Genomic DNA, 288358 nt, shown 5'->3' with positions numbered 1-288358 from the left:
GGAACACTTCTTTCTCAGACACAATAATCATACAGTGTCCCCACTGTGGGGTGGGGCAGGGAGAAAGTCAGGAACTGTCCTTGGTTCTTAACCAAAACCACCCCACTGGCCGTTGTTATTTCTGGTTATCCTAGAACTTTGGGGGTTTCTGCCCAATTCCCCAGTGCTTACAGGTTTCCTCGGTAGTCTCTACCACCATTTTTGAGGCCAATTTTACCCTGCTGCAAAAGAAAAAGAAAAGGAAGGCTAAGAACAGAACTTAAGTATTTCTCAGCCTAATAATAGTCTATACTATGTGTCAAGTTCTTATGCATGCCAGGTACTATGATAGCAGTTTTTATACATTGGCTCATACTGTTATTAATTACCCCCATTTTATAGATGAAGAAACAGAGCCCATAAATGGCAGAGTTGAGATTAAATCAGGTCACATAAATTGATAGCCCAGAAATTAGGTAAGCACTCCCTGACACGTGCAAGTAAGGCCTTAACTCCGAGGGAAGTATCTCCATGAAGTCATTGTCTCGATACTCTCTAATTTTCGTTTTCACGTACCAGAGCAGGACTGTAGTGGGACAGGCCTGGATGTGCACAGCCCATTTTAATAGGTACCAGCCACGTGACTATGGCAGAGTCATTTGATAACATCCCAGCCTCAGCTTCCGCAGCTGAGAAGTGGTTATGTCAACACTGTTAACCATTTCCCAGAGTTGTCATTAGAGAAGAAAAGAGATGCTGCCTGACTGCCTAGCCTAGGACAGCGAGATAACTCTGGGGATGATGATGGTGATGACGACGACAGCTGTTGTTGACTGACGGCTGCTGCCTTGCATCGGGCCCTCGGTTAGGCCTGTATGTATGTATGTACATCAGCTTCAATCCTCATAACAGCCCTCGGGGGTTTTGTTATCTTCACGTCAAAGATCAGAAAGATGAGACTCAGTGAGCCCTTTGTAACCATTGGCCAAGTCAGATCCCATTTGACTCATCCCTAACTGGATGGCCTTTGAGAGGCTGGAGGACATGCTGCTAGGTAGCAGGTGGCCCACTCTAATTTGTCCACAGACTGGGCAGGTACTCTGAGGAGCAGGAGCTGGAGCCTGGGGACAGAAAACCTCACAAGCCAATTCCAAGTCTGATGGAATCCAGTCCGGCTCTCCTGATGCTTGGAGGGCAGCTCCCTCTGGCTCTCCCCGTCTCTCTCTTCTCTCTGTCTCTGGATTAAAAAAAAAAACCACAAAAACCTGTCTTCCAGGCAGGGGAAATCCAATGCTACGGACCTGGGCTCCCTCCTCCCTGCTTGACCAGCAGGGGAAGGGGTGGGAGGGAATTGTGCCAAAAGGTCACAGTGTTCCGGGTCAGCATGTTCCAGCTCTATAGTCGGAGAACTGCCTGGGTCTAGGCAAGAAAAACGCTGCAGACTGCTCCACCTGCCAGGCCCCCAACACGAGCTCCAGCTGGGCCTTGGCCTCCACAGCAGCTGCACACTGCAGGGAGGACCACCCTCACCAGATATCCCCTTCCCAGCTGCAGCAGCACCCTTAGGAACCTGTGACTGCCATGAAGTCACAAAGCACACAACAGCTTCACAGAGATGCCCAGGTGCCTTGCTCCCGTAGCCTCTGAAAGTCAGCCGCGCAGGCCTCCATCACCAAATCCCACAAGAAAAATAGCTTTTCTGCATTCTCCTGCTCCCTCTCCATTCTCCCACTTTGCTTATAACTTCTCTGTAATTTGCTCAATCCTGGACTCCCCCAAAATGTTCATTGTGTGCCCATTATATAGCTGACATGAGGTCAGATAATGATTTAGGTATAGATATAGAAACATCAGTGTTCCTGTCCTTGCAGAGTTTAGAGAGGGGAGGAGACATCAAATAATAAATAAAAGAATTACTATACAATTAATCATTGTGATGGGGTATGAAAGAAGGAGAGCAAGATGCTATGGGAAAGAAGAGCCATGGTGAAAACTGCAAAAAGGAGACCAAGCAAGGTCTTTTCAAGCAGAAGACGTTGAAGGTGAAAATTAAAGGTACAACAGGAGGCAGGCTGGTAAGGCCAGCTTGAGTGTGGGGTGAAGAGTTTGTCTAGGTAACAGCATGTGCAAAGGTCCTGGGGCAGGAGAAAAAGTAGAATGTTTGATGAACTGACAATTTAGTATAATGGGTAATTGTGAACCTAAGATTAAACTGTGGGACACTAAGAAATATATGAATTCTCAATACATCCATTTTCTCAAGTAGGGTCAGAAAAGAATTCAGAGGGTAGGTACATAGTAGTGCTGAGGAGTCTGGGAAGATTAGAAGATGAAAAACCAGAAAGAAAATATTCCATTGGCAAGGTACTGTAGCACATGTCCACAGTCTCCCAGCAGAAGGGAAAGAGCAGCAACTTGAACCCACAGCTATCTAACCTAAAGGTGCATATTTTTCTAAGTGTCTTCAGCTAGCCCTCCTCACCATTCTTCAAGTTGGTGTAGAGGTACATCTGTCCGCAGATAGGAGGAAAAGTTAGAGAGGGAGGGAGAAGAGTCTAAGTCTTTGCCTCTTTCTCTCCTTCTCTACCACGGGTTAAACTGGCCCACATGGGAAGCAAGGGGGTCTTTAAACCCAAACGTCACCATGCACACACTGGTGCATCCTCATGCCCCTGAGCCCAGCACCCAAAACAGGCAGCTGGCTCGGGATGTGCTTACCGCCTGCTGCAAACAGAGATACTGACAGTTCCTACTGCTTGAGGCTGATTTCTGGAAGAAATAAGAAGGCTTATGTAAAGGGATCGACACAGTGCCTGGCTCATAATTAGGGCATAAAGAATGTGACATGCTAACAATAATCATCATTGGTAGTTACCACATTCCTGATGATAGCAGATACCTGCCACAATTCTCTCTTCCCACCTTCCCCCTGAGTGGGAGGCCTCTGACAAAACCCAAGGGCACCTGCTAGTTCAGTCTCTACATTCAGTGTTTGCTGATGCCTCTTTGGCACCCCTCCCCCACCAGAGAATACAGTTTACCCAAGGACTGAGTCTATTTTTGTGTTTGAAGAAGGAAAACAAAGGCAAGTGCCAAAGCACAGACTTCTTTGAAATAAGACAGGGCCCCAGACAAGGCCATGGCCCTGGCTTTTAGGAATTGGGAGGGAGGTGTGCTCTCCAGTAACCTCTTGATGGAAGATTATAACAGCATCTCTCCTCCTCCCGTTGCCAGTCAAGGACTCTCGTCCCTGGGTTTAGCACAAAGGGTCAAGTGCCTCCCTATTTGAGATTTTCTTGCTTTTAGCAGCATCAGGACATTGGCCTTTGTCCCTGTGCTCTGGGCTCCTTCACCCCTCCTTCTGTAACAAGGAGCCTTTCTCCAGGAACTCTTTGATCTTCGAGTACTTTATCCAGGACCCCAGGTGGCCATCGTATGTGCACCTTTCAAATAAACCTCTCATTTTCCCCAACCCAACTGAAGCCCACCTTCTTAGTTCATTTTTGCATTCAGCAGAAACTTCTAGGGCATTCAGTGCGCCCAGCACAGTGCTAGACACTCAGCGACATACTTGCTGAGTAAGATACAGTCTTGTTTTCTGGGTCTAAATCAGTCTGTGAATAGAAGGTTTTAATATAATATAATAAATGCAGTTGGAAAAAAGAAAAAAAGAGATGGCCATGGACCCTGGAAGCATCCCTGGAAGAATCAAAGAGAGGGCATAGCTCTATGTATAGGTTCAGCATAAGCTGGAGAAGGGGACACCTGATCCAATCAAGAAAGGCAATAGCTACTTTTTACCCACCACTTTGCCAAGGCATTCATCTTATAGATGATGCTACTTTTCCCTCCACTCACCCACGTTTCTCATCCATCTCGGTTCTCAGAACACAGCTCGATGTGTGCACATGTCATGATGTACCGCCTAGACCAGACTCTAAGCTCTATGAAGACAGCATCCTGGCCTGCCATCTTCTCTGTCACGGCTCTGACACTCAACACAGGGCCTGGCACATGGCAGGCCCACAGTCAATACTCATCACACTGAATAAAACTTCCTTTGAAAACCTAATACTATAAAGGCCCCATGCTAGATAATGGTGATGCAATTTAGATGAATACAAATAAAAAAGTAATTAACAAAAGAAGTTGGCAAATATAAATACTGAATGAATGAGTCAGAATGTAGAAGTCAAGTAGAGTGGCACGTTCAGTTAAGTTCAATTACATCCAGTCCAAGAAATAGAAAGTATGTCTTCCAAAAGAATGTTCTATGAACAAGAGAAGATGCAACAATAAATTAGAAAAAGGAAGCTCTGCTGTTCAACATGTTAACCTAGAGGAGAAAATGCAAGTGTCCAAAATAAAGGTCTACAGAAATTCGAGGCAGTGAAGCGGGTGGGCTTAGATGTGAGGCGAAGGAAACAATCCATCAGGTGGGCACTGGAGAGTCAGGAGAGGGTTTTGGAACGGGAAGGTAGCTTCATCTGTCTCAGCAAATCAGAACTCTATTCTCACAGAGAAGTATGACGAACTAAGAATACGCATGAGCCAGGAGGGTAGTCCTGTTTCAAACCCAGGCTCCACTTCTACTATGTAACCTTGGGAAACCAAACCGAAGGGGTGAGACCAAAAAAGAAACTCAGAAATACATCAGGACATGCCTCGTCTCCCAGAGAGTGTTCAGGGGTTGGTAAACTACATCACTGTTGCAAATAAAGTTTTACTGGAACACAGGCACACCATCCATTTGCAGTCTGGCACACGATGGCCAGGCTGGGGAATTACAACAGAGGTCATCTACTAGGAAAGTCTCACATACTCACTATCAGGTCCTCTACAGGAAAAACTTGCTTCCTTCTTCTAGAGTCTTCCAGAATAAAGCTTGATGTCACAGGATGGCAACTCCACAGGAGAAGTGAAAAAGATAGAAACGACTTTCTAGTGCACATATAACAACTTCGGAAGGAGGGCAAGCCAATGGGACTGGCCATTTCCCCTACGCTTAGGGGGTAAAGTTCTATCTCCTGACATACAGTCAATGACAAATTTATTGTGGGATAAAGAAGCTTGAGATAGAAATGGAGGAATGCAGATGAGAGAAATGGGTAAACTGAAAATATGAGAAGAGCTGAGGAGACAGGTGAAGAGAAACAGAAACAGAGGGGAGAGAGATAGGCAAGAGGAAGGAATGAAGAAAAACATCATTCCACCCTGGCTGGTATGGCTCAATAGATTGAATGCCATCTTGCAAACCAAAATGTCTCTGGTTCAATTCCCAGTCAGAGTACATGCAGGTTGCAGGCAAGGTCCCCAGTTGGGGGGTGTTGCGAGAGTCAATGTTTTCCTCCCTCTAAAAATAAATAAATAAAATCTTAAAAAAAAGAGAAAAGCCTCATTCCATGGGCTGAACAGAAGATTTAAATTTACATATAAAATACATTGTCTATGTGTGTGTAATATTTATCTATCTTTCTTTCTTTTGTTCCTTCTATCTATGCTGGTGGCCCTCTCTGGGTTTTTGACAGAGTACTAAAAGAAAAATGCCCTAAAAATTTTTTCTTGGGTGGAAATGTAAGTCATTTCTTCATTCCCAAATGTTCTGAGATAGATAATCAGGAGGTATTGACCCAGGGGTAACTGTGTTGACAGAGACCAAGACAAAATCAATACAAGCTTTCGACAGCAGAGTTTGCAGAAGGTTCAGTTAAATAATAACGTGTTTCCTACATGCTCTAATCAGAAATTTCCCCTCCAGGTTTATGAGATTCCCTTCCCAGCCTGTCTTTTTGGGGGCTTATAAAAGTGCTTTTAGGGGATCGCTTACTGACTGCAAATATCATAAATGGAACAGATACGTTTTTTAAGTCCCCCCTGACATGCACAGAAAAACAAAGGTATTTCATGATTTTAGAGGCAGGAAGAGGGGCCCATTACCCTAGAAAAGAAAATTCCGGCCTTGGGAAAAGCCACAGCCTCTATGAAGGGTGTTGTACACCATCACCCAAGACACATTTGGATTACTAAGCAAAATCAGAGGCAGGACAGAGCTAGAAAAGAGGGCTCAGAAAAAAAGAAAACGAGAGGGAAAGGACAGAGGGTCCTGCTATGCCATTCTCTAGTTTTGCTTTGGAACAATGCCAAAGTGCCTGATAAGAATGCAAGCAAAGCAGGACTGGAATTCCGGACCTGGCACAGGGGAGTTGTTGGATCATGGGCAAGAAGTTCTGAAACTCTATGGGCTTCACTTGCATTTGAGGAACTACACATCATTTTCTATAGTTGGAACAGACGGACCTTTCGGGTATCCAATAGGAGACAGTGGTGATGATGACTACATAACAGCAACAATAACAATAGCTATCATGTACTGAGTTTTTCATTTGTGCCACAGCCTGCTCTAAATACCTTAAAAAATAAACTCATTTTATTCCCAAGACAATCTTTAGTGAGTTCTTACTATCATTACCTCCCTTAGACTACTGAGGCTCAGAAGGGTACATGTGAAAAAGTCAAACTTTGAGTCCAGAACACTCAGCTTCCGGGTTTGCACCTTGCCCACTATGCTCTGTTGCCTCTATAAGGAGGCTGGCAGGATAAGTAGGAATTAGATATTTGCATTAATTTCTTAGGAATTTCATAACAAATTATTGCAAGTTGAGTTGTTTAAAACAACAGAAATTCTGGGGGCTGGAAGGCTAAAATCCAGGTATGAGCAGGGCTGTGCTCCCTTTCAAGTCTCTAGCATGGGATCCTTCTTTGCCTTTTCCAAATTCTGGTGGCTCCTGGTAATCCTTCCCTTCCTTGTTTTGTGGCTGCGTCACTCTGATCTCTGCCCCCATCCCACATCTCCTTCTCTTCTGTAAGTCTTCTATCTTCTTATAAAAACACCGTCCACTGGATTGGGGGCCCACTCTAATCCACTGTGATCTTATCTCAATCCTCAACTCACTTCCTTTGCAAAGATCCTATTCCAAATAAGGCCACACTCAGAGGTTCCAGGTGGACATGATTTTTGAGGGGACACTACTCAACTCACTACAACCATGAGGCCCATCAGTTCTAACTTTACCTGGCAGGGACTAAAGAGACAAAAAAATTAGTGTATTTCAGTCAGGGCTCCTTGGGTTGTAAGTGATAGAAATTCAGCTGAAACAGGTTAAGCATGAAAGAAATTTGTAAACTCAGATAACTAAAAAGTTTAGGTCTAAAAGAATCTCAGGCATATCTTCTTCCAGGTGCTCATACAATGCCTTATCTCAGTGCCTCTCAAGTCCAGTTCCTCTCTGTTGGTTTCCCTGAAGCTGATTCTTCTCAAGAGAAGTCAAGGTGGCCTCCATAGCTCCAGAAATAAGATTAAAAAGACAAATGACCAAATCTACATTGCTTTCATTTTTCTCTGTAGTTATTGGTAGAGTGCAGTTCCTAGGGAACTGGGGATTGCATCCTATCTTCTCATCAATCCCAAGTGAAAAATAACTTCTTTTTCCCTAAATTTAAAACAGAAACATTGGAACTCTATCTCAATGGATCACCTTGAAGCACATGACATCCTGTATTCCCTGTAGTCAGATAGGGACACTCTCCTTAGCCTGAGTACATGCCTACCCCGCTCGACCACCACTCATATGGGTAAGTCAGGGGTGGTTCCCCAAAGAGAAATTAGGATGTCTGAGCAGAAGAGAGGCTTGACACTGGGCAGAAAAAATGAATATATTGCCAACCTCAGATTCAAAAGAAGAAAGTGACAGGGTTGAATAACTTCAGTTTTCAAAAGAAGGCATCCAGGTGCTTTTCATTACACTGGGCCTCACATCTCTAAACCTATGTTTTGCAAAGCAAATGGGATCTGGACTCCTATAGCACAATGGTCAGAAGTCCTTTACTCAGCACTGAACTATTCAAAGTGCCTACAGGTTCGCCCACCATGTCACCCCAGCAAGACTGACTTCTCCTTGCAGGCATAATTATGACCGCTGGTGCCTCTTTGTCCACACCAGCTCAGTTGCACAAACAGCCCTAACTTCAAGAGCTTATATTTTATTTGAAGACATAGCCTCTCTGACTTACGTGGGGGACTAACAGGAATAAAATGACAGCAGAGTCCCAAGAATGGACTCAGCAGGATGTCTGAAGTAGACAAACACTTCACCCTACCCCACACATCTTAACTTTATTATTTTCCCAGAGTCGGATATAATTAGGGGCAATGGAACAAGAATGAAGCAGTCACAATAAATCTTCCTGCAGGTGACCATTACAAAAACTGGATTTAAAAAAGAAAATCTGTTAAAGACCCTGAAAAGCATCCAAAAGCAAAAGAGAGTTTAAATTTGAAAACACACATGCACACCCACACAAAAAACTGGGAGGAAGAAAAGGTGGGAATTTGTGGCTCCTTGACCCAAGGGTGCTCCACAACCGTCATGGCTCAGATATGAAAGCCCAGCACCTTCATGGCCCATGGTGCCAGAAATCAGAATACAGGGCTATGCAAGCAGGTGAAAATTTAAAGAGGAAATCCTGGCAACAGGAGAAGCACAGGAGCAGTGAGACACAAACGCTATATATAAACTCTTTCCAAATCCCTGGCAGACAGCTCACCAGTGCATTTATGGGAGAGACGCAAAGGGACAGCAGAAACCATGCAGCGACCAGAAGGAACTTTGCTTCTTCCAGGCAGAGCTAGCATGGGTGGGCTCTGTGAGTTTTCTGTTTTGTTCTGTTTAGCTGAGTGCATTCCCACTTTTGCACAGCTTGGGTACAAGAACACCAAAGTCCTATGGGCTTGAAATGTCAGGAAAGAGAACCTGAGGTTGGCAGATGAACTAGAAGTCAGTGGGGAAACTTGAGAAGAAAAAAAAAACTATGGAAGGTGTGAGTCCTATCACTGCCCAAATTCTTGGCGATTAACCAAGTTATGCAGGCACATTGGAGACCCCCAGGGAATCGGGCTGAATAAAGAGCAGTGGAAAGCCATTAAGAGGAAGCAATCCAGGCAGGTTAAAGGCTTCCTATAACAAAAACCCAATAATCCTCAGAAGAACAGAACATAATACAGAATTACTATAATGTATTATCTAAAATGTTCAATTTTCAACCAGAAATTATGACACATGCAAAGAAAAAAGGGAAATCATACTCTGAAGAAAAAGTAAGGAAATAGAAAATGGCATTACATGGAAAAAGATATTGTCAATATCAGACAAAAATTTCAAAATATGGTAGCCATGAATGATCAAATAAGAAACGAAGGAAACAATCAGTGAACATGTAATAGAAAGATCAATAGCAACTATCCAATTCAAACAACAAAGATTTAAAATAGTGAGGAAAATAAACAGAAGCTAAGAGATCTGTGTGACAATACCAAGCAAGATTCAATGTTTATGTAAATAGAATCCAGGAAGAAGTAAAGAGCTAAAAGAAGGCAGAAAAGTTATTTGAATAAACAATGACCCCAAACTTCCCAAACTGGGTCTAAAACCTTAAAGATCCCAAAAGCTGGAGGAAAAAAAAAACACAGCAGAATAAGTAAAAGAAAGACACTCTTGAAGACATCATAGTAGAACTTCTGAAAGCCAAAGATAAAGCCAAACTCATGAAAATGGCCAGAGAAAATAACACATTTCATTAGACACTAACAAAAGGCTGACATCTCATCAGAAACTATGGATGCCAGTAGATAATGGAATAATACATTCCAAGTGCAACTAGAAGGAAAAAAAAACTATCCATCAAGAGTTGCGTATCCTGCCCTGGCTGGTGTAGCTCAGTGGATTGAGCGAGGGCCTGCAAACCACACGATCGCGGTTCGATTCCCAGTCGGGGCACATGCCTGGGTTGCAGGCCAGTTCCCGGTTCCCGGCAGGGGACGCACGAGAGGCGACCATACATTGATGTTTCTCTCTCTCTCTCCTTCCCTTTCCCTCTAAGATAAATGAATAAAATCTTTAAAAAAAATTAGTTAAAAAAAAAAGAGTTGCGTATCCTATTACTGTCCTTCAAAAAAGAAGGTGGAATAAAGACATTTCTTCTTGGTGTCCCTTTATGGCCATAGATCCTTTACTTTCCAAAACATTGCTCTAGCATGTGTCTGATAAAGCTGAACATAAGCCTTCTTTTCCTTTTCCACTCCTGTGGCACATTTTATAGCCTCTTACTTTCTCAGATTCAGTTGAATTAGTGGCTCCACTGGTATAGACCTGATTTCTAGCACTCTCTTTGTCATTCTCTCCTTTCCCCCTTTCAGACCCACACAGCAGTGTTTTCTGAAGGGCTGCAGAGGTGGTGAAGGGCAACTATTTCTTCGCTGTTTGCACGGCTCACCAATGGCAGGTTTGTAAGGGGGGTCAGGGGGTTGGTCCTGTCCACATAAACTCAGAACTCCCTTGGCCTGGAATTAGCCTCAGAAGCATGAGGACAAGCTTTCAGGTACTGGCCACTACTTTCTGTGGGAGAGGCAGTGTGGACTTGGGAGTCAGAAACCTGACTTTGAAAACTTCGGTCAGCCTTTTACCTGCTACGTGACACTGCTTGAGTTACCGCCAGTCTCTAATCTTCTGTTTTGCCATCTATAACATGCGAGTTAACATATGCAGGACATCTTGCTCTCCTGTCTTGAAGTAGCATGTGTAAAACACACATATTTTACTATTTTTTTACTAATATATTTTCTCTCTCCCACCAGAACATAAATTCCAGGAATTTGGGGACTTTTTTCTATGTCCGATTGCTCAGTTTTTTATCATCACCTAGAACAATGGCTATAGTATGATAGATATTCAATAATTACTGGTTTGAAATGAGCATGCTTTACTAAATAAATGAATGAATTGCCGGCAGAGAGCCTGGGGTCCTGTAAAGGCTCAGTAAGTGTTATTCCCCTGCCCTGTTATCCTTTCTGCCACATTCAAGGATATCCATCTGCCAGTTACTGTGAGACTAAGTCCATAGCTCTGGACTCATTCTCATCCCAGTCAAAATAACATGATTATTTGGCTGAGTGAGACAGGAAATGACCAATAGCCACAACTAATGACACAGTCAGTTCTTGGCCAGGGAGACAAAAGAACAGCTTCTGTGCAAAGTAAGCAGCAAGAAGCCACAGGAATGTGAGACAGAAACAATTTTTAATGATTATTTTACATGAAGTGATACAGCCTACTTCCAGTTATTCTTTGATAAATTTGATGCTCACCTTATACCACTCATCCGTGATTAAGGCACAATAAATTCTGCTGGCTTCCACACCCACTTCTTCCAGGACCTGATGAATTGTATAAGTCTTCTGCCCAGAACACACACACACACACCATTTTGTATACACTTTCAGGGGTAGAAGGATCCCATCGACTAGATTCATGGACCACGTAGCCTGAGGCAAAGTGTTCCAGTTTGCAAGTGAAAATACCAGGGAGCAGATGAATAAACGACCAGCCAAAGGTCACACAATAAGGTCACTTATAAGAAACAGCTGCAGATTGACCCCGCATTTCCTAATATCAAGTCCAATGCTATCTTTCTTGCTTAATAGTTACTTTGATTTTCATGAGGAGCCACAATGCTTGTAGCATCTCTGATGAGTAAGGTATGAGACTCAACTAGTTACTATCTATTTTGATGAGAAAAATGCATGAGGAAAACAACATTGAGACAAAGGCAGACTTAAACTGACCCTCCTCTTAGTTGTGACGTCTTGAATGCCTTACCGAGTGTTTCTGACCTGTTTTCCTTGGCTGGAAAATAGAAATTAGGAGAACCTACCTCGCAGGGCTGTTGCTAAGGTTAAATAAGATAATGCTTGTGAAGCGTCAGCTGTTATTAGGAGTGTGGTAGTACTTTAATAATTTTGAAGTAGTTTTCAAAATGCAAATACAAGATGTTTCTAGTAATGACAATATCATTGGGATAAGTGTCCCACTATCTATAGTAATGAGTACAGATGGTTCACATGAGCTCAAAGAATCTCTCCAGAATTTAGGAGAAAGGCCAGCCTGTGACAGTGAATCTCATAATACTCCATAGAAAGCGACTGCTTCCATCAGGATGGGTGAAGTCATTCTCCTATAACAAATAACTCTCCAAGTCTCCAAGGCTTACAACAAGGAAGATTTGTTTCTTTTTCACATGCATTTCCTACCATTGGTTTCACCTTGGCTCCACTCCAAGACCCACTATGAAGCAGGCTATCTGGACCACTGCCGGGCATCAGTTCAGAAGATCTGACAAACCGCGTGCTGTCTTCTTCCTGGCAGTGACATGCATCACTTCCACTCACACATCACTGGCCAGAGCAAGCCACATGGCCAGGCTGTATATCCAGGCAGTAGTGAAACATAACCCACCCCCAAGAGAGGCAACAAGTACCAGTGGACACGAATGCAGTCTACCTTGGTAGATGGGAGCTGCTCTTTATAGAATGGGCTGTCCTAAGTGATGGCACGTGACTATGGAGCTGAAACGCTCAAGTCCAATGAAAATGATCAGTTGAGAAAATAAGAGTCCTCAAGCCAAGAACCTAAGCCACGACCAAATCAAAATGATCCCAACCAGGTAAATCTGAAAGAATTTGTTTAGTAGGAAGACCATAGCCTACACAGGGGCTGGAAAAGGGGCAAGGAGGGCATAAAACATAAATGTCACCCATCACTGCTCAGAAGGAAAAGAATTGTAATCATTTGGCAAAAGCATCTGGTGACTTGGCAAGCATGTTTTTGCCATGGTGATTATCTGTAAGATGGGGTCATAGTAATACATACTTCTTAGGGTGGTCGTGGGAACCCTTGAATGAGATGATTGTGCTGTGCTTAGCACTGTGCCTGGTCCACATTGTGCAATCATTAAATGCTGTCTCATGTAGATATAGATGCAAATATAGATGCAGATACAAAGGTGGATGTAGACGTAGATATAGGCTCATCTGACATCACACCCAGGGTCTGGACCCTGCAGGGTTTGGAGCCTCAGACCCCAGCTGGATCTGGTGCAGTCCTCTGTCATAACCTGGCATGGCCCAGAGCCCTCGCATCTATATCGAGCTTTAACATTCGAAAAATACCTTTTCATCCACTTTTTCCTATTTAATCCCTGAAGGTCCATAGAACAAGATCCCACAGCTGGTACGTAGGGTGGCCAAACTCCAATGCCAACTTCATCTGAAGATTTTGGACTTCAAATCCCGTGCTCTTTCTTCAATGACATTCTGCCTAGAGCAAAGTTCTGGCACAATCTTTCATCTCTCTCTTTCTCACCCTCTCTTTCATTTAAAAGGGACTATTTGAAAAATAATAATACTCAGCTCCTCTACTTTCATTCAGGGGGGGGTGTCTCCCTCTCATCTTTCTGGTGTGTCCAGCCCAGGACATAACTGGCTTTGGGTGGTTTTGGACCCTTGTTCTGGCTCCATATGTCCTGGCACAGAAGGCTGAGCATGCTTCTCATTGTAACAGGCTTGCACTAATTAGCTGCCTTTGATTTTGCATATGGAGAGAGAATGCAAATGAATGCAAAGCAGCATGCAAATTAGCAATATCCTGGCTCTCCAAAAGAACTAGCTTGCAATACTGATGTCAAACAATGTATATATTTTTAATTTATTTTTAGAGAGAGGGGAAGGGAGGGAGAAAGGGAGAAAAACACCGATGTACAAAAGAAACATCAATCCATTGCCCCTCGCACACCCCCATCTAGGGACCTGACCCAAAACCCAGGCATGTGTCCTGACTGAGAATAAAACCTGCGATCTTTCGGTTTGCAAGATGACACCCAACCCACTGAGGCACACCAGTCAGAGCATAACAATGTATATTAATAGTCCATCTTATTAAGGTATGCAATTTCTTTAAAGGGGCAGGTATCTGGAATAATAGTGACTTGATGTTGAATTTTAAACTTATGATCCTTGACAAGATGTCTGTTGGCCACCATGCTATGTTCTCTAGAGAAGATTGTTGTCAGCAAAAGTTTGTTAAAAAGAGGTACAGGCTTGCAAATTAAGCCATATAGATTGTCGTTCAAAGTCCTCCTCTTTGCCTGGGCAAGCAATGTAACATAATCTCAGTCTTCCTAGCTGCAAAATGGGGTTAACTGGCCAACTCTTGGCAGTAACTAAATGAGATCATGTTTCCAGGTACCTGACATACAACAGGTGCTCAGGAATTGCTCATTACCTTCTCCACACTCATTCCTTTCTGCTTTGGGAGACCAAATTAGCAAGTGATGGGGATAAGGGGCCTCCTCTCCTAATCCTTGCTCGCCTTGCATGGCTTGTCATTCCATTTAAAGTGTCTTTCTAGTACAAAGCTGTCCTCAGCCCAGTCATTTTTCAGAAAGAATTATAGGACCTCCCAGAGTCTTCCCAAAATGAGTCAATGTCTCTACCCTGCTCCCCAACATATCACCATGGGAAAGTAGCTGCTAGTCCCACAAGACCTCTTCCATCATCCAGACTGGTGAGTTCCCCTACTTTCAAGATTTAGTTCGAGCATCACTAGAAGCCCTCGATGGGGGCCCTGAGGGTCTAGGGGCAGCCTCTGGGCTCCCGGACACCCTGTGGCCCCTCCACAGTGGCAGCTTGGCTTCCCTTCTTCCCTGAATAGGCTAGACGTGTCCTGTAGACAGGGACTATTTCTTTGTCATCTTTGTGTCCTTAGCCCATGGAACAGGGCCTGACACAGGTAAGTATGGGAGGGAGAGAAGGAGGGAAGCAGGAGAAAAGGAGAGGAGCATCTTGATATCCTTAGCTAGAGTTGAGCACAACGAAATCCCGTTGAAAATCAGACAAAATCTGGAAATATGTGAACCCCTGAACTCGGGTCCCTGGCACAAAGTCCCTTCTTGAGCCACAAGGACACAAATCTACTCTCAGGCAAAAAGCTCACTCCCAGGAAGGCTGAGAGGCTTCTCTTCAGGGCACCAAGTCTCCCAGACCAGCCTCATCCTCTCAGAGTTCAGCATTGGAACATTCTGACCTTAAGTCGGGGACCCTAAGATCTGAGCTTGCAGTCCTCAGCCTGAGACAGGGAACCACCAGTGAGCACCCAGGGAGAGGGTGTGCAACCACACGTGTGAGTACAGAACCTCATGCACAGGGAGGGGCACTCAGTGTGCACACAGACCCACCTTCCCGCTACACAAACACACACACACTTTGAGGCAGACACTTAACACTACTCACGGGCAACTCTGAGATCAGCGTTCCAAATGCCCAAGCACTGCGCTTGAGGATCCCGGTGTTTCTCCGAGTCCACAGATGGGAAGTGTAAAGGCAGCCCCCGAGTGCGTATCCAGGTGCTGCCTGCCCAAGCCAGGGCAGGGCCTCGACTCAGGGCCAGGGGGCAGAGGCATCAACAGAGAGCATGGGACACATAGGGACAGGATTCTAGTTTCTCATGATCCCATTTTCTCAGGGCAGCTCTTAGGGAAATTATTCTCACTCTGCAGGGGAAGAAGCTCGGAGGTGAAATGAGCTGCCTAAAGTCACACAGATGTGTGGCCACACAAATACCTGTCCCCGGAACCGGAACTGAGACCATTCAACAGCCACTGTGCCCTGGCCCAAGGTTTCCTCCACCGCTCTGAGCTCTTTGCAAAACAAGCTCTTAGCACAAGTCCAAACATTTAGGTTGAAACCACTCTGACCCTAGAGGATTCTAAGACCCTCTCCACAGGCGCAAAAGGGAGGGGCAAGCACAGCCCTGCCCAGGGTGAGATGAAAGGTATCTTTTTTCCTGCTCCACAGAAGGAGCACAGGGCAGAAGAAACTGAGAAGTGGGTGAAGGAGAGAGAAAGGAAAGGGAAAAATAGAAAGAGAGAGAGAAGGGAGGGAGGAAGGACAAGTAGGCAATCCAGCTTAGAGGGAGAGTGGGTTCTCCATGGAAACAAAAGTGCCTGTTTGGCTTAAGATGCCACTACAGTGGAAAATAGTAAATCACTTTCCACCCAGGAGGCAGGGATGATTGCCGGAGGGTTTGACAGCTGAATTCACAAAACTCCTGTCAATCACTGTAGCTCCTGTGGCTCCCACCTATTCCAGGTGCTGCGGGGGCTGTTTACACAAGGCAGGCTTCACACACCCTCTTTTATCTTCAGCATTTCTTTTAGCCAATACTACTCAGGGATCATTTTATCTCTTCCTCCATTCTCAAATGAAGTGAAAAGAAAGGAGAAAAGGAAGGAGGGAGGAACTAACCCAGGGATTTGGGGAAATCTGGTCCCGCCCTAACACCAGGAAGGAAGGGCCTTCCATGCAAGCAGAGGTGCTAGAGGTGGATGGAACTTACTCTGAAACTCAGCAGCCCTCGAACGAAGCCAGAGGAACTGGGAAAGCTGCTCAGGCTCTGACTCGCTGATCTGGGACCTAGAGGATGTAATTTACCCCCAGGCCTCCTGAAGTGCTTGCAAAGACTAAACTTATATATGGTTTCTGGGAAAGAACTTGGCAGAGGGTCCGGTGCCTAGCAAGCCTACTTGAAAGTCGATGCCCTCCTTCTGCACTTTGGGTGCTCCTGTTGGATAATGACTCCCACAAGAAGCATTTGTCATCTCCGAGTTTCTGTGGCTCAGGAATTTGGGAGGGGCTTCCCAGGGTGCCTCCGCACTGCTGCTTGAGCATCCTCGCAACATGGCAGCTGGCTCCCCAGAGCCAGTGATCCGGGAGGAGGCCAGGAGGAAACCAGGAAGGCTTCTGGTCTAGCCTGGGAAGTCACCCACCTTCACTTCCTCGAGATTCTGTTTGCTGCGAGTCAGCCCAGCCTGCACTCAAAGGGAAAGAAATGAGTTCCGACCCTTTTTAGGTGGAGAATGTCAAAATATTGAGGACATAGTTTAAAACCACCACGGGAGCAGGCAGCAATGGCTTTGGAAAGCTGTGGCTCCCTGGGGCAGCGCTCCATGCCCACCTGCCCACCTGTTCCTCCCTGCCCAGAAAACCACCAGGATGGGTCTGAAACCTGCCTCCACCCTTACAGAGCAGAAATATTTAGTTAAGGCAAAGTAGTATTTGTCAGGAGACAACATCAATGTTTATCCCTTTAACACTTTATAATAACAACCTTTGCCTTTGTAAAAATATTTTATCTTTCACAGTCCTTATAATTCATTTGATTGCCCCTGAAACCATGAGAGGGAGATCCAAGGGGTATTATTATCCCCATTTAACAGACAAGGAAACTGAGGACCACGAGGCTTAGAATGTCTACAGTAATAGCTAGTATTTATTTACCACCTCCTATATACAGGAACTGCATTATTTTATTGAAGATCCTAGGGGTATGGGGGTTGTTCTTAACAGGCATCAGCAGCTCATGATGTATTATTTTGGCTTGTAACACAATTAAAAACAATTATTTTTATTTGAAAGCTTTTACACAGGGCACATGCACACCACATCTCCCTAGTCCCTCTGCCCTGTCCTATTTTCACCAGGCTCACTTGCCTGGCCTCTGAAGGCATCTGAATTCAGGGCCCTGGTTTGTGTGTAGCTGTATCTTCAAGGCTATCTGGGAAACTGAGGCTCAAAGAAGCTAAATGACTCGCTGTAGGTCACGCAGTTGCTAAGCTACAGCACCAGGAATCTGACTCAGGTTTGATTCCAAACCCCACACTGTCTACAGGAAGCATGGAGAAGAGGCCCCAGAAGGGTGCCTTGCTGGCCCCTCCCCCAGGGGGCTGATCCCTTACTCCAGTTTCCGAGAATCTCCTGGAGTCCCCAGGGTGCCTGGTCACCTGTCACCCCCCTGCACTTTCCAACAGTGGTCACATTCCAAGAGGAAACAATTACCTTTTTCTGAAAAACCAGTCTTGTCTGTGGCACCTACAAAATACCAACAGTTCACATCTATTGAGGGCTTTCTGTGTGGCAGGCCTAGAGCTGAGGGGCTTCACCTGCACTATCTCACAAGGTTCTTACAAGATGCAGGGAGCAGGGCGCCCTCACTATTTCCACTTTCCTGATGTGGAAGCTGCTGCTTCCTGTGGGTGGGTAACTTGAGCCGGGTTCAGGGAGGAAGCTGTTCTGCTCATCTGTGGCCAACTGGTGGTCTGCTGGGGGCCGGCGGATCCTTGATGGCTTCTCTCACCTAGCCAGGGACGGATGCTGGCTGGCTGGCTGGCAGTTGGGTCTTTCTCTCCATGAGGCCCCCGGGAAGCTAGTGCAGCCTTCTCCACATGTCAGAAGCACTCCAAGAGGGTGGAGGCAGAAATGACAAGGCCTCTACAATTCATTCCAAGCCACTTGTGCCGCAATCTACTGGTCAAAACAAGTCACAAAGTCAGCCCAGATGAAAAGGGGTGGAAAGCAGATTCCAGCTCTGGATGCAAAGGGCAGCAAAGGGGCATTGCATAACGGGATGGGAGGACTTGTGTGGTCCCCAAACAATCGGCCACACCTGCCACCACTGTAAATGGTCCCTTCCCTCCCTTCAGAATTCCTGTGCCTTCTGTTTACTACTGCTACTGTGACCGGCACCATGTATAACATCTTTATGGCACCATATTATACCTATCCTTCTGACTGCTTTTTATGCTTAGCATTACATTTTTGAGATTCATCTATATTTACCACATGCGGCTCCTCCAGTTCATTCCTACCTAATACTCTTTGTAAAAGTTTATTTTGTCTAGTCTCCTGTGGGATGGACATCTAGCTAGCAGTTCTGTGTTATTATAAACACTGTATTTCTTTTTTGCATATGAGCATTCTCCAGGGAATATAATTAGGAGTAAAGTTGCTATCGTGTAATACTGCCAAATTACTCTCTAAAGTCAATATAAGCTTTAACAGAACAAATAGAATTTGAGAGCTTAACAAAGTTGAAAAACTGGGTTCACTTTACACTATGCAATTAGCTGTGTTTTGAAGAACCCTAGCAGTCCGCTTGGAATGAACCTCCCACCCAATATAAGAATCCTTTCAACGGTGTTCCCAGGAGACAGTCAAACAATCCTTGCTTGAACTCTTGAAAATACACAGGGGAAGCTTGTTGCTTTCACTGTGATTCCCTCTGCAGAGCAAGACTAATTTAGGAAAAATCCTTTCTGTCTGCAGTGCCACGGAAGCCGAGGATGCGTGGACAAAGGATGGAGTAGGCTATGATGAGGGTGGTAGGGGAAGCTGGGGGAGATCACAGAGGAACCGCTCTGTACTTTACCCTGGAGGCAGTGGGGAGTCACCAAAGGAAAGTGGGCAGGACAGAAGCAAGTTCAGATTTCATTTTTTAAAAAGCCACTCTAAGCCCTGGCTGGTGTAGCTCAGTGGATTGAGCACGGGCCTGCGAACCAGACGATCGCGGTTCGATTCCCAGTCAGGGCACATGCCTGGGTTGCAGACCAGTTCCCAGCAGGGGACTCATGAGAGGCAACCATACATTGATGTTTCTCTCCTTCTCTCCTTCCCTCCCCTCTAAAGATAAATAAATAAAATATTTTTAAAAAAAGCCACTCTAGCAACAAGGTCCAAAATGGAGGCAGAAGGACCAAAAAGGAAACATAGTGACCCCCAAACAAAGATGATGATGCCCAAGTAAAGAGATATTAAGGGTGGAGAAAAAAACATGATCCAGTGTCTGAGATCAGAGTCTGGCATAGGGCTGCCACATGGGCCGGGGCCAGCATGGCTCAGTTGGTTGATTGGCTGTGAATCAAAAGGTCGATGGCTTAATTCCTAGTCAGTTCACATGGATTGCAGGTTCAGTCCCCCATCAGGGCATGTATGAAAGGCAACTGATATTTCTCTCTCACATCTATGTTTGTCTCCCTCTCTTTTTTCCTCTCTTTCCCTCGCTCTAAACAAAATAATTTTTCTTAAAAAACTGCCATGTGCCCTGGCTGGTGTAGCTCAGTGGATTGAGCGCGGGCCTGCGAACCAGAGGATCGCGGTTCGATTCCCAGTCAGGGCACATGCCTGGGTTGCAGGCCGGTTCCCTGCAGGCCAACTCCCAGCAGGGGACGCACGAAAGGCAACCATACATTGATGTTTCTCTCCCTCTCCTTCCCCTCTAAAGATAAATAAATAAATAAAATAAAATAAAAAAACCCTGCCATGTAACCACCCATGGATGAACAGATAAAGATATGGTGAGTGTATATGATGGAATACTTACTACTCAGCCATAAAAAAAGATGGAATACTGTCATCCGACAACATCAATGGGTTTTGAGGGTATTATTCTAAATGAAATAATTGAGATGGAAAAGGACAAGTACCATATGATTTCACTTGTGTGGAACATAGAACAAAAGAAACAATTAAACAACAAAACTAAAGACAAACTCATAGATACAGACAACAGAATGGTAGTTAGCAGAGGAGAAAGGAGTGGAGGGAATGTGGCGTGGGTCAAGGGGTCAAAATGGAAGTGGAAGGAAACTAGACCTTTGGTGGTAAGAACGCAGTACGGTATACAGATATTGAATTCTAATGTTGTGCACCTGAAATGTATACGATGTCATTACTAACCAGTATTACCTCGATGAGTTGAATTGCAAAAACTGCTATATGGTACTTACCTGCCATGCTAACCTCTTGAGCATTCCTTCCTTTATCTCAAAGCCACGAATGATAATTGTGCCCATTTCAGAGGACTGATATGAAGATAAAAGGAAATCTTAAGTTGGAAGACTTTTATGAGTGACTCAGTGTATGCTCAATAAACATTAGTTATTCTTATCCTTGAAAAACTATCGAGAAGACTTGGTGACAAGAGTAATTATGGTAGATTAAATGGCTAGAACTGAAAGATTTAAAAATGCAAAATGGTTAAGACACAACAGAATTTTATAACTTAAACCCGTGACATTCTAAGATGAGTGTCTCTGATTCGAAGACAGCTCTCCCACATGGTGACTTAGGGTTCCAGGCAGCTCCATTGTCACATGGGACCTCAGTGCTTTTTACACCCAGCCTAGGAAAGGGGAAAGAAGCACATTCACTCCTTAAAAGCCTTGTGCCTGGGTGTTGGCACAGCCCTCCTGTTCTCACCCCACTGGTGAGAACTAGTCCCATGTGCAGCCGGGGAATGCAGCCACTGGCTGAACAGCCATTTCTCTGTCTCAGGCTTTGTCACTGTTTTCACTGCAGGCTGCAAAATACTTGTTGTAGGGACTGTCCTGTGCACAGAATGATGGCTGGTAGCACACCCAGCTTCTACCTACTACATGCTAGTCACACACACACACACAGGTCCTGACAACCGAGAATGTCTCCAGACATTGCCCAATCTCTTCTGAGGGCCAGCTTGTCCCTTATTGAGGACCACTGCTCTACAATGGAAGGGGAGAAAAGACTGAAGGGGCAGCTGCCACCTCTGTAGCAGAGAGAAAAGTCAAGCTAATAGCTTCACTCAATTCCTAGTCTCCACTAGAATGTGAGCTCCCTGAAGGCAGGGGTCATAGGCATTTTGTTTAGGGCAGAACTCCCGCCTCTGCCCCTCCCCCACACCTAGAGCAGCACCTGACACCCAGAAGGCACTCAGTACTGTGCCCAGTTGTCAACTAACTGGCTTTCTTTGATGCAAGTACTGTGCTTACATAAAGGGTGCTCTCTCTGTTTCAGGAAATATTAATGATGACGATGATGATGACCACGATACAAGGCCAGAGCTGCAGGAGGAAGCAAGTCACATGATGTCTGCCCGCCTGCCACCCCACCTCTGGAAGTGCTGAAAACCCTGTATCTAAAGGAGAGAGGTTCCAGCTCAGGCTGCTGCACCCCCAGCCCCACCACTGCTGGTTTCGCCTTCCTGAAGGGGCTACAGAAGCCGGAGTGTTGCAGATGCCCTGCCTTGCCTGACCCAAGCCCCTGCGTTCTCTGAAGGCCTGATTATGCCACAGGCAGCCACCTGCAATTTCTCCTCCACTAAGTGAGGCACCATAGGGTTTCAATTCTCCCCTTCACTTCTGAGACCCTGTCCCTTCTTTCAAGTACCGCCCTCCTCCTGGCTCTGACATCCCTGTCAACACCAGGGCTGGGAAATGCAGTGACTTTATGGTTGCTGTGGATTAACTATAATGGCTATACTGATTTCTTGGGTACATTTGCCCCCAAAAGAGCCACAGAGAATCAGCCTCTTGGGTTCTAGAAAGATAAAAAAAAAAGAGACAGAGTGAACTTTTTTTTCCCTTTGGGAAATAATCACTACAAACAAATTAGTGTTCAAGTCCATGCTCAGAAGCGTTTATTACGAGAAACCATGAAATACAAGCACAGCAGTCTAGGCGTGTAATGTGCAATGCAGAAGAAACCAAATGCCGAAATAGCCTGAAAAAGAACTTGCAAGCACTATTAAAGGGGTAGACTGATTACATATGTAGTGAAAAGACACTTACTAGCTATGTGTAATTAAAATCTAGGAGCCACAATTCCCTCACCTGAAATGTGGAACTAATAATATCTACCTTGCAGGATTATTGTGAAGAATAAATGAGACAACAGGTATGAAAATGCCAAGCAAAGCCTCTGCCACATATTAAAATCTCAATTAATATGATTTTTGATTCACAGGGGGAAAGAATATTGTAAACTCAAAAACTATGTGTGGTTCTAGGCATGAAAATTGATAAGTAAAAACTGGAACAACATTGGAACAACTATGTATTAATAGTATTAGAAATAAGAGAAAAATGTGTATAAAATTATGTGCAGTTCCTCCACATAAACAGGCAATAGACCATGTGTTCCTTTAAGGAGGTCATGTGCGATGAAAGCCAGACTCAGCCCTTCCAAACTTCAATATCTGTACCACCCCCTGCAGTAAGCCCACCACCAGCACAAAAAATTCTATCCTAACCTGCCCTGGGGAGAGCGAACTTCCCACCCTGCCACCCACAAGACGCCAAGGAACCAAACGACTGCAGAAGACGAGATAGAAAAGGGATAGATTAAGGTCTCAACGCGCTTTGCAAAGCACGCAAGACCAGACCTCAGTCAGCTGCCAAAAGTAATCCAGCACGTAAAAGAAGAACTTAAGGGACAGTTCTGGCCAAATGTTGCCATGCACCCTGTTAGACTAGTGGGGCAATTATTTTGATTCCAAATCTTCATCTCTAGGACACTGGCCAGTGAGGAAGGGCCCCTCCCTCCTCCTCCCTCCCTTCCTCCCTCCCTCCCTCCCTCCCTCCCTCCCTCCCTTCCTTTCTCCTTGACTTCCAGGCACTGATTTAGGGCCTGGACAGCCTGGACACCATGACACACACTCTGAAGTGGGTCAGCAACCGTGGTCGCTGAGTTCTTGATGACTCTGGGCATGTTCCAAGGGTCACAGGGGCCCTTTTCAGAGAAGAGCCCCACTGGTCATGTTAAACTTGGTCAGGCAGGACCAGGAAGAGTCTTCTGGTTCAGAAGGAGGCAAAATGCAGACATCCTGCTTAAAAGGGGCCCTCTCCCCAAGGGACCTTTAGGCGATATGAATTCAGAGTGATGTGGCTTATGCAAGAGACACAGAGTCCTGGGTGAACACTGACTACACACTGGGTGCTGGAGACAGATTCTGAAATAAGCAACATTCATGCATTCATTCAACAAATATTTATTAAGCTCCTACTATGTTCCCACTATAATTTTAGGAACTGAGTTCAAAGTAGTAAATCCAGTGGCAAAAGGGGCATTTTTGCTGCTCTCATGTTCCCAGAGATGGAGAAGAGTAAATGGACCTTTGAAACAGGAGTGGGAAATCCAACGGGAATGGCCAGGGAATGGCCAGCAAGGGCCGACTGAGATGAGTCTCAGGATGAATATTTATGAGCTCGGCAAAAACCCTGTTAAATAGATGAACGAACAGGAGGGACAGGGATCTCCAAGCAGAAGGAATATTGAACGTAAAAGCAAAAGCACGTGCAAGACCATCAAAATTGTCAATGAGTAAGTACCTTGGTATGGCTAGTATGTGCACAAATAGTGAGGTCATGACAAGAGTAATGAAGGATGTTTGGCATTTCTTGAGTGTTTTTCATGTGCTTCACACTATTGAAAGGGCTTTAAGTGCATTACTTCATAAAAATACACATTATTAGCCCCACTGTACAGATGGGAAAACTGAGGTATAGAGAAGCTAAGAATTTCCCAAAGTCATTCAGTCCACAAGTATCAGACCTGGGATTCAAATCAATGCCAGAGTCTTCACTCTTCACCTCTGGACCTTGGAGAGGGTTTGGCACTTGGCAGGGTGGCTTCCAGATTCAGCCTTCCAGATTCTTCTTTCCTTGCAGTTAAGGTAGAAGCCAGTAAAGGATGCCACACAGTCTTTGTGCTTGAACTTCCCACACTCTGTAAGGAGAAGCAGGTGTGCGCAGAGACCTGGGAATCTACACAGGCCTGGACAAGTGCTGGGCCACAGGCACAAAGAAGCATGTCTAGGCTTCTGCTCCAGGGTGAAGGCAAGTTGAACAACGACTGATGGATGGAGGCTTCACGGAGCTGATGCCATTTGAGTTGAATCTGGAGGGAAGAGAGGGAATTCAGGCAGGTGTCACAGTATATAAAGGCACGAAGGCTGGAAAGTGCAGATGTCTGAGGCAGCTGCACAGGAGCAGCCTGAAACAGCAGGGCCAGGAGTGGCAGGAAAAGCATCTTTTCCCCTTGGAGACTGTCTGTGGCCCTAGGTCCAGGGTGCAGGCATTGGAGGAGCAGTAGCCAGGGGTTTACTCAAATGCTGGAGAGGGAGGCCCTGCAGTGCTAAAGATGATGGTGAAAATAAAAGTCATGCAAGAAACCACCACATACACTCTGGGAGCTTTCAAAGTGCTTGACAGCTGTTGAGATGAGCACCTGGGCCTCTAAAGGGGTGAAGGCTGCTGGCAAAACTAGGGGCTGATGGACACAAGAAATGTCTATTTCCTCTACTCTTTTTTCAGTTTTTAAAGAGGAAAAAAGTCCCATGACACTGGTTAATATGAGAAAGCCCACTGAAAGTACCTGAACCAGAGAAAAGGCAAGAGATGAAGCAGGGAATCACTTGAGATCAAATTCTAACCTGTCCCTGACCAGCTGTCTGCTCCTCCTAGAGAAGACTACATTTCCCAGTGTCCCTTGCAGTTAGTTTGAGGCCATGTGATAGAGTTCTGTCCAATGGGGTATGAGCAATGTAAATCCCCCTGCCTGGTTTATCTCTTTAAAACATCCCATGTGACCCTCTGCCCTCTTTGCCCTCACATAGTGACTTTGAATGTCCATATGCTCCAAATGGTGCACAGATGAAGAACCATCTGACCCCAGTAGGACTGTGACCCGAGCAAGAAATACCTTGGACTTGTTTATCTACTGATGCTTTCGGGTTCCTGTCATTTCACAGTAGTTCTCCAAGGGTTCTAATAGCATGGTCCACAGCCTGCAGCATCAGTGTCACCAAAGAACTGGTCTGAAATGCAAATGCTCCAGCCCCACCCCTATGAATCAGAAACTCTGGACACAGGGCCGAGGAATTGTCGTCAGGTAATTGTGAGGCAGCTCAAGTTTGAGAACCACTAGATTACTCTGATAGGCTACTGTGCAGCCTGTATCTTTGGAGCCTCAGTCACCTGCTTGGTAAATGGGGAGAACACCTCCCCTTGTGGGTTCAGGGGAGGGTTCAGCGATACTGCATCATATGATGGGTCTAAGAATCTAGCTCAGCCCACACATGGTCAATGTGTAGTCCAGGACCAGATGCCTTGGGAGAGCCAGAGAAATGGAGGATGGGACTCCTGCCCGGTGTGGGAAGCTGCCTCAGTGATCCTGCCCCACCAGGATTCAAGCCCTTGTGTAATCCCCTCCAATGTGTGGGCTGGACTTGGTGACTCACAGCTGACGAAGAGACTGTGCTACGGGCACGCTCCCTTCAGGACCCAAGTGGAGAATTCTTTGCCTCTTACAGCTTCTGGGGGGTCCTGACATTCCTTAGCTGTGGCTGCGTTTCTCCAGTCACTGCCGCTGTCTTCACGTGGCCTCCTCTCCCTCTCTGCTCTCCTCTTCTGACTCTTGTAAGGACATTTGTCACTGGATTTAGGGCCACCCAGGTAATCCAGGATGATCTCATCTCAAGATCCTTAATGTAATTACATCTGCAAAAACCCTTTTTCCAGATGAGCTCACCTTCCCTGGTTCAGGGATGGGGACATGGCTTTGAGCACCTTTTCAAAGGTGTGGGGGCAGGGGACAACCATTCAATCTACTACACAACCCAAAGACAGGGACAGGTCTAGCTGAACATTAAATTCTGCTGACCGAGGCAGCTAAGGTAGCTCTTCACACAAAGTAGGAATTTGCCACAAGCCTGTCAAACAGAAAGGCAGCAGAGCATAGGGTTTAAGTGACCAGCTTTAGAATTAGCTAAACCTCTATTCATACCTCAGCCACTTACAAATGAGGTGACGTTAGGCAAATCACTTAGCCCCTCTGGACCTCAGTTTCCTCCTGTGAGCATTTTAATAATACCCATTTCGTGGGGTCATTACGAGCAGTAAGTGCAAAGCGCCTAACCATATCTGGCACCAGTAAGGAAGCCCAGGGCGGACACCATGCCTGGCACACAAGGAGTGCTCCATGAAGGCTGGCTCTTCTGACCAGCATGTTGATCATTGAAGTTGCTGCACTTCCTACTCTCACAGAACCTCCCCAGCCTCTTGCTGTGACTGCCACAGGGGCCTCTTCCCCAACTCAGAGTCCCTGGGCACCCAGAAGCCCTGCTTTGAGACAGCTATGGACAAATATCCCAGCTCTGCCCTTCCACAGCAGGCCCCTTCTTTTCCCACTGCCTGTCTCTCCTCCTTCAATGATGCGGCCCAGAGCTGGGCTGGCAGCAAGCTCAGCTGGGCCCCTCATTGTTATTCCTGGCACGAGGTAATCCTGCCTGCATCCTCGGAGGCCCATAAAAATATCCGCAGTTTGTCTTTCATCGGAGCGCCTCAAAGCCCCGTGGCGTCCTCTGAGAAGATGGTGCTCCCAACTGTGTCCTGGGAGTGGCCACTTCCCAGGATGGTCTGGTATGTGCGAGATGGAGCAAGCGTGTGTGAACTGAAATAACCCAGCCCAGGCACTGGCTTGAGAACCACACCCGTCCAGGCTGCCAGGGGCACACAAGGCTTTTCCCTGGGATGATCTGGACGTCACACACACGGAGTTATGTATTTCCACTGCACTAGTGAGTAGCTGTGTGACTCTGGGCACCCCACTTAACTTCTCTGTGCTTCTGTTCCTGCCTCTCCAACACAAAGCAGATACAATAACGTCTGCTCTGCAGGGTTGCTGGAAGGTCTAAAAGGGATACTATAGGCACAGGCTAGAAGAAATATCTGCAGCACATATGACGGACAGACGACTTGTATCTAGAATTGTTAAGAACTCCTGCAACTCAATAATAAGACAAACAAACCCCTTCCCCAATGCAGAAAAGATTTAAACTTAGGACACTTCACAAAAGAAGATAGAGACAATAAGTACAAGAAAAGATGCTCAGTGCCATTAATCATCAGGTAAATGCAAATTATAACAATAAGACATCAATTTATCCCCACTAAAATGGTCAAAGTGAAGAAGACTATTAATACTAAGTATTGGTGAGGATGTGGAGTCATTGGGACTTACACTCATGTAGGAGTGAAAAAATAAATAAAATAACCACTTGGAAAAAATAGTGTGGCAGTTGCTTATAAAGTTAAAAATACTCTTAGCACATAACCTAACAGTTCCTCTCCTAGGTATTTCCCCAAGACATATGTCTGGAAAAAGGCTTGAACATGAAAGTGCAAGGCCGGCTTATTTATAGTCACCAAATGGCAAAACCAATTCAAATGGCCATCAGGAAATAAAAGGATACACAGAGTTCGGTATATCCAGACAACAAGGTATTAGCAATAAAAAGGAGTGGCTATTGGTATACCTCGATGAATACCATAAACACTCCCCGGAGTAGGAGAAGCCGGATGTTCAAACGCAAACCTCCCATCTGTAAGTTCTAGAACAGAGAACTGAACCTGGGGTAACAGAAATGAGAGCCGCAGTCCCCTCTGTGTGAGGGTGGGGTAGGAGGGTGAGTGGAAAGAGACATGAGGAACTTTCTGGGGTAATGAAAACGTCCTACATTCCTGTTTTTGAGTGATGGGTGCACAAGTGCACACATTTGTCGAAACCCAACTTTGTCCCGAAGATCATTGCAATGTGCTCTGCGTGAATTGTACCTCCACCGGAAAGATTGAAAAGGGACCACCGTGTGTGCAGAACGCACAGCAAGGGGCCCAGCTTAGAGGCAGAAAAGTCAAGTCAGCTACGGCCAGAAAATGGTAGAGGCGAGTCGAAAGCATGTAAATTACCCAGCTCCATGGTGGCAGTTCAAAGTGCTAATCTGGACATCTCTGAGAGGTGGCAACAGTCACCAAAGGGAACCACCCTAAAGCTGAGTGTTCTGTGCCCTGTCCCCACCCTACCCACTCTCCCCTGTAACCAGAGGAATGGAAAAGGTGTGACTAGCTGGATGGAGAGGCTGTTGCTAGGAGAGGGTGACAGGTTCACTAAACAACAAAACTCCACGGATGCCTCTGTGGGTCTGAAGCCCAACTGCTACATTTGGGGGTTTTAACGATGCCCTACACAGCCGTGGGCATGAGACTGGCCTGGCTGTGTGTGAGATAGGAAAATTGATGGTCAGGCCCACCTGACCCCTAAACTCCTATCCTACGCAGGCCACCTTTCCCCTTACTGCCCCCCCCCCCGGAGGGCTCCTCCTGCACCCTTCACTGGCTCTAGAATGTTCTATTTGTGTGATTTGCTGTGGCCTGTACGAAGCAAGGAGAGCTGAGCGCACTGGCTGCCCCAGCTGAGCGCCCTGGCTGTTCCACTCTCCCTGGGGCCTCTCAGTGGTCACAGATCTGCAGTGGCCCTGGGATCGGCCTGGAGTTGCTGCTCACTCTGCCCCCAGGGAGCCTCGTCCATTACCCGTGAGAGTAGACAAGAGCTCCCACCCCATGGTTCTGACATTCTGCCCTGTGTGGCTTTCAGACTCCGGCTGTGGCCTGAGTCTTCTCCCACAAGCCCCGAGCACAGCAGCACAGAGGGGCACAGCCCGCTCCAGCCCTGCAGGCACAGAGATGCCTGCATTTGTGAGGAAAGTTAACTGCCCCCCATGTCTTTGAAATAAAGCACTCTGCTCCTGAGGATTCTAGCAGCAGAAGAAGGAAGAAATAAGATGTCCCTACCACCCACTACCAAAGACTGATTGGAAAATAGCCCACATTTTAGATGCAAATCATACAAAGGCCTTCAGAGGCCTGGGGAGGCCATCTCTGCAGGAAGTGGCAGAAGGGCCACCTTTCTGGCCTTCATCAAAGGACGGGTTCAAAGAGGAAGAAAAACAGCCTTTAATGGTCTTCTGCAATCTCTGTCTTGATCTGTTGCGGGGCTTTTTATTTGCTATTTAATGCCATGCTCCCTCAGGTCCAAGGATGCTTGCAGGTGAGCGCAGCCCCTCCCGGAAACCCAAGGTCTGACCCCACGCCCCTGCCCCCTCCCATGCCTGTGCCCAGGTGCCCACCAGAAGCAGGAGGCAGAGGCTAGTCGCAGCAAGAACAGGGGGGGTGCCCTTTCTGGGGGGCTGCCCTTTCTGGCCTTCAGAAAGGGGTCGAGGAGTAGGGATGCCAGGAATCCCAGGAGGGAGGCATGAAGGCGACCAGAGGCAGGACTTTATTACAAAGCACAAATTCAAAGATAAAATTATTAAAACTTTCAAAATGGCTATCAGAGACCATGAAACCCCAAGCACGGGCCTCCCAGCCCTTCTCGTTTCTGCCAGCCAACATGGGTTCAGGGTCTTCGCCCAGTTACATAAGCTTCCCCATTTATACAATGAGGGTTGCGATAGAACCCCTATGCCAGACTGATTTGAGTATTTGATGCCCTACTCATATTTGCTAACTCTTACGTAGGACTTGCTCCATGCCCCGCACTGTTTTATGTGCTTTATAAATATAAACTCATTTAACCCCCCCAAACAAGCTGGTAGACAGGTTGACACTGTTCCCACTTTACAAAAGAAGACACTGAGGAACAGAGAGGTAAAGCAACTTGCCCAAATCCACAGAGCAGGTGAGTGGGTAGTCAGTGTCACCAGAATTCAAACACATCCACCCAGCTCCAAAGTCTGTGCTTCTGGGCCATGACTGTCCCGTTAAAGGCCCCTATAGGGTGAACAATGCTTATTGTTTCACTTGGTAAGCCTCACAGCGAGCCACAGGTGGGACTTACTCATTTGAGATCATTTCAGAGAGGAGAACATAGAAGCTCAGCAAGGTTAAGAAACTTGCCCCAGGGACCCCAGCAGGACTGACTCTGGAAGAGGAGAGGATGTGGGCTGAGGGGATGAGGACATGGTGGGTGGATACAGGGCCTCTGACAGAAGGGACCAGTATGGATGCCTTCCAGGAAGCCCATGGGCCCTAGATTCACTGGAAGGCATGAGTTTGAGAGGGTAGAAAGCATTGATGGTCATAGTCCCAGGATGCTAACACCTCAGATTAGCAGGGCAGGACAGCAGCATGGGGCTCATCTAATCTCAGTCCTAATTTTATGGTTGGAGGAACTGAGGTTGGAGAAGTGGCTCAACCAATGTCCCAGAGTCAGAAAGCACCACCTCAAGAGCAGAGAACACCCTGGCCGGAGTGCTCGCCAGGTCTGTGCAGTCTCCGAGGGTCCCAGGTCCAAAAACCCAACAGTCCAAACCTCTTCCAACAGACTCTGGAGAACCAGTGACTTAGGAGCCCCTGGCATGGCTGAATCTTGATCAAATCAAGTCCCTTGCTAGTCATAAGGCAACTTCTAGTTAGGGTGCTTCAGTTATAAGATTTAGGGGGCGGGGGGAGAACTCTTGTCTTTGATGTCAGGCAGACTAGATTTGATAAGGGCTCTACCACTTACTGGCTGTGTGATCTTAGACAAAGACTTAACCCTCTGAGGTTTAGTTTCCTCACCCGTGAAATGGCTCTGAAGTAAGATCACTTCATAGGGAACGTAGATTTCTGGAACAGATTAAATGAAGAGGAAGCTGCAGAGTTTAAAACTGGCTGGTGGAAAAGCTGGCACATAGTAGGTGCTTAAGAAAGGCTGTTCTGAACTCATCAGAGGACAAACCCACATTCTATATGATAAACCCAAGAGACAAGACTGGGGGGTCCTGGTGACAAGAGACAGGGAGGGAAAGTTGAGGAGGAGGGTACCTGTAAGGGAACTTACATGTGTGGAGTTTTTTTCCTTCTACTTAAGGTCTTGCTCACTACTTGAGAAAACTCATTTCTGGTTCATGTTCTTAACAAGAAAACACATTGAGGCTAAACAGTAAGAATGGACCAAACTTGGAAAGTCCTCACAGGTCTACACATCTCTCTTGTATGAACTGTAACTCAGGGTGACATAGTTGAGCACTTGATTTGACTAATAGAACTTTGAGGATTTCCAGGGGAAGCACCCAGGGTGACCTTCTGACTAGGGGGTCTTGTGACACAGGCAGATTGAAATAAAGAAAGTCGGGGAGTCCTGAAGGTTCTCCCTGGACTGCCATGTGCCCATCCAACGAATATTTATTCTTCACCCACCATGGGTGCTCTGTTAGCGACCAAGGACACATCACGAACCAGCTGGACATGGCAGAGGACTTGCACTCTATCAGGGAAGCTTTCCATATAGAATCATGCCTGGTGGTGAGCACTGGGTAGAAAAATAGCAAAAGGAGCCACAGCGTGTAACTAGGGGACCTGGTAACTAAGGGACCTAGTTAGGACTGGGAGTCCAGGAAGCTCTTCAAGGAGGTGGCATTTAGGGTGAGAATTAAAGGATGAGGGGTGGTACATGAATTTCCTGGGGCGACTATAACAAAGCACTACACTGGGTGGCTTCAAACAACAGGACTTCACTCTCTCACAAGCCGAAGCCTATAGGATATATCCTTCCTTGTCTCCTCTAGCCTCTGGTGGTGTGCCAGCAACCTCGGGAAGTCCATGGTCTGTAGAAACTTCACTCCAATCTGTGCCTCCATCTTCCTATGCCTTCTTCCCTGTCTTTTTCCTAAGGATACCAGTCATTGGATTAGAGGCCACCTTAATCTCAGATGACCTCATCTGAACCGGATTACATCTGCAAAGGCCCTATTTCCAAATAAGGTCAATTCACAGGTACCACAGGAGGTTAGGACTTGAACTTGTCTCTTTTGTGGAGGACCCAATTCTACGCACTATAGGGAGCAACACAGGTGGGTGAGCAGCCAGCAAAGCCCTAAGATAGCGATGGACCTGGATGGGCAACAGATGGTACCTTTGGGGACACAAAGAAACCAGCACATCTAGAGGTGGGTTAGGGAGAGGGGAAAGTGAGCCACACTCACCCAGGAGACAGGGAGGAACTACTGAGGAACTCGCCAGCTGCCCACTCTCCGAGAAAGGTCTGCCTATCTCTGCTCCACCGGGGGTGGACCTCAAAAAAGTTACAGACGGGCAGAGAGTTGTGACCGTGGGCGTGTTCACAGTCGGATGCCCCTCACCGGTGACCTGCCTGCCCCTCTGGAGAACCAGAAGTGAGGTAGAAATTGCCTGGCAATGAGGTGCTCTCTGCCCTGGGAATCCAGATGCTAAATGTGTCCTATTTACTACAGAGTTGCTGCCTGAGAGCCTCCTGACAGGCGGCGAGAAAACCAGAAAGTGTCCTCGTTCACAAACAATATGGCACCTGGGCTGTGTGTACAACGCAGACTGTGGTCTTTGAGAGATACACGAGCTACATACACACAGACTTTATATATGTTGATATATATGCTATATGTATCTGTAATACACCCATATATGCTTAAAATCATTAAAAATATATATTTTTATCATGATATGTTGGGTTGGCCAAAAAGTTCATTTAGTTTTTTTTTTTTTTTTCATAAGATGGCTCTAGTAGTGCTTGGTTGTCTTTAACTTCATTTGAAACAATTTGTCAGATTGTATTGGGACAGCTGTCATATCAGCCGCATTAAAAAAAAAAACATCGAAATTGGTGGATTTTTGTGTGGTCATTTTAGTATTGAAAATGAAAGAAAATAGGCAACATTTTCATTATATTGTGCCTTATTATTTCAAGAAAGGTAAAAATGCAACCGAAACACAAAGAAAGATCTGTACAGTGTGTGGAGAAGGTGCTGTGACTGATCAAACGTATCAAACGTGGTTTGCGAAGTTTCGTGCTGGAGATTTCTCACTGGATGATGCTCCACGGTCGGGTAGACTTGTTGAAGTTGATAGCAACCAAATCAAGATATTCATGGAGAACAATCAATGTTTTACCGTGTTGGAGATAGCTAACATATTCAAAATATCCCAATCCATAAAGTTATTGGTAAAAAATGAGAAAACATGTCTTTGATTTTATGGAAAAAACCATATGGACTTTTTGGCCAACCTAATATGTGTATATACAAACACACACATACACACACATATATATGGCACATTTGTATGCAGGCTGTCTTTGGTTTGAGGTCATTCATTCATTCATTCATGGCACAAATATTTCTGGAATGCCAGGTGCTATTGGAGCCCAAGACAAAAATCTCTGCCCTCCTGGAGTTGACTTTCACCTGGGATGGGGGAGCTAATGAGCCAACTCAAACAATCGTTAAGGAGCATTACAAGGTGCCAGGAACAACACAGGAAAATAGAGGCAGGAGAGGAAAGAAGTGCCCCAGAATGTGGGGGAGCTAAATACTGCAGGCAGTGGCTCAGGAAGGCCTTGCTGAGATGGTAATGTCTGAGCACAGACTTGGGAAAGGTGAGGGAACAGGCAATGAGGAAAGAGTCCGGCAGGTGCAGAACTGTGAGGCCGAGCTGCCTAGAGGGTCTGAGAGGTGACAGGGCTGGACGGTGAGGCACGATGAACGAGATGGAAAGAACACGGACATGATCAGGGGTGGCAGGGCTGGGCCACGTGGGCCTTGCAGTCCATCACAAGGCCCAGGGGTTCTGAAGCAGAGATGTTATGTGCTCTGGCTTCCGTTTCAAAGGGTTGCCCTGGCTGTCATTTCGAGAACAGATTATAGAGGGTCAAAGGCAGGTACAGGGAAACCAGTCTAGGGCTATTGCGATAACGCAGGCAAAAAACGCTGGTGGCTTGGACCAAGGTCAGGGCAGTGGGTGGTGACAGGAGGTGATATTCTGGATATATTTTGCTGATGGATAGAATATGATGGGTGAACAATGGGAGTCCACGGTTGGCTCACTCTAAGGCTGTAGCCTGAGTGCCTGAAAAGGTGGGGTTGCCATGAACAAAGATGGAGAAGACAATAAACGGGAAGTCTTGGGGGGAGAGCAGAAGGGTATGGTAATGGTTAGACACCTGACTGGACATGAGGTGGAGGCAGCTGCATGCACCAGTCTGGAGGCCTGGCAGGAGGGGACATTTGGGAGATGCCAGTGTGAAGAGGACATGACATTCCTAAGATCAAAGGAATGCCCAAAGGACTTGTGCAAATCAGGAGAGGAGATATATGTATGAATCAAGGCCTCAAGGCAAACGCTATGACTCTAAAATTAGGGCCGGGAAGAGCAAAAACAGGCAAAGGGGCCTGAGAAATGTAGCCAGGGGGACAGGAAGCAATGCTGTACAGCAGGTTCCAGGAAGCCAAGTGAGGGGAGTGTTTCCAGGAGGATTTATGAACTCTTGAAGGCAGTTTAAGGCCAAGGCAAAAAAACAAAACAAAACAAAACAAAAAAAACTTCAAACAACCACTGGAAGGCACTTACATTTTGAAAATGAGGACAAGGGCTCACCTGACACGCACGAATTTTCTGTTCTTGTCTCTTGCACCAGATACAACAATTATTTGGTTATCTTCAATGCAAATCTAATTTCAGTTCTTGTCTGTCCTTCCCATTAGATGTCCATTCACTGGTGTCATAGATGCAATTGTGTTCACTCAGATTGATGTGTTGAAGCCCCAGTGCCCAGTACCTCAGAGTTGGACCTTATTCAGAGATAAGGTCTCTAGAGAGGTGATTAAGTGAAAATGAGGTCATTAGAGTAGGGCCCTAATCCACAGCAAGAGAGACACTGGGGACTTAAAGACACAGGGAGAAAGCCATGTGAGAACGCAGCCATCTTCAAGTCAAAGAAAGAGTCCTCAGGGGAAACCAAACCTGCTTACACCTACACAGATCTTGGCCTTCTAGGCTCCAGACTGTGACCAAATTTAAAAAAAAAATTTAAGCTACCTAGTCTGTTATATTTTGAAATGGCAGCCCTAGCAAACTAATCCAACCAGGAAAAAAAAAAAAAATATATATATATATATATATATATATATATATAAAATTCTTGTCTTTGCACCTCTGATACCTAGCACAAATCATAGCCCCCAAAATCTTTTGGCCTTAGACACAGTGATATGGTAGCTGTGTTCCTTAAGATTAGGTTTGGCTGCCAAACAAGATAGAAATGTATTTTTCTCCTGCACATAACGTTTAGAAGGAGGGAGTTTAGAACTAGCGGGGAATCCTCTAGTTTCCTGAGTCCTTCAATCTTGTTGCTGTACATTCTACTTCATGGTTCAAGATAGCAGTTTAAGGGCCAGCTCAGCACTCTACATTCTAGCTAGCAGAACAAAGGAGGGGTGTTGCTCCCTTCCTCCCTTGCCTTCAGAATTCTCCAAAGAACACATTCAGCACACTTGTGCTTATATTCCATAGATGAGAAATCTCATCTATGGCACATGGCTTAACTTAGCTGCAAGGGAGGCTGGGAAATTTAGTCTTTACTTTACGCAGCTATGCGCCCAGTGAAAAATTGGGGGTTTCATTATTAAAGATACGAGAAAAACGTAACTCTTCCTGGTATTCTTCTATGGATTCTCCCAGTAGAGAGCTATAAGCAACAGTCTCTGTCATTACAGTTTGACTAACCTTTTCAAGGAGGCTCTTGCACAGTGTCCCAGAGAGCTGGCTGGAAACCCCTGGTCCAGACCAGGAAAGTGGAGTTCACTCTGCGAATGTGACGAGCTGCCTCCAGAGGTCCCCACTAGGAGCAATGGCAGGTAGGAGGAAACAGTGAAATAAAAATGGTCTTTGCAGTCTTCCTAAGGGGTGCCGAGCCACACACACACACACACACACACACACACACACACACACACACTGCGTAAAGCAGGGAGAATGTCAAGATGAAGCCTCTCTTGTCCCACAGATGAGGTGTGAGAGGACCTGTCCTGGGATCCATGGGCCACTTCACCAGCCTGATGTAGAGAGGTGGAGAGATGTTCAGGAAGGTGGGGAGAGCTCCTCCCTAGCTGGACATCTTTTTAGAGAGATCTGCTTCTTTCTCACCCATGTCTGGACCTGACCACTAGCAGGCAGGGACTGCTGTACCTCTGCAGGCCTGATGGAGGGTCTGTTGTAACTGCTCTTGGGGGCATCAGCCACGGAGGGTCTGGGAAGCATGCTTTCTCAAGCTGGGACATGCCGGTGCCACCAGAGTTACACTGTGGAGGCATTCCTGGAACAGCAGACAACAGCAGACAACAGCGCCTCACCCAAACTGCAGAACACACTTCCAGGAGGTGAGTAAACCCGACAAGTTACTATGAGGATCCTGGAAGGAGACAGACTGGTAGTGAGGCATAGAGGACTCTGGCCTTGGGGAGCAACTCGTTGCAAGTCCGCGTCCCACATCTTTTTCTATCTGGGTGACCTTGGGCAGGCCACCTCCCCTTGCTGCATCTCAGTCTCCTCTAATGATGAAAACGACACCACTGAATGGAACCACACCTGACCTACTGACCAGCTCCAGGGTTCTGACTTCAGCTCTGGGTGATTCTGAGTTACAGCCACTGCAGACTAGGAAGGCATCCTTCAGCAGAGGTGTCCAACCTTTCAGCATGTCTGTGCCACACTGGAGGAAGAAGAGGTATCTTGGGCCATACAGCAAGTACACTGCAACACGTAATCATACAAAAAAAATCTCATAATCTTTAAAGTAAATTTATGATTTTGTGTTGGGTCACATACACAGCCATCCTGGGCTGCATGTGGCCCATGGGCCACAGGTTGCTGTAGGGGAAGGGACACACCTATGAATCCTCCCTGAAAGCCCTGGATCGCTAGGCCAGTCCCTCTTTCTTTTCTCTGCTGCACTTTACCAGGGCCCTTGGCCTCGTTGCTCATCCACGGCTCTGAAACAAACCTTGCCTTCTGTTCCCAAGTCCACCTCCCCACTCAGAAATCAATCCCACCCAGCAGCCAGAGCGGCCTTACAATGTGAATTACCCACAAAATCCCTCTGTGCCAGTCCAGTGCTCTTAGAGTAACCCCAGCTCTCTACCGGAATCCGAAAACCAGTATCACCTGGCTCCTGCCAAGCCCCCAGCCTCACAGCAGGCAGCTTGCTCCCTCCTCACGACCTGTGGTCACACCTGCCTTCTTAAAGTTTCTCGGCTAAGCCAAAGTGTTTCGCATCTTCAGGCCTTTGTCTGATCATCTGCTGCATTCTCTCTGCAGCTGCTCTGTCAGGTCTTTATCTTGACCAACACCTTTGCAGAGAGGGCTTTGCTGGACGCCTCTTCTCAAGTGCGTCTGCATCCCCTGGCTGGCCTTGACCTAGAGGCCTCCTACACACCCTCAATTCCAATGTGCCCTTAAAAAGCATCCTTCCTCAGAAGACCGGGAAAGAGCTCACAACTGGGAATCACTGGGGAAACACGCACGAGGGAACTGAGGGGCACCACCGCATGCAATGTCCAGGAGAGCAGGAGTCACATTGAGACAGCCCTGGCAAGTGGCCAAGTCACCGCTGATGAGCTGGGTGACCCTGGGTCACCTGGGGTGACCTCGTCTGTAAAATGGTGATGCGGAGCCAGCAGAAGACATTTTCACAATGAAAATGGCCCGTCTTCCGCCGGTACACAGTGATTTCTAGCCGGGGCACAGGGGCCACCACTGGAAGGGCAGGTTCTTCGTGCCCCTGCCTCAGGCCTGCTAATGGCCGAGAACAAACCCCACCCCCAGCCGTGACGGGTAGCACTTCCCCCGGTTTCCAGGTCTCCAGTGCTGTTCTTTGTGCAGTTCCAAACGCGGGGCTTCTCTGCTCCTCCCAGGATGGGAGTGTCTCAGCCTCAGCCCTGGGGCTACAGAGGGGTGAAGGCTCGGGACCTGCAGCTGACTGCACCCCTCCCCCACCCTTGTTATGCACCAGGAGTCCAATTCTTTCAAGAAGGGGCTGGAGAAGACAGAGAGGAGAGGGGCATGGTGATGCCTGCACCTCTGCCAGTCCAGAGCTGGGCTCGGGGCCTGGTTGCCAGGATACCCTCACCTGGGTGTACTCAGCCTTCAGTGGTTCCTGGGTAGTCCTCTCCTTGGGGATTAGGACTCTGGGAGCCTGTTTTTTGGTCTTTCAAGAGAGAAAAGAAGACAAAAACCTGCTGGCTGTGGATGCAGTGGTCACAGAACAAAAGCCCAGCCTGCGTTGCTCAGCCAGCAGAGTGGTGGACAGGGAGCCCTTCAAGGGAGACCTCAGAGTGCTTGATAATTCTGTTCCATCCAGAAAGATCCCAGTCACCACCCCATGAAACCAAGGTCCCGAGAGGCTCCTAACAGTGGGTCCTCACCATCAAGGGTGTGTCAGTGTAAAGCTGACACTTCGGACTATTTCTCTCCCAGACAGAAACAAAGGATTTCTTGTATTATAAAGGGAGCCATCTAGTTACTATATTTTGGGCACCTGATGCGTTACCTTATCACTGTTGCCATTTTATAGATTGGAAAATTGAGGCTGAGTGAGGCTCACTATGGTATCTGAAGTCATCCCATTCATAAGAATGGAAGAGTCAATCAGAAACCTATGCACTCAGCACCCCAGACATGTGGACTCCTTCAGGCTCCCTGTCAGCATCCTATCCACTGATACCATGTGGTAAGTTGTACCTTGGGGGCCATCTCTGTTATCTTGCCTCTCCTCCTGTGATCTGCTTAGGTCTAGATTTGTCTCAGGATACAGGGCTAGTCCCTAATTAATATACCTGTCAACAATTGGCAGGTGGCTTGAGTTTCTTTTTACAAAGAAATGAAAGTAACACCACCTAACATATGAGACCTAGGTCTGGAGCAGGGTGGGGGGTTGGTCCAGGGAGTGAGAAGGTGGGTGGTCTGGGTGTGGGGGTGGTGCACACAGAAAAGCCAGTCCTGACCATGCAGAACAGTGTGGTGGAATTACAGAATCAAAAGACAACAAAGTCCCTCACAGAGGGCATCGAGAAAACGTACGTCAAGCTGGCTTCTTGTTTTCAAGTTGTAACTGCCTGTACACCTGCAGCCAGGGGAAAATAAAATCCGTGGTCACCTGCAGAGAGGGCCACCTTGACGTCCACAGCAGGAGCCAGAGAGATTGACAATAAAAAGCCAGAGTGTATATGTTTTAGGCTTGAAGGCCTTATGTTTCCCTCACAACTACTCAACTGCACCATTATGGCAGGAAAAGCAGCCCTGGACAATATGTAGATGAATGGGTGTGGCTGTATTTCAATAAAACTTTATTTACAAAACCAGGTGGTGGGCCATAGTTTGCAGATTCCTGATTTAAAACAGACACTGCAATACACTTTTTAATGCAAATCTATTTTGTGGCAGGCACTCCCCATATTTTATCTCCTTTCAACAAGAGATGCTTGCTGTGTGCCTACCAAGGGCCAAGAACTGCTCTAGGCCTTGGGCTTCAGTCAGAAAGAGACAGCCTGGACCCCTAACAGGTGAGATGTGGGGAGGGTAGATGCCACCCCAGGCCTAAAGCTCAGCTACAGGCCGAGCCTGAGCAGAGAGGAGAGACCTGTCCAATTCCTGACCCCCAGCCTCCTCACACCCCTCTTATATCCTGACTCTCACAAACTTGCTAGGGCTGCTATCAGTGGGGAAACTGAGACCCACAAAGCCTAGAGTGAGAGTACACCCTGAGTTTTCCTATGATGAATAATGATAGCATTGGTTGATAATGATGCCTTGAGCGCTTACGACGTGTTCCCATGGGTAATCCTACCTAACCACTTAATCCTCACACCCTGGTGAAAAGTAACTATATCCATTATAGAAATGTGTGTATATGTAACAGTACATGCTACACCAAGAAGGAGCCTTAAGCAGAGCGGTTGTCTGTACCAAACCAAGTACATGGGCAGGCTCCAGCCCAGGCTGCTTGTCCTTCCTGTGCTCTCCCTAGCACCTGACGAGTTTCCGGGGGCGGGGGGTGGTGGGGCAGAGATCTAGTAGGAGAAAAAGGAGATGAGGGAAAAACAACTTTCTTGGAGACACTGGGCTGCTGGGGGAGGGAGCGGCTGAACCAGCGTGCTGGGGGCTGTGGAGACTAGACTGGAAGATGATTCTGCATAAAGGTCAGGCTTTTCCAGAGTGAGAAAGTAGGCTGAAGGGTAGCGGTTCTCTCAACCACAGTGGCACAGGCTTAGCAGGCTGCCAAGGCGCGTGCTGAACTTGGCCAGGCGTGCGGGGTTGTATAATCACCTCAGCCCTGCTGCGTCCGTCAGTCCAGAACACCACGGCCACCTTCGTACCAGAAAAACAAGCTCATGAGTAACTTGCCCATCGGAGGAGTAAACAGAGCAGTGAGCATATACCAGCCCCCCACCATCCCTCAACGTTCTGCTGGGCTAATAATAAGCACAGTAACCAACATTCAAGGAGCACTTACATGTCAGGCACGTGTGCTCAGAGCTTTATATGCACCATACCATCTCAGCAGTGCATTAAGAGCAGTCCTTGAGTTAACTGATAGAGTCATCCCATTTTACAGATGAGGAACTTGAGGCTGAGGAACTTACTTGGGATCATGGTGCTATCCAGAGGGGATCTGGGATTTGATCCCAAGCAAACGAATTCCAGGAGCTGTACCCAGGGCCTCCATTCGGAAGGCAGGCAGCTAGGCATGAGGCAATGGAAACAAAGATCTTGGAGCCTGGGATTTCATGAAATCAGAGCTTAGTTCCTCCACTGCTAGCTGGAGCTGGGTGTCCACTGTCTCACTGGTAGAAGGGGGACTCCCCATGTCCTAGGGTGGCAATGAGGATGGGAGATACGGGAAAAGTGGCCGCGGTAGTTTCCCTACACCTGGTGTCTGGTCTCACGGGGCCCATGGCCTCTACCGCCTCAGAGCACTGCAAGGGTCCTTCTTGAACCCCAGGTTTTTCTTCAGCTCCCATAGAGTCTCTCCACCCTGCGGGGTGGCACCCTCTGCTTGGTGAACTCCCCACTCAGGTTCCCAAACCTGACGAAAGCTCTGGAAAGCCCACCCAGGAACCACCAGACCCCAGGCCTTCCTTCCTCCCTCCCAGAAGTTGAAAGTCAGCCTTTAATTTTTCTTGCCCCACCTCCCCACACGCCCCTGCTATCGGGATATGCCTTTGACCCAGGAAGCAACAAGAGGAATTCAAAAGGTAGAAAATTCAGCCAGGTCAACATGACTGTCCTCTAGAAGTGTGGGCACACGGTTCAGTGAGAAAAGACACAGAAAGCATGTGCTTGCCAAAGGCAGGAGAAGGCCTTCCACAGAGGCATCTCAGCCCCTTTGAAAATAAAGCTTCCCATCGGGCCCTCCTTGGAGGTCCGACTCCATAAACGTGGAATTACCCCAGGAGAGCGTTTCTCCCCTTGTCTGAGAAGCGACTCTCCTCCACCCCATAAACTTCTAGGTCTCCTCCTCCCTGGAGGGAGAAGGAGGTCCACAAATAGTGCTGCATTCCAACATCACGGGTTTCCTTTGTAATCCAGAGTGTTTCATGACTTGTGTGTTCAAGTCATTATCCTGAGAAGGCCTCCATAGCTTCAGTTTAAAAGAATCCATGACACCAAAAAAAAAAAGAAAAAAAAAAAAGGTTCCAAAGCTCAGGCCCTAGGAACTCACCATTTCCTTGCCCTTCACGAAACAATTTCCTACAGGTTTACAGACGCCCCCACGTTGCCTCCACCTCCAGCTTCCCTGGGGGAAACCTGTGTTATCTGCAGGTGTGTGACAGAAGGAATGGGAGAAACAAAGCAAGAATGACTACATTCTGACGTACAAATGCTTTTCCAATTACGACTCCTACCCCTCTAGGCATAATTGCCCGTTTAATTATCCGTTCTTGCTCGTGGTCTGAAAATTCTGGGAAGGCAGGAGAAATGATGAATCCTCATATTCCAGCCTGCAGAACAGCAACTAGGATAGCAAGTCTCAGATAAGTGTTTGCTGAGAGCATGAGGGAAGCACAGGGCTTCTCTTCTCCTCTTCACAGAGAAATTTTCCTTCCTCAAGCAACTGGACCTTGTCTCTTGGCCTCAGATGCCTGTTCAGAGTTCTTGGCTATTCCTTCTTATCTGGGCCACACAGTGGACAAGCAGGCACCGTGTCTGCCTTCTGGGGTCAGGGGCTGCCATACCTTCCCACTCACCCGGACTTCTCCCCTTTCCCCTGCTCTGGGCGCATTGCAGAGTGCGCATTCTTCCACGCCAGGAAGCGCACCGGGCCTCTCACAGTGGGCCTCTATGGACTACTCCACCCCGAGCCTGCAGAGTACATGGTCTTTTCAGGGTAACACACAACATTTCCCCAAGACAGACCATATGCAGAACCAGAAAACAAGTCTCAAGACATGTCAAAAGGCTGGACTACACAGAGCATCTTCTCTGAGGCCAGTGGAAGAGAAGGCCAGTGTTCTCTGAGGACATTAGAAGTCAGCAAAGGTAGATGCAGAGGAAATCCCCAGATATCTGAACAGCCTTGCTCGGTGCTTGGCACAGACTGGGCCCTCGACAATTGTAGTTCCAAGCCCTTTCCCGAAGTCTTTCTCCATCACAGTTCAGACCCCTCTGCTGCAGCTGACCGGGAAGGCCAAGTGCCAGTCCACGGTGGCACCCGCTGCCAGTCTGCACAGTGATCGGAGGTGACTAGTCAACCTTGCCCCCCACCTTCTGTGCCTCTCCCTTTACACCAGATCCACACTTAGGCAGGAAGATCTCTGCCGTGCTGACAAAACAGGGTGCTGCCCCGCTGCCCCTATGAGAGCCCCAACGTTCTCGAGTGTTTGACTTGGTGACGGACATTGCCCTAGTTACTCAGAAGGTTCTCTGCCAAATAGAATCCAATTTGTTTTGCTTAAGGAGTTTAGCTGCCCCCCCCCCCACTGTGGATGAAAAGGGGGCTCTGTAATAAATCTGGTTAAGTCCAGTGACAGAGAGTGATCTCCTGGGTGACCCGGTCATAGATTCCTAACTGGGCAGGTCACAGTGTCAAGTTCCAGGTCTACCACTCCGTCAGTAAAGGGGTTGTCTTTGCCCTAAGCAAGCCCCATCCACTGTTTTTGTGCATTCAGGTGGACAGACCTTCGGAATGCCTGTTATTCAGAAGTGTGTCCACACTCAAGGGAGCGCATAATCTCGTCACCCAGTCTGTACCTTGCTCGCACCCACCTCCATGCAATCTTCCTTACTCACACCCTCTGCCCCTAATTCCAGCTGCATAAAAGAAACTGTAAAACTGTCACTCCCCGGGCATTTAAGATCTTGCTTCCTGGCATTGTCCCAATTCGACTCCAATAAAGCCTTATAAGAATTCCCTGTAGGTTTGGACGTTTCTTACATTGACACCTTGAATTAAAAATAAAGGCAGTGCCTGCCGTTTTAGAGAGTTCCCATGAGATCAGCAATAGAATCAACCAGAGAGAAACTCCACCAGCCAAGCCCTGCCCGGCACACAGCGACGGTGACCCTGGCGTCCTTGGCATCGAGGGACACCGTGGGATTGGCATTTTACTTAGAGGTTTGCTTGAGCTTTTCAAGGCTGATGATCCAATCAGTGTTTTCGGTTCACTACATAAATGCCCAATTTTGGCACTGACACCCCACCACCCATCTGAGCTGGAAGGTGGAGGAATCTGTTATGGGCAGGAATGCACATTATGTAAACAAGAATGTTTTCCTGAGACAAAAGTGGTTGCAGCATCATTTTCCTACAAATCAGGAGAAGGCCCACCAGTATGAGAATGAGTGGGAAGTTAGAGCCCCTAATTAAAGCCCGCCTGAAGACGTTCGCGCATGACAGAACTCCTCAGAACTCGGTGTGTGGGAGGCTTCCACGGGGATCCCACCAGGTGAAGGGAGTCTGAAAAGGTACGATGAGAGCCCACGTTACGGCATGCACGTCCGGGTTCACGTCCGTTTCCCCATCTGTGAACTGGGGGTGCTGGCGAAGGAAGATCCCTCCGAGGGCGGCCGTGAGGACCAAGTGGAACCAGACACTTGGTCTGGTTCCTTCCCTGCACATTTCCTTAGCACATTTCCTTCCCTGCCCCCGACACACACAACAACAAACCATACAGAACCTTTACTTTGAGATTTGGGCAAACACTTAAGTTTGTGACAATCCTCGGAAGGAGATAGTAAGGTTATTTCCCTTTTGTAGATAAGAAAATTGAAGCCCAGGAGAGGTAAGACACTTGCCCAAGGACCCAAGCTGTAAAGCCAGAGGCAGGATTCAAACCCAGTTGAACTCCAGAACCTCGGGAAACTCCCAGTTCTAATAGGAGTGACAGGAGGACCGCAATCATCCCCCACCTCACCAGCAGGGCCAGCCAAGTGCCCCATGGACAGCGCCCTGGAACCAAGGGCAGCCAGGTCAGCCTGCGCTAACAGCGTCACGGTGTCCCATTTGAGCTGGGCGCTGAAAGATGTTTTGGTTTTCACTAGGAGGAAAAGAAGAGCCTTACTGAGGGAATACTCACACTGACAAAGGCTGGGAGCTATTCAAGGGAACCCCTGTTTAGGAAGGCTGGAAGGACAACTGTGCCGAGAGCCCTCAGAGTGTGGGAGTGACATGGGGACTTATTTCCATGTCTGCAAAAATCGGCACAGTACTATGGGTAAGCGCACAGGGCTGCGGCTGGGGGACAAAGTTGACATAACAAAGCTGTGTGACTTTGAGAAGGAAAGTTAACCTCTCTGGTCCTGAAAGTGCTCACCTAACACTCTGAGTGTTAATGGCACCTGCCATGTACATACTTAGTCTCAAGCTGGTTCTGAGGTTTCTTTATGTTTTTGCTTCATAGGATGTGGCCCAGGTCACCTCTGTCATCCTTGTTCTGCTCACGGACTGACATCTCTCAAGGAACTACTAGTCAATGTCCTAAAAAAAGGAGAGACTCAAAAACCCCAGAGAAATGGGGCTCAGTCAATGACCAGTACTAGAGATGAGTTTCCTTTAAAAACAGCTCATCTGCTCACAGCCAAGTTTAGGGACCCGACTTCATCCCACTTGCAAAATGCATTTCTGCTAAGTCAGCGGGACATGATGTCATTTGCATTCTAACCATTCACCAGCCTCCTGACGAAGGCACTTTCTGTCTGGATCGCAAGGTCCCCTGGATTGATCACTGTGTTTTGTTGTGTAACGTGGGATAGGAGACCATAGACTCTCACCCAAAGCTGTGTGTGCCTGAAGCCCACTTCCTATTCCCCACAAACTCCAATCTTGGGGGTCTTGTTCTGTGCCTGAGCTAACTAGGTGTTTGCGTCAATCACTCTTTACACTGGAGATCCTAAGATACGCATCTTTTTAAATTTCAACATCTTCAAAACAGGTACGTGTCCTAAAACCAGTGGCAGTGGGTGTTTCTTTGGAAGCCCGTCTTTCTTGGTGGCACACAAATCAATGGTGAATTGTATAATCGATGGCATCTTCGACTTGAGGAAACACGGCAGACCCTAGAAACCCCGCTGGGCTTGAAACACAACTTGCTTCTGAACTAAACCAGCACCACGTCAACACAGATGGTCACTATGTGAGAACTCTGATGCCCGGAGCGTTGAAGACAAATTTGCTCGATGCTGCCTTGTACGTAGGAGGAAGAGTTAGGGTGGGGTTCTGGTTTCCACTGCTGAGTACAAATGACCGCAAAACTCGCATTGTAAAAGAACGATCGTGTTCTGTTACTCGTGTGTCTCTGGTCAGGAATTTGAGGGCTGGGAGGGGCGGTTCTCCCTCGGGTTTCCCACAGCCTCGTAGGCAAATGTCAGCTGGGCGGGGGTCATCTGAAAGGGCGGACGGTCTGAACAGCCAAGATGGCAGTCCGTGTGGCTGGGAGCTCCGCTGAGACCACAGACCACAGCCCCTCTGTGTCACTGGTGCAGCACCACAGTCTCTGTGCTTCCCCAGCAACGGGCGAGTGGCCCCAGAAGCCAGGTGGGAGCTCCACGACCTTTTGTGGCTCTGCTTCACGAAGCAGTCACAGGGCTCGAGAAAAGAACACAGACCCCGTCTTCCCACGAGAATGGCAAGGAACGGGCCCGCCCTGCTTTGTGTTTTCACACCATCACAGCTGAGAACCCCGGTCGGACTGGTACAGAGACCCCATGTTTGGGATTGCCTGTCTGGTGCCCAGGGGCAAAAATGAGAAAAAGCACTCGTTAAATGTGATGAGGAGGGTTTTCAAGCAAACACGGGAGAAACCATCCGGTCCCTCTCAGGTTCACTTTCGAAGCAGGCATGCTGGGACGTTGGACCTTGGCCTGGTGCTTTTTGGGGAGTGGACGGGGGGGAAATTCACCAGGTCCACACCAGACCTCAGGCTCAGAACTTTAGCAGACCTACCTTATTTCTAATCCCCAAACAAAAGGCTTTATCTAGTTCAGTACCACCACGCACAGTGATTCCAGGACGTTCTGGGTTCTGCGGCGAATCTAAGGACAGGACAATGCCTCTTTCCCCACAGAGCTTATCTTCTGGTGGGGAGGCCACACGTCATCTGTAATGACTGCTCTCAGCAAGTCCTAAGGCCATGGATAATGGCAGAAAATGAGGGCTGGGGGCGCCTGGGTCAGGGCAGGTGGCCAGAGAAGCCCTCTTGGGACACCGCCATCTGAGCAAAGATCTAAGTGGAGTGAGGAAATGAGGCAGGCAGGTATGCAGGGAAAAGTGTCCCATACAAGGGTCACATTCCATGCTACCTCCCTGAGGCCAGCCTGAGCAGGGATGGTTGACCTGCAGCCGGAAGGCCAGTGGGGGAAGGAGGGGGCGCGGCGAGGGCCTCAAAGGGCACAGTGAGAACTCTGGATTTTATTCTAGGTGAGAGAGGACCCCACTGGAAGGTTTTCATCAGGAGAGTCTGATGACAAGGTTTGCTTTTTTGACAGGATCCCTATGACTGCTGAGAGAGAAAGAAGTGTCGACACTGGAAGGTCAGTTAGGAGGCAGTAATGCAGGTGAAGAAGATGGGGGAAGGGAGCGAGTGTGTGTTTTGAAGGAAGACGCCACAGGCTTTGCTACTGGACACAGCTACCAGTTAATCCTTTAACCTGGCAAAGAAGATAGATTCCCCCCAAATGCTTGAGTGTTGCCCCAGTTTAAATCTGATCTCTACAGAGGGTGGCCCTGTGGGCAGGAGACAGTGAGAGAGACCCAGGTCAGACCAGCGCCTACACACACTGGCCAGGGGTCTTGTCCCTCGTGACATAAAAGGGCCCCCTCCTTCCCAGCCCCGCTCTTCCCACAGTCCCCCTCCCACACACACACCCCTCTCAGCAAGAAAGATGTGAGCAGATTCAAAAGAATAAGCCACTGGCTGGAAAGACCCTTTCAAAAAAGTCTGGAACCTTCTAAACAGGCTGGCAGGGAGACCCACCCCCATTTGCATGGGCCCCTCGGGTATTCTGGTTCTTCACTGCGTGACATGACTTGGTAGTCACAGCCCCTCCTTTCACAAGTCATTGTTCTCTAAGGAGCCTTTTCTGTCAAAAAGAAACCACCACGGTTACCACTTTGAGACAGACCTCGGGGGGGTTTCATGCTCCATCAGTCTCTGTAGTGAAAGGGTCAATGTTCTCTTAAACGCTACAAGGGGCCCGGCGACCAGGTGAAGGTGCACTTGGAAACCTATAACCATGACTATTTTTAATTGTTGGTTTTCTCTTCACAAACACGTGTAGAACCACTTACTGTGTGCCAGGCAACGTTCTAATCATTTTATATTTTGTCCTTTAATGCTCATAACCATCACAGGAAGTACGTAACACTATTATCTTTCATTCAATACTCAATGAACATTTACTGAGCACTTTACAGATGAGGGTACTGAGATACAGAGAAGCTAAGTGACTTGTCAGGCTCAGCCAGCTAGTTAGTGACAGAGTCTAGATTAGAACCCAGAAACTCTGGCTCTGGAATGTGGCTCTTAATGACCATCTTCAGGAGCCCAACTGTATGCACTGGTGGAAATCTGTGTGTCTATCAAAAATGTTTCCAGCTGCAAAAAAACAACTCAGTTTAGGGTTGCAAACACAAGTAGGAATTGCTTCAGTAAAAAAAAAACGTCTGGAGGTAGTCTTCTGTCTTGGGCTGGTGGAAGAGCTCGTAGCATGCATCCAGGCTTTTCCTATCTTTCAGGAAAATGTCCACCCATTTAGTCTGTTGCTTAATCACCTCATGTTTGCAAGATGGCTGCTGCACCTCCAGGTATCATGCCCAAGATCCAGGCAGAAAAAAATGACAAAATGAACTTCCTCTAATGAGGGCCTTATCTTTTTATTTGAAAGAGAACCTCTGTCTAGCATGATTCCCCTAAAAGAAAAAGAAAAAAAAAATGAGAACCCGTATCTGCCATTATCATAGTCACCATTACATTATCTGCTTTAAACCAATCTGATAATGCTGAGACTGACACCCTGGAGAGGCAATGGCTGCTGAGGAGACAACAGACAGCCTTTGCCATGGTGGGTAGTACTGTCCCCATTTTACCGACGGGCCAGTTGCAGCTAGGAGTCACAATGTCGAGACCACAAGGCTGGCGAAATGGCAGGCCCTAATGCTAACCCAGGTCCCTGCAATTCTGAACCCCACAACTAAAGGGATCAGTGTACATTTGGCCACTAATAGCTGGAGAGCCTCAGGCAAGTTGCTCAGCCTCCATAATCCTCAATCTTCTTATCTCTAAATTGTGGAGAGTAATGGTGCCTAGCCAGAGGGTGGCTGTGAGGGGAAATGAAATAACACAGCAGGCCCCCGAAAACCACAAGTTTGAACTGCACGATCCACCGACAGAATTTTTCACTGAATACAAACGATAACTACAAAGGTGTTTTCGCATCTTTCCTTTCAGAATTCCCAATCTAGTGTCCCCAGAACCCTCTATTTCCAAACTGGGATGCAGTGGGAAGGCGTGCTAAGTGTAAAGAAGTTTGGAAGGACAGACATAAACTGGAACTTTTGCAGCCACCCTGAGCGTGCGGTCACCCCAAGTCCCCCAGCACGCTGCAGCCCCCTGAGCACAGAGATCCCCCACAAACCAGAAGACAACATCTCCCACACACCCCACCCCCACCACACCCATGCTGCTGCACTCAAAGGGCCAGGGAATTTATTTCCAACTCTCCCTCCCACCAGGCCTTGACAACACCGAGCATTTCTGATCAAGTACCTGTGAATCATAGGTCAGGGCTGACTCATTTTTTCAAGTGTTCAGGTTGTGAACAAAAAGGGTATTGATCACTTGGAGGACCAAATACAGGGAGCAACAATGCGACCTGCTCAGCACTCATCTGCAATAACGCAAACCAGACTGGCAGGTATGGTATTGAAACTGGGGGAGGGGAGGGGATATAGAGGGCAAAAAAATTTTAGTGACTGAGAGTTAGTAAGTGGAAATGACCTACTTTCTTTAAAAAAAAACAAAAACAAATTTAAGGTAGGTACCACAGTAATGATGTTCTCTCCATCTATGGAGCTCTGTGGGGGGGGTTTTATTGGTACGTGTGAAAAATATTCAAGCTAAGCTTTTGGAAGCGCACTTCCAGAGGCTGTCAAATTTTGTTTTCCCATCTAAGAAAGGGACAGGGGAAGGAAGATCGCCTGCGTTGAACATCTCCCGCACAGTCTCACTTGACCTCCTAGAGACCCAGCAGGGCAGAAAGAGGCTGGGAGAGCAGCAGCTACCTGCCCCGGGCGGGGGGGGAGCTTGCTGAGGACCAGCACCCCAGACTGGCCTCATCCCTGTAGGGACATCCCTGCTCAGCCAGAGAACACTTAGCCCAGGGGATGTTCAGAAACAGAAGCTCGCGGCAGGGGTGCAAAACCCCCGGAGACCTTGCAGGGCGACAGCTCCCACGCAGCTTTCACACCCAGTCACCTCGACCTTTCACCTGCAGAACCGCACTCTCTCCAGACCAATGTGTAATACCAAGGCAAGGGGCCAGCGCTCTGGCCCCACGTGGGAAAGCTTCACTGGGACCACCGGGGAAGTGTGTGAATCAGTACCTGTGACCCTTGTGGTCTCGCATCTGAAATCAGGGGAATGCACGGTGCACACGGCCTCAGGGGGAAAAGTGCACCTATGAATCGTGGCTGCGTAGAACCTTCCCCAGGCCCCCTCAGAGCCCACGGAGGGGTCTGGAGTGTGTCACCAGGGGCCAAGGCAGCTGCACGACCTCGTGGGTTCTGGTGCTCTCTGAGGACGCTTCTTCCTCAGGTCACAGGACGATCTGTCTGCAGGTGACAAGGTTCAGGAGAGCCGGAGGAAACACTCACGAGGGAGTGTGATTTTCAAGTTTTCTTTCAGGGAATCCTGGGCTAATTTGGAGTCGTCGTATTACTAGATGAAACCCAGAGCAGGTCAATGACTCGTCTCAAAACACACAGCTGGGACGAGGCAAACCTGAAAGTAGCTCTCAGGCGTCTGACTCTCTGTCCCCAACACCATGCTGCCCTGTTTAGAACAAAAAGACCACACAAAGCAAAGAAGAAAATACACACTTCAACTGCCTGATAAAGTAATAGGAAAGAAGAGTAAGATCCAAAGGCAAAACAAGTCCTGGCCAACCATGACTTCTTTCTGATGTTGACTCAACTAAGAACTCTGGGCCAGATCTCTATTTTAAAAGTTCATCATCTATTTTAATTAAAATAGAATAAAATGTATTTAATTAATTAAAATAAATTTACATTTTAATTGGCATAAAATAAACTATATTTAGTGAATTCAACTAGAAACGACGTTTTAGAAATATTTGTGAACAGCCCCTTTCCCGTCCTGACGCACAGTGGAAAGTATGCGGAGACAGCATTCAGAGTCCCACTCCCGGTGGTGCTGAGCAAGCCGCATATCCAGAATCTAACACCTGAAAGAGACTCACTGAGCCCACCATGCAGATGAGAAATATAAGGCCCAGGCAGGGAACAAGGAGCAGGGAAACGCAGCCATCGGTGGGCAGGCGAAGCCATCTGGATTCCACCCAGAGCTGAGGAATCTCCAGTGCCTGGTGCACTTCTCTACCTTCTGCAGACGAGGGAATTCAAGTCCCTCTGGCAACCCGCAGCATTTCACATGGCTCTGTCTACTTGGTTGGCCTAATCTCCAAAGCAGTGGGCTAGCGGACCTTGATGAAGTGAGGTAGAGTGAACAAAAGATAGCCGTGGGCGTGGTTCATTTGCCAACATGTCCATGAGAAGGGAGCCTGAGCTACAAGGAACATAAAGACAGATTCAGAATGTATTTGATCGAAATACAAGGTATCATACCCACACAATAGTACTAGGCACAACACAGCACTTACGAAGTATAAGACAGTTGACGTGGGTAGCAGGTATTCCCTGATATATTGCTCATGGGACAAGGCAAGTTGCCGAATAATCTATTTATCAAAGGCCTAAAAAACCAGCGCTCTCTCTCTCTCTCTCTGTCTACACATAAATGCATTAGAAAAGTCTGCAAGGATGTGCTCCAAAGTGGCAAAAACCTAAGCAGAGATATGAGGAAACAAGGAAAGGGGGTGGTAATTTTTAAAAAAGCCGTGAGCTTTATTTGGACAGGTGCGCCTCCCCGCCCCACTACTGAGGTGAAAAGATTCATTTGCTATTTATGTAATAAATGATTCTTTTTTAATAAAGAGAATAATAGAGTAATAGAACCACAATGAAAAATAAATAATACAAAAAAGAGAATAATAGAAATAGGATTTTATTCACTCAATGATTAGAACACCCACTCTATGCCAGGCACAAAACAAGGTAAAAAATATACGACCCTTACCCATTCCCCTGCCCACAAGGAGCTCCCATTCCAATGGGTGTGGGTGAGGTGAGTCTGTTTGGTATGTGTACGAAGGCATGTCACCTGCGCTCCGGTGACAGAAAGAAACCACGCAGAGTGGGAAGAAATAAATGATTTCCATGTGTCATCGAGACCCAGAGGCAGAAACAGAGTCCCTGGTAACTTCTGCCAAGGCCTGCCATCTTGGAGGAAAAAAATAAATGACAACAATTTACAAATGAAAAAAAAATCCTTGGTCACTATATAAGAATTTCAACGATCTGACTTCAGTTATAACTCACAAAGGACTATAACAGTACAAAGGGCAGTTGGCGGTTCCCTCACATTTCACCCCCACAAACAGAGGGCAAATGGTTTTGTTGCTTTTCCAAAGCACCAGCTCTGGCTATCTTCATCAGTACATATGGTGTACTGTGCGAGGCTAGAAACAGCCTCCACTGAAATTGCTGTTTTGATTTGGATTTCTACTAATAACCTCGGAGAAGAAGCCTGTGGCGTGAGAGAAAGATGTCGCTCACCGCTCCAGGGAGGAAAAGAGAGAGCGTTGGATCAGCATTACCTAAGAGCTTGAAATTGAGTGCAAATATCTCCTTGTAGCAACTGCTATATAATTAGCCATCATAATGGGATCCTTTCAAAACCAAGGCAGTTCAACAAGGAAGTTTAATTGAAAATAAAATTTCCAGACCGACTATTCTGTCAAAACCACATTAAATGGAGATAGCTCAGCAGTGGCTGAACCACTAGGAACATGGCTTCTGTGTAATGGGAGAAGGGAACGGAGAGGGAGAGTGCCGCTCGCCTACACAGGGGGGGCGTGGCCATGCTCTCTGAGTAACATTTTTCTCACCTTAAAAACTATTAGGAAAGATTATGTTCGCACACCTCACGGGGTGGTCAGGAAGATATCATACCACGAGGCGCACTGACAGAGATGACCTGTGCCACCTGCACGGTGCATGGTGTGAGCAGGGCAGGATGGGGACCAGTGACATCCACATCCCCTGGGAGCTCATGATTCATGCAAAATCTCAGCACCACCCAGATTAAGGGAACAAGAATCTGCATTTAACAAGGCTCCTGGAGATGAGGAGTGTGTGGCCCAGTTTAAGAAGAAAGGGCTTTGGCCATTCTCAGGGGAACGGGTGACTCAGGTCAAGGAAGAGGGATCTAAAAGCTGACTTTGGGAGAAGCAGGTTTCCCAGAGGGTTGCCAGGACTGCTGCCCAGCTGTCTTGCTTCTGGCCTGCAGTGGGGGAAATCAAGGCAGAGCCCAGAGTCATGTCTTCAGAGTAGCCCATGGCATCACACAGGCCTGGCGATAGGTCCTGTGTGCGGAGAGAACACGGGCAACTGGGAACAGAGGCCTGGTAACTCGGGAGAAATGGGAAAGTACCACGGGTCCCCTCTCTTCCCTGATTAGGGCCTAAGTCATGGGACTTCAGTGCTATAAAACATGACAACCTCATAAGACACAGAAGGAGACACGACACACATATAGACATGATGTCCTTGCACGTGCACAAAATACCTCCAGAACCACAGGCAAGGCACTTCTGACCTTGGCTGCCTCCCAGAAGGAAGACCTGTGGGTGGCCGGGGACGTGGAAGTTGAGGGAGACACTTCGCTTCCACTGCGTATCTTTCTGGACCTTTTGAGCTTTCAATGGTGTGAATGTTTTCCTTGGGTGGACAGATGGTAAGGGGGAGGGAGGCAGAAAAAAAGGAAGGGCAGAAGGAAAGAGAGAAGGAAGGAGGGAGCACGTTTACATTAAAAAAATAGACATAAAAGACAGTGGAGACTCTTGTTAAGCAGGGCTTGGTTTAAAAGTCATCCCAAGAAATTCAAGGCATGAAACCTTCCTCTTTTCTCTTAAATCACATGTAGCCTGTGCTCCTTCCTTTGGTCTCTCACATCCATTTATGTCTCAAATGCTCAGGTGGCGAAATTCTCTGTGGCACAGAGCTGCCTTGTCTATTTGCCCCCGAACCAAGAGACACTATAGACATCACACTGTCTACAAATCCCAGGGGTGCGTGACTCCAGCCCATTGAACTTCAGTAGATGGGGAAAATCTCTTACAGAGGATTCTGAAGCCCTGGTTTGCAGAGCCTTCCTGCAACTAAAACGGATTTAGGAGACACAGCATTTATGCATTGTATGAGAGTTTGCACGCGTGGGTTGAGATAAGAAAGAAAATACAAAGCCACATGGGGAACCCTAACTCTGCAATAAGCAGTACCAGCTACGTTCAGTGTACAAAGCATTCCCTGAATCCTTTCTGCTGGGACAGATAATAGAAATCTGACTTTAAGACAAGGAGGCTGAGGCCCAAGAAGTCTAGTCGTGGAACCAGCGCTGTCCCAGGGCACATCCCTTCCGTCACATCCCCAGTGCCCCCAGGGTCCCCAGTCACCTTCCAGAAATGATCCGCACATCTAACCAGGTGCGGGAAGCCCTTACCCTGTGTCTTTACAGGTCGGTGGCTGGAAACTGTTTCTTTACAGAAAGTATCCTGGTTCTTTACTCGACTGAGAAGGAGAGGGATGACAATGCTCCCTCGGGCCCCGCAGCTACTCTTGGTGATGCACAGTCGGGCGGACAGGAGGCCAGCTTTCGGGTCAGAAGCTCTTCGGGTTCAGTTATGTGGCTGCTACTCCTCACTGCCTGACATTCTTTTGTTGATCTCTCTGTGCCACTGGTTTCTTCATGTTTAAAAATGGCAGTGACGACAGCTAATATGTATCAGATGTTAACTATGTGTGTGCTTTAAGCCAGTGTTACTCTAAGCACTTAATGTTTACAAACTTCTCGGGTATCTGTAACATGCCCTCGTTATTCTCCATGAACCAAAAAGAAAGCTAAGGCCCAGGAGGGGGCACTAACTTTCCCAAGGCCACGCAGCCAATAAATGTCAGAACTGGGTGGTCAGACTGGAGCCTGTGCTCCACCCCAAAACACACAGATGCCCTCCCGTGGTTGTCAGGAGTGGAAATCATAGGGATAAAATGCTTACTGGGCCGCCTGGCACTGAGTACGTGCTCAACACATTGTAGCTGCTAAGTATCATTGAGCACTTAATTTCTTTGGTTGGGCAGAAATGCAAGGGCTGCTAGGGTGTGGCTGAGGGAAAGCTGCTCCCTGCAGAGGTCCTATTCCCTGCCAGGTGCTCTGCCCGACCTGTCCTCAGCAGGCACTCGGCCTCGGGGTCACAGTGCAGGCAGGAGCCTTGGTGCTCGGCCCCCTGAATCTCTGTTTGGACCTTTCCCCTGGGAGCTCACGTGGAAACCTAAGTTGGGGCAGCTGGGGTGGGAACAGGTCTGACGTCTGGCTGACAAGAATGGCAAATTCCAGAATGAGTTGGGCAGATCTAATGCCAAGGTCATGGTCATGGTCATGTGCTGGCTGACTCATTGCTTCAGGAGCTGTCTGCAAACGGTTAATCACAGATTTGATGGGGGACGGTCCCTTGAACGGGAAGAGGCAACCTGGGCTCAAAAAACTGGCAAAATTAGAGATCTGGGGTGGGAGACTCTGTTGCGGAGGAATTCCCCAGCCACTGCTTACTTTGTCCTTATTCAGACATTCCCATCTCCGTTCAGGTCAGGAGAGGCATGGTGGCCAGACAGTCCATTGTCTCCGTCAGGGACTGGCTGAAGGAGGACGTTCAATCACATCTGGCCTATAGGACATAAGGAAAGTCTGCTGGGGTTTTCTGGGGCGGGGCGCGGTTTTCCCTAACAGAAGACAGGGTTTCAGTAAGTAAGACACACCTTCTGTCCTTCCTAGTATTCTTCCTGCTGAAAATGTTGTTGTGACAAATGAATGTGAGCAGTAAACAGGGGCCTCACAGAGATCCCAACCAGTGCCCGAGTGTGTGGGGCTATGGGCTGCGTCCTTTCTGCCACATCTGACAACACCAGGTGCGGGGGGGTGGGGTGGGGGGGTGGGGCATGGGAAAGCAGGAACTCCGAGCAGGAAGATGGCAGTGGGGACGCGCACAGTCATTCTGGAAAACAATCTGGGGGCACCCGTAAAATCAACTGTGACGGTGCACAATGACTCAGCCATCTCAGCTAGAGTTTCTCTAACTCTCCCGCCGTCCACACGGGCCCAGGTGCGAGGTGCGCACTGCAGGACGTGGCGTCCATCCGAGGGGCCCGAGACCGGGCCTGGGCCAAGGGAAGGTCAGAGGCAGCCCCTCTCAGGAGCTGCGTGTACTGAGAGCAAGCAGATGGGACCTTAAAGAGATGGACAGTTGGCTGTCCATATCCATGGGCACTACATTCATGGATCCAACCAACCAGGGGTCGAAAGTATATTTTTAAAAAAACGCTGTGTTGTTGCTGACGTGTCCTGGGTGGTTAGGCCTATGATAGTCATGCCTGTACTAAACATGTACATATTATTCTTGCCTTTTTCCCTTAAATAATACAGTATACCAACTATTTATGCAGCATTTACATTGTATTAGGAATTATAGGTAATCTAGAGATAATTGAAAGTATATGGGAGGATGTGCATAGGTAATATGCAAAGACTACACCATCTTCTACAAGGAACTGTGGATTTGGGGATCCCCAGCGGATCCCAGAACAATCCCCTGTGGATACCAAAGACTGTATTGAGTAAAAAGAAAAAACAGAGAGAGAGAGAGAGAGATCTGTAGCAGAAACCCATCTGCCTACATTAATAACAAATAGTCAGAAGAACACATGGGAGCCAGCACCCAAGCAGGGCACACAGCAAACACACCAGGGCAGATGCCACAAGGGGATGGATGAGGGTGCAGGACAGAAAAAGGAGAGCGAGGGCTCTTACAGAGACCAGTGACGATGTGCCCGAGATGGAGGAGGCCCTCCCAACAGAATCCAAAGGGAAAAACATCAATCAGGTTTGGAGTCAGAACACTCAGGAATGAACGCTCCGGTGAATCTTTCTGGCTGTGGGCCCCTCAGCAAATACTTAGACAGAGCCTCACCTTCCCCACAGCGAAAGGCAAATGAGAAGAGTGCTCCCAGGTGGTCCCGTGAGCCTCCAAGGAGAGGTGTTGACAGCCTGAGTCTGGGACACAGCAGAGCTTTCTGGATGGCAGGTGAGGACGCAGCTCTCTCTCTGTAAAATGGGGGTGATTACATGACAATCATTAGGGTGAGTTTTAAATGAGACAGGACAAAAAGCACAACGATGGCACTGTTTGACAGACACAGAGAAAGAGGGCACGCCCTTCGGGGAGCCCGTGCTTGTACCAGGCCCTGTGCTGGAAGCTCAGAAGCTCATCACAGTGGGCGAGGCTCACAGAGCCCATGAACCGGGGAGCAGCACCCACCCCTCATCCCGGAGCACCTGTGCCGTCCTGGGCACAGCCTGCGGGACCAGTGGGGTGTCAGGCTGCCCTTATGCGGCACCCCTCTAGGGGCACACAGGGCCCTGCAAATACACATACACATTTCTTTGTTTCTTCTCCTGTTGCAGCAAACTGTTAAAAAAAAAAAAAACTGGATACGGCAGGTTACCAAAAAGAAAAGAAAAACCAACTGTCACGTGCCTAGGACCCTCCACCAGGCAACAAAAGCTTCATTTTCCCAACAAACAGCCCATTTCTCTAACTTTCTGTAATTCTAGGAAGGGCACAATGCCGCATGCGGTTGTCACATTATAATGTGTGACTCTCCTTACAGCCACCCCCTCCTCTCTGCTGTGAGCGCTTGTGTCTGGGGAAGATTCCGGGGCACAGGTGCACCACATATCCCTGAGTGGCATTTTGTTTCAGATGTGCCCCCAAGGGCCCCCAGCTTCAGAAAACCCCGTCCTACACACCGCCACCTTCTCTTCTGCCGGATCGCATCCCTGAAGTGCGTGCATCCTTACAACAGGGGTACAAGGTCCAAGGGATGCCTTGATGACTCCTTATAAATAGTTTCCCCCGAAGACCAATATGTGCTGCCACTAGCCATGGGGAATGTGAGCCAAGCTCCCCACAAATTCTTAGAATGAATTCCAAACCCCTCCGATGGGCGGGGCACAGGAGACAGGGAGGTCCTTAGGGGCCTTTGCTTTGGTTTTCCTCTCCTGCTCCCCAGCCCTGCACTGCCAGCCTGCCCACTGTTTAAACACCTGCTTCTCCAGGCCTATTGTTGCAGAGATACCGCAGTGAGGAATCACAGCACAAAGCCGTCCTTCCCGTGAAGACTCTGGTTAGGGAATTAGGACTGCAACAGGAGGAGTGTGAGACAACCGTGGAGGAACAAAGTAGAAGATGACAAAACAGTCAGAGGTGGATTGAGTGTGGGCCGCGTGAGTTCTGGATGCAGGAGAGCAGGTCACTGTGGCTGCGAAAGGACAGTCCTCTGAGAGCCCATTTGGGAAAATGGCCATTCGGGTGGGTGGCAGGTGGGTGGGCAGTATTCAGGAGTGTGGCATGGTGACCAAAGCCTGCAGTGGGGAGGAGGGGTGCTTGCTCAGTGGCCAGCGTGGAGCCCCTTAACAGTACAACAGAAAGTATCTAGGGGTCCTGGGAGGGTGTGTCAGGTCTAGAATTTTGAGGATCTCAAATGCTGGGAAGGGAGAGTGAAGACTGTGTACAGCCAAAAAGAAAGCTTTATGGGAGATCAGCCTGGGGGCAACCCTCAGAATGTACTTGACAAAAAACCCAGTCAAGAACTGCTCTAAAAGTTACATCTTGGAGGGAGGCAGGAGATGCCAGAGCTTCCAGATTTCACCTGCTACATGGCAGACATCACCAATCCATCAGAGCCCAGATGCTACCTCTGGCCACTGGGGACTCCAGGCAGACCCTACCAATCGCTCCCAGGTGGTAGTTTCAATCTCTTTGCTTTGCAGGGTTGTGTCAGTCAGGAACAGCAATACTACACTGCACTAACATATATTCTCAAATTTCGGTGGCTTCACACAGGTAGAATTAATTGCTCACTCAAACCACATGTCCATCATGGTTGGTCAGAGAGATAGCACTCAGTGTTGGCACCACCCAGGCCAGGCCAGGACACAGCCGGGCACGGGGCCGAAGAGAGAGAGAGGGTGGCTTGCATTTCAGTGTGAAGGCCAGGGACGCACGCCACTGCTGCTCACTCCCCCTTGGCCGGAGCCGGCCACAGTGGGCACCAAGTACAATCCTGACCTCCGGAAGGCACAGAGTCAGGAGCAAATAAAAGGCTTAAGTACATCAACTTTCCGGGCATGTGGAATTTATCATTCATTCATTCAACCAGTGACGATTTCTTTTAAAATATCTTGGGACTTTTACTGAGTGTCAAACACCCTACAGTATTACCATTTCCTTTGGCCCCTTTAACAACCCTGTGAGGCAGGTGTCCTTATTCCTATTTTGCCAAAGGGAACTTTGGAACCCAGGGAGGTAGAGGTACGTGGGTAGTAAGCGACCCTGACTGCCTGTCCCATGCTCTACACCACCACTGCCCCACCCCCAGCCCCAACCTCACAGTGACTTGCTCACAGGCCAGGAGAGGAAGGCAGTAATTCTAGAAGTGTTAAGGCTCACTGGGTAAGCACAGGGGTTCTGGAGGCAAGCTGCCTGGGTGGGCCTCCGGGCTCTACACTCCTTGGCCACGTGACCCTGAGCAGGTTGCCTTGCTATGCCCTCCGTTTCCTCGTCCGTAAACTGCCATGATACTAATAACACCACCCAGCTCAACACAAGGCTGTGACAACTAAGGGCAAAAAAGGCAGGGAGAGCGATGGAAGCCATCTCCAGCCCAGCATCAGGAGCCAAGAAACAAATACCAGCTGACATTAACGTGATCGCCTTACTATTAGAAGGACGTTGTCTAAAAGGTCACAGGTCTCTAAACCCCCAAATCAGCGACTTTCTAATAGGCTGCTCAGCCTCCCAGGTGCAGTGGCCGCTGCATCGTATGCAGGGAGAGAAGCCACTTAGCCCTGGGGTAGGCGCCACCCTGTACCAGGTGTGCCCTGCACCCAGCCACTCCGTTTATGTTCTTCCGAGGACTTGGCACTGTCTGACATGTCTTTCTTGCACATGGATCTGTCACCCTTCTTACAGCCTCTCTCCCACACTAGAACCTCAGCTCTGTATTTGCCTTATTCAGAGTGTCAGCCACATGTTGGGTACATAGCAGATATCTGTGCTATGAACGGATAAAGTCGATGAAGCCCCTGCCCTCAGGGAACTTACACTGTCTGTGCACAATGCACAGCATACAGTAGGTGCTCAATGTGTGCTGAGACATCTGCCAGCTTATCATGCCTCAGGTACAGGTGAGGGACTCAGCACTTCTTCCTTTGCAATGGGAGACACTGAAGACAGGCAGGCCTTGTCACGTGCAATGCCTATTGGGTAGTGGTTTCCACCCTGAGACCGCCCCCCACAACCTTTCCCCTCTCCCCTCAGTTCTGAGACTAGCTTGAGGACACAGGGACCAGAGGGAAGAGAAGTCAGTGTGAAAGAGAGATGGGGAACAGACCACTGGGGGTGTGTAACAAGCCTGTGCACTCTTGTGCACACTCATGCATACTCCCATGACCTATACACTGTGCACTCGTCTGACTCTAACAGAAACCTGACCTTGAAACAGTAATTCTCCTTCTAGATCTCGGTTTCCCTGATGGGAAAACCTGAGCATTGAAGAAGAACATTCCTAAGCCCCCCCCCCAGATCGCAAGGCTAAACACAAGTAGTCTTCCAGGGCTTCATTTCTCAGAGCTGGGTCCGGGTGGGAGGGATTTGTGGGAGGGATTTTCCCAAGCTCTGGTAGGCCTGGCAGACAGCGTATCAAATGCATTAAACACCTGTCTGCATCCTACATTAGAAATAATTTCTGTGTGACTGCAAACTTGAGCTGCCTCAGACAAGCTGCTACAGAGTTAAATAAATGTGTATTGCTATTCTGATGCTCCCGCTTTGTTTTCATATTTGGAAACTAGTCATTGCATCTGTTCTCAAACTTGCCTGCGAAACCCTGAGAGGTCCCAGGCCCTGTGCCTCTAGTGCCCTCCCGCTCGCTGGTCAAGTGGACCTAGCCGAGATGTTGGGTGAAAATGCCCTTTTCCAGGGGCCCCGCCCACAGCCCAGGGGTTAGAACGCCCAGTGGGGGAGCTCAGGGATCTCAATTTTCTTAAGCTTCCCAGGTGATCATTTGCAAAACTGAAGTTCAAAAACCACTGCCATAAAAAGAAGCTGAGAACAGGGGCTGGGATGGCAGGGGCCCAAGGGAGAAGGCGAACCAGAGGGCACAGGGCACGGCTCCTGTTTTGCATGCCTGCAAATCTCTTCTGCCCACGTGTGCCCTGCACACGTTCCTCCAGCGTAAACAAACTGCAAAGCGCTGACTCACCCTCAGCTGGCCCCTCCCCGAGACCTGGAAAAAAATCAACCACACTCACATTCAGCCTGGGATGGCAGGCAACTACTCTGACTTGCAGGAATAGAACGTTCCCAACATAATGGGCACACGGCTTGAAGACGGAAGCCGCCGCTGCCAGGGACGGAGCTACAGGGAGGAACAGAAACAGTGATGTCACCCCGACTGTTTGCTGTGATTCCTTCCACCTCTGGTTTGTGATGGACAACGGGTTCCGACAGGGACCAGTCTCAGCTCATCTAGGGGAGGGAGGTTCTGTGTAATGGTGAGCCAGTACTCAAAAGGGTTGCACTTGTGCTTGTGTGTACACACACACACACACACACACCCCTCAAACATTATGCATGCGGGTGTATTTAAGCCTCTGCCGTGGTTGGGGATGCAGCCCAGCCACCAGAGGCCACCTATGCGATGTTGAGTGTGACCAGGTGCCAGGAAGGTACTGGGCTAAAAAAGCAGGTTGGAAAAGAAGAAAATGGGTAAGAAGGGCCAATTGCTGAGCTGGAGTTTTTGGCAAGTTTTCCATCAATCAATCCTAGAGTGCATTGTCAGTCCCATCCTGTTGATGAGGAAACCAAGACCTAGAAAAAAAGATACATGACTCCCTTGAAGTCCTAGGTTCAAACACTGCCCTAGCTAACCCCAAAGTTCACGTTCAATGCTTTGGGCCGGCGGCCTTAAAGTTCATAAAGCTGTGAGAACAGCATGGGGTGAGGGGGGTCCGCTCTAGAGAGAGGGAAGCCTGCGGAAACTGATCTCACCAACCACTGGGAGAACCGAAATTATTTCTTCACAATTTAATTCACAAGCAGTAAGTGGTCATCAGAAATAATAAATCACAGAAGTCACAGAGAAGCAATAAGAAAAAAAAACCACATGTAATCACATGTTCCCAAAATTGTGTTGTTTATACTTCTAGGCTTTTTTCTAGCCAAGTACATGTTTTTCCTAGCCTACAAATAAAATGATGCCATGTTTGCAATTTATCCAAAATGTTATAATCTTGATGTTTGTATGTGGGTAATTAGAGATGCTTGCCCAATTCTAATCTGTGAATTTATGTCAAAACCATGCCATTTGGTTACAGATTCTAAAGGGGAGAGAGCAAACCTCTCACTTCTTTTTTGTTTGTTTCCTGTCTGTTCAACGGCGGCTAATGCCTTTTAGGAGGCTTAGAGGGTGTTCTGTCTAAATGCCAGGTTCTGGTGGGTGATGCAGCCTTGGCGGGGAAGAAAGTCAGGTTGGCTTCCTCCTCCTCATAGATGAAAACAGAAAGTAAATTTTGCAGCAACTGAGAAAATGATTTTTTTTTAATGTAACTTAAAACCAAAGGGAAATGCAGCTCTACCAGGCAGAAGGGCCTGGGATCAGACCTCCAACAGCCCCTCCCCCACTGCAGGGAATGCCTTCCAAGTGCCCCCCACAGACACCCCCTGGTTGGGAGAGTGAAAAATAACCCGTTTTTCCTCCCTTTGGTGTTAATGAGGCTCCCTACGGAGATGCAGTTAATCGCATCAATTAGGAGACTTACACTTGGCCTTGCGTGCCAGGCACTGGCCCACTGTCCAGGGAAAGGTGGGTGACATAGTCACATCTGTCATGAGATCATTTCTCATTTTTTAATTTTTTTCCTTTCACCTATGTTTTTTTAAAAAACTATATATATTGATTTCTTTAAGTCAGGCAGAATCAACACGTAATGAAATGTCCAGATCTTAAACGAACAGTTTGATGAGTTTTGACTAATGCATATACCAAAAACACTGAACCCCCAAGACGCAAAGAAAGTCCCCCACCCAGAAAGTGCCCTGGGCTTCTATCATCGAAGACTCTGCTCTCTGCCCAGAGGAGGCCTAGCACCAATGATTAACTGGACATTCTCTAAAAATGCATATGGATGGAATCATGTTATGTTTCAAGAGGAGTATGAGTGATGGGCAAGGACAGGCAGTCCCTGGTGGGAGTGAAGCAACCGTGCAGGTGCCTGGGGGAACAGTCGGGCAGTTCCTCAGAAAGTGACACGTTGAGTAGCCATATGCCTCAGCAGTTCCGCTCCAAGGTGCACAGACTCAAGGAAAACAAAAATACACATCCACACAAAATCCTGTGCATAGACTTTCCGAGCGGCATCATTCATGACGACCAACAAATGGATACAACCCAATGCCCATCGACTGATGAATGAAGCAATAAAATGTGGTGTTATATTCCTGTAAATGGAACATTTTTCAGGCACAGAAAAGGATGCTACATAGACACTGCAGGCATCAAAGGGGGAGGGGGGAAGTGGGACAACCGTAATAACATAAACATAACTGAGACGTCATGCATGAACCTTGAAAACATCGTGTTAAGTGAAAGAAGCTAGTCATGAAAGACCACATACTGTATCATTCCTTTTATATGGAATGTCTAGAATAGGCAAAGCCATAGCAGCAGAAAGTAATTACTGGTTGCTTAGGATCAGAGGGTAGGATGGGGTTGGGGGGGCGGCAGCTAAAGGGCCCAGACATTTTTTTTGAGGTGGTGAAAACGTTGTAAGATTGGTAAATTGTATGGTATGCAGATTAAACCTCAACAAAACTATTTAAAGAAACCAAACATTCAGAATCAACAAAAGTAGAAGCAGTTGTGATACATGGAAAACCATTTCCTTCGGTGGAATTTTAATTGAAGAGTGTTGGGTTTTGTGGCCCAAGACCCCCCAAGCCACCTGAAAAGCATAGCTGGTGCCCAAAAGAGCTCCTTCCCAGGACAAGGTCACAGGGTTTGCTGCTTTTCCCAGCAGTCCCTGTCCTGTCTCCAGAGTCTAAACTCTTTAAGAGTCTAGGAGCCATTCACCAGATCCGCTCATTCCTCCCACAAACGTTTATGAATTCACATTTAGAAGGAAGCACATAGCCATAGCTGGTCTGTCTTCATATATCCCTGTGCTCAGGAGCCTGTGCATTTAGGGCCACGTCGAATGCCTATACGTATTTGGTCCTGTGATTAGCAGGGCACACTAGGAGCCCGGGGAGGGAGAGTGAAGGGAGCCCATTAAGACAGAAAGGCCAAAAACTCTGAGGTCCCTGGATTGGTTCTAGACCCTGATTCTACCCTCCTGAATGCACGACTTCAGCTGTCTGTGCCTCATGGCCGTCACCTGCACAGACCAAAAAGCTGCCCTAGAAAAACCATTCGGAGCCCCAGCATTGGGAACCGAACCCCATCTTTACCACTTCCAAGCCACGTGTGACTTCAGGCCAATTCCCCAACCTCCTTGCACTTCACCTTGGGGATGGTAACAATGAGAATGGCAGTGTGCAGGGGGAGGTGAGCTTATACCTGTGACCCGGGAGTCAGCAAACTCATAGGGGACCGGGCAGAAAATATTCTGGGCATTGTGGGTCACACCAGCTCTGTCCTAGTTACTCATCTCCACCATCGTAGCATAGAAGTCACCAGAAACTATGTGTAAAGAAAGGCATGCCATGTATCAATAAAACTTTATTTATGGACACTGAAATTTCACTTCCTATACTCCTCATGCATCACAAAATATGGTCCTTCTTTTGAAGTTCAGCACTCAGAACAGTGCCTGGCATAGACTGAGCACTCCCAAGCACCCATACCACACACCAGGCAACAACGCCGTGTGTTAAATTGTGTGCTATGCCCCACATAGTCCATTCAAATATCACTGTCAGGTAGATAACGCCAAAACTTGGATGAGAGAGAGAAGCCTCAGGGGAGCCAAGTGGCTGGGCCACAGCTGATCCAGGTCTTTCGTGGGCCCTTGCTTCTGACCACTGTGATGTACCGTGCTGGCCACCAGGATATACCAGGGAACTCAACCCACCCAGGCTCAGCTCCAAACACTATGGATCACGGCATTTAATTCATCAGAGGCATATGTTACAGAAACCAAGGGCTGAAAGGGGAACCACAGGGCATCACAGTCCCCAGTGATGGAGTCCTCTGAAAAGGGGACATGTGGGCTGAGAACAGCCGTGTGCCTGGTACTGTGCCACATGCCAAAGGGGAGAGGCTGGAAAGGGTGGTCCATCCAGATTCCTGGCTGCAGCAGACTCGGGACGCAGTGGTGGAAGGAGAGACTAGTTAGTGCTTTGGAGGAAATGAAGTATAACTGGTGCCCAGATGGGGTGTTCTATACTCCCCAAGTGGTCTGACTAGTAGCATGGAATCGCTATTTATTCATTTAGCCAATGCGTCCTTAGGCAGAGCCTGTCGCAAGCCAGGAACGGCGAAGGTTGATGAGGCAGAGAGCTCCTGTTCCATGGGGAAGTAGGCAGGTGCCCACACCAGTACACTCAGTGGTCACCTCTGCCACCATACCACACAGGGTCCATCAGCTCATGCAGAAGGGAGTCATCTTCTCCTACAACTGAATGCAGCCTTGATGACACTTTACACGCACTCAGCTAATGATTTCTCACACAGCAGGACTCCTGGTAGCCACCATGGGACTGGTGTTTGGGCTTACGGCTAGGCTGGTAACTCCACATGTAAAGCAAAGTGGGTAACCTCTCCAGGGACCTAGGAGGGCTGGCTAAGGTTTGGAAAGTGCTCTGCAAGGGCACAGCCCCCCCACACACAACTGGGGTGGTTTAATGCCAAGGTCCGAATCCCTTTCTACAAGGGCTGACAACCTGGAATTTCAGTCATGACAGATGCCGAAGTGTAGGGAGGAAGACATGTGGACGGCTGGGGGTCTGGACAGAGAAAGGTGGTGAGCAGTGTAATTATAAGTCCCGAAGCCCTGGCCAGACTCACGCCCAACGTGCCATCCAACTTGGCCAGCATAGGGCACCGGGATGTCTTTTTAACCCCCACAGGGAAGTCTGTACATTTCAAAGGAGATAAAAATTTTCTCTGCAAGATTTGTTCACCTACATCAAAGGGAAGCATTTAGGTTCTAAATTACCTTTGTAGGAAGGTCCTACAGCCTTGAAAAGAAACCTTATTCATCTCCCTCGGATACATTAGAAAGAGAAAGGCATCTGAGCTAGGTGGACACGAGTTTGAATGCCGGGTTTGTGCCCTTTTGTAAATTAGTTACCACCTCTGAGTGTCAGGGCGGTGATGTCTTTCCTGCTGATAATGATCAGAGCAATAGACGGACAGGGCACAATACTCAATACATGGCAGCTGCTTTTTCTCAGTGAGAAGACTCAGGGAACTGACAAAGCGATGGGGTCGCATTGCCCAGAAGCTGTGCCTTTGGGGAAAATCAGCTCATGTTGAAAGTTGGGGAGGCCCAGGGTGGTGGAGACCCAGAGCCAAGCCTGGCCTCAGCTCACCCTGGAAACAGTGAGGTGAGGGTACCGTGCCTCTCTCTCTCAGTGACGTGGGAAAGCTAAATTGGACCAAAAATCCAAGCATGACATGGGCCTGGTCTCGGCGCCTCTGAGAGATGTGATAGTAGAATACACTCGGTGTTTCTGGGAGGGAAGAGAGCTCGTCTTGCTCAGACAGTGAAGACGGTACCACGGGAGGCAGCAGCGGGCAGTCAGGAGGTAGGCAAGGGGCAGAGGCTGTGCAGGGGGCTTTCCATCCAATCACCCAGAGCACCCGGCTGGGTGTTCAGACTCCAGGTCTCCCCCTCAGTTTCGGGGAGGGGGCCCCTGGGGGAATCTGCATCTTACTAGGACCCACTGATACTTCTGATGCCTCCCCAAGGCAGCATGGGGACCCTGCTGGGATGGAGAAGGCACCAGGTGCTGGCCTTAGAAAGCCTCACTTCAAGACCCCGCTGGGCGCCAGCTCTGAGGTCCAACTTAAAAATTCTCTGGAAAACACTGGGACCAGGCCCAGGGCAAGGCAAGCCAGGACTTCCCTGCAGCCTGCAAACATGTATAAAAAGGGAAATATCTTCATGAGCTAGGCACTAAATTTATATATACACATACACATAAACACATGTGTATATATACACACAGACATGTGTATACATATACAGATATACTTTATGTATGCGTATACCTTTGTGTACACACATATTCATATATACACATGTTCATATATACACATGTGCATATGTATATATGTACACATACATACTTGCAGGAATGCACACGTACACGCACACGTATTTCAGTTGCCCTTCACACACGGCCCGCTATAGTACCAATACCATCCCCAGCGTCCTGTTGAAGCACCTGAGGCGTGGAGAGAATAAGAAATTTGCCTAAGGTCACACAGCTCGTTAGAGGCAGAGGCAGGATCTGGAACGAGACAGGCTGGCTCCAGAAGTCCTGAGCTTACCCCTGCATTACAACAGACTGCCCCGGGGGTTAAGGAGAGTGGGGACAGAGAGTCATAAACACAGAAAGGGACTTGCACCCTGGGCGGGGGACCAAGGCAGTGATGCTTGCTGAGAATTCCTCCCCCTTCGGTGCAGCTATCTCTCCAGCTGAAAGTGGATTTCTCCTGCCACTGAGTTTGGCTGGGCCACTGCAGTGACCCCCACTGAGGCACCAGATGTGGGAGCAGAGCCACCCTGGCCAGGCGGCCTCAGCAGAGCTGCCCGTGAACACGGCCACAACTTCCTCCAGATTTTCCCAAGTGGTGCAGAAGAACCACCCGGCAGGACTCAGCCACACGACGTGACGAGGCTGAGTCCTCGTGTTAGACCCCCAAGGGCTGGGCGGTGTGTGGTGCCGCACATTCCAGTGACCCCTCCACGCGCCTGTGTGGCGGCTTGCAGTCAAGCATCAATGACACAATAACCAAGAGGATTTGTGTTAGTGTAGTGAGTGCTTTGCATTCATTGTCGTTTAGTCTTCACTGCCACCCGCACAGCACATATTCATACTATTTCCATCTGCCTGGCAGAAAAACTGAAGCCCAGTGAAGTCCATGAATAACACAAGTGCTGGCAGTTCTTGGATTTGGCCCCCAATCTGACTCATTTTGAAGTCTGCATGTGTTTGTCAGGTTTCTCCTGAGAAACCAAACCAACAGGACTGTGGCCCAGCCTAGTAGACACCTGTGAGTAACCATCATACAGCATTTCCCCCAGGGAGCCCTGTAACCTGGGCCCCACATTCCCAGCCCACAGTTATCACCCCCATTAGGAACCACACAATGAGCAAAATAAGAAGCCCCAGAGCCAGAGGCAGTCAGTTAAACTGTGGGTGCCTAGTGCAGGGGGCAAGAGGCTACCGGCCAGCCACACTGAAGTCACTCAGGAATAAACCCAGAGCACCAAGTCAACCAGCATGGCTGAAACCGACCACTGGTGTTGCCATCCACAGGTGACGGGGCCAGAATGGCAACGTGGAACGTCCACTGGGAAAGGAGGGAGGAAACCACAGCTGGTTGCAGACCTGGCTTCACCCACAGTGGGCTGTGAGACCTTGGCCCACACTCCACCCGGTTGGGCCTCAGTCCCCACGTAAGCTTGGTGATCCCCAAAGAGCGGTCAAGTTCTTTCTATGATTTTCTTCAGCGTCACCTTGGCCTCAGCATTTACTTCTAACAGGGGGGAAAGTCCAACAAACTCCACTCTGCCACGATAAAGAAACCAAGGGACAGAGTGCGTCACTGATTTTGTGACAACGGATCTCCAAGTCCAGGAACCCCCAAACTCTGGGCTCTTCTCCTGCTGCTCCACGCCACTCTGTTCCCCCTGGATTCTGAATGACCTTTGCAGGACATCATACACTCCCGTCACCTCTGAACATAACCTGCAGCCCCCCGGTTAATGAAAGACTCAGACTGGCAAGAAGTTATCACTCTGCCTGGATTTTGTTTCCTTGCCCCCATCTAAGCCAGCTGCTTCCTTCCAATTGGTATCAATCAGGCCAGGAAGTTTCTTTTTCCCTGCAACCCATTGTACGCGGGGAGATCAGAGGGACGAGTCCAATGCAAGGACGGAACCAGCTGGGCATGTGGAGATACAGGCTGGCTGCCCCGGCCTGGCCTTGCCCTGCCCCTGGCCTCCAGGCAGTCCCCTGTACTGGGGCTTCTACCAGCTGACGGCAAGGACAACAGGAGACTCGCTATGATAATTAATCAGGAGCATTATCATCATCCTAAAGAGCCTCTGGTCTGCTCCAAAGTCAGCTAGGAAACTTGACCTCACCCCCTTCCTGTCTTATAAACCACTGCCACCTACCCACCCAGGACTGAGGGACAAAATGCGGTCAGGAAACAAGGCCCCGGGTGGGGAGCCCACCCAGATGTCGGCTGAGACTACTTCTCCTTGCCTCTTGGCCAGGAAAGCTGAGGCTGAGGATATGCACACAGGCCCACCTCAAAGATGCTGCCGGTTCAGGTCCAGACAATGCGACAAAGCAAGTATCTCAATAAAGTGAGTCAGCATCCTTTTTGATGATGGAGGGGGTCTTGCCTTCAACACCTGTAAGGCACAATAAAGCCAAGCTACCAAAGCTTCCCAAGGAGAAAAGACGAGATCAAAAGTCAAAGAAAGAAGACAGGAGTTGGTTCAAAAGACAGGGACAAGACAGGCATACCAGGACTGACGCCCTGCATGAGTAGTTCAGGTGACCAGGAGGAAATCACAGGGTGGGGTAACGTTGGGGTGGGCCTTACTGAGCCACACTGAGAGGTCAGTCTGTTTGTGAGTGGAGAGGGTCATGGTCCAAAGTGTGCTTTCAGAATCTGTACTTGACCATCAGGAGGATGAGGGGCGGGAAAAGTCAGCACATCCAGTGTGAGGCTCAGGACCAGAGAGGAGGGGAAGATGAAGGGAAACAGGAGGTAGAGTTCACAGGAAGGAAGTAGAGGCCGGAAGGGGTCCAGGGAGAAGGGAAAACACACTTCTCTTTCCTTTCCCGATGATAACAAGATTATTATTTGAAAGCAGGGCTGGGCAGGGCCAGACTTCCCAAAATTCAGGAGGGGAAGAGGCCTGAGCATGTGTCCCCAACAGAAGTTGCAGTATCCAAATCATGTGGTCACTCCAGCCACCCCTGCCTACGCTAGCACTTCAGTAGCAGTGAACTTTGGCCTCAGATAAGCCCTGGTAGACCCAGCAGTGCCCCTTTCTCCAGCCTCTTATGACAAAAGAGAGGCACAGAGATCAGTGAGACCCAAAGGCGGTGGTGAGAGATGGCAAGAGAAATGGCATCATCCCCACATGATGGATGGGGAAACCAAGGCGCAGAGAGGGTGACCAACTTACCTAACATCACGCAGCGAGTGCATGACAGAATCAGGATTCAAACACAGGGCCCTCTGTATAGACCTCGCCTGGGTCAGTCAGGGCCCCAGCAGGGAGGAAGCAGAAGAATTAATGCCCTGACCTTACTCTCACCCTGCCGCCACCTCCCAAACAGAAGAGGGAGCACAGGATCTCAGCGTGGCACGCATCCTGTTGCATCCACACACGTTGGCCTCCTGGGCACAGGACAGGGCAGAAAAGGACAGAAGGGGCCTGGAGGGGGACACAAAGGGTACCCGGCACCTCACCACTCCCACAACTAGACTGGTGGGTACCCGGCCTCAGCTGCCTCTGCTCCGCAGAGCCACAGAGCAGATGCCCCAGGGCCTGGACTCCACCGCAAGAGGACCACCTCCTTCTCCGCATATGCCCAAGGCCCCACCCAGGCAAGTTGCGCCTTTCGACCAAGCTGGTCCAGCCTCATCATGCTCCTGCCTTCCTTCCTCATTCACACTCCAGGGCCCAGCCCAGAATCTATCTTATGCAAACATCTCAGAATAGCCAACTTCCGACAAGGCAGGCTACGGGAAGGGCCCTCTTCAGAGATGAGGGCCAGCTGATGCCTACTGAAGCCCAGACTGCCCACTCCCGGGCCCAGCCTGCCACCTCACCCTCCCCACCAGCCCCTCGCAGGGAGGCCTGGCTGCCGCTAAAAGAAAGAACTGCTATCTCCGATTCCGCAGGGCCTCTGATAAGAAATGTCATCCCTCACTGGGTAATATTACCCAGCCGATAAAAATCTCTATCAAGCTCAAACATATGGCTGGCTGCAGAACACAGAGCCGGGCGGAGCAGGGTAATTTATTTGCTTAAGCTGAGAGCCCTGGGCAGCCCAGAGAAGTGCACTGAATACAAGAGTAAGAGCCAAATTATAACCTATCTGACTTGGAGCTTGGATTTTTCCCGGGGAAGAATGAGGCACCTGAGCACAATAGGAGGCCCTCCTCACTCCCTCCCAAGGCAGTAAGCACTTCCACTTTCCCCAGAGGGCACGGTCACTTACATTACTGAGTTTAACACTCACGACCACCTCAAGAGAAGCACTTTTGGTCTCCTTTTGCACATCGAGAAATTGAGATGCAGCAAGGTTAAGTAGCATGGCCAAGGTCACACTAGCAGCCACACCAGAGCATGGTGGACTCAAACCCCATTGGGTCTGACTCACCAGTGCACTGTCTGATTGAAGTCTGATCCCAGCTGCGGGGTCTCCCAGTCTGTACAAATAAATTAATCAATGAAGTCGGGTCTGTCTGCTTTAACTGACAGTGTCAGCTCTATGTTATCATCTCAAAGGTACAATTCAAGCCGTTCTCCTCATCTGTTTGTGTCTCTGTAACCTGAGGAATAAATGACAAAGCCTTGAAGAGCGAGAAGGGACTCTGGGAGTCCCCTTCGGTGCCACATCTTTGTGGAATAGAAGACAGAAGGAACGTATGGAAAGAAGATTCCTCCTTCTGCCCACTGGTTCATGCACTCAGCATTCATGCACACGGATAGATACCAATGGGTGGCTACTGTGTGCCTGGCTCTGGGCTGGGCCTCGGGGATCTATCTCCCTGCAAAGAGACACACCAGGTCCTGCCCTCAGAGAGAGGTCGATCTCCCGGACTTCCAGGTCAGTGAAGAGGCAGGAACAACGGAATGCGTTCAGTGCAGATGCAGGAAGCACACAGAGGCGGCTGGTGTGGGTTTGGCGGCTGTGTGCTGGTGTAGTTGCTGGCACCCACCCCACACCGTCCTTCTACGCTCTTTTTGTCAGTCTACATTGTTATGGTTGACATTTGCTTTTGATAGTTAATATGGCCTCAAGGTTGTTCAATATCACTTCATAAGGCCACTAATTCTCTTAAACAGCTGCATAGTATTCCATTTGATGGATGCCTCACAATTTAATGAACCAATCCCCCCATGAGCAGCATTCAGATCCTGTCTCATTGGGAAGAGGGGGAGCAGAGAGGATTTTTAGGGCAGTGACACTCTTCCACGCGATACCACAAGGGTGGGTGCATGTCACGACACATTTGCTGTTGAATGTACAACAGCAAATTGAACCAAACATCGGCAAACATCGGCATCGAACCCCAACGTAAAGTAGGGTCTTGAAAAGATTATGATGTGTCTACATCGACTTCCAGTTGGGACAGATGGACCCCTCTGGCGTGGAATGCTGACAGTGAGGGGGGCTGTGCGTGAGTAGGGACGGTGGTACGTGGGAACTCTCTACTTCCCACTCCACTTTCCTGTTAACCTAAACAGCTCTAAAAAATACTATGTAATTTAAAAAAGCAATTGATCACACACATGTGCGTTTAGCTCTGTAATCTCAGTTCTACTTTTTTTTTCTGTTGACTATTTCCCTCCAACCCCCGAGTTTGGGTCACAGGTTTCTGGGGTTTTTTTTTTTTTACACTTCCAGTCCCACTGTTTGCTATTTCACACAATGATGAAATGAAGATCCAGTTCAGATCATCTGCACCGTGCACGTATTTCTGTAGAATGGAGTCTAAGAATTCATCCAGCATCTTTTGTAGTTTCTTGACTTTTCTGCCCTCTTCACTGTAGCAAGAGCGATGTCTCACCATTGTGCCTCAGGCTGGTGTCTCCGGCGCGCCCACCTGCAGGAGGCTCTGCTCCTAAAGGGGCCTAATTACTCCTGCCTGAGAAACTGCTGGCACTTCCAAAAAAGTGCATGAGGAAACACATTTCTAGTCTCCAGGAAACCATTCCTGCCACCCTCACCTCCTCTGGCCCGCGGCGGCTCAATTCAGGAATCAAACTGCACCCTACACAAGGCCCCAACCTCTCTTCACTCGAGCTGTTCCCAGAACTGGTTGGCTTTCCTCTTTTCCCTCTGGGCCCGGAGATGCTCAGAAATGCAGAGAGCCCAAGGCTAGAAATAGGCAAATTTCCAGGGAGCTCGGAATTCCTCTATAATTACAGCCCAAGATTTTAGGAAATCTAACATCTCTGGAAACGCAATAAATACCAATTATGCAATTGGCTGTCCAAGGTATCTTGAAGGAAAGAATTCATTACAAACAGAAAATCCTCCGATTGTCATCAGATAAAGGGAAGGTGTCTCCACAGCTAAAATACAGTGGAGCCTAAGATAAGGGGGGTCATTTGACATGTGAGAGGTCAGCCATCCACTGGAGATGGAGACAGCACAGTGGGTGCTGAGGGGAGAGCCAACAGGAGTACAGCAGAGCCCTGCTTCTGGGGGACTCATGAGCGTGGGAGGGTTCGGAGAAATAGACTGCAATCCATGTGATCATGGGGAACGGGACCGAGAGCTCTGGGGACACAGAAGAAGGCCTCGCTGACTTCCTGCACAGGTTAGAGGTGGAAGAACAACCCACCTCATGGAGTTTGCCTCTTGCTTATAGGTGCCACGGGGTCAGGGGGTGGTCACAGGCTCCTGAGCTGCACGGTGACAGATTAGATCTGTGACTTTCATCATCACAAAGGATCAACTGGTGAGAGCCATGGGGGAACCAGTGCACCTCAGTCCCCACATCATCCTGCAAAGCAACGGGCATCGTGGTTATAATGGTGGCCTCCAGAGCCAGCTCTGTGGCTTCAACTCCCAGCTCTGCCCCCACCAGCGTGAGCAAGTTTTGTATCGACCCCATGTCCAATCTTCTCATCTGTGAAATGGGGATATGATATCAGCAGAGCCTCTTAGTGCTACCGTGTGAGTTGTGTATTGGAGAAATTCATACAAGGAAGGTGATTAGAACAGTGCCCGGCACACAATAAGGGCACAGGGATGACAACTTTGGGCCCTGCTTCTGTCTCCCTTGCTCCCCGGCTTCCGCTTTTAGTGCTCTCGATTGTTCTGAAACGTGTGCTGCTGAGCATGGGTGAGCAGGGTCACCTTGACGTTTGCGTTAGGGCGGCTGGAACCACAGTCTGAGACAGACCAGTTTGGAGACTGCCACCTTCTCATTAGCTTCCCAACATCCCTGTGAGAGGGATGATTTAAGACAGCGGTTCTCAACACTGCTTTAGAGTCATCTGGGGAGATGTAATAACCCCAGCACCCAGGCCCCACTCCTGACTAATTAAGTCAGAATCTTTAGGGGTCAGGTCCTGGCAGCAGGATTTTTGAATTCCTCCCGTGATTGAAATGTTAAACCCAATTTGAGAACAACTGGCTGAAGAGTCCAATGCAACAGAAAGGAAAAACACGGTAAAAGGGAAAGTGTCATCAAACTGAGTTGTGTCATCTCTAGAAGCCACCTGGGCTCCCAGGACACCGTTTGTGGCCCACAGGGCAGGTATGAGAATGCCTAGTTGCCTGGGGCAGCATCCGGGGCAGCTGGGACACCACAGGGAGTGAACAGATTTGGAAGTGCCCTGGGTCATTCAGATGGTGACATACCCCTCTCCAACCTTTTCTGGAAATAGGGAAAGGGGTAGAAAACCAGCAAACAAATCTACGTCGGGGCTGGATTACGTCAGTACAGAGCCAGTGACGGTCCTAAGCTCTCTCGCCAACCAGCTCTGTCACTAGCAGTCCCATCCCTTTGGAGTCTCAGTTTCCCCCATGGTAGACAAGGGACAGGACTGTCATCAATCAGACAAGGCGATTGATGTATGTCACACCATGAACAGTGCAGCTTTTTATTTAACATTTCCATGTTTCTTCACGGGAACATGGACACTTCCGGACAGAAATGTCCCTTGAAACAAGCGCTGTAATGAGGGGCAGGAGGAGACAAGCAGCAGCAGTGGCCACACGGGAGCCTTCTGCACAGAAGGTCCAAGTGGGGTCGGTGATAGGACCGGAGGGCGGGGTGTGGCCGGGGCTGCTAGGGGAGACGTTAAGATAGGAAATGTTATCTGGGAACAATGGTGCCACCTTACCGTTGTCCTGGCCTGAATCTGACTGCAGGGGATAAGACTCCAGGAAATGCATCCCCTGACAGCTGGCCAGAGTGGCCCCGACAAACTCCTGGCCCATTTATTTGTTCCTGTACCCATTCATTCATGTGGCCTACAAGCGTCCCTCCTCCACGTGCCAAGAGAGCTAGGTCAGAAGGTGCTGAGATGAATAGTGCTCCATCTGCACGCACCCTCGAGGGGGCCAGAGAAATGACATTTAGGCACACCGCCATGTGTTAAAATACAATAACAACAACCAGAGTAAAAGCCACCACTCATTGATGGCCAAGTATGCACCAGATACATGCTTCCTATTTCACTTTTAACATCCCAAATCCTCAGTGTCCCCTCCAAGGAAGAGAATGCGCTTCTTTTTGTGGACATGGAAGCCAAGGCACAGAGAGGCTGATTACTAGGCTTAGACCACACAGCAACTAAGAGACCGAGCTTGTATGTGAATCCCAGGCAATGCTGCTCCAATGCGTGGGCTCCCTCCCCACAGCTCACTGCAATAATCCAGAGAGTCACTAGGGAACAACACAAAGCATGTAATGAGGCACAGTCCCCTCGTTTGGAGAAAATAGTTCAAAACCATAAGCAGCAAACTAGAAACAAAATTAGACAGGGCACCCAGCCTGTACTTACTGCCCAATAACTGGTGACTGATTGGAACCCAAATGTAGCGCCAAGCATTTTGGGCCTCACAGGCTGGGTTCCATCCTGGCCGCAGAGTTTACACTTTTCCTGAACTTCATGTTCTCGTCCAAAACATGGGAACCGGAAAACCCACCAGAGGACCACTGGGGTGAGGCCCAGATCACAGAGACAATTTCTGCCTCCATGATCCCCGCAGCTCCCCACCCAGGGCCTGTAAAAAAAAAACCGAACAGCAAAGAAAGGGCAACCAGGAGAGAAAGGGGCTTGTTCCAGAAGCTCCCAGAGTGTGGGAAGGGGCACACACAAGGAACTCAATGTCTTCTCCAGAACCACGGTGCCCCCGCAGCCTGGGTGCCTTGTCGGGAGGGTAACGACTCTGCAGTTCAGGCACCTCCACTGCCCACAGGCTTGTGCACCAGCTCACACTTAACCCTCTCAGGACCCCGCCTTCCCTTTGAGAGCTAGCACCCCAGGATTCACGAATACTGCTCCAAAAAGCTGGGGTGCAACTCTATGGGGGTCCCCTGGGACAGGGGACAGTTGTTGAAGGCATTGTTAGCATTATGACTTTTATTTAACAGTTACTGAGTCCTTGCCATGTTGTAGGCACTGTGCTCATGCTGCTTGGTTGTTTTGGGGTTTTTTTTTTGGAGAGATGGGAGGGGGGTGTTGTTTNAAAAAAAAAACCGAACAGCAAAGAAAGGGCAACCAGGAGAGAAAGGGGCTTGTTCCAGAAGCTCCCAGAGTGCGGGAAGGGGCACACACAAGGAACTCAATGTCTTCTCCAGAACCACGGTGCCCCCGCAGCCTGGGTGCCTTGTCGGGAGGGTAACGACTCTGCAATTCAGGCACCTCCACTGCCCACAGGCTTGTGCACCAGTTCACACTTAACCCTCTCAGGACCCCGCCTTCCCTTTGAGAGCTAGCACCCCAGGATTCACGAATACTGCTCCAAAAAGCTGGGGTGCAACTCTAGGGGGGTCCCCTGGGACAGGGGACAGTTGTTGAAGGCATTGTTAGCATTATGACTTTTATTTAACAGTTACTGAGTCCTTGCCATGTTGTAGGCACTGTGCTCATGCTGCTTGGTTGTTTTGGGGTTTTTTTTTTGGAGAGATGGGAGGGGGGTGTTGTTTGCCAGCAGGGAGGCAGTAATGGTTTAAATTAGAAAACAGGCCAGGGGTGGAGGCTGACCAACAGCCTGCCGGCAGCTGGATAATCTTCAGCAGGTTTCTCTGCCCTTCAGTGGCTGAGTCTGGGCCTGGAGACTCATCCATTCAACAAATATTGACTAGGTACCTACCCAGGTTCCAGGGAATAAACATTAAACAAAATTAACAGAAATCTCTGCATTTGTGGAGTTTAGAAGGGGTCAGGGGATAAACGGTCAACAAACAAATAAACCAGTGGGTCAGAAGGTGGTAAGTGCTGTCAGATCAACAAAAAAAGGACATGAGAGGGAGATGGGGCCCAGAGGTGGGTACCGTTTACACAGGGTGGCCAGGAAAGGCCTCTGGGGCAAGGAGATGGTAGGTACGTACCTGATTTACTGAGCCTTTCCTATGTGCCGGGCCCCATTCTAGGGTTAGGTTAGGTGTTTCTCAGGGGAAATTCATTTCACCCTCCCCAACATCCCTAGAAGGAAGACAGGATACCTCTCCATTTCACGCAGGACGAACTACGACGTGTTCAGGTGACTGAGACTGGGCAGAACACAGCAGCCCGAGCAGACCGGCGGCCTCTGGAGCCCACGCTCAGAAGTGCCGCCCACTCATCCTTCCACTCCTAGCACTGTACTTGCTGGCGAGCGACGCTCTGTAGATCATTGCTGTGACCACTGTCAAGACAACTCCAGGAAAAGAAGCAACACGTGTGGGCGATGAAAGGAGAGGGAGGCACAGATAGGCACAGCTTCCGGCTGGCACCAAACACACGCCGTAGGTCCCCAACACGCACTGACCACGGGCCATCTCCCTGTCTGGATCTGTCTCTGGTATACAAACCACCTTCACTTCCGTCTCATCCCTCTTCACTCCATCGCTTCAAAGGAAGAAGACCTGAGGTTCTGTGCCCATTTTAGACTGACTTCTGATCTGCACCTTTGTTCATGGTTCTGCTCCCTCCCGTTCCAAAGGACAATGCCATCCCTTCCAGGCCACGCTTTTCCCACAGCCATCATTCAGGAGCCAGCCTTGGTGTCTTTCTGTGCCGCCCACAGCCTCTAGCGAGAGGGAAAGGGGAGGGTGGGCAGCCAGCGAGGGTCCAGGAAGGTCTCGGGAGGCAGACAGGATAATGTTGGTCCAAAGGCTGCCTACTCCTCTGAGCGGTCAGCTTCTGCCTCAGGGGTGCCTAATCTCCAGAGGCCAGACAGAGCTCCTTCACAAAGACTGTTGTAGGACCTGCTTCTGGGAGTCACTGTAACGGGCTTCTCTGGCCTCCCATCGGGTTGGAGCCCCTAAGCCAAGGCCTCTGGATTCTGCCCCATCCACCCAGCATCTGCAGGGGCAACATCTTGGTGAGGGCATCCCGAGATGGGTAGCTGCAGGGGAAGGAGAAAGAGAGGGGAGGAGAGAGGCGTGGAGTGCCACTAAGTAAAAAAAAGAAATCCTAGGACATCAGGGGAAATAGAAATAAGGGGCGGGGTGGGGGGGTAGATAAAAGCAAAATGCCCATTAGTAGGGAATGATTGAAAGAAAAACATGGCATACTACACAGAAGTTTAAAAATAATGTATGCGTACACACACACACACACACACAAGGTCTACAAGACACACTGTTGAGTGGAAAGTGAGTATGTTAAAATGTGTGATTCCTTCCCTCCGGCCCTGAACGCCATAGCCTGTGGAGCCAGGTGCCGGGCTGGTGGCTGGGCCTGGGGACAGATCTCGAGGAGACGAGCTGACTAGCCCAGGGCCGCAGGCTGACAATTCCGCCCACGGGGAAAGGAGGGCGAGTGCTGTCTCTGGATCTCTAGGCAACAGCCGTTTGTGACGTGGCTTCCAGGTGGGCTTTGCTCCCCAGTTCCCGGAAAATACTGATACTGTACATGGACCGCAGTTTTTTTAATCTACGCCACCCGGCCGTAAAAAAGAAGGAAATCTTACCCTTTGCAACAGCATGGGTGGACCTGGACAGTATTATGCTAAGTGAAATTATCCAGTCAGAGAAAGACAAATAGTCTATGATTTCATTCATATGTGGAATCTAATGAGCAAAATAAACTAACAAGCAGGTTCATAGACACAAAGAACAGACTGACAGCTGTTAGAAAGGATTTGGGGGGGCTGGGTGGAAAAGGTGAAGGGATTAAGAAAAAAAAGAGAAAATACTCAGACAACAGTATGGTGATTACCAGAGGGCAAGGCCGGCAGGAGGACAGGGGGCAGAATAGGGTACCGGAGGGATACATGGGGGTGGAAGGCGACATGCCTTGGGGTGGTGAACACACAATGTACATATGATGTGTTATAGAATTGCATAGTTGAAACACATTTTTATTAACCAATGTCACTCCAATAAATTCGATTAAAATTTAAAAATTAGTTCATTTAAAAAATACATGTACTGATTTCAAAACAAAATGAATCAAATGAGCTCCCCTCATCTCCGGCCCCCAGCTTGTGATGGCCCATGAGGAACCACACAGTCACGCTGATGGCAAACGAAAGGCCTGGGGGCTCCGTCTGGCTACTGGTGTCACCCAGGGCACACTGTAAATATTTCTGAATTCACTGCCCACCTCTAAAACATTACGATACAAGTCCAAACATGAACAGGGCAGCTCTGGCCCCACATAACACAGCAGAGGCTGGATGCTGAGGGAGGGCTGGCCCTTTTTTCAGGACAAGCACTCTCCCCTTGGCCACAGTCCCACCCCTCAGAGACCACCTAACCCAAGCTCAGAGAGGGGAGGAGGCTTGCCCACAGTCACAGAGAAAGCCAGGGGCTTCTACCTGCCAGACTACTACCTGCCAGGCTACACCTTTTCTCATTTAGAACCAATCGTAGCTTTAGGAATTAGACAAGTCATCTGACACTGACTAGAACCACGCTCTAGCCAATGGATGGAGGGTCGTCACCCTGGGTCCAGAGCAAAATCCATCTCAGGAAGAAGCCACGCCTTATACGAAACAGTGGCCCAAACACATGGCACCCAAATTAGCCCAGGTCCAGTCATCAGGTCAACTCTTGCTCAATGTTACTCTTTGCTTCATGATTTCCACATCCAGAGAAACAATAGTTCCCTAAAAATCAATTGTCCCCAGCAACCCACCTACACAGTTCTTGGAAAATACGGGTTCAACCTTCTGCCTCACAGAGAAAACAGGGAACAAGGGTGAGGGGAATTCATCACAGTGATCCTGCACTTTCCAGTCTTCACGCCGAAAGCTTGTCAACTCACTAAGTTCCGTGACTCTGTCCCTTGGAGCTGCAGAACCACTTTTTACCAACAATGGCCAGTAAGACGGCTCCACCTATTTTAATAAATAGGATTACTCAGTATCAAGAGACACTAAATGGCTTCAAGAGGCTGGAGGTTATGGAAACTGAAAATGGCCTGAAAGGAAGATACTGGAACAATCAATTTCTGACATAGGAGAAGGAATGGCTGGATGCCAATCTGCTGCCCAGAACACCGGAGGGGCCGAGATACAGGAAAGGCAAAACATCGGTCAAACAGATATGTGGCTCCACCGGGATCGTTTCCCAAACTTTGAAAACAAGTAAGGAGATGGATGGCTTTGGTTGTAAGAAGAGGCAGCATCCAGTAATGGGATGCCTGACACATAGTAAATGCTCAGTAAATATCTCACATACACACACACAGAGTTTGGGAATCTCTTGACTTGTGTTGAAGAGCCTAATGGCCTGCTTCTCTCTGTCCACACTTGCTCCTCTGGTGATCACACCCAGCGTCAAGGCTTAAACAGCATGACTGACAAACACTTATTTCTTAATTCAAAATCTGCAGAGTGGGTCGGCCAGCTGAAGACCCAGGGAAGAGTTGATGTTGCAACTCAAGTCTGAAGGCAGTCTGCTCGCAGAATTCCCCCCTCCTCCTGGGACTTCAGTCTTTTCTCTCGAGGCCTTCAATGGACTGGATGGGGCCCACCCACATTACAGAAGTCAATCTGATTCACTCAAAGTTTTCTAAGTGATATATACCTTCACAGTGATATCTAACCTGGTGTTTGACCAAATGTCTGGATACTGTGGCCTAGCCAAGTTGACACATAAAATTAACCTTTGCAGCATTCCAAACTGATATGTCCAGTTGCTTCCTGAATGTCTTTGCTTAGATCTCTGACAAACATCTCCAACATCATGATTCTAACCCTACCCACAGAAAAACAAACCCTGCTCCCCTTGCTGATCATCCATATGAATAAATGAGAACTACAGTCTCTACTTCTTTAAGGTAAAGCCTTGAATCGGCCTTTCTCCTATATCCCATATCCAGCCCACAGCAAATTCTACCTTCACGATATGTTCACATCTGATCACTTCTCACAGTCTCCGGCCAGACCGCCATCACCTCTTCCCTGGATTCCTACAGACCCTTGGGTTATTGCAACAGCTTCCTTCCTGGTCTGTTTCCATCTTTGCCACTTTCAGTTCATTTCCAGCACAGCAGCTACACTGGTTTGAGTACAAGGCAAGTCTGATCTTCCTAGAAGCCTCCAACAGCCCCATCTCAACAGGGAAAGAGCCGACATTCCTACCATGACATCCTCTGAGCCATGTCATCCCTGCATCTGTCCTGCTCTTGGTGGCTAAGACTGCCTCTCCCCCCAGGGGGTGTGTGGCTATCTCCTACTGCCCAGCTGGGGCATTTCCTAAAGCCCAGCCAGCACCCACAAGGGCTTTACAAGCCAAGCAATGACGATGAAGACATTGGGGCATCAAGCTGAGGACAAAGAGAGTAAGGATGGGGAGGGAGGCTCTGGCAGGTATTAGCTAAAGGAGAGGCAGGCACAGGCTGCCATGTGTATCTTTGAAAACTCCCAAAGGCATCTGGTGTGGATGTTCTCCTACTGGATTTTAAAAAGAAAAAGAACTATTTGGCTGCCAGGTAAGGAGAGTGGGAGGAGGGAAGGGGGGAAGGAGGAGAGCGGGGACCAGTGCAGGTGCATGGCCACCTTTAGCAGCTTGCCACCAAATGGCAACCATTTCACACACGCATGGCTGGTGAAATCCAGAGAGAAAAAGACAGAAAGAAGACACAGTGTATGACCGTGGCAGGAGGAAGAAAGCCTCCGGTGGCCAAGAGGGAGGGCAGACACACAATGCCAAGCGGGGTGCGTGGCGAAGGGGAGCTGATTCTGGCTCCCACCCTCCCCTGTCCCTCTCCTACCTGAGTGCAAAGGCTACACTCACCGTGAGGTCCCTTCTGTGCCTGAGGCCCAAGACTCTTGGGGAGGGAGAGACAAACTGCCCCTGTTTTCTCCCACAGAACATTAAGTCACAGGGCACTTGCTTCATCAACTAGGCCAAGTCCCAGGTCCCCGTAGGGGCTCCTCCCCCTGTGCTTTGTGAGACCAGCCCTAGCCACTTCTCAGAAATATCACTCAGTTAGCAGGACTCAGCTTGCCACATGGTCCTCCAAGCAACAAAGGATCTGTCCCTACCTAAAGGGAATTGGGCCCTGTCAAGGAACCCAGGGAATGATCCTGCAGGCAGCCAAGAAAGGCTGGGCAGGATGGCAGGGCAGGCCAGAGGGTGACCTGACATTTACAGGGATTATCCTCCAGCCCACGCACGCACCACACCTCTCTCAGCCCTTCACATTGCTGGAAATTGGGTGGTTTCTTTCTTAGCCTCCTGCTGTCCACTGCGTGCCCCACTTGGCTATGGTCCCCGTTTGTACAGTGGCCACACCCAGGGAAGTGCTGGGCATGTGACAAACACCGTGTGAGTATGTGTTGAATAATAACGCTGCTCAGAGCTGACTTAGGACAAGATGGGATGGAGACTGCCAGAGAAATCTGGAACGCCAAGGAACCTTCCAAGGACACTGGATACAAACCCTTGATTTCAGACAGAAAATGAAAGCATATGCCAGGGAGTCCAGCTGGGTCTCGGGACTCCTCACCGGGGGCCCTCAGGCTATTTTTCAACCAGTTGAAAAGCCTACCAGGAGCTGCACCTTCCACTTCAATGAGGCCACAGGCTGATGCCTCTAAAACCTACTTGATAGGGACCAGAATGGCGTCCACCACCTGGTGACACAGCTCAGAAACCCCAACTGGCAGGTATTTTAAAGTAAGAAAGGGAATAAATGAATACAGAAGTGAAGTTTGTTCGGTTGAAAAGCCCTCGCAAGGAGGGAGAACCAATAAAAGGGATTTATCCAACCAGTTTAATTTTGCACCTGCTATACGCCAGGAACCATGCTGGGCAGTGGAGACAAAACAGTGAGCAGAGGAGACATTGTCCCCACCAAGTAAGTAGGGGAGAGAGACAGGGGACAGAGACATTAACTAGATAATCAAGCAATGCAATTATTTGTAACCATGGCTAAGTCATGCAAAGGAAAAGCGTAGAGTTCTAACACAGCTAGTGATGGGAACTTCAAAGTGACCATTTTAAGGATCTCACAGCACTATACCAGGTGGATAATCCTGTCTATTGAGCCATTCCCCATTTCCCTTTTATTATCATAATGGAAGTTACACGGAAATATCTGGAAGTGAAATATAATAATGATATCTCTAATTTACCTGAAAATATTTTGAAAAGGTCCTGCAAACCAAAGGGTTGCCAGTTCAATTCCCAGTCAGGGCACATGCCTGGGTTGTGGGCCAGGTCCCCAGTGGGGGTGCACAAGAGGCAACCACACACTGACATTTCTTTTCCTCTTTTTTCTCCTTCCTTTCCCCTCTCTCTAAAAATAAGTAAATAAACTCTTTTTTTAAAAAAAAAGAAAATATTTTGAAAAAAGATTAAGTAAGTAAAGCAAGTATTTAAAATTGTTAAAACTAGTAATGAGAATATACAGGTGTCCTATACTCACTACTTTCCCGGATGTGAGGAGTTTTCCACAATCAAGATTTAAAAACACATGGTTTAATAGACATTTTCACAAAATAGCTGTTTTCTTCCTCTGAGTTATCCCCTTAGGATAAAACTGAGAAACGAGGTAATGGAATGCAAACACAGCCTCCGTCAAGGCTATTCTTGCCCACTAAGCCAGCAAACTCCATCACATGGGGCTGCGGGGTTCCTGCTTGAGCCGCTGGGCCATGCGGGCTCCTCGTCACTACAGAGGAATGTCGCCGACACTCACTAAGTCCACAGTATGGCGAAGACACCATCCATTGGTTTCTGGCTGCTTCCCTAACAAATTATAATGAACTTCATGTCTAAAAATACCACAGACTACAGATCTATAGATCCGTAGGTCAGAAGCTCAAAATAAGTCTTAAGAACGAAGCTGTCAGCAGGGCCGGTTCCTTCTGAAAGCTCCAGGGGAAAACGCGTTCCTTGCCCCTTCTGCTTCTAGAAGCCGTGCGCATCCCTTGGCTCTGGCTGCATCACTCTGATCCCTGCTTCTGTGGTGACTTCACCTCTCGTGTCATCAAAGCTCCCTCCACCACCCCTTATAAAGACACTTCTGATAAAAGTGGTTCCACCTGGGTAATCCAGGAGGGTCTCCCCATCCCAAGACCCTTCATTTAATCATATCCGTGAAGCCCCTTTGGAAGCTGACTGTGACAGGGTCCAGGGATGAGGCTGTGGGGCACTTATATCAAGCCACACCTACTGGTCATTTTGTCTGTGTCCTGCACTATGTGTCACTCATCCCGATAGCTCCAGCCTATAGCACAGTGCGCACTAGACAGTAAGTGCCCTGCAAATGCAGAAGAGGAGCAAACAGGGAAGGAGCCCAAGGTAGGAACACAATCCTAAAGGTCCTACATCATCCCTGAGCCCCTCAGTGGGTATGGGAGCAGAGAAGGCTCAATGAGCAGACAGGCGTCTACTGGGAACACAGAAATCACAAGGTGTTGGCCTCTTATTGGCTCAAGGAAGGAAGTGCCCAGTGTGGAATGCCCTGTGTGTTCGTTCTCCATAGTCACTGCTGTCTAAGCAGCAGGCCAACAAGCAGCAAATGGCTCCGGGCCTGCGATTTCCTGGGACCAGGCAGGGCTGGGGCAGCTGGAAGGTTTACTGCTGTGTCTGATGAAGGCACTTGTCCTGTAAGAGAGTGAACAAAACCAGAGAAGCCTCCAAATAACTATGCCCTTGTCACAGACGCTTTCATTGCCCTCATCCCCACCCCAGAGACAATAAGGAGGATTCCTTTTCAGGAAAAGAGGATCCCAATAACACCTACTGCTCATGCCAGGGCTTTGCAAATATCCTCTTTATTCTTTTCAACAAAGTGAGCAAAGTAAACATTGCTATGTTTATTTTACAGGTGGGGAAACTGAGGCAGGGGCAGCGGTAACTTACTCAAAGTCACCAGCTGGGAAAAGACAAAGCAGGACTGGACTCTTCAACTTGGACACCCATTTGCCAAGCATGAAGGTCAAATTGTGTGTCTGGAGCCACAGACTTTGCCTATAGATGGTGCTAGGTTCAACAGGCAGGTGTCCTAGCTTCCAAGCCAGAGCTGAGAGATCCGAAGCCCAAGGTCTCTAATGAACCAAGATCATGCCAATTGGCACATTCACGCGTCTGCTCTGCACACACAAGATTACTTCCATGCGTGCTCAGCACTGGGGTAGGTACTGGGGTCACTGAGATAAACAAAGGAGCCACCATTGACGCCTCCAAAGGGAGATAAACCAGAACTGCACTTGTAGAGCTCTCTGGGCCAGAACACGGCCCTGGAGGCACGGTGGTCCTACACAGAGAGGCAGCCACACCAGCTGGGGTGAGGAGAGGCCCAAGGACAAGGGGCTCTGGGTCCAGGTACCAAAGGATGAATAGGAGTTTTCCAGGAGGAAGAGAACACTGGTGCTTGCAGGAGAAAGAGCCCCCTCTTTATAAACCTTTAGTTCGCTAGGTAAATAAGTAAATAGCTGGGTTGATGCTTGGCACAGAATAAATGTGGCGAGGAGGAAGGGAGGGAATAGGAGGAGGAGAATGAGAAGAAAAAGGATCTCTTATTTCTATCTCCCCCTTTTTGCTCTCATCAGGCCAAAGGTGCAGATGATACACCTTCCAGCTCACAGCTCAGCAGAGACGGAGAGGTGGGTCGGCCAAGCAGTTGGCTGCCCAGCCTTCCCAATTTGGCCACCCAGCGGTCACCTACAGATGTGTTTCTGGGCCTGGGAGAGCACACAAAACGTGTAGAGTGGGGCCCAAGGCACGTGAGTGGAGACAGACCTCCTTAGGGAACAGCCTCCAAGATAGAGGTCAAAGACTGAACTTGGCATTTTTACTCCTTGGGGTTCTGCCATGGGTGAAGAGGGGCAGAGCAGGGAGAGAAACAGCTGCAACCACAGGAGGAGTTCCTGACTTTGAGGCCACTTTCAAAATCAGAGCCCTAACTCAGAGTTTATGCCTGAGACTGGGCAGTTCTCTTCATGGATGAGGCCCCAGCCTGTGCACTGTGGCTTGTTCATGGCTGATGGGCCCCATTTGTCCGTGATGCGGACACTGCCGCTTTTCCCAAGACTCCTGGGGTCACAAAGGAGTCCTCCCCTGTCTTCAAGCTCTGGGATGACCACCCAGAGGAAGCCTGTGGGAAACCAATGGCCCTGCCTTCCCCTTGGAAGAGGAGGTCTCCCTCTTTCTGTCTCCCAGCCCAGCCCCCAAGAAGCCCTGTGTGGTAAAACTGGCTGTAAGTGTCCCCTAAGCCAAACCTAGTGCAGGTCCGGGACTCTCTCCCCCACACCACATACAGGGGAAATGGGCCGATGACATTCCAAGACTGGCTGAACCAGTTCTAGACTGAGCAACCTTGGGAAAGTGCCCAGGACCCATGGGGCCTCAAAAACCATAGTTCTGCCTCCCGCAGGTGAAGTGCCTACATTCAGTGATGCTTGCTGCCTGTTAACTTCTTTCCTCTTATTCCCATTGTTATTATTTTCAAGTAAGGATGACAGCAAAGCTCAGGGGAGTCTGAGGGACACCTAAGACGACATCATCCATGACCACCTGTAACAGGGTCCCGATTCTTCACCCCCTAGTTGTGTCCTCACCCTCTGCTAGGTCCGCTCCCACACTGACCCTGGGATGAGCCACTTCCCTTGCTTTCACCAGTGGGGTACTAGCAAAGAGAGGCAAAACACTTGTAAGGCCTTGCTCTGTGGGTGTGGTCTTGCTTGTGCCCTCTGCCCTCAGGGTGAGAAGGGCATTCCCCAGCTAGTCTGCTGGTCCCAAGAGATGAAAGACATCTAGAACGGAGCCGAGAGACCCCAGCCACACCAGATAAAGTAGACCAGCCAAAGGCTTCCAAGCCCCAGCCAGGGGGGAGTGCAACCAAGATCAGCAGAGCCGCTTGGCCAACCATCCCAGATGCATGAACAGTAAATGCTTATTATTGAGAGCCACTGAGACGCTGTTGTTGCCTGTTACTTGGCATTACTGAGGCAACGCAGCCTTGATAGAATCTGTGTGTGGATAACAATAACAGTGTGGGGCTCCTATCCCACTTACTGTACAGAGTAAATGAGACAAGCAAGTACCTGCACTCAATGAATGGGAGCAATGACCCCACCATCCGCATCCTCACGGGAGGGTCTGAGGTTGCAAGAACTTAGGTCAACTGCCCCGGGAGGAGCAGACCAACATCCAGGGGGCAACAGTGGGGAGGTGACCTCGCCCCCTTCCGCCCACCACAGCCCCAGCTCTCCCTTCTCGCCGGGCCTGCAGCATGGTGAGGCAGAGGTTCCGGGAGCCCTGTGCCCCCCACCACAGGGCTGGCCCTGTGGGACAGGACAGCCCCTGTCCCCGTCTGTTCCTCCTGCCTCCAGACACATGGCTCGGGTGTCTTTGGCCATCTCCTATGGCTCAGGTTCCTCAGATCTCAAAGTCACTCCTTCCAGACTTGCTGAGGATCAGACACACAAGTGAGTCTGCAAGTCCAGTAACTAGAGGCCCCTATACAAAACGAAGGCACATGTCCCTTCCCCACTCCTCCGTCGTCACCACCACCACCACCACCATTATCGCTGTCATCACCACCAAAACCCAGGGAGAAACACCATGCTCAAGAGCAGGGGGAAGAAGCCGGCTGGCAAGGTGGGTATACACACGAGCTCCACAGCCAGAGGGCTGGGTCTGAATTGCAAACCGGCTGCTTAGGAGCTGTGTGACCTTGGGAAAGTTACTTAACGTCCTGAGCTTCAGCTTCTCATCTCGGAGATGAAAGTGCCACCTACCTCATAGTGGCGTCTTAAAGGTTAAATGAGTGCACACATGCAAAGCAATCAGAGTGGCGTTTGGCACCTAATAAATGCCAAGTGCGCATCAGCTGCCACCGTCATGACTACTGTTGTTACTACTGAGTACCACGTAGTAGGCACTCTAAGTATTTCCGTTCATCTAAGTCTCACAAGGGCTCAAGCGTTTGGTCTCATAAGACCCATTTTACATATGAGAAAGCTATGGCTCAGACAGGAAAAGGGACTTCCCTTGAGCTTCTACCTCAAGGGAACTCTCAGGTTCATGCTGGGTCCACCGCTCCAGGGATGACAAAACGCGCAGGCCGTCATGAGGCCCGGAATGCTCCGCGACGCCTTCCCCAAACTTACTGGCAACCAGGAAGCAGGGGGATGAGCTCCCAGGCAGTTCCTGGGCCATTTTCACTTTATTTGTGCAGCTTTATGAACCCTTTGTCTTCCACAATTTCCTTGGCTGGGCAGGCAGCCCCTGTGGGCATTAAAGGCCCAGCTGGCAGCGGACACGAGGGAGCAGCAGCGCCCAGGCTCCCTCCCCCACCAGCTACTGGACACCCAACACGCAGCCCGGGAGACTCACAGAAAGGAGGTGCCTGGCCACCAAACGGCTGACGGGGTTACCTAAACCTCAGCCATTAGTTCTGCTCTGGAAGAGCCCAGGTGTGCCAACATCAGGTGTGACAGGCAGGGGCTGAGGTCCAGGTGGTTCCTGGACCAATGGTGGTAGGCAGATCGCTAGCAACTAGATGGGTCCAGGGACCCGAACCCCTGCCTGTGGTGACAGAGTTTAGGACAGCTTGTGGGGAGGGTGCTGCCTCGAATCCAGAATGGAGGTCCCTGCCTCCCCAGTTCAGCTTCCACATGTGGAGAGCCTGCTCTGAGCCAGGCTGACACACGCCTGGCCTGAGGAACACACAAGGCAGCGAGGGGGCCCTGTGGGGAGACACAGTGAATGCAGGGATGGAGTCTGAGCAAGAAGAAAAGTGATCAGAAGGAAAATAGACACAGCTTCCTTCTTCCACTCAGTCTCTGTGAAGAGTACCTGCCTCACGGTAGGTGCCCAGGAGACAATGGAGACTGAGCAAGATGCAGTCCCTGTTCTCATAAAACTCAGATTCTTGTGCAATCTACCCCAAGGAACCACAGAGACCTTCATGGAGAAGTATCAGGGGTCAACTATGCCCTAAGCAGCTGGGAAACCTTCTGGGACTTACTTTGCTTCTCAGCGAGTCAACTTCCTCCTCTGGGAAGTGCGTAAGGCACGTTTGTACCATGACATACCATGTGGCCTTCTCATGTAGACAAATGTCTTAACAGGAGAGGAGTTCCCCTTATGCTAAATGGCAAAAGCCCTTAACAGATACTTTACCTTTTCAAATGCATGTACATGCAAGAATGTGTGTGTGTGTGTATCAATTGTTTAATATAAACAGTAGTTTATAAACTGGTCCTTCCAGTGTATGTGTGTCCTAGCCTGCTTGGGAGTGAGTGGCTTAAACAACAGAGTTTATTCCTTGCCATCCTAGAGGACGGGGTGTCCAAGGTCAAGGTGCTAGCCAGTTCGGTTTCTGAGGACATGAACTTTGGCTTGTAGACAGCTGTCTACTCCCTGTACCTTCACATGGCCTTTCCTCTCTGCTCTCTGGAGACAGAGCTCTGGCCTCTCTCTTTCTCCTTAGAAGGTCACTAATCTCATCAGGAGGGCCCCATCCTCATAACATCATCTAACCCTAATCACCTCCCAAAGACCCCACTTCCAAATACCCCACATAAATTGGGGCTTCCACCCATGAACCCAGAGGAGACAAATGTTGAGTCGATCACTGCACGTGTGTGCACCTGGCAACACTCATCTGCGCAGTAGATTACAAGTGGTTTTTCGTTTTTCCTTTCTTGTATCTGAATTTCCTAAATTGTGCACAAACCACGTATTCTAAGATTACAAAATAAGAACAGAAGACCCCTCATTCGCATGGGGGGGTTTTGATAGGAGTCACAGCAGCTGCTGCCCAGCAGTGTGGGGGACAGGGCTGGAGATCTGCAGGCCAAGCAGGGCTCACGTGCGGCCTCCTGCCTCTCCCAGCACTCCGATGCTCTGAGCAACTCCAGCGACAACCCCACACACTGATCGCAAGCTCCAGCAACCAGTGACCAAATGCTCACAATGTGCTAACCCACAGCATTTGCTTACTCCTCACTGGACAGCCATGAATGAGGCCTGCCGTTCTCCCAGCTTACAGAAGGGGAAATAGAGGCATAAAGTAGGGAAGTCCCATAGCTGGAGACGGCAAAGTGAGGCGCTCAACACTGGAGCCAAGGCCCGTGCTCCTGTCCCTGTCCCTGTCCCATCCTGCCTGTCCTTAGAAAGCACAGAAACCAGCCAGGCCCTTCCTGCTACAATTCTCCACTAAGGGACCAAAGGCTGTGTGCTGCACAGAGGGCTTCACCACAGGGGACCTGTGAGAAAGGACTCTGGGCTGTGGGAACGGCCCAGCCAGCAGCCCTGCATGCACGTCCACGGCGGCAAGGCAAACATCCTGGCATCTCTGTCCCCGTGGGCATGGGCTCTGGAACAGCCAGGTCCAGGGAGCCGGCAAGGCGGGAAGTGGCTGCCAGGCCCTGGCACCAGCTCCAGCCTCCGTGCACTCAGCCAGCTCCGTTGGCCAACTGTCAAGGCTTCAAAGGGGTGTGCAGAGCAAGCTGGGGGGCCAGGCTGGACTGGTCTGCCTGAAACCGAGATGAGAGAACAAAAGGAGGCCGATGGGGGCTGGTTTGGCGGGAGCCCGAGGCGGGACGGAGGGCAGGAAGGGGAGGCTGCAGAGGGAGGGCTACGGGGAGCAGGGCAAGGTGAGGGCACCCTGGGCAGCCAGCAGGTGTGGCCCTCTGCACAAGGAGGCACCTGAGGCTGGGGAAGGCTGTGGCTTGGCAGGTGGCACTGGCTGGCACATGGCAGCCCCTGGTGTCTGTCAGAGATTCAAAACGGTCAGTCAGGAGTCTATGCATTTCAGGACATTCGTCCCTTTGTTTCTCCACTCAGCCACCAAGGACTAACACCCACTGTGGGTCAGACACCTGGCGGAATAGGGGGCCAGCCACGAGCCAGGACACCAGAGGCCCTACCCAGGATGAAGTTAGGGCAGAGCCTTGTCTCGTGGCACAGGGGCCTACGACAGATGTCCGAGCTTCCCTCCAGACTCTGTCACTGACTGTGACCTTGGGCATGAGACCTACCCCTGAGCCTCAGTGCCTGGAGTGTTTAGTAAATGACACTGGCCAGCAAACACACTGGCACATTGGCAGCGGGGTAAGCCCGCAACGTAGGATCCTGTCCCCAGCAAAATGCTCTTCCAACTGCACGTGGCCAGCCCCCAGGGGAATCACCGCCATGGGGGACAGGAGCCTGGCACATCCTAAGTGCGGCACTGGGGGTGGGGGTGGAGTTGTCACTGTTGCAGGAGAGCACAAAGGGGGCGGCAGGGGGAAGCGATAGTCATGTAACTTGAGGGACAACATGCAACTTGCCCTGGGCCACACAGGCGGAGTTGGAACCCCGATTCCGCCCACCTGAGACCCAGCTTGCACTCAGCTCCAAAGGCAGTCGCACCTGTCCCCTCCACTGAGGGTCTCATGTTCTTTCTGGAGATGACAGCCACACACAAATGGGACTCAGGGCAGGCAGTGGGGGCTGTACAGCACCTTGTGAGCAAGAGCCATGGCAGGAGGCCCATAGGAGAGCTTGAGGTCAGGGATCAGGAGGGACCAAAAAGCAAGGCGGGGAGGGGCCAGGAGGTGACAGGAAAGGAGCCTCTGAGCACAGGCCTGGGGTCAGGGCCCTGGACTCCACCCCAAGCTCTGCCACCCCGTCCGTGGGTCAGGGCTTGTCGTATCTCCTCGAACGACTTCTCAGTCGATGAGGGCACTGGAGCCAGGGGCCCACCAGCTCCCTCCTTTCCCACCACACACCGTGACTCTGGATTAGAGAACAGCTGGGAGGAGAACATTGAAAGGAGAAGGCTGCCATCTGAGCTTTTCCCTCTGAAGGAGGAGCAGAGCACCAGGCAGGTCTGGGTGCCCCCAGAGCCCTCCCAGGAGGTGCGCCAGCTCCTGCCCCCAACCAACCTACCACACCTGGTCTCAGCAGGCGGTCATGTGGCCCGAGGAGAGCAAGGCCAAGGCACCAGAGGCCACCTTGGAGCCCCTACTTCCTGTGGAACTTGGGGAGAGCCATTTCACCTCTGGGGACCCCGGCTTCTGCAGTGTAATATGGGGGCAAATGGGACCTGCCGCAAAGATCAACACCACACTCAGCTGAGCTGAAGCCAAAGGCAGCTCACGGAACTGTTCGTTCCTTTCCAGCCACTCTGATCTTGTCTGAGCACAAATCCCAGAGAGAATCCCACATGTTCCTTAATGTCTGTCAGCACCAAGGAACGAATGAGAAAGAAGTCTGGATTTTTAGAGGGGACACCTGGCTTCCAGTCTCTGCTCAGATGCCTCTTCTACCTGCAGGCACTGGGCGAGTCACTCTGCCTCTCTTGGCCTCAGTTAACGCACCTGTAAAATGGGGCTATTAGTAATGCTTCATTCATCGGGAGTGGGAGGTCCCCACCGCTGAGCTAGTGTATGCGAAAGCACTTTGCACACCACGAAGCTCTCACACGTAGGTAACCACAGAGCTCTTATGGAGGCAGGAATCCCCTGGTTGTAAGCAGGGCCCTACAGCCAGTCTCTCCTGTGGTTCTCACAGGAAGGAGCTGTACTGGAACTCAGGGAGGATTTCAATCATTCCTCGTGTCTCATTAAAGGCAGATGGTGTGTCGCTGGAGGTTCTGGCCTGAACTCCGACAAACACTTCCTGACATGGCAAAGAGGTGGGGAAGGGTGTGCAGCAGGATGTTTGGAGGTGCCACCGAGGGGGCATCTCTACCCCCGGGGCCGAAGGTGCTTGACATGGAGCTCCTGGGCCCCTTTCCAGCGTTTGCTCCGTGCACGCTAGCCAGGCTGCCTGCCTTCCCCCTCGGGGTTACCTTAGGTACTGGTGAGATTATTACCTGCTTGTCGGGTAGATGAGAGAGGGCGGTACAGAGAGGGCGAAAGACAGCTCCTCAGAGAAGGTGCCAGCCCCAGCAGCTGGCCCCCGAGGTTGGGAACGCCAAGGGCCCTAGAGAAAGCAGCCTGCTTCCTCTCCGGACCCGCTGAGCAAACACAGGAGGATGGCAGGTGCCCGAGGCGGCTGGCCAAGCTTCTGCCCGCCACTCCCTCCGCCTCCTGCCCAGCCGGCGCTAGCCTGAGCCAAGGCCCACTAACCTTCCCGGCCTGGACCTGCTCTGAGCTGGTGGGTGGGAGGACAGGCATGTCGGTACTCAAATGGGGGATTCCCTCCACAGCTCCTCGGCGGGGTGGAAGCAGCATATCCCAGGGGCTCTGGGGTTGCATAGTGCTCTAGGTGGCTTATTTTAAGGAGCTGATGTGGAGACCAGGAAACTTACCAACAAGTCATCTCAGTGATGCCCACTGATCCATGCGATCCCAACCAGACTCACCAAGGAAGGGCCTTGGAAGGTATGTCACATAACCTGGTCAAACTGTGCAACCCAGGACCAGCCACAGCCCTTCTCCTGGGGGACTCTGCCTGGGTGTCCACTGAGGTCCTTGGAGGGGTGATGGGCTTTAAAAGAAGGTGTTCTTCTGGCAGGAAGCCCTGCCCCTAAGAGCTCATGTTCCTGCCTCCTCAGTTGTACCCGCGATAATGCATCGGATGCCTCTGAGAGAAGGGCTTTCACGGGTCAGATGGAAAGGGCAATTTCTCCTTTGCAGTAAGGACAAAACAAGAATAGCCAAAAAGTACCACATGGAGGGCATGTGCCCAAAATATGGGGGCTGACCTTAACGTAGCTCACCTACGGTCAGTTCTGAAACCAGTATCTGTGTCGGACCGTTCCCTGCTCCATCCCCTCCCCAGAAGGAACATAGATAGCAGGCTTGCCTTGAAGGTTAAGACCCAAAGTATTTAATAGATCAGCAGAAACTACAGTTCTGTTCAAAACTAGGACTTCAGCTACTCCATTCCCCACCACACATGCACACACATGCACACTTTCTCTCTCTCTCTCCCATTCACTGCCTCACTCACTCTATACTTGTCCAACAAATGGCACCTCTACTGTAACAGAAAACCAAGTGAACGGGGACAAGCAGCGATCCCAGCTGAATGGAGAGATGTTCATGAGTAGAGGAAGCAGGTAAGGTAAGATGCTGAATGCATTCACAGAGGGGCTACCAGAGTTGTCCTTAGGGCCCAATCATTCAACGAAAGGGACCTGATATACCAGACAATACACTAAGTCCCAGGTAACCCCTGCCCTTGCAGAATTCAAGTCATCAGACAGTTATTCTTGATATCCCCATCGCATTTATCACTAAAAAATGCTGTGTAACAACAAAACCTCAGCAGCACAAGCATTAAGTGTCCATGCACCTGGGTGGCCAAGCAGGCAGCTCGGATGATCTTGGCTGGGCTCACTCAGGGGTCTGGGAGTGGCTGGTGGTCAGCTGGTCTACGCTGGTTTTTCTTGGAGGATTAGAGCACCAACATTATGTTCTATGTGTCTCTCATCCTTCTCCGGGAGCCGGAAGACTAGCTCAGAACGTCCTTCTCTTGGTGATGGCAGAAGTCCAACAGTGCAAATGGAAATACTTTTTCAAAGTTCTGCTTGCAAGGTGTCTGTTAATACCCCCGTGGACCAAGCAAGTCCTGTAATCCAGTTCAGCATCACAGAAGCAGGGACCGGCTGAAGAGGCGGGGCCATGTCATCAGTTCACCACGCCACACTGTGGAGGGAAAAGGGAGGTTTGTATAATTCTGTTACTTATGCAAAATGACTGAGCCAAATGCTCCAGACAGGATTTGAACTCAGGCTGTTTGGACTGTGCTAAGCCCTGTGCCTAAGGCGTAGGCACAAAGGAGAGGCGATGGTCACATGGGACACCAGCAAAGTGAACCTGATACCAGGTTGGCCCTGCCAGGGAATATTTCGGGGCACTTCGGGTCTGGATGGCCTTCGTGAATGCAGGGAAACACCCACCTTGGCCAAGACTTGCAGGCTGGGAACTGACACAGGTTCTGGCCATCAGACGCTCTCCGTTACCCAATGAGATCAAATAGCAATGAGTTAAGTAGCTGGAATCAACCGGCAGCCCTACTTGGGAGAGTGGGCATGAACTAATCAGTTCCACAGAACGGAATGCAATCCTCCCTGTGTTTCCAAGTGTCACAAATCCTGGATAAAAGTCAAGCAAAGGCTCCTAGTCAACTGACCTACCCACTTTCCATCCCCACCCACAAAGTCCTTGTTTCACTGGGATGGGAGGGAGTGCAGGAAAACACCTCTGCTCAGGGGCCGCAGCTCTGCTGTCCCTCTTGGGCCGAGACTAGGGGAAAAGGCCAAGCAGGGACCCACGCTGATACCCGACAACTGATTCAGTGGTTCCGGGCTAAGGCCAGGAGCCAATGTTTTTAACAAACATCCCAGATGACTCAAATACAAGCCTCCTCAAATCACATGTTGAGCACCTTCTGCCCAAGATGGATGAAGGGGTGCAGGTGTCAAATCACTCTGTGCCACGCAGAGACCATGCTAGTGGGAAAACAGGTTCACAAAAATGCATGTGAACACACATGCCCATGTGCACACTCATGCATGTACACAGAGATGAGGACCTGTAACAACAGTAGCTAACTTCCCACTTCCCATGGCAAGCCTCCTTTTAAGCCTGCTCACACGTTATTGCACCTAAGCCTCCCAATAATTTTGTGAGGCAGGGCACACTTTTATTGCCATTTTTCAGAGGAGGAAAATCAGGCCCAGAGAAGTCAAATAGCCAAAGTTCCAGAGCTAGTCAGCGGGGAGGTCCAGATGCACCGGGGGACACACTGACTCCGAGTGCAGGTGCCCAGCTGGACGGGCTGCCTGCCGCCAGAAGCTCAGCCTCTCCCATAGCGTGCCCTTGTAAAGAAGAGAGTGAACTTGCTGAACTTGCCTTGTGGTCTCGGTTAAGCAAAACTGCTGAGATCATTAACACTTTCGCAGAAGCCTTTTCGATGGGGATTGACTCTGTTATATTACCTCATTTTTTTCTGCTCACCTTCTCAAGCCAGCTTCCACCATTCTTTGCCCACCACCATCTGGGGGAAGCAAGGGAGTCGGGGCGTGCTGGGGGAAAACCATGAGGAAGGTGGCTTCCCTGGATCTACTGTGTGCACCCAGGTGAGGAGCCTGCCCTCCTCACACAGCCCTATTGGGGCTCTGCCCACCCCCTCTTTTGCAGACAAAGAACTGACAAAGCCTCAGAGAGGTTAAGCCCAGCCCTGTATTCAAACTTCAGTCTTGTCTAATCTAGAGCCCAAGCTCTCGCCTCTTTTAAAATGTGACTCATGCGCCTATGTCAAGGCTCTTGGGGGTTCGAAGAAAATGTCAACACCCGGGCTCAAAAATGTGATGACCATCTTTACTGGAGGGAAAGGAACTTCCTGTGCAGTTATTAAAAGTCAGGAAGAGGGGCGGGGGTAGCACTGGGAATAGGAAACATGCAGCTTCCCAGCAGAAGGGGCGTTCTGGAGCCAAGAAGACATACACTTCAGGGTGAAGTGGGCCTGCCTACAGCCACCAATGCCAGGGCCACCACGGAGGCCCCTGGGCCGGGCGCTGGCTCTGTAGGTAACCCACTGTGGATGTGGCTTCTGAGGATGGGGACGGGCCTGCAGCCAGCAGCCAGCAGGACAGACACTTGGGCAAACTTCCTTAGGATGGAATATGGAAAGATTTTTCCCCTCCCTATCCCACATTTCCCCAGCTTGGAGAAAGAAAGGCAATGGGCCTCCCTACCTGAACAGACAATAATAACTCACAAATGGAAAACCCACAGACCGAAGATGAAAGTCTACGGAGAATGTCCCACCATTGCTGACTCGGGCCTGTGCAAGTCGCTCAAGCAGACTTGACTATCATCCGTCTTGTGTGGCATCAGTGGGGTGTGGGGGGCCAGGTCAGGGGTCCTGCTTGTGGTGGAACGAGGAGCCCCGGGGTCCTGAGTCCTCTGCACCCAATGCGCTTGGATGAGATTGACTTTGGACTTGGTCATTCCACTCAGGAAGAATCTGCAAAGTAGGAATCATCCGTGTCACCAGCCTCAAGTCTCTCTCCGAGGGGAACGAACGCCTTTGAAACTGTAAAGTCCTGTGCATGTTTGCAGTGTTCAAAGTAGTAACGCGCAAGGAGCCAGAGCAATAATGCTCACGATCTTCACCCAGGGACAGAGGGTTGTTCTCCCTCTGCTGAGTGGAACGGATGGCAGCTGTGGGGAGAGGTTTAACAGGCACAACACCGGAGGCGCTAGAGCCAAACTGCCTGGATGGGAAACTGGGCTCTACTACGGACTAGCTGTGTGACCTTGAGTTCATCACTTAACCCCTCTGTGCCCCAGTTTCCTCATTCACAAATGGTAGCCACTAACAGTCCCCACCTCAGAGCACCATTGTAAGGATTAAATGACCTGATCCACGGGAATTGACATGTATCGGCTGTTATTATAAAACTGGTAATATAACACTACATCATAAATAGTAAAATACTATTCCCCAGGGTTGGGGCCGTCTTTGAACGGAACACATGCCGCTCCTATGAACAGAAATGCTGTCGCGGAAGGAATGTACTAAAAATACTTGAGGCATCCGAAGATCTCAGTGGCACCCATTTTTAAGTAATTCAAAATAAACCCACTGAATAATCACTTAAGAGGCATTTTCATGAGCAACAGTAGGCACTATGCCTAATATAGTAAAACGTCCCCAGTGTTCCATTGCTTCTCTCCTTCATGCTGACATCCCACAACCAGGTTGTGAGCACGGGTGATGGGTGTCACTATGGTAAGGCACCAAGGGAGGAAAGAAAGGAAGGGAGGAAGCCCTAAAAGCAACTACAGTCTGATGGGGACTTGCACATCACACCTAGAAGTGGCAATACCTCTGGGGACTCCGTGGGGGCTTCAGCAGTGAGGTGAGCTACAGGAATGGTAGAGCTGGAAGGCATGGAGCTGGGAAAGGGGCAAGGGCAGAAGGCAAAAGCCCGGAGGGAGTCCTGAGAAATGCAGCTGCAGGGGCAGGCTCCTGTCCCAACTGAGGACTCAGAATTCTGCACGGAAGGGTTTGCACTGCATTCAGCGGGAACGGGAGAACCACAGATTCTCCGAGGAGCAAGTGATGCGGGCAAAGTGAGCTTCAGGAAGGTGTGTCTTGGCGCAGGGTGGAGGATGGTGGGAACTGGGCAGGCTCGGAGGTGGGGAGACCCCTTAGGAAGCAACCACAGCATCCAGGAGGTCTGACTTGGGGAACTAAACCCCACAAGGTGGTGGTAAAATCCACTGAGTGATGACTATAGATGCCACAGGAGATGAACTGTTTGCAAGATGGTGAAATCACTTCATTCAGGAGAGCCTGGAAAAGCTGGGCGGAGACGTGTCAAAAGGGAGACACTTGGTCCCTTCCCCACCCCCCCTTACCCGTGGTTTTACTTTCCATGGTTTCAGTTACCTGTGGCCAACTGTGGACCAAAAATATTAAATGGAAGATCCCAGAAATAACCGATTCATAAGTTTTAAACGGCCTGTCACTCTGAGTAGAGTGATGAAATCTCCTGCTGTCCCTCTCCATCCCGCCCAGGACGTGAATCACCCCTTCGTCCTGTATCTCCACACTGGACACTCCACCTGCCCATTAGTCTCTCAGTCACTCGGTTATGAGATCAGCTGTCACAGTGTTGCAGCGCTTGTCCACGTGACCTTTATTCTACTGCACCGTGGCCCCAAAGCACATGAGCAGTGATGCTGGCAATTGGGATCCACCAAAGAGATGCCAGTTCGTGCTTCCTTTAAGCAAAAAGGTGAGAGTTCTTAACTTAATAAGGCATTGTATCACCTCACACCATCACGAGAAGGGTGAGTATAATACAGTGAGGTGAGAGAGAGACAGACCACATTCACATAACTTTCATTACAGTGCACTGTTCCCATCATTCTGTTGTCTTATGAGTTATTATGGTTAACTCCCTCCTGTGTCTAACTTACAAATTAAGCTTTATTGTAGATATATACGGGTAGGAAAAAAACAGAGTATACGGGGGGATCAGTAGGCCCTGCAGTTTCAGGCATCCACTGGGGGTCTTGGACCGTGTGCCCCATGGATGAGGAGCTCTACTACATTCTCAGCCAGAACCTGTGTCCCCAAACGCCACCAGTGTTCTGTGGCTGCTTGTAACCAATCATGACAGATTTAGAAGTTGCCACACAGCATACACACTTTGATTTCCCCACAGTTTCATGGGTCAGAATCGAGAGATGGCTTGGCTGGCTCTCTGCCCCAGACCGCACAGGCTGGAGGCAAGGTGTCAGCTGCGTGGGCTCTAACCAGGGGGCCTGAGGGTGGGACCCATCAGCTCATCCATTCATGCCCTTGGCCAAATTAAGTTCCCTGCTTTGTAGGATTCAGGTCCAATTCTTTGCTGGCAGTCAGCTGGAGGCCACCCTTAGACAGTAGAATCCTCCTTCCAGTCTTACATGTGGCCCCCTATACTGCAGTACCAACACCCCAACTCCCCCTGATCCCTAGAATCTCTCAGACTCTCTGCATAAAACTTAATTATACCTGCAAAGTCCCTTTGCCATGCAGGGTCACCTCTTCATAGGCATCACCCCAGAGATTCGGATGTGGACATGGGGGGGGTGAACATTGTCGGGGGGCATTCTGCTTACCAGAGCTTCTCTGCATCTCCACAGAAAGCTGGTAGACATCTCACAATAAATAATAAGGTGTGGTGAGCACAACTGTGGATGACAGCCCTGCGTTCTAAGGAATCCTGTAGAGGCACTTTGCCCAGCCTCGGGGAGGGAGCACAGGGAAATGACAGGAGAGGTTTCCCAAAGGAAAAGTGAGATAATCTAACAGAACCTGAACACGAGCTGGAGGGAAGGGAGCTGCTTGTCCTGCAGATGATCAGAGTAGCATGTTTAGAAGAGGCCAGGAACTAGAACAAACCCTGAGGAAACACGCCAGGTCTGACCTGTGGACAGTGTCGCAGCAGCCAGCCACCTGGCATGCTAAGAACCGCTGCCACCCTCCCCTCTCCTGCAGGGGTGATTCCGCCCTTCCAAGAACCTTCCGGAAACAGCACGGTGGACCTCCACGGAAACCCCATCATGTGAAGGCAGGGAGCTGATCGAATCTGCAGGTGCTGGCCTGGGAGAGGTCTGTGACACAGGAAATGAAAATGACATGCTGACTAACCTACGTAGCAGGTTGCCAATTTCCCAAAAGAAAAAAGAAAGCAATCAATTGTGAGCACACACTGGTTTCCAAAAGCGAATTGTTAAATAGTCAAGAATTCAGTGACTGGTTTTTAAACCTTTGGTAGCCTGAAATCGGCCGTGGTGGGATTTCACCATGGAAATCAACAAACCTACAATTTGGGGCTTTTATTCCATCCTGAGAGGTGGAACAGTATACCACTGGGTTTGCATGAATTTCCAGATAACCGGGACTATTATCTCGGGGAAAGGTGGGATGGCTTTCACAGTGGTGTCGGTCAGCTCCCTTCCTTACATTATTTTTTAAATTGGTGCATGATTTTTGATTATTTTCCACATACAAAAAATACTGAACATAAAACAAAGGCCAGCTTGCTGTAGTCCCCATTTCCAAGACTCTCTGCCCTACCGGTGACTGCAGCATCCTGAGCACCACACCTGCCCCCAGCTGGGCCAGGTCCAGGGTGCCCTGATGTTCCTAGGCGACGGGAAACCCCGCCCCACAGTAGGCTGCCGGTCACTGACCGCACTGCTGGGAATCGGGCAGCCTAGATGGCTGAGGTTCTCCCAAGGTCCTCCCAGGAGGCGGGGCACACCTCCTTTGGGAAAAGAGTTTCGTCAGCTACAGACCAAGACGCAGACCTCAAGCCTCGTCTGCTACCATCATTATGAATCATACGTAGATTGTCAAGGAATGGGAGAGCCAGCCCTTGCCCTTGTGATATTAGATCCAGAGGATTTTAACGGGGTGGTGGGGGTTGGGAGGAGGCCCCTATACCACACACATCAACACCAACCACTCCCCTGGCCAATGGGAGGCTTTCTCATTCGTAATGCCCGGGGTAGCACACGCATTATAGCCCATGCAGCACAGGTCTGAGAAGGTGGGCTCCCACCCTGTAGGCTGGATGGAGGCTGGTTCATAGACCAGCTGAGCCTCCCCCAAGCAGACACTCCCTGAGTTACCCTGCTCTCACTGTGTTTTCACCTAGAGAACAGCTCAGTATCTTCCCTCTGGCGTTGCTCCTGCGTGTCAGCTCAGAGCCACATTGCCGAGGGCTTCCAGGAGTCTCACGGTAGAGACAGAGGCCCAGATGGACAGCTGCCCACCTCTTCGAGAGAACCTCCGCTGATCCCCAGCCCGGCTGCCTGGCACAGAACAGCTGGTCACGGCATGACTGCTGATCTGTGAGCCATTTCAATTCTCCGAACTTTTATCGCATTTTTGCTTTTCTGTATTAATCATCACGCCACGTTAACAATTTGCCTCCTGTCCTTCTGTTTCATTGGGTGGTCCTTTTTAACCACCACTGTGATGTTTAAAAGGGTATGTTTAACCCATACCCTGCATGTGCTGCAGTCCTGGCAACAACCAGTCCCGTATTCTCTGCAGTCGAAGCTATTTCTGATTTTTCACTGTTATAAATACCCCTACAGCCAACATCTTTGTGCCTAAGCACAACAGGATTCTGAGAAGTAACTCTGAAACACACCTCCCTGTTTTCAGTTGTTACAAACCCCAGAATAGGCACAGGTCAGTCACACACAGCATCATCCCTGACATGGGGAAATGAGAACCCCAGCGACGGAGCTCCTGTCTGACAGGCAACAGGCTGAGGACGGCTGTCCCCATAAAGGAGGGAGCGCATGTCCAGGTCTATTTACTGAGCTGAAAACCTAAGGAGGAGGCAGCTAACATAATTCTTCCTCTATCATGAACTAGATAGCAGGAATGTCGGGGTCTCATGAACCTACCCATCCCCTCTCTTACCACCCCCACCACCTGGAACACTGTGACACAGTCCCTCTCACATGGCCCAGGAGCTGGTCATATGCAAAGTTTAGAAAAACAGCAGTCTGGGAGTGTGATCTAGGGTGGAGGCCTTCATCAGGAGCAGGACCCTTGGATTTGAGGCCAGCTGAGTTTGCGCTGACTCCATCAGTCTTTTGACCTGCTAAGCCTCTGTCTTTCCCATCCATAGGCAAGTGGGGTGATAGCCAGATAATGTCGAAAGTCCCCTTTCTATGAGGTTCTGAAGCCCAAGTAGACAGAAGGGAGGTGCCAGCCCAAGGAAGGCAGGTGCCTACTTTCACCTGGACTGGCACTGCTGGTCCTTCAGACCCCGGATAGCCCTGGAGCTCTGATTCTGGAAATTTCCACTGTCTAGCCAAGATAACTGCATTGTGTCACCCATGTGGACAAACATGCCCAGTTCTCCCCAGCAGAATGCAAGTGAAGTGAGTATATGCCACTTGCAGGACAAGGTACTTAGGACATGGGTTCGCCTTCTCTACCCTTCTTTTCCCCTCTGCCAGCTGGATGAATTTCAAGGTCCTGGAAATACGGCAGACTGACAACAGGGACGAGGCCTGCCTTCCAATGCATAAGGAAGCACCACCCACTGACCAGTACCCATCCCCCTTGGGATATTTTCTGAGTAAGAAATAGACTTCAAATCTTTTGGGCTGTGTTACTAAATATGGAGGTTTTATGTGTCCCAGCATCTAAAGTTACACGAATGAAACAGTCCCACCATATTACTGGGGATGCTAGAGGAGGAAACGGACATGCCAAGTGGTAGATAAAACTTAACAGAATCACACTACCAGGAAAGTGCTGCTTCCCACTAGTTCTTCGGTAGTTTGTCAAAGTCCAGGGTCTTTCCATAGTGCCCAGCCACACTGAGAGTTGCTCTTCATGTGCTCTGAGAGTTCAGGTGAACAGGGTTTGGGGGGGGAAATGCTCTGAAAAGTACAAGGCACTCTAAAAATAACCACACTGCACTTGCCATCAGCTTTCTCATCCTGTCCACTGTCCTCTTTCTTAGCCAGGTTCAGTCCGTCCAGAACTTGATTTCCATGGAAACAGAGAAAGCGAATATAGTAGCGGACATCACTAACTGTTCTCAAAGCCTTCTCCTTACTTTGAAAAAATAAATAAGTAAATAAATCCTCTCCATCCCCTGGGTCCCTACCTGCTTTCTCTTCCGTTCATTCTGAGCACCACCCACACACAGCCAGACGTGGCCAGGTTGCTCACAGAAGCCAGAGAAGTTACCAGAAATGAGTCCTGCATTTGACAGTGGGGCCAAATGTGCAGCCGGGGCATTTCAAGGTCCTCACTTCCCTGCTTGTAATTAGTCAGCTTCCAGCAATGATGAGATCTGAGGACGTCACAAAACAGTGACCTTCTTGGGCAGCTCTAATGGGACAGCACCGACCATAAGACTCTAGGTTGTGAGCCTTGACTGACAGCTCCAAATCACTAGGCACCCTTCCACTTAGAGATAAAAAAAGATGGTCTGTCCAGGTACTCTCTGTGCATTCATTGCAGACCTGCTGTGGGTCACCTTGAAAAACTAGGTTTAATGAGACTCACAGACATGTTTATTTCAGGTGCATGCATTTTCAGGGGCCCACTACCCTTGGGATCCCTGTTCCTCCCGGGACCAACAGCTATCACAGCAGTCTTATTGGTTCACGATGATGTGTGCTTAGATGGCTGTCTTTCCCAAGGGCTGTGAGGATGTCTATCAAGGTCTGTGTGACCCATTTAACATAGATTCTTGGGATGTGTTGCCTGAACTGAGTTGAGCCAAAGGAAGGATAGAAGGGAGGGAGGAAATATAAGAATGAACAAAATGCACTGCCCAAGCCCAAGATAGTAGATAAATATTGAGAGTAGATAGGTAATTACAGAATGTCTGAAAATCTTGTCATTTCTTTTATCATATTTATTGAAAGATGGTTATTATTATTATCAAAAGATTGAATTGTTTCCCTTCTTTTCCATCATTTGGTTAAAAAACAGTGTTTCTATTAATGAAATCAGCAGACATCTCATATTTTATATGCTTTTGAGCTCTGTGACTTATTATTGGCATACTTCATTATTAGCTTGACTATGACATTGGATAAAATGCTGGTATGTATGAATAGTCGTTCAACCACAGATTTATAATGTCTGGGACTATGTGGCTATGATTCAGTGGGAGAAATAACTTGGCGCTGGTGACTAGCCTGCAAAAACCTAGTGTAAGAGCTTAACTATCTAAGTGAATAGTGAAATTAGAAAAAAAAAAAAAAAGAGCTTGGACCAACCTTAGCTTCCGTTTCCTAGGTAAACCTGGCTGTGGATGTCAGGACACCAGCCCACACTGAGCACCTGAACCTCACCAGATGACTGGAAAAAAGGACTCAATGCATGAGAGTGCTCAGTGCTTTGCCCAGTACAGCAAGGACTCAATAAAGACACATCTATATTCTATCTTTATTATTATCACCACCATTATAATCATTACTGAGGCTACCACCCATGGAGATGCCCTGCCAGAATAAGGCGAAGGACTTAGCAAAAATTGGATCCATCACTGAGGCACTACAAGAGGTGATGGGGGAGCCCAGTGAGCACAAGGAAGCAGGCTCCGTGCGGGAGAATGAACCCCAAAGGGACTAGGGAGAATGGGGCAGAAGGGGGACAGTCCCTTCTGAGGCTCACTCAGCGAGCACACCGAGGCCTGCTGGAAGAACATTACCTAGTGGTGGGTGAGGAAGTGAAAGTAGTCAGTGTCTGCAAGCTCCTGACACGCAACGGATCCTTCAAGAGATGTTAGGTTTGTTCTTACCTTTCCCTTCTTAGATCAAGGAGTATCTGCTCTGAAATGGGAAAACAGGCCTATCTATAAAAATAAATCCACCTAAACGAAAGTTTACATTAACTACAAAAGCCGAGTCATCATCAAAAATTCCTGAGAGGAACTGATGACGGTTCACTAATTAATTGGGTTCAGCGCTATCAAGCACCACTTAACGAGGGATTGCTCCTTAGAGGAGCAAATATGGTGACTGTCACTTGGCTTATTTCTAATTTGCACTCCTCTGGGGAGACCACAAGGCTACAGGCTTAGGATTAAAGCCCTCCCTAATGTTTTCAAGGGCAAACAATTGCCAGCTTCCTTAGATAAAGGGAAGATGAGTCAGCCAAAGTCATTGTCAACCAGCAGGAACCATAGGCCACCTTTGTGTCTACAACTAACAGACTTTAAGTATCAGAGGTAGGGATGTGGATAGCGGAGTACAAAAACAGGTGAGTTTCCAATGGGTAAGAACATTTTCATGGTACTGCCTGGGGGGGAAAATACAACAGAAATTGAGCTGAAGACTTCAGAACTAAACACACATGCAGGAAGCACAGCTACACACAAAAACCACACGCTTATTACTTTCCCATTATAACATTGAAACACACTTTTTGTTTTAAAAAAATTACAAAGTAAAATCTCCCACATTTTTGCATCTTCCAACCACATTTCCCAAAAATGTCTGTTAACAGGAAGTACATACCTTTTACAGAATTTCTCCAATGCGTAGAGAAATATGCATTTGTGTTGCCTAAATTTGACAAAAGTGGGCCAATTCTATACTAAATATACTACATCTATTCTTCCTCAATTAACTGATTATGGTCTGTCCAGAAGGCATCTAGCCATGTAATATGAAAAACAGAGTCATTTATTGAAGAAGGCACAAGATACAAGAAACGCTGTACACAGGACAATGACACCTCGATCCCCTTCAAATCTGGTGCAGGTTTGTTGCTCTGCTCACTCAGTCATTTTGAATACGATGGTCACACAGTGCACATGCTCACTCAACAGCATCTACCGCCCCCACTGACTAGTACAGTGAAGTCGTCATTGTTCACACATGTGCATTCCAGTCCACTCTCCTTGGCTGCCAGGTTATACTGATGTCATGCACACCATTTCTGTTATATTAACAATGATTGGACTTTTTCTGGACAGACTTTCATATATATATATGTATACATACATACACACACAATTTACCTTGTTTATGTTTAAAATGCCTTACTTTTCTTTTTGAAATAATTTCACACTCACAAAAGGAGTTAAAAATACACTGAATTCCTATGGCCATGCAATCTCTCAATATTGCTATCTTGTATAATCACACTATAATTAACAAATTTTATCAGGAAATTAACATTAATAATACACTTGAAGGCCTGTATTATTATAAAACATACAAAATTTAAGACCATTTTAGAACAAAGAAATAAAGTAAACACAAATAAGCGTTGTAACATTTTCTTGCACCCTGTCGTGGGTTAAACTATAGCCTCTGAAGAAGATGTATTGAAGTGCTCACCTCAATACCTGTGAACTTGACCTTACTAGGGAATAGGGTCTTTGCAGAAGTCATCAAGTGAAGACAAAGTCATTGGATCAGGGTGGACCTCACCCTTACAAGAAAAGAGAAATTTGGACACAGACACACAGAAAAGAAGGTCGTGTGAGGATGGGAGCAGAGGCTGGCATGGTCGAGTACACGCCAAGGAAGGCTGAGGACTGCCAGCCGCCCCCTGAAGCGAGGAAAGAAGAAGGGAAGGACTCTGCCTTAGCATTTTCAGACGGAACACAACCTCGATGACACCTTCATATCAGGCTTCAGGCCTCCAGAGCCGAGAGAATTGATTTCTGTTGTTTTTAGCCATGTTGTTCACGGCACATCATCCCGGCAGCCTTGCAAACTAATACAAACCCCAGTCCATCGGCACAGCCCCCTGCGGAAGGCCCTGAGAAAAGATGAAAATGGTGACTGGAAAATGAAAGGCACAGCCCAAGGCGTGTTTTTGATACAGTGGGATCATCCCGTTGACCGTCATCACCGAGCATTCCCGAGGAACGTCATGACTTATAACATCACACCGTGAGAAACTTCGAGTTTCAGCCTTGGAGTGACAACCAGATTGCCAGACGGGGGAGTTCAGACGGGGACGTGGTGATCAGGCACAAGGGGGAAATCACAGTAGCGGAGCTGTTTTTGTCTCGCAGACACACTCTGCAGCGAGCAGCCGCCGTGGTGAGTGTAAAGTGTGACAGGGAGCAGGGCCAAGGGCAGCTCTGGCAGCATGCGGGTGCAGAGGAAACTCCCCAAGAAGCACGCGGCCCACGCTTTCTCCCCTGTCAGCCTCACTTCCCCCTGTCAGCATGGGCCAAGTTTATTTTGACAAGGCTGTTGTTTCCACCCACACGGGCACACACCCCTGCTGACACCGAGGAGCCCAGCCCACCCTGGGGACCAGTATTCATTGTGGAAAACCCAAAGCATCACCTCCATGAGTGGCAGATGAGCCCCCCGGGGCACACCCAGGCTTGTGGGCAGGCCTTCCCGGCAGGGGCTGCAGGTGGGCGGTGGGGCAGCAGCTCTGGGGGCCTTGAAGCAAGGAGCTTGGAAAACCTGCGTCAAGCTCCACTGAGCAAAGGAGACAAAGCTAGGAAATACAGAAATACACCTTGTGTGTTATTCGGGCTTCAGCCACTGGCTGCTTTAACAGGCAGACTTTCAGATAAGAAGGAACCACTTACTGAAAAGGCAGTAAGGGGTCCCAGGGGATCCGAGAAGCAGTGGTCTGCACAGAGTGAGCACATCCCTTTAGGGGATGGGGTGTGCAGCGAGGTTGTCAGAACTGAGAAACCTGGGGGACCCTGCCGAGGCCTGGCTGGGGATGTCACCTCTGCGAGCAGCCAGTGAAGCTGGTTCCCAGAGGGTGGGACCAAACCCCCCTGCAAACTGGAAGCCACTGCTGCTTTGGGGACCAAGGGCTGCTGCCGGGGAAAGACGTGCTACCATAGTGACAATGCCAGGAACGGGAGGCAAATCAGAAGGAGCAAGGCCCCCCTTCTCCCCCAGCTCCCAGTCACCCTTGGAGGCACAGATGTGGCCTCGCTGGGCCAGCAGGACTTCAACACCACAGTGAGTGGCCACAGACTGGCCACTGTTCCCTTTCTTTACACCGGCCATGCACAGGGGCCAGCATCAAATTTGCACACTAGCCAGACACAGGCCCTGGGCAATCAGACAGGACACTGGCCATGTGTCTGGGCTCCTCGCCAGCCTCGTGTGCCTTCCAGACCCCCACCAATCTCTGCGGTCTGCTCACCAGGCCCATATCACTTACTTATAGTGCCTGCACGGCCCCTGTAGACAGCTGAGTGAGATGCCTGGGAGAAGAGGGTGTGAGGTAGGGGATTCTGTGTTGTATGCGAACTCCATTCACACTCAGTGCACATCAGGTTCCAGAAGGCGTGTGTCTCGTCCACCCAGTAATCCCCCCACAAACTCCAAAACAGAATGGATGAGCCACTTCCTCAGTTGAGGGGGCAGGTCATGCAAGGCACTGCCCAGGTGATGTCTACTTGGGAACAAGCAGAGAATTTTTTAAAAGATGGGTGTACTTCGGATGGGGTAAGCCCAGGGGACTCCAGGAGTGTGGGGTGGGGAAGACAGTAGGTAGTTGGGGTGACGTGGGAGAGGGGACAGTAGAGAAGCCTCCCCGGACACTCCGGAGAAGCCGAAGGAGGGACCGGCTAAGAGGCCAGGGAGGGCACACAGGCCTGGGACCATGACAGCCTTCCAATCTGCAAGCACTTCTGGGCAGCACGCGTTTCTGAGTGTCAGTCCAAGGGCATCCAACTCATCCTGACTGTTGCTCCTGAGACCATGCTGCCCACGAGGGCAAGCCCAGCGTCCTCAGTGTCCTGCTGTGCTCAGCCCACACAGACATTCACACCTTGCTATTCATTACCTCCTCTTGCCAACCAACGTGGGCGAGAAAACAGATCTATGCAAAAGTATGTGGAGTATGTTAAGGGATGAGAGCTGGACATCAGCAGGGACTCATGGTTAGTTGGATATGGCTACAGAAGAATACCTATGGAGATATGTTTACAGATGTGTATTATACACATGGGTTAGTATACATACACACATGTCATTGTTCTGTCAGTTGAGAAGGCCTAGAAAAATAATACCCCAGGAACAATGAACACCAATATCTTGGCTTCTAAAACCATTTGGCAATCAAATGAACCAGAGCTCCTTGGAGAAATGAGCCAATTTAGGTCTGGGGAAGGTAATACTCAAGATGAGCCTGGAGCATCTTATAGTGCCAGAAAGCTAAAAAAAAAAAAAAGCTGAAAAGAAAAAACCCCACAATGAGGAGGGCATGTCAAAAGGACACAGGAGCCAACTGAAATTGTGCTCAATGGCCAAAGTTGGAAAAATCTGAGCTTTGTAAATAAGTAAAATCGTATCGAATTGTAATCCAAAGTGTATAATACATATTCACAGGTTCATAAGTAAATAAATAGGGGAGAAGAGAGAAATCTCACATGGATAAGAATTCTGAAGAGTGTGTGTAGATTCTTCAGTAAAGGAGAGCATATCCCACCGTTTAAGTGTGGGGTGTACATGGTGACATCCTTCCAAGCATACGGTCAGGGGGATTGGGGCAGAGAGGAGAAATCTGACAAACAAAACCGCAGACAGGTAAGCAAGGTGGACATCCACAGGACAGGGAATCAAGGTGGACATCAACAGGGATCGATCAGATGCCATGACAGTAAAGAGTGTTGTACAATGTGAGGGAAACAGCGCTTTGCCTCCGCGCCCTTTTTCCAAAACCCCATCACCCCAGCATGACGAGAAAAGCATCAGACAAATGCAAATAGGGGGCATTCTACAAAATACGAGACCAGAATTCCCCAACACTGTCAACGTCATTGAGAACAAGGGGTGTCTGGGAAACCATCACAACCGAGAGGAACCTCGGGAGACCCAGTGACTAAAGGTCATGTAGTGTACCGGGTGGGACCCTGGAACAGAAAAAGGCATCAGGTAAAAACTAAGGAAATCTTTAAAAAGTATGAACTGTAGCAAATAATAATGTTATCAGTATTGGTCATTATTTATAACAAATGTGCCACGCTGATTTTAGATGTCAGTAGCAGGGAAAACTACATGGGAGGGTGTATGGATCCATTCTAAACTACCTTCACAATTTTTCAGTAACATCTGGAACTGTTCTAAACGTAAAGTTTGTGTTTAAAAACTGTGTGGAGGGTGTGTGCAGCAGAGTGGACGTGTAGGGGGTACAGGTAGGCAATGGTGACATCTGGAACGCTTTCTCCAATTTGCTCCTCATTATGACTATCTCATACTGTTCCCAGTGAACTCACTTTAGCAGCCCAAACATGAAGTTGGCGTCCATGTGAAATGTATGAGTGGGGTGGGGAGGGACCGTGGTAGCCCTCCTGTCCCCTGCTTTCAACTGTAGCTGGGGAAAATGAGGTTCAACAACCCAAAGCAAATGGCTAATGAATGTGTCAGCTCAGCCCCCACTGGCGAAGCATCTTAGGTGTGTGTCTTTGAGGACCCATGAACCATAATGTCATTGGGTCCTCAGAAAAACCTGCTCTGCAGAGAAAGGATCTCAGGCTCAGAGCACTAACAGCCTTCTTCCAGTGCAGGGCTGGCAAGTGGCAAAAGCAGGGACCTGGGCTCAGGGCTCCTTCCCAGTGTCCTGCGCAGTGCCCCCTCCCCAAGGCCACAGCCAGTCACTCTCCCAATCTCCTCGCATTCCAGCGAAGGCGGGATTGATACTCAGGGAACAGGAGAGCTCAGGGAGGATGGCACTTACACTGGGTTTTCTCTTTCTTTTTCCTTTTCTTATTTCTATTTTTAGGAAACATTTCCTTGACCCAATGTTTTTAAAGCCCCACCCACTCTGATTTCTCCTAAGTGTGTAGCCAGGGTACTCGGGTTCTGCAACAGCAGAAAAATGCGTATGAGCCTTTGAGGCCAAACATCATACCTTGCTGGAACGGGTCAATTTTCTAGTTTCACAGTTTCATCTTTGGAGAGAAAAAAATTCTCAGGACGCCTAGCCTCCCACCAATGAGTATTTTCATCATAAGGCACCTACTGTGACCAGCTCTGGGAGAATGACAAAAGGGGAGAGAAAAGGGGCTCGGAGCAGATGAAGGTGAATTCCAGTGAAGACCAGTCTCCACTCAGCAGCAATGGGAGCTGCGCCGTGGCTGTGCAGAGCTTCTCGAAGCCACCGTACCCCAGAAGAAGCCCCACTGTGCGCTATGTGGGGCTCTGTTCTGTATTTCACTGCACTGGAGAGAACCTGGAGCCCAAGCTGGGAGGTCGCCTGGAGGGACTAGGAGGCATCTCGGGATGATGGTAAGAGGCATTTAGAAACACACGCCAGGATGAAGTGTCCTGGGATATGTAGCCCTTGCTTCACTTTAACAAGTGGTCCTCTTATTAGTAAAAGCTTTTCAATGTTGGCCTTGAGTTTACAAAAAACAAAAACAAAAAGAACTTGAACTGATGTAGAAACACATTGCATCAATATGTGCCTCACACTAGTGCTTCATATTGAAGCACATACTAGTGCATTCCAGATAAAGATTCTTGTCTCTGCTATCCCGGGCACATCAGTCCACCTCTAGCCTCTGATATGCTCCAAAGAGTAAATGAGATAACATATGGGAAGTGCCGGGAACACCATAAAAAATACATCTGAGCGACCGTGATTTCTACTATTACGACTGGTAGTGTTAGTAGCAGTATTTCCATCATCATACTAGTTCCCCCCACCACCCCTGCTTCTATAAGGACCATCATTTATGAGTGTTGGCTAATAGTACTTGCTAGATTTTCCAACCTTAGCTATGCCAGGAGGGAAACGGGTAGACTGATAGAATGCACAAGGAGTGGAGAATGATCTTTGAAGAAGGCAATCAGGAGTCCTGAGCTGTGTCTTTCCAGGGGCCCGATGCCATGACCACAAGATATGCAGTAAGGACCTAATTTTGTCTGAACAAGGAAGAGAGAAAGAGTGAAAGCCATCCATAGGGCCCAGCATAGGAAACCCCTGAAAGTCAGGATCCAGACAAAACAGGCCAGCAGTAGCTCTTGTGGTTATTTGAGTCAAGCTCCTTGTTTTAAAGATGGGGTTGTGAAGGTTAAAAGTATCAGCTGACACACTCATAAAGTGGCTTTGAGGCCAAGGCCACCAAACTGCCCCACGTGGCCTATATCGTGCATCCTCTGTGTTTGCGGGCTCAGACTACAGAGCAAGACATCAGAGGCTGCACAGCTTACCCAGTAGACATCTATCACCCCACAGTTCTGGAGACTAGATCAAGTTGCAGCTGATGCAGTTTGTAGCGAGAACTCTCTTCCTGGTTCACAGATACTTTCTCACTGTGTTCTCACACAGCACAAGAGAGAGAGATTGCTCTGTGGTGTTTCTTTTCTTTCTTTTTTTTTTTTTTAGATTTTATTTATTTATCTTTAGAGGGGAAGGGAAGGAGAGAGGAAAAGAAATATCAGTGTATGGTTGCTTTTCTTGTGTCCTGCACCAGGAACTGGCCTGCAACCCAGGCATGTGCCCTGGCTGGGAATCGAACCGCAGTTGTTTGGTTCGCAGGCCCGCGCTCAATCCACTGAGCTACACCAGCCAGGGCTTGTGGTGTCTCTTCTTACAAGGATGATCACTAGTGCGGTCAGATCAGGGCCCTACCCTTGTGTTAAGAACACAGCATATGAATCTGGGATGGGAGATGAGGGGGCACAAACGTTTAGTCTGTAACACTGCAAACACAGTTGTTTGAATACACCGTCTCCCCTGGTATCTGTTCTGCTGTCTCCCCACAGCTGGCACAGCACCTGGCTCAGAGTGGGAAAGTGGCAAAGGACAGGGAAGGAGGAAACAGCTACAGCATGCCAATCACCTGCCAGTCAACCCACAGGTGCTGGGGAGGTGGACAGGGTGGGACAGACCCCGAGGCAGGCAGACAGCACAGCCCATTATCAGCAGAACTGTTCCCCCAGGAGGCACTGGAGACAGACAGATCCTCATTCTCAGAAAAAAAGGAAACAGAGCTGGGAGAGGGGCAAAGGGAGATCTAGCAGAGAACAAAGAAGAGATGATAGGGAGAGAAGGAGAGAGGGAGAGAGGGAGATGAAGCAGTGAGGAGCAGCAAGAAGAGGGAGTCCAGATGTGTCTGGGATAAGGGTGAGGTGGGTGCAAGTTTGGGTGCCCGGATCACCAGCCAGCAGGGAGATCTCATCAATGCCATCACTCTGAGTCTCCAATCCATTCATCTCTGAAGTATGGTGTCTTAGCTCACGCTGCTATAAGAAGATATGAGAGACTGGGCAGCTTAAACAATAGCGGTTCATTTCCCTCTGTTCTCGAAGCTGGAAGTACCAGATCAAGGGGCAGCAGAGTCAGTTCCTGGTTTATGGAAAGCCATCTCCTGTGGCCTCTGATTGCAGAGATCAGAGAGAAGCCACTTTCTGGGGTCTCTTCTTATAAAGTCATTAATCCCATCATGGAGGCTCCACCCTCATGACCTTGACCTAGTCACCTCCCAAAGGCCCCACCTCCTCGTGACATCACATTGGGGTCGGGGTTTCAGCAAATGAATTTTTAGGAGACACGCCCATGCGGGGCATAGAAACAGGGAGCCATAACGCCAGTTTGTCTCAGGATTTTCTTCAGAGAAAGAATGGGGACTTTTCTATGATTTATTCCAGTTGCTGCACACCATGGTACAGGGCAAGGAAAGGAGATGGAACATAAGAAAGGAGAAAGATCTTTATAACCTAAAGTGCTCGGCAGGCAGCGGGCTTATGTTTCTCCCAAAGCAGACTGAGGCTTAAAGTTCTTTCTGAATCGTTCATTTCCACCTTGCTAGCCCAAACTCAGGGCCCTATACTTCAGTGAATCCAAGAAAGCCTGGCCCAAGCACATCCTGGGCGCCTGCCATGATTGTCCAACACTGGGGCGAGGGTGAGAACAAGACCCAGAGCCTTCCCTCAGGATATTTCCAGTCCAGGGAGAAGCCAGATGCTGTTTCTGAAGACAGAATGAACCCGTTGGGGAAATAATGGAAGATGAAGGTTCTGAAGTCTAGCCTTTAATGTTAGCATACTAACTGTCGGTCATAATAACTGTGGCACTCACTCACTCCCTGTGTGGCCAGCCGCTAGACAAGTGGGACAGGAAGCAACCCAGCAATGGTTTTGCATTCAGAGGTGACTCAGCCACCACTCCCCACTCCGCATGAGCTCATGGTAGGCACCACTGAGGAAGCTCCGTGTCCTCTGGTGTGACCAATTTTATCAGAAGAAACAAAATTAAGCACACTGTCCCCTAGACTTATGTATTTCTCCTCTGCATTTGCTCTCATGTGCAGACATTAATTATGCTGCCTACGCTACTAAAAATAAACTCCCAATCAAATGCAATGAGCCAAAAACCTCAATATGAAACCACAAGAAGGAGTAATAACAAAATAAGCCAATACTAGAAGTGTAGTAAAAAGACATTTCCGTTTCAAGTGTAGAGCTCTGAGTGGGCTGGAGTATTTTTTGTGTGAAGGACACTGAATACAGGAAGCAACCTTTACACATATACGTACCTGTGGCTAAAGACCTGGGCTGGCCCCTGGCCCCAGCAGGCAGGAGCTGTCAGACACCCCCTGACCAAGGACCAAAGGGGACAGCCACACAGGAGCCAAGAGATGCTCCCAGGGGAGGCAGGGTCAAGAGAAGTGTCAAAGAGCAAGGTCGGGGGAACAAAGCAAGAAGCCAACCTCCTGTGCCTGTCCAAGGAGGGCCCTGGATGATAGAGTAACACTGAGAAGGTTGGGACCCAGACAGGTAAGCCGGTGGAAGAAGGGAGACTGGTCCATTCTGCAGCTGAGAAAAGAGAGCTTGGAAAGCAGTAAAGGACTCGCCCAGGGTCATGGAGGAGTGGAACGTGCTGCCGGAGTGGCATCCAGGTTACCTGTACCTCTGCTCCACAGTGGGAGGAGTCAAATGGCCCAGGCTCATGCACAGGAAAGGTGCAGGTGCCCTACCACTGGCGTGCAGCCCAGGTGAGTTGATTTCTAGGCAGGGATGCAGGGGGACAGGCTCCCAGTGGGAGAGCCACACCCTTAGGACAAGAAGAGCCACAGGCACAAGGACAAATGCTTGGCTCGGTGTCACAGCCCCCATCACAGACTGGCCTTGCCCCAAAAGCTGGACTGTGCAGCTCTGAATCCCAGCACCTGCCCCTGCTCTGCCTGTTCTCACAGCTGAATTCTAGGGACATTCCTCTCCTGTCATCCTCGGACAGACCTGCCAAGTTTCTCCTCCATTCACAGAATGCAGGTCACCCTGCCCACTTCTGCAGCCACCCCATGCAGAGACAGATCTTCCAGCTTTCAGATCCTCTACCGCAGTGACTATGGTCCCAGCTGCCCTTTCTCCCCAGTGGGAACAGCCATTCCAGCCTTCCAGGCGCTACGGGGAGTGTTGATCCTAGGCTGTTGCAAGTCTGTGTCTGCTCCTGCTCCCAAAGCCCACTGCCCAGGTTGGGAGCACGGACTCTAGGACCAGCTGAGCATCTGAAAGCCAAAAAAGGGCAGGCAGCCTGTGCACAGGAAGTCCTGTTAGCCGTCCTCACTGCAGAAGAGTTCTGACACCAGCAGTAGGAAATGAGACACTGAAACAGGAATGGGGAAGGCATGCACAGGGGTGTAGAGTAGGCGAGGAAGGCTTCGTAACTGCAGAACGGCTAGCAGGTTTCCTTGCATGTATCTTGCAAGGGTCTTAAGAGGCAGCACACAGGCCTCCCCCACACCTGGTGAGTCTGGAGTGTACTGTATGTGCATCAGGCCCCCGATCTCATCTGAAGGGCGAGGTCTCGTGCTCTCCACTCCTGTGTGTCCTGAGATGACACAGATACCGCATTAGCCCAATTTTCTGCTCCCCTCCCAGTTCTGCTGTCCTTCTCACCAATCCACCTTTCTCCCCCACGTCTCTATCCTCGCATAGTTTTCAAATTTGTGGTAGGCATCATTCTCCTTTTTCCACATTATTTAGTCTTCTCAACATCTCCTTAAAAAGAATTGCAACTGACCTCACTCACTGCTCTGAATCTTTAAAAACGCCCTTCTTTCGGTTCTCCCCAAGCTCTCTTTTTCCCTGTCTATTCCCTCCTTTCCAGTGACTCATTCATTTGTTCTTTCACAAATGTGCACAATGGAAGACCCAACCCTGGGGTGTGGGGACCTATGAGAGAGTCCTCGCTGGCACAAACTCACCAGTGATGGGGGCACAGGCAGGGGAGGGAAAGGAAACCACTTGGAGCAAAGGAGGCAGGCCTGAAATCCCTGGCTGCAGTTGGGAGGAGGGAGAAGAGGAAGAAAGTAACCCTGCTCAGGACAAGGGTCCGCATACCAGCGGCAAGGTGATTCGCAGGCTTTAGCCAGGCAGAGGGCAGATGAAAGGCAAAGAGAGGAGCAGACGGAGGACTTCAAAATACCCTGCTGCATGGAAGGATCTCTAAAAGGTATAATCAATGAATTTAAAAGAAAAAAAAAAACCACTCCCATTTGGGCGCATTTCCTCCTCACTGCCATGCTAAGTGAGCTCCTTATCTCCACTGTCTCTTTCAATACCCACAACATCCTCTTGAGGCAGGCACTAATAAGATCCCTATTTCACAAATGAGGGCACCAAGGCTTGGAGAAGCTGAGTGACTGGCCTAAGGGGAGGCAAGTAGCCAGAGCAGGAGAAGCTGGGTCTGCCTGGAGCCCTCCGACTTCCCGACTTCCCGACTTCCCGTCTCACCTCCGCCCCAGGCAGCCTCATACCTTTGGGCCTGGAGCCAGCAGTTCCGGGAGGTGGGGAGGGAGGAACTGATCACCTTCTAGATGCCCCCAAAGGCATTTTGACCTAATCACTAACCCCCAGAGCACTTTCCCACGTCTCCCTGGTACAGTCTCCACAAGCCTTAACAGGACAGCTGGAGCACCCTACCCGGCCAGGAGGGCAGGAGTGGAGGACCCCCTCGGCTGGACAGAAGGAGAGAGAGCTCCAGAGGCACAAGCCACGGATGACCAAAGAGCCCGACCAGGCCCTGTGTGTCAGGATGAGGTGACAGAAAGCTGAGGTCCCAAGCACCATGGACCAGCAAAGGAAGCCAAGCTGAGATGTCAAGAACCGCAACCTCAGTTGTGTTGCAAGAGATCGCCAATTCCAAAAGCCATTTTTCAGTCCCATAAGGCTTAAGAGGAAAAATTCCCTTACCTGAATTTTCCAGATCTCAAGGCATTACAATTTTAGTTCAGGGAAGGCCCGTTCTCACATCCCTCTGGAGTGTTGAATGGATAAGTGTGGCTTTTTTTTCCAGATTAAAGGCACCTACCTCCAGGTAACAAGATTCTGGAAATACATAAGGAAAGGACAGAGAATTATTAGTATCAATGCCCATGGGGGGTATTGCATTCATTTTAATAATAAGTACCTATTTACTATGTGCTAAATGAGAAGCAGCAAAGGACAGGCATTTGCTGAGCAACTATGACGTGTCAAGGACTGTGATAAGTATTTAAATACATTAGAACATTTAATCCCATGAAATTGGTTTTGATAGCTCTCTGTATTTCAGAAATCAAATAAGAGGCTAGGCCAGACATGATGGTCAGACCTTCCTGACTCCCAAGCCCTCATTCATCTATCCTGTTCCCCTTCCCCACTAAAGCTTGCATGCATCTGATTCCAGGAATTCTGGCTAGAGGGCAATGAGACACCTTCCTAATCACTTCACTCTGAGAAGGGCCAGTCTCTGGTGCCTAAGGCGTGGGGATGGTGTAAACCCTAGGAGCTGTATCAGATTAACTTCCCAGCAACTTTTATCTGCTCTGTGCCCCACACTGTCACCCTGTACCATGCAATCAGTGAAAATCATGAACTACTCAGGGGACGCCCCCCCCCGCCTCAAAAAGTCATATCCTAACTGATCATTGAGACAGCTACACGAGGTGGCCAAAAGGGGTAAGGCAGTGTGGAGAACAGGGTGAGAGGGCCACCCCTGGTCTTACAAATTCTGGGAGGACCGCCTAAGATACCCCAGAGCAGGACCAGTGCTCAGCGGGGTGAGCTCAGACACTGACTGCCTCTCCTTCAAGGGATGCAGTGGCACCCCAGAATATCATACTATCTCCTCACAATGGAGTGATCCTTCCAGGCCTCCACCCTCCCCGCACAAACTCCACCGAATCTCGGAAGCCAAACCATGAAGAAGATGGAACTCCGTGAACACAGACTCGGAAGAAAGAAGACTGACCAGTTCAGACGGGGAATTTGCCCTCAATTCTGGAAACAGCAAGAGAAAAATCCTTGCCCTTGCCCCAAGGACAGTGGCCAGGTGGCCCAATTCCCCACCATCAATCCCATCTCTCCTCCAGGAAAAGCTGGCCATAATCTGCGTCTCTGAGGCCCTCTGGTTGCCCTATGCCTCCCTTGGATGTGTCAGTGTCACAGGGGTCCAACCACAGTTCCTCCCTTCAAGCATTGCTAGTCGGATCCATCCAGTGCTCCTCCTTCAGAGTACCAGTTCCCAGCAGGAGAGAGGGGGTATTCCCCCTCAGTCGGAGAACTCCCCTTGGCTGACAGTGTGCTCAGAAAGATGCCCTCCTCAGCACACCCAGCCTCCCACGCTTCTCAGGCATTTTGCCTGGAAAGGAAAGATACTTATTCCTTATTGTCAAAGTGCATTGGCTTGATTACCCCAAAGGGCAGCCTCCCAGTTGACTGGGAACTCCTTGTCAGGCTGCCTGGGTTAGCACCCCAGTTCTACTGAAAATGTCTTTTGGGGAGCCTGAGCAAGCTATTCCCTGAGCCTCAGTTTCTCATCTTCAAGGTTTGTTCTTAAAGCAAGAACTTCTGCAGAGCCGAACACATGACCTGGTACATGAGCACTTAGAAACGTTGGTGATTATGTAGACTTAAGCAAGTGTGGGGCCTTAACTCCTTAGTCTCCTCCCAATAAGGTGGGCAAGGGCTCCCCTCTACCTCTCTCCCCACAATGACTCAGGCAGTGGAGGGGCTCAGTACACGAGCACAGGGAGCAAGTGAAGCCGATGAGAATGGAGCGAAAAGCCTGGAGTTTGAGTCCACAGGTCTCAGCTCTAGGTCTGATGTGACCCCCTTACCATCTCCCAGGCACGCCCCGTGAGACCGTGCATGCAAGCTGTGTTCTATACACTGTAAAGACTAGAGAAACGTAACAAAGCCTAACAACAGCGCCATGCTCCTCCGTAGAGGAAACTTTGCTGAGGAATATCCTCAGGGACTTCGCTGAGCACCTGCTGTGACCCCAGTAGGTCAGGCCAGAGTAGAAGCTCCAACCCCCTGTTACAAATGCAGAAACTAAAGCTCAGAGAGGCTGAGGAGACTGCCCAACACCAAACAAATATGCGGCCGAAACACTGGTTCGTGAGCTCACCCCTCCTCCTTGTAAAGTAAGCTGTTGCCAAAAAAGAACCTCCTTCCCAGGCAGCCAAACTGATTAATGTTTTTAATTAATGTTTTAAACCATGGAGCGATGTTGGAAATTAGGGAAGTAAAATTTCTAAGTTCCTCCCAGCAGTGCGCCCAGCCAGAGGCTCACTACCTAAATGCAGGGGGTTTGGTGGGGAGGGGGAGGATGTGGGGGCAGTTCTGGGCTGGCCAGGGTGGTCAGAGCGAGCAGCTGCAGCCCCACTTCCATGCACCGAGCCCGCAGCAAGCAGTAGGATCACTTCCCACCTGCAGAGCCAAGCCAGAGGAAGAGGAGGCTGGCCCAGCACAGAATGACAGGACCAGCTCATCCCCAGGATCTAGCCAGCCCAGCAGAAGAGGGAGCCTGGTGGGGGCAGCCACCCAGCATGTGTCTGTGCCTGAGCCTGAAGGTGAAGAGGCTGCTGCTCCTAGGCCCTCCTGCCTGACACACTGTCCCAAGGACAGGACAGTCACTGTTCTGTGGTTGACAGACACACCCTGCACTTGCACCTGAACCAGGGGACTATAGGCTTTCTCAGGATGCTGACAATACTTCCCAGCACGACGTTCTGAAGAGTGAGGATCCAGAGTGCCTGCGACAGGTAGACTCTGAACCAGCAGGGTTCCCGGAGGTGAGAAGCAGAGGGGGGCCCAGACACCGGTCCTTTGGCCATCGTGTTCAGGGATTTTCCTTGTTCTGCCGGAGAATTCCCAGTGTGTCACATCTCAGAGCATCTACTCCTCTCCACGACTCAAAAGGCAGGGCACAGAATGTGACAGACAGATTGAATAATTTAATCAACAGCTCTGCAGCGAGCAAGGCCCCCTCATCCCCAGGGCAGTGGCCTTGAATGCCACCTAAATGCTGCATAGGCGGTGGGGCCAATTGGACACAGCCAGCAGCCAGGACCAGCCACACACAGGCAGGGGCCCTGGGCTGCTGGGCAAAAGAGAGTGAGCCTACCATCAAATGGATGGCCACAGGGGATTTCTGACCTGGAAATCATCAAAATGCCAACTGCTTGCTACAAACAGACCACAGAGAGGGATGGAGGCGCATGCCCAGGGGCAGAGGGCAGACTGGACCACCAGGAAGACCCCCAGAGTAGCACCAGCCTTGGGATGTGTTCACTCCCCCTGAGAAGGCCCTGGGAAAGGACAAACACACTGCAGGGTCAGCAAAGCCTGGCTCACATGCTTGCCCGACGAGGGCATCCAGCAAACCCAAGTGCACGGGCAACGTGTGCAGACTCAGCACACACGTTGCCCGGGACAGGGCTAGTCCCTGTCAGCTAGCAACTGTGCACCCTGGGCAGTCCATTTCACCTCTCTGATCACCATCTGTGAGTCAGGGCTGGTCTGAGCAGCTATCATCCAGGAATGGGGTGAGGATGCTTATTTACTAGCACAATGCCTGGCTCACAGTGAGTGCCCGATTCATATTTCGTTATTCTCAGGGACTACTTGCTGTCGTTATTCCTACTGAGGGGCAAGCAGATTAGATAATACTGGATTTGAATCCCAGCTCTGCCACTTCCTGGGAGTGTGGCCACAGAGAGACCAATTGCTTGACCTCCTTGTGCCTTAGTATGCGCACATGCAAAATGTGGGTGTGACCACCAGCCACACTGGAGCACCGAGGATCACAGGTAAAACACCCTGTAAAACAAGTGGTACAGGGTGAGCTTTCAAGATGAAGAACCCAACTCCAACTGAGGGGCATTCTACAAAAGAACTGGCCTGGACTCTTCAAAAATGTCAAGTTCAAGCACCGCTAAGAAACTATTTCAGGACAAGGAGCCATGGCCACCAAGGACAGCAGTGATCTGGAATCAGGAAAATCCCCGAGGACATTATTGGGACAACTAGTGAAATGGCGTGTGGCCTGTGGATTAGGTAATACAATTGTAGCAATGCTCATATCCTGAGTTTGAAGATATTTAGGGACAAAAGGGCATGTCTGTAACTTATTGTGAAATGGCTCAGGAAAAAATGGTGTGTGCGTGTATGGATGTGTGTGGGCATGTGTGTGCATGCGCATGGGCGTGAAGGAGGCCAGGCAGAGAGTGAGTTAACAATTGGTGAATCTGGGTGCACAGCGCTTTGCATCATCCATGTCATTGTTTCTGCCAGTTTGCAATCCGATCCAGATCCAAGGTGACCCAGAGCCGAGGAGAAGGACAAGACCCAAGGGGCTGAGTATCCGCCATCCACACGAGCCAAAACACAAGCCTTTCTCACAAAAGCATGTCGCCTTATGTAGAAACGTGATGATTTATTGTGTAGAAAACTACAAAGGCTAAGACCGAAATTTAATTTGAACCACCACCCCTCCCGCCAAGAAAAAGACAGACAAATGGATGGTTCCCTCTATTCCTGTGCCCCAGAACTGGGCTCAGAGGGCCCATACCCTTGCCAGCCATCGAGTGGGGCGCCAGGGGAGGCCCCGTGGAGGAGAGCAGAGGCAGCATGGATAAAGGCAGCCAAGGCTCGTTTCCACAATGTGCCAGGCAGTATTGGGAGAGATGCCTGCATCTCTGGCCATTTCGATCCTCCCAAGAACCCTGGAGGCAAATGCTACTGCTATTCCCATTTCATGGTGCAGGAAACCGAAGCTAGAAGGAGGCTGTTGCCTGGCTTTTCTTCCAGAAAGTGGGTGATCTTGAACTTGAGCCCTGAGATTGTCCACAGGCAAAAGGGAAGCGGGCACGGTGGGCCCATGGAGTAGCCAGCACTAAGACCAAACTGTCCCCTGATTCTGAGGCCCCCAAGCCCAGTACGGCTGAGGTCTCGATGCAGTAGGAAGCTGGGGGGGGGGGCCGTGCTGAGGCCTCCCCCACTCCCTGTCCTGTGTTCCCTCACCAGGGCCACCAGCACTGTATAGGGAAGCCACTCAGTGCCTGTTTAGAGATGCACTCACAGACATACATTGTCTTTTCAAAGGGGGTTCCACAATGCGTTGATGATATTGGAGGATCCAACAAATAGAGGATGCCAGTGTCATTGGGGAGGAGAGACAGGGTTCTGGGGACAGGGAAGGGTAGGAGTCTTCACTGAAAATTTATGCATCCCTTCTGGGTTTTTCTTAGGAATGTCTTGCCTATTCAAAAAGTTTTGTTTTCTTTTTTAACACAAAGAAGGAAAAACAAATGGAGCCAGTGACTGTGTGAGCTCTGGTTGTGAAGCAGTGAGCCATCCCGGCTGCGCACTGGTAGGGGCCTGGTTCCTGTCTGTCTCTCCACAACCTCCCGCCTTCCAAGTTGGGAGACTAAAATGATGAAAGACCCAGAAGCAGCATCCCCCCATCCTCCTGGAGGGTGTCAGGCATGGTCACCATGGGACCAGCCTGTAGGTCCCTGAGACGCCAGAACGACTCTTGCAGGAACACGGGAAAGCGGCCTGAAGTACAGGTGACTCATTTGTGCTTCACACGTACTGTGCGTCTTCAAACTGAAGATGAGACCCACCCCCCAAGCAAAAAGATAATCACTTACTGAAGGCTTGGATGATGGTGAACATTTTTTTAGCAATAAAGCATTTTTAATTAAGATATGCACATTGTTTTTTAAGACATTATGCTATCGCACATTTAATAGACTACAGTAGTGAGTGGACATAACTAAATTTGTGTGACCCACTTTATTGGGATACTGGCTTTGCCGCGGTGGCCAAAATTGCATCAGGAGGGTCTCTGAGCTGCTCCTGTGTCCCTAACCCAGTTCTCTGGCTCCAGTGTGTGCAGGGACTGTGCATGGTCTTGGCCCTGAGATAGCTCAGGAGGAGGGCGGGGACGCTTATCATCCCCACTGTACAGCTTGGGGAGCAAAGGCACGAGATGGTTAGGGAAGTGCCCACACTCTCCAAAGACAGCAGAAGTCTAGCTCCCAAAACTGGGCTCCCGAACCCTACACTTCTTCCAGGAGGGACAGTGAGGAGCCACCACTGTCCCATGAAGAAAGGACTTGGAGCTAGAGATTCCCAGGCTCCTGGCCACGCTCCATTTAAACACGGCGCGCGAGGGTTAGCAGTCAGCAGCAGCGCCCGTGTGTGGGCTGAAGGAGTTAACACGTATGAAAATGCTTTGTAAACTGGGAAGTGCGGTGAAAATCCTCCCGTCAAAACAGAGGGTATGGTGGCAGCGTGGCTTCTGGAGAGGACACCTCCCCAGGCGGCTTTCCCTGAAGCGTGGAAGCATTTCACCTCCACCTCAAACTTTCCTTTTTGACCTACTCTTACGCTCGGTTCAACTTTCCCTCACAAACACCCTCCCACCTCCCCTCCCACCCCATAGCTGTTACATTATTAAATCAACCCCAAACACCTCCCTTCCTGCCAGCACAGGTCTTGTCACCTAGAACATCAAAGCCATTGCTTTCGGTAAAAGCCTCTCGGATCTAAAAACAACCTGCCACATGCCAGCCTGCGCAGCACCTTCTTGGTGACCCAGCCGGCTGGGTGGGACAGTGAACTATATGGGAAAACCCTCTGCGGGGAGTCAAACGCCTGCCCTTCTCTCCAGGGCCCTGGATGACCCAACAGGTCTCTTCCCCACTGGGAGCTCATGCAAGGGATGGGGACTGGATCCAGCAATCGCCAGGCCTCTTTCAGATCTAGAAATCACTGAGGCCATCTCCTCTCTGCAGAGTGTCTACTTCCTGAACTGCACTGACAGCTCATTTACATACGGGGGGCGGGGAGGCGGTGGTGGGGGATGGCCATGTGTTTGCATAGGTTGCCTAGACTCTGGGCTGTAAGTTTTGGGTGACTCAGAAAGGAGAAAATGTATAGTTTTCCCACAGCTCAAAGGACTGGTGCCTCCATCTCCAGTTACCCAATTGATGTAAAGTCACTGGGCCAATGGACCCCTGGGGAAGTTCCAGGCTACTGGGAGTTCAAACGTCAGTGAACTTGAGTTAAGCAGGGAATTTCCCATAGCGGACAGGTGCACCAACAGGTGGGCTGGATGGAGATTCCCCTCCCCAAGAAAAATATCCCTCACCCATTCACTCTCCATCTCATTAAGCCATCTCCTAAGGAGCGAAGGAAACTGCCCAGAACTGGCTCAGGGCCAGCTGTCCAGGAAGTCACCCCCCCAGAATGAAGCACCTCTTCCAGGAAGTCAGTGTTAAACCACCAACCATCACAAACCCCCTAGATGATAGAAGCTAAAAAAATTATTGCTGAAATAGGAGTATTTATTGAATGACTTAATCATGCTGCTTCTGTAGAGCTTAGGTAATCCATCCCCCAAAATACAGGGGTGCCTAGCGTACGCTGGTACAGGGGATAAAACAGTGACCAAAGCCGACATATCTGTCTGGTCATTGTCCAGAGCAGTGGCTGAAAGTGCTGGCAAGTGATGACCTTCAAGACAATTACCTTGCTCAAGACTGCATATCCTTCCAGGGGGGCCCACATATAAGGGCCCACCCTCCTCTCAAGCCTGGACAATTCTGAAGGGCCATCCTAGGTCTAGGGCTCCCATGGGGTCGGCGGAGGCCTACGTGGGGACAATGTCCCAGCTCCGCTGGTCCCTCAGCCCAGTCCTGATTCCTTCCCCCTCAGTTTCACAGCCGTTGATCCCAAGTGCATCGCTTAAAAAACATCCTGCCTACTAATCTCCATCTCAGCATCCGCTTGCCTGGGAGCCCGACCTGCATCGGGAAGGCTCTTAGGACTGACACTCAGACTTTGAGCTACCAGGATGAAGGCTCTAGGATCTGAATGGGAAACAGACCCTTTCTAGATGAAAACTGCTTCCTTGTTGCACCCTGCTGACAATGAGGCTGAAGCCTGAGTTCAAGGCTGTGGTCAACGAACGAGAGCTGGGCAGCAGCAACACCTGCAGTTGTTTTTTAACGTGTGGAGCAGTCCTGGGTCATTTTCCTCATTTTTGTTCCCTTAGAACCTATTTAGGAAATGACCTTAAAAAAACATCTATTCAATAACCAGATGATGAATGGATCGATGGAACAAACACATGAAATCACACCTAAAGCAGCCAGACAATAAATGAAAGGTAATGATGAGCAGGTATAGGTTAAATTATGTGGCTTACGTAAAGCAATGAAGATGACAGAAGGTGACGTGTGATCAGCACAGGAAACAAGAGAAATGAGACATCAGTATTAGCAAATTCTACTCATCCGATACGGAGTAAGTAGCACCCTCATCACAGACAGCCCAGGGATGGAAAGGGAGAAGCCATCCGGAACCGCAACATTCATCACCACGAATATGGGCCGTGACGTCCCCATTACCAGCAGAGGCAGCAGTTGACGGGAGGTCCTGAGCATAGTCCTGTAGCTTGGGGGCTACAGCCTATAGTGAAGGAAGCCAGTGGGGTCCTGGAACAGAGGTGCTAAGTGACAGCTGGTCAGTCACCTAAGCTTCAGAACTGATGGAAGATTTCCTAAAGCATCCATTCCTTAAGTGCTTGGCAGTTGCTTCGAACCCCACGCTCTTGAAGCAGGGGGCAACTTGGGGGTGTGCCCAGAGCCTTCATTCTGAGAAGGCAGCCTCCGTGGCAGCATCAACACTGGAAAGCCCCAGACCCTGGTCTCAGTCCCCCTAAAAAATATGTGTGCCCTGGATGTCATCCTCACTCAGGCACTCACCCCACCCGCTAAGTGTCCTCACTGCTTATGTCCTCACATGGGAGTGCTGAGGGAAAGAGAAATAGGAGCCTGGCGTTTGTGCAAACAAGAGTAAGTGATGAGGATGATGGGAAAGGGATAAAGTTTACGGGGAAAATTATGAAACAAATGATGTCACTGTTAAGCAGTACAGTGTATTCTAAACAAACACAGATACCTTTGGCCTATTACTGCTTGTCCCTGAACTGGAAGCTTCTAAAAGGCTAAATGCTGAGGCCATTAGAAGTGGTAGGCAGGGGTGACAACTTAAAGAACCAACCTCCAGGGCCAGGCAGGATGGCTGGATGTCAGGCTGAAGGCACAAGTCACAGGGAGGCAGTCCTGCTCAGAGTTTGAGCAGCCTCTGCTACTTCGAGCAACCAGGGCTGGACTGGAGGCTCCACCACTTCCTTCCTGCACAACCTGGGCTAGGAGAGCCACCTCCCTGAGCCCCAGCCCACCAGCACGCCCGGGGTGGGGTGGGGGGAACGGATGCAGAGCACCTGTGCAGAGCACCTGCATAGCAGATGCGGGTGCTATTTGATCTAAGGTCCCAGGTATAGAAACCATCCAGGACTCCTTTTTCCAACTGCTCAAGAGTCTCCTGTGAGGTCCCTCCTGGGCACTCAATGGAGTTGGGGTGGGGACAGCAGGGGGATCATAAGCCCATTTTAACTCCAACGGCTCTCCTTGAACTGTTATCTGTATAAGGCCTGCACAGAGATGTCAGTTATGCCCAAGGGCTTGAGGGCTTTGAGAAAGTGTGATAGTGTCAGACGTTCATCCTTTTAGTTTAATAAAGGAAAAAAATGAAGCCTCCAGAAACCACACAGCAGGTCGGCGGCACGGAAGATGCAGCCGAGACTAAAACTCACACACGGGTCATCATTTCAAAGGCTGGAGTCTCTGGGCATCTACCCCGATGTCTAATGCTCGCGGGGATGAGACTTCAACACTGTGGGCAAGTGAGTGGTGACCCTAGCTCCTTGGTACCCCAAATGGAAGTCCACAAGTCCTTGCCTCCAAAGTCTAGTTCAAAGAGCAAAAAGGGATGTCAAATGGAAAATGCAATCCAGACAGAGGGAGCATGACTGCCCCTACTTCCCTAATGAAGTACAGTCTTCCCTGGATGACTTCCCAGAGTTGGGCTGGGGCTGAAAAACGGGCCCTCAAGGCACAAAGGGGACTCAGTCCACAAACATCAGAAATACAAGAGGAGTAACTAAGGGGGAGAAATAGCCCCTTCCCTGTCATGAAGTCACAGTTCCCAGATAACCCTCATGGGTCTCGTCCACATGTATGCTTGGGTCTCTATCCACCCTGCCCACGGTGTGGATCCACCCAAGCAGTTCCATGACCCCTCCCGTGCAGGGAGGACAGAAGAAGGACAAGACTTTCCAAGAGTGAAAATGCTCTAAAGTGACCACAGGCAACTGTCAAGCCAAGACTCAGCACAGGCAGAGGAAGGAAACTGTAGCATCGTAGCACAGATCAGTCCTACAGAGAACGCTGGTGACAGCCAATCATCTCCAGCCAACTCACTGCCAGGCACCGGTGGGCTTTCTGTGTGCTCACTAGCCCTGAAAGACAGCTATATTGTCCCCAAGTGACAGATGGGTAAAATGAGGCTCTGAGAGTCCCCAAGACACAGCCAGATTTGAATGCACGCTGTGTACAGTGTCCTGTGTGAACAGCAAGACCTGCATCACAGACTCCTTTCTCCAAGCCCCTCCTGCTTCCCCAGATGCACACCCTTCTGTTTCTAAGGGCATGAGTGTGGTTAAGGTCAATTTTATTCAACTAGAAGACACAGATTGCCCAGCATGGGAGGCATGCAAGCAATACCAATGCCGCCATCAGAAAGTCCACACAGGGGAGTCCTGTTCCAGACAAGGATGGGAAGTCATGACCTCTGAGGTTTCCATAAGATTCTGTAAGTCCAATTCCAATTATTCCCCCTGAGTTGAATTAAAGGCATTTCTACAAATCTTAAGATGTAAGCCTCAGTTTTCCTCAGGGACAACAAGGCTCCTTATATCCATCCTGGCTTCTCCCCATTAGCCTCAGCCACCTCGAGGAGGAAAGTTCCAGCTGGGGGGGGGCAGGCGAGGACTCCAAGGCACCCGATGACAGACAGGCCAAGTTAAACAGGGCGAGAGGAGGCTCCGACCCCACAGGATGTGGTGAGTTGAAGCAGCAAGAGAAAATCAGAGAAAGCTATCTAGAAACACAAACAGAACTGCTAGAAAAGAGATTTAACAGGAACCTACAGGGACTTTTCTTCTTTTCTTTTTTGTTGTATAGCTAGGAAGCCCAAAAATAGCTGAAAGAGTTACATCTCAAAGCTTTCTGAAGAAAAATCCTGACTTGTTCACAAGACAAATCGAGGGGGACAAGGGTTGAGGCTGAAGTCATGAAGACTGCGAGAGCCAGCTCAGACTCCATGTGCAGATGCGAGCCAGGAGCCGGCTGTTCCATCCCAGCCTGCAGACTTCGAGCCAGTGTGCCCGGGAGCATTGCACACAAAGGCCCGATTTTGCAGCTCACTCATTTTAAGTCAAGGCCCAGTTGCAACTGGCTCAACTTGAAGAAGTCCGTGTAGAAGGTAATGAACCTGGCTGGCGCCAAAACCAGCACTCCCAAAAAGAGTCGGTAAACCAGCAGATGAAAAATAAAATTTGGCCTCATTAGGGATTTTTTTCAAAAAACTATAAATTTAACAAGAGATCATTTGCATCTATTGAATTATAATGTTTCAGCTAATTATACACAGTGTTGATGAGGCTGCAGTGAAACTGGCATATCCAGGGGTGGGTGGTGGCAGTATAAACAACCTTATTTGAAAACAATTTGTTAATATGGGTCGAGAATCATAAAACTGTGCCTTTTGACTCAATACTTTGTCTGCCGAGAATGTGTCCAAAGGATTTCCCAAGAAGAGAGGAGGAATATGTGCAGAGATGTTCCTAGTACCCGTAAGTGTTACAGCAAGTTGCTGAGAAACACTTGACGGTGACAGAGAGCTGGCCCGGCATACGATTTATTGACCTGATGAACCATTACACACTCTTTAAAAATGATCATTAGTAAGGTGTTTTAACGAAATGGAAAAATGCTTAGGATTTAATGTCGGATAAAAGATTGCATAATGTCCCCTACACCTATCCCTAAATGAAATGACAAGTTAATGTATGGGCAGGCACATCAGAGATCTGAAAACAGTCTGATTGGTTGGTTGGCAGCAGGACGAGGGAGCATTATTGAGTTCATTTGCTCATCCGTTTCCATTCTGTGCATCCAATAAATGACAACAATCTTGATGACGACAACAACGATGACGATAAAGATGATGGCGATTTTTTATTGGTAAAACTTCAATCGTGTCTAGAAAAACTGGGCAGAACTCCAGGGCAGTAAAAACAGAACTCAATATGAGAAAGGATCAAAAACTCTGGAGGCATTTGAAGATCGAGGCCAAAGAATGTGATCTCTGGTGAAAGAGAGGATGGAAAAAGTAGTCACCCTCGGGTCCTGTGTTAGCCACGTCGGTCAGCCCGCGAGGCCCCACGGAGCATCCGGCAGTATCTGATCATCTCAGCTGTGAGACTTGGCCTCCCTCCTCCTCAACACACCCACAGGGCTCAAACAGGAACAGAAAAACCTGATCTGTGCATATTTAAATGCCCACCCTCTGAAAACACAAGACTCTCCTGAGAGGCCTAGAGAAAATTTAAATACTGACTTTCCTAAACGAAGTCCTTTTCAAAAAGGCAACTCGGGCAGTTTCTACACGTGGCGCTTGGGGTCATATGGAACTTTCATTTTCTATAGGGGGGACCCAGATGGGATTTCCAGAGTGGACAGAAACCCTAACACACAGTCAGCCCCACAAAAAGTCCGGGGAGGGGCAGTTGAATCAGGGGTCAACACTATGGATTCCAATGTGACCTGTCCTGACTCCACTGCTACCAGCTCTAGAGCTTTGGGTATGATAGTTCACCCTGTGGCCTCAGTTTTTGCACCCATGAAATGGGGACATTACAGACCCTTCCTCGTGGGGGTGTGGTGAGGATGATGAAAAATGTGTACACTCAGCACAGCGCTTGGCAGCCGTGGGCACTCACACACTGGTGCCTCCCTCTCTTCTCATTCCTAGTCTCCCCATCTGATTGATTTGTCTCCTGGGTTTTTATGAAGCAGTGGTGCACTCAGCGAGGACAGGGCACATGTGCAAATGACCCGAAGCAGCTCAACCCCGGGTCACTTTAGGGTCAGCTGATCGTTCCAAAAAGCACAGGTGCTCAGTCGCTCTGGGCAGTTAAGTCTGACTCTCTGGGGGATTGCGGTGGGGAGCCCTGGCACTGATATTTCCTAAAGCTGATTTCACTGTGCCACTGCCTGAGGCACCTCTGACCCAAGCCAGAACAACCAGTCATTTCTCGGCCAGACCCCCAAGCTCCGGAGAGTGTGAGGCAGCCTTGATTGATTTGGGCCGTAGTTCAACAGTCCCTCTTGGAAGCCAAGCACTCTCTCAGTGACTGGCAAATGATGAGGGGTTCCCTCTCTGTCCTCTCTCCTGCTCATCCCAGTGACTTCCTGCAAAGCAGTAAAGCAGGCCAGCTAGAGTGACCTGCCTGCCCCGCAGGGGCCACCAGGAAGCACCTTGACCAACACGGGCAGTAACACTGATGTGCCAAGGGTGAACACAAGTCCCCGGGGGGGAGCTGTCCCTGCCCAGCCCCAACCTCCTTCCCACCTATGAAATGCACAGAATCACACCTGTGAGCCTGAGCACCTGTAGGGCTGCTGGGGCTGAGATGCCATGTGCCTAGTGCCTGGTCCCCTCCCAAAAAGGCTCTCATGTAATGTGGCAGGCGCTGGGCCTGGTGTGAAGTTCCTCCGAAAGGAGATGGGGGTACCCTTCTTCCTCCCAGCACATGAGCTTCCAGGCCTTGCTGAATTTGTAAGCTGATAATTCTAGGCTCTCCACAGAGTCTGAGAAAGCCCACACCTTGGGGCAGGATGGAATTCCCATCTACATTACTCTCCTTGGGCTGCCATTACAAAGCACCGCGTACTAGGCTGCTGAAAGCAACAGAAATCTATTTGCTCACAGCTCTGGAGGCTGAAGTCCCAAATCAAGGTGTCAGTAGGGCTGCAGTTTCTCAGGAGGCTGTAGGGAAGAACCCTAGCTTGCCTGTCTCCTAGCTTCTACTTTGCTGGCAGTACTTGGTGTTCACAGAGCTTCCATCTGTGTGTGCGTGTGGTGTGCGTGTGTATCTGTGTCTCCTTTATCTTACAAAAATACCACTCATTGGATGTAGAGCCTGCCCTCATCTTTATGACCAGTATGACCTCACCTTTAACTTGATGATTTTTGCAAAGGCCGTATTTCAGAATGAGGTCACACTCACAGGTATGGGGGTTAGGACTTAAACATACTTTTTGGGGGTAAACGAGCCAACCCTGGGTGTCTGCAGGACCTTGCACATGGTTCTGACAGACCCAGAACATGTCCCCAGCTGCCACTTGGAAAACCCTGTGCAATCTGTGGCCCAGCAGCCCATCAGCCCGTCTACCCACATTCCTCCAGCTCCCCTGTGTAGGGCACAGTTGCTGGCTGGGCACGAACATGAACAAAGAAAGAAGGTGCAGAGAATGGCCAGGCCACGCAAGGTCATAAGGTCCCAGGGCCTCTGACCCCAAAGAGCCCTCACACACCCAAAGCATACCACAGGCATCGGTAAATGGCAGCTGTAGTAAACTGACCAGACCAGACCGACCCTTCCAGTCCATAAATGAGGCCTATCTGCGTGCTCAGATATTTTTCAATGACCTGCTGTGTGACCCCGGGCAGGTTACACAACCCCGTTAGTGAGGCCATTTCCTCATCCAGATCCAGAAACCTGTGATTAAAAGGAGTCTTGAAGAATTCAGCATACTTTTCCTCTCTGTCATCCAGGCAAGAGAAGGGCTGACCAGGTAACCTGTCCTTTCCTTAGGGGATGTGTCAAAGGAGGCTAGAAAAATGTGATGTGAGTCCTCCAAGTGGCCTTGCTCTCGGCAGGGCTCTGGACCTAGCTGGATCAAGCCTTGTATTAGAGGTTGGACAGGCACATAGGACCTTGTGGTTCTGTCCAGAAAAGAAGACACCTCCTACTGTAGCCTCTGTCATTTACCTTCCTTCCCCCCAATAGTATATCGAGAGCCTACTCTGTGCACCAAACTGGGGGGTTGGGGGTGGGGTAAGAGGGGAGGCCTCTTACAGACGAAGGCCCAACACCCACGGCACTGATCCCAGCACCGTCTCCTCCCTCAACCGTTTCTCCAAGCCCCCTCCCTGCACCAGGGAGTGTACCCCCTTCTTCCCTTTCATTCCTGATCTTCGACTAGAGGCCCCAGGTCTGTTTTCTCTTCAGAGAAAGGCCCTGCCCTCCTTCTGACCTCTTGCTTTGTCCCAGTGGCTGACACCCAATCCTGTAAAAGGCACGCAGACTGCAATCAGCCTGCAGCCATGTCCCAGGAGCCACCACCGGAAACACTCCTTACCCGGGGAGCGGTCCGTTAATCTTCCAGAGCTGGTATCTGTGGCCCGCTGGGGGCTTTACTTCTGGGGATGAGGGGCTGGAGCTCAGGACCCACTCAGCCAGCCAGCACATCTGCTGTGGCCCAGGGACCTGAGCTAGAGCACAAGGATCCGAGCAAGTCCCAGGGAGAGAAAGGGAGAAGAGACACTCTCACGTCCCCACCAGCAGGCTCTCCCTGCTATGAGCCTAAAAGAAACAACTGGTTTCCACAGAAGTCCCTCCTACAGCCCACTACGGCCTGAACTTGACTCTCACGTCCCACCTGAACCAAGCCCAGAGCCTGAGAAGGGGCAATGAGCAGGTACGGTCCTGGGAACTGCTCAGTATTGCCAGGGAGCCTACCCTGAACCGACGGTACCAAGCTCAAAACCAGGCAACTTGTGAGAGACACACACCGAGAAGCAAGAAAAGCCAGAAGTCCCCCAGAACTCCAGAGCCGAGCTGTCCAGTGGGGTGGCCACATGGGGCAATTTAAATTTTAAAAAATGAAAATGAATTCACATTAAAACTATCGCCCCGCTGCAAGTGCTCAATAGCCACCTGTGGCGAGGGGTGAAGGCATCATCCTGAGCAGGGGTAGGACACAGACACCCACAAAGGGAGCTCTGCATGGCACGCCGGGGGCTTTCTTGGGATGTCCAGAAGGGCGACAAGATCTGCCCCACTCCTTCTGCGCCCCAGTGTATGCCCAGCTTCCCAGAGATGTGGTGGGAAACACCTCCCCAGGGAGAGAGGGCTCGTTGCTAAGAAACGAAGAAATGCTCAGCAGGTTAGAGACCACAGACCTGAGGCCCAGATGCAGCTCTGCCACTTACTGGGTGTGTGACCTCAAGCAACTCATGTCACCTGTGAATGCCTCTGCTTGCTCAGCCTCTCTTGGCACCTTTAAGGACTATTGAGTGACTCAAAACCTAAACAACCCAACACCATAAAGTGCTGATATTTTTTTTAAAACCCTACTGTTAAAGTTTGCATTCTCCAAGATGCTATTATTATCCTGCTTTTCTCATTATGAAAACACCAGCTAAACCGAACCACCAGAATTTAATGGGCCTCTTAGTAATGAAATTTAATTTAATACAAACCAAGCAAGCTACCCTCTCGGCACGCCTGCAAAAACCCTGGAACTGGAATTGCAATTAGTCTATTAATTGTGACATTGTCTCTGGCTAGGTTTCCAGCCCGGACTCTGCAGTAACATCAGGGTGATCTCTCCAAAATGCAAATCCAATAACTTCGCTCCCTCCCTCCTCCCCTAAGGAGGCATTGCCAAGCAGACACAATGGAAGCTCTTCAGAGCCTCAAGCACAGATACCCAAGGTGACCCTGAGTAGCCTGCTCTTGCCTTGCTCTGTGCCCCACACCAGATGCAGCTGGCCCTTCCTATTCCCATGTGTGGCAGCCATACCCACCTGAGCAGCGCCTTCCTATGTGGGCTCAAAACCCGGAACAGGCATCACACACCTGGGGAAGTGCTCCCGCTTTACATCCATGGGACCCTGACCCCGCCCTCCTTGGTGACCTCTCCGTGAAAGCTCCCGACGGCACTGTCTGTCTCAGCAGTGGGCTCCTCCAAGCCCCTCACTTAGCCCAGGGCCTGGCACAGTGGAGACTTCCTGTTGGGGGTCTCCAGTGGAATGAACAGAGCTCATTATGCAGACACAATGGAAAGGCCATCACCAGCAGAGACAGGGACACTCAGATGAAAAGGGGGTGAAGATAGCCAGGGGAACCAACTTCCGCAGATGACCCTGACTGCATGTGTGTGCTGCACCCGAGGTATCGCAGGGCAGGGAGGAGGAAGAGGATGGGCCCCAGGAACCCAGGACACCCCCCAAGAGGTGAGCAGAACCTCCTCTTCAGCAGCAGCCCCCGGACTTTGCCAGGAAGATGCCATCTTCCCTGGTGACAAATGTGCTTGTTAGCCCCAATTTTCTATAGCAGTGCTGGTGCCTTTAGGGGTTTCAATGGGACCACCCCCCCAAAAAAATACATCCCCTGCAACCTCAGAATATGACCTCATTTGGACTTTAAAAGACCAAAGACCTCAAAGGGTCTTTGCAGACAGAAATAGTGAAGGATTTTGAAATGGGACCATCCTGGATTAGGGGGCTCTAAATCTCATGGCAGGAGTTCTGGTAAGAGAGGAAGGGCAGACATAGAGAAAGTGAAGATAGGAGAGATCTGAGGGATGCAGCCGCAAACCAAGGAACAACTGCAGCTACCAGAAGCTAAAAGAAACTATGAATGACTCTCCTCTAGAGCCTTCAGAGGACGCGCAACCTTGCCAACACCTCGGGTCCACATTCTGGCCTCCAGAACCATGACGGGCGGATACATTTCTGGGGTTTTAAGCCACCTAGGCTATAGTCATTGCTCCGGCAGCAACACTAAACTAATACAGGCCCTTTGTCTCCAGTGTGGAGAAGAAGCCAGGTGAGAACTCAGAGGGCGGTCCGAAGCCCTGTGGAGCCGAGTGCTTCCCCAGAACCTCAGTCATGCAGCGTCGGTCCCATTCATGCACCAGGTTGTCGGTTGCTGTACCTTGCAAGCTGAGAGCGAGACTGGCACATAAAAGGCATAACCAAAAAATACTTCTAAGCAAATAAACTGGCAGCCTCGTGTTCTAACATCAAGGAGCAGGCTCACCATGTTGGAAAAGGCACAGAAGTGCGGGAAGGGTAACAGGGAGAAAGAAGCTCCTAGAAGATGCTGCTCCCCTAGGACCTGGCACGGGTGCACCCTTCCTAGCCCACCCTTTCTCACCCTGTCGGCCTGTCCCATGGCCTCCTGCCCATCCGGTTCCTCACACCTGCTCCTCCGAGCACTCTGGCCAGGTTTCCCTCCCCGCCTGTGAGCTCCCCGCCAGTCACCCGGCCCTCCACCCGAGTGTCCAGAAGAGTAAGTAATCCCAGGACTGGAAAGACAGACTCCAGAGATATTTTTAATCCAGCTGCTCGCTCCAAAATGAGGGTCAGAGAAACAGAATGAACTGCCAGGATTGGGCTCCAGGGCACCCGGGCCCACGACCTCGAAGTCCCTGGGCTCTGCGCCTGGCCTGCATCCGGCCCAACATGAACTCTGGCTACATCAGCACCCTCCCCCAACAGATCACACCCTGACAGGTCCCCGTGCCTAAAATTGTGTCTGGCACACAGTAGGTGCAAGTTCTATATTTGTTGAATGAACATTTGTGAAATGAACCCAGAACTCAGAGCAAGCGTAGTCAAAGTCACTCATAATATTGTAAACCACTCCAAAGGGTCTGCCTTCTGAGTAGAAAAATAAAAATTTATCCAAAGGCAATAATTCCCTCTGGGTTTGTACTTTGGGGAACTTCTCTGCCACACTTTTCCTCTGAGAATGCAGGAAGGGGTGAGAGGAGAAGGGATTGAAAGCTCTCCAGTAACAACCATCCTGCAAAGAACAGCATTCATCCACCCACCAAACATTTACCAGGTCTCAGTAGGTCCGGGCACTGAGAAAGGCACAGGGACCCAGAGGAGGCAATGCCTGCCACTCCCTGCGTGGACTGCATCTCTGTCAGGAACAATAGCAGGCAGGCAGGCGGTTAACCTGGTTACTGGTGCCTCTTCCCTCCTGTCACTGACCAGGAACACTGCTGCCCATCTCTTCTCTGGGCCAACTCCTTCCTTCCTTAACCGCCCCAAGTCTGCACCGTGGGACCATCTGTGTGCTTAGGGTAACCTGTGCCCCCAACATAGCTCACAGACCCTCTGCCACGATTACTGGATTCTCACCTCAATCTCCCCTCCCAGGAGACCAGAAGTTCCCTAAGAGAAAAGAGCCCCTGCCTACTTCTGGGCTCCCACAGTGCAGCGCAGGGCCCAGTACAGGCTGGATTAAACTGTTGCAGGAGGAGGAGCAGCCTGCATTTTGAAGTGTCCTAGAAAGGTAAATCAATGACAGGCCCATTGGGAAGGGGAAGGGGAAGGGGAAGGGGAAGGGAAGGGAAGGGAAGGGAAGGGAAGGGAAGGGAAGGGAAGAGGAAGAGGGAAGAGGAAGAGAAGAGGGAAGAGGAAGAGAAGAGAAGAAGGAAGAGGAAGAGAAGAGAAGAAGGAAGAGGAAGAGGAGAAAGAAAGAGGAAGAGAAGAGAAAGAGGGAGAGAGGGAAAGAAAGGAAGGAAGGAAGGAAAGGAAGGAAGGAAGGAAGGAAGGAAGGAAGGAAGGAAGGAAGGAAGGAAGGAAGGAAAGAAAAGAATAGGAAAGAAAGAAAGAAAGAAAGAAAGAAAGAAAGAAAGAAAGAAAGAAAGAAAGAAAGAAAGGAAGGAAGGAAGGAAGGAAGGAAGGAAGGAAGGAAGGAAGGAAGGAAAGAAAGAGAAATGATGATCTACGCCTCAGTTTCTGCATCTGCAAAGTGGAGACAGACTCCAGGATGAGGGTGGACAGGAAGGAAGTGCCTGAGCCCTCTGGTGATAACCGCTCCTTCTTTCTCTCACTGCAGCTCACTGGCTTCCCTATCAGGGCACATCCATCCAGCAGGCTCCTATGTGATAGGCCCTGCCGCAAAGATCCTATCGCCCACCAACTGAACTTGAGAGCATCCTTATTGGTAGCACCCACCTCAAGAAAGGTCCAACCCCTAACTTCTCTCAGTAATCCTTTTATTGTGGGCCTACCGCCCACCACATCTTATCTGCAAGGTCCCCAAGCTGTTGTCTTTCCAGGAAGGGTGTCTCCTATCTAAGGACCTCCAGGAGGCACAGGGAAGGGACCACCCCCAAGGCCTGATCCCAGTTCCTGGTGCAAGCCTGCCAACCTCTCACTGTGTGGCTGGGGACCAAGCAACCCATCTTCAGGGACTCCGTTTCCCCCAGTTACCCCTCTGTACAAGGAAAGGGGTGGGCTCAAGTGCCCTCAAGCTTGGGAATAATAATGACAATAATAATAATAATAAAATAAATTATTATTATCTCAGGGGCTGGGTTGGACAAGCCAAACTGGTATCACTACAGCCTACATTTATCTCTTCTGCAAAAGAGGGGAACTGTCAAGTAGAACAAAATCAGGGATATTTCCAGGAATTCTGTTACCCTGGGTTTGCTGCAGATGACAAAATCACCAAGTTCAGAATGACCAATTTATCAGCCCTTCTGAGAATTGCTTACTGCATGTGGGAAAAACCAGACACACCCCAAGAAGGCAAGCATTAGGGGTGGGTGAGTGAACATCAACCCCCCACTCCCGGAAACTTGAGTCCAACCTATAAGAATCTGCAGGGGCCTCTTCTGTATGTTGGTCTGGGGCCAGCGGGGAAGAGGCTGGACCAGCTGACCTCAGTCCTAACCTTCTCCAGCCATTCCCCATCTGGCATTTTCTCAGCCTCCTTGAACTTCATAGGCTGGGCGGCTTTAGTGGAGAACATCTGTGACGTCCTAGTGCAGTGCTTGGCACAGAACAGGTGAGCAGAGTCCTTTGGGTGCAGGCACGGGTCTTTAACTTCTGTGTCTTCAGAATCTACGCACATTTGGAAGACAGCCACTGAATACAGTCACTGAATACACGCTCTGGAAAGGCGTGAATAAGATGAAAACATCGGCAGGAAGGCATCTGGGGACTGATGTAACCTTCCCTCAAATGGCTAATCACTCAGGAGATGGCTCTGCTTCCCACCTGCTCTTCCTCACTTAGAGCCTCAGAGGTGCCCACCCACCCCACTCCGCAGGATACTCAGACTTAGGAGGAAGTGCAGAACCAGACCACTGTTGGCTCCAGTCCTGGTGCTGGGATTACCAGCTGGGTGAGCACACAGCACCTACTGAGCCCTGAAAGTCCCTGTTGCCATGGTGCCTCCCTCCTAGGGAATCCTGTGGATGCTGCGAGTTAATGCACATGACGTTTCAGAACTGGGCCTACAGCTGCATGACACTGCTCCTCAGTGAGAGGTTATGCAGTCACAGTTCTGGATCAGTGAGCAATGGAAGTCTAGTCCTCGATCTAGGTCACAGAGGTCAAGATACACTTGAACTCTGGGCTTGGAATCCTAAACCCTTGGTCAAATCCTGGCTGTCCCCCATGGGGCCTTGGGCACGTGACTTTCCCTCTTGGGGCCTCCAGTTCTTCCTCTGGAAAAGAGAGCTATAAAAACCTGCTCCGTGTCCCTCAGAGGATAGGATTAAATAAAACAAAAAGCACAAGCTTGCTAAGGTGGGGACCGTAGGCACTAAATAATTATATTCATTTAAATGAATGAATTACAAGCTCCCCTACCCAAAAATCAGCCAACCAGCCTCTCAGTATGTTCCTGATCCCTCACCCAGGCCCCTCACCTCACCTCCAGGCACCCCCTGCCCCGTTAGGTGTACTCAGTTTTGATCACCCAGCTGGGCCTCTTGTGCCAGGAATTAGAAATGGTGGCCAAGGTCTGAGAGCTCATGTACCCATGGGTGGCGGAGCTGCCCCTGCCTGGGGCCTTGCCCTCAGGAACAAGGAGCAGCAGGTAACCTGGGCACGACATCCCGGACCCCGCCATCCCCTCTCTGTCTGGGACACTACCTGTCTGTGTGCGACTTTAGGGATCACGGTGGCGTCAGCTGCACAACACAAGCTGCCACTCTTAGAACAAGATCAGCGCTGGCTTCACTGCATAGCAAAGCATGGACAACAAAGCCAGACTGCCCAGTGAAAGCTGTGTGTCCTTGGTCACATGTGTCAACCTCTCTGGGCCCCCATTTACTTAGCTATAAAGGGGGATACGAGATTGCTCGCACCTGCCTCTGAGGGCTTCTGTGAAAACGAGTTCATTTCTGGACAGTGCCAGAGCCAGAGGCGCTGCTGTGTGGGTGAGCTATCCTCACACTTAGACAAGGATGAGAGATCTGAGAAGGCATCATGGAAGGGGTGGCGAGGGGGTCAGGAAAAAAGTATCGAGGCTTGGTGTTCCCTGGACATTCTCCCCCAGGACACCAGACTCTGGAAAGGGAGCCGAGGCATCTGGAGAGAGGTGGTTTTTGCACCAGAAGATCAGAGGAAAGGGAAGGAGGCCGAGAGAGAGGAGGCAGGGCCACGAGGCACCCGCCACAGGTGCCACGCTCAATATTACCCCATTGTAAAAGCATGGCAGCATATTTCATAGATGAGGCTCAGAGAGGCTGAACAGCCTGCCTGCAGTACACAGAATATGGGGGTTTGGGGCCAAGTATGTTCAAGGCGCTCTTTCCTGTACTAGGGGGAGGGTGCCTGGGAAGGACTAGGCTCCGTGACCCTCAGCAAGTCACTGCTCCCGAGTCTCAGTCCCTTCTCCTGTGAAATGGAATTGGGGCCCTTCTGGCCTGCAGAGGAGGCATTTCAAACCACCCCTGACACCTGAATCCAAGGAGAGGTCCATATCACAAACCGTCACTCTATGCTTTCCCAGCGCTTAGATTCTGCCACCCCCAAACTGTGCAACTTTGGGCAAGTTACTGGGTATCTCTGAACTTGGGCTTCCACGTTTGCAAAATAGTAACAACTATTACTGTGACAGTAACAACTAAGGCAAGATAAACAATAGCTGAAAAAGCTCTTTGAAAAACATTAAAACACCATGCAAGTTGGGCCAGTAATACTGGTTAATTTCTATACAGAGGAATAAAAAGTAATAACGGTGATGATGATAATAATAGTGTCCACCATGAGGATAAGGCCTCTGAAATGACTACTCCAACTGAATAAACAAGAACAAATGTCTCCAAAAAGGTGGGTTCAGCTCAGGCGCAAAGCAGAACCTATATTCATCTTTTGCAAAGAAATGAGGAACTTAATGAAAAAATTCAACTGAAGGGCTGTGTCTTCCCTTTGCCAGGAAAGATGGACGAGGCAGAGGCCCCTTCCTCTGCCACAACTCCCTGCCTGTCCCTACAGTCTGGAAAGACAGGCCAGGCTGTGTCCAGAGTAAACACAGGGGCCTGCTGTTCCCACCCTGCCAGCCTACAGACAGCCTTTCATGGTGCTGGATGGGGCAGGGGTGGCCCACTCCCAACCACAGCCATCACTCCCGCCTGCCAGCCGGGCCCAGCACTGTCCTTCCTGGGGGCCAGCACTAGGGCTCGCCCTGGAGAAGCTGGGTGCTGGGGCCAAAGCCAGGGTCCCCCCACTTGAACATGGGACCCAGACATCCTTCTCATATTCCATTTTAACACACTGTAATCGCAACCTCTGTAAAGCGGTGGTACGGTGCAGTGGGTCAATTCACAGCTCTGGAGCCCACCTACCCAGGTTCACATCTGGCCCCGTGCAACTAACTGGGTGCCTGGGCAAGTTACTACGCCTCTTTGAGCTTGGACTTTCACTCTCTGTAACATAGAGATTATGATAATATCTTGTGCACAATTCTAAAATCAAAGAAGCTCCAGAGATCAGCATTTTGGGGTCATTTTGAAACTTGACCTTCACTAGCATGAGGCTATTTATTGATTTTAAGTATCCGGCTTAGTAGGAAATTCATATATTTCCCTGTAAAACTCTTAGTGCTTGGTTGGTGGCCCTGGCCCAAACACACGGTGTATGAGTCTGCTCGGGCTGCCCTAACAAACTGCCACATACTGAGTGGCTTTAAGTATAGAAATTTACTTTCTCAGAGTCCTAGAGGCAGGAAGATCAAGGTGCCAGGAGATTCGGTTCCTTCGCGGCCTCTCTCCTTGGCCTGCAGACGGCAGCCTTCCCACTGTGTCCTCATGTGGTCTTTCCTCTCATGCCCACGTCCCTGGTGGCCCTTTGTGCGTCCAGATTTCTGCCGGAGGATACCAGTCAGAGTGGATTAGGGCCTCCCTGATGGCCTCATTTCAACTCAATCAGCTCTTTAAAGGCCCTGCCTCCAAATACAGTCACGTTCTGAGGTGCTGGCATTTAGGGCTTCAACATACCAATGGGGTGGGAGAGCACAGCAGAGCCACAACACATAGTATGATATGCGCGCCGTGTTGCCTTCCTAGAAATCTCAAAACATCATGAGTTCAGAAACTCATTGCAAAATGTTTTGAATAAGGGATGGAGGATCTGGGGAACTGTCCCAGCGAGGTCACGCTGAGGACGGAATGCACCAACACACGTAAAGCACTGGCCCGGGCCACCCTGTGACTCTTCCCACTGGGAGGGGCTTTGTGGGCCCAGAGGACACGGCACAGTACAAGCAGGTACACGCTGAGTCGGAGGCTCTGGGGACACCCTAGCACCACTGGGTACTAGCTCACCTAAAAATGGCTCCACTAGTTATAATATCAGCATCGCCATGCCTGGGGCATCTCTGAGAATGATTCTCAAAGAGTATTCTGGGGCTCACAGGCAGGCTAAGAGTGACAGATGGTCACCTTGACCTCCAAAGGCAAGCTTCTGCTCATGGGAGAGAATGATCTAGAACACACAGCCATGAAGCATGACCAGATAAAAAACAGCTTGGGAGCAGACCCTGCCCGCCACCCTATACCTTGTGATGCTGCTGACCTCCTCGACCTAATCCTCAGTTGCCCCACCTGAAAATGGGGACATACATGCACCTTGCTTCATGGGACAGCTGCAAGGTTTAAACAAGCCCATAGATAAAAAAGGCTTAGCGCCCATCAGCACCCCCAAACAGGTTCCTTCTAGGAGGCCAGGTTCGCAGAAAATGGGCAGGCCTTTGAGATGCAGAGGAAGCACCAAATAGAAAGTGTAAGGAAACAGGGGGGCTGGAAGGAGGGGATGGGCTTTGCAGCAGGGGGACATTTTTGCTGCGTAAGCTAGAACGACAGCATGCGTTAATACAGCCTGGGAGCTCAGGGAGCTCAAAGGGCTTTAACAGACGTGATCTCACTGGGATTTTTTTTTTATTAGCTTCTAAGGCAGGTTAACAGGTTCCTGCATCTCTGCTGAGACAGTGAAACTTTGGGCTCCCCCAGCCTCCCCCCCCCCCACCGACACACAGAGGCGGGGCGGGGGAGGGGGAGACTTTCTGAGCCCGCCTGGGCAGCAAAGACACAAGACCTGCTTCTTGCTGTACAGTCTGTCATGAGCCAGACGTCTCAAAAGGAAATTAATTTTTAAAAAATAAATTTCCTAGAGCAACCTTAAAAAAATTCTGTATTTGTTTTTCTAAGAAGCCAAGAGGGACGGAAGCAGGGGGGTTGGGGTCAGAATCCTGGGTGTGTTTCCCAGTCTGTGACGGGGCCCAAGCGCTCTCCCCAGCAGGGCTGCGCAGAGGAGGACCAGCTGGGCTTCCGAGGGCCCAGGGGGACGCGGCTGCTGCTGTCACTGAACTCCTCGTTTCACACCTTTCCCCCTCTCTTTCCAGCAGACTTTGAACTGTTAGCTCCATCCTGGGATACTATCTTCCTCTTGATTATTCTAAGACTGGCTTAAACTCTACGCACTGGCCTTGCCTGGGCTTCCTACCTGCAGCCCTGCTCCCAGGGCCGCTGCAGGGGCCCAGAGGCAAGGACTGACTCAATCCCAAATGTTTCTGTGCAGGGAGCCCCTTGCTTCGGGATCACTGAGCTCCGATGGCCATACCATCATCGGGCAGGAAGAGCAAGGGCCAGCTCCCAGGCAAATACTTCCCCTCGCTGCAGAAGCCTCTGTTCCCCCTTCAGTGGAACGGGGGCTTATATTCCCATGTGATTGCTCAACTGAATGAGATCACGTCTGTGAAATACGTGAAAGTGCTGAGCAAGTGATAACCACCCAGGCTCCCCCGCTGTCGCTGACGGAGGGTCCTCCTCTTGATCACCATGAAAGACAGGTAGGGAGGAGAGATGGACACGAGGGAGCCACTGGCAGGGCCTGGTCCCAAGGCTGCATCCTGAGCCTTGGCTGTACGTGAAGCACACACAGAGGCAGCTCTGGATGGGGCCCTCAGGCCAGCTCACAGTCCCTGAGGTTCCACATGGCTCTGTGGCCAAGGGCTCATCAGCTGGCCACACACGTGATCCAGGGGACACAGAAATGCCCCGTGCTCCAACTCCCCATCTGGAAAACAGGCACAATAAGAACCAAACGTGCTGTGGGGTCTCTAGGAGTTAACCAGGTACCTGGCACACGGCAGTACCTGGTCAAGGTGAGCTACACTCTGTCGTTACTATTCACCTGGCAGAGCTGGCATCTTCGTCATAAGAGGGAAATTTGGGGACACCTGCCCCTGACATTTATTGAGAGGATTCATTGAAAAGACGCACTTGAGGTGCTCAGTACGGTATCTGACACACACTAAGTGCTCAATAAACGAGAGCTCTAATGATTTCAGCCGGAGAAAAAGTCCACGCATGAAGCTTTTCCAGGAACCCGGGCTGTCAGAGGAGAGGCCTGACCTCACCCTGAACAGGGTGCATCTCCCTGGCCAGTGACTAAGGCCGGCACCCGGCAGGATTTGGCTGCTCTGGCAGGGCGGGGTTGGGCTGAGGCCTGGGCTGGCCCACGTTCAGGGTGATGCATTTTTACCGTAAGGCCTGGGTCATTCCGGAGCCAGCGCTGGCTGCCCCATCCCCACAGCCTGACACTCACTGGTCAGCGATGAGAGATGCTTCGTAAAAGAGCAGGCACCCCAGCGCCCTAGCAACTCCGAACAGTGAGAAGGACAGAGCTGGGTAGGCAAGGACAGGTTCACAGGTGCGTGTCACTTAAGAAAAAGCCACCATCTATTTGCTTAACCATGTGAGGCAGGTCTGGGTGCCAGGCTGAGTTCTGGGGCAGGAGCCAAAATCAATGAAAACTAGCAATGAGGGGGGAGAATAAATAGTGAGAGGAGGTTGACAGGGGCGGCAGTAAAGGAGGGGCCGGGACCCAAAAAAGGAGAGAGAAGAGAGACAGACTGTCACACAGACATACGCCCACAGCTCCTGAGGTCCACACGGCCCAAACTCTGGGCAGAAAGGCAAGTTCTGGCCACAGAGGGTGGACCTTCCACAGGCCTGATGGGCACATGCAGTTATATACATACTCTCACTTGAGCAGGAGCAGAGACAATGCAGGGGTCACGAGTGTGAGCTCCAGACACCGAGGAGGGTCCGAACACTAGGCTGCGCCCCTCCTTGGTAAGAAAACACAGCAGAAGAAGCATTTAGAAAGTACAGACTATTGGATTCCAGGACAAAAGAACTGTGAAAGGGCTTGTTCAGGACTGTGTTTCTGCCCACAGTATTTCAATACCGGACTTTGGAAACCCATAACCATTTCTCTGCTACGACTAACTTCCTGTACCATCGCTTGCCCAATTCCTTGCCAATAAGGGAATAAGGGGGCAGACGTGAAAACCCGGGCATTAGTGGCTTCGAACTCGTTCAGCCCAGCCGTGTGCCTTTGCGTGCACTAAGTCTCCTCACGTGCCAACTGGGAAAAAGACCCACTGAGCTGCTGTAAGGTGAAAACGCCTGGGTACCTGCAATGTGACAGGACTTCAAGGACAGATCACCACTTGTCATAAACAGGAGACACGTCGTGAAAAAGCGGTCACGGGCGTCCCTTGGCAAGGCCACTCTGAAACCATCTTAACAAATACATATTCTATAAATGAAGAGAATCATTCTGAGTGCTTCCTGCTTGGAGAAAACTGGGGAAAAAAGAATTCAAGTATAAGGTGACAATGTCAGAGGGAGAGAATCATGCTCTTGGGTCAGATGCTGGCTGACCAGTACTATTAGGAGGGAGCTGGGACCCACTTTACTGGGATTCTCGAAATGCCGGCAACGTGGTCCCAACTGCAAACACTTTCAGATAAAAGAAAGGCACTGCGGCCAACCTCTGGCCCCCTGTGCACTGGCTCTGTGGACAGACTGCCAATCTGCATTGAGTTTTCTTGTTTCAAACAGGGACAGAGTAACATTCTCTTCCTTGTTTGCCCAAAGCACTTAACGACACTGTCAAACACACAGTGAGTGCTCAATAAATGTGCGCTGGGTTGTTTAACTTTTAATTCGTCCATAATATTATTGCCAACATCCTGCTGCAGACTCTTTTCTTTCCTCTTCTTAGGAATAAGCACCTTCTCAGAGATACATGGCATCTCGCAAACCAGTAAAGACGACCACACTTCCCTCCTACTGTGAGTGACAAGGTTACCTATAAATATCCAGGAGACTTCAACATGCTCCCACAGAGTTGAATTCAACTTCCCACAAGCCCTTAACCCATGGCTGTGTTCTCCCACTAGACTACAGGCCCTAAAAGGACAGCTGTTTGCTTGCCATTATATCCCTCACACTTAGCGCAGTGTCTAACTTACATGACAGACTCGATAAAATTGATGGAATCACTGGTACATACTAGTTGCTAGACAAGTCTCAGTGAACACCTGGTAGCAGAAAGGCCAATCAGCGTGTTCTTCTCTCCATGCACATCTAGCCTCCCAACCCAGGAAATGGTAGGCCTGTGCCCGGACCAGCAGCCACTCAGCCGAAAGGGGTGGGCAGCAGGGTCTGCACCAGCATCCCAGCCGGCACCGCCTCCGCCGAACGCTTTGCTCGACTTGAAACCCCTCAGCACACATTCGTGTGTGTTGCAAACTCTTTCTCCTTTCCAAGCCACTGTGAGATTTGGGAGCTTCAGACTTTGCGTGCAAAGAGACAAGTGAGGCCAAGGACCTCGTTGGTGTCTCCCTGGGCCACAGAGCTGACGAAGGGCAGCAGGAGTCCTGGGAGCTCACCTGGAACCCAGACCTTTGGCTTCTACATCCAGCACCAGATAACATGCTCAGTGGCTGTTGGTTTGTTAAAAGGTGGAAACTGAATAATGGAAGTAACGGTGTGATAGTTTCTCAGAGAATTCAGAACTCTCTTTGGCTAAATGGCAGAGAAAACTGCTTTGTGGTAGGTCCAAAACGTACACTCCTTAGCATCAAAACTGGCTTAGAAAGGAGAATTATTTCAGACCACAACAGGTAAGCCCAAGGGGTGGAGCCAAGCAGGAGGGAATGTGAGGATTCGGAAGGCCTTTGGGGTCTCTCCTCACACATGGGTGTGTGTACATGAACAGGGGGTGCAGCCTAGCCATCAGGGAAACCACCAGAAACTGCACCGAACCCTCAGAAGGACAAAAAGGTAAGAATCGAAAGTACGGAAGGGGGCTGAGAAGGTGAGGAAAATGGGACTCTTACGTACAACAAGTGGGAGTGCAAATTGACGTGGTTGTTCATCTGCCTCGGAGGGAGCAGTGTGACTTCAGGGTATAAACCCTAGAGGGGCACGCACGTGTGCCCACAGGACATGAAGATGTCCTAGCGGCACTGTCTGTAAAATGGGAAAAAGAAAAGGAGAGAGGGAGAGAAGAGAAGAGAAAGAAAAGGGATCCAACTCAGCATTTATCAACCAGGGAGGAAGGATGACCGGCCTTGAGAAATACTCCAGGACCGTTCATTATTGATTCTCTCCTGACCTGACCTTACCGCCAGACACTCGCTTGTCCATTCCAGTTGGTTTTCTTGCTTTGTCAGCCCATGGCTCTGTCCTCCAGGGGGAAATGGGACTCACGGATGAAAACACAGTGCCAGACTCCCCGGAAGGCTCCTCAGTGTCCTTCGCCCAGGAGAGGCTCCCGTTACAATGGGGCCTGGACCTCAGCCACGAGTCCAGGGAGGGGAGAAGCTGATTTCATCCCACTTAACCCAATTTGCTGTGCCCAGAAGGCAGCTAATGAGCAGCCTGTGCCCTCAGAGTCACCGATACCACTTTCCAAATCAAGTTACCAAATTGGTCTTAAAACCGCCTCAAAGGGGCCGGGCTGACTGTTACCAGGGAGGCATCCTGCCGGCCATCTGGCCATGATTCCTGCGGCAACACCTCCTTCTCCGCATCGGCAGTGGGGGGCAGGTGAGCTGCCTTTGTCTCCACTTGGGGTCTCTCCTTCCCCCAATGCCCAATCCCCCGGAATGGAACTCAAGTCCCCATAGCAAATGTGGGACAGGTGTGGCAGAGAGAGCCCTGAATGACAGGACCAGGTGGGAACCACGCCACAAGCGCAGCTCCAGCAGGTCAGGGGACCTGGAAAGCCAGAGGGGGAAGAAGAAATTCCCCCCACGCAACTACACCCAATTCCCAGAAAAGTTTCCCAAATAAGACACCTTGGAGCTAGGGAGGTGGAAGTCCATTGGAGAACTTGGTGGACAACAGAACCCGATGGCCACCCCAAACAAGGATAAACGGCAAGCAGTTTCTATCCATGTTGTCACTGAAACTTCACAATACCGTGAGGTCTGTCCTCTTATTGTCCCCATTTCACAGACAGTGAAACTGAGCTTATTGACGCCAAAGTTGAACCCAGGCCTTCTTCAAAGCCCTGTCCATCCTCAGCCTCTAAGGATGGCTTTATCCCCGAGATCTCGAAGATTTCCATTCCCTTCTCTATAATTAAACGTAAAAACAAGCTAAGGAATGCTGCACAAGAGCCAAATGTGCTTCCCTTTAGATGCTTTTTGTTACCAATCCTAAATATGGCACCTACTTTTGATGGAGAGCCGAGGGAATGAGAGGCACTTGGCCATCTTATCTTTCATCACAGGAAAGTCCTGAAGGGCATGGAATTATTCTCTCTCTTTTACGGATGAACAGAAAGTGGCTCCGAAATGTTGAGTAACAAACTCAAGGTCACACAGCGAGGACAAGGAAGAATGCTCATCCTATGCATTTAGCATGAAATTCTCTTTAAACGCTTAACCCAGTATCCCTTACCCCAAACCTGCTGTGTTCAGACTCGGCAGAAGAGACTGTGTCAGCTCTCCGCACCGGGGGGACACAACAGCTCTATCTCTAGCCCAGTGGTCCTCAGCAAAGGGTGATGCTGCCTACTCACCAAGGGCAGGCAATGTTTAGCCATGTGTGGACACACTTTGGATTGTCACAACTAGGGACTAGGTTAGGGAGGCTGCTAAACATTCTACAATGCACAGGACAGCCCACAGAGTGAATTGCTGAGGCTCAGAAACCTGCTCTCAAACCTTCAGCTGTCTTTCCAGCTTCTTCATGATCTTCATTTCATACAAAGAACTTCTTGATTACACAGTACAATAACATTATACTTACTGATTAGCATGAAAACTTAACATGGGTCACTCTTAAGGCTAATGTGCCCACTGAAGCCTCTCAAAGAGTTGGCCCGAAAGGACACCTGGGCTTGGACTCAATGCGTGACATAATGATGCTAAGATAGCTGAAGAAATTTGCTCCTGTGTCCCACCCCATGCTGGACCTAGGAGTGGTGCCAATGAGAAGGAAAGCTCTCTGTGAAATGCAAGACTCAAGTGCTTTCTCCCCAGGGGAACACAGGTCATGTCACGGAGCCCCTGGATGGGTTGGGAAGGACACCAGCCTGTTATTCCAGGGACACGTCTAGTTCCTCAAGCCCAAGGCCCCAAAATAGCACTTTTTCTTCCTTCAGAACCTCAGGAGAGGGTCTCTGGGCAGAATAAAATAAGGGCAGGGGGACAGATCACAGGGCTGGCAGACAAGGCCCCAAGTCATGCTTGGTTCCCAACAATACTGACCACAGGTGAAATGTCGGCTTATAGAATCTCACTGTTGGGTTCGTCAGCTTTGACTGATCTCATCAAGGGGCAGCCCAGAACCTACGCAGCACCCAAAGGAGAACCGATGCCCAGATTCAGAGCAGGATTTAATTCCAGCAGCACTTCTTCAGCAAAGGACAAAAAAGCTGGAGGCTCTGAGACTTCAAGCAATCTGCATTAGAGGTGCCACCTGGGAAGACAAGTCAGAATTTGAACCCAGCTCTGCTCCAAACTCATCACTGGGTCACTGTCACGAATTCTGGGGACCTNCACAGGTCATGTCACGGAGCCCCTGGATGGGTTGGGAAGGACACCAGCCTGTTATTCCAGGGACACGTCTAGTTCCTCAAGCCCAAGGCCCCAAAATAGCACTTTTTCTTCCTTCAGAACCTCAGGAGAGGGTCTCTGGGCAGAATAAAATAAGGGCAGGGGGACAGATCACAGGGCTGGCAGACAAGGCCCCAAGTCATGCTTGGTTCCCAACAATACTGACCACAGGTGAGATGTCGGCTTATCGAATCTCACTGTTGGGTTCGTCAGCTTTGACTGATCTCATCAAGGGGCAGCCCAGAACCTACGCAGCACCCAAAGGAGAACCGATGCCCAGATTCAGAGCAGAATTTAATTCCAGCAGCACTTCTTCAGCAAAGGACAAAAAAGCTGGAGGCTCTGAGACTTGAAGCAATCTGCATTAGAGGTGCCACCTGGGAAGACAAGTTAGAATTTGAACCCAGCTCTGCTCCAAACTCATCACTGGGTCACTGTCACGAATTCTGGGGACCTGAAGAAAGTCCTGCATGCTCCCTGGGCCTCAGTTTCACCACCTGTAGAATAGGTAATAACCACATCCACCAAGGGGGCTGTTACTGAGTCTTCAGGGAGAAGGTGAGTGGCATCAACTTTGAGGCACAAAGATGTAAATGAGGCACTTTCTCTCTACTTGCTGAGTAGTCACATACGGGAGAAGACGTATTCATGAGAAGTGGTTATGGGTTAAAACAGAACTTTTGGTTACAGGCAGACAAACTGGGGAGGAACCGCCATGCCCACCACCTTAAGCAGGTCACACGGACTCTCAGAGACCCCACCCATATCCGTCAACACAGATCAGACCTCACAAATGTGGAGCTGGTGGGGGAAAGTGTCCAGCCCAAGTGCCCTGTGGGAGTCTGTTAAGAACTCTGGGAGTTACAGAGTTGGGGGCACAGGGCCACACTCTAAGGGCAGACAACAGTCTGTGGATGTGGTACGGAGACCTGGGACTTTGGCTACCCTTGGGAAGGAAGTCATGGTGTCTCCACCCCCAAACATGGGCCCCAAAGGGTGGTTCCCTCCATACTTGGCTCCAAGAGCAAGAGGCCAAGAAAGTCAAGGAAATCAGTCCCTGGAGAAATAGGAGGGACTACCACTTCCTAAAGGAGAAAAGTCCAACCCTAAGGCCATGTTCCAGAGCTGGGCTGGCACTGGACCAAGGGCCTGGCGAAGGAAGGGGGCACTTCCGGGCCAGCCAGACTCTAGGGCAGAGAATGACAGCAGAGAGCAAAGAGAAAACACACATTCCCCCAAATCACGATGACTAAGAGGTGTATCAGGATGCTCACATAAACACTGTAATACCAAAACAGTAATAAGAATGACTTTTGAAGACTAATACTCAACAACAGGAAACTAGAACAGTAGTGAACCAGCTAAAGAGAACATGCTATTTCCACCACTAGAAAAAACGATAGTGGACATTCACTGGGGACTTACTACCCGCTAGCCATGATTAGATGGACCTTCGACAGGTTAACGGGTGAATGCTGGCAACTTCAAGGGCTCAGCTGAATATTTTAAACACCTTACATTAACCAGTTGATCAATCCCTACAGCAAACTTTACAGTATGGTGGGCAGAATTACCCTTCCCTGCAAAAAGAACGAGATACCCCACATCCTCATTCCCAGAACCTGTTACTATGTTATTGCCCATGACAAAGGGAACACTCCCGTGTGATTCAGTTAAGGACCTCGAGGAGGGGATTATTCTAGATTACCGAGGTAGGCCTAATCTAATCATACTAGCTCCAACATCTATACACTTTTCAGGGCTGAGATTGGAGAGATAAGAAAGAAGAAGAGTTTGGAAGCAAGAAAGAAACTAGACCTGCTATTGATGGGTTTGACCATGGAGGGAGAGAGCTGCCAAATGAGGCATGTGGGCAGCTTCTTGAAACTGGGTATAGCTCTCAGCAGACAGCTAGCAAGAAAAACATAGACCTCAGTCCTGCACCCACAAGGAACTGAATCCCACCAACAACTGGCATGAGCCAGGACACAGACTCTCCCCTCAAGTCTCCAGAAAGGCATGCAGCCTGCAGACACCTGGATCTCAGTCCAGTGGAACCTGTGTCAACTTCTGCCCTAAAAAAGCGGCCTGGTAATAAATGTGTGTTGTGTAAGCACTGTGTCTATGTCAACTTGTTATGGCAGCCAGGGAAAACTCACTCACTGAGTAAAAAGCATTCAAAGCCACAGCTGGAAGGTAGATGAGATAACCCAAGGTGTCCCAAGGCCACACAGAGACCGCAAGGGGCCAAGCTGGGACCTGAGGGCAGTAGGAGGGCGTCAGGCACTTCCGCCCTACCCCACTCCCGCCACCACCCTGTTCTACAGTCTCATGGCACAATGGTTCTCAATCAAGTTCCCAGGGGGCAACGTAGAGGCTGAATTTGGGTTTACTCTACCTGGAGTGTGATAATTTTAAATACAATTATTTCTAGTACTTGAAATGGATAAAAAGAATAAAATAATACAATTGCAACTCGTCTTAGGAAAACTAAGGGGAAGTTCTATTTTGCCTGGCCCTGGGTGACGGCAGCAAAAGTAAGAGCCCAGAGAGACGGAAGTGTTTGCACAGCAGTTGATAAGGGGCTGCTTCCCCAAGAAGACCGCTCTTATCCCAATATCTGGCCCTGTCCCCTGGGGCCAGCATCCCCTACCACACGCCCCAGACCTCCCCAGAATGCAGGGTCAGGCCGGGCCCAGCCAGGAGGCTCCCAGGCCCTGGCGCCACGCATCCCAATTACTTCAGTCTAAATATTTGGAATATCACCCTCAGGGAGATGGAGAGAAAGGGGAAAACAGTGGTTCTAGCAGGCAGGTGTCCTTGGATTTCCCTAAATAAGGGAAAAAACTTTCCTGCCTAGGCCTCAGGGCCTCTGAGCTTGGGGCCATGTGTGGGAAATGTACAGATGCTTCAATTTAGCCTTGGGACTGTCTCTACCATTTCTTACTAGCATGTGGCCTTGGGCAAGCTGTGTAATGCCTCAAAATCTTAGGTCCCTTCCAGGTAAAATGTGAACACTGAGGGGGCCACCTGTCATGCAGCTTAGAGGAGAGAACCCGTGAATTCAGCCCCCCCTTAATAAGACCAACCATGATGACTAGCGTGGGCCAAGGGGCCAAGAACACCTGGGCACCTCCAGATAAGGCTCAGCTATGGCTACGAGTGCTTCGGGGAATGCAGTATTCCCAGGGTCTTGAGGGCTTCAGGAGACCCCCATGTGGCTCAGCCTGATGCCTCTAAATGTGGTCTTTCTCCCACCAGCTCTTCCCGCTGTATCACCCCATGTTCACCTCTGGATTTTCTATGGTCTCCCCGACCCACGAAGCACTTGCTGGTGCACCTTCCCTTCCCAGGCCAGAGTGCAGAGTCACAGTGCAGATGTGCAGGGCACTGTACAAACGCTCCAGCAGGGAACTCGGCACACGTGTTGGTTAAATGAGAAGGAAGGTGAGAGAAGAATCAGCGAGGAGCTAAAACAGACCCAGCCTTTCCTCCTAGGTAACCACAAAGCCTTGGGAAGAGACAACCATAAAGCAGGAGACCCCCTAGAACAACCCCTACAGTCTATCTAACTTCACTGATAGAGAAATAAAAGAAAAGAGAAAGAGCTTCTATCCAATCACACAGCCCAAGCCACTGAAACCCGCCCAGCCTCAGTTTCCTCATATATCAAATGGGCATCATACCCACCCCATCTACTCACCACGGGGAGGGGTTGCTCAAGGGCGAGGCACAAGGGGAATGTCCTCTATGATCTATGAGGGATGTTCCGTGATGACAGCACCACCCAACACCTGCCTCGTGGGGACCCCAGGATGAAATAACAAACTGCAATGAACTCAAGGTATCACACCTAGTAAAAGCAGCCTGAGATTTTCATTCCCTTCCAGGGAAGCTTAAACTTTTCCCAGTTATGCAGTTTGTGGAACAGATGGCCTTGCTTTTGAAAGGTATCATCTTTTAAAAACACTTTAAGAAAAAAAAAATCAGAACCCCAAAGGCATCCTATATTCCACCTCTTGTGCTGCTGGGAAGCACAACCACGGGGTAAAGCTTTCGGCTCCCATCACAAGCCCCTCCAAACTCTGGGGCATCGCTGGTTCATCTCACACAACAGCCTTCCAGGAGCACACGATGGATGCGGCTGTTTGAAACAAATAAGCCTCATCTTTGGCCCCAAAGAAACATGGTGTGACTCAGGCTTCTCCATCCCAGGACAAGACTTCCTCAGAAAGCACTCACACCTGGTCACTGTCATCTCCTCTCAGTCCCAGCTGGTAAACCAAGGGCAGTGCCACTTCTGGATGATGGCGGGGGGCCACAATGAACCTGGACCCCCACATCCACCCACCCCTGTGCAAAGATACAATCATTCTCCAAATGGGGCTGCTCCTTATAACACCCTGGGGAGGTCACTTGAGGAGGTTGGATGCCAGGGGCTTCCACCTGGTGTGACAGGGGCCGGGCATGAAAGACTAGAGTGACAGCCTAGAGAGGAAGAACTAAGAGAATGGAACTGCAGCATCGATCCAAACGGGCTTAGAGCTGGACAGAGAATGTAAGAAAGGGTCATAACATGCAGTGACAGAACTTCCTGAGTTCAAACGCCAGCTCTGCGGCTTTCTCAGTGACACTAAAAATGTCTATCTCTCCCAGCATCAGGTTAGAACCAAAAATAACAATGAACTTGTGCCGATGCTTAGAAAGATTGCAATGGATCACGCAGCAGAGAGCCTCAAGGTTTGCATTCAAGGGCCTGTCACTTCCCTGGTCCCTGTTGTCACAGTGCATCCAGTTTACCTGCAGAGACCAACTGGGTGCCCGTGACTGAGTGACTGAACGGGGTGACTAAAGATCATCACCAAGCAAATGATGCAGACTGCCAGGCCGCGGGGGCTGGTGACTCGATCTGGATTTAAATCGGGGACAGGAGTCAGATAACCGCGGTCGTCTTCCTGATCTGCAAGTTCTCTGTGCAAGACTCTCCCAGTGTATGAATGTAAATGAAGTTATTCTTCAGCTGGTCCCTCCAACTAACGGCAAGCAGGGTTGCAGAAGGCGGAGGCTGTTCTGTGGACAGTGGCCTGCAGAGGCAGGAGCTGAGGAGCGAAGACCCGCCCAGGCTTTGCTTGGGGTGAGGCTCTACTCAAAGGTGACAGGAGCCTCCCTTTCATGAGGCAGGGAGGGAGGAAGCAGCCTTGCCCTGCATACTGCCGGTGCTCAGCTGTGGCCTCTGAGGATAGACACTCTTGGGCCAGGGCACTGGGGGTCTGGCCCGTGCCAAGGACGAGGAAGAGATGCAGACCTGCCGACAAGCCCGGTTCAGAGCAAGACAGTGTGGAAGCACCATAGGAAGTCAGGGGCCGCGCCCAGCACGGCCTTCCTCATTTCTGAGAAAGACCATCAAAGCAAAGCCAAGGCGGTTGCCATGGTGGGGAGCTCCCCCTCACAGAGCAGAGGTCCAGCTGGGCACAGCAGCACCTCAGTTGTGCTCAGAAAAGGCACTGTCTGCCCAGTGCTCACTGGAGACCACTGCTCCCTCAGACCCCCACCACAGCCGTTGGGCCACCCCTGACAAGATGCTCCTTCCTGGGTCAGCTATGCCCACTGACACCTTAGAATCACTCAGCTTCCGGTTTGTCACCCCCGCTTCGGTCAAATCCACCAAGATGAGCATAATAGCCAAGACCTTAGAGCACACTGCACACAGTCCTAAAGCCTCCACAGATGACCTGATGCTGTCTTGTTCACAATGACTCTTAGGGGTGAGCACTATTATCACCCCATTTTACAGGCGAGAAAACTGAGGCTTGGCACATCTAAGCAACCTCCACCAGAAACCTGTGCTCTGTGCCACTGGGCCAAGCACACCTTGCCTTCCCATGCCCTGTATGCCAGACCCCTGCGTTTCGATGTGACTTTGACATTTACCAACTGTGTGACCTGAGACAAGATGCTCCACCCCTCTGAGGCTTTACTTCCTCGTTTACAACGAAGAACCACTACCACACCTGCTCCATATTGCAGCGCAGAGCTAATGAATGAAAGTGCCCACTCCAGGGTGCAGCACAGAGTAAATACTAAAAATGGTAACCTTTCGATCAGCGTGTGGGTGGGCGAGACAAACGCATGGACAGATGACTGGCCTGGCTTCTCTGAGAAGGCAGCAAGTGGACCATCAGACACAAAGAGCAGAGAGACACACCTTAAGACACCCACCGCTGTGGGGAGTCAGCTAGCACACCAATCATGCTATTTTCTCTGTTCCCCAGGGAAGTGGGGCCTAAAAAAAGCAGAGAACTCAGGAGAACCTGGTTGGGCCCTAGAGCCTCCAGGTACAGCAAGGCAAGCAACAAAAAACTGTCAAACATTGCTCTTATCCAACCGCCCTGGCCCCAGGGGTGACAAAGCAAAGAAGGCATAAGCAGTCATCAATAAGCAGTCCCACCCCGGCTTCAGGGCCCCCAGTAACTCTCTGAAGCTTCAGAAGCTCCCCCTCACCTCAAGGTAGATCTGAACCCCAAGAAACCAAGTCACAGTGCTGTTCAAAGCTGTAAAGGGAACGAACACACACTATTCAGAAATAAGGAGGGGCTGTGCTGGATGACAGGGGCAGTCTGGGATCATCCAGAGCCCAGACCTTTCCGGAGAGGAGGCGGCATGGGGCGAAGGGATCAAGTGGCCCAGTATCTTAGTGGGCACCACCCTACACCCCATCGGATTGGTGGATTAATAAAGAGGGCGAGAAGGGACTGTCTTGTTTATAGCCCTTTGCCAAGGCAGGTACCTGGGGCAAAGTAGGTGTTGAATAAAGTTTTGTTGAATGAGTACCTGAGAAGGTCCTGCCCCCAGAAAACTGCCCTGTGTGGTTCTGGCACTCAGTGACATGCCCAACGAGGGATGAAGCTTCCCTGCCCCTTTGCGGCCATGCTCAGCAGAGGCGGAGACTGGGGCAGAGGCAACCCACCAAAATGCAGTGGAGCAGGCTCAGCTCTGTTCCCTGCAGCCCAGTCTTAGTCTGGTGACTGAAGTGGCGACTTGTGGGCAACAGGAGGCTCGGGAGCACCAACGCCAGACTGAGAGCTTGCTCTGGCCTGGCCCCTTGCTGAGGGCTTCACACGCTCCTCTCAGCTGCTCCTCCTACCTCATGGGACACGGATAGTCATTCACATTTCAGGGACGAACAGCCCAGGACTCAGAGAAGCTAAGCAGACAGGCTAAGGTCACTCATCTAGAAAGTAATGGAGGCAGGATCCCCATTCAGCTCTGCCCACCCTCCAAGTCCAGGATCGTAGGTTGAGCTGGAAGTACGGCCAGGCCCAGGCCCAGGCCCAGGGAGAGCAGCAAACAAATTGAAACAGAACCCCTCCATCTTGGGGTGACCACACACTGGGCGAAGGTCTACAGGATCTGTCCCCACCACACCCAGGAAGACTTCTCCCTGTCCCACCTGGCATGACAGCACCAGCCCCTTACTGGTTTCCCTGTCTCCAACCCACCCCACACTCACATGGGTTCTCTGTGGGAAAGCAGGGAGCAGGGCTGTCTTCCTTCTAAACCCAGGACTCAGCAGCACCCAGCACACAAGAGGCCCTTAAATACTAGTGACCTTGAATTCCACAATTGATCAAGTCCCATCTATAAAATGGGGAAAAACAATATGAACTTCCAGGACGTTGGAAAAATATCTCATGAAAACAACTGCTCACTAAGGTCCATGCTGTTATAAACACATTGCTGATTCCCAACAACCTTTATGGTTGACAAACAGAAAGAGAAAAATCCATGTGTAAATAACTTAGCACAATACTCCACATGCACTCCAGTACATATACATGTACCCATGCGTGTGTGTGTCTATGCATGTGTGGTGTGTTTGTGCAAGTATGCATGAGTGCATGCATGCACTAATTGAGATAGAAATGTTGTATGTGGTTGTTTTCTAATCAACGATGGGAGAAAGGACTCAGGTGCAGCTTGCGAAGCTGTAGCTTGATATTCACCAGGTAAACGTGGCCCACAGTCAGCTCACCTGCACACACTACGCCAGAGTCCACGGGACGGACAGCGACGTGCCCACAGCGAGCTGCAACTCAGCAGCTTTGGTGGAGGGGTTGATGAGCCGGGGCTGGAAAGGAGAAAACAGGGATGATCTCCTCCAGAGCTCACCTTTGAAATGTTACAGACAGGACAGAGAAAACGCGTGCAGCGGAAGTTTTTGCATGTCCTACACAGTCCCTGCCCCCTTGCCATGATCCATCTCAAACTGAGCCCTCCCGATCCCACCATGCCTTCATTCATCCCACTGCCAGGAGAGGGCCAAGAGGAAGGGGGCACCTAAATTGGATATGTGGTGCTGTGCATGCCTGTTAGCAACAGGAGAAGGGTGAAAATACGGCCTGGGCTGCCTGCCTGGACCCCACCCGCACCCTGGGGTCTCCTCACACCTGCAGCTGGACCCCCCTCCTTGCAGCAAGTGCTGCAATCGCGGCAGGTGGGCTATGAGCGCGCCCCATTCCAAGCAAAGACGCAGTCCCTGCTCCCAATACCCCTTCCCTTCAACAGCCCCCCACAGCGAAGTTCCCAGGAATGTGGAGAACATTCACCAGAGGAAGCACAGGGCTGTGGAGAGCGGAGGAAACGGGCCGGCCCGGCCCTGCCAAGTTTTCCAGAGGAAATGAGTAACCCGTTGCTGGGCAGTCACACATCGCCAAGCGAGGAAGTGGCATTGTCTGGGGACCAGCCGAGGGCCTTACATAACAGGCACCCCCCTCGCACTCTGGCCATGGCCGTATTTGGGGATCGGCATAAACATCTGACAAGCACTCTCCCCTGTGTAAACACTGGCTTTATTTGGGTGGTGGAGAGAGGTCTGGACCAGAGTCTCAGTTGGCTCAGAGCTAAGAAAGAAACGGACACAGCCTCCGAAGCTCCCATCAGCTCTCATCAGCTCCCGGCGAAAGAGTGGCCGTGTGGCTCAGCAGTCAAGCCCGGGCTCAGGAGCCAGGCTGCCTGCTGCCACCCCCACTGCTTACCAGCTACGTGACCTGGGCACGCTGTTTAATCACTCTGTGCTTCAGCTGCCTTGTCTGTAAAGCAGGGAAATACCTGCCCCTGAATCCTGGCCTGGCTGAGAAAGAACGGGCATCAGACACACGCGGCGCTCAGAACCGTGCTTTGTACCAAATAAACTTTCAGTGATGTGGCAGGCAGGGCGCTGGGGATAAACGCCATGCTGCTCCCACCTCTCCAGGCGGCTCACACAGTAACAGTGAAGTAAAGGGTCCCAGGGGCCCGTGGCACAGTCCAGACAGGGTCCGGTGGCTGCAGAAAGGAAGAGCAGAGGGGTCGTGTCCCCCGGGCAGCTCAGAAACAAAAATGGACAAGGATCTCCCTCGAAGAAGCCGCCTTCATTGGTTGGTTATTATTATTTTTGTTTAGGGTTCCTTTTTTATTGAGATGTAATCGATATAACACTATATTAGTTTTAGGTGTACAATATAATGATTTGATATATGTATATGTTGTGAAATTATCACCACAGTAAATCTAGTTAACTAACATCCATCAGCATACATAGTTACAATTTCTTAAAATCTGAAACACAAATTATCATTTTTAAATACAATCCCAAACTTAGAGAAAAGTTGAAAGTACAGTGCAAATCCTTTTTCCCTACACTGCGTGGGAGCAGAGGACTGGTTGATGCCCCATCCCCCCGGAATACTTGGTAAAGCCAGAACAACCTACCAGCACATCTAGAAGTTGGCACTGACGTGTAACTAACCCCATTCAAGTTTCTCCAGTTGTCCATAATCAAGCTAGCTGTCACCGCCCTTCACTCTCCTTCCATCCTTGGCCATTCCTCAGTCATTCCTTAACGCTCGTGACCTTGACACTTCTACTACAGGGCCATTATCTTGAAGCATGTCCCTCCATTTGGGTTTGTCTGATATTTTCTAATGATTACATTCATGACACACATCTTCATGAAATTGGGTTTTGCAGGGCGAACTGGAGGGGTGGCTTCATTGCAAAGCAAGAGTTGGCAGGAAGATTTCAGGGCAAAAGTCAAACATCTAGGTCAGCGGTGATGACAAGCTCCGTGCAATCATTTCTCACCGGGGAGGGGGGCCCATGGAGTCTGAGTTTATGACGGAGGGAAGGGCCAGGCCATCCGCAGTCTGCGCAGGACTACACAGCTGAGCAGAGAGATGCTGGCATTGTTCACTTGTGCCAGCTTTGCTTACAAATAAAAAACATTTTTAAAATAGAAAAACCTCAGAGTTCAGCTTAAAAAGACCTTTCATGCAGTGCCAGGCCTCTCCCTCCCCACTCCCCCGCCTCCTCGCCTGTCACAAAGTACAATACATATGTTTATCTTGCTTCTAAGAAGGGGGATATTAAAATACTTGAGGATTTTCCCCTCCTAACCCTGGCATGCTGGCTCCCACCGGCTGCACGGCCACATATAATGGAGTGCAAAAGCATCAATTATGGCTTTTGCAAACACAGGGAACTTTCCTGAGGTTGGAAGTCACATCACTTGAAAGGCTGACTTTCTTCAAACTTCCAGGAACAGAGTGGCCCAGAGCCCGTCTATTTAAAGGTCAGCCGAGCCCTGCTGTATTTGGAGGGCTGCCGCGGACACAAGCTTATTCTCGGCCCCTGTCCGCAGCCACCACAGCGGCCCGGCTGTGAGCAGCACTGTGTCCCTAACAAAGGGAACAGAGCGAGCGTCAGGGCTAGAGGGAGGGCCAGAGAGAGATAGGAGACTGGACGGGACCCATCCGCATCCCCTTGTCCACTGCGTCCACGGCCGGGTGGCGGGGCCAGCAGTAGGTGCTGGTGGCTAACAGGGTGAACTCCTCACATCTCAGAATCGAGTCCAGGTCCCAGTTTTCAGGGACGTGATGCTTCTTTATGTCTCCCTGCTAACTCGGGTCTCTGGGTTCACCCTCTGGAGAAGCAGACGGCAGACAGGTGGCAGGAGATGGCCCCTGTACCCTCTTTATGAGGTCACCAGAGGGGCGACAGCCTACCTCACCCACCAACCACACACAAAACCTTTTGAAAGTGTTTAACCCTTAGCTTGGTGTTCGCTTGCACAGCTCTGCATTTATGTAAATTCATATGCTTATTCTGTATTTTCTTGTTCTCCCAATTGCCAGATGATTCAGAGGTCCCCAGTACCAAGAAAATCCTGCTGACAGAACCCCTATAATGGGCATGGGCCCCTGTGGGTGGGCGGTTGGCTCAGCTTCCCACCCCAAGGTCACCTAGTTAGTGGCAGCCAGAGCCAGAATTCCAGTGCCCACCGGTCTGACCACAGACATACTCTCTGATTTCTTCAGACCCTGCACACATGTTCATGAAGTAGGCAATGCAGTAAAGAACAGATCCCATGCCATCCGACCAGCAGGCCTCTGCTGGGACATACTGATCCTTCCAGGCACCTGAGAGGGCTTCCAGGAGGAGGTGACCTTTGAATATTGGCATTGACGGGGCTCAGAGAGAAAAGGAAGAGCAACCCAGGAAGAAAGTACGATGTGAAGCCAGAAGGTCCCCAAAGGCCTGGACGGATGATCATAACTGGCTGTCACAGCTGAAGCCCCGAGTGGGCGAGGGAGGCCAGGGGTCCCTCGGGACCGTCCATGGCCTCTATGCACTGAGCATCAACTGGATGACAGTCACTGCACTATGTTGACCACCCGAGTAATCCTGATCTTCAAACTAATGTCAAGAAGCAGGTGACCAGTGCAGTCTTCAGGTAAGTCACCATCACTGGCTTCCTGACTACTGGGGGCCAGGGCTGGGGACCCCAGGGCCATCTGGGACCAAGGCTAGTGAGCCTCCCATGTGTCTTTCCGAGTGTCTTTTTCCTTCCGCCGAGGGCACTGTAGACACAGGAAAGGGTGCTCCTGGAGAATGAAGGGAGGGAAAAGGAAACGGAGGGGGCGGGAGGGAGGGAGGGAGGAGGGGAGCCGTGCCAGGACTGTGATTCAGCGCAGACCTTCCCAAGTGACCCGGCAGCCTGAAAAGGCTTTGAAACCAGAAACAACGAAACAAAACACCCAGCGGGGCCAAGCCAGGAAGCTGGAGCAGAGACTCTCCAAGGCTATGCGTCACCAGAGGGGACCCAGGAAAGGGGCTTTGTCACCAGATAGTGTCTTAGCCTGTGCTCCTCAGACAGATCCTGAGATGGGAATTCTTCTTTGCATGATTATAGGGAAATCTTTTCAGGAGAAAGGAAGTGAGGGGCATAGGACAGGAGGTCGCGGGGCCGGTATTCAGCAAGGACGTGGACTCGGCTGGACACCAGCCTCAGCTTCCGTACCCCTGAGTCAGCAGGGCCTGGGGAGGGGGTGAGCAACTTCCTGGATGAGGCAGCAACCCCCTCCGAGAGGGGCCACCATAAAAGTTAGCAGCTGGTGGTGAGTGTGCTACTCTGGTGATGGGGACCGCAGGCAGAGAACAAGGGCAGCATCCACTACCATTACTCATAATTAGTGACTGGGGTGCCCCGGAATGATAACAGCCCCATTTTTTGTTAACATTTCCTGCAGAGTCGGGCTGCCTAAGCCGGAGACGGGGCTGGGCCTGAGTCAGCCTCTCAAATGAGTGCTGGCAACATCTGGGACTGTGAGGGACACGGCCGGGAAAAGGCCACCCTGGGGACAAGGGAGCCAGACAGAGGCTCATGTCTGGTGGGAAGTGAGACAAGAAGGCCGCGTTGGAGAGTCACGTCTCTTCCCTGCCCCTCCATGCTAAAGGGAGCTGATGCAGACCTAACTTCCCATTCTCCCACCCCCTCAAAACCTAGCAGAATGGCCTGTGACAAACGCATAGATCTGTCCAACAGATTACACATGAGCAGATGTTTTCCACGAATTACCAGATAGGCCAAGTACTGCTGAGGAGTTGTTTTATTTATAAATAAAAGCTGAGTGACTTGTCGGCTGTACCCATTTTCACCTCTACCACCTACTCGAAGTTACCCTTCTAGACCTTTCCCAGAACGGTGGAGACTCATTTGTGGGTGGGTTTTGCCTGAATCACACGATACCGGGTCTGCCGCACCTTGACTTGTCAGCTAAAGAGTTTCTCTGTCTCCAAAGGCGCACCCACAGATGAACCGGTGCACAAAGCAAGGTCCAGCCACCCGGCGGAACCTTACTCAGCCATAAAGAGTAGTTAGGTATCAGTACAAGTTTCATGGGTAAAACTTGGAAGCCTTATGCTTGGGGAAGTAAGCCAGGCACGAAAGACCATGCACAGTGTGCATCCACTTCCGTGAATTGTCCAGAAGAAGCCAGAGCCACAGAGACAGACAACAATCAATCCGTGGTTTCCTGGGGCTGGGGAGTTGGTGGGGACAGCTGATGGGTACAGGGTTTCTTTCGAGGGATGATAAAAATCCATCCTGAAACAGATTATAGCGATAAAATTATACACTGTAGATGGGTGTTCTAGGTATGTGCATTCTATCTCAATAAAGCTGTTGATTAAAAGAAAGAGGTTTACTGTCACACGAAGGAAGGACAGGAGCACAGCTCACGATGGATCCCAGCCACGGCTGATAGCTTTGAGAATAAATACAGTGTGTTGCATCTGAACAATTCTGTGAGCACACAGACCCGTGTCCCCAAACACAACCCCCCAAAACGGAGAAGACACTACTAAAACCCAAAAGGCTTTCAGAAGAGCTGCTGGCCTTCAACCTGCCTAAACGCCTCGCCATCCGCCACCACAACAGAGGGGCCACGCGGCGGACAGCCAGAAACTCTTATTTTGTCTCCTGCCCCGAGCCATCCCTAAACAGTGGGAGTTAAATATTTATAAAGCAGTCACTGTTTGTTTAAAGTTCAATCTGCACTTGCGAGGCCTGAGGTAGGGAGATGCTGAAGTGACAGCTGATTACACAACACAGGGAAGCGCCTCGCAAAGGCGCCTGACAGTTCCCAGGGCTCTGGCCTCACCTTGTCCCTTTTGCTGGCAGCCCGGCTACTTCCTCCTCATCTTCCTCATTCCCACACCCACTGGAGAAGACAAAAGAGCCCTCTTCACCAACAGCCTCGGGTCTCCTTGCTCTTCACATTGTGTGAGCGTTCCTGGGATAGCGGGGTGTGGTGGGGAGAGGTCTTCCTTCAGAGTCCCCACCACGCTGAAAGGGGCGCCTCCAATTGGGGCAGGGAGGGACGCACAGTGGACTGGAAATGCCCAATCCTCCTCCTCATGCTTGTGCTGTTTATCAGTGCTAAGCGCCAACCTGAACATTGGACCTGCAGCTTCAACCGGCTCTGCCTCAGTTTCCCCCATGCAGAAGATGATGACAAGGCCCACCTGCTTCACTGCGTCACTTGTGAGTGGATGAGATGGCCCTTGTAGGCACCTAGCACCATGTCACCTGCTTCCAATTCCTAGCTCCCCTGTGACTCAGCTGTGGGCAATTCTGGTCACTTGCTCCAGCCCTCTTACGTGGCCTTATCAGTACATGAAAATAAATGAGGAAAGATCAGTTGTTAAATGACAGAACAACACTGCCAGAGACACTCATCAGGGCCTATCAGTGCTGGTGGTAAACTCCAGGCGGGGGGTGGAGCGTGCTAATACTTCCCTTGATTGCCCACGACTCCTTTGATGGCCCGGACAACTCTGAGACTGGCTGAGGCTCAGGGATCCTACGTTCTGCTGCCCTGGGAACAGCTTGGCCACATTCTCCAATCCCCCTCCCCCATGCAGGCTCAGAACTCCCGCCCATTCCATTCCACCAGAGGGGTCCACGAGCAAAGGCAAAGGGAAGGCCCTGACGAAGTAAGGACTGGACCCTGCCTGAATCCGCAGGCCCCGTCCCTTCTTCCCACTGTGTGGGCAGCCCAAAGCCACAGACACACAGCTAAACAGGCAAGGTCTCCTTTCTCAGGGGCTCTCCCTGCAAAGTGAGCTGAACCCACCAAGGAATCTCTGATGACTGTAGAGGCACAGGGAAGGGAGGAGCTCAGAGAGGTGCAGATAAGGCTGAGACTGGGGACCAGGAGGAACCAAGACTGGGACATGAAACCATGTGGAAAATGGTTCAGATCTGTAGAGTAAGTAGGGCACGTGTGTGCCATGGGCAGGGGGGGACTTTATCTCGAACACACAAACAACCCCCCTCTTGCTTCTGATCCCTGCTCTATCCCCCACTGAGCTGTGACTCTGGGCCACTCACATCACTCGTCCTAATCCTCCTTGGGGGACTTCATCTTGAAAAAATTTATAAAATATTTTATGTTCATAAATTAATAATTTATCAGTCATATATTACAAATGCATAATATATAGATTATAAATATAAAATAAGGTTTGTCTGTCTCATACTTAAATCTGTGGCTGTCATTTCAAACGAGGCCCTAGGTATTCGGTGGCACACCAAGAATGAATCGAATGCCCAGGCTTTTCCTTGCCCATGTTCTCTCTCTCACTCTCTCACACACACACACACACACACACACACACAGATACTTGCCTCACTCTTCATCATTAAAAGGATCATTTTACAAAAGACCTTTCAGGGCATCCCTAATTTTCCCAAGGCCCCTCTTAATTTTTTTGAGGTTTTTTTTTTTTTTTTATCACTTCTGATTTGCCGATCACTGGGCTGATCCCACCCGAATCCCCTGGTCTTCCCACAGCTGTCATCAGGGTCCCTTCCTGCTTCTCTCTCCCCCGGAGCACAGGGGCAGTAAGGACCTACCTCACCCTCTTGTGCCATCCACCACTGCTCTCCTCCCATGGGGACATGAGGTCCCATGAGGGCAGGGGCTTGGTCCACTCACTGGCCACTCCCTGTATCACCCCCCACCCCCTGTGTGTTGGGCACTCCCTCAGTGCCGGGCACACAGGAGGTGCTGGTAAGCACACAAGATTGAAGCCAAGCACCTTTACTGGGGTCAGGAAACCCCACAGTCTAGGCAAAGGCATGCAAATTCTGTCATTTGACCTGCCGTGCAGAGAACAGCCTGTTACCCAGCTCCCCCACTGTCACACCACGAGAAAGTGGGCAAGCACAAACAGGAGACCCTTAAATACTCTATCAGAGCTGCACGATTATTAGCCAGTCAAAAGGCCAGGTCTCTCTTTGGCCCACTGGCTGGAGATACAACTTGTCTTTCCAGTCACATACATGCTCTCAATTCAATACCTACAATTTGTAATTTCCACCTCTTTAAAGTACAGCTGATCCTTGAATAACCCGGGAGTTAGAGGTGCCAACCCCCCAGCTAAAGAGCCACATACAACTCTGGACTCCCCTAAATGAGTTGTCCCTGGGACCCACGGGGCACTGGTTCCAGGAGCCCCCACAACTACTGAAATCTGTGGGTGCTCAGGTCCCCTGTGTCCACGGGCACAGATAAACGCCTATAAAGTCTGCCCTCCACGTCTGCAGATTACAGACACGGCCAGGTAACAGGACAGGCGTCTAGTTTTAAAAACCCACCTGCACGTGGACCCTCGCACTTCAAACCCATGTCGTAAATGCTCCTTGCACTTTTACAATTTTTCCCTCTATTTTCTTTACAGCTGTTCTGCCCCTAAGTGATTTGGTGACCACTTTTTGCAAAGCAATGTTATCTGCTTTTTCCAAAGTACTAAATGTAGTTTTCACTCGAAACCCTCTTTTTATACTCAATTTTCATCAGTTTATGTAATATTTAACTACCAATACAACGAACATTTGGTAAAAGCCTTCTGGGCACAGCCATATCAGTAACTAACATTTAATGGGTGTTTACCACGTGCCAGGAAACACTTTTCTGAGCCTTTACCTGTATTAACTCATATAATAATCCTCATCACCCAGGAAGGTAGGCATTAGTATCGGGCAGATTTTACAACTACAGCACATAGGCACAGAGAGGTTATTTAACGTGCCCAAGGTCACACAGCTAGCTAGTCGGGGGCAGAACAAAGCTTTGAATCCGAGGGAGCCTGGGGACCTGCTCGGTTTGATGCACAGAGAGAATGAGCAACATCAGTTTGTCCATCGAGGGAGCCCAATGGAGGTCAGTGAAGGGTGTCTGCAGTTCTTGCCCGAGACTGACAGCGGTTTCCACCGTCCGGCAATTAGTAAATGACTGATTGTCGTCAGATGTGGGTGGGCTGGATGTTAGCACGGGTTTATCAGCACGTATTTTTCATTTTATGGTGGCTTCTGCTTCCCTGCGCAATCTGTCTGCAGGAACACAGACACGGAGGACCTGAACTCTGTGTGGCTGGACCATGACCTGCCGGTGGGGGAGGGCGAGCAATGAGGCTGGGCTCAGAGGTACAAGCAGAGGCTTCAGGTCAAGGGGGTTGGATTTAGCCCCATCCACAGATGCTCTTCTGTCCAGTGACCGGTCCGCCACCTGTGCCTGACCAGTGACAGGAGATGGAGGGAATCCCCATACCGCCAGTGTGCCCAATGGTCAGTGCAGCGGACACGGAGAAAAACCTGAGATTAGGATGGTGAGCTCACAGGGGAGGCCTTGGGGGCTTTGCTGCCACTTCCTGACCTCCCTAGAGACCCAGAACACCCGAACTGCTAGGTCTGGAAAGGCCAACCCATACCTGACACAGGTAAGGCCCAGAAAAGGTGAAGGCCCTGACAGGCTCTCTCCAGGCAGAGTGGAGATAAAGCGCCTGACCTCTAAGCTCTCAGTTTAGTGTCCTTTCTACCACCTTGTGCCACAGTCTTCAATAGTGCCTGGAATGTCACCACTGTGGGGGTGGCTCCAACCCCCCCACTTTTACAAAATGGGGGAGAAGTACTCAGCCTCCAAAGGCCAAAATCCAGACAAACCGACAGTGTCACTAAACAAACACCCTTCCAGCTCTTCCTCGGAAGAGGAAATGGCTTTGCCACCTGAGTCCCTTCCACGAAGCAGATGTTGCCTCCCTATTTCTTGAAATAACTGACATCAAAGAGGACCATTCGGCTCCTTGACATGCTGAGACGGTGCCATGCTAGAATGGGCACGCTCTACAGCAGCCCAGGTGCTGCCGGACGTGCGGTGGCAGGTGGCTTTAGAAAACAAACACACGCAAACGCTACCTTAGGCTGCACTGCTCCCGTTTAAAAGTGGCCCCGATCCTGTCCTCCACATACAGCTGTGCCGCAAGGGTGGGGACACTAGCATACACTCAGCACATCTTGTGCATGGGGTACATATTCTTTCATTTAAATTCATCCTTACACAGGAGCCAGGGAATCTAACATCCCCAAGCTAGGGAAGTGTTTAACCAATAGAGGAGACTCAGAAGGGACTTGGCATCTGTCTTCATCAACCTGAAAGCTGTCGTCATCTGTGAGAGGGCCCCTCCCAGGGCCCCTCTGAGAGTCAGAACCCACAGAGTTGGGAAAAAGCACCCATGATGCAGAAGAACATTAGAACCACCAACATCATCCTCCAGTGGCAGTGAGTCCCCCATCAACAGAGGTATTCAAGGGCTTATTGGACAGACAGGTGGTCAGGATGCTATAAATGGAGGTTCAACTTATCTGGTGGGTGTTAGGTGGGACCACAGCAGGGAGTCTGTGAATGAATCAAATCTGAAGCACTTGCTGGCTATGTTACTAATGGACACAGGAAAGGTTGTACGACCTGGTTTCAGGAATTAAACTTACTTAACCTAACTCTGTACAAACACACACACACACACATGCGCACGCACACACTGCAAAGTTAGATGAGCTGTATGGATGGAACAAGCAAAGTCTCCTTTCTTCATCAGGCCAAATGCCCCTCATTTATGGAGAACCTATTCTGTGGTGGATGCTATATGAGAGCATAGATAAATAATGCCCCAGTTCCAGTCCCCTAGTGCCTAAAGTGCAGTGGGTCAAGTTCATCCACTAGTTTAGACGACAATGAACATTCCTGAGGTCCTACTGGGCTCCAGACAGCGCATAAAATAAGCTGTGAAGGCCCCAGGAGTTGGTGGCAATATTCCCCCTGACAAATGGGGACGTAGAACAGAACATGTGCTCTCAGTCCATGGAGAAGCCAGCGCTTTAATTCAGCCAGCTCTGCCCCAGCCCCAAGGGCACCCTCTTTCCATGACACGAGGGTGCCGCAATATAAAATCCGATACCAAAGGGAAGCCGCTTCGCCAGGAAAGTCAGAACATGCCTGCTGCCTCCGCGCCCCGATCCAGACCTTCCAGGGTCATTCTACCATTTCCTTGATATTTCACCACCGGCCCAGTTCAGTTCCGGTGACACTGCCAGCCCCGAATGCAGGCCAAAGGCGAGCCTGGTTTTGATAGCGGAGATGAAAGGCCACGCTGCCGTGCGCATGAGGTCCGAACAAATGTCAACTGCTTTCATCAGGAAAACCCCAAATTACCCACTTTTACACACAGTCTTTCATCTCCCCCAGGGCAAGCAGAGGCTGCTTATTAGAACAGCTGCTTTGTCCACCATCTCCCCTGCGGGGGAAGGCGTAAATGCCAGCGTCACCCTCAGAATCACTGCACAGGCTCCACTCTGCCCTTTGCCGCAGGATGCTGACTAACTGGACAGAGAGGAGGTCTGTCCAGCCCGCCGCCACCACTGCACACAGAGGGCGCTGCCAACAGACGGGCCGTCCACAGGGCTGGCTGCAGGAGAGCGCTGGGCCAGCCAAGCTACTGCTGTGCTCCTCACACACACACACACACACACACACACACACACACACACGGCCTGCGGCCCCAGGAAACAGAGGTTTGAGACAGCAAGCAAGAATGGGCAGGAGAGCTGACCAGCCCTCTCTCTCCTCCTCCTTCCTTTCTCTCTCTGCTCTCCAGCAAAGCGAGCCACTGAGAAGTTCCCAGCACACATTCCGCATCAAAGTGGGGCCTCTGAGGTCCTGGGCTCTGCTCCCCCGCCAGCAGGACCAGCCTGTCCTGACTCTGTCGCAGAAGGCAGGCCATAGTCCTCCTCAAAGGGAGCTGCAGGAATGGCAGCCAGCTCCCAGGTTCTGCCCCCTGGCACTGGTTACATTTCTTTTTCCACTTTCCGTCCAATATCCAGGTTCCACTCACGACTGTGAGCTCTCAAGACCAGGGGCCCTGGTTTAATCTCTGTGTCTTTAGAGCTTAGTATAATGCCTGGTCCAAAAGGGCTGCTTAGTAAATGTGGGTGGGCCGGGGGAGAGATGGATGAATCGGGGGGTAGGGGATGGATAAGTGGACTGATGGAAGGTGGATAAATGGCTGGAAGTACAGGCAGGAAAACGGGAACAAGACACAGAAGAGGCTGCAATTACGGACTATCAAATACACCCACCACAATACCTGCCAAAATCATGGGCCTTTCGGACCAGAAAGCCTTGCGAGATCCTGTCTCACCCCCACCCCTTAGTTTACAGTTGTGAAAACTAAGACCCCAACTTGACCTGCCATGTCCAAGGTCATGTGACTGAGGGTGAGCTGCTCCACAGTAACACCCAGGGCTTTTGGCAGCCTCAATTAGAGAGAATGAAATGGGAACGACCCTGCTGTCAGAATCAAAATGACGCCGGTCCTCCCCTGACCTGTGCACCCAGAGGCTCTGCTTCAGCTGCGCACTCCCAAAACGTGGCGGAATCAGGACGACGAGGCGGACAGGGAGGAAGGAATGCAGGTCTCTCGTGCTGTAAGGCAAGCTGGGGATGACAGCCCGACAAATTCCTACCACGAAGGCCGGTCCCCTGCTTCTGAATCACAGGGCTCTTCAGCAGGAGGGAGGAACAGGGCTCACTGAGTGGTCTTCCTTTATCCCATCTACCTGCAGAACTAATTCCCGCTGCCAGAAGAGGAAAAGCAGCCAAAACCCAGAAACCAGAGTGAAACTGCCCATTTCCAGCTTGGTGATGGAGAAGACAGACAAATCAACCGACAATGTTCTGATGGCCTACTGTGCGTTCAGTCCTGAGCGGAGCGTACACAGGATAGTCAGAAGTCCAAAATCCAAACCCAGCCCACAATTCCAGTATCAACGGCCCCCTGCTCATCGATTCTCTTGGTCTTGTGAGGAGTCATGGCTGAGCATCGGCCACGTGCCCCTCTGCTGGATTTTGCAGTTTGGGTCTCTTCTCTGCTGAGTATGGAAAAAGCCTGAGCATTACTCGAGGACTGGTCGCCCCCATTCCTCGTGTCTAGTCTATATGGTGCGTTCTTATTCTCCAGACACTTCCCTGACGTGGATACATTCAATCCGACCAACCACCAACAGCCCAACCAGAGAGTGGGTTCCCACGCTCTCTCACTGCGCATTTCAGGAAACCGGGGTACTGGGAGTTTAAGAGACTCGCCTGTGGTCACCCGGTAGACTGGGGACTCAAACCCTCGTCTTCTGCTACGACATTTTTCTCCCCTGCGAGGCACGTGTGGGGTCTGTGTCGGGAAAGACCCTCGCAGGCAGGTGCCCAACTGAGCCCGACCATGGCCGAGGTGCAGACGTGGAAAGTGAAGGGCAGGCGTCTCAGAGGGAACCCAATGCTGAGCTCCTCGGAGTCAGCGCAGTGCACCCATGGGGCTTAGCACAGCTCCCAACGTGAGCCGAGGATTTGAAGCAAAGCAAAACTGAGCCTTCTGTGCTGCTGAAGGAGAGTATAGAGCATCAACCAAGTCGGCACTGGGCAGACCCCCTGTGCCGCTTTTGTCCGTGCCACTGTAAATCGTGTGCCCTCACTGAGGCCCCACTTTCTCATCTGTAAAATGGGAATGTTGGGGCCTCCCATCTCCACAGAATTTGGTGGGATCGAGTGTCAAGAGCCTTTCTTTCCTGGTCTCTCAGAAAGGGGCTAATCAATTTCTCCCCTGGACGGCTATGGGACAGCAGGGGGGTGGGGGGGGGACACGTCAGTGCTGGAAGGCGGGCCGTCCTTCCCGTGGTGGAGTGCCACACCCCACAGAGTGCTTGCCTGCGTGAGCGCGGCAGCCTCTCCCGCCGGACCACTTACTGGCTGAGGGGTCTCTGGCAGAGAACTGAACTCCTCTGAGCCCCGCCTGCGAGGTGGGAGTGCTGTTAGCACGGCATCCATCACACAGGGCAGTTGTAAGCATGACATGAGTGAACACCTATAAGCCACTTAGAAGACGCCTGGCGCATGCTCAGAAATTCAGCCAGCTGTTATGCGCGTAGACCTTCAGTAGAGCAAGCAGTGCCTCCCTAGTCTAAATTGTCCCTGCTCCAAATGCTCTAACTGCAAGGATCTGAGGAAACGGGGGCCCCTCTCAAGGAAGGGGAGACACCTCCCAAAGGTTCCCCTCACAAGGGGCGCTCCAATCCAGGTCTCCTCCAAAAGCCAATTAAGCCCTAATCCCCTCCCCATCCACCACCTCCCGGCACTGAGCCACACCCATTCTTTATCCATTCTGAAACCAGCACCGCCCGAAAACCTGCGGTGAGGTTCAGTTAAAACAGTTAATAGAAAGGAAAGCTGCTCTTTCTGTCTTCGCCTAAGATAAGAGGAGTCTGAGGCCCGAAAGGAGCCAGGATGTCACCCACAGCCCTGACCTCTGGTCACACCACAGAAGCTCAATGTCCCCAAGCAGCACAAGCAAGCTCCAGATGCAGCTGGGGTTAAGCTCTGGTTCTGCAGCTATGCCTTTGAGCAAGTTTCCCAATCTCCCTGGGCCTTAGTTTCCTCCTCTGTAAAACGGGGGCAACATAGGGGTTGTAGTGCGTGGTAAGAACCAAGGAGCCCCACACAGCCTGGTGCATAGTAGCCTGTTCCTAGTGGCTGTAGTCTTCTCCAGGGATGCTGCAGCTGGTGGCAGCTGGACTGACCATCCTGGGTGAATCTCAGCTCTGGGCTTGGCCCTGTGGAGGCTTTGAAAGTTGGCAGGTTAAGTGCTGGGAGTCAGAGCAGTGGCCACTTGGCTCTGTTGTGCAGGTGGGAGAGACCGTGCTCAGGAGCACTCGGCTGCAGCCTCCTGGACAGCTCCTGACACCTGGACCCATGCAAATGGCAGGCCTGTCAGTGTGGTGTCCAGAACAAAGGAATATGGCTGTCTCCAAGAGGGGAGCAGTTACCAAGGGGAGCTGGGAACAGGTTGGAAACAAGGGGGAGGTCACCCCCAATCCTGGGAGTCCTGCCTCCTCTGTGCCACTTCCTCTTGTTCAGCACAAGTGGAAGGAGACGGGTGTCAGGGTCTAGCCTGCTCCGGGCTCTCTGAGCACAGGCCTGGAACTGGGGAACTGTCGGGAGCTGGAGTAAAGCTCACATCCCCATCACTCGCCAGAATCCTCTTCAACTGCAGTGTTTCGGTCAGAGCTCCTGCAAGCAAGCATGACCCAGCCCTCCCTCCGTCCCTCTCCGTCTCCCTCTCTCTCTCGTCACTACGGGTGATGCGGATGGCTCTTCCATCTCCGATCCAAGGCCCCTCTCATCAGACTCTAGCCAGCAGTCAGGCTGAGATCCATCTCAAGAGTCCAGACCATGGAAATGTCTAGCCAGCAGTCCCACCACGGATTAGAAACTGAACCCTAAAGGACAGATGGACACAAGTGTGGACACAAGTGATGAGGGCCAGAGCTCCAGACCACCCATCATCCTGACAGTATGAAGCCCAGGGCTCCCTAAACGACTGTGTGTAGAAGACTGAGATGTAGTTACTCCGTGGAGTTGGCTACAGGTCGCCTGGACACAGTTCCCAGAAGAAGAACGAGAAAGGGCAAATTCCAAAAGGATGACGCAGCCACAAAAACCAAGGCGGAGAATGGTATGAAGGACCCACGGCCGCAGCGCAAGTAAAATGGAATTTCCTCCCTAGTTCCGGGAAGGCATGGGACTCAACCCCAGGAGAGGGAGGCCACTGCAGCCCGTTGAATGAGGCTCTTGTTCGTGGTTGGGAGAGGAGCTTACTCAGGAAGGAGCTGAGTGCACACGCCTGCCTTGCTCCTCCTCATTTGTCCCTCCTCTGTCCCCCACCCCCTCTTCACTATCTCCGCATTTCCTTAGCTTGGAAAATCCAAAATCTGCAATCACTAAGGTGACAACTTAGAAAGCAGGGTCTTTGGTGATTACTTTGTGGAAAAATATAAAGATTCCACATTGTCTTTCTGCAGCCCAGGCTTCCTGACCTAAATATGTTCATCTAAGTCACTGTGTAACAAACCAGGAATCTGTCCACAAAACAATACAGTCTAGATTGTTTTTAGTTTATTTTTCCTTTCTGCCAGCCCTGCCCGCCTCTTCCCCCTCCCCCATGGCCACAGACCAACATGCACCCAGCAAGCCAATAGCACTGGGGTATGACTTCCGGAAACACTGCAGGGGAACGAGGAATGTAAATATAGCAGGCGAGTGTCATTTCCATCAGGCTCAAAGACTCAGCCTCCTGCAGCCACCACCCTCCCTGCCCCCCGCCATCCATCTGGGCCCAGAGTCCTGGCATTAAGTGCAATGGGTTTGGACGTTTCCAGGGTAGAGAGCAGGCAGCCCCTGGAACATGGTCAGGAGTCCCAGGGAAACCCGGAACCCTAGCCTAGATCTTACACACCTATCAGGTGAGAGTCAGACAGCGTTTACCCTTTGGGGTGCCTGGGGGATTATTTAAGTTCAGGCATATGGTTGGCATTCCATAAAGGAAGAAATACACAAGCACCGTGCCGTCGACAATGCCCTGTGACATCCGACAGAATGGACAGGAGCAAGACTCCAGCATCCCACAGAAACATAAAGAAAGCGCTGGCTTTTCCAAGAAGCACAAAAGTCCCCACTCTCCCGGCCCCCACCCTGCCCCCACCTTGCCACTGCCATCTCAACACTCGAGAGCCCCGGACATCAGATGTGTCCATGGCCACATCTCACCCACTCATTGCACCAAAGGGTCCACTCAGCAGAGCCTGAATCTCCCCTGAATTTCCCTTTCACCAGTATCTTTGTTGTTATCTAACCACTTATCATCCTCAGGAAGATGAGATACGCCAGTGCCGTCTGGATCCAAAATGCAAGGTTCACTGGAAACCTCAAAGCCATGTGGAGGCATTTATCTGGGTGCTAACTAGAGGGCAAACGAAACCCCAGGAATGGCTTAATTAACCCTGCAAGCAGCAGCTGGGCATTTTTTCCTTGTCTTGCTCTCAAGCCTTTTGCAGGAAGGGCTGAACCCGGGTGGTCATTAGGTTGGTCCACGAAGGCAGGGCCAGAAGGACATTTGGAAGAAGAAGGGCCCGGCCCATCCCGAGAGCCACAACAAAGTGCTTGTGTGATGTCCGCCAGCTCCTGACCTTCTCCGATCCACGGGAGGTCACTTGCAGCATGGTGCCAGAATGATAGCCAGAATTCATGGAATCCATGGTATGGGCTGGGTGCTGTGCTAAATGCTTCGTGGGAGCATCTCATTTAAACCTCAACACCTCTCGCACAGAGGCTGTCTCCGTCTGCTGAGGCGCCTGTAACAAAATACCAGAGACAGTAGCCTCAGACATTTATTTCTCACGGTTCTGCATGCTGGGGTGCCAGGGGCTCCTGTGCATGGGGAGGGCCTGCTTCTTGGCTTGTAGACAGCTGTCTCCTTCCTGTGTGCTGTCTCCTCACTGTGTGCTCATGGACCTCCCCTTGGTGTGCACGCATTAAGATCTCTGTCTTCCTCTGCACAAGGACACTAATCCACATCACCGGGGCCACTCATGGCCTCATCCAACCCAACTACCTCCGAAAGGCCCCACCTCCAAACACCACTGCATGTGGGGTTAGGGCTTTATTACCAAATACCACTGTAAAGGGAGGCTGGCCACAGAAGGAGACTCATCCCTTGGGGGTCTCAGAGCTGTACTGGGGTGGAGGCAGGTTTACTGTCAAACACAGCATTTGGACCAAGGTCTCTCTGCAAAACCAGATCACCCCCCAGAGTAAAGAAACCCTCAAATCCCCACGTTACAGCCGCAAGGCAAAGTACTGCTGACACTCCCTCCTCTTCTCTTCCCTACATCGCACCCAAGCTGTCCATGGGCACTGACCCTGGGGTCCCTCCACCACCTGTGACCTCACCCACACCCTGCACGCAGCTGGAGCCAAACACGCACACGGCTACTGACAACCCTTTACGGGTTGTCAAGCAGCTTCACCATCCTGCAGGAAGTGAGCTCACAGGTGAGTTGATAGCCGCTGCGGTCTGCCCAGGAGCTGGGCGGTCAGTGCTGAAGCCAGGAAAGTCCCTGACCCCCCAGGACCTGTCAGTCCCCCTACTCACAGTAGCTGTCATTGTTACAAAGGTTACTGGGGGAGGGGAGGCTCCTTAGTGGAGGGTCATGGGACTTTTTTCAACACTCTATGCATTTCCATAGATTCTGAACATTCTCCAAAGTCCTTTTATTAGTTTTATCATCAGGGAAAACACTTCAGAAGAAAAAGAGGCCATTTCAGAGTATAAACATGATTATTTTCCCACTGCCAAACCCAAATTTTCCATTTCTAATCATATTTTTTTAGAGACAAAAACAACTCTCGGCTTTGCGTTTGTGCGACGGACGTCCCCTCGTTCTCTTGCTTCTCCCAGCTTTCCCAGGGCACCGGCCTCCTCCCAGTCACTCCCTCTGCAGGCTGTCTCCACCTGGCCCCACTGCTGACCCCCCTGCCAACCCACCTGCTGACCCACCTGCTTGGCCCTCAGGCTCCTGCGCTGCGGGCTTTGTTGGAAAACCCCATTCCTGGCTGAGACTGGCTTCTACAGTGGTCGTGGTGACTCTCCATCCTCCACCATGGGGACCTTTGAGTAGCCGAGGTCCTCGGTAAGGGTGGGGCAGGATTCTACCCCAGCCCCCAGCTCTCAACCCAGCCCCCTCACCCTCATTTCTCCACCACGTGCTCCTCAGCTCTCCACATAGCACCAGCTCAGCCTCCTTCAGCTCCCCCACACTCCACCCAGCAATGGTCCCCAGGACCTTTAGAACCAGCCTAGTGACATCCACCCACCCAGGCTCAGATGCTTCTGCGGACCCCTCACGGTTATCCTTCAGCATCAATTTCTCTGCCACACCCATGGATTTTTCTCTCTGCTGACCAAGCACTGCTTCAGCCAAGGGCACTGCGACAGGGCTCTTTCTGCACCCTGACTCTGGCCCTGCCCTTGGTGCTTGCCTCACTGTCCCCCCAGAATTCACCCCATTCAAGCATGCAATGAGCTGGTACTGGTGCCCAACACTGCTCACCCAGCCTAGGGATACAGTGGCCAGCATCACACCCCTGCCTTCAAGTTCACAGGCTCGCAGAGAGACGCCTCAGTAACCAGCTCATTCCAACGGGTCAGCAGTGTGGCAACCTCCGGCGAGACTGCAAGTGTGCATTCCCTGTGCACTGTGCCACTGGGCGCACCCACACGTGTCCCTGGGAACCTGTGCAAGGAAGTTCACCCTGGCAGTGTTTACAACAGCAAAAACCTGAAAACAACCCAAAATCCACCACAGGGGCATGAAGGAACCAACAGGGCAGTGGCGTCACCCAGAGTTCATGCGCAATGAGCAGAGTAAGTCGCGGTCACCACACACCTCCATTACATCACCTGAATCAGAATTTTTAAACACACAAAACAGTGTGACAAGGGACCTCCAAACACACTGGTAATAAAGGTGCGAGACCATGACCTATTATACAGTCCAAGTGCAGGAGAGCAGCACATCTATGAAAGGAAGAAAGTGGAATGGGGGCATAGGGTTCATGGACTTCACTTTACCTTTATTTTTAATTTTAAATTTCTTCAGGAGCAATGATGCAAAGCCAACATGCCACATCCTTTAACATTTGCTAAATAAGGGTTAAATGACCCTTTGCAGCTTCTTGTTTTCTATTTCCGATCTCGACAATTTGCATTATGCAAAGAAATGACCCCCAAACTGACCACAGGTTCTGCGGGCCCATCTGAAAGACAGAGGAAAGCAGAGAGCTGGGAATGCTCAGACCACCCCCCACCACCACCACCACTGCAGAGGAAGGTGGGCACCTGCGTCTGGAACACGCCCCAGCAGCCTGCTGCTGCCTGGCCTTAACCCTGAGCGATGTGCTGGCCCCCATTCCCGGGGCCCCCAGCACCCTCCCTCACTGAGGAATTAGCCACAGCCATCCTGTCTGGCTCCTTGAAGCCAGGGCGGTCCAGCTCTCTTGCGGGCACTTTCCCGGAGGTGACTCATTTGGTCCTCTCAACAAGCGCGTGAGCGGCACAAGGCAAGGACCGCCACCTCATTGAAATATGAGCTAGAGCCTCAGAGAAGTCCCAGAAATTCCCTGAGCTGTCTCAATAACCAGAAAACAGGAGAGTCACAGAAGCAGTGACTTGCAAACCTGACTTAGATTCAGGGTTTACTATATGTGTCAAGTCCAGAGACAAGAACTCAAGATGGCCAGGTTTCTCACATCAGTTGATTTAATTTTCACAATAACCTGGCTTCACAGAAGAGTAAATAAAGGCCCAGAGAAGCCAAGCATCCTACCTAAGGTCACACAGCCCAGACACCCTGGATTTTCCCCAACAACCTCTTGGGAACATTTCCTCAACAGAAAAATCCTTTTTCATGAACAGGAGCATCCTTTGAATATGCAACAGAGTTTGCAGGGCCCCAGGTGAGCTGAAAGCTGGGAGCTGGTCCGGCTAATGTTTATTTGTTTATGTCATCGCCTCCAGCTAAACCCAGTCCAGAACTTCTGAGTGACTCAGAAACCTCACCACCAGCAGCTGCTCTTTGGTTAGAGCCAGATAAGCCTCCAGGGGGAGGGTCAGGTCAGGGCAGTTCCTGGTAATCAGCGGAGCTGAGCCCCTCTCCTCAGAACGCCCACCCCATATGATGAGTGGCATTGATGGTGACAGATAGAAGGGAGGGGAAGCCCCCTACCCCCAGCAACTGCCCTGCAAAAGGATTTTGACAAGACAAAGAAAGGAGACAAAGCCTGCCCAACCCCATCGCAGGAAATAACCGACTTCCCAGGATAGACAGAGGTGAGAGAGCAACCAGGACAGACAGAGACACACACTCACACAGGCCTTTGCCACAAAGGGCCTATGAGCCCAGCAGAGAGTGCACTTGAAACTGTATCCGTTGCCAAAAGCCCGGGTCTCTTTACCCAGCCCTAAGGGAAGAGCGTCTCGGGCCCTAGGGTCAGAATAAATGAAAACAAGATTTGGTTTTTGTTTGTTGGTTGAAGGCAGCTGGGTCTCCTTTCAACCCCCTCCCCAACCCTTTACTCTGCCCCTCCTTTGGAAAGCTGAGGATCATCCCCACGCTGGTGCACACACTCTCCCCTTCCCCCAAGACGGCCCACCTTGTCCACCTCGGTGGTTCCCTATGCCTTTCTCTGGTTAACTAGGCACCTTAGGGGAGAGGTTCAAACTCACCCACTCCGGCCCAGGCTTCCCGCCACCATCCTGCCCCACTACCCACAGAGTTCCAAGTGCAGAGTTGCCATACATCTTCAATGGCTTCCAAACTCACTCGGGGATGAAAGGGGGTTGGAGAAGGGTAGGAGGTCAGGCAGAGACCCTCCTGGAATCTGCTCCCTTCATTAACTTTGGAATTCCACGGGCCAGTGTTTTCTCAAGACTTCTGACACTCAGCACTCACCCAGGAGGAGGGGGCTGCAACCCTCACACCCTGGGGCTCCAGCGCCAGGCCTCAGCCTCCTGGGCCGAGGGAGGGAGGAGGCCAGCAGCCACCAGCAGCCACAAAGCCCCCTGGAGGGAACTGATACTTAGAGAGCACATAGTAGCTGACCACACCGGGGGAAGAACTGGAGATTTGGGGGCATTATGGTCCTGACTTCGCAGATGAAGTGCACGCAGCTCTGAGAGGTTTAGGAACTGGTATAAGGTCACCCACCTATGAAACAGCAAAGCTTCAACACATCACTGTGTTTTGTTCCCACAGGGGTACCTGGGCCCCCCCTGGAGTTTGCACAGGGTCCCCATGAGAGAAGGGCTATGACGCAGTCTCCGGGCTGAGACTGGAGACGGAGGATGCTCTGGTCACACAGTCACTCCCTGGACAGTGTTTATGAATGTTCGGATGTGCCTGGTCAACCTTCTGACCTGGCGAGGTGCATGCGCCCCACCCCCTTTATGTGTGAAGAGACTGGTTCAGAGAGACCCAGAAAGCTGCCAGGCTTCTCCTTGGCAAAAGCAGAGAGGCTGGTGTGCGCTCCAATGGGCCAGCCTTCGCCCTCCTACTCCGGCTTAGCCAGGTGCTCAGACTGTGTAATGAGGTTGTGCTCCAAAGGCCACACTCTTCCAACACCCGTGTCCCTGGGTAAGTGTCCCAGGGCTCCCACAAGAAGCGTCTCAAGTGAGAAGAGAAAGTAGGCAGTTTCCCTGCCAATGAGGGTAGAAAGGTCCAGAGGAAAAATGTAATCTGCCTGGGGTCACACAGCCCCTCAGGGCCACAAAGGGAGAAAAGGATGTATCTCAAGGCTCCAGGTGGGTTGGCCCAATGGCTGTGGAATCAGAAAGAACTGTTTTCAAATCTTGCCTGTGTGCCCTAGGGAGACCTGCTTTGCCTCTCTGTGCTCCAGTTACTTCAACACTAAAAAAGAACCTCATAAAATAGTGCCTGCCCCATCGGTCTATTGTGGGCATGGAACGGAATAATGTCTGCCAACTGCCCTGCACAGAGATTGGCTTAATAAACAGTGATTATTCTTCCCTCACTGTCCAGAGGGGGCGCCAGTGCAGACACAGGGCCAGTGCTCCGGGCAGACGAAAAGGAGGAGGAGTGAGAATCTCATTTCTGGCTGTGACCACCGTGTGCCTTCTGGTGCCCAAGCCCACCCTGGCCCTCCTGGGAGGAGCAGGAGATAACCAGGACCACCACAACAGGGTTGTTCTAGGGAGTAACCGATAACAGGAGAAAATCCAGGGCTGTGGGCCATGTGATAAGCGAGGGTGCAGCGGCCACAGTGGGAATGAGGGGGAAGATGGCAAGAAGTGCCAGAGCCCTGCGAAGGCAGAAGTGGAAGGGGCAGTGCTGGGCCTCAGTGCCCCCCACTTACTTTTCCAAAAGAGCTGCTCCGGACCCCTGGACAGGCCCGCCCACCCCTGCAAGCCCAGCTAAGCATGCCAGCCTTCCACAACTCCCCACACCCGCAACAGCCCTGCTTGCACGGCTCGTCTCCCTGACCTGCTTGGCCACAGAACAATGAACACAGCACCCATCACTCTGGGCTGAACATCGCCACTCACCCAAGGGCACGGGCTCCCAGACAACCAGGAGCCTCCAGGGCTGGACTGTGATGCCAATCCCACTGCATCCCCAGGCCCAGCATGGTGCCTGCCCCCATCGCCCAGTGGGGGACTGAAGTCTTGTGAAAAGTCTGTCTCTCCAGAACAACAAAGAGGGCACCCAGTTCTAAGGATCCCAAGAGCATCTCACAGCTGGCAGTACTCAGTACACACTCACACATACAAACACACACCCTTTCTTGGCTTCCTGCTCTGCCTTTTCTTGCATGAATAACCTTGGGAAAGTTACATGGCCTCCCGAAGCCTCAAAGTTCTCAACTGTAAAATGGGTACACCGTCACCCACCAAGTGGGACCCTCGGGCCGGTTTTATAGACGCTCCAAAGGAAAGCGTTTCCCTTTTGTCTGTCCTTTCCAGGGAAGCCACTGAAAGGAAACCACAAAGAGTGGTTAACTGTGATGCAATACATAAGAAGCCTACTATGCATTTAGCCTGTGAGCAAGATAAACATGTCTCCTGACCTCAGAGAAATGACTTTCGAGTGTAGGGGAAAGACAAGAGATCAGCCACCTTGCATCAGTGAGTGTACTCTGACAGCTCACCCAGGAGCTGAGTTGAACACAGTGGAATAACCAGAGGGCTGTCATTTCCATTAGGAGGTCAGGGAAAGGCCTTCTGAGAGGTGCCACCAGCATGAGGGGACCTGGGGATCCAATCGAAGTTGAACTCCAGGCCTCACCCTGAGTATAGTCTTGGCAGCCCCAGTGCCAGGTGGCCCCAGATGACCTGAGAGCCCTTGGATACTGGTTGTTTGAACTGCCACTCTCCTGTGGATAGACTAACACCAAGGCAACACCCCTGGGAACCACCAACCTCACAGCTGCCAAGCCAGGACACAGTGGGGGCCAGTCCTCCTGCTTGTCAACAGCAGAACCACACTGCAAGCCTTTGTTGCCAAGTTTAAGTCCAGCTGTTCCCTCCCTCACCTGCTACTGAACTGCCACTCAGCCTTCCCACAGGCTCCAAGGTCTGTGGCCTTTGAGCAACTGTCCATGCCAACTGACAGTGCCCAGTTCAGAGTCCAGCACGGCCCCCCTGGCTCTGCTCAGAGAGGATCTAAAGGCCCAAGCAACACGGACTCTCCCAGGAAGCTTTCCTCCCAAGCAGCAGTGAGTCCCCCCACCCACGTGCCCAGTGCCTGCTGAGTGCCAGACCGGATGCGGGCTGTTAGCACGGTGTACCCAGTGCTGTGACCCTCGACACCAGGCCTGGGAAGTATGATATTACTTCACTCTCAGGGAATAGGCAAGGGCGAGGAGTCCAGCAGCCATGTCACATGGGAGGTACAGGTGAGGGACCGAAATCCAGGTCCTTGGGCTCCAGAGCCAACCTGCTGACATCTGTTTCTAACTCTAAGCACGGAGCCAAGGAATTACCCCCTAATGCTACCTTCCCTATTTACTCTCTGGTGTCTTGCTTCACTAGCAATCCTGTCTCAATTCACCCTTTCTGCAGCAGCAGACGCTGTATGCACCAGGCACTGGACTCTGTCTCAGAGACACAGAGCCATACAGAACAGGCCTTGGCCTTCAAGGCACTTACAGTCTGAGAGGTGGAGGCAGACACAAAAACCAGGAAAAGCAATGAAGCTGATGAATACGATGACACACGTCAGCAAAGGAAACAGCAGTGACTCCCAGGACGCACCCTTCTTTTCCCATCTGTCTCCCACGAGGGCTAGCACCAAGCCAGACACACAGGGTGAGCTCATTAAATGCCAGCTCCTTTTGAGGGCCGGCCACATCAAGTAACCTACCCCAGCCAGGCCAGAGTCACCTATAGAGCCTAAGCAAGTGCTTGGCAGGCTGCATGAGATGCGTGCCCCTGAGACCCGAGGCAGGACTTACGTTTCCTAGGGAGCCCCCACGGGGTCTGGGAAGACCCAGCCAAACATTCCTGTCCGAGGTAAGAACTCAGCCTGCGCAGGAAGCTGTGGTCCTCCCTCCCCGTCGAGCATCCGGGCTGCAGGAATCCACGAGGCACTCAGCCGGGGCCTTCCTTATCACCACCTTTAGCATCCAGAAATGCACCAGGTGCATGTAATTCCAAGGAAGGTTACTCCACCTGCATTATTCCCCAGGCAGCTGAATATCATTGTAAATCCACGTGGCTCAAAAAACCCTTGAATGGAGCTCCATGCAGTGGACAGGTACGGCCATCAATCAGGAAGGTTGTCCTTTTTAATTCCTTTCTGGTCCAAAGATCAGACCTGGGCACAAGAAAAAAAAAATTGTTATAATCATGAACCCAGAGCAGTGGTCGGTTATTCTCCTTTCTTTATATTTGTCCCGAATACACCTAGAGGGAAACTTTCTAAAAATTACACCCTACAGCTCCGATGCCCAAATGGAGGTAAGGCGGCAGACCAAGGACCTCCAGGGCAGTGTCACCTCCCACGGGCACCAGACTTCTCAGAAGGGGACCCTTCTACTGCACAGGGCTCCTCAGAACTGCCCTGGCAGGACAGAGGGGGCTGAGGTATGTCCATTATAACATTGAGGAGAGAGTTCCAGAAAGCTCAGATGACTGGCTTAGGGACTTAATGGCTCAGCCAGACCTGCCACACAGCTCTGCAGGGCGGAGAGGTCCAGACAGTGAGCGGAGGGGGTTCTGGGTCAGCTGGTAGGAAGTCATTCTTTGTTTTGTTTCTTTTAAAAGACTGCCGCAAAGTGCTGGCCCTGGCGCAGCTCCAAGCCTCGTCCTGTGCTGAGAGGTTTCTCAGGGCGGGCCTGGGACCCGTTCACTTTTTTATTCATTCATTCAGCAATGACTGAGGGCCTACTAGGTACTGTTCATCTTCGTGGGGATACTTTTGTTCCCCAACCCAGTGCACTAAAATTATTACAGTGATAACTGGAAAGCAAATGGATCCACCAGGCACTGGCTGGAGGCCTACCAGTCATCACCAGCCACCTGCTGATAACAATAGCTGCCCCTCTTGGAGTGCCTGTAACTCATCTGCTAAAAGCTCTGACCACCATCGGACACAAACTCAGAGCCACACTGGAACTCCTGCCTATTTTCCAGATGAAGGAATGGGGCACAGACAGCTCACTTCCTTGCTCCAAACCTTAAGTGTATAGCTTGAATCTGAGGCGCCCCAAGTCTGCGCCCTGATCCGCCGCTCCCCCTCATTACCGGTGAGAGACTCCTGCTCCAACCTCGGANATAGCTGCCCCTCTTGGAGTGCCTGTAACTCATCTGCTAAAAGCTCTGACCACCATCGGACACAAACTCAGAGCCACACTGGAACTCCTGCCTATTTTCCAGATGAAGGAATGGGGCACAGACAGCTCACTTCCTTGCTCCAAACCTTAAGTGTATAGCTTGAATCTGAGGTGCCCCAAGTCTGCGCCCTGATCCGCCGTCCCCCTCATTACCGGTGAGAGACTCCTGCTCCAACCTCGGAACCTAACACTTACAACTGGGCATTTCACATGCACAGACTCTTCATTTAGCCCTCACAACACCCCTATGTATCAGACACTCTCCTTACCCCAATTTTAAAGAGGAGGAGCAGGAGACCCAGACAAGGTAAGCAAGTTGCCCGAGATCACACAGCTAGAAAGTCATAGAACAGAATTGAAATCGGGCAGTCGAACCCCACAGCCTATGAGCTCGACCATTACACCAACTGTCATCAATAGCAATTCGCTGCAATAACAAAGTTTCCAACACTCAGTGGGACGAAACAACATGAATGTACGACCCTACAGTCCTGGAGGTCAGGAAGCCGACAGTTCTTACGGAGCTAAAATCGAGGTGCCAGGGGGCCTGTTCCCTCTGGAGGCTCTAAGAGAAACTGTTCCCTTGCCTTTTCTCGCTTCCAGAGGCTGCTCTCAGATGCCTCAGCTTGGGCCCCCCTTCCTCCACCTTCAAAGACAGCAACACAGCATCTCTCTGACCCGCTTCCATCCTCAGTAACCTTCTCCTTCAGTAACCTTCGGCCTCCCTCTTCCACCTCTGAGAACCTCTGTGACCACCTTGGGCTCACCCAGACGACCCAAAACAACCTCGCTACCTCAGGGACACGAACCTGAATCACGTCTGCAAATTCCCTTTACACGCGTAAGATAAACTATTTGCAGGGTCTGGGGACTAGGACAGGGGCATCTTTGGGAGTCCATAGCTCACAGCAGCCATCCCAAAGGCCACCCATCCTCCATTCCAGTCATTCTTCAGCGACTAGGGGTCACAGGGTGGGCTCCCCTTATCCCAAGTAAACCCACCTGACATAGCTTTTAGGCCCAAGAAAAAATGAGTTCAAAAGGAAGCTAACATTAGCTCTAAGAGAAAGGTACAGTATGTGGGCTCAAACATTAACGTTGGAGGTCAAACTACCAGATCTACTAGCCAGGTTCCTCTGGGGAAATACGCTGAGCTTCCTCAACGGTAGAATGGGGGCAAATCCAATCTACTCCATGAAGCTGCTGTGAGGTTACGGAAACGAATCAACACAAAGCCCTGGGCATGTTGCCAGACACAGACTGGGAGCCCGAGTAGCCATCTGCAGCCGCAACAGCAAACGCCGGGAGCCACCAGGCCAGGACAGTCTCACTGCAGGAGGTCAGGCCTGGAGCCCAGTCAGCAGCCAGGGGCTGCCTGCAGCAGGCAGCAGGTAGGGGCTTATCACGCTGGCCCCAGCTCCTGGCAGCAGAGAGAATGGGGGACACAGTCTGTTAAATATTTCCCGAGGCTCCCAGGCAGGTCTGAATCCAAGTTTGTTTTGTCAGGGGTCGAGTCCACTACAGCTCTGTCACCTGGGGAAGAATCGGGACGTGCTCTGTTGAGTGTTAGTGGAGCAAAGCAGAGGTCCCCGACTGAGGCCAGGCAGCGAGCACTGAGGTTGGGGCCAGGAGGTGGTCCGCCCCGGGCTCCCCCTGCCAGGACGCAGCAGGCTGCACACGATGTCCACTATCACCAAAGGGAACCCTCGAGAAGCATGGGCTCGAGAAGCACTTTCCATTGCGGTGGGTGGTACGTGATTCCTTTCAGGTCATGTGCCCTTTCTTTAACGAACTGGCTGAAGCAAAAAAGACAGACAGTACCAAAACTGGTTTTGACGTGGACCTGGAATTTTCATCCACGCGGATGGACAGGCATTCTGAGGAAAGACAACCACTTTTAGAAAGTGTTCTGCACTGCCCACACGGGCACACCCCGTGACCGAGCAGGTCCGTGGCCGCGTATCTACTCACGGAAGTGTTCACCAGAAGACACGACCCAGCGGGTTCAGAGCAGCGCTCACTACTCGTGACAGCTGCACACTGGGAACTACGCGAACACTCATTAACAGCAGCACGGATTTTAAAAACACGCACCCCATGGAACACCACGAGCGAGAAGGATGACCAACCACGGCACACAACATACGAACACGTCTCGCAAACCGACGTTTGAGTGAGAGAAGACAGGCACAAGGGAGTGCGTGCAACGCTGTTTATAGGAAATTCATAGACGGGTCGAACTTATCTACGCTGTGAGACGTCAGGACGAGGTTTTGCTGAGTGAGCAGGAAGGGACAGGGGGTGACGAGGGGCAGGAGGGGGCTCCTGAAACGCCGCTAATGTTCTATTTATCCAGGCGGCAACTATGCACGGATGTGCAGTATGCGATACATGGGCTCTTTTTATGCATGTCCCCTCAATAACATGTTGGTTAATATTTTTTTGGTCTGATTTCTCCAGTGAGCATATGTTGCAGGAATATCATGGCCTTTGCAGCAAACATCCCTCAGGGCTGGGGAATCGGCACCTTCCAGGTTTCCCTGATCCTCAGTATCTTGCCCCTGTGCCCACCAAGTGCCAAGGGGGTTACTTCGCCTGGTGGCATGGAATTTGACACAGAGTTGCCCCACAGGAAAATACAGCTGTCCCCCCCTTCTCTCAGCTGAGCCTCTCACCCCTCTGCTTCTCGGGCAGGACCGAACATGTCATTCCCTTGACCCTGCCTATGCGGTATTTCAGAAAAGCAAGGTGCCTCTCTCTCCTACCCAACTCCAGGAGAGCATCTTTGTACACCAACATCTCCTAAGTAGGGCATGCATAGCGGGGGCTCTGGCAACCGGAAGACTTGAGGTGTCCTGGGTAGGCAGAGCCCGGTGCGTAGGGCACCAGGCAGTGACACAGAAGCCAGGTCTGGAAGGCTCCAGCACAGCTTGTTGTGGGGGCCACAGAGCACGTCCCCAAGCGCAGCGCATGTTGTCCCCTCTTTGTGCCGCTCGGTCTCCTGGCCTCTGTGTGTGTGTTCTCTTTCTTTCCATCTCTTGCAGCAGCACCAGTCATGTTGTTAGTGTCAGCACGGCTGGAGTGAGCAGGTTGCTATCACACCTCTGAGAGTGGGCTGGCCGCGGGAAGCCGCTGGCTGTGGGGATGGTGAAGCGCTTCTCCGAGGCAAGAGTCAGGTCGGTAACCTGGCCCCCACCTCGGCGGGCCTCACTTTCTCTTCTCCTCGGGCTTTTGCAACACCGACGCCACAAAAGAGGTGTTGACTTCGTCTTTTTCTGACGGGGGAGGGTTCCTCTCACTGTGCATTCACTTGACTTCCCGGCGTCGCCCCACGGTCTGGGGTCTGCCTGGCCCGGGAAGATAAATCAAGATTGATGCCCCGAGAAAGTGGCCACCGTCCCCCTGCTGACAGACTCTATTTTGGCTTTAGTTGAGTTTCTACCCAGTGGGTGCTGGGACGGCATGGCTCTGCTGATTTGGAATCGCTGAGCACATGCTCCCCTCATGCTCGCCTACTGACTCCTCATTCAGGAGATGCGGGGACGGGGTTGAGTTTGGATTCTGAACTAACTAGATGTGAATCCCGGCGCTGTAGTCAGTTGCTGAGTTTTAGGGTCTTTGGAAGTGTTTCCTCATCTGTTTAACAAAAACCAGCCATTAAAATCCATGTCCTTTCAGGCTCATGGGCTTATCTATACAGATAAGAAACTGTAGAGAAACTGTCTGACCCACAGACCTGCCCACAGTGGGCTCATGACTCATGCAGAGCGTCAGCATCAGCCTCAGTAACAGCCCTGGCCAGCTACCATTGCAGTGATGCCTCCCAGTTAGGTTCGGCGGCGGGGGGTGCAAATTGAAGCCAGTCTGCTCACTAATGAGGGTCAAACTACCTTCTGCACTGTGGGCTTCACAGGACATAACAAGGGGGTCCCCATAGAATGAGCCCCCTGTGGCCAGGCACTTTCCCCTGCATGGTGTCACGGAGCCCTGCTTTATAGCTCTGTGAGGTACACTGACTGCAGCCTCTCTGAGGCCAGACTCCCGAAACCCTGCACGACACTTGAGAACTTAACAGACGCTGAGTAAAGGTAGGCTGGAATAGGGAGTGACTAACCACAGCTACATACTGAGCACTCACTTTGTCAGACATGGTGCAAGGAGCTTGAAATCACACCTATCCAGGAAGACAGGACCCCTGCCTACAGGGAGCTCTCGGGCTATACTAAGTACCAGAGAACCAAACATGCAGAAGATGCGTGTCCATCATCGGGTGCATTGGTAATGTTCAGGTTCCCACGGCGGGGTGGCGGGAGTGGACCAGAAGAGAGGATGGACCACACTGTGAGAGGCCCCAGCCCAACAGAGCATGAGAAACCTCAGAAACAAAAAGGCTGGTTCCATTTCACTGCCAGAAACCTGAGAAAGGAAGCTCAGAGAGGTGAAGTGACTTGCCCAAGGTGGCCCAGCTAAGACCTACAGGATGCGGAATGAGAAGCAAATCTCCAGTGAGAGTGGATAGGGGACTCAATGCCTGAGAGAGGAACTGGTCCTTAATTTGGCAGGTGGGGGGGCACTGTCAGCAGAAGGCTACATGAACAAAGGTCCAGCCCCTCTGAGCTTGCTCCAAGAGCGTTGGTTGTCCTAAGTCCTGTAACCTCAATGGGTGTGAGGTCTGAATGCATTTTCAAATGAGAACGCTGGAGCACAGCAAGCTGTATGCTCACAGCCACGTGGGGCAGCCAGAGACAGAGCTGAGGTATGAGCCCAGGCCCTCAGCTTCTGAGCCTGTTAGCTTGACCACCAGGCTATCTTGCCTTAGAAGGACAGTGCAGTGAGAAAGGCTAGGGGTCAAAGTGATAGGATCAGAAGGTTCTGGAAGGCAGAGATGGGGACAGTAGTAGCTTGGTCGCTGGAAAAGGTAATGAACAGAGACCCTCAACACCATCCTCTGCCACAGTGACCAAAATGGCCCCATCCCAAGGACCTGTCTGTGGCCGTAGGTCCCGCTCTCTTTCCTGCATTACACCCTCTGTGCCGCCCACGACACACTTCTTCCAAAGGCTTCGGTCACAGTAGGAAGGATGTCCGGCTGCAGCCTGGAGCCATGACATCATGTCCACCAGGCCCAGGACTGATGTGGTGGGAGAGGGAAGGTACCTCTCCCCAAAGAGCTGACCCAGCTGCTCCTCCTCCCCTGCAGGCTGTTCGGCAAATGCTCCGGGAGAAACGGCGCAGCGTCCAGGCAGAATGCGGGCCCTTCTCACAACCTGTCCCACAGTCTCCCCAGGACTGGGGCCCCAACAGTTACAGGAACACGGTTGTCTTCAGAGCAGGTCCCTGGGGTGACCTCACTAGGCGGACCTCAGAAGAACAGCAGTAGTACGTTTAAGAGAGAGAAAAGCTGGCAGACAGGATGGACAGGACCCGGGAGGGAGGGGCCAACTGCACCAAGAAACACACCAACCGAGGGAAGAACGCCCCTGAACAGCGGTGAAATCGTGAGCATCGGTCCTCTGCATCAACACCCATTCTGCCAAGCGGGTCCTGCCTTGCAGGGTTCGGAGGAAGCTTCAGGGTAACCTGCACATGCCCTTTCACCTAGTGGGCCCTCCATGACAGAAGCCCTTCCATTTGGTCAACACATGGTCATTCTCCTTTACAGCCTAAAGGACTAAGATACTGAAATGAGCTCCGAAAAGTCATGAACAAGGTCCTTTTACGGAAGACAAACCTTAAAAGTTTTTTTAAAAATTCCTTTTGTTTACGTTGGCCCACAAAATCCTGGAGGGAAAGGTCAGCAAAGATCCAAATGTCAATCAAATCCCCATGACGAAAGGGACAAGTGGCCTGGAACTGAGCCACCAAACAATGACTCAAGGAGGCAGTTCTCTACAGAGCAGAAGGACCTACCCTTGAAGACTCGGGGACGTTCTAGGGCACGCCTATTCTCCAGGAATGCAACTCTGAAGGAGACACAACTCGCACCAGGCCCTGCCTGCAGAGAGCTTCAAACCTCGTGAGAGAAAGGGGTCTGTGAGAAGGTCCATGTCAGACTCAAGCCAACAAGCTGTAGGGGGCGCACTCCAGGACTCGGGAAGCTCCACATGACTTAGGGCAGGTTTTGTGGACAGATCATGGGGCCCCTGAGGGGTATGTAAGTTGGTAAGAAGGAAAAAGATGCTCAGAGTAGGAAGGGGTGATGTTCAAAATAAGAAGGAAGATGAGATACAGCATTTATTAATCACCTATCACAGAAGAGGCCCCGTCGAAATCCCCCCACTTAATCCCCATTAATGCTCACACCCCAGAGCATTAGGTCTCTTTCCCCCAAATGACAGAAACCGTAGAGAAAAGGTCACCTTGCCCGAGGTTATAAAGGTAGCAAGGGGCAGACATGAACCCAGGCCCATCAGATTGCAAGTCTCCTCCAGGTCCTGCGTCGCACCAAACCTCTGCGCCACCTGGGGATCTGGGCCATGTTCTGAGCACACTGAGTTCCCACTCTTGGGGGGTGAGGGGGTGGCGGTGGCTGCAGAGTTGGCTCCACCGAGCAGCCCTGCCACAGCTGCCCTTCCCCACATCCCGCAGCTCCACGCGTCCCATAATCAGCACCTTTGTTCCAACTCCTCTTTAAAGCTGCATTAGCTGGGCTTCCGGGAGGTCACGCTCCTGACTTCAGAATGCGCTTCTGACTTTCATGGAAACAGGTCTTTGCTTCAAGTCACACAGGCACCTTTCACTAAGTAAACGAAACGCTGGCAGCAATCTACCTTGCCCACGGGACCCTGAGTAAATCCAAGGTGGGGGGGGGGCAGGAGGAAGGGATGAGGGAGAGAAAAAATCCAACCGACGACGGGGAGCAGAGTGGAGAGAGTTGCCACCACTGCGCTCTTCCCTACAAGTGCCCACAGAAGGAAAGGAGTTACTTTGAACTCCCAGCCAGGGATCCAGAGACGCCTGGAGGCTCACCCTCTCCTCCACCCTCCTCTCCTCCTTCCCCTGTGTGCAGAAGGCAGCTCCACTCTGTCCCGTCCAGAAGTATATGAGGGGTCAGGAGAGGGAAAGAGTGCATGGGCAGTACACGTATCATCCGGGGAAAGAAAGAAGAAAGGAGAAGAATGGGGAGAAATTTTTTTTTAAAAATTAAAGCAGCAGGAATCTTCCTTAATTAAAAACATGTCAGAACAGCAGTTGAGAAAGGAACCCTGAGTTGGGGAACTTGAGTCTCCAGAGCTCCGTGGGAATGCGGTGACCTGTGTGTGTCTCAGACACACACATATAGCCATTCTGGGCATGTGTATGTGAATCGCTCTGTAGTTACCAAGAGCAGTGATGGTACAAGGTACAGCACTAGGCTTACAGAATGCTCCCCAGGCCAGTAAGCCTCACCCCTCAGTGTGCCAAAGACTCTCACCCAGAGTCTTGTTACAACCAAGATCCCTGAGGTCCACCCACTGCAATACAGGTCTGCAGGCCTGTGGCGGGGTCTACCCAACAGGCGGTGATGACGCAGGCATGCCCAGACTCGCTGGAGAAACCCTGCTCCTAGGGGCAGACTGCTTCCTTTTCAACTCTGAAATAAAGTGACCATGGGTAGGTGTTGCTGGGAGAAAGGTGAGAGGCCAACCACCCCCCCCCCTTGACTGAGCGCCGCCCACCTGTGCCAGCCCCATGCCAGGTTCTTGTGGAACAGAGTCTCGCTCAGTCCCCACCCACCCTCGAAAGCAGTCACTCGATGCGTTCAGGGAATGAACAGCTAAGGCTCCCCAGAGTGGCTTGTGCAAGGTCAACTAACCAGTAAGCAGCAGCCCTTGGAACTTTCCCAGGGCTCCAAAGGTAGGAAAAGAAGGAAAAGAAAGGAATGCACTCTAAATTCAATGTGGAGAGGTTCAGGGGGAGGAAGGAAATGAAACAGAACAAAAGAAAAGGAAAATAAATTACTGAGCACCTATTACCTGCCACACTTTTATTCCTTCCGACAGGCTCCAGGCAACATGCAACCTCAGGGGACCCCCCACCCGAGTTCCCACAAATCATAACATTGGGAGGAGACACGAATCTCAGATGGGGAAAAGGAGGGTGTGCAGCTCTGGACACACACTGTCACTTCCTACTTTCCTCGAAACACACAGACACCCAAAGGGTCATGTCCAACGCAACATGCGTAGCTGGGAGCACAGAGCACCCCAGCAGAAACCAGGGGGAGGATGAAGACCTTCCCAAAGGAAGGTCTCAGGGTCACAGGACACAATAAATCACACGGCTTCCCTGTCTCAGACTGGCAGGACCCTATTCACCGCAAACTCACAGGGTGTCTGTCAGTCACGGTGCTCGGCCAGAAAGGGATCAGCATTGCCTAACATCCTGGTTCCTCTCGCTTTGGATATTAGTCCCCATCAACAAAAGAAACGTCCAAATCTGTAAGGATTTTGTACAAGTTTGAGCAAAACAGATGACAACTGCCAGGAAACAAAATCTCAATGGACTGAGAAAATGTTCTGGAAAAGGGCAGTTTTGCCACTTATTTTATGCATGGGAAAGGGCAAGACATAAGGGGTTTACTTGAAATCCACTGGTAACAGATCAGGGAGGCGGTGGAAAGCAAAACCAGAGAAATCTCTGGGACTGGATACAAAGTAAAGGCAACAGACAGGTACTTCTTTTACACAGGTGGGCATGAGAGACTCAACAGTCAACAATTAACATACTAAGGGTAACAAGGAGGGGTTTGCGGCCTCTGCCCTGGCACTGTGGTTGTGATCTGAGGGGTGGCGGGGAAGGGGGGTAATCACTTTGATATTTCAAAGGTATATTATCAGGTATGTTATCGTGGCCAAAAAAGACAATAGACAAGCTCAGTTAAGGTCAAGATTGACCTTTGTCAAGGAAGATACTGCCCTAGCACATGACTGCCTGCCATGACCCACTTTTAGTTAGAAAGTTTTCATTTTGGACCATCCTATGGGGTTATTTTTGGTGTCTGAGTTTGTACGGCCACCATGCAGGCCTCCCCTGAGCTGGTCAGGTTTAGTATAGGGTCCCTTTTTATCCACATCCCACACCACAGAGCTTACTATTAAATAAAAAGACTTAAATTATTAATACTTCACAGCATTGACATCATTCTGTTATGTAACAAGGAAGAAGAATGCCAGCCCGTGACTTACTAATGACTGCCCAAATAATTCACTGTAATGTGTAACAGACCACTTGCAAACTCGTTGAGTCACTCACTGGCCTCCGCCCCAAGCCTGCCTCCCAGGCTCTGGTCACTGTCGTCTCTGTCATCCGCCCTAAGCAGCTCCCCATGGACCTAAGTCCACCAGAGGCAACCCTCTCATTCAAAGTATGCACTGAGCTCACAGCAGAGCCGATGGGCGTGTTTGGGGGGATTTTAACTCCTTCTTACAGTTTAGTACACTCTTCAAAAGTGAAGAGGTGGCACCCTAAAAAGTATATGGATGAAAAGGAAGGAGAGTCAAGATAGAAAAGTATATATTCAGGATCACTCAAAACAATGTTATTGACCCAAATGATGGGAAACAGGCTGAATAAACTACGATACATCTAAACAATGAAATGCTCTCTACCTGGTCAGTCCTGGGCAGTGGAAATGACGTTCTTAATTTTCTCTTTTAGAGTGTACAGGCCACAGACCCTGGGGACGTACTGCCTGCTCTTCACGAAGGGGCCGTGTGACCCCCCTCCCACCACCTAACGCCTGTGTCCCATCAGCACAGCCTCACAGGACTGCTGTGCGATCTCATGAAACGAGTTAACACTCGCAAAGGCCTTGGGACGGGTACCTAGTTCATGACAATTAGGCTATGTAATTCTTCATCATACAAAATAAGTATTTATTTTATGATAAGAAAAATACAAATTACTTAAAAAGTCAAGGTAAAAAACTCATGGTGGACAAGGACAGAAAGAATCACAAAAACCCCAAATAATGATACCAGGACTATGTTGTTGCCTTTTCTTATATTTTCCTTTTACAATGGCTCCTGGTGCACTTTCTACCCTCAGTAAAGGCACAGTTTAGATTCACCGGAAATCAGCACACAGCAATTTATTGAGGGGAGGGGGAAGCATGGGTGATCTAGGGCCTCTGACACATCAACATCGAAAGAGATGCCCCACAAGCGGTGACAATTCTGAAGATCTCGTTTCAGGTTTTAGGACTGCCTAGTCCCCTTCTCTAGATACACCCCCACTCACACATGCCCAGGCACCTACCTGACACTGCCCCCACCCCCAGCACACCTGTTTGAAAAACAGCCTCACGGACTAGCCTCAAAGATCACTTCTTGCCAGGAGTTCAGGCCAGCCCAGGGGCCACTGCCCCTCCCAGTGTCCTGGCCATTGTCAGAAAGGATGGAAATGCAGGGACCTGAGTGCTGGTTCAGCAGCGCCCGCCCCTCAAGGGGCATCCTCTGGGCCATTTGAAGGAGGCAGGCCCGGGAAGCAACCACTTATTTTTATTCTCGCCAGGTGTCTGCATGGTGGCCAAACCCAGGGTATGGCAGGGAAATGGGCACAGCAAGGTCAGAGAAAATGCCCCCCGTGGAATTCCTTACCTCCTGCCCCGCTACCTGATGAGAGCGAGTGGGGGTGTTCCTGGTGGCACAGGAACAGATGGGTTGGGGATGCACAGAAAAGGGCTGCCAGGTTGCGGTCTGGGTCCCCCTCCCCCTCCAACCTCCCTGGCAAGTGAGCCCTCCCCAGCAAGGTCCCTGACAACTTGACCTTGGCTACAGCCAGCCAAACACAACCCTGGGCCGCGCCCCCTGCTGTTCCTAGCATGATGGGTGGCTGAGCCCACAAAGGCCACTGGCAGTGATGAGGACAACGATGGAAGGCAGCAGAACCGGGAAGGGATGAAATCCATTGGGTGGGGCTTCACCCCGCAGGTGAGCAGCCTGTACTTGGCCCAGGTACCTGTTGGGCCCACCTGATCACCACAGGGAAGCTGTCCTGGCTGGAGTTTATGAGGCTTTTTTTTAGGTGATTGTTAGGGGTGGATTTGTTTCTGTTTAACAGCATGGGGAGACACAGACAGGAATGGAGAATCTCGGGGCAGTGTTTGTACCACCAGAGATGAGCATATTGGGTGAGGCTGAATAAGTATATTTTGAATTCTTAAATGAAATAAAATACTTATAACTGAGCCACACACAAAGTTCAAGATCAAACACACACACACAAAACCAGGAAAGGAACAGTGGCAGGTATCGGGGTCCCAGACATGAAGGGTGGAGGAGATGGAAATCTCCCTGATGGTACTAGACTCAGGCTAGGCAGAAGGAACATGCAAGAAACACTTAAGAACAGGACATCAGTTGTACAGCTCTCCCTGGACTGACCCACGACTCAGACACAAGGAGGGGGGCCCCTCTTGCAGGATGGAGTTTCAGTTACCCACTCCAACATTGAAGGTCCCCACCGTCCGGCCCAGGCCTCATCTCCCCAGCCTGGCCCTCAGCTCTCTCTTACTCGCGGAGGGGTGGGGCCAACCAGGAGGTCACGGGGCACAGAAGCTGTGCTTTTGCGGCTGCCTCTTCTCTTACCCCTGCTCATCTACTGTATGCCCAGCCCAGACCAGGCAGCCTGGCCTCCATGCACTCCGAGACCACTCCCGGGGCCTTCCTCCCATGCCGCACATTGCAAAGCCTTCTCCTCCCTCACCCCGCCCCATCTTGCCTGTCCTGTCCGAGTCTCTACTCTTGTTAGCTGAGTCTAGCAGGGGAGTGAGTATGCAAGGGCCTTCCCCACTGGGCTGCAAACACCTAAGGGCAGGACCTGCCTCTTACCTGCTTTTCTACCTCCATTGCCTGGATTAGTATAGAAGCTGGGACAGAGTCCATCCTTAGTAAATGCTTGTTGTTGAACTAGGGAGGTGGATGGAGAAAGGGAAGGGTGGATGAATGAATGGGTTTAATGAGACTTTCATGTCATCCTGTACAGTGAATCCAAACCTTACACACACAGGCAGACCTGTACAGTATTAGTACAATACACCCCCCCATCCCAGACACAATGCGTCTTCTCCCAAAACAGCCCCAGGCCCCAGGAAGATGAACCTCAAGGCTCCATGGTGACATATGTCCCTAGTGAAGTGTGCAGCTCCTACAGAGATCTAGAGAATGGGAGGTAAGGTGCTTTTTTTACCTGTTTGGACCTAAGTTTTCTTCACCTGTCATACACAGGTGTCTGTCTATACAGAATAGAACAGTACCAGTCTCCCCCAGGGTGCCTGTGTTCACCAGCAATTCACTGAGCCTCCAACATGAGCTGAGCTCTCAGCAGCAGCTTCGGACCCTACTGTACGTCCCCCACCCACCCTGACCTCAGGGAATGGCAGGCTTCTCTCTCCCCGTTCCCACCGCCCCATGCTCGCCCAGCTTTCCAGGGGTCCTCCTCTGGGCAGGACCCTCCTTTATTCTTCTGCCTATCTCTAGGCTCCCAGGAGCCTCCACCAGGTGCCATATGAGGCGGGGTGGGAGCAGACCCAGTGGGAAGGCCGGGAAGGCCCACTGCCTGCACTCCAAGAGCGGAGCAGACGGGCCAGCATGACCCCTCTCCAGCCCCACTGCTGCCTGATATCCCATTCCTGTGGGGCAGGGCCACAGGCCCTGCACAGGCAGTGCATGAGGCCCCTGTCAGCAAAAGCTGGGACATGTGTCTGGGGAAGATCGAGAAGGTGCTGGGCTGGGAGCTGGGGCAAAGCCAGCATGCCAGACGAGCTCATCACCGAAGGCTAATGTGTACTTTTGAAGTGCTCCCAAGATGCTTGAGGAAATACCGAACACCAACAGACCAGCAATTAAAACTTAAAACAGCAGGGAGGGATGGGGAGGAGTCCCAACCTCTAATGCACACCCTTGCACCATCCTTTCCAGGCCGCCTCAGCCCAAAGCTGGGCTGTCAGAGGGACAGGTGACGGGCACTTGGCATGTACCCAGGACCTTCTATCACAGGGTCTCATACCACCTGGTTTCTAAAGCCATCCCTGACAAGTCGCCAGGCAGACCTTGGTGGCCCCAGTCACCAGGATCGCATCCAAATAAGAGGTCGCCTGCCAGTACCACACCCAAGAGAACACCTCTTCCGCTTCCACTCCCCGTGGTACATGACACAAAGCGTGGCCACCAAGCGCTTAGCCCACTGCATTCCTAGAGCGGCAGGAACAAATGACCACAAGCTCAGCACCTTCGAGGCGGGCACAGGTCTGCCCTCTTACAGTCCTGGAGGGAACAAACTAACAGGCTCTCGCGGAGGGTCCGCAGGGCCCCACTCCTTCTAGATGCTCTGAAGGACCCCTGATTCCTTTCCTTTCCACCTTCTGGAGGCCACTCACAGTCCTTGGTTCATGGTCCTTTCCTCCGTCTTCAAAGCCAGCAATGTCACGCCTCACAGCGCATTGCTCTCACCTCCTCTTTTGCCTCCATCTTCCACTTTTAAAGACCCTGTGACAACAGGGAGACACATCAGAAAATCCAGGGTAATCTCCCCATTCTAAGGTCAACCTTCAATCCACTACACACTTAATGCCTCTTGGCCACAGAATGGTAACACTCACAAGGTCCAGGGATTTAGGATGTGAATGTCTTTCAGGGGGCCATTATCCTGCCAACCACATCGATATTTACACCAGGCCCAGGCTGTGGCTCAAGACCAATAAAGTCCCCAGAAAAGCAGCCCCCCAGATTGGTACCTACCACTACCCCTCCTGAGAAAGCCCTGCCAGCCCTTATTCATGTGGCTCCTGGACAGTGCTGACCCACCCCCCCACCCCCCGCCATACCCTGGGGATCTTCCCTCAGCTTTAGGTTCAGCAACCCTCCTTCAATGCCCACCTCACAGATGAGGAGATGGGGGCAAGAGGTTCACTCAGATGCCACCGTCCTAGGCCGTGGGTCCTCACACCCACATGCTCCCCACCACCACACAGGGACCCTAAGAACTCAGACTGGCTCTGAACATTCACATTTAGCCTTCTGGTTGGGCCCCTTCCAGCACAGGGTGGCCTCTGGTGGGCGGGAGGAACTCCACCTTGAGTTCTCACTGACTTCGCAGAGAATTTCCAGAATGTTAGAAATTTTCTGTCTAATTTGACCTATGTCAATTATGAAAACAGGGACTGGGACGAAGGCAAAGAAACCAGCATGCACTGGCATTTGCTGAGTGACGGGAACAGTCATCCGGACACTGAGTTCGCCCACAGACGCTGAGAGTAGGCCTAAGGACTCCGTTCTACCAACAGCAGGCTGGGCCTCTGAGAGATCAGTAGCATGCCCAAACACACACAGCAGGGGTTGCCAGCACCCTGTCAGAGCCGGCAGGCTTTCTCGCCTCCACCACGAGGCTTCCCCGTTCCTGTCCACCCAGGAACCAGCCAAGCTTTCCAATGTACAGGGAAGTTACCTGACCACAGTGTACACTTTCTCTGCCTCCCTACGGCCAGCTCAAACACACACCCCACCTGCGGCTTCTCCTGCCAGCAGGATGGGCCCTGGATAGAGGAACCAGAGTCCTCAGTGGGTTTCACACCTCAGCCCGTGATGAAGGAAGCTCCCTTCCCCTTACACGACACGCCCAGGAAAGCCAGGGAAGCCACACAAGGTGCAGGGTGTGGGTGCAGCCAAGCAGAGGGCGCAGCAGGCTGCGCTGGGCACTCACCTGGAAGCCAGTCCCAACCTTTCCCCTAGATCTCTCTCTGTCCTCACTGAGCCAAAATAACCCGGAAAGACGGAGGCCGGCAGGGCTCGGGCCCAAGTCCCTGCCACGCCAGCCAACGTAGCTCCACTCACTCAGGCACCGAAGCAAAGCCCTGACTATAGGTGCAAAGTGTCCTGGGAGATCCGGGGCAAAGGTAGGCACACACACCTGGGTCGAGTCCCCAACTGCCCATTTCCTAGCTGGGTGGCCTTAGGCAAGTCACTTCACCACCCTGGACATTCATTTCCAAGCCCAGCAATAAGGGTTAGGGTAACACATGCGGTCCTTGCCCTCAAGAAGGTTCGAGTCCATTGAGAAGCAGACAAATGTTCACAGGAACATCCACTAAATTAGAAACGGCAACTGATGCTGGGGGGAAAAGTCCATTTAACTCCTCTCCCCACTGCCTCTCCCAGCTGCCCCTGCCCACCGCTCTCCCCCCATCCCCCACAGCAGTCAATCTGTCCGTTCCAGGAGGAGGTCTCTGAAGAGCTGCCACTTACTCTGACACCTGAAAATGAGCAGAATTCTGTATTTGCTCCTGAAGGAAGAAAGGGAGGGGAAAAGACTTGCCTAGGCCAATACTACCAAGCAGGAGATATTTAAAATGGGCAGGTGTCACCCTGGCTGGTGTAGCTCAGTGGATTGAGCGTGGGCCTGCAAACCACACGATCGAGGTTCGATTCCCAGTCAGGGCACATGCCTGGGTTGCAGGCCAGTTCCCAGCAGGAGACTCACGAGAGGCAACCATACATTGATATTTCTTGTTCATTGATATTCCTCTCCTTCTCTCCTTCCCTTCCCCTCTAAGGATAAATAAATAAAATCTTTTTTTAAAAAAAGATAAAAAGTTAAAAAAATAAATAAAATGAAATAAAATGGGCAACTGTCCAGATCAATAAATCAGGTCCCACATTTACTTGCAAAGCAGGATTTCGCTGCCACAGTCAGATGCAGATTTGTGGAGCCAAGTCCCTCACAGAAATGGAGGTACCCCAGCCCGCAAGAGCAGGCCTCGCAGAGTCCCACGGGGCTCCCCATTCCCTCCCACCCGCAACATCCACAAGTTAATCAGGCCAGATCTTACGAATCGGTGAGCAAAAAACCTGTTAACACCCCGAAGGAAATGACCAAGCACAACACACAAACAGGCAGCACACGTGAACAGCTGGCCCATCACACCGGAAGTCAGGAAATAGCCATCAGAACCCAGTTTGGCCTTGGGGTGCTCCCCTGCCACAGAGCTCCACTCCCCCTGGGGGGCGGCGGCCATGAGCACGTTGACACGTTGGGAAGCCCACCAGCAGCCCCTCCCCATGCTCTCTGTGGAGTGGCCGTGGGGAGATAACCCTCCAAAGGAATCTGACGGAACGTCTCAAGGCTGTATAGGCTTCTCACATCTTTCTGGGGAGCTCTGCCAGGGAAACCACCAGAGCTGTGTGAAAGAGGGCTGTGTGTTACAACAGGCGAAGGCAGAAGGCACCGAGTGGCCCGTCGTGCCGACGTGGCTGGTGACAGCGAGGATGATCGTCCCGCAGCAGCCTGCATGCCCAGCGTGAGCTGTCCTGGGTGAGGCCCCCGCATAGGAGAAACTAGTTACAGGGTCCCTTTCTTGCACAGGTGCGTGACAACACCCGGGAGAGCTGCCCAAAACATGTTTCCCACACTTTGAATGACACCGGGAAAGGGTAATGATATCATGTTAAGTGAGCAAAGTCAAGACAGCAAACCATATGGAAACAGGAAGCAGAATGTTAAAACCAGCTGTATCTGAGGGTCAGAGTTAGAGGTGACAAGTGTTTTCCACTTTGTTTTGCTTTTATTTCTTCTGCTTTTATTTTACTTTCTGCCTGTCTTTTCCAACATTTCTACCAATAAGCATACTCGGGGCGGGGAGGAGAGAAAAATTTGGCTTGCCTATAAAGTTCCTCTGAATTCTGTGACTGGAGCCTGAGTGAGGCTGGACCTGAAAAGGGAGACTCAGAACCATTCCACCAAGTCACGACCCACTTCACACTCCGGGGCACGTGCTCCTCACAGCAGCTGCTTCCTAACTAGGCCCACGGCTAGATCTGTGGACAAAAGTACGATGCCGAACAAACTCGCCTCTGGAAAGGACAGCAAAGGAAGTAAACTAATACTTACTGGAGACATACCATGTGCTGAGCACTGAGATACAAGGCAATAAAGATTTAGTAAGTTTTCTGCATAGGGGCCTCTGGCCTCAGACCATCCATCCCTAATTCAAGTTCTTGGGATCTCCAGGCTCACCTCCACCTCCTCTCCCTGGTTGCCACTGGCCTCAAGATCCAATTGATCCTCCACAACTCAATTCAAGCAATCCTTCAGTGAAACGTTCCCTAGGGCACCCAAGATGAACCCTCAGCCCCCTCCATGCTCCAGGGTGCCCTGTTAATACTTCTGTCCTAGCACCTAGTAAACTGTGCTAACATGACTTAATTATATGCTTGGATTTGCAGCAGAAAATGAACTCCTTCAGAGTGGAGACCTTGCCGGCACTTAATCTATCTGCGCATCTCCACAGCCAGCACAGCGCCCAGGGCATCACAGGTAGGCAATGACGCTTAGACGACTGGATAGAATGATGGCCGGATAAAAGGGTGCTTAGATGGAAGAGTTACTGGGTGGGAGACTGGTTGGGTGAAATGCTGGCTGGGTGGAAGGCTGCTTGCGTGGGAGACAAGTTGGGAGGAAGGATGGATGAGTGCAGGGAAACACAGAAGGATGGTTGGGAGAAGGATGTATGGAAGTATGGAAGGAAGCATAGGAAAGAAGTAGAGACTGGGGGACAGATGGAGAGAAGCAAAGGAGAAAGGAAACAATGTGGTGAAGTCACGAGGAAGAGGAGAGGTAAAGAAGTCCCTAAGCAACACAACAGCAGCAGACAGAGGAGAAAGGAGGCTGTGTGACATGCCCACCGTGACACCCCAAAGTTCCCATCTTGACTGTGGGTCTTCAACAGCCATTGTGCACATGTTTCAATAGGAAGGGTCCTCTGCAAGGAGCTTCTGTGCCCTTGAAAAAAGCTACACGTAGGGAGGGAGAGGAACCACCACATGGCAACGTGATGAACAGGAGACTGAATCTCAGGAGCTAGCACATTATCATCAATTCCTCTTCCCTACAAAGACTACCTGTCAGCAGGCAACCCTCCTGGTCCTGCCCCAGCTCCTAAACTCCAGAACTCCTTTCCCTAAATGCTCCAATCCAGGTTTCCTGGCCCTCTGAAGGTGCCCTTGGGGAGCCCAGCCGTTCCCAGTCCCAACTGCACCCCAGAGCCCACACCCGGGAACCAATTCCACCAGGAGGAGCCCTGCTTCTGGCAGCACCAACACCTACCCCCAGAACCTGCTCCTCTTCTCCTCTCCTAGCAACCAGGTCCCTTCACAGGGCGGCCCGAAGATTCCAGTAAGTCGCCCTGCCCAGATCCGCACACACTGTTCCCTGCAGTCCCTCAGGCACCTCCAGTTCTCGTCAGTGCTGGCAGCAGCAAGCCGGGCACGGGGCCTCGCCTGAAAGGAAGAGTTTCACCAACCGGCTTGTATTGCAGCATTATTCCTGGGGCTCGACACACCCAGAAAACACAACCTTCAGGAGAGGGAAATGACACATTTAAGGGGGGAAGAGAAAGCCATGTCCCCTCAGGACCCATGACTCAGCGCCTCCCTGCTTGTAGGGACAAAGACAGAAGATGATTGCTGAAGGCCTTTCACTTACTAAGCCCTTCATACAGGAGAGTCTTCCTCAACGACCTTTGACCTAGACGGTACCACGTCCATTTTACAGATAAGAGAACTGAGGCTAGGGCAGGTGAAATCACTAGCAGACCCAAGGTCAACCCCAGCTCTGACCGTGCACTGACTCCTCCAAGTTCAGCACTGCCTCATGTCTGCTCAGCCCAGAGAGAAAGCACAAAGATGCTGAACAGGATCCAGCAAGAGTCAGACCCGTGTGAATGGCCCTGCAGGCCGGCAGAGGACATTTCCGTCCCAACCTCGCAGCGCCTTCTACACTAGGGCCTGCACTCCGTTGGCCACACAGGTATTTAGAAGTCAGCCCGAGGTGGTACGAAGAAAGCAGGTTCGAAAGACAGAGACCAGAGTCCAAATTCTGACTCTGCCACTGCGTGGCTAGGACCGAGCTGCTTAACCTACACTTTAGAGCACAGCCTGTGCCGTTACGCGTGGCAGGAGTTGGCCATCCAGTACACGCCGGTTCTAATTCTTTCCCCCACTTTGTAATAAGAAGCCACCCCGAACCACTCTGTGTGTTCTAAAGATGCAGTCAGGGAGCTGAACAGCCAAGCCGCCAACTGAAATGATCCAAAATGAGACAGCCCACTTACTAACATGGCATAATAATAACATTGGGAAGGGAAAAAATACTCTATTTTCCTCTCATTTAAAAATGCCATTACAAATGAATCTTCGGGTGTAGTGACTAGAGAAGAGGAGACAGGGCCTCCAGCTCACAGCACTCCTCGACAGGAGATTCCGCTCGAAACAATACTGGCCGCCTTCCCTGGCCCAGCCACAGTCCCAGAAACCGGGGTCTCACCACCTTCGCCTGACAGAAGGCTGCCCGGACGCTTTCTACCTCAACATCCCCGCTTTGCTGCTGATATTCAACACCCCTCCCTTCACTACTGTACCTGCTGCTGGAGGTGACCGCAGGCCACACAGAGACCTCACAGCCATCTCATTGGTGCACAGCTGGAGCCGTCTGGAGTTTTACACACTCAAGATAGTAACTGAATTCAGAACCATCAGACCTTTATATAGGCCGACAGCCCGCAGAAGACTCTGAACGTTAAACTCCGTTATCTTAGTTTCTTCCATCCAAACCCATGTTTCCTCTTTTCTCAACCTGGCGCTTAACTTCATCAGAGTCCACCACACAGTGCAATCCGTGGTGCATTTGCAAAGCACTGAAGTTTTCAATCACAGAAAACACAACGATTTCATATTCATTCATTGATTGATTCATTTGGTAAGCCTTTATGGAACACGTACTGTGTGCCCTGCAATACACAGGTGGGAGAGTAGGGAACACAATGAGACCAAAGCAACGAACTTCAAGTCCGAAAAAGTGGACCTCTACCCCTGTGTGTCTCCCACTCACTGAGAGTCCCTAGGGAAAATGACTACCTTCTCTTCTAGGCAATGTCACCAAGAGTCCACAACAGGTCGTTTGCATCTCAGCAGTCCAGTACCCAGTACAATATACACACAGGTGGGTGCCCTCTGATGCTATTAGGCTAAACCATACACAGCAACCTCAGTCAATGCATCTACCAAATGGGATTACACCAGGATGGGAGGTTTGAATGAAATTAAGTGTGGCAGTTCCAGCACGTCTCAGCAGGAGCCTGGGGGCTATTGGAGGGCTATGGAATTTTCCCCATGGGCAATTAGCAGCCCAAGTCCTGGGGCTCCAAACTCTAGGCCTAAATGCTGGCCTTGTCCCTTCCTAGCTGCACGACCTTGAACAAGTGACTGTGTGTCTCTAAGCCTTCATTTCTTACCCTGGCAAATGGCATAATGACAGTAAATTATCCATTAGGTTTTTGTTGAAGAGTCAATATGTTACTGTAAGAAAGCACTTTGAAAGTGCCTGTGTCTTCTACCGATACCCACCCCTGTTGCTGAGTCACCGGACACACCAGCTAAGCCTTGCACACTTTCTCCTTCACCCCCCTCTCCATTCCTTGCTCTACATCTAGAGTCAAGAACAGGTATTCGAAATTCTTTACTTCAAAGAAAAGAGGTGTATCCACTCCTATCTTCCTATCAACACACAGCCCTTGTTTCGACTTTCGATAGAAAGGTGATTGTAAAATATATTTCACATCTCCCTTTTCTAAAAGAAAAACAACAGGATAAGCAGGAATATAAAAGCCATCTGCCACATGGCCTCCTTGGGGAGCTCAGGGGAAGGCAGAACCCTGGGAAATGGAAGGAGACCATGCCAAGGGGTCAACTGCCCCATTTGCTCACACCAGGCCCCAACCCCCATGCGCCTCCCAGACACAAACCCGCAGGGGTCCTCACTGCCCAGGCCTCCAGCTGCTTTCTCTGTCCCTGAGGCTGAGGTCCGCCTTCAGAGTTGGCCCTTGGAGCTCAGCACGCTGGCTGGCTCAATCCACAGTCACAGCAGGACTCCTCTTAATAGTCTGTAGGGCCGACAGCTGCCTTCCCTAGGGAAGACTCCAGCAGCCAAGGGGCATAGGAGAGAAGAAACAAAGAAAAGGAAGAGAGAGCATGAAGAAACAAACAAACAAATCTGAATCTGAGAGTCTAATATAGTGACCTGAGGTCTGGGGTCAAATTCCAGATATGCCAGTTCCTGGCTCTGTGACTCCGAGCAAGTGTCTTCTCCGACTAAACCCTCCGTTTCTTCAACAGTGAAATGGGTACAAGGACAGCACTCCATGTGTTTGCACCGGCTCCCTCACAGTAACAGAGGTGGGTTTTCAAGGTCATTTCAAGACACTCACAAAATACGCCAGACATGGGAGGTTTGTAGGTTCCTCCGGTGGCCCTGGCCAGGCAGGAGACCCAACCCTGTTTCCCTGGGGCTGTGCCTGGTTGTTCCAGCCCCAGCTTGCTTAATCGGCCCACGCTTCTCTCCTCTAAGCCAGCTCCTGACTTGAGTTAAAAACTTGGATTCTGAGTTTCAAAGGGACACAGGGGTCCTACCAGGCCGAACTGACTGGAATGGGACTATACAATACTCAGGGTACAAGGGGTCTCAGGGCAGCCTGGCACAGAGGGTCAAATGACAACTCGGGCCCAGGAGCGTCCCACAAAGGACTCCCTGTTGAGGACAGGCTGCCCTGATGACTCAGAGGCAGGCGAGCACCCCAGAGCTGCCTCCAGAAACTGGGGTCCCGTGCCAAGCAGGCCTGGACAGAGTCAGCCGTTAGGAATGTCCCCCACCCACCCACCTGTGCCCACTGCGGGCAACTCACTCAGCTGGCATCCTGGCTGTGGCATGTGACGGATCTGTGACTGTGCCAGAGTAAACAGATAGGAGCAGGAGTCCTGCTTCCCAGCCTCGGGTGAGGTCAGGCCTCAGAGGGCAACTGGGATGAGAGGAGAGTGGGCAGCCCCCCCAACAGGAAATGGCCAGAATGCCAGCGCGGTGGGGGGGGGGGCGGTTCTGGGGAAGAGCAATGACAGAAAAGGGGCAGGGCAGCAGCTCACCCCAGGGGCTGGAGGAACCCAGGAGGTCAATTTCTCTATAGATATTCAGAGGCTTCGTTTGCATCTCACCTTGCCCCTCCCTCCCTGGATTCCTCTCCTCTGGTCCTTTCCCCCTGGGTTTCCTCTCTCTCTCCCCTCTGTCCAGCACCTCTCCTCGCCCTCTCTGTCTCTCTCATTCAGTTTCAGAGAGCTCAGTCGCAAGGGCCTCCCCAGCTCTCAGGGCTACCCCACGCCCCTGCAGAGCCCCCGGGATTCGCCTTGCCCCCTTGCATCCTCACAGCAGCCTTGCTGAGGGTCAGGCACTGCACTGGTCACTAACACATGAACGTGTCTAACACCCAACCCTTTCAGGCAGGCACTGTTGTGATTCCCTACTTCACAAACGAGAGCACCCAGGCTGGGGGAAGTTGCTATCATACTAAAGATCACACAGGGGGGGACTCAAAACCAGGCAGGCTAGCACCAGAGCCCACTCACTAACCACTAAGCATCACTGACTGTCTGTCCCAAACCTTCCAAGTAAGGGAATGATCAGCTGAGCAGAATTTAGATGACTTGTCCAAGGGCCCTGTGTTTACTCATCATGCCTGAGTGTCTCTCCCACGGGTCACTGGGCTCACGGCCCCTTGTGACACAATGCAGTCAATGCGCTGTGGTTCCGTGATGTCTCCCAGCTCTGCCAGAAGCTGCAGATCTGCTCTTTGCCAGCTGCAGTCACCGAGGTTTCAGCATGGGACAGCATGCACACAAAGTAAACACAACTCATCACAGCAATTACAGCCCTGATTCAGCCCCAAGAATTATAAAGCCAGAAATCTGGGCTGCTTCCCTGATACCTCGGAGCCTGGGTATGGGCCACCAAAATCCCAGATGGTCAGCCGACGGGAGCCCAGCTCCAGGTGGTCCTTGGAAAGCGCTGGCTGAGCTGCAATGAGAACACTTGGAGATTGAGATGAAGCCTGGCCCAGGAGACTTGGCAAACTTCCCATGCAGGAGGGCAGGAGGAGACCTCATCACAGCCCAGCGGATGCAGGCTGGAGGGACTGGATAGACTCCTCCGATTAGGCCAGTCCACAGAAGCACAGGGCACAGGACACAGTGAGCTCACAAAATCCCCCTGTTCCTGACCACACTGCTGCATGCAGAAACCATGGTCTAGAATCACCTGACTCGGGGCGAATGGAGTCTCGCTGCCTCCTGACCCTGGTCCAAAGTTGCCCTCCTACAAGACTGAGGAGAAACAACTCCTGACCTTCACTCCCAGGCCTGCATCCTTTCACGGAAGACGGGAAAGGTCAGCTCCAGAGAAGCGCTCTGCTCTGAATTTGACCACCAAGGACTGAATGCCTGTCACATGCCAGGTCCTGGGCCGGCATCTGTGTACAGTATCTCACCAGACTCTAACCAGAAGCCTGCAGGTGTGTATTATCTACCACCTCCGGTGAACAGATGAGGGCCACGATGGGGTCTGAAAGGATTCAGAAACCAGGTCACACGGCTGGGAACTGAGTTTGGATTAGCAAACTACCCAGCTCCGTGGCCCTCGCTCTTCCACACAACCACAGCATGCCCCAAAGAAAGGGAAAAACCACCCCAGAAGGGTGCCCACCCCCAAACACACCCACTAGACCAACACTTACAGAGGAGGTGACCAGGACAAGTAAGTCAGAAAATTATTCACAACGCCCTTATTCACCTCCCACCTCAATAAAAGTTGTATATTTAAAACTTAGAAGAGATTTCCCCACTTGTTTTTGGAATTTCTTTGATTTCTTCTGCATTCTTGTCTTACCCTCACATTCTCTGTAACAGCATTTCCTTAATTTAAGAAAAAAGGACTATGACCACCCCCACCTACCCCAGCTGCCCTGGTGAGCCTACACAAGAGACCAAAGGACAAAATGCAGCCATTGGTCTTCCATTGCTCAATCCCATGCATAGACACTGATCGTGTGCTTCGAAAACTGCCACGGGCTCCGCAAAGACCAGGCAAACTGAGGGTCCCTCACATCTGCAAAGCCAGCTCTGCCCTGGAGCGTGCATTGCCGTGCCCTGGGACACATGTCAGGGCTTTGTGACCTATGTGACACCGCTCGGTTCTACTGCTAGCCATCTTTCTTCCAGTCCCTGAACCAGGGGCAGGGACACCGTCACCTAAAGCACAAAGATGCGCCTCCAACAGGCCTGGGTGCCAAGCAGGCTTCAAACATTCTATCAGGGAAACCACCGAGATTAAAAGTCCGTTGAAAAAATGTTTCCTTTTCAATCCAAACTGCTACTCCCCAGTTATCTACTCTGTAAACCGGACGTCTGGCCATCAGGTTCTCCGCAGGGGAGGCACGCCTTTGCTGAACTGCCCTTCAGAGAAGTTTGCAGTCTGGGAGAGCTCACAGAGCCATGCGAGCCTCTGGCCCCCACGTCCACAGGCACACACACAAGGACACGCAGAGCCCTTCTTCACTCTTCTTATCTTTAGGTGTCCCTGTTTCTTCCTCCATCCCCTTTACCTGCCCGGCCAGAGCAGCCTGGAGCTGAGGACAGTGCCTCTCGGGGAAGGCAGGGCCCTGGAAGTTTTTGTAGAATTCCACCTTTATCTGACAGATAACCAGTCTTTGTACTTCCCGGGAATGCCTTCTTCTCAAAACTGGGCCAGGATGCAAGTTCTGCCTTCTCCTAAATCCACTCCAAGGACTCCAGCCTCCGAGGGTCCCACCCCATCCCAAACTGCCTGGACCCCACTACAGAGATGCTCAGACAATAAAGGTCTTCTGAGGTCTAAGAACAAGAACAGAAAACAGCGTGGCTTGCAGCCTTGGCCCGGCTTTGCCAGGCTAAACCCTCCCCCCCCCCCGGCGTTCCCAGGTCCCAGAAGTTATCGGCCACCTGCTCTCCGGCTCCCCTGCCCTCGTCCTTGGAAACCTCCTTAGGGACCACACACCTCCTACAGAGACAGGGCAGCTCCCAGCAACCACCCAATCAGCCAGGTTGGTCCAGGAAATGAGACCAGCGGTCACCCCCCTTCCTAGCAACTCAGCATCACCCACAGGGGCCCCTGGGACCTGAGTCCCCACTGCGTCTCCAACCTTACCTCCTGTAAAGCCCCCCATACTCACACACTGGGCTGGAACTTCGCTCCCCTTCTCTTGTCCCGGCCACATCCCAGAGGGCCTTTCCATGCTTGCCTCCTGCCACCCTCTCTGCCACGCTGTGCCACACCCGGGTCCCACCACCACACCCCCGCTGCAGGCCCCTGGGCCCGTCTGTGACCTCTCTGACCCTCAGTCCTCTCATTTGTCCGTCAGAAATAACCCCCAGGCTACTGGCAAAACCAAATGAGGCCTAAAGTTTTTCGACTTATATTTAAATAAACTTAATTTTTTAATTAAAAAATTACAGAAAAAATATGAATATAATACAGAGAATTCCCACACGATCTACATCCAACTTCACCTACTGTTATCATTTTATATACATCACTGTTCATACATTATTATGAGCTGAGGTCTGTACTTGATTCGGATTTTCTCAGTCCTTTCCGAATGCCCCTCTCTGTCCCAGGACCCCACGTTGTACTGCGTTGTTGTGTCCCCTTCGGCTCCTCCTGGCTGGGGCAGTTTCTCAGGCTCTCTCCGGATCTGGTGACCTTGCCGGTTTTGAAAGGTGCTGATGCAGTATTTTGTAAATGTCCCTCGGCTGGAATTTGAACAAGTCGTGGTGGTGCATACTCTGATATAATGTGACAAAAATGACACTCAACCTCTGTGGTTTTCCTGCCAAAAACCTACAACCCCAGTCTAATCGTGAGAAGGTCATGATTTTTAAAAATTAAATGTATGATAGGTCACATATTCATGATGACTCAACCATGATACCCGAAGACTCGAAGTCCGGGGTTGCCTGTCTGTTCCGTCCTGTCCCTCCTCCACCTGGTCTCCCCACAACACACCGGTTACCACGGCTTCCTGGTATCACGGAATTTGGGCAAATACAAATCCCTCCTCCCATCCACACGCACGCTCTGTTCACACAAGGTGACATGCCGGACTCACTAGTGTACACTTAACTTTCTTCTCACTATGTCTCGAGACCTGCCGCTGTCACGCGCACAGAAATCCCTTCTTCTTTGTCATGTCTAGTCCACTGGATGAGGAGGGGCCATCATTCACAGAGCCAACCTTTGACCCACAGATGTCTGATTTGCTCCAAATGTCTCTCTGCTGTAAAAATGCTACTGTGATCTTGGGCATCGTTCGCGTCACACAAATACCTGTCGGTGGGGGAGACATCTCAGCGTGACGTTGCTGGGCGAAGGGCACGTGTGTCTATAGTGTAGACAGAGAAGGCCAAGTATCACCCCAAAACTCTGTACCAACTTGCAGTCCCCTCAACACATGCCTGTCCACAGCTCTGCCAACAACAAGGTCATCGCCACCTTGGACGGCACGTGATCTTCCTGGGAAAGAGGGCGTTTCTGACTTGTATTTCCCTCCTTTTGAGTGGGTCGATCACCTTGTATTAAAGTGCCACTCAGGATTCCTTTCCTGTGGACTGCCGTCACAGCGCGAAGGGTTGTTGGATGCACATATATTAGCTCCCCCCTCAGCGGTGGGCTAGGCTCTGGGGGCACTGCCCCCACACACAGGGCTCAGGTCACGGAAAGGGAGCGGCAGCCAGAGGAAGCACGCAGTAAGGAGACACGGGTGAGAGCGTGACCTCTCTGAGGGGGGTGGGGGAATGGGTTGAAAAGATGGAGGGATTAAGAAGTTCAATTGGCAGATATAAAATAGTCACAGGAATGTAACATGCAGCCTGGGGAAAATAGTCAATAATATTATTGGCCCTGGCAAGGTAGCTCAACTGCTTAAAGCATTGTTCCAATACACTAAGGTTGCAGGTTCCATCGCTGGTCGGGGCGCGTACAAGAATCAGTCAATGAACATGTAAAAAGCAGAACAACAAGTCGGTGTTTCTATCCAGCTAAAATTAATAAATTAAATAATAATAATAATATTGTAATAACCATGTATGGTACTGAGTGGCTACTAGACTTACTAGGGAGATCACTTCATACGTTATAAAAATGTTTAAACACAATGCTGTAAACCTGAAACTAATATAATACCAAATGCCAACTGTGATTGAAAATTTTTTAAAAAAGAATTGGAACTACTCTACAAAGGAAAGGCTCAGCTGCGGCTAGGGTCACAGCAAAGGGGTCACGTCTAGAAGGCAGGACTCAGCCAAAGCGTCTAAGTATTAACTGTAACCTGGACAGAGAGGCGGAGAGGACCTCACTGGGAAGAGACCCACAGAGGTCAAGGCTCTGACCCCCAGGAAACAGAAGACTGTGGGGTCTCCTTAAAGGGAAGGTAAGACCAAAGGCAACAGAACACGGATGCCAATCAAGGCCTCGAACACCAAGCCACAGAGCTGGATCTTCCAGAGGGGAACTTCCCAGTTTCATTTTCTTTCCTGACATTCCACAGACAATTTTTTTAAGTCCTCACCTGAGGATATATGGATCGATTTTAAAGAAAGAGAAGCCCTGGCTGGTGTGGTTCAGTGGATTGAATGCTGGTCTGCGAATCAGAAGGGTCACCAGCTCGATTCCCAGTCTAGGACACACGTCTGGGTTGTAGACCAGGTCTCCAGTAGGAGACACACATGAAGCCAGCTCACAATGATGTTTCTCCCCCGCCCCCTCTATAAAAATAAAAGTAAACAAAATCCTTTAAAAAAATAAAGAGGAAAACCCTCTTACATTGATTGGCTGCTTTCTGTACATGCCCTGCCCTGGATTGAACCTGCAACTTAGGTATGTACCCTGACTGCGTTCCAAACTTGAAACTCTTTGGTATAGGGGATGACGCGCCAATTAACTGACCTACCCAGCCAGGGCTTCCACAGACATTTTGAGGCCAGTTACTTTGGTGGGTTAATTTTAGGATTTTATTTATTTATTTTGAGAGAGGTGGGGAAGGAGAGAGAGAGAGAGGGAGAAAAACATCGATGTGTGAGAGAAACGCCTATCGGTCGCCTCCCACGTGTGCTCTGACCTGGGACCAAAGCCACAACCCAGGCATGTGCCCTGACTGGGAATCGAACCAGCGACCTTTTGCTTTGCAGGTGGATACCCAACCAACTGAGCCACATAAGTCAGGGCTTTGTTTGCTTTTGTGACCATTTAGTTGACTAGCTCTTCAAACTTCAAATCGCCTGAAGAACCTTTACAAAACACACTTCTCGGTCCTGAGTGGAGTCAAGGGTATGTGCTGAACAAAGACTTCCAGGTGGGTGACTCTCCTGGGAGCCTCTGAAAAAAAGATCACTGGCCCCGAGGTTGATGGGGGGGCCAGGGCAGTTCTACCTGGGATCCCAGAGAGAGCTGGGCTTTTCAGCAGCTCAGGTTGGATGGGAAGGTGAAGCAGCTTCCACAAACAGGAGTGTGACCTTTCCTCACGTTTTATTCCGGACTGAAAAGCGCTGGTGCAAAAAAAACATTTTGGAAATCTCATGCATCTCTGCCAGGCCTGGAGGCTGTGGATGGGGAAATGGAACATTCTATTCTGCAAACAGCTCAGGTCTGCTGAGAATTCTTCCCAGGACCAGCGATAACCTGCACGGCACATCCGCACATCTCATGTAGGATCTATCTCCTGCCAGCCTCCAGAGTGCTCGGGGTCACACCACTTGCGTAACCTCACCCAGCTCATGGCAGATGGCAAAGCTGAGCTGGCTGGGTGTATGCACGCGTAGGTTCAGGGGCTAGCTAACACTCTCGAATTTCTAGACTCAGTATCATTGTGCCTCCATTTCCCTCCCTGCCAGCATTTATACCTGGGCTGGGTTCTCAAATGCTTCTACACCTCCTCCGCCTCCCCGCTTTCACCCTCTCAACTCTAACCTACCAGCCCGCTGAACAGGTAATCCTATCTTGAGGCCCGCCTGCTCAAAAGTCCTGAGGGTCTCCCTTTTCCCTTAAGACTCAAAACCACACTCTTCACTGAGGCCACTCGTGTCCATAAGCCAGCCTTCCCAAGCTCAGTTCCCACCTTTTTACTGTTGGCCTCCCAGGTGCCCTCCCTCCTCACAACATGCTCCCCCACACTCTCGTCGATTCCAACTCCACCGCCTTTAAGAAACCTTCCCCACTACTGCGACCAACACCCCACACCAAGAGAGCCCCTGCCAGGTTCCAGGCACTGTGCCAGGCAGTGAGCTGCATATTGAAACACAGGTTCATCCCCAAGAAGTTCGGTCTAGTGGAGGAGACAGAAATTCTGATGCAAGAGGATGAGAACGGCTCCGGCTGCCTGTCTGGGAGTCTAGGAAGACTTCCTGGAGGAGGTGACAACTGAGTTGCATCTTTCAGAACCAAAGGGAATTACAAGTTGCAGAAGGGCTGCATGGCTTGCCAGAAGCGTGGGAGGAGAGCTCAGTGTGGAAGGCCTGGTGAGCAAAGGAGAAAGGGAAACAAGCTGTATGTGCAGCGTAAGCACCAAAGAGCAGTTCAGTTCTGCCCCACGACTCCACACTCACTATTTCAGACGCAGCATGAGGCTGCAACCACGACTGCTTTCCCTGGGCAGCTTTCCTATTCACGGGGGCACCGAATTCAGCTAACTAATGCAAATAGAGCCTTTTCATAATGTAGACATGCATCAATAATTCAGAGGCTAGGAAGCTCCCCTAAGCACCCATGAAGAATATCAAGAGCCCCCTGCCTGCATTTAGCAGCTTCAGAAGACGTGGCCCGAGGGGCAGTGCTCTGGGGAAAACAGGGCTTCTGTTAAGGAACCCGGACCACATTCCACGCGAGCACCTCCAGTCTGCCCAGAAGACGAGGATGCCAGCCCTGTAGAGGAAAGCAAGTGTCACTCACAAATCGTTTGATTTCAAACAGCCGGCCTGTGTCGAACCCTTCCAACCACATCGCCTGTTTTCGTCCTGACAGCAATCCTGAGTGGTGGGCAGGGTCCCACCTGCTGCGTCTGCAGACCAGGAAGCTGGGTTTCTCGCTCGGGGACTTGCAGAGGACAGGAGGTTCCAGAGAGAGGATTCTGACCTGACCGGCTTGCCCTCTGATACGTGGTGGGACTGAGCAGGCCGCCGTGTCCTGCTCTGCTCCATACCCAGGGAAGAACCGAGGGGTTCCGAGCCTTGCTGGTGAGCGAGCAGGAGGGCTCAAGACCCTGCTGTCCCAAGATTGATGAACCATCTGGAGGACAAACCAGACGTTTTCTGCAGCAAGAGGCGGGGGCTGCTCATGCACGCAGGTCTCTGCAGGCCCCACTGGGAGCTCTCTGGAAGGAGGGGGCAGGGGACTTTCTGGGGGGCTGGGGCACGAGCAGACTCAGCACAGAGTCCCACCAAAGGACCAAACAGCTTCTCGGCTTTCGTCCTAACCCCCAGAATGGTTAGACGGTGATAGAAAAGGCACAGAATTCCAAGGAGGTAAATGTGAGCATCTCCCACAAAACTTTAAAGGGCCAAACAACTTTAAAAATACAAAATACAAATAAAATGATAAAACAAAAATAAACGAATCGATAGTAGAGTAATACTAATAAACTTTAAAAACACACCCAGATGCCCTAACGTGCCTTTGCATGTAGAAACGCAGCGTTCGTCCCTTCGGTCAGGTGATGGGTGTGCATTATTGCCACGGAGCACTCCGCAGCTGAAGACTAGATCTGCATCCCGCCAACGATCCCACCTCAGGCACAGTGTTTAGCCTCTTGCCTTCAATTCTGACCTCCTATCAAATGGGGCTGTAGTACCTGCCTCCCCTTCCTCCTGGCCAATGCAATGGATAAGATCTAATTCTGAATGGAAATGGAATTTACTGAGCACATACTATGTGCCAGGCACCTTGCCTCACCCCCAGCAGCTCTTTGATGGATATCACTCCCATCGTACAGCAGTGCAGACTGGGACTGAAAGATGTGAGGCAGTTTGCCCCAAACCATCCGTTCCCAGAGCAAGCTTTGGGGGAGACCAAGGTGAAAGAGAGGATTCCTGACTCCAAAATGTTTCCAGCCTCCTTGGTCACAGGGGTAGAACCAGGCAGAACCAAACGCTGTCTGAGCCCCAGCCCCATTCCTTGCTTGCTACAACACTCCACATGGATCCAGAAAGTGCCAGTGCGCCCCTGGCCCTGGGGCATCCCGGGAGAACCAGCTCAGAAAGAGGGACTAGGCCACAGTTTGACCCGAGAAGATGACGTTTCATGTCCTGGCTGGGTGGGACCCGTTCGCTGCCAACCTGTTTGGGGAACGCAACCAGATGAGAAAGCCTTTGCGTGCCCTGCTCTGCCAGGCCAGGGCCGTCCCACACCAAGGTGTGGCCAGCGCAGAGAGCACACGACCTTTGCCCCTTCGGAGGCCGTCTTTCAGCATCCCACACTATTTTAAGGCCTTCTGAGATCCAAACAGGATCCAGGGCTCACCAGGGACAGTCTGTAAAAGTTTTCCACTGGAACAAATATTCCAATGCTGTAACTCAAAGCATGACTTTACAATGGGCTCTGATTATCAAGAGTTCCAGAATATCCTCTTTTGAGACGTCCTGCTCCTTTCTCTTTCCTGTCATTTAGGGCTGGCAGGCGCATGGCACGTAGACCGGGTGCAGGCCTCCTCCGGAGAGGGCTGGGGGAGAAGGGCCTTTTCCTCTCTCGGGGCTGCTTTGGCGTCCCAGCACTGATCTTAAGGGGACTCTGAACACACTCACCATATAGAAAGCTGTTATCCTGATGCTGACATCGATATTTAAATTCATCTTCTCCAACCCTCCCTCTAGCTTCCCACTTCCTTCCCAATGAAGCTCGAAGGCCACGTGTGGTGTGGACCACCTACCCCCACCTCATCTTTCACTCCTGTCCAGCCACATGAACCTCCTCACTGTCTGGGCTCTTCTCCTGTTACCCCCTTCCACCAACTCTAGTCCAAGCTCTGCCCATCTGCTTCCCACTCTGTGCCCAACTTAGACACCCATGGGCTCCATCAGTGGCCCCCGATGCACTGGCAATCAGCTGAGCTCAGCCTATGGGAGGTGCCAGCAGCAGGTCAGAGTGCAAAGTGAGGAAGAGTTCAGGGTAGGGATTACGGGACTCTCTCCAGGCAGCAGGGGATAGGACTCCCCACACTACAGCCCCGCCAAATGGCCCTTCCTGTGCTTCCCACCCCCTGGGCTGGACTTGCATGGTGCCCTGTGTTGGTTCCTTAACCCTCCCACACCTCTACCCATGGCCCCTTCATTATACCCTCCTCAGCTGAGCTACTGGGACCCCGACTCATCCAAGGCCCTCGTGACTGCCCTGGGTATCTCCTGTGCTCTGCTCTCCTAGGCACTGCCTGGTTCCTTCCTCAACTTCGTCCACATCTCTAAGCCCCTGCCCTCTGTAAGACCTCTCTCTGTCTCATTTTTCTCCCCAATACCAACTACTTCCTCACATACTCTAACTCCTTTCCCCCCAAGATTGAAGCACCATCAAAGCACAAACTGTTTCGTTCATCCTTACATTCCCAGAGCCTAGGGCACGGCCACATGAGTATTCTATACTTGTTGCATAAACTTGTTAACAGACATTTAGAATATAGAGCTGAATAGCTGTGGCCATTGGAGGATTAGCAAGCATTCACTGAGTGCCCACTGTAAGCCAGGGTCTCTCCTAGACGCTGGGAATGGACAGTGGCCAACACAACAACACACCAGCCCCCTGCAAAAGAGCATCTTTCGGCTCAGGCCTGCTCAGACCCACCCTGTCCTACCTGGAGCCTAAATGTTGCCATAGGTGAACTAGCTGTGTGTAAACACTCACCCGCCTGACTGTAAGAGCCTTCCTGGCGTCTGAGTGCACTATCTTACTGTCTAAGGCCACCTGCACCTCCACAAGCCAGCTGACAGCAGATGTTTGCAAATAAACATGGGTGGTCATGTGACTGCAAGTGGGAGCTTTGGAAACTCTGTACCCTGTGCTGGCTTGAAATGACAATCAGAGGCAACTTGACTGTCTGGAGTCACATCCCTGCTTAGCTATTCACCAGCTGCATGACCTTGGGCTTAGTACTGGATATCTCTGAGGCTTCAGTTTCCTTATCTGTAAGGCGGGAAGAATCATCTTTGGTTTTTCCAGGGCTACCATGAAGATTCAATGTTCTGCGTGTAAAAAGCCTGACACAAAGCAAACATGCATGAAAGAGAAAAAGGGAAGCTATCATTATGTCTCCGAAGAGCAAACGCTGGGGTGAGTTTACGATGCGTTATTTTTAACAGCTCACGTATGTTGGGTAGGGCATTTGGTCATCCCTAAGAACCTGTTTCTGTATTCTTTTGGGTGTATATTCCATGGCTTTGAGAAACTTGCTCTTTTAAGAAAAAGATAACGTCTCTACTGGGAGGGGTCACCCATCTGTGTACACAGGAGGCATTACGACTGAAAGCATCTTGGTATTATACGAAGGTAACAGCATTGTACACCTGTGTGGTGTTAAATAAATAAAATGCCAGAATTCCAGGAACCCTGACATGTGTCCCAGTTAGGATCCCACTGTAAAGACATGCGTGGAGCACATTGCTCCAGTTTTAATTCTCACTCAAGCTACATGTCCATCCATCCATCGAGGGTCCCCTGGGGGCTCTGCTCAGCCCCATCCTCCTCCTCCTCCAGGAACAGCTGCCACCTGGACCCCTCCACCTGCTGTGCAGCTGAGGGGAAATCACGCTGTGCTGAGCTGAAAGCTTCCACCAGAAAAAGACACACCTCTGCTCACAATTCACTGGCCAGAGCACATCACGTGGCCAGGCCTCGTTTTAACGGAAAAGAACACATCCCCTCCCACAGGAAGAGGGGCAGCCTGTTATAGGAATCCCTTCTTAGTTCTCTTTTAACCCCCTCACCTAGCACAGTGTGTGACAAACCATTAAGACACTCAGGAATGTTCCCTGAACAAATGACCAAATCTGTCTTTGCACTTAACCTTCAGAGTTTGGTTCACGACACCTACAAGAAAGCAGCCAATCTTTGGCATAGTAGCCAAGCATTTAAGCTCCCAGCCTGTGTAGCCTCGTTCCCTGGGTTCAAGTCCCAGTTCTGCCTTTTATTGTCTGGGTGACCTTGGTCAGAGTCAGTCAGCTTCTCTGTGCCTCAGCCTCTTCACCTGTAAAACAGGGATGGTAATAAGAGCACTCAGAACATAGGGCTATTGTGAGGACGAGATGAGTTTAACGATGGAAAGCACTCAAAATAGTGTGTGGCAGTTAGTAAATCTCAGTAAACACAAGCTATTACTATGACTATTACAGAAGTCAGATCTTTTTCCACCCCACATTTTTTTATTATATTTACTGGGGTGATTTAATAGTTATAATGAGATTATGTAAGTTTCTAGTGTACAGTTCTATACCACATTACCTGCATACTGCATTGTCTGTTCACCACCCAGAGTTGAGTTTCCTTCTGTCTCCATATTTGATCCCCTTTAACCTCTTCAACCTCCCCTTGACCCCACAGAGCTGGAGCTGAGTCCCGTGCTTTTGCTCGGATTCCATAGTCCTCCAAACGACACGCCTTCAAGCTACATGTTCTCAGCACTTCCACAATGTGGGTCACATTCCTGGCATCTGTCTCCAGCTTCCCAAGACAAAAGCTTTGGGAAGAACCTCAGTCTTCCAGCACACTGAGATGCCAGATATAATTAAATTTGTATTACATGTACATACATATTTTTTAAATTCATAAACAGCCACACCCCTTTCAAAATACATCTAATAGCCACAAAATATCCAAAACAAACTAAGTCAAGGAAGCAATAAATGGACCCACCCTATCTGGCCGCCCAAGATGGTAAGTGCTGGGGTAGGGTTGGAATCCCTGCCTGACCAAGTCTCTGCCCTGAGCCCCCCTCTTCTGCAAAGCGGGCACACTCCCTCCCTCCTCCGCGGATCGCTCTATCGGAAGAGAAAGGAACAACCATTTCGCTCACACACAGAAGGGTCTCAATCAATAATAGTTCTCTTTTTTTCTTTAATAAAACAAACTCTTGGACATGGATAACCCAGGAAATTATTCAGGAATAATATATGCTAAACTTACCCACTGCCTCCTAAAACCAATAAATCAAGGGAATTTGTCAAAAGTCCATTTCCCAAGAGCAATGGCTCATAAAGCCAGCATGAAGTTTCTGAACTCCTCAATTTCCGGTGTTCAAAAAACAATGCTTAAATGGTAAAACGTCAGTTGCAGTCACTCAAAAATTTGCACTATGTGGTTCAGCCTTGACCCCAACCCTCTGTAGTCTGTATTCGAGCATCCACTTATATTTTACTCATTCAAGAATATTTATTAACCCCCTGCTAAGTGTCAGACAACACAAAGAGCAGGAAGAACAAAGTCACAAAACTTTTATCCCCTAGTGGAGGAGCCGTACTGAAAACAAGCAGCAAAATACACAATAATATTTTCACAGACTGTGATTGGTGCCACAGTGGAAATCAACAGTGGCCAGCGATTCAGAATGATGGAGACCGGGGAAGCAGCCTACCAAATGGGGTTGTCTGAGGAGGTGATGGAAGTTGGGATAAGGAGGAGGAACCAGCCTCTCACAATGCTGGGGGAAGAGTGTTCTGGGGGTGGGGCAGCAAGTGCAAAGGCCCTGTGGCATGTAGAGTAGGGCACCAGGGAACTAACCAAAGACCAGTGCCCTGCGTGGGAGGGCAGCTTGAGCCTGGGAGACGGGCAGGGGCCAGGCTGCTCAGTGTTTCGTGAGAGTGGGGAGTGGTCAGGAGAAGCCTGGGAAGGGCGGAGGCAGGTGATGTTCTAGGACTCTGCTGGTTAACTTCTGTGGGTAGAATGGGTCTTGGGGGGGCTGCGGCTGAAGCGGAGGGACAGTTTGGCAGATGCTGCGTATGGGCAGTGAAAAACAATGGTGGCCCACACTGGGGCCGTGGCATGGGAGGCAGAGAGGAGGGGACTGGGGAGGGCGAGTGGATTAGACCATGGAACTCACAGCGAGACATGGTTCCTAACTTTGGTGTCACCTGTGAGCTTATTACAAACACAATTCTCATGGCTCACCCTGAAGCTCTGGGTGTGTGTGGGCCCAGACACCTGGGTTTTAACAAGCCTTCCACCTGTTTCTGATGGGCACTAAAGTTTGAGAAGCTGTAGACTAGATGACCGATAATATCAACTAACATAAAAATGTATCTTCTGGAAACTGTCTCCAGATCCCTCTGGGGACAAAGAGATCCAAACCTTTGTCCCCAGAGAGACTACAACCAAGATACTGAGATCTACCAGGTATAGTTTCTAGAAAAGAACTGTCCATGGGGTTAATGCCCACTCACCATGGGTGTGGCCAACCTGCCAGCATCTGGGGGGCCAGAGCAGAGGTCAGCGGGGAGCAGGGGCTCCCAAACCCATTCAGGAGGAGACTGTAGGCCATCCTGCTGAGTCCTGAGTCAGGATTGGCCTGAGGCAGAAAGGATTATGAAGTGCCTGCTATTGACCAATACGGATCTGAGGAAGCTGACGGATCCTTCAACAATCCTGGCAGCCCCAGCCCATTTGTCTCCGTGGGCTCAGTAGGGCCCAGGGAACTGCATGTAACTAGGAAAAAGCAGAGCCAGGACTTGTGTGCGGGCAGGACAAAGAACAATCCGCTTCACAGGTATTGGGGTCAGACTTATCTCACAAACTCTAGGGCATTCCATTTTCTCCTTATTTCCCTCAACCTAAGTGACCCCCATCATCCAAGGTGACACAGCAAAGCAGGGGTGTGGGTCCAAAGTGGCCAGGAGGACAAACGAGAAATCACAGAATCTGGAATGCACCTTCTTCTCCCCACTTGCTCGGCCACCGCCCCAACCAGGGCACTGCCGCTCACACTTGTAGCAAAGCAATATGGTCTCTCCGCAGCCATCCCTCCTCACAGCCAGCTGCTCACTCCCGTGCTGCCTGCTCTCCAACCCCCAAGCCAAACCCCACCCCCACCCCACTCACTCTCTGCCTTCTGGCCCTCCTTCTGTTCCTCAAATAGGCAGGCTTGTTCCCATCATATCTGAGACATGTCTATCCATACCTCTGATAAATTACAATCATAAAAATACTAAACGCTATCATCTGCTGGGATGTTACCTAGAATAATATACTGTATATTAGTAGCATCCCTACTAGGGTGAATAATGTCCCCCCAAAATCCATGCACCCCAGAGTCCCAGAATGTGACCCTTTTTGGAAATAGGGTCTTTGCAGACCAATTTGTTAGGATGAGGTCACACTGGAGTAGGGCCGGTCCGAAATCCAGGGACTGGTGTCCTTCTCAGAGATGACACAGGCAGAAGACCCCATGATGAGAGAGGCAGAAACCGGAATGATGCAACTACAAGCCAAGGAATGCCAAGAATACCCAGCCACCACCAGAAGCTGGAAGAGACAAGGAACGATTCTCCCCTAGAGCCCTTGGAGAGAGCATGGCTCTGCTGACACCTTGATTCCAAACTTCTAGCCTCCGGAACTGAACAGAATAAATATCAGTGGCTGAAAGCCACCGGGTTCATGCCAATAAGGTAGGGCAGCCCTGGGAAAACGAATACAGCATCTTATAACTATGCTCCCCAGGCAGGGCCCCAACCCTGCAAACGCAGCCTTCTTGCTCTCACCCTACAGATGGGTAACAGATGACCTTGGCTCAAGTTCACACAGCTCATGAGTGGCAAAGCTAAGATCCAAACCTAGTCGAACTCCAGAAGAAGAGTTCTTTACACTGGGCTGAGCGGTTACCCTCTTTTCATAGAATGAATGCAAATTTTTTTTTTTTAAAAAGGAGGCCTGAGAAACAACACCTGAAAGCCCTGTTTGCTTAAAAGGCCTCTGGCAGCTCTTCTTCACAAAGGGTTCTGGGAAGCTCTGGTTACCAGGGGGAGAGGAATTGGCTACCAACCACTTCTAAGAACAAACTTAAATGCAGGAGGAGGCTTAATTCCGCAGCTGTAACACAGTTTTATTTTTTGCGGGGACCACCCCCTCCATCTCCTATATATGTACATTTAAAAGGTTTCATTATATGCAATAATTATTTTTTACTCATCACAGAGTCCTTTGTAGTCCCTGACCTGAATCATCATTATTATACTTGGCTCCGATGCTAACGAGCTCACCTTCTGAACAGGCATTCTGGGCAAAAGATCCAAAAATCTTTAACCGGTTGAGGCACAGAAACTTGGAATGGCATCTGGTGTGTAATTATTTTTAACAGGAAAAAACAGCCCATCTTGTCAGCCTTCCGTTTCGGGCGAAGACAAATTGGCCACAAGCACATACATAAAAGGGTGAGTCTGGTAGCACACGCATCAGCCTTTCACTAATTCCCTGCGCTTCATCGGGATGAATGCAGTCATTCACTCTCTGCGGAGGGACTGTCCTGAATGTCCCTCTCTCCCCAGGCTAAAAGGGAAACTTCGCCTATCTTGGCTCCCAAACCACCATGGAGAGGTTTCACCCAAGTTTTCTAACGCTTCAATGAAAACAGGGCTTGTTTGCTTTATCATTTAAATTTCAAAACGCATCCCTGGCCAAGGAGAAATGCAAACACCACAGGACTGGGGCTGCCCTGCAGAAAAGAGAAGCCACCAGACTCCACTGTCCCAGAGGAGAGAAAGCAAAGGTCCCCACTTCGTGGTCGCTGCCGCTTACTCTTCTATTACTACTGTTGAGGGCGTGGAGGTGGTTGTATTTATCAACAAGACGTCCTACCTCCCAAAATCTTACAGAGAATCCCGATGTCACACACTGCTTGGGGCCTCTGTTCCCTTCGTCTGTAATGAGGAACCAGAGAAATAGCAAGAAGCCCTTGGCCTGAGGTCCACTCTGAGAATGAAGAGGAGGAAGCTAGCTAGCTCAGCTTGATTCTGCGGGCATGTGCCCACGTGGGAATGGTCAGAGCGCACCGGAACGTTTTTTTAAAGATTTTATTTATTCATCTTAGAGAGAGGGGAAGAGAGAGAGAAAGAGGGGGAGAAATAGCAATATGAGAGAGAAACCTCAATCAGCTCCCTGCCTTGTACCTGCCCTGACCCACTGGGCCCTGAACCTGCAACCCAGGCATGTGCCTGGGGAATGGTACTGGTGACCTTTGGATCCACGGGACAACACTCCTATCAGCTGAGCCACACCAGCCAAGGCAGCCCTGGGACTTCCTGATCACAGCTTTCTCTCCAACAAGGCAGACAATCCAAACACTGAGGAGACGCACCTGCCCCTTGACCACCCCCCCCAACTGATTCCATGTTGGGATCAATATGGCTATTTTCGTGTTGAGGGGAAAAACAGAAAGTGAGCCTATACACACTTCTGTGTTTCCTGAATTAGTCCCTGAATCAGTGAGCAGCCTGGTTCCCCTGCTGGGACAATGGGGCAGGGGTGGGGGGGGGGGGGNGGGCGGGGGGGGGGGGCCGGGGGGGGGGGGGGGGGGGGGGGGGGGGGGAGGCAGAGAGGGGTCTCGGGCCTCCAGCCCCTCTATGGTGCTGTGGCTGCAGGGCAAGATGCTCCTTTAGGACTCAACTCAAATGACCCCTGAGATGCACAGTCTAGGGCAGGGCAGGCTGTCCACCCTCTGTGTCAGAAAGAAAGAGGAAAGGAAATTTTCCCAGAGAGCCACCAGCTCCACCCACAGCACCTGGGGGAGCAGCTCAACCTTGCTGCACAAGCAGAGTGGCCCTGAAATTCCTAGAATTGGTTTTGGTTCAAAGGAAGGTTGGGGACAGGCTGCACAGGCTCTTCCTTCTGCACCTGGGAGCACCTGGACTGGGAAGAGAACTGCAGGGGAGGCATCTGAGGCCTCCAGCCTTGAACCTGCTCAGTCAGGCCCAGGGGCCCCCACATAGGCCTTCCTAGAGAGCAGAAAAGAGAGGTGGTCAGCTGCCTGGGCACCAGGACATAGGTGTCTGGGACTCAGCACTCAGGCTGGTAGATTCCAGAAGGCAGGAAAAGAGGCCAGCAAGGAGCTGGGAGACCATCTAAGTGAATGTGAGACAGCCCTCTGTTCTGGGGTTCAGGGAACGTGGGTTCAGATAGACAGCTATAAAACAGATACAGATTTCTGAATACTCCTAGGGCTCCTTACTGATGCAAGAGAAAGCCTGCAGGATGGGTGGATTTTTAAGGACTTGGTTCTTACTGATTGCAGAAATACATGCACGTGGTCAGATTTTCCAGCAGGATGAAAAGAGTCACAGAGTCAATGCTAAGCATCCCTCCTGCCCCTGGAAGGTCCCCAGTCGGTCCTTTAGTGGAAACCACTATTCCCATTTGTGCATCCTTCCAGATCTAGTTTGTGTGTATGTGCATCTGTGTGTATCTGTGTCTGTACTTCCTTTTTACACAAGAGTGGAGAGAGTGAGAAAATTCCAAAAGAAGTAACTACTACTCAACATCTGGAACCTGTCTTTGTCATCCATCAAATGACAAGCTTGGATAAGGCCCCTCTGACCTTGCGGAGTTCAGGCTATGAACCTACCTGCCAAAAGCCACTGGCAACCAGCTTGGGAAGCTAACCCGGAGGACGGTTTGAGTCAGCCCAGGGGAACTGTCGAGTCAGCTGGAGGGCACTCGTGCCAACAAGTAACCTTTACTGAGCCCTCCCCAGGACCTGGTGCAGGGCCAAGCCAGTCACAGGCACCGTCGCATGCAACCTTCACAACCCCCTTCAGAGGTCAGGCCTGCTATTATTGTGATTCCATGGTATAGGAAAAGAATCTGAGGTCCAAGGACAAGGCAACATGTCCAAGACTCTGTGCTAGTAAGTGACAGGTAAGTAGGATGCAAGCACACTTCTCTCGTGTCCATGGTTTTGGGGGTACCCAGAGCAGGGGAGGGACGGCAAGTCTCTGACATATTTACCCCCATGAGCCTCAGGGACTGCCAGGAACACGCATCTGGACAACTCTGTCAGAGACAGAACCCAAAGCCTCTGGCTCTACATCCAAGACTCACGCCTTCGATTTCCATTAAAGCATCCCCAAGAGTGGAATACGGCTATGCCCTCCTTAGCAGTCAAGTTTCTATTAGCTTGTTTCACCCTCCAGCAACCCAAAAGGAGGTGGCATGATCAACCCATAACCAACTGGTGGGAAAACAAGGCTGAAAGAGGCTGAGTGACCTTCCAAAGTCTCTTAAGTGAGACAGCAACGGGTCCTTGGGCTCAGCAGGATTCTCTGCACGAGGCCATGGCAAACCATGGTACTGAGCTGCACTGCAGACCTACAAGGCTGCTGTCACTTTCCGAGCAGCAGAGGATGATATGTACATGAACCCCAAATCATAATGAGAAATGGCATCACACACTAACCAGCGATCCCCCTCTCCTCCACAAGACCTACAGTACCAGAACCCCACCTAACAAGAAAGCAACTCCACACTGGAAAGTGTCGGCCATCACCTCATGACTGCCTGCCACTGGGCAAAACCAAATGGGAAAGTAACTTAACAAAATGCATCAGAGCCTTAACAACATCTAGAACCTTTGACTTGCTCATTGTACTTCCAAAACTCTATCCTAAGAAAATCTGGGAAATGAAAATAGGTTAATTTGTTCATGTGCGCACACACACACAAACACTTATCTCAGTACTAATTATGACAGAAAAATACAAGACATATTTGTAATACTCAAAATTACTGGCCAAACTGGGAAGATAACACACCATCATTGCAGTGGGATATTACAAGGTTACATTGCATTAAAAACTTAAAAGCCTGCTTTTAACACCATGAGGAAATATACTTCACTTGCATTTACAGAAAAATCCAATCATTATTGACATTGCGTCACCTCAAATTTAAAAGAAAAATATGCAAAGAAAAATAAAAGAAAATGCAAAAACAGTGTTGCTATTCTTTTCTTTCTTATACTCTTAACATTTCCCAAATATTCTACAAACAAAACTATCCTTATAAAAATAAGCATTATTTGAAAGAAAGATGACCCATGTTCCTAGATCAAACAAGCAACAGGAGATCAAGAAGAATTTATTGAGTTTTCAGATTATGCTCCAAAAAAGTTACATGACCCTGAAAAATAAGGGAGCAAACACGGAAAGAAACTAAAGGGGAAACCCAGTGAAAAGTGGCTCAAGGCCAGAAAAGCCACGGACAGCAAAGGCAGGAAGACCCAGGACCCACTTACACTGCCACAAGTCCACAGTAACCACTGCACAGGGGAGCAGGGGCCAGGGGGTCCCCGACAGAGTGATCTGAGAAACCGGGCAAGGGACCTTGATAGATCGGGATGAGGTGGGGGAAGTGATCATTCAAAATCCCTGGGCAAACAGAGAGCTGTCTGGAAAGAAAACACAATCAACATCTACTGCTTGGATGTTCAGGGAAGGCCACTGGCAGGCATAATCACGTAGAGGCTTTCCCCAGTGTCTCCACTTTTAGAATGACTCCTGCAGGTAAAACGCAGAAGTCCCAGCTATGGACACGAGAGAGAATAAGAATGTTACCTGCCCCAGAGAAAGGGGGGTGGAAGAGAGAAGAGCCAGCCAGCGTGCTGGTATCTCCACTGCAAGTGTGAGTCACAGGACACTGGGGAGGGCCCAGATTCAAGGTCTAAGTCAGTGGAGCATCTTACTTAGAGATGCTGACCTACCCGCACCCACCACCCCTCTTCACTCTGGGAAGAGGACCAAAGGCCAGAAGGGGGCGAGACACCTGGATCCTCCACATAAGTCTGTCCCATTTGATTTTAAAAAAATACTTTATTGTTTCTGTTACTAACGTTGTCCCCTTTGTTCTCCCTTCGTCCCCCGCGCCCCCACCATTTGATTTTTAAATGTGCATGTATTATTTTGAATAAACGCCTAATTCTATTAAAAAGGCATTAGACTCCAAATTGAAACAGGCTATAAACAAGAGCTTCCCCCTATTTGAATGCTCACACCTCTCTCTCTTCAATATGTTTCAAAACCTGTGTCCAAATACAGTGGACTGTCAGTGAGACAGGCTGGTAGCCTGTTGGGAACGACCTTTCTCGACAGCCAGGCCCAATCCCAAATCCCTACCAAGCTGAAGCAACTTTTAAGTGCACGTCACTCCAAGCCTCTCACTTATGCAGACAAGCTGGGCAGGGATGCCAGAGGTGAGTCACATCACACACGCCACTTTGAACATAAAGACTCCTAACTGCAGCCCCCACCAGGTGGCTCAGGTGGTTAGAATGCTGTCCTAATACATTGTGGTTCTGGGTTCGATCCTCAGTCAGGGCACATACAAGGAACGACGAATGAATACATAAGTAAGTGAAACAATTAATTAATGTCTCTTTCTCTAAAATCAAACTATCAATCAATCAGTCAATCAGGCTTCCAACTGTAACAGAAAAAAAACATACTACATGGCCTGTAATTTACTTATTTTTAAAAGTTTTATTTATCCATCCTTAGAGAGAGAGGAATTGGAGGGAGAAAGAGGAGGAGAGAAACATTATTCAGTTGTTTCTTGTATGCACACCCATCGGGGACTGACCCCCAAATCAGGGATGTTCCCCGACCAGGAACTGGCCCAGTAACCTTTCACTTTGTGGAACCACACTCAACCCACTAATCCCCTCTGGACAACCTGGGCTTTTAAAAGTGTTCCTCCTTTACTCGGTCTCCTGGCCCCAGGCTCCTTGCCCCTCCTCCAGTGCAACCTCGTCAAAGCAGGCATGCCCTGATGCCCAGACCCAGTCCCGTCCCTCCGGCTCGGCATGAGCATCTCCAGGGTGGACTCTGTGCCTAGCTACCAGCTTCCTGTAACTAAGGTTCCTTCCCCACCACTGCCGTTTGCTCAGGAAAACAGCTCCCAGGGTTCCCAGGCTGAGCCAGGCTCGCACCCCCCTGAGCCCCGGAGGTGCTGTTCCACCTGCTGCCCGGCCCCTGAGGACAGCATTTCCCCCTCTCAGATTCAGTCCCAGCTCCCCCTCCGTGGGAATGTTCCCTCACTCGCCCAGATGAATTTAATACCCTCTAATAATCACTGCTTTTATACTCCGTTGCTTCCCCTTTCTGGTTCCCCCCAAACTGGGCCCTTCCAACTTGGTGTCTCCAGGTCCTAAGAAGCAGCCACTGTGAGAACAGTTATAAAACCAAGACTCAGCGAGTTCTCAGCATGGGTCAGCCAGTTTTCTAAGCCCTTTATATGCACTAATGCATGTAACCCTTATGACAACTCTATGAAGTAACTGCCCTTACAATGTTCACTTCACAGGTACAACGGAAGCTCAGGGAAGTTAAACAGCTTAACCAATGCACACAGTTAATTATAGGCAGAGCCAGGATCCAAACCCAGTGTCTGATCCAGACCTGGGGGATCTGGCACAGAGGTTGTGCAGGTTGTCACACCACACAACTCGGAAGCCGGCCACTGGCGTCACAGGCTGGCTTGGCACCATCTAATAGGCATATAATGAAATATATATATATATATATATATATATATATATATATATCTTTATAATTTTAAATTTTCTAATAGCCCCATTAAAAATAATAAAAAGACCCTGGCCTGGTGGCTCAGTTGGAGTGTTGTCCTGTACACCAAACTGTTGCTGGTTCAAGCCCCGGGAAGGGCGTGTAAGGGAGGCAACTGATCCATGTTTCTCTCTTTCTCTCTTCAATACATCTCTCTCTCAAATCAATAAACATTTCTCATGTAAGGATTAAATAAAAAGAAGAAGAAGAAGAAACAGGTGAAGTTAATTTTAATAATGTAGTTTATCTGCCCTGGCTGGTGTGGCTCAGTGGATTGAGTGCCAGCCTGCAAACCGAAAGGTTGCAGGTGTGATTCCCAGTCAGGGCACATGCCTGGGTTGCAGGCTGGGTCCCCCGTTGGGGGCGTGTGGGAGACAAAGGATCGATGTGCCTGTCACACATTGATGTTTCTCTCCCTCTGTTTTTCCCTCCCTTCCCTTCTCTCTAGAAATAAATAAAACCTTTCCAAAAATAATGTAGTTTATCTAATGTACCCAAATTTTATCATGTCAATCATGTCAATGTGTAATCAATATAAACAGTTAACATTTTTCATTCTCTTTTTTGTACTAAGACTTAGAAATATAGTACGCATTATACACTCACACACATTTCAATTTGACTTTTTGACATTTTAAGTGCTCAATAACCACATTCTGACTGGACAGTTCAGGCCCAGCTGAAGCCTAAACACAACCCAACTCCTCTGGGCCTCCATATCGCTGCGTTAAAAGTGAGAATTGTGCAGCATTGTTTACAAGAAACAACATGTAGAAGCAACCTAGGTGTCTATCAGTAGACAAATGGATAAAGAAGGCGTGGTACATAAACACAATGGAATATTTTAAGCCATTAAAAAAGAATGAAATCTTGCTATTTGCAACAACATGGATGGACCTAGAGGGTATCATACCAAGCAAAATAAATTTGACAGAGAGACAAACACTATATGATTTCGCTTATATGTAGAATCTTTAACAAATAAATAAACAAAACAGGAACAGACTCATAGGTACAGAGAACAAGATGATAGCTGTTAAAGGGCAGGGAGTAGGGGGATGGGTAAGAAAAAATTTTTCAATGTTAATTTTTTTTTTAATGCGAGGATGAACTTATTCTGTCTGTCCTCTTTCCTTATCAGGCACAGTTTCACAACTTTTCATAAACTGTTCACAGCTCACATCTGCAGAGCCCCATTCCGGTTACAGTGGACAAGTTCTTCCTCTAGCTCTTAAAAAAATGCCCCCAGAAAGGGAGGCTCAGAGAGGTCACCTGCTCGGCCCTGAGCCACACAGCCTGCCTACAAATCCAGGTCACTTGTCTTCACTTACTGCTTCCTAGTGCTTTGCTCAGGCCACCCTAGCAAACGGGTGTCTTCTTCCCTTAGGGAAATAGTATCTCTCCCCTGGGGACACAGGCAAGTCATGGAAATTTAATGAACTGTCTGCATCAACTTTTAAAGACATGCAATCCTGCCCCCTTCTCCTACTCCTGGGCAGGGGAACATCTGGAAGCCTAAACCGCTCAACAGCTGGGAGACATGCTCACCCTTAAAAAGCATAATTTATTGCTCCAACAATGAAAACTGCACTGTCACTCAAGGGGGTTAGGATATGACTTGGCAGCTATCGGTTTCTTGGCTGGGAGGGGGCACGTGTTTCCCTGGGGCTCCAGGACCTACTCCATGACCTACTAGAGTAGATGGACCAAGCCTGCCACTATCCCAAGCTCACTGATTGAGTCCCAGCCTGCACAGGGGGGTCCTTTCCCCATTGCCAATCGGGTCTGCAGGAGGGGCTATGCCTGGATGTGAACCTTCATTTCTCACCAAAATAGGGACTGATCCCCAAGCCAGCTGAACTGGGGGCTCAGGACAAATGCCATGGGAGCAACTACACCACAAACATCTCTAAACAGGGCCGAGTTCCAAATCCTTAGCTCCCCTCACCCACCCCACCCCCCACCTATTAGAACTGTTCTCAATCCAGTGACATCCCAGGGGGCAAGAGAATGGGGATGATCTTGGAGCTGCCAACAGGATCTGCAGTGCAAGAACAAAGGGGCGTCTGAGACCTAATCCCACTTCCGCCACCTCAGCTCCAGGGCTTTCTGCTTACTGCTCTGTGCTCCAGGGCTGACATTAATGAACTTCTCCCAAGTGCCCGGAGCTCTTCCTCAGGGCTCATCTCAGTCACCTACCCACAGCCTTGAGGGAAACAGAGATCATCTGTAGTCAGGATTGTTTACCAGTAAGACACAAAGATCCTAAAACTGGGCTACTGTGCGTCAACTCCTGGCTCCCGCCCTGCTACAAACGAGTCCACAGACTCTGCCTCCTTTGCAGGCTGCAGGGCTCCCAAATGTTTATTTACTTGTGTGCCTCATGACTAGCCTGTAAACTATGTCTACTCTTTTATATGTATCCGTAGAATACAAGGAACTAATTGTTTGAGCTATATGAAATTCACTCACCAATTATGTCACACCACAAATGCTTGCTAGGTGTTTCTTTGTCAAGAAGCACAACTCCCCCTGGCCGTTGTAGCTCAGTGGATTGAGCACGGACCTGCAAACCAACAGACTGTGGTTCGATTCCCAGGCAGGGCACAAGCCTGGGTTGCAGGCCAGTTCCCAGTAGGGGACCCACGAGAAGCAACCATACATTGATATTTCTCTCCCTCTCTCCTTCCCCTCCTAAAGATAAATAAATAAAATCTTTAAAAAAAAAAAAGAAGAAGCACAACTCCTGAAGAGGCCATTGAAAGTAGTAGTAAGTCGGAATGTCCAGGGTAGGGGCACTCTCACCCCCAAGATGCTATTGACCACAGCATGAGCAAGTACAAGCCTGCCCTCGGTGAATCTTTGCCAGGGACCAGAGCTCTGGGTGTTCCCCACCAGTTCTGGGAGTGAGGTAAGAGCATCAGCTGATGAAGCTGCTGAGAGGATGTACAAGACGACACACGTCAGAGCTGAACTGAGACACCAGCCCTGGGGTAAACACTGGCCACTGGAATCCAGCGGATGAAGATCCAAGGCAGTTCAAAAACTGGTCAGGACAAGCACGCTGCCATTTGTGGCTAGATGGCCCTGGCTAAGTTGCGTACAATGTCAGAGCCTCATACCAATAGCACAGGCAACAAAAGAAAAACTAGGTAAAGTGGACTTCATCAAAATTAAAAACACCTCTGCATACCCTGGCCAGTGTGGCTCGGTCAGTTGGAACATCGTCCCATAACCAAAAGGCTTTGGGTTCGATTCCCAGTCTGGGCACATACCTACAGTGTGGTGGTTTGATCCCCAGTCCAGGAGCATATAGAAAGCAATGAATTGATGTTTCTCTCTCTCTCTCTTCCTCTCTTCCTTCCTTTCTCTCTAAAAAGCAATGAAAAAATGTCCTCAGGCGAGGATAAAAATTAATGAATTAATTAAAACGAAAACACCTGTGCATCAAAGGACACTTGCAAGAGAGTGAAAAGAAACCCACAGAATGGGACAAATATTTGAATATCATACACCTGGAAAGGGGTGAATCTCCAGAATATATAAAGAACTCTTACAAGTCAACAACAACAACAAAAAAACCCTCTCCAAAGAAGATATATGAGTGGCCAATGAGCCACGCGGAAAGATGTTCAGCATCGCCAGTCATTAGCAAAATTCAAATCAAAACCACGATGAGATACTACTTCATACTTCTTTAAATGGCTACTATTTTTTTAAATAAATAACATAGAGCACATAACAAGTGTTGGCAAGGATGTGGAGAAATGGGAACTCTTGTGCATTGCTGGTGGGAATGTAAAATGGTGCCGCTGCCATGAAAAACAGTCTTGCAATTTCCCCCAAAAATCAAACATGGAATTACCATTCAATTATACCTATTATTAATACCAAATTCCATTGTGGTATATTATCATCTCAGTGTATTTTTGCTCTGACTATGAATCTTTCAAAGGCAAAGACTGGATCTTCCATACCATGAAATCCATGGATCTTCTTTTTCATCCATCCCCACCCCCACAGCCTTACACAGTTCTGGATCCATATGAAGTTCCTACAGTTCCCAAACAGCCATGCCCTTATTGGTTTTCTCCTCCACTATGCTCAAAAAGATAACACTATGGAAATGCTACTCCATGGGCTAGGATTTTTCACCAGGGGAGCTGATTATTTCGTTTCTTTGAGCAATTTTGCCCCGATAGCGCACGGTCAATGAAGAGAAACTGAACGTGTGCCTAGGCCCCAAAGCCATTGCCAATGACTAACCGACCGAAAGGCAAAAGTCGGGGAGCTGGCCAGAAACCACAGCTCCATAGCTGCTTACGAGCCCACCAACACCTTCCCAGCCCAGCAGAATACAGAAGGGCTGGCTTCCTTAAAAAAAAAATCCAGCATGTATTGGGGGGTGGGCAGGGCACAGAGGAAAGGGGGAAAGAAAACGAACAGTCCAGAATCTCAGAAATGATTACTTTCCCAGGCCTACACAGCCAGTCCCAAAAGCACGCAAGGGATTCGAGAAGCAATCCAGAATAACAGGATGTGCAAATCGTTCCGAGGGGGGAAATGTTAACTCTGTATATGCCAGGGAAGTCATTGCTCAGGTGAGGCATTCAAGTCAGTAAAGATTTCAGCAGGGAACATCCCCCACGACCAGCTCCTAGCTGGGCACCAGGGGCACAGGAAAGATATCAGGTCAAGGGGAGTTTGTGCAATGGGAGACAGCCAGAAGCAGGGGCTGCAGGCTGCTGGCCCCTGGGCCACATCTGGCCCTCACGTGTTTTGTCTGGCCTGTGAGTGTTCTTTAGGAATCTGAATTGAAACACTTGAAAATTAGGAGAGTACCATTTAAAAAAAAAAAAGAAAAAAACAAGATATCTGGCTTGTCTTTAAAAATAAGTGGAAGCTTTGGCAACAAGGGATCTATCTTTTGGCATGGGTTAGGGCCGGGGGGGTGGGGTGCTAGATCTAAGAGCAGTTGCCCCCTCTAGAAAGGGGGCAGGTTGTTTGTCAGTCCACACACTTCCTGTTGCACTCTCTTGGGCCCACCTGGGGCATTTACATAATCGGCTCACGCTCCTAAAAGAAGACTTTGCAAGCCCTGACAAGCACCCAGGGCTGCAACACAATACAAGGGGGTGTGAACCGTGATCACTGAGACCAGAGTGCTTGGAGGGGGTGGTCACATGAGGCTAGGGAGGAAGAAGGAATGCTTCCTGGAGGTGGTGACCCCGAAGCTGAGACATAAAGCATAAATAAGAGTGAGTTAGTTAGGAGAGCAAGTGGAAAAGAGATGGAAAGCTGTCCCAATTCCCTGACTGGCCCCTTCCCTCCCCATGTGAAACATGAATGTTAGAAATGAATCTGCAAATACCAATCCTCTGGAAGAACCGCAGTATCTGAACCTTCAACATCATTCAAGCCCCATATTCGGCAGCTGTCTCTGATCAGACACATCTTCTTACTGATCCAGGCCAAAGATGTCCAAGGGCAAAAGCATATACTCAGCCTTTAGGATCAGCGAGCACTGGGTCTTTACTTATCTCAGTTTCACTATTCTTGTTGCCTCAGCCATTCAATCAATACTCACTGAGGGCCTATGACGCAGCGAGTACCTGAACTAACCATGGGAAGCCATTAAAAGCTACAAGTCCTTGAGTTTCAGGATCTGCTTTGCCCCTCCAAGAGCTCACTTCCTCTGGGCAGGAGGAGAGCAGGAGTGGAGCAGGAAGACATCCAGGACTGTGAGGAGTTGGGAGGGGTGCTCCCAGAGGGGGGTTTGGCACCTCTGATGCCAGGCCTTACTGCTGGGGCAAAGGTGAGATAGTTGCATGTCATAGTCAAGGGCGTCCGAAATCCTTCAGGTATAAAAAGGTGAAAACCTCAATGTACTAAGACGTGGCTGCCAAGACAATTTCTACATGTTACAGTTACTGAAATAGTGATCTCCTATTGACCTCAGCACCCCTTGATTTTAAAAACAAAATGAAACAAACTCACCCCCCAAAAAAACAACCTTCCCTTTTCCTTGTTAATGGAATAAGTATGTGGAGAATGCATCTGATTGAGAAAGCATGTGTGGAATGTCTAGAGAAATGATAGGGAAGAGATCCTGCCTTTGGCCCACCTGGAGGCCTGGGGGGAGGCCAGAAGAGACTCGGGCCAGCCAGGAACTCTGCACAGTGCAAAGCAAGGGTCTTTCTACGCCCAGAGTATAAGTCTGGGAAGCTGTCTCCTCTTAAGTGTCCTGAGCAAAGGCAGCCCTGCAGTGGGAGAAGAGGATGCGATGACGATAGGAAGCACAGCCCGTGGGAGGAAGCCGTGGGGCCCTGGTGCCCGGGGTGGAAACCAGGCCAGGGCATTCTGGCCTCGGCCTCCTAGGTTCTTCATGGACCGAATGCAATCGCCTGTTTTGTAAGGAGTAAGGCACCACAAGGACTGGAAATCTCTCAGTGGGAGGACTGGCTTAAGTGATCCCAAGACTGCCGCTGACCCAGCTGGATGAATCATTACTTAAGCGGGACTGTGGGATAAACCCTGTCACAATAAAGGCCGGAAGGGGCCTCTGTTCCTACTGCGGCTCTGCCATAAATTCCAGGGGACTTTCTGCATAGAGGGCCTTTTCTTTTTCCTACGTCGTTCTGAAAAATGGAAAAAGCCAAGTGTCCAGAAAGAGAGTAACTGGTGCACTCCCAGCTACAGAAACCAGAATGTTCTTTAGACTCCAGGCCGGCACACCAAGTGTGGACAGAGGTCTCTCAAATGCCTCTCTCCTCTCGTCTCTGCCTCTGTTCACACTCTCCAAAGCTCCCCATGGCCTGCTGGGTAGAGTCCCAGCACGTCTGCTGAGTTTGGAAGGCCCCTGGCTACCTCTTTAGTCCCACCTGGAATTCTTCCAACCCTGCCCTCCAAGCAGAAATCCTTTCTCTCTCCAAAATAAATACAGAATCCATCCTCTTCCCTCATTCTCCACTTCTAGAGCCAGGGCTCAGGTCCCTATCCTTGAATGCCACAACACAGCCGCCAAGGGAGCTTCCAACGTCCAAATTCAACCACCCAATCCATTGTCTTCCCAACAGAAAGGTCAATCAAATCAGGCCCCACCCACTTAGCAGTTTCTAAAAGCTAGGCATATTGCCTAAGGCCCTCCAGGACCCAGAACCCGCCCACCCTGGACCCCATTCTGCGTCTCTGGTCCCTGGACATTCTCTCCAAGCTACCCACAGGAGTCTCTTGATAATATAAACACCCCAAACTTCTTCCTGGCCTGGGTCCTTCCCTCAAACTACTTTCAAAAGCAATTTTAAGAACCTAGAATTTACAAGCATGAACATGTTGTCATATGTGCTACCAGTCTGTTATCCTTTTGATATATTTCAAAATGTGTAAGTGATACATGTGTCTATACCGTCTTTGTAAAAAGCATTGAAGAGAGCCTTGACTGGCGTGGCTCAGTTGGGTGTCATCCCACAAAACGGAAGTTGATCTCCAGTCAAAGCACATGTCTGGGTGGCAGGTTCTGTCCCTATCTGGAGCATATGCAAGAGGGAACCAATCGATGTTTCTCTCTCGTGTCATTGTTTCTCTCCCTCTCTTTCTCCCTCCTTCCCCTCTCTCTAAAAACAAATAAATAAAATCTTTTTAAAAAAGCATTTAAAAAATGACCTTTGACCCTCACCACCAACCCTATTCTCTCCTTCCTGTCCTGATGATGACGGTGAGTTTGACCTAAATCCTTCCAGCCCATTTTTCAGGGTTCATATCCATCTCCAAGTATCCTTCAGTAATACAGCATGAGCTGTGAATTCTCAAGTTCACCCGGGAGTGGGCTGCACAGATGTTTTCAATTTTATTGAATATTGCCAACTGGTCCCTTTAGCTCGCTTAGCTGAATGGGGGATCCTCTCACCCAGCCTTGCCAAGACCTGACTCAGACTTCCTACTTTTGGCACTTTTTAAACTACGAAAGTGAATCTTTTTGAAACCACCCCAATGCCCTTCAACAGGAGGGTGGATAAAGAAACAGTGGAGCACCCACAGCACAGACCATACTCCGCAATCGAAAGGACCAAACACCAGTCTCTGCCACAGCCCTAAAGAATCGTGCACGAGGCGATGGGCGCGAAACCAGACTAAAAGGGGTTCACACTGGAGGGCTGGTTCCATTTACAGGAAAAAGGCAAAATGTCTACATCAGAAAACAAGCCAGTGGTTGTCAGGAGCAGGGGAGGAGACGGACTACAAAACACAGGAGGCAACTTTGTGAGGTGAGGGAGCTGGGTGACGGGTGACAGCAACGATCACACGACGGTGTCACACACTTGTAGGCACTTCTCAAAATGCCAAGCGCCGTGCACTAGGAAGGGGGAGTCCTAGTGCATACACATCAGACCTCAACGTACCTGATTTCATTAGCGAGACCCAGCGTCTTGCTTGTCTCATGCCCCTGCAATTCGCTTTCTTCCCTGGAGAACTGCTGGCTCGTGTCTTCTACCCACTTTGCAGTGAGGTTGTGGCTGTTTGGTACTGACTTTTGGAAACCCTTCATTCTTCATTAGTATGGCCTTTTTTTGCTGAGAGGTGCTTTTTTTCTTTAATATGTAGTTACATGTATCAATATTTTCCTTTTATTTATGCTTTTCTTTCTTCTCTGGTTACTCCTCCCAAGTCTTCATGTCTCATTCAAATGCAGGATTTCAGCGTTAATCCCCTCGCTCCAAGTAAACTATCCACTCACAGTATTCCAGTTGGTATTCTTTCCTATTCCTTACAATAATGTTATCTTTGTGTTGGTTTGCTTCTTTGTCTCCCCACTAAATAGTAAGCTCTTTCAGAACTAGTTGCAAATCTGTTTTGATCATCGCTGAATACCTTAGACCTAAAACGGTGCTTGGCATATAACAGGCACTTCACACATAGCTGCTGAACAACTCAAAGTAAAGAAAAAAGGCATACTTTTTCTTTATGCATATGACACACATATAAACATGTGTCTAGCATGTATAAATTATACTGTGCATACGTGTTAATGGCATGTCAGTTTATCATGGACAGCAACAAACATTATACATCTCACCAAAAAATACAGCTTCAGTGTAAATCTCTTGAGCCACAATATTTACCTAAAATTTTTAAACTCTTGGGAGGTTCTGATGCAATAGTCCTAGTCTTGGGGATCTATCATAAAAAATGCACTAAAAAATAGAACACCTGACATATATAAACAATCTATTATGAGCTAAGTATCCAAATCAAAAAAATGATTAAGTAAACAATAAATGGTCACTGAACTGATTAATAAAATATTATCTACCCAATGAAAATAGCATGGACAAAGTACATGCACTAATATTCAGAAATGCTTCTAACTTGATGATAACTAAGGAAAATCAGGTTTCAAATATGTATGCCATAATTACAACACTCTTTTTAAAGCAACAATAAAGATAAAACTGGTTGCATTCAACTCAGGAAATAATATTTGTCTTTCACATAGACATTTTCTGCAGAATTTTAAATTCCTTTCATCCGAGGAAAGATCATTTAAATTCACCTAGTCACCGTTCTGTGCACCAAGAGTCTGGAAACTCCAGCTCAGGTGCCTCCTACCAGAGGCCTGCCTGCCTTTGTCATCCTTCTGAATGCAAACCTGGGAAGCTACTCCTCAGTTACCATCATTGGAAAGGGCCCCGAATGTGCAGGGCATTTGAAATAAATGGCTTCTGCCTGGTCTTTAAGGCTCTTGAGAGTCCCCTACCCTCCAGACCCCACCTAGCTGCCCTGTTTCTCCCACCTCAGCCTTGGTCCCAAGGTGCAATGCCCTCACCTCTCTGTTCCCTGTTTGCCAGGCCGTTACTGACCCCAAAGACCCCTCACCCATTTCCCTCCGGGGCGGCAATTCTTAGCTTCACCACCCCTGGATGCCCGGGGCATATTTCCCCCATTTTCCCTCCATCCTAGTAGTTACCAGCTACCTGCCTCCTGCCCACACTGGGAGCTTCCTGAAGACAGGGATGGCATCTCATTCACTGCAAGATGCCCAGTGACTGGCACTCAGTCCCTCATTCAATTCCCTGAAGGCCTATCACACCCCAGGCCTGGTCCTACAGCTGCACCATCCGGGAGAAGTAAGTGTGAGCCATGAGTACTTTTAAATTTTTTGATAGCCATGTTAAAAAAAAATTTAAAAGAAACAAATGAAATTAAATACAAGAAAATACCATACTTAACCTAATAGATCCATAATTTCACTTCAACATTAAAGGATGTGTTCAAGAATTCTTCACATTCTTTTTCTCGTACAAAGTTTCTGAGACCCAGTGTGTGTTTTGCATGTATGCTATGTCCCCAGACTGGCCTCAATTCCAAGTGCTTGGTGGCCGCACAAGGCTAGGGCCTCCCACCTCAGACAGTGCAGTTTTAGATGCTTGGGGACACAGCAGTGAGGAGTCCAGAAGCCCAGGACTTGTCCACCGCTACCAGCCTAGACCAACCCCTGCGTTACGGGCAGCTTTGTCCCTGATGCTTGTAACTCGGATCTAGTTTCTTCTCAACACATCAACCAGACTGATCATCTCGAAAGCTAACTCAGATCAAATCGACCTTCTGTTTAAAACCCTCAATGACTCCTCATTTCACTAAGTACAAGATAATGTCTCCAGAGAGGCCTGAAGACTTCCAGGAAAGCCCCACCACACTCGGCCAGGTTTGCCCTTCTGTCTCTGTCTACCTTGCTCCGGTCACTCCCACTCAGTCCTCTCCTTCTGCTTCGCCCCCGCCCTCCCTCTCACAGGCTCACTCCAGGGGTCAGCCCCTATCCTGGCTCTCCCTGGGGCCTGAAACACCATCCTCCACACGAACTCTTTCCTCCTTGAAGGCAGCTCTCGTGTCTGCTTCTCAGAGGAGTCTGCCCTGACCAGATGACTCCACGCAGCAGCCCACCCAGCCCCGCAGACCCTGACCCGGCTCTCCTCATCCCCATGGAATGAACGTCTGACCCCGTAATACGCTCTTACCGCCCTTGTTCATTGGTCTCCTGCTCCTTATCTGTCTATCCCAGCTACAAGGTAAGCAACATTAGCACAGAAATCTCATAATCCTATGTTCCCTTCTCCACCCCCAACCCCAAGACCATTGCTTGGCACAGAATACATATTTGTCTAATTAATGAAAATAAATGAATGGATTGCTGTAAGCCCTCAGCTTTGTACAGTTTACAGTTTAGTGGGAGAAAACAGACATCTGGAATATCAAGTAATGGCAAACACTGCCTTCGTTTGCTCGAACCGCCATAAAAAAATATTATAGGCAAGGCGGCTTAAACAACAAGAATTTCTTTCTCATACTCCTGGAAGCTTGGAAATCCAAGCTCAAGGTTGCAATCAATTAGGCCTCCGGGAGAGCTCTCTTCCTGGCTAGGAAGCAGCCAAGCTCTTTTACTTGTCCTCACACAGAGGAGAAAGCTCTCTGCTGTCTCTCCTTATACTCTTATCACAAAGACCCCACCCTCACAATCTCATCTCTCCTCAGTCACTTCCCAAAGGCAGCGACTCCAAAGGCACTCCTCCAAATACCATCACATTAGAAGTTAGATTTCAACACAGGAATTTTGGAAGGACACAAACATTCAGTCTGTAACAAGTACAATGGGAAAAAAAAATAAAACTCAGGAAAGGAAGTGGGAGAAAGGGGAGGTTGCCGTCTTGTGAGGCAGCCACCAAAGGAAAATCATAATCGTAATAACAACGAAGATAGCAATTAGCATGCATATGAAAACCACCACGTGCCAGTGCCAGGCTCTGCGCCGAACACCTTGTACCTATCAGCACGGCAGTGCCAGGCACACAGCACTGGAGTAGATGTAGTTTTAGCCAGCACTACCTCCATCCTGTCCCTGTTCCTTCTGGGGACCACCCTGTCCCCACTGCAAGGCTTAGACTGGATGGAGGCTTCAGGGGACCGGGATTTTTTTTTTTTTTTGTCTCTTTTGCATCTCCAGCATGTAGAAAGCCTGGCACATGGCAAATGAATCCATCAATAGATCAATCCTGAACAGAATGGCAAATGTTGATCAAGGCTCCCTTACCAGGAAAAGGGAGTCCTGAAGAATAATAAATAATAACAATTGCTTTTTTATGTCTTACTCAAGAGCTTACTTCCTCTGTGCTAAGTGCTTTGCACCATCCCTGGGAGAGAGAAACTGCTCTCCCTGTGCGGCAACTGAGGAAATGGATGCACAGAGAGCTTAGGTAACCTGCAAAGGCAAGGCCATAGAACGGGCGCCCTCTGAGGTCTGTCTTTTCTGAGACCTGCTCCTGCAGCTTTCACGACTTCTTACCTCTTCCTTCCATTAGCCAGCAGTCCTTTCAGACTCCACCTTTACACACTGAAGTGTATTCAGAAACCACCCCTCCAAGCAGCCACAGGAAGTAACAAACCCCGATAATTATAACAATAATAATATTAGCTAATTGTACCGACTGCCTACGACGAGCCCAGGCTCTCTGCCTGCTGTCCTTCCCCTAGTTCCTCCTCACAGCAACCTGTGAACTGGGTACTTTATCACCCCCACTACATGGACGATGAGGGAACCGAGGTGAAGCAACTTGTCCCAAAGCAACCCAGATCAATATTGCCCTTAACTGCCCCCAGAGGCTTTCTGCTGGTTTCTTCCTCTTTCTTCAGTGTCCTTTTCTTGGGGACAAACCCTCCCTCCATGCCCCACCATGTCAGCTGTAGACTGATCACCACTTGTTTCCTCGCAAAAAAGCAGCTCTGACAACCCCCCAATTCAACGAAGCACGAGAGCTAGCCACCACACGGGGGAAGATGACTACCCCACTCGCCCCAGCTGGCTGCTGCTCTCAGTAAGCTCATGGTCCTCATAGACACAGACAACAGTATGGTGACTGCCAGAGGGAAAGCAGGGTGGGAGGAGGTAGACGACAGTAAAGGGGGAATAAATGGTGATGGAAGGAGGCATGACTTGGGGTGGCGAACACACAATACGGAATACCGATACTGTATTACAGAATTGCACCCCTGCAACCTATGTAATCTGATTAACCAATGTCACCCCAATAGATTCAACTTTAAAAGTTAAAAAACATTAAGAAATGCATGGTCAACAAGGGAAAAGAGGCAAGCAAACAATTAATCCTGAGGATCAGATTACCCATCCGGCACCAGCTAAGCAACACCCCATTATACACCCCCCCAAAAAGGAAGAGAAAATAAAAGAAAGTCCGTTCAGAATTCTGCCGTTTAAAAATGACTGCGAGACCTGGCCAGGTAGCTCAGTTGCTTAGAGCGTCATCCCAATACGCCAAAGCTGCAGGTTCAATCCCCGGTCAGGGCACATAGAAACATCAACCAATGAATGCAAACATACATGGAACAGCAAACTGATGTCAGGCCGTCTCTCTCGCGTGCACACACGTGCTCTCTCTACCCCTTCCTCTCTCTCAGAAGATTAAAATTAGCCCTGGCTGGTGTAGCTCAGTGGATTGAGCGCGGACCTGCACACCAGACAATTGCAGTTCGATTCCCAGTCAGGGCACATGCCTGGGTTGCAGGCCAGTTCCCAGCAGGAGATGCATAAGAGGCAACCACACATTGATATTTCTCTCCCTCTCTCCTTCCCTTCCCCTCTAAAGATATATAAATAAAATATTTTTTAATGTTTTAAAAATTAAAATTAAAAATCAATCAACAAAAAATAAATAGAACACATAAAAATAAATGAAAAGAACATGACTGAGACCACTGTGTTTTATGACTTGGCACTGTTTTTGGTTTTAATGATGGAGTTGAGAGAGGGACCCCCCAATCTTTGTATTGTTAGGGTCACTACTGGACCGAGACATACTCAGGATGGAGGCAGGTACTCAGAACAGGTCGGGGGTGGGGGTGAGGGTGACCTGATCATTTACAAAAAGAGAGTTCTTGGCTCCCTCCCTGTGAAGGTTCATAGTAATGAAACGCTGGTCATAGTGTGCGGCAGGATGCCTGGAGGTAGCACTTTGCAGATGCATGTAAGATTCTGCACCAAGACTGAGGCTTCTGACCTCTACCCATGGCTCCTGCTGGGGCCCCTGAGGCCCTCTTTACCAGACCCCCCAGCCCAGAATGTTCCCCCACACTGAAGCCCCTGCCCAAGCTTGGTCTCACTGCTGGCAGCCTGCCCCTCCAAGGCCAAACAGACTGGCAGCCAGAGCACGTGGTATCTTCTGAAAGGTGCTGGGGTTTCTATCTGCGCCTGAGACAGGTGAGGAGAGGAGACAACACACTTAGTCCCGCTGCTCCAGGCCCAGAGGCAGCCTTTGTTCTGAGTCTCACTGTCCTCCGACTTCTGGGAGTGGGCCCAGGGAATTGGGTGGTCCTGGTCCAAACCCAGGTGACTCTGCGTGACCTGGGGGAATATTTTTAACCTCTCTGAGCTGTGGGTTCCTGGTCTGCAAAACAGCAAAAATAATAAGCCAATACACACAACTGTTGGGAGGGTAAATGACAATACATCTGAAGCATTTAGAGCGGAGGTTGGCCCACAATGAGAACTCCATCACTGCTAGACATTTTATTGTATCTGCCTCATGGGGTTGCAGGGAGCATAAATTACAAACAACATGCTAGGCGTAATCGACGATTTCAACATTATTACAGGAACTACCATTATTGTCACTGTTGCTATTAATTACTAGCACTGTTACTAGTTGCTTGGGGCCAGAAAAGCAGAAGAAACAGCGGAAGGCACCATCAAAGAACACATTTTAGCAGTGTTATCCTCTAAGACCTAGAATTTCTGAGGTTTTCGAGGGACGGTGTAGAAGTGACCATCAGTGGGGCTCATTAAAGGTCAGAATTATTCCAGATTATTGCTCTGTTCCCATCTCGGGTCAGGGTGCCCTGCAGACACTGGGTATACAAAGATAGGGTTTTTGGTCTCTTAAGATACCACATACAGCATCAGGAGAGAAAAAAAAACCATAAACTAGGGCCAGTGCCATGTCTACACCCAACTATGAAAGGAAATACAAAATAAAAAGCCCGAGTGATCAGGAGGACATCTGACATCACAGACACACACCGTGGAGCAAGCAGGCCAATGGCAACCTCTCCAACAGGGACCTGCCTCAGCAACTATCCAAGGTCCTCATTTCCCCAGGAAAGAGTAGACCTGCCTTTTTGGTCTGACCAAATTCAGGGCCACTCACACAAAGAGAGGTGCCTCATCGTCCAGGAGACCCCTTAGCTGAGCCGTCTGGGCACAGTGTCCATCCGGGGCAGGAGAGCCCCGCCAGCCGGTCTTCCTGCCATTCGGGAGAATAAAAGCTGAAAGCACAAGGCACTGACTGGATGTGGATGGTAACAGCCACCTGGTCTTCAGACCAGCAATCACACAAACCATCAGAGGTCAGATATTCCAGAACCGAGGAAACACTTCCCTCTTTCCAGCCCAGAAAAGCTCCAGCCAGGGGTGGAAGAGCACCTCAGATAGCATGGGGGGAGCGGGAAAAGGGAGAGAAAAAAATCGATCAGAAAAAGAAACTGATTTCTTCTACTGTTCAAGAGAAGCCTGGTTTATGCAAAATTCTGCACTCGAAGTAGATATAGCAACAATAACAACAGAAAGTCACCCCTCACAATGTGACTACATCACAAATGGCCCCTGGGTTCAGCGGGTACAGCCTCCGGGTGGGCAGTGGACCCACCCAGCCTTTCCATCCCCAGACTCACGTGGAATCCCAGCCGGGTGGCCCTCTTGCCAATGCCCGAGACCACGAGGCAGTCCTCAACTCCAAGATGCCTCTCTTCTCAAACAGTGGAGACCAGGCCATGAGGCTCTGCCCAGCCAGGGATTCCGTTTTCTTCCTGCTGCTTCCAGAAAGGGTTTTCTCCTAACAAATCTTTCAGGAAGTTCTGCTCTGGGTTCAGAGGATCCACGTAAACCCCTACTCTGCTGGTTGGAGCCTTAGAAAGATTCGCTGTGACCACAGGACTGTGTCAAATGAACAAGTCTCAACTTGTCAGCACCCGTATGCAAAATAGGCCTGCACGTATAACAAACAGCAAAGCTGATACAGTCCCCAAGTCCCCAGGGCCTCCGCCCACCCACCACACACAAACAGGCAGTTCTCCATGGTTTCCTCCAGCAACAAAACAGCTCCAGAGTCCGGACTAACTGAGGTGGCGAGATGAGCCGAGGGGGCTGCCAGGCTCACTGGAAAATGTAAGACCTGTGGGAACCACCAAAACCTCGCCCCCTCTTCTCCCTAAAAACTCTCTCATCTTCTAGAAGGGCCTGAAGTCAGAGGCTTCAGTAAAGAGAAGGATCTTCCCCGGGCAGCAAACTATCAGGAAAATTCGGGGTGTATCCATGCACCGGACACATGCAGCCGCATGGCCGCCCTTCCTGAAAGTGTACACCGACCACAAACACTGGCATAAATAAGAGCCCATTAGTGGGGGGAGGGTAAACCTCATTAAATCAACAGTCCATCCGAAAAGAATTACCATCATTAGGCTGTCGGGGCACCCAGCAAATCTGGAAATGCAATGCAAAAGTTTCAAAGAACAGACTTGCTAGCGTTCGGAAACCACCTTGGGGGTGGGGGAGGAGAAGATGGCCAAAGGATGGAGGGAGTACTCCGAGGTCACGGACTTCCAGTCTCACTGGAGGGGCCTCCAAATGGCACCTGTGACCCCAGGTCGGTACTGATTGGAGATGGTCTATTTTTAGAGATGAGGCAATAAACCCCTTGATCAAGTGCATACAATCCAGAATTAGCTCTATGTACGGGGCATCTGATACATTCAAATGCCTATCTGGAGTCTGGTGATGAGGAAAGTGCACGATTAACACACACAAATACGAATCCGAGGCCCCTTCCTGGGTCCAGCTATTCACTGAGCATCCCGATCCACAAGGCCCCCCGAAGCTCACGAGTTTCCAGAATCGCAGAGGACAGAATTCTAACTTACTGGAAGGTGGATCCGAGCCGTGTCACCGGGGCCGCCAACATCCTTTCTGCGTGGAGCTCCACTCGGGGGGGTGCCGAGGGATACCAGGGCCCATCCTCGCTCGCGGCCCCGGCTGTTCCTCCGGGTCCAGGCCGCCCGGAGCGCGCACGGCCCGAGGGCCCATGTGCTCGGCGGCCGCACGCGCTCGGCCCGGAGGAGAGCGGGGCCGGCGGGAGGTCCGTGACGTCACGGTTCGCGCTCTGGGGCCGCGGGGGAGGGGAAGCGCGCGCCACCCAGCCCGCCGCGTGCGTGCGGGGCAGCGGCACACCAGCTTACCGGGGCCTCTGGGCTTCCCTCTGCCCCACCAGCCACCCGAGAACCCCTCCGCCTGCCGCCGGTACTACGCCGGCCACCGAGCCGCTGAGAGCCGCGTGCAGGCGGGGCGGGCCTGGTCCACCGTGGGCCCAGAGGGCGTGGAGGAGGGTGCGCTCCAAACCGGGATGTGGTCCCGGTGGCTCTGGCCCCGGGGCCCATAGAGGCAGCCCCAACTCCACGGGGATGCCCTCTCGCTGGTGCTCGGAGCTTTCCGCAGTTCTACTCTCTACTCTCTGCTCCTCCCCACCCCCGGCGTCCTGGAGTCAGGGAGCCTTCCCACATGGGAAGCCTGATGGGGGAAGGAGAGTTTAGTGACTTGGAAGGACCAAGACGCTCTGAGATGGGAACACTTTGCGCACCAGACCCTTGGCTTATCTCCATCCTCAGCGATCTCACTGCCTCTTTGGGTACCACTCAGCATCCGCGGGTCTGGGAGGGGCGCACGCACCTCGCCGCCTCTTTGGATGTCTCCAGCTGTCCCCAAGGTCTGAGGTTGACAAATGTGTGCAGAGGGCTGGCTGGATGCGCTGCTCCCTCCACTCGAGAATATTAAAGTAGAACCTTCAATCCTCAATAGTCTCTCCAAAAGAACAAGAGAACGCCGGCCTCCTACGTGGGATGTGCTTATCCTGCTTTCCCGACCTGAGCCGGGGACAGGACTGAAGCAAGGAGCTGCTCGGTTCAGTTTAACATTTGTTGAGCACTTACAGCAAGCCAGGCGCTCTGCTAGGCGATGGGAGGAGGTGGTGAAAGCCGAGTTAGACACAGACTTTAGAAGGAGGTCACAGTCCAGTGAAAAGATGGACACGCAAGTGGGCGAAGCAAAGGCTGCTCCCCTCATCCCACCCCTACCTAGCGCCCTAGCCTACATGCTAGGATGTATCCCCGCCCCTCCCCCAAGCGTTTCATCCAACCCAGGGGTCCTTGGCCGCTCTCTCCCTTTTCTGTCACATTCAATTTCTCCAATTCTGATGACTTCCTCCCAGCCTGAATGGTTTTCCTCTCTTGAAAACCATTTTCCTGCTACACGCATTCAGTGATCGCCTCAAAACATTTGTTTTTTGTCAGCTCCCTCCAAGGGGCCGGACAGGTGTTCACTGCGGTTGTCAAACCTGCACCTACCTGGGGTGCTGCCTGCAGCTGTGAGAGCTTAGCACTTCCACTGCTTACAAAAGCTCCCAGGAACCAAGGGCTGTCCCCTGGGGGAAGAGGGTGTCCTGCTGGATGCCCGCAGGTCAGAGAGGCCCAGCTTTCAATGACAACCTCTCGGGTCCCTGGGTCCATAGCCCTGACTACACAGGGGATCCTTCCTGTGAGCTGTCTGTGCCAGATCCTCTTCTGGTTGAAAAGGCACCTTGACCCAGGACTCACTCAACCTTGACTTTGACTCTCCTTGCCCTCTCTGAAATCCTCCTGTACCAATCTTAGATTCGTATTTTTCCTTTTAGAAAAATACACTTTAAAATGGAAAAAGAACGTTTTTTGTCATAGAAAATACAAAAAAGTTAACTTAATATCCCTATCATCAAAAATTGGCTATCAATTACATTTTGGTATATCTGCTTCCAATTGTTTTCATTAATCACTTGCTACAATATATGTACATTGTAAAAAAAATCAAAACTATGCAGGAGAATACAGAAAGTAAAAGAAAATAAAATTTTTATCAATCAGGAATAACTCTCATGAATAATAGATGAATCCCAGACATCTTTTTAGGCATATATGTGAGATAGAAATATATCTATTTATCTATATATGTATATGGATCATGAATATTAGATAAATACCAGATCTTTTTAGGCATATATATGACAGAAATATATATATATACACACACACATATATATTATCCACATATGTGGATAGATGCAGGTTTGGCAGGTAGAAACAAGAAATTCATTTAAAAATATCAGCCCCTCACAGCTGCTATTTTTAAAGCTAAGACATTTCATTTTCTTTTAGTAGAAGAAAAGGCAGCTCCCTTGAAGCTGGGGGAACTGTTAAAAGTTAAGTATTTTTTTAGCACACTTTCCTAAATAGCTCTGGACAGATTCAGGAAAGAGGTGATGAAGAAGGAGAGAACGAAGTAACAGTAACGGGGGTTTATTTGGAGGCATCTGCACTTCAGAGAGCACCCCGCTCCCCACTGCGACCTTAGCGCATTTCCTCCCTCATCCCCTCGGGTCACCTCCTACATCTGTTACTTGTGGTTGCTTTTCCATTGCCACCCTCCATTCTGTGTCTGACCCCCCCCCCTTTGGTATTGGGTCTCTAATTAAATTATTCAATTCTCACGGCCAGTCTTCCCTTTTCTACATCTGCTTCCTTATCTACAGAATCCACTCATTCATTTATCACCCATGCACCAGGACCGTACTAGCCCCTGGGTCCCTGCTCCTGGCAACTCAAAAGGTTTACGTTGAGTAAGAAGAGGCAGGCAATAAACCAGTCGGTAGCATAGTTTCCACAGTGAGCGATAAAAGCTATTGAGAGGGTAAATCTGGGTGAAGAGCTACAGAGGGAGGGGGCAGGAGGGAACCCACTCCGGACAACCCGACCAAGAAGAAGCCAGCCGTGCAGACTGGAGAGGGTGTTCCGAGCTAATGGAACACCAAGGGCAAAGGCCTGGAGGCACAGGAAAACAGGATCATCGATCATTTCACAAAGGCTTATTGAGTCGGACAGGCAAACGGTGGCGGCCATCGTTCTCTATTGGGTCAGGAGCCACGTGTCTTCTGCTGGCCGTTATGTATCCCCAACACCAGCTCGGTCAATACACGTAGAGACAACGAGAGAATGGATGAATGGACATCCTGGATGCTGCGATAGCCGAAGGAGAAAGGACAGGTGCCAGGTGCAGCGGGCCGTGAGGGCTCCCCAGGGGAAGTGGAGACTGAGCTAAACGGAACTGAAGTAGATTGGAGCTCACCAGTTTGACAGGAAGGAGAATGGGCTATTTGAGCAAAGAAAATGACACAAATGCTTGTGCAGTTTGAAAAACTACAAGCCGCTCAGTGTGGATAGAGTATAAATCACTGTTGGAAAAGTGGTGAAGGGTAGACCAGGTTCTGAGAGGCCTTTAAGTCCGTGCTGGGCAATTCAGCACTTGCCCTAAAGGAAGCAAGAAACCTCTGAGGGACCTGTGAGCAGGACCAAGACTCGAGCTATCTTGCTTAGTAGAAAGATCGTGTTAGCTGGGGTGCACAGAACGGATTTCAGGGGGGACCAGGCAAGAAGCAGGGACACCCACTAGGGAGTGGCAGCAGAAATCCTGCTGAGAACCAGTAAACAGCCTGGACCCTAGAGGCTGCCTTGAATGGAGAGAAAGAGGTGACTGCAAAGAACATTGGGAAAACAACCCCCCCAACTAACAAGTCTAGGGGTGTAGGGAGGGAGGGAGGGAGGAATCAACGGCGAGGGCCAGGTTTTTGGTTCATGCAGGCGGGGGACATACAGGGAAGATGTAGATACCGGCAGAGAACGGGGTGCACTTGATTGTGGACTGGTGGAGTGGAACGAACCTTTGGGCCTTCCAAGTGAAGTTCAGGAGGCACGTGGTACTAGGTGTCCCACGTCAATGGGAAGGGTCTCAGCTGAAGTTGCCGGTTTAGCAGTCATCGACATACAGAGTGGTGGTCGATGCATTGATCTCATACACTCAGGCAGGGGGCCTACTTAAGTGGCTGAGGATCAAACTTGGAGGAATGAACATTTATGGGGAAGAAAGAGGCAGAGGCTGCTTACAATCAGAATGTTCTCTGAAAAATCTTTGATTTGAGACTCAGTCCTCAGTCCTTGCTGCCTGACTTTAAAGGCCCGAGTAGCAGTTAGGATGCGCCTCACCACTTGCTGAGGCACCAAAGCTCCGAATTTACCTCTTCCCCAGGTCTATTTGGTGACGAGGGCTTACAGATCTGCCATCCATCCTTCTTTCTTCTCTAAGCCAGCACTCTGGATTCCTTCCTTCTGAATTCTGCAACAACCTAACTGTCCCCCTGACTTCAAATGTTTTCACTCTGATAGCCTCTAAAAACTCTGTCTGGGTTTACCTTACAAAGGCCTGGGTTTCTCTTTCCCCACCTTCGCCTCTTGATGTCTAACTGTACCATCTCATTAGCTTTTTCTTTTTCTCCCCACATGTCCTTCTTAAGGGCTAAGCTGTGCTCTGTCCTTTGTGGCTCGGCTCCAGTCTCTCCTCCTCCATGAGCAGTTCACAGAATATTCTAGGCTGCACGCCATTTTCCTTGTAGAGGTCATGGTTGTGTTGGCACCAGCCCCACCTGGCAACCTCCAGTAGTTACTGAGTAAGCCTCGCCTTACTCTTTAGCCTCTAAAGAGTCCTCAGGTGGAGGCTTTGTTACAACTCTCATTCCTCAGGTCAGACAGGAAAGCTGAGGCCTGGAAAGCTTACTGGTTTTGACTAAGATAACCAGCAAGTAGCTGGACCAGGACTTCACAGCTAGGCAAGTACCTCGGTCCCCTGTAACCCCCCTGCCAGGACTGGTGCTATTTCCAGCAGCAGACACACAGAGAAAGCTGATGTCAGTGAATGAACACTTCGGCAAGATGTAAGTGTACCCAATCACCACCTGGCACACCTCAGATTTACACAATACTAAATGTCAATGATATCTCAATAAAAAATATAAGTGGCTGGAAAAAACTCTTCCTTCCTCCTAAACTTCATGGATTTGTTTAGATCACATGTTGACCATTCAAGCCCGAGAAGACTCTGTGCCTGTATTTTTGAGATAATAAGTAATCAATGAAGTTGAAGATGAAAAACATATATTTATATTCCCTCTGGAGAAGTAGTATTCTTACAGGTTAGCAGAGAATATACACGTTGGAACCAGACGAATCTCAGTGTGCTGTGTTAGCTATGCATCCTTGGGCAAATCGCTTCAGGTGTCCTTGCCTCCATTTGCTCTGCTGTAAAATGGATCCTGTAAGGTTACTCACATCACAGAATGGTTGTGAGAACAGGTGTGGCTGTTTCCCTCTCCCTGAATACAGACCTTTCCCAATCAGTTCTTTGTCAGGTAGAAAGCTGACATGGAAATCCTGGAACTGGAGTCTTGGTGGGAACCTGTAATGCCTTCTGTAGTGTCTATGTCCTCACCCGAGCCTGTGGGGTCAGTGAGACTGAGGACTTTGGAAACGCTGCCTAGTGATACATTTTTTCTTTGGAAAAGTTTTACTTGTGAACTTGTACATGACCTTGTACTCCCAAGCAAGCTGTTCTTTTTCTTGGTAGAGAAGCATTTCAGTTCAATGAGATACAAATAGAGTGAGAAGGAACAGGAAAGAAGGAAGAAGGGAAGAAAGGAAGAAAGGAAAGAAGGAAGGAAGAGGAAGGAAAGGGAAGGGGGAAAGAGAGATGAATTGCATCACACATTTGTTTTAATTGCATGTTGAACTATTACCAAGAGTGAATACTCACATATGTATTTATTGGCTCACTGCACTTTTTTAATGAACACATTTCACTCTGGCCCATTGCCCATTATCCTTGGGAAGTGTTCTTTTATTTTTTGGTATTTGTTCCCAAAATTAAGTTCCTTTTCTTCTTTTCTTCCTTTTGTCCTTTTCTCCTTCCATTTTTTTTCTTTTTTCAAAAGTAGCTTGCTATGAAAAATTACCAAATATATCACCCTCCAAAAATAGCCATTGTTAACTCTGGGCTATATATTTTTCTATATACTTTATGCACACACACACATAAACACGTGTACATGCACCTACACTTTTCATCAGGAAAATATAAGTGGCTGGAAAATATACATTAAATATACATTTAATGTATATTGAATGAAACAATATACATTATTTGTAGTCTACTCATGTCATTTTGTAATACATCACAACTGTCTTTCCATAACAGTACATACATTTCTACAACATTATTTTAATAGTTCTCTAGCATCCCATTGTAAGTGTCTCTCGTATTTCACGCAAACAGTACTTCATCGCTGGCAATTCATCTCACTTGCAAATTTTCATTATTAAACACAGTGCTGCTACACACATCCTTGTGACTGAATCTTTGCTTATGTCCTTAATGATTTCCTTAGGGTGCATTCTCAGAAGGGACTTATGAGACATTAACACTTTGTTTGCCATATGAATTGCAAATATTTCTTCCTGATCTCTGACTTGCCTTTTCTTTTTGTGTATTAAGGGTTGTTTTCTAAATACGATTTAATCTCAATAAGCTCATGTTTCCTAGTCCTGGAATTTGTGACGCATTCCTGCGGTTTCTATATCCAAAAGTCATTCCTCAGTCGGAGATCGCATTTACTTGCAGTAGGGCACATTTTACAGTAGTTGGCCCCTTAATACCCACTCTGGCTAATAGTAAATTTAAGTCTACAGTGTCGTTCCATCTCTCTCGCTAGTAATCAATTCAGAAATGCATGGGCTGATCAGATTCTGGACAACAGCACGTGAAAGGAAGGCTACTGAAGAACCACAGCAAAAAATTAACCCTAAGCAAGAGATGCCAGAAGACATTGTGTCTCTTCTTAGCTAAAGAAAGAAAGAAGAGAGAGAGGAAGAGAGAGAGAGAGAGAGAAGAAAAAGAAAGAAAGGAAGGAAGGAAGGAAGAGAGAGAGGAAGGAAGGAAAGAATGCATTTCTTTGTTGTTTAAGACAGTGGTTTCCCTTAGAAGTCTTTTCATCGGCAGGTAACAGAAAATGCACTAAAAGTGGTTTACACAAATAAGGGCTTATCTTTCCCACTAACCAGCCATCTCGAGACCCCTGGATATTGCTGCAGGGGCTCCTGTGTAGCTACCACGCAGCTGTTGCCGCCTGAAGCATCACCTCCATGGTTAAAGCAGAAAAATGTGCCCAGAGCGGCATCAACCCAAACGCCCCCTTTTGCCAGACAAAGCAATTGTCTTCCCAGCAGCCTTTGGTGGACATCCAGTCTTGCTGGCCAGAGCTGTCATGGGGCCTCTGCTATTTCCAAGGGAAGCTGCAATCACAGCTACTTAGGTTTTGGAACCTCGGCAGCCATGGCAGCTGAAGGAACTCAGAACTGTTCTGTGTTAACCAGAGGGGTGTGTCTGCCTTGGCCGGTCTGAGCCGAGGTTTCTGATATTTAGAGAGCATCTTAAATGGAAGGCCTCAATTTGTTTGTTTGTTTTTTTCCTTCTAGTTGTATTAACAGTGTCCTTTTTCACTTCTAAATATCCTAATCCATTTGAAATTTAGCCTATGGAACTCTGGAACTTTCCTCATGAGTGCCTTGGAGCAGGCAAAGACACTGAGACACAGCAAATCCTGCCAAACATTCTGAGTGTTCATGTTCAGAAGTGGGTGCCGGGAAGCCCTGTCCCCGGGGCTTCCTGGGGTCCAGAGGACTTCAGAAGACCTGTTGCTGAATTCTGTCCTGGACACGATGATGTGGCATCTGAGGTCAGAGTGTAACCATCCTGAGTCTAAAGCTGTAGGGTCTAGTCCCTAACACCCAAGTTAGCAAGTTTGCAGCACTGAAAACTTTCTGCTCTGTGTCTGGAGCCTCTACCCATAGGCGGAGTCAGATGCCTCCCACAGGAAGGAGGCTGTTCAAAAGAGCCCTGACCAGCAGGGCTCAGTGGGTTGGGCATTGTCCCACAAATCGAAAAGTCACTGGTTTGATTCCCAGTCAGGGCAAGTACAAGAGGCAGCAAAATTGATGTTTCTCTCCCTCTCTTTCACCCTTTCCTTTCCCCCTCTCTAAAAATAAAATAGAATAAAATAAGATAAGGCACTGGTTTGAGATACTGAAAATGACTCAAAGGGATAGAGGTGACTGCAAGGGAAAAAATGTAGCTGATTTTATCAAGTACTTAATCACCCTCTGCTACAGTATGTGTATACAGGTATATAATTTATGTACATATTTTCATTAAAAAAAAAGAACAACAACAAAACTCAAAGCAGGACACAGTGAGGCAAGGCACGGGCTTTGGGCCAGAGAGAACCGAGTGAGACTCTGCAGTGAACTTTCACCAGAGGTCTGAGTCTCAGGTTCCTTGTCTGAAAGATGAAACGAATAATATCGACACGCCGGTGGAGATCTGAGGTCTGATCAGAGACAAGATCAATCCCGGGAAGTCGGCCCCTCCTTCTGCGCAATGCAGCTGCCCAGCTGGTGAGCAGCACTTGTATCTCCCTGATAGTACATCTGGGCATTTTCTTAATAGCCCAGCTTGATATTTCCTTATTGTTACATTGTGCTGACTGGCTATCCCCATCCCTCCTGACAGGAATGGAAGCCCCCAGGAGAGATCCTGTCTGTCTTTTTCATCTCTGTATCTGAGCGCCTAGTACCTAGCAGCTACTCAGTAAAACTTGTTAAGTATTTATAGACTGAGTATGGAAACCAAGGGGTGGTCTCACAACATAGTAAGTGCTGAGTAAATGTTAATTCCCTTCTCCTCTTCTCCAATACCTTGGTATCAATAAGCTTTTTTTGAAATAAGACCAACTCTCAGCATCGAAATCAGTGTCCCGGTCCCAGCTTTGCTGGTGCAGAGCCGTGTAAAGTGAATTTCTCTCTCTGCATGTCTGGTCTTTTTCCTCATCTGAATAAGGAGAGGGTCCAAGGAAGTGATCGCTCTCCGTCTGCAGCTTTGGAATCCTGAATGATCCGCAGCCTTGTACATAACAAAGACCACGCGCCATATCTCACTTCTCCTGCCAGAGGAGAGAGGACCCCTACAGGAACCTGGCCTTGATGACTGACCACACTGCCATGGCTAAAATTCTCCAACCCCATGCCCTACTGATGCATGGGCTCCAAGAAAGGAGACTGACCCAAGTTCGCATAGCTAGTTCCAGGCCGATCCAGGACTGGAACTAGGCTTCGTAACCTCTAATGTCTCTTTTCTCTATTGCATATATCTCCAAAGTACTTCTTCATTTTTTCTAGATGAACTCCTGCCCTTTATCTGAATGCTTGGTCTCAACCCATTTGAATGTGTAGATACCATTTCTCTGTTTGGGGACACGGCGAAGAGAAGTTAGATGAATGGTCTCATGTGACTCTAACGACTTGATTCATGAAGGAACATTAACAGATCCCCTGTTGGTGCATGTTGGTCACTTCCCACCACATTTTCTTGGCTGTTTGTCCAGACCTGACTCCTGAGCTCACCACCTTCTTGTCTTTCTTGGCTCCTGTGTGCTCTGTCCACCCAAATACGTACGCTCAGTGGTCTCTCAGGCTCAAGAGTTCCTGGAGAAGCAGAGTCTTTTCCTGATAATGTCCTACTTTTTTGTACCTGAGCCTCAGGTCAAAACAAGTTCCCTGACATCAACTTGTCTTTCCCAATTTGCTGAACGCCAGCAATCGATGCTGCGTGGTCGTGACGCTGACTCTGGAGCCAACATCATCTGTGTTGGCTTCAACCTGTTTTGCCACTCTCCAGACACACAATCAAAAATAATTTATTCACTGGACAGATCCTCAACTAGCTACTATGTATGTATTTAAAAGGAAACAATAATGCCTATTTCACAGAGTTATACAGTGGGCTAAATGAGGCAGTGTGGGTATAGGTTGTGATATAGTGACTGATAGCTAGTAAGCTCTTACTACCCATTTGTTAAGAGTTATCAGTACTTAAACCCTGGGTTTGTACCCACCTGTGTCAGTATTTTGGGGGTTTCACTTATCAATGAATGGAACAAACCCAATACAGAGAACGACAAAGTTTCTCTTCTTGACCAAATTCTAGCCAGATTCCTCTGAGCCTTATTCTTGATTCAACCTTGGCCTATAAAGACTTGAACAAACACTAACATAGTTTCTAACAGCTCAAGGCCACATTCTTAGGGTGACCCTAGCCCCCCTTAAAGTGCCTGCCTGAGAAAATTCAAGGCTGCCCAAAGAATTAAGTGTTCCAGCCAACACCTGAAGATAAGGCCCCTGTCTCCCAGCCCCTGGGGGAAGGGAGGACCCTAACTCTGATAAACACCAGTTAGCAAACCCAGATGGGTTCCAGGTAGACCAACACTCCCTTCCTGTCTTTTAAATCAGTTTTGACTTCCCTGACTCTACTGAGCTCCTCCCCGCTCCTTCACGCTCCCTTTAAACACACAGTCACCGCTGCACAAGTTGAACTGGGGACTCAGTGCTTTCCCGTAAGGGGTCAATAGTCACTGAATAAAATCTGTTTTTACTACTGTAACTGTTTTCACAGCTCTGGGCTGATAACAGCTCATAATCTTTTATACGTAGCTTGCAGGTTGCCCTGGGGTTACCATTCCAATCAGCCTAGAAGGGAAGGGAGTTCGGAGGAATGTGACAAAAAGGATTCCCACCCCACCCACCCATTGTCTTTTTGCCAGAACCCAGGGACATCCTGAGTGCCCAGAGAAAGGAGATGGCCGTGGTGTACGGCTGGTGGCCTCCGGCACCCATTCTAACCAACTCCCTCTTACCCCTAGCTAACACTCTCCTCTTGTCTTTGTAGTTGAAGTCTTTCCTAACATTTTAAGCCTCGTAGCCTCACAATGTCCTCATGCGTCAGGGTATTTAGTCAGCTTTTGGGCAGCAACAAATATCCCCCAAGTGTCAGTGCCTGGAACTTATTTTCTTGCTGATGCGCAGTTTGTGTGTGGCTGTGCACAGCTTCGTTCAGTAGGTCTGCTCGGGCTCCCTCTGAGCTGGTGGGCAGCCCACGTATGGGACATGTTCCCACCGCGAGAGTGAGAGCAGGGGAGATGCTTGCAAACCCAGCACATGGGCTTAAAGGTTCTGCTCACGCCTGAAATATGTCACATCCATTCACAGTCTACTGGTCAGTTTAACATGGCTAAACCGAAAGTCAATGGACACAGAAGCATATTCTCCCAACAGGGAAGCAGGGCAAGGTGGGAAGAGAGGGCAAAAGGGTGAACAAACAATTCAACCTCTGAGTGCCCGATTCTGCTCTGGGCACTTTTGCCCCTCCCTTAACAAGTACAGGGAGGGGCAAAAGTAGGTTTACAGCTGTGAGTAGGAGAAACACGGAGTTCATTCTTGTATTGTTACTTACTATCATTGTGTTGTTTTCCATACAAACAACTATAACCCTACTTGTGCCCCACCCTGTTTTATTTCATGAATCCCAACTTCGCATTTGAGAAAACGGGTTTCAGAGGTGAAAACTTGCCCCCAAGTTCTCCACAGCTGGTAAGTGACACAGCCAAGGTTCAATCCCAGGTCTCTTCGACCCTAAAGCCCTCGTCCTTTTTCTGACACTCTCTTACTAGAGTCAAATCACAAGAAGAATTGCTCGGTTTCTTGGTGAGTTTCTTTCTTTTTCCAGAAACCAGAGCAACAACGTCCCTGAGTCGTGCTATCCTCATTCTCTCCTATCTTCTCCATGTGAGTCTAGAGTTCGTGATCCCTTCGTGAATTCACCGAGATGCCGTCATAGTTTAAGGTGATGACCCCCTATGGAAGGGCCAGACCAGATCCCAAAGGCAGACTGCAGTCCCTGGGGTTTCCTTGTGCCTCGTACAGACCCCCAGTCTGGTGCTGGTGCTTACCATATTGCTTTCAGTTTGTCTGTCTGTTTTTATTTATTACAATGATATCCCTTAAAGACTTTTTAAAAATATGTTTTGGAGGATGGCTCTGCATCCCTCTGAGGGAAATAATGAAGATTACGAGTTCTCCACCTTGGGAAAATGTACTGGTGCACATGTACACAAATGTGTGCCCACAATTTCATGGGTCTCTGGATTCCCAGTTAAAAATGCCTGCCATGGGCTGTGGGCTACAGGAGCCAGGTCTTTGTATTCTTATATCCCTTACACCTAGCACAGATTTAGGAACCAAAAACAAGTCCTTAATGCATGTTAGCACACGGTCGAATGAATGAATGGGTGGACTAAGGAGAAACTATAGCAAAGCTCACAGACAGCTTCTTATGGGCCAGTCACTGTGCGGAGTGATTTTTGTGAGTGACCACATTGAAGCCTCATGACAACCTATGAGCGAAACACTGTTATTATTCTCATTTTATTGAAGAGGAAAGCAAAGCACCAAAAGCTTCAGTGGTTTATTCAAGCTTATTCAGCTAGTTTTAGAGGCCTAATTGTAACCACTAGATTTTAAGAAAAATGAGACAAAATACTTTAGAATATTTTAGTGTTCTTTTTTAAATTTAGAAGTAACTGATATTTTTGGAGGACCTACTAAGTACCAGGCATTATGCTAGGTGTTTCCAGATCTAACTCTGTTTCCAGACTGATGTCCCCTTTCCCCCAGTTTCCCAAGCGATCCAAGTAAGATGGAAGATCTTATGAGCTCTTGCCCCACTGTGAGGTTCAGGTTGAGCAATTCTTGGTCCAGAACCAGAAGCACAGGTTCTGTAAAAAGAAAACATTTCCTTATAAATGGCCAAGATTAATGGGGTTGGTTTATCACCTTTTTAAATGGATTGACATCAACCCTAAATATCATAGGCTGGTTGGACTGGCCCATCTGGTACAAAGTCTTTGATGTCTTCAGCAGCTCAGTTTATCTAGAGCAAACAAAACCATGCGCCCATCTGTCATTGCTCCAAACACAAAGAAAGTGATTGCTTTTAAATTGTCCTCATGGAATTTTCCAGCTACTGGGAAAATGACACATAATAAAGACAACAGTTGTGGTTAGAAGTGCCAGGAAAGAGGAGGTGGTTACCACTCCTACCGTGTTGTTGGGTTAGACACTTGCTGCCTCTGGCTCTCAGTTTTTCATCAGTGAAATGAGAAAACTTCTCAGGTGATCTCTAGAGAGTTTTAGAGCCCTGATAACCTGTGTGTCTGCGGATTTACTTAGCACTAAGACTCAGCAAAGCGTCCAAGGCTGTAAAGAAAGAGGTGGGGAATGGACTTTTCTCTGTCTTGATATGCATTCAGTAAATGTAGATCACGCATGGTTCTCAGCATAGAGCATGCAGCCATGAAGAAAACCGAAAGACACCCCTGCCTTCGTGGAGCTTGCACTCTGTGAAGAGAGGAAGACGGTAACAAGGAAAGTGAATGATACGTTAGAAGGTGATGAAAACTACAGGAAAAAAACAAAGCAGAGCAGCGGGTTGGGATGGGTTGAATTGGGAACCCTCCTCAATTTCAGGAGTTGAAGTCCTAATCCCCAACACTTCAGATTGTGACCTTGTTTGGAAACAGAGTCATTGCAGGTATATTAGTTTGACTGAGAGGAAGTCGTGATGGAGTAGGATGGGCCCTGATCCCATACGACTGGTGTCATTAAAAAGGGGAAGCTTGGCCACAGACACACACACACACACACAAGGAGAAGGCCCATGTGAACACAAATGCAAAAATCAGCATGATGCATCTACAACCCAAGAAAACTCAAGGATTTACTGGTGACACCAGAAGCTCAGAAGAGCAAGGCGTGGGATACCTTCTCTTTTAGAACCTTCCCCAGAGCATGGCCCTACTGACACCTTGATCTTGGATTTCTAGCCTCCAGAACTCTGAGACAATAAACTTCTGTTGTTTAAGCCACCTGCTTTGTGGTAGTCTGTTACGGTAGCAGCTCTAGCAAACTAATGCAGGAGTCTTGCAAATTTAAATAAGGAGGTCAAGGAAGACCTCACAGAGAGGAAAACATTACCGAAAGTCTTAAGGGAGGTGAGGGAGTGAGTCATATGAACATCTGGGGTAAGAGCATTTCAAGCAGGAGGAAAAGCAAGTGCAAAGGCCCTGAGGTAGGCCTTTTAGTAATTTACCTCCCCTGTCATTTTAGTTAATGAAGTTTTCTGATATACAGAAAAGTAAAACATAATAATATAGATCTATCATGCAGATTCATTAATTGTCAACATTTGACATATTTGCTTACATTTGATCAGTAATCTATTTGAAGTAAATTATAGATATAACTCTTCTTTAATCCCTTTGATGTATCAGCATGAATCTTCTCCAAACAAGGACATTCTATTAACTAAATATCATACCCACACCTAAAGAAATAAATAATAGCTCCCTACTTAAATGTTCTCAGTTGTTCCTTAAACATCTCATGGCTTTGTGTGTGTCCGTGTATGTGACCCAATCAAGGACAAGGTCATAAGTCTCTTCTAATCTATTACAATAACCCCTGCCTTCTTTCTTTCTTGCCTTTGGCTTTTTGAAGAGGTCAAGGCAATTATTTTATACAATTTCCTGTATATTAGATTTTTGGCAGGAAGAGACAAGGGGAATCTTTGTCTAGCAAAAGCCAGGCTAGTCTGCAAAGACTAGTACTGATGCTTTGGATTTACTTTTTGTAAATCAACACAACATCCGTCAAAATGATGTTTTACTTGGGCGGATTCACAGGCAGATGGGAGAACTGAGTTCTAGTCTAGCAGTTCTCTAATGAAGACAACTCTACCCCTCAGGAGACATTTGGCAACGTCTAGAGGCATTTTTTTTTGCCGTCGCAAATAAGGAGGAGGATGCTGCCAGCATTTGGTAGGCGCAGAGGCCAGGGATGCTTCTAAACCTCCTACACTGCATAGGAAAGCCCTCTGCAACAAAGAATGGGCTGAATCAGAACATCAATTGTGCTGAGGTTGAGAAACCCTGCTGTAATCTACAACTCTGCCATCAACTTGCTCTATGACCTTGGACAAAGACAATCCTGCTTCTGGGTCCTTTTTCACGGTTCTTTCAAACCCCACCCAACAGAGTCAGACAGAGGCAAGTTCTGTTCTACTCTCAGTGACTCTACAGCTGAGACTGAGTGGCTCAGTAACATTAAAGCCAAAATCTGCTGTGTGACTGGCAGTAGTAGGTCAGGTTCACATCCTGTTGTTTTCACTTCGTCCTCTTTGGGGCCAAGCCACACAGGTCACTTTGGAAGGACCCAACCACAAGGCAAGTGGGCTGTAGCTGAACGATGCCATACAGTGTTGCCATTTCTAGTACTTTCCATGATTGACCAAATAAGTAGGTTATGAACTTGTAAAAAAGAAGAATGATGAGCGCGGGCCTGGGAACCAAAGGATCAAGGTTCAATTCCCAGTCAGGGCACATGCCTGGGTTGCAGGCCAGTTCCTGCCAGGGGCCAGTTCCCAGCAGGGGATGCACAAGAAGCAACCATACATTGATGTTTCTCTTCCTCTCTCCTTCCCTTCCCCTCTAAAGATAAATAAATAAAATATAAAAAAAAAGAAGAAGAAGAATGATTGGGAAAGCAATTTACCAGCACAGACACACTTTATTATTCCTGTGAGGTGGGACAAAGTGATCAGATAACTGCCACATAGATAATAATAATTTGGAAGTCACTCAGCCCTGAACACCTGTTGAAGATCTGCCCTGAGATCCTGACTACCTTCAGTTCCATGTCCACATGTCAACCAGCCACTGTGAATCAAGAACCTACTGTGAACCAGGTACTCTACTGTCCATTTAAGCATATATTATTCACTTAATTTTTATATTCTTACAACTCTGTGGCAGAATTTACTTTCTAAATATAACCTCAGCAAACTCTCCCATCCAATCTTCTGCCACGTCTCCCATCAAGAGGCATAGTCAGTATTCCCCAGCATGTGAATCCAGATGGGCTTGAATCCAGATGGGCTTGAATCCAGATGGGCTTCAAGCACTGGGGAATATGACACTGGGAAGTGACACTCTCTGACTTCTGGGGCTAGGTCATAAAAAGCAATACACCTTCCACCTGGAGCTCTTGGAATACTCACTCTTAGAACTGAGCCACCATGTTGCGTAATAATATAAGAAACAAATAACGACAATCCACGTGGGAGAGACGCAAGAATCCCAGACCATAAATCCCAATTAAGTTCCAAGCTGATAGATGGCACCAGCCCACTTAGCAGTCACAAGAATGGGCCATCCTGAAAACACATACTCCCAAAGCCATCTCAGCTCCCACAGCCTTGAGGGCAGATGAGCTGTCCCTGCTGGGGGCTGCCAAAGTGCAGATACATGAACAAATAAATTTTTGCTGTCTTAAGGCATTTGGATTTAAGATGGCTTATAATGCAGAAATATCCACTTGGTAGTAATGCCAATGTCCAGGTACAGATGTCTTATTTCACAACGGGGAAGGCTGAATTTCAGAGCGGCAAAGCCAGAATTCAAATGTGGGTCTACCTGGTCCCAATCCATGGGTCCCTAACCACATGGTACTGCTCAGTGAAAATGAGATATGCTCTCTGCTGCAAGGGGGATATACCCCAATTGGGAAAACGACACCCAAACTTTATACATTACTGGAAAAAAAATAAAGTCAAATTGCCTGCGGACACTTAATATCTACCGTGGGAAATGACCCTGCAGAAAAAAATCCAAGAGGACATGTCATAGGCACCAACAACAAAAATTCAGAAAGATTTTAAATGCCCTATAATTGAAAATGCTTGATAAAATGTAATGCAGCTAATAAAAAATGTAACTGCGAACACCAGGTGACAAGTTGTAAAAATGATTGCGAAATCATATTAAATGACAAAAGTAAACCCCCAAATGAAATGTGAGCTAAGCTCATGACAACATAAAGAGCAGAGAGGAAAATCGTGTTTATTTAACTTCTCTGAAGTCCCTGGCACTGTATGTATTATTCTTTAATTTCAGCTTTCTACAACTTTATGAGGAAGTATTATTGTCGTTGTTTTACAGATCAGGGAACTGAGGCTCAAAAAGAATATTAAGTAAGTCACACAAAATCAAATAGCTGCTACGTGGCTGGGAAAGGGAGACGAGGATGGGAAATTAAGGGTAGGGAAGATGAGAGCAGATAGAACAGCAGAGATGAGGTCAAAAATAAAAATAAAAGAGAGATTTGATGAGGTCAAATGATTATTTTGGCCATTGGTTGCAGTCACTTCTTTCAGCAGAAGCAGACTTGCTTTTCTGACTACGGTTTCCTTATGTTCGTTAAAATCAGCAAGCACCTATTTAGCAGCTGCTGAGCGAGCACTGTGCCAAGCCCTTGGGGCAGAGAGATGAGTATGAGCCTGGTAGTGGCCCACAGGAACTCCTGGTTATTTCCGGGCAGACTCCAAGACATCTATGGGCATGTGGACAGGTGGATGAAGAAGACCAGTGACTGTGAACAATGTTCTGACACCATGTGAAAAGTGGAGAGTCCATGGACTGTTAGTTCTTAGGGCTCTAACCCCTGCATCATCTTATATTACCTAGAATTTTTCAAAGAAAAAGCTCTTTGAAAACACAGGGTTGAAAAATGAATGGTCGAGTATGCAACACATAGACACTACTGTCAGGATGTTCCCCGGAGAAAAGCAAAATGGAAGGCTCACAGTTTATGGAAGACTCTTCATACACAGAGGCATGGTAACCAGCCTCCCGAGTGGGCCTTGTGATCCCTGTCCTCTTGTATTCATACCCTTACATGGTCCCCTCCATGTGGAATAGAGTTGTCTTCTGTGACTCAGTAGGATATTGCAGAAAAGATGCATGTGACCTCTGGGGCTGAGCCATAGAAGACAATGTGGCTTCTGCCTTGCTCCCTTTTGGAGTACTTGCACTGGGAGAAGTCACATGGCATGTCATGAGGACACACAGGCAGCCCCGTGGAGGGGCCCATGTGACCAGGAACTGAGACTCATGGACAGCAGGCACTGCTTAAGCCTCCAGACAACTGCAGCTGGAGCTCACAGCTGCAATGTCTTGAATGACCTTTGCCAAAGCCACTCACCAAGATGCCCCTAAAATCTGAAACCACAGACACTTTTTTGAGAGGATAAGTGTTTGTTGTTTCAAGCCACTACATCTACAGGTAACGTGTTACACAGCAACACATAACTGATACAATAATCTCATCACTGTTGGGGGCTTTCTAAAAGCAAGAGTTTCAAGCTAGTACATTGCTTTTTATTTTCTAAAACAGAAACTATTCTTACTTTTTTGTTTTGCCCCACTTTTGTTATTATAAGTTCATGCCTGCTTGTTGCAAATAACTTGGAGCATTCAGAAAAGTGTAACAAAGGGAAAACAATTTTCCTGTGATCTACAATGCAGAGGCACCTATTGGCAACACACATGTCCTTACAAAGTCTCATGCACATATGAACACACATCTTAAATTTTTCTTTACTTTGTTTAATTCTTATGCACAAGGTGAAAACTGCAATGCAAAAAGATATCTAGTGATGCCATATTGTCACACAGACTCTATCCCTCCCCCACAAATACAGTTCCACTCTTAAGAATCAATCTCTACATTCAGGCTCTTGGATATCTACCAGGGGTATTCTTTGTATATGTAATAATATAATCTGTAAGATAACTCAATATCTCAATAAAGAGAGATCTATTGTATCATTTTCAATCTCTATACTTACTACAACATATGGCTATGTTGTAATTACTCAACAGATTCCATATGGACAGCCATTAGATTTCTTCAAATATTTCAATGTTTTGAACAATGTCTCAGGGAGTGTCTCCATGCATATATCATTTTGCTTACTTGTCTGAGTATTTTCTTTGGATGAATATCAGTAAGTGGAATTGCTGAGCCCAAGTATATGTGTTTTAAAATTCCCTCGTCAATAGTATGTGACAGACATCGGAGGTTGTTATCTTTAATTTGTAGACCAGGAAACAGAACCAGAGAGGTTAAGTGACTTCTTCCAAGTCACACAGCTGGTCCACAGCAGGGATGGTGTTCCAGCCCGCACTGTGGAACCCGAGTCTCACCACTTCCTCCCCTGGGGCAAAAGCCTCAGAGTCAGAGACTGGATACCCATAAGAAGAAGAGACTTGAAGAAAAGCAAATGGCTGTTCCTTTCTCTCAAGCCAGGCCCTTGTGTCCTTGCTTCCTCCTGTGAGCTGCAGGCATAGAGGAACCTACCACTATTTCTGGTAACTTGAAAATTACCTAGCAGAAGGGGATGGGGAGTCACAAGCACTGGAAAACAATGTAGAATCAATAATTTTCTGGAAATGGTGAAAATGACCAGAATTTCAACATTGAGAAGTAATGGAAGATGTCTTCTGAAATCATAAATCACCAGAATGGTTATTCTTTGGGATTTTCCATGAAAGTGGGTGTGTCAGCCATGAAACCTGCCTGGTGGCCTATGACTCTGGATTGAACAGGTGGGGAAGACGGGACGCTCAGCACCAGCGCGGTGGGGAGTCAGGTTTAGGCTACTGCCTAAATCGTGGGGCCATAATAATCGTACTTTGTAATCCCGAAGGAAATGAAATGAACTTTCCACTTCTCACCCATCCCTTCTTCACTTCCTCTGAGAGGTGATGTGTTTTCAGGGGAAGAACCTGGGTTTTGGTGTTAAGGTCCTGGGTTATAATTGTGATATGACGTTAGAGATAGAGCTAAGATCAAAGCACTGGGTTTTCGTTTTCTCACCTGTGAAATGGGTACATTAGTACCTGTCTCTCAGTGAAGAGCTCATGGAATCATGTACATGGAAGAGCCTCACAGAAAAGGGGTAAGTGCTCAGTAAATACGACTTTCTTCTCTTTTTGTTTCTACCCCTGAAGGAGGTCTTATTAACCAAGTCATATTCTATATTACCTTAATTCCAAAGGTTCCTGGATTACCATTTTTCTCTGCGCTTAAAAGAGACAAAGCAAATAAACTAATGATCCCTTTCATATTTGCATAGGTGCAAGTCTCATGAGAGGTTGTATGTGTGTACACATGCCGACTCACAACCCTCCCAGCACACACAAAGCAGCCACCAGCCAGAATTTCCCTTTACACAGATCTGAGCAAATGACTTAGGTAATCACACTGGGTATAAAACATAACATGTAAGTCCTAATTAAAGTCATGCCCTAAGATAGCCTGTAAATTATAGGTTTTCCCAAAGACAGGATCAGAGAGCATTTATCTGCAGCTCGTGCTGTGGGCTGATAACAAAATGTCCTGTCGCAGGCACAGAGCGGTGGAGGACTTGACTAGACTCTGAATGAGCCTCGTTAAGTAGAAACTCAGTCCACACGCTGCCTCCAGCTAGCAGGCTCTGATCCAGAACTCCACACACTGCGGCTTTGTTTGGGGACAGCTGAGGCTTTTCGAGAGCTTTCCTCCGCGCAACGCTCTGTGGAACCTGTGCCCAGCGCCTTCGTCCTGCAGTATTTCTTAATATCAACATCGACTTTGAAAGAACACACTTAGGCAAGCTCTGTTCTCTTCTGGGAAAATGGCTTCAGCTGTTCGACAACACAGTGTGGTTCCTGGCGGCCACGTTGACTCCTCCCTGGGAGCCATGTGTGGCCTGGGAGAGACAGGCTCCTGGGCTGGCTGATGGCCCGTTTATCTGCTGGGGGTGCTTTGCGGGCAGGGGACCTGCAGTCCCACAGGCCCAGCATGCAGAAGTGCCTGCATTTAGGTAAACGTTCTGCTGTAGCTGTCCTGAAATTCTTAATGCTATTTGAACAAGAGGCCCTGCATTATCATTTCGCACCGGGCCCTGCAAAGTAGGTGGCCGATCCTGTTGACCTTTCTGTGGCTTTGCACACGCTATTCCCTGCCTGGAATGTTTATCCCACATTTCCTGCCTGGGGAATCCTTAGATTTTCTTCCCTTCTTTCCTTCCTCCCTTCCTCCTGCCTTTTCTTTTCTTTCTTTCTTCCTTTCTTTCTTTCTCTCTCTCTCTCTCTTTCTTTCTTTCTCTCTCTCTCTCTCTCTTTCTTTCTTTCTTTCTTTTTTTTTTGTAAACAGCTGGTGAGTCCCTGCTTTGAGCTCTACCTTGTGCCAGGGGACAGAACACCTAGGGTTGGGAAGACAGAAACAGTCCTTACTCTCGTGGAATTTATAGCCTGGTGAAGGAGGTAGGCAAACAAAATAACAAGGAAACAAAAAAAAATCTGTTTCCAATTATGCTCATTGTTAGGAAGGACACAGAGTGTTGAAAAAGGAATCCCAATAGTGAGGGGAGGAGGCAGAGGGCCAGGGGTTTTGGATCCAGCCTCCACCAAAACATCTCCTTTCTCCCCACTCCCAGAAGAGCCCAGTCTGTGCCTCGTTCCTTGTCCACTTCTCTGTTGCTGTGCTGGCCACACTGGGCAGCAATGATCTGCTCCCACATTCATCTGCTCTACTGCAGCGCGAGCTCCGGTAGGACTATAACCTACCAGAGGTGTATATCCTACCGGAGGAGTATATCCTAGGCATTTCGGCGCCCCAAACTCTTTGCGAGCACTTAATAAACACAATGGTTTCAGACACTTTTCTACTCTGCAACCATGGTTCTCAGAGGGAGCGAAGGGGTGATTTCACCTCCCCATTTCCCTATAACAGACATTTGGCCATGTCTGGAGACATTTTTGATTGACATGACCTGAGATGGAGGGGGCAGCTACTGGCATCTACTGGGTAGAAACCAGAGATGCTTACTGCAAAACATCCTACGATATATAGGCCAGGCCCCACAATAGAAATGATCCCTCCCAAAGTGTCAATGGTGTTCTACGCTCATACAACATTATGTATATAAGTAACATTTTAAAAACATTGACTAGTATAACCTAGCTCCTACTTTCCAGCAGGACCACACTAAGCAGATTCTTCTTCAGGAAACCCCCAGGGGCAGCCCCATCGCTGTTCCTGGGGCACATCCCAGGGCCTCCCAGCCCTGAAGTTCCACCCTCTTTTTCTCACTGTGCTTCCGTGGACTGGTGTATGCGAATGAAGTTCCTCGGCAAGCACTGGACAGCTGTGACTTCCGTTCCTCCGGCCCTTTCTCCCCAGCTTCCTTCTGACCCAGGGTTCTCCTGATGCAGCTAAAATCCATTTCCTCAGCAGCAGTTATTTTCTGAACTCACCAGGTCACCCAGGAACATGATTGGGCAAGTTCAAGAGCAAACAGCAACTCCAGGGGTTTTGAGTTGGGGAAGGAAGGAAGTAAACTTTGGTAAGAGCACTCATTAAGGGCCAAGCTACTTTCCCCAATGTAATCCACAACGTGAGGTTTCAAGGGGCATATTCTTACCAATCAGAACTGTAGTCACCTCTAGGCTGGCTAGGGGAGAATTCCCTTCCAGGATCACTCACATGGCTCTTGACAGGCTTCAGGTCCTTGCTGACTGTCAGCTGGAGATGTCAGCTCCTGGCCACGTGGGCCTCTCCACAATGCAGCCCCAATGGCATCTGGCTTGGCACAGAATGAGCGCTCTAATGGAGAGTGCCAGAAAGTGCTCCAGGTGGGGGCACAGTCTTTGATTGACCCAACCTCAGAAAAGCTACCCCGTCACTTTTGTGTTTATTATAATTGAGTCATGAGGTCCAGCCCACACCTGGGGAGAAAAACTACACAGGTGGTAAACACCAAGAGGCTCCAGATCTCTGGGGGCCATACATGAAAGGGCAGTTGTAACAGGATGTACTCCACTGTATAGACGTAACATAATATTCCGTTATGAACCTGTCAGGCGTGGCAGCTAGGGAACACCATCGAAGCTTCCATTTGCTGTTTGTATCCTATCTCCTCTCCTTTCCCCTCCTTGGACCCTGTGCAGGCCCTTGGATGTATGAGGAAATGATGATCCTCTTGATTACGTAAAAGTATTAGCAAACTATTGGATATGTGCTGCTGTACGCGCTCACCATTCTGCAGAGAGTCTCGGGTGGAGAGGACTGAACATCCTCTAATCCACCGGCTGACCTGATCTGTGACTGTCAGCCTTCTCTTCCTCTTCCCCACTGGCCTGGCTGCCTCAGCCATCCATCAGGATAGTCTCTGAAGTTGGGTCTTCCCTGCATAGGTGGGACCCTCGTGCCCTTTTCCATTCTGTTTGTTCATGCTTCCCTCGCTGCTCAGCCGTTAGCAGCTCCTGCTGTCTCTCTCCTGTGTGCTCTGGGTGTGGCTGCTGGGCACCAGGCAAGTTTGATCACCATTGACTTCCTCCCTGTCTAGCCTGCCTGCCTCCCGTTCACTAGCTTCTGATACTCCTGTTGGCATCTCATCCTGAGCAGGACCAATATTCTGAATACTGAGCTGGTGCTCACGCCAGCTGGTGAGGTCATTGTAGCAACCCCAGAATTTGACAGTCTGGGGAATGGAGTTCAGGTACATAGTGGGGTTTGGGGCAGGACCGGACATAGCTTCTCCTTTGGCAGTACCCATTGTCCCCCTTCTTTTATGTGGTTAATTATTATTTTTCCAGCTTACGTAACATGCTCCTCTCACAACTTCAAGTCAACCTTTCCAACCAAATTGCCTCCCACAAATGCAATTTTGTATGAACGTATTAGAGCCCCAGGAGACAGGAAAGTGAGTGGGAAGTTATCTTATACTTTCTTCATGAGAACCTACTTAACAGCTTCTTATTCATTTATGCATGCACCCCACATTTTTTACTGAGTGTCTTCTATACACCAGGCACTTTGCAGGTTCTGAAGATACAATGGGGGACAACAAAGAAGAGGTGATTTTTATCTGCAAAATATTGGCAGCATGAAAAAGGCCACCAGCTCCAAGAACTAAATGGTCCCTGGGATGAAGAACCAGCCAGACTTCTGGTTCAGGTCTGACCCCGTCAGTGCTGGCCTGGATGTATTAGTGGATGTTAGTGCAGCCTCCCTATTGTTTCTCTGCAGGTCACAATGGGTTTGGAAGAATTTAGATTTTGTCAAATCAGTTCCCTCTGGCAGGAGTAAAAAAGCAGTGGCTGAGTTTTACCCCAGGTGCAGGGATGCAAAGATGAACGAATCCAGTCCGTGTTTCCGGGAGCTCACAGTCTGGAAGAGAAAATTATAGTTCACCGTGGTCAGTGCGAGGTCGAGGTCAAGGTCACCTCGACTCCAGAGCTTCCCGAACTGGTGTACAGATACCAGTAAAGAAAGATGACATAATTTTAGGTGGCACACATATTTTTAGTGGGAATAAATTATGTCAGTGTATCTTTAGTGGAGCACGAGGTAAAAAAATACATACCTGACGTTTCAATCCCCTGTTAAGTGTTCCCATTTCTGTTCATTCATTCATTCATTCATTCATTTATTCAAATACATAATGACAATCGCTGTGTTCTAGCCTCTGAGTATCCAGAAAAGAACAAACAGCCAAAAAGTCCCTGTTCTCATAGAATTTGCATTAAACTCAAATAAATTATTTACATTTTAAAATGAGGTGCTTTAAAGAAGGCACAGATATGCCAGCCTTTTTGTTTATTAGCTGGGTAAGCTCAGATCAGTTTCTTCACCTCTTTGAGCCTCAGTGTTCTTATCTGCAAAATAGAAATAATAATAATTTTTTTTCACTAAGGTCTTTCTGACCCTCGTGTAAGCTGATAGAGTGAAATGCACATGGTGGCTAGAATACAGCAAGCCTCATGTACATGTGTGCCCATTTTTCTTTCTTTAATCCCAGGATAAAAATGTTGAAAATGAAGCCATTATTTGGTTCTGGGAAGCTCTGCCTCAGACATCTTCCCTGGAATACCAGGAGAACTAGTTCAAGTGCGTATTTCCAGACTCCACCCCAGAGTCCTGACTTAGCAGACTTGGGGCCAGACCCAAGCCCCTCCCTCTTGTTACCCTGGGAGAGAATCATCAACCATCAGGGGCTGATTTGGGGTTCAGATAAGGACTCCTGCAGGGTGTGGCCAGCTGCAGAAATGCCTTCCTGGGTGCTGTGGTGCCTTGAAGGACATCGTAGTTGGGTTCAGGGGAAGGTGTTCTGCAGAGATAACAGCAGGTGCAAAGAGGCAGAACAGAACAGGTTTGCTCATGAAAGTTTACCAGGGTTGGGGTGTCCGGTTTGTGAGGTTGTTGGTTGACTCTGATTGAAGATACACTTGGCTTGCTGTCCCCAGCCCTTGGAGCATAGCATGCTGAATCAAGTTCACTGGAAACCTGCCAACAAGAAGGTTTTTTTTTTGCATTGTGAGAAGTTTGCATTTTGAGGCTTAAGTTATTGCACTCAGAAGCCCAAAGCAGCTGCTATGAGAAAAACTGATTCCAAGAGAATTTTTTATAACAATCTGCAGGCTGTCACTTTGTCTGCAGGGTTCCCTTTTAGCAGCACCCCCCTACCCACAGTGATTTCAAAGGAGACAGGGAAGTGGGAAGAGTCTGTTTTCACCCTTTAAAGAAAATGGCAGATCTTACTCAATGACCTTACATGATTTCTGGAAGCTTGGCTGGGAAGCTGTGTGGTGAAATGAAATGACCCGGGGTTCCTTTCATACCCCGGAGTGTGACAAAGAGAAAGTGCAATGGAATCTGATGCACAGGTTCAAATTCTGACTCCACCTTGACCTAGCTGCATGACCTTGGGCAAAGTACCCAGTTGCTCAGGACCTCAGTAGTCCCATCTGTCTGGTGGGAATTATGTCAAGAATAAGTGACATGATGTGCGCCAAGTGGTTGGCACACTGCCTGGCACAAACTGAAAGCTCATTAAGTGACAACTTGCTATGAATTTTTAATCAGAAAAAGTGAACCAGCATCCAGAAACTAAAGAAAGAGGAAGACACAGGCGGCACTCACAATGGGGAAATTTTTTACTTGGACTTCTGCAGAATAAAAAAAAATCAGAAGGGTGTGTGGCTAAGGGAGGATATTTAAATAAGGGCTGAGAATTCAGTTCAGCTTTCAGGGGGATGCTGATGGCCTTGCACCCTAAAAGCACAGAGTAAAGAATTGCTTGGATGGGGCAAGGGAAACAGAGGCAGCTGAATGGGATGGGGGCTCCTCGCCTTAAGAATGCATGAGGGGATGCACACAGCTCCCCTGAGTGCTCATCAGCCCAGCCATTTGTGGCTGGAAGGAGGAAGGAAAGAGAAAAGAAGACGAGGGTGGTAGGGCAGCGGGAAGAGAAAGCCATGTGAAAGGGGAAGGAAGATGCTTGGGAGTGGTTTGCTGCACAGAGGGCTGGAAGCACAGAGACTGAGCTCATGAGCTCTTGGGCTCATGAGCTCATGGCTGCCCTTGCTCAGGTCTGCTCCATGAGTGGGACCAACCAGGATTATTGAGGGCCTACTGTGTGCATCCCCATATTCGGTACTGAGGGTGGAGGGCGTCTATGCACAGCTCTATGTGGATAGATAAATGTGCTTACCCTTCTCTACTGGACTGAATAATGTTGCTCAGAATTCATGTCTGCCAGGAAACTCAGGATGTGACCTTGTTTGCATGGGTGATTTTTGCAGATGGAGTTAGTTAGGAGGAGGCCATACTGGTTTGGAGTGGGTCTTACATCTAGTGACTGGTACCCTCCTAAAAACAGGAAGAGGAGACACAGAAATACCTACAAACACAGGGAAGAAAGCCATGTGAAGACAGGGCAGAGAATGGAGTGATTCATATACAAGTCAAACAACGCCAAGGACTCCCGGCCTCGCCAGAAGCTGGGAAGAGGTGAAGACGGACTTCCTTTTGAAGGAGTGTGGACCTGCCAACACCTGTGAGAATAAATTTCTGTTGTTATAAGCCACCAGTTTGGGGTGATTTGCTCTGGCAGCCCGAGGGGACTAACAGGCCACGCTAAGAGAAACATGGAATGTAGGCCCTCCTCATTTGCAAGGTACCGTGACGACAGAAACTTGTCCATAGAAGAATCACGTCCTCGCCTGGCAGATTCTAGGTAACCACGGTCTCGTCTCAGTTAGCATGGGACCTCACAAAGAAGGACTTCCTGAGCACACACACACACCACCCTGGAAAAGCACAAACAGCTTACAATTAGAGAATAATTAGTAAAAAGTAGTCCAAGGTGAGTATCAGAAGATTTCGGAGCTGCAGAACGCACGGCCATTCGTCGGGAAAGACATTCCAGTGCAAGAGAGCAATGGCTGTAGTTTTGAAAAACTGGAAGGATGTGGCCACTCAGAAAAGTGCTATGGGGAAAGGCTGGGTACCTTCATCATCTCTTTCGGGGCTGCAGTTCTGACCCCACCATTCGCTTGCCCTGAGATCTTATTCTACCCGAGGCCAAGGCTCCTCCCTGAGACAGGGTGGTCGACCACCCCAGTGGGCCTGGGGACACCCAGACCCAGTCATTTACAGAAATCCACCAGCCCCCTTGACTCTCTGAGGTGTTTTTGTTCATTTTCTATATTTCCAATATAAAAATTTTTATTAAATATCCTCAGACTTGCCTCTGCCGTCTCAGAGGCAGGGTCTCTGAGTGAGAATGGCTTGGACAGGGTGTGTCTCCAGAAGATTCACCATGGCATCTGAGAGCTAGACAAGCTGGGTTATACCTCAGGCCCACCAGCTGGCAGCTATGTGACGTGCCATGTCATTTCCCACACCCCCATCTCCGAGGGTCACTTTTTCACGTAATGTCATGGAGCCAATAATGGTGCCTAACCCACAGAATTGCTGAGGTGGTGAAATGGCACATGTAATATTCTCGTAACAACATCTGTCACAAAATCATGATTTCTCAAATGGAGTTTTCGTGTGTTCTTTTTTAAAGCTAAGACTTGCATATAAACTGTGTCGAGGTTAGCTGGGTGTGATAGGAGGAAGTGGTTCTAGCTGCTGAGAGGGGAGACAGAGCAGCATCCAGACATCCGACTCCCAGGGTGGTTGGTGGGCCCGAAGCTCCACCCAAACTACCCTTCAATGTAGATCATCAAAGGGTAACATCTGCAGCCCCTGAGACCATGACATGCAACTCAGGTGTTACTGCCCAGGACTTGATAGTATTTATACCTCGTGATGGCCTTTAGTTTCTGTCTCTTTGCTGTTTTCGGGGGAAGGTTGTTGTTGACGCGCCCCAGAGCAAGGCCGTGTGATATCGTGGAACGAACCTGAAGAATGTTCAGACGGTCATTCAGGGCCTTTTAGCTGCAAGAAAGGGAAATACCCACTGACGAATTTAACCCTAAACAGCATTTTCGAGGATATTGGAGAGTTCCCAGAACTGATGAAGATCTAGGCAGCCGAGGCTGAAACAGGCTTGACACAGGTCACTCCAACTGTCTATAGAGAGTTGGCAACTCAGCCTCTCCAGGGACAGTGACGAGAAAGACGGTGCTTGCACCTCTAATGTTCTGTCCTTCAGTCACTCCAGTTAAGTCCCAAAGTCCTGGGAGAGAAATCGGCTTCATCTCCTTCTGGCATCTCCATAGGCCCAGCAAGACTGCCCACCGTGGCTAAGAGGAAATTCCAGAAGGAGGTGGGGATCCCTTAGCCAGCAAGAGGGGAAGGATGCCTGCAGCCCCCCTCCCCCAGCCTCCGGGGCTCCCTAAAAGTGGGCCTAAAGCCTTGAATGACTATCCCAACCTGCTCCTGGATGTCTGTATGCTAAGGCCACAGCCTTTTCCCTGACCAGACCTCAGCATTTGCATTTGCAAAATTAGCTGGTCAGCTCTTATGATATGAGGGGCCTCTCCATCCAGAATGTTCCCTGATCCCTGGCGGCCCCCACGGCCCTCATCTACCACTTGCTCATGTTTAAACCTCCTGCCCCAATGGTCACAAGTGACTGAGTTCCTCAAGTCGGACATGAGTTTCTAAAAATTGCTGGTGAAAAAGGCCTGCTGGAGGTATTTTATGGCAATTTTTCAAATTTATTGTGGAAAAAGCAGCCATCGCAATGCCTGGCAGGAGATCTGTGAGTGAAGAAGATGACGGCCTAGTTCGTTCAGAAGAGACAGGGGTCTGGAGAACCAAGCTCAGAGAGCCTGTCTGCCCTCAGGAACTCTGGCGTCCGTCAGGGGCTGGGGCACGGAAACGTGCCTCACATCTCCCTGAATTCTTGGCGAGGGGGAGCGATAGGCCTTGGGGAGGCCCCCACGCCCCCGGAATTCGACCGCAGGGCTTTACCTGGGGCCTTCCCATGTCCCACAGCTTACTTTGTTCAAAGTTCAAAGCAGATGAAACAGCCTTAAAAATGTCAGTATGGGGGGGAGGGGAGCAGGGTAGGGGTGAGCAAATGGGGTAAACAGGCAGGACAATGTAACTGAACAAGAATAAATTTTAAAAATGTTGGTATCAGAGTCACCTACTGTATACCTTAAATTTGTACAAGATTACATGTCAAATTTATTCAGTATGTTTTTTAAAATGTCACCCTGGCACAAGTCATGGTTTTTGAGGCTTCGGGTCATTCTAAAAGATGGTGTAAGTCTGACAGGGCAGGTAAGGAATTGGGCTGGGCTGGGGGTCCCTCTCTGCCACATCTTCACTGGGCAACCGTGGGTGATTTGATTAATGTTTTTATGAGTCATTTTTCTCATCTGTAAAATGGTCAGAATCATCATTACCTATTCAGTGGGTTGTCAGAAGATTCGAGGAGAAAAGGCATGTGAAGTGCTTTGCACAGTACGAGGCCCATAGAAAACACTTGATAAATGTCAGTGTTATGATGATTAGTTTTATTATTACCGCGATCTCTCAGTTGGAAGAACGTAATATGTGCAACTAATTGGCCTGGCCTTACAGATCCATGTCGCTGACAAAGGCATGAAACCATGGGCACAGACAATGGCCATGCAGAGAGAATTGGGTGTCCTCATCTCAGTACTGTGGCTTCTGACTTGATTACAGCCCAAGGCTGCGGGGTGGTGCTGCTGGGACCAGTGGATTTGGACAAACACGGGAGGAACGATGTCAGCTTTCCTATCGCAGAGTCTGTCTTTCATCAGTCCCAATCATTTTCTTTAAAACAATTTTTTAAAATTTATTGACTGATTTTAGAGAGGGGGGAAGGGAGAGAGAGAGAGATTGTTTTGTTGTTCCACTCATTAATGCCTTCATTGGTTGCTTCTTCTGCTATGTGCTGTGACTGGGTGTCACACCCACAGCCTTGGCATATGAGGACGATGCTCTAACCAACTGAGCTACCCAGCCAGGGCCCGACCCCTTCCTGGAGGCCCCTCCGTGGTGTGGCTCAAGGTCCACCCGGAGGATGTTCTTCTCTTTTGCTTCCTGCTCCTTCTCTTCTGTTTTGCTCTGGGTTCCCCGAGCATGTCTCTCTCCCATACCAGGTCTCAGGCTGTTGGGTTCAACTAACTCCTGCCCATTCTCCATGTCTGGGTTGAACACCTTCCCTGATGTCCTAGGCTGCCAGATGACCCCATTAGACTTGCTTTTCCTCACCCCACTACTTCAGGTCCTTCGATTTTGTTAATGATTTACGGAAATACTTTTTCAATGTCGCTGGAGAAGTTGGAGCGAAAAGACCTGGGTGTCAGTGTGTGGAGCCCCTTGAAGGTGTAGGATGTTTGTACTTCATTTGCAGGGTTGCGGGAACCTGAAGAAAGGTTTCAAGCAGGGAAAAGGCATACCTGTCTGTGTTTCAGAAAGATCCCTGGGTGGCAGTGGTGGAGAAAGCAGTGGTGCTGGGATTTTTTCCAGCTCTTGGGGCCCAGCTCCCGAGTTTGTGATTAAGACGGGCAATGTAGCTACCCCTTTTCTGCCAAGGATGTGTTCTGAGACCTCCAGTGGATGCCCGAAACCACAGATAGTACCAAACTTTCACCTTTTCTCTTAAAGGAAGCAATTGCCAGAGTCTCCTTGGTGTAACCAAATTCCTAGCATCACTACTCTTGCCCTTTGGGGCCTTTATTGAGTAAAGTGACGGTGTTTTGCACTCAAGCACTTTGGTACCAGGACAGCCAATCTGATAACCTAGCCGGCTAAGTGACTAATGGGTGGGGATTGCAGCGTGGATCTGCTGGAAAAAGGAATGACTCATGTCCCTGTTAGGACAGTGAGATTTTATCACACTACTCGGAATGGTGAGCAATGTAAAACTTATCCATTGTTTATTTCCGGGATTTTTCACGCAGTATTTTGGGGTCACAGATGACCGCAGGTAACTGAAACTGTGGAAATTGAAACCTCAGACTGCTGTATGTGTCTGTAATTGTAACAGATTCACAGGTGATATTGATGCTGATGATCCAGGGATGCTCTGTGGGAACTGCTGGTAAACGTATTGCAGGAAAGCGGGGCGGGGTGGGGGGGGTGGGGGCGGGGGGAGCTGGGGAAATGCTTAGGCAGCTGTTTCAAGTGAAAGATTGAATGAAGCGAATGGAGAGGGACCATCCTGGGTTGATGGGGTTGCCGTTCCCCTGGGGAGGAAGTGCAGCCAGGAAGACGTTGCCATATTGCTTAGTCCGACGCAGCATTCTCTGCACTTCCTGTTGCACCCCTGGCTGCTTTTGACACCTCTGCTAGGACTTCCTTCTTTCCGTTAGATCACTTTCTCCTAGCTTCCCTCCATCCCACTGACAATGCTTTTGTTCTTCGTTCTTCTTCCAGCATTTCCCAGGTTCTAACTCTGATTCATTTTCCCCGGGGGGGTGGGGGGGGACTGGGGGGTCTTCAGCAGCTCTCAGAACTTCAACTCTCTCCTGCTACATAGTAAACACTCAAAAGTGTTTGTAAAACAACTTAAGAGTCCAGCTGCTGACTTTGCTCTCCAATAGTCTACAGGTCTAGGACCTTATCTATTGCCTTAACATTTCTTCCCAGCACACAGTGCAGGCACACAGTAGGTGCTCCATAAATATTTATGAACAAATGGATAATCCCTTCACCATTTTATTAGCTCTGTAAATGCAGGCAAATTACTTTATCTCTCCAAGTTTCAAACTCTTTAGAAATATAATTTATCTCCTAAGAGTTACTTTGAAGATGAAATAAGATAATGCATGTAAAGTGTTTAGCCTATAGTAAACACTGTTTACCATTACCTTAGTTGTTATTGTTGGTACTTGGGTGACTTTGGGAGAGCTATTGAATTTGTCTGAACTTCAGTATTGTTATATTCAACAATTACTCTCCTGCTGGGTTGTTGTGAATGTAAGGCAGACAGTAGGTGTGTAATAAAGGCTAATTGTCTCTCCCCAAGCTGTCCCCTTCCCTACACCTAGAGACCCCTGACTGCACTGGAGTGTTTTATCCCTTGATGGGCTGATGGGGTGACAATGGGTAGAAAGTGCTGGGGATTATGGCAGAGCTCCCAGGCATTATTTAGAAACAAAGAACATTCCTTTTAACCTGGCAAGATCTACATCCCATTAACACTTGTTCTCTTCATCCGTGTCTTCCTAAAAAGATTAGCGTAGGCCCATAGTGAAAGAAAGAAAATTAAAAACAAAATGTGAAATCAACTCAGAGTCATGGAAAGTCACCTCAAACCAGGTCAGCAAAGCAAACATTCTTGGATATTTCTTTCAAACTTGGAACTAGTCGGAATTCTTCCCGGGAAGGTCTAGAAGAGAGAAAGACTATTGCCTCAGCTTTCATGGTGGGTGGTAGAGTCTTTTTAGTTTTACTTTATTTTTCTAAATGGCTCCCTGTTCTCATCCTGTTAGCTTGTTTCTACCCTCCTCTGAAATGGGCCTGTTGTGGTCTATAACCTTAAAGGTAAAACCACCAGTGCATTTATAGTGTTGGGGGACATCCGTCAGCATTTTCTAGCCTAAGTGTTATTTATTCATGGGAAGAAATATTTCAGGAGGCCTTAGTGTGTCTACTAGAAAATTATTATTGATGGAGCCAATCATAGGTTATTGCAAATAAACCACAGAAAACCCCCGAACACAACATTTTTGTCCTCTTTCCCAAGCTTTGCACCGGAGTTTGTCTTAAAGACCAGCTGAGAACTCTACATAGGTATCCCAGCTGTGAGGAACCAAAGCATTAGGCTAGGATTATGAAAATTTTGTTCATTTAAACATTGTATAAGTTTTATAACCTGGATTTCCTTTTTTGCTTCCAAATGGAAGCATAGAACAATACTTCCTTTTTACACATCTTATCCTTAAAAAAAACCCCACGCCAGGAATTCTGTAGGAGGAGCCAGTAATTTCTGCAGACTCCTAGGTAAAAGCCACACTTGGTATCAGCTTATTCCTTCGGGTGTAGTCAGACTGAATTGCGTGCTCCTCCCCCTCCCTCTCTAATTCTTGTTTTTTGTTTTTGTTTTTAATCTACAAAATAGATTACACAATGGCATAGACTCTGGGGACTCTGTTGATTGGCTCTGAGGGCCCGTTTGTGTCAGGGTCAAGATCAGCCTGACTTTATGGGAAGACTGTTCCTTGGCTTCCTAAACCTAAGATGAGAGCCAGAGAGGTTTCTGGAATGGTGCCCTTTCCATCCCCTAAAGTTGTTTCCTGAGCCTCTGGACTGGGGAGTTGTTTTCCTAAGCGAGGAACTCTCTGGTGTTCTGTGCACTTGCCCGGATTTAGTGATTCAAACTAACACCTTCTGGGTTCCCAAGGGTCACTCCGGGGCCACTGTCCAGCCACCAAAGGGCAAAGAGCAAACGACTTGAGACCACCCCTGCCGTATCGCGGCACTTCGAACCACACGCCTTCTGTGGGTTCCACCAGCCTTTGACTTTAGGATACAGGGAGTGAGCAACTTGAAGTACTTAGAACCCCAAATAAAGGATCAAGAAAAAGACATAAAGGGCTTGATTAAATTATTGTAGGGGCCAGAGCCAAAGACAGTAATTACCTATTGATTTATGGGTGGTGGTGAATTAAAATCTCAAAGAGGACAGAAATCTGAAGATCTCCTGCGAGGCTGGGACAATGAGATAATTAGAACAGAGATAGTAGCTTCCATTTACCTATGTGGTCAACATTCAAGTTTCTGGCTCTGGCTGTAGGTTTTTCAAAGGCTCCTAATGAATAATATCTACATTCAAAAATGCCTTTTCATGTTCCAGGGATGAGCATGTGTCATAATTGTCCATGTGTGAGAGGGGTTGGGAGACTGTTGTTTTCCAAACAATGACTCACACGACAAAGAGTGATTCTATTTTATTTTATGACCCGGACAGTAGCACTTCTAAACTGGCTGCTTCCCCACAGCAACTGGCGCATCTCAACGAATGGCTAAGGCAGGAGGCAATCCGAGTTCTGGATGTCTCGATGTGAAAGGAAAAACTCAACAACGGCCTACGAAGTAAAACAAACAACAGGGCCCTGCCATCGACAGGGCCTGCCTGTTGAGATGAGAGACACAGGACCCAGGAGATAGGCGGACCCGTTCACAGGCCACAGGCGTGGCGCATTGGTTCCTTCTGGCCTCTTTGCGAAGTGGCCGAGCAGTTTAAGGGTGGATCGCCTGGGTTCGAATCTCAGCTCTACTCTTCATTGTCGGTGGAGTTTGGCCACATGGACAAGACTTTCTGTGCCTCAGTTTCCCCTTCTATTGTGAGGAAGTCAACAGTACCTCCTTCACAGGGTTGCTGTGGTGTTGGATAAGGAAAAGACTGAGAAGAATGCCTGGCTCCCAGGTAGTAGAGTATGGTTAGGACGCAGCAGTCCATTGGGCCCTCAACCCAAAGCATTCTTGATCTCTACGCTTTCGGATAAGCTAAGACAGGAACGAAGTGTTGAATGTTTTTTCAACAAAGGTGGGATTTGGATGCTGCCTTTTATCATCTGTGCAGCCTCAGAGAAGTCACATCAACTCTCCGAACTTCTGTAATTTCCTTGCTTGTAAAATTAAGGTTAACACACCTCCCAGAGCTGCTCTGGGGCTTACAAGATAACCGATGCAGAGGGCCTGGCACCTAGGAGGACTGGACAAGCAGCAAAACGTGATTTCTACTCTTCTTCCCCCCTCCACTCTTTCACTGGGCAGAACCCTGGGTTTGAATGGAATTGGGGAATGACTGGGTTAACCAAAGAGAGGGTTTCCTCTTCATTCTCCTCCCCACCCCCCAAGCCCTCAACCCACCCCTTGTATACTTAACTTGGATCTCTAATCTCCAGCACTCCTTTGCCTTTTACCTCTCACCCTGCTCCATGGCTTACTGCTCTTTCATTCTTTCAAGTAATCGACTCTGGCCTTTTATCACCGACCTCCAGGAAGCATCTTATAACCCTGATAAGTTAAAGACCTTAAGGCCCCAGACCCATTTTAACAAAGCCCTTGTCCTTTCTTAAATAACTTCTTTCCCCCTCTTCGTAACTCACTCCTTCAAGGGCCAAATTCGGTTAATTTGTAATTGATGAAAACGAGAATGAAACAAAGAAGAAACAGAACACTCACAAGCTTAAGATTTGGCTCAATTATATATTTGCCAGATATTTTATTTTTTCTAAAAACAATAAAAAAAATCAATTTTAAAAAGGAAAATGTATTTAAATAAAAAAATTATGGTTTATAATACACATACAAGTTTGTAATCTTGTATAACTACTTATAAACGTTTTATTAAACTTATTTACATTTGATGGCCGTATTTACAAAGGAAATTTTAAGATTTTTTTTTAAAAAAACAATTCTTAAATACAAATTTGTTAAAGGTGGGGGGGGAGAAAAGATGGCAAGCATAAAAAAAGTTCTTTTATGCCCAATGTTCCATTTGAGGCAGTTTACATTATGGCCACGCCCTTCAGTCCTAAGGCCCAGCCACGGTTGTGCGGTTGCACTTTACCATGCATTTGGAAAGAAAAAAAAAAAAAGTTCAGACATATAATAAATTCTGCCTTTTTGTCAGAAGGAACCTTTTTCCTTACTTTCTCTTAGTAACAACTGAGAAGTCATAAGTGATTCTAGTTCCTCCCTCCAATAGGTCAACTTTTACGCACAAGAGTTCCGTAGCTGTTCTAGTTTGTGTTTCAACTGTTCCCGTCGTTTCCGCAATATGTCCTTTTCTGAAATGAGCTTTTGCTCCTCTGCTTGGATGGCCAGGATGTAGGCGGTGGCTTTTTTAAGGATGACTACCTTGGGGGCTTTTTCGTTGTTTTCCAACTCCGGGATCTGGTCTCGCAGGGCAAAAAAGCTGCGCTTCAGCTCGTTTCTCCTCTGGCGCTCCAGGACGTTGTGCGTCCTCCTCTTGTCGTTCTCCTCCGTGTCGGAGGACCTGGGGCTGGAGCATTTGCGGTTGTTGCTGATCTGTTTCAGGACTCTGCCACTGTCCAACTTTGCCTTCTTGGTGGGAGGATAGTCCTTCCTAGTGGATGGGGGTGCCGCATAATTGTGCTGATGGGTAGACACGTGGCATCTCTTAAGGACCAGTGGGCTGTGAGGAGGTTTGCTGTGACTTCCGGCAGAGGGTGACCCCGATTCTGACCTTTTGGCAGGGGGCTGTCTCTTTTCCACGGAAACAACGTCAATTTCCTCCTCATCTTCTTGTTCTTCCTCTTTAGGAAAGGAAATAGAGATCATCCAGTTAACAACATTTCCTTAAGTTATGAATGACTACATGAAACTAATGCTATACAAATATAAGATAATTACTATAGGAGGAAGGACCCTGGCACAAAACTAGCCAGTCATCCTTGCTCCAGGAGGGCTGAATGACAGCTGGATTTATGGCACAGGCAAGAAAATTACAATTTACCAGGATACAATATTGATGCCAGTTCTTACCTAAGATTTAATAAGGCTTTGGACACACCCAAAGCACATCACATTCCCAAGCACCTCCTATTTTTAAGGGACTTTACCAAGAACCCTTCAGATGTTGCAAAGGATAGCTGCAAATTTCTTGGTAAGGCTTTAGCAACTCCCTATTTTACTGGAACTGTGGAGGGGCGGGGGGGAGAAATCTTGCAGCCTTGCCAAAGTCAGGAGGGGGTGGAGGGAGGAAGAAAAGTCCAATTTTGGAAGGAATTGGTTTGGAAGTGTTCAAAAGAGGGTGAAAAGATCGGAACCTCCCAGCTCCTCCCCTCAGGCACTTTCACTCGCCTGCAGCCTCAGGCTGGAGGAGGCTGCCCTTCCTTCCTCGGTCCAAAGCCCCCTTCCAGGCAGAAGACCTACAGTCCCTGAACACTCTGACCTAGAAAAGAAAAGGGAGGTACTTCTTTCTCTCACAGAGATCCATCCTCCCTCAACCTAATCCACACTACTCCCTTTCCCCTAAAGCAATTAAACTGCTTCAGAAAGGTAAAAGGGAATGGATTGAGTTGCAAGATAAATCGGGAAGATTTAAAATCCAAACGAAATTCCTGAGGGGTGGGAAGGTAAGGAAGGAGCTGGCTACTAGGGCGGTCTTAAGAGGAAGGGATGGGAGGGAAGAGGAAAAAGCTCAGTGTTTCTGGGACTCTGGAGTTCACAGATCGTTCCAGATCAGCTAATTCCCAAACATGAGAGAAAAGACGGTGTCAAATGAAGTGGCCAGCAGAATTAGCGACCAATGAGAGTATGAAAGACAGCCAGCCAGCCCGTCCCCTTTGTCAGGGGTCCAGCTTACCAGAGTCGCTGCTGGTGGTGGGTGGTGTGTCTTCGTGGTGGGCCAGGGGCTCGGGGGTGGCCCGTGGGGAGGAGGAGGCAGAGGAGAGCAGCGAGTCCGAGGACGGAGAGAAGGCGGTGGAGTCAGGGGAGGAGCAGGGCTTGGGCGAGCTGCTGTCGTTGAGCGGGTAGGGGAAGACCACAGAGGGGTCGATGCATTCAGAGGCGGCGGCGCTCAGGTCCTGCAGGTACAGGCTGGAGGTGGAGCAGGCGCCGTGCCCTCGGGCGGGGCTGCGGCCGCCGCCGTCTTTGCGCGCAGCCTGGTAGGAGGCCAGCTTCTCGGAGACCAGCTTGGCGGCGGCAGAGAAGCCGCTCCACATACAGTCCTGGATGATGATGTTTTTGATAAACGTCTCGTCGTCCGGGTCGCAGATGAAGCTCTGGTTCACCATATCTCCTCCCAGCAGCTCGGTGACCATCTCCAGCTGGTCTGCGGTGGAAAAGCTGCCGCCGCCGCCGTCATCAACATCCCTGGGGGAGAAGGACGCGAACGCGACGTAGGAGGGCGAGCAGAGCCCGGAGCGGCGGCTGGGCGACAGGGGTGGGGTGGGCAGCAGCTCGAATTTCTTCCAGATATCCTCGCTGGGCGCCGGAGGCTGCAGCTCACTCTGCTGTTGTTGGTGGTAGAAGTTCTCTTCCTCGTCGCAGAAGAAATAGGGCTGCATCGAGTCGTAGTCGAGGTCATAGTTCCTGTTGGCGAAGCTGACGTTGAGGGGCATCGCGGCTGCCTGCTGAAGGGGGCACACAAAGGGGGCAGTTATTAAGTTGAGGGGGCGTCTAGGTTGGTGCCTTAACCCTGCGCAGAGTGCAGTGCGCGCCACAATCACGAACCACTCCCCTTCCAGCGGTATCCCCCAAATGGGCCAGTGGCGAGAAGGGCGGGCGCCAAAAGGACACCTCTTAGCCCCCTTAGAGGGACCTTCTATCTCGGACACATACTTGGTTGAGTCAGCTGCGGAGCGCCAGCGGGACTTCGGTCCCCCAGGAGCCCAGAGCGCAAAGCCTAGGACTCGGCGCCGCAGCCGCAGCTGCAGCCGCAGAGCAATCGAAATCGGCTCTGGCCTCGGGGAGAGGCCGGGAGAGGCGGCAGTGAGGAATACAATTTGCCAACCCCGAAAAGTTTTGCGCCACCTGAAGGAGAAGAAGAGAGGTGCTGCGGCGGGAGCGGCTGCGCCCCTTCTCGCTCGCACCCTCGCCTCGCTCCTTTCCCCGCGGGCGCCACCGCCCCTCCCAGCCTCCTTCTCCATCCCCACCCTTACGGCGCCCCCTCTCTTCTTTGCCTGCTTTAATTCCTTTTCCTCGCCGGCTGCGGCGGCCAGTTCAGCCGCGGCCCTTAACACCCCCCTCCCCAAATAAAAGGGGGGTATTGGAGAATAATAGGGGCACCTCCCTTCAACACCCAATACGGCTACGCAACTGCGCCAGAGCCCCAGCTGCGATTCCGCGCCCGGAGCGGGAGCGCCCTTCCCTTCACCCGCATAGGATAGCAGCTGTTCTGAAAATGCCCGGAGCCCGGCTCTTGGCGGTTCCTCCACATCTAAGGGGCGCGGGGACACTGAGGCGGCGAGGGAGCCAAGCAAGGCTGGGCGCGGAGATTTACCCTCGTTTTTCTAAATCAAAGAATCCAGGAGGCTCGGACACGTCCCCGTTCCAGCCTTCCCTCTCCGCCTTCCTGCCTCTCTGCAGTACCAAGTCCTAACACCTCGGTACACCACGGTCTTTAATTATACTCTTCTTTTTAGAAGTCAAATACCAACTTCTGAAAAGGAGCAGGGGACGGATTGGAAACGCCGGAGGAATCGGCGGGCGCGCCGCGCCGCAGTGTCTCGGGCTGTCAGGAATGCGGTCAAAAAAGCTGAAATTTAAATGTCCTTTCGGAGACTGGGGAGAAGTCGGAGGCTGCGCCAGTTCTCTAGATGACACCGAAGGATATGCAATCCTTACTCCGAGGAGCTCAAGATGCAAAAAGGGCTTTCTGTCCAACACGAAGCATAGTTGCCCCTCCCTCCCCCCCGCAAAAAAACCCCTCAAAGCAATTAATGCAATAAAGCAGGGATGTCCAACCGGCCGGACTCTGCGTCAATATCCATAGGCAAAAATCTCCAAAGGCTTGTTTGAAATACGCACTCTCGTTTTCTCTTGCATTCCACGTTCCCATCTCCATCAGGCACTCTACCCCACCCCGAACTACCCCAACTATTCTGGTAAGTGTCAACAGTCCAGGAATGGGAGAAAAGACACCCCGATTCGGGCATGGGACTCATCGCGTCCATAAAGCGGTAGGAAAATAAATAAGTAAAAGACAAATAGATCTGGCTGCTTACCGGGTTTCCCACTAACGAAGGAAATAAAGCGTCCAAAAGCGGCCAGGGGCGCGTTTCGGAGGAGCGGATCGGCGGCGGCGGCGGCGGGGAGAAGAGTCTCCGCAAATACACAGAACAGCCTCTCCGCGCCCGGAGAGCGCGTCCTCGTCGGCAGTTGTATAAGTTCCAGGGGAAAGTGCCCGCCCGCTGCAAGGGGCAAAGTTTCCCGGACGGAGCGAGGGCTGCGGATCGCCGGCAGGGGTCGGCGGGAAGGGCGGAGAGAAGGTGGCTGGGCTGGAGGCGGAGAAGCCCCCCTTTCACTCCGGATCTCCCTGCCCTGGGCGCTCCGAGCGCGACTCGACTCGCCCGGCTCGCTCCGCTCACCCCGGAGGGTCCGCCCGCTCGCTCCCTCTGCCTCTCGTTGGAATTACTACAGCAAGTCAGATAAGCCGGTTTTATATCGGTTCAGCCCACCCTGTCCTTTTCCCGCCAAGCCTCGGACTAGCCCTGCCCTTCGCGAGGCGGGGATGAGGGAGGGGGTGGGTGGGAGGGTAGGAAGGCGGCAGGCGCGGCGCGTGAAAGGCAGTGGAAGCAGCAGCCGCCGCGAGAAGCGCAGCTGGGGGGTCCTGCGGCTCGCAGACCCTCGCCTATAAAGGACTGGTGGGCGGGGTCGCGAGAGAGGATCTTTTTACAGCGGACCCCCCCCCCCCTTTGGGAAACCGGGAGGGGCGCTTGTGCTGAGGGAGGGGCGGGAGGAGGAGACTCAACCTTAGCGCCTGGTACTCTAGTGCGCGGAGCAATCGGATGTAAATAGTCAGATCCTAGCATTAATTACACTGCGCTCGCCTACCATTTTGCGCCGGCCCAAGGCCCGTCCTTCTCTCTGCTGTTCCTCTGGCACCACTCGGCGTGACAGGCCGCTTACTGGTCCTGCGTGCTTAAATCATCGCAGGCGGAACAGCTGAGCTCCCTACACTGAGAACACAACGAGTACTCGCGGCCAGGCTACTCACGTCCCGGGCGGCTGGGCGGTTTCCTAAGGCCGGGGAAAGGGAAGCCTTTGGAATAAGTGTTATGACTACAGGCGGAAAGAAAGGATATTATTTATGGCTGTGCGCTGAGTGTGTGTGGGGGTATTAGCGTGGATGGGGATAAGTGATTAGAGCTGAGAAATGAAGCCTGAAATTATTAAAAGAACTCCGCAAAGCACTGCCACGTAGACTTGTAGAGCGCATTATGAATAAACGCCCATTGCATGGGGGGGGGTGGTGGTTATGCTTTGTGTGTGTATAGTTATCTCGATTGGGCACCTTCCACCGGAATGACTCCCCGGATTTGCTCCAAAGGCAGCAGACCCTCCTCCCGGCCTCTCCCGCGCAGACCTACCCAGTACGCGTTAATCCCTGAGATCTTTCTGCGCGTTCGGCACTGGAGTAAGGGTGATGCATAGGAGTTGTGGATGCGCGCTGCGGGGTTTTCTCCTCCCGCTCTCTGCCGATCTGTACCTGCACCCTGCCCCCCCCCCGCCCCGACGACGCCCCATTGAATCCCCGCGCCTTTTGGAGTTCCACTTCCGCAGCCAGTTTTCAGAAAAATCCTATTTGAGCCAGTAGCTCGGGTTTACACTAGTCTGGGGCTCCCAGGTTTCAGGAAAATCAAAGGCTCTAGATGGGAGTATATTGGGGAGGAGTGGAGAGAACCGCGGGACCGGACTGCGCAGAAGAGGGAGAGGAAGGGAGCTTGAGGTCCCTGACCGGAGTACCCGCAGAGACCCCGGGGAACAAAACCGTTAACTCCTTCCTCCTTGGACGAACCGGTCCTTTAACTTCTTTCCTGGTCTCCTTTCTCCCTTCACTGATGGAACCATGATCATGCATGAAAAAAACCACCAATTCTGATCAAAGGAGAGGACCAAGTATTACTTCTGTGCCTTTTGGGGTGGTGTGCTTGAAAAAAAAATTAAAAATTGGCCGAGTTTCAGGCACCAATTTCCTAGTTCACTGACCCTAAATTTTTGCTCTGAACGCCATAGTGAAAGTTTCTCTGTATAATCAGCGTACAATCTATTTACATTTCATGTGCACTTCAACCCAGAACGTTGCCCAACACGACGTATGATTTATTCTTTGCCTGAATGAACCTATACTTAATATTTAATGCATATTCTCTCAGGATTTGCGACTTTGCATTATTCTAGGGCATTAAAAACAAAGGCCATTTTCCCATCCCTTCACCCAAAAGCATTTTAAGTAAACTTTTCCACTTCTTACCCTCGCTCCCTACATCCCAAAAGAGGGGGGGGGAACCTCGGGGCGGGGGTGCGTATTTAAGAGGCTAGTGTTCAAGGTAAATTATTAGCCGTTGAGTCTGCAGCTCAGCGTTCGATTGTTAAATTGAGTAGTAACTTCCTCCAACTCCGGCGCCCAGCACAATTCAGCTTTAAGGATTGCAAATTGCTCCAGCCTCCAGGCCTTTGCCGCAAACGCCGGGAGCGACCGATCTCTGCTCACCGTTTCGCTGCAAAGCGAGTTTCTCTCGCCCCCACCACTGGGCTGCAAACGCTGGGGTTTGGAAAGTAAAGTAAGTGTGCCCTCTACTGGCAACTGAGATAACCACGTCCGGCTGCCAGCTGAGGGCTGGGGCAGGGTGGGGGCAGGGGCATCC

At 49.8% G+C, this 288358-nt stretch overlaps 1 protein-coding gene and 2 long non-coding RNA genes across 8 annotated transcripts; all 3 read right to left on the bottom strand.

Annotated features, from left to right (window-relative positions):
• Positions 1-48387: 48387 nt before the first annotated feature.
• LOC118988679 (uncharacterized) lies at positions 48388-78672 on the bottom strand. Of its 2 annotated transcripts, none has more exons than XR_005066836.1 (4): positions 77777-78672; positions 73937-74098; positions 57007-57140; positions 48388-48541 (listed from the first exon to the last, which is right to left on the bottom strand). It is a non-coding gene; the product is annotated as an uncharacterized LOC118988679 (long non-coding RNA). The 2 variants fall into 2 exon arrangements; XR_005066837.1 differs by lacking the exon at positions 48388-48541 and adding an exon at positions 51210-51434.
• Positions 78673-94865: 16193 nt separating this feature from the next.
• On the bottom strand, positions 94866-246147 carry LOC118988678 (uncharacterized). Of its 3 annotated transcripts, none has more exons than XR_005066833.1 (4): positions 245925-246147; positions 183112-183473; positions 117802-117936; positions 94866-95307 (listed from the first exon to the last, which is right to left on the bottom strand). It is a non-coding gene; the product is annotated as an uncharacterized LOC118988678 (long non-coding RNA). The 3 variants fall into 3 exon arrangements; XR_005066834.1 differs by lacking the exon at positions 245925-246147 and adding an exon at positions 244680-244988; XR_005066835.1 differs by lacking the exon at positions 245925-246147 and adding an exon at positions 191906-191930.
• A 35139-nt stretch (positions 246148-281286) lies between these two features.
• Positions 281287-287157, bottom strand: MYC (MYC proto-oncogene, bHLH transcription factor). 3 transcript variants are annotated; one of them, XM_037048538.1, is made up of 4 exons: positions 287081-287157; positions 285716-286124; positions 283354-284119; positions 281287-282301 (listed from the first exon to the last, which is right to left on the bottom strand). In XM_037048538.1, exons 1-4 carry the CDS (start codon positions 287140-287142, stop codon positions 281739-281741), a joined length of 1800 nt encoding a protein of 599 aa, XP_036904433.1. In that variant the 5' UTR covers positions 287143-287157; the 3' UTR covers positions 281287-281738. The 3 variants fall into 3 exon arrangements, with proteins under 3 accessions (XP_036904433.1, XP_036904432.1, XP_036904434.1); XM_037048537.1 differs by having other exon boundaries at positions 281288-282301; positions 283354-284122; XM_037048539.1 differs by lacking the exons at positions 285716-286124; positions 287081-287157 and adding an exon at positions 284331-284631 and having other exon boundaries at positions 281290-282301; positions 283354-284122.
• Between the last annotated feature and the right edge of the window lie 1201 nt (positions 287158-288358).

The sequence above is a fragment of the Sturnira hondurensis genome, unplaced genomic scaffold (assembly GCF_014824575.4).
Source record: "Sturnira hondurensis isolate 20B ecotype Veracruz unplaced genomic scaffold, ASM1482457v3 Scaffold0006413, whole genome shotgun sequence".
NCBI classification, from domain to species: Eukaryota; Metazoa; Chordata; class Mammalia; order Chiroptera; family Phyllostomidae; genus Sturnira; species Sturnira hondurensis.
Note: the sequence above shows the minus strand (reverse complement) of the source record. Positions and strands in the feature narration are given on the sequence as shown.

Bases quoted from the DNA above. Each gene is read 5' to 3' on its own strand.
- MYC (XM_037048537.1), bottom strand. From the start codon at position 287,142: ATGCATCACCCTTACTCCAGTGCCGAACGCGCAGAAAGATCTCAGGGA. The intron at 284,123-285,715 runs GTAAGCAGCCAG...TGCCCCCTTCAG, and splicing joins CTTCGTTAGTGGGAAACCCG to CAGGCAGCCGCGATGCCCCT. The intron at 282,302-283,353 runs GTAAGCTGGACC...CCTTTCCTAAAG, and splicing joins CACCACCAGCAGCGACTCTG to AGGAAGAACAAGAAGATGAG.